Source organism: Eucyclogobius newberryi, unplaced genomic scaffold (genome assembly GCF_026437365.1).
Source record: "Eucyclogobius newberryi isolate DKJ021-1_F unplaced genomic scaffold, fEucNew1.0.hap1 SCAF_16, whole genome shotgun sequence".
Lineage (NCBI taxonomy): Eukaryota > Metazoa > Chordata > Actinopteri > Gobiiformes > Gobiidae > Eucyclogobius > Eucyclogobius newberryi.
The window spans coordinates 17,785,976-17,999,744 of NW_027315790.1; the positions used below are offsets into that span (position 1 = coordinate 17,785,976).

The 213,769-nt window shown below is 39.6% G+C and overlaps 5 protein-coding genes across 5 annotated transcripts; 2 read left to right on the forward strand and 3 right to left on the reverse strand.

The window, feature by feature from the left end:
• Nucleotides 1-11,647: 11,647 nt before the first annotated feature.
• Nucleotides 11,648-168,238, reverse strand: trappc9 (trafficking protein particle complex subunit 9). Its single transcript, XM_072447757.1, has 23 exons — nucleotides 168,127-168,238; nucleotides 166,841-167,435; nucleotides 163,625-163,770; nucleotides 162,318-162,443; nucleotides 160,179-160,205; nucleotides 159,224-159,345; nucleotides 157,192-157,317; nucleotides 156,744-156,957; nucleotides 155,453-155,596; nucleotides 153,428-153,554; nucleotides 152,717-152,862; nucleotides 150,456-150,541; nucleotides 147,753-147,879; nucleotides 147,559-147,691; nucleotides 145,691-145,854; nucleotides 137,169-137,321; nucleotides 130,621-130,739; nucleotides 109,097-109,239; nucleotides 98,165-98,275; nucleotides 84,912-85,065; nucleotides 81,219-81,309; nucleotides 15,533-15,756; nucleotides 11,648-11,959 (listed from the first exon to the last, which is right to left on the reverse strand). The coding sequence occupies exons 2-23, from the start codon at nucleotides 167,422-167,424 to the stop codon at nucleotides 11,780-11,782; spliced, it is 3,447 nt and encodes a 1,148-aa protein (XP_072303858.1). The 5' UTR covers nucleotides 167,425-167,435; nucleotides 168,127-168,238; the 3' UTR covers nucleotides 11,648-11,779.
• Nucleotides 168,239-168,581: 343 nt separating this feature from the next.
• Nucleotides 168,582-171,549, reverse strand: sh3bgrl3 (SH3 domain binding glutamate-rich protein like 3). Its single transcript, XM_072447758.1, has 3 exons — nucleotides 171,407-171,549; nucleotides 170,224-170,391; nucleotides 168,582-169,992 (listed from the first exon to the last, which is right to left on the reverse strand). The coding sequence occupies exons 1-3, from the start codon at nucleotides 171,449-171,451 to the stop codon at nucleotides 169,921-169,923; spliced, it is 285 nt and encodes a 94-aa protein (XP_072303859.1). The 5' UTR covers nucleotides 171,452-171,549; the 3' UTR covers nucleotides 168,582-169,920.
• Nucleotides 171,550-176,521: 4,972 nt separating this feature from the next.
• Nucleotides 176,522-182,251, reverse strand: LOC140361870 (membrane progestin receptor alpha-like). Its single transcript, XM_072447759.1, has 2 exons — nucleotides 182,159-182,251; nucleotides 176,522-178,817 (listed from the first exon to the last, which is right to left on the reverse strand). The coding sequence occupies exons 1-2, from the start codon at nucleotides 182,219-182,221 to the stop codon at nucleotides 177,726-177,728; spliced, it is 1,155 nt and encodes a 384-aa protein (XP_072303860.1). The 5' UTR covers nucleotides 182,222-182,251; the 3' UTR covers nucleotides 176,522-177,725.
• Nucleotides 182,252-187,356: 5,105 nt separating this feature from the next.
• On the forward strand, nucleotides 187,357-192,575 carry tmem222b (transmembrane protein 222b). Its single transcript, XM_072447761.1, has 6 exons — nucleotides 187,357-187,530; nucleotides 188,278-188,362; nucleotides 189,084-189,115; nucleotides 189,207-189,303; nucleotides 189,400-189,530; nucleotides 190,169-192,575. Exons 1-6 carry the CDS (start codon nucleotides 187,409-187,411, stop codon nucleotides 190,251-190,253), a joined length of 552 nt encoding a protein of 183 aa, XP_072303862.1. The 5' UTR covers nucleotides 187,357-187,408; the 3' UTR covers nucleotides 190,254-192,575.
• Nucleotides 192,576-193,821: 1,246 nt separating this feature from the next.
• On the forward strand, nucleotides 193,822-196,624 carry tpbg1b (trophoblast glycoprotein 1b). The gene is made up of 2 exons (XM_072447760.1): nucleotides 193,822-194,097; nucleotides 194,332-196,624. The coding sequence occupies exons 1-2, from the start codon at nucleotides 193,844-193,846 to the stop codon at nucleotides 195,179-195,181; spliced, it is 1,104 nt and encodes a 367-aa protein (XP_072303861.1). The 5' UTR covers nucleotides 193,822-193,843; the 3' UTR covers nucleotides 195,182-196,624.
• The last annotated feature ends 17,145 nt before the right edge of the window (nucleotides 196,625-213,769 follow it).

Below are 213,769 nucleotides of genomic sequence, written 5' to 3' on the forward strand. Positions count from 1 at the left end.
ACCACGAGAGCCGCTGTCCAAGGTGCTGAAGCCACATAAAGCACCGAGCAGTGGGAGGATGGGGGTCATAAGGGTACTTGGGGAGTTGACACAGGGGATTTGAGTATTCATATTATTATTTCTTTTATATACTTATTTATTTACAAAGGCGTTTTGTTGAGCAGGTGATGCAGTGCGGTCATGTGAGTTTGTGGTTCAGTGTGGAACAAAGACAGAGTTGAAACAGCCGGGAATTGGGACGAATTGGGACAAAGTAATTCCTACGAGGTTAAATGTAACTAATTACAATAATATAGATATAATCGATTTTATAGCATCTTCAAGGAACCACTCCCCCATTAACACACACATTCACACACCAGTGTACAGGGTCAACCTGTGTGTCAGTGGAGCAACATCCCAATTATCCTCAATTATAAGTACATGCTTAACATTTTATAATTAACCACAAAAACTCTATACTTGTTTACATAGCATGGATATGTCTAATTTACTTTCCAAGATTATATGAAATAATAAGAGAATCCCACATTGTGGAAATTGCAGTGTTGCAACAAAAAGTTCAAGAACAACAGAAAGAATAGAAACTATCAAAACAAAAACAAAAAAGTTAAAATAACTATTCAAAATATACTTAAACCTATTCAATCGTATTAGAATATTAGAAATACTAATACAGAAACTACAAAAAGGTGTATAAAGATAAAACAATACAACAAGTCTATTTCAGTTGTTTCAAAGTTGAATACATAAAGACCTGCACTTTAGAGTCAACCTTTCAAAGCCGAGTGGACTTGTGACAAGAGGCTTAGTGGTGAAGCCGGTGGAATCCCAGTCAAATACAAAGAAAAAGTGCAAATTTACACAATATTCTGGCAATCAAAGCACAGCTTTCCACCTCTCCTTGTGAAGGGATTGTCTTTTCTGGCTCTTCAGTGCAGGGACCAGTCTAGAATACAAAATTTAAAAAAAGCTGACACACTCATACTTTAGAACTTTCGAGTGCCTCACCTTGTCTTTCCTTTTTTTTTTTTAAACATATTTGCCTTCTTTCTTTTCAGTGCAGTGTGGACTTTTGCTCAGACCAAAGGCTCTGGACACAGACACAGACACAGCTTCAGAGCGACAAGGCCATTGACACGTGACAGTTTTTTACATTGACACTTTGACATGTAACAGCTCTGTATGTGCCTCCACCACGTGGCCAAAACCTAAACCATTAACTGGACAGAAAAACGACCAAACGTGGAATACTTTGGACACGTTTTTTCCCGTCCGCGGTGCTCGGTGATGAGGGTCTTGGGATGAGACAGTGCTGGTTACTTAATGAACTTTGGTGTGAGATTGTTTAAGCCGCTGTTGCTATGCTGCAGAAGAAGTGAGCAAACTCCACCTGCTGATGGGGCTCACATGACGCACGGGTTCCATGGTGATGGGGCCGTTTCTGCTCCAGTACAAACTAATGGACGAGAAGTGTGTGGCGATAGCTAGAGGACATCCACACTTTGCATACCCCTTTCAGAACATGGGTGAGATTAAAGGCCATGGGACTGATTCTGAACTGTGAGGGAAGATGCTGCAGCAGGACGGAGATAGAGGCAGGGGCTTCTTCATGGTTCTTGTCCAGCGACGTGGTTAAAATGTTGTGTCACACTCAACTTTCTGGTTCACATAAAAAAAATGTTAACATAATAATTGAATCTATATAATTTAGGTGTTAACGTTTTGATTATAATTTGGATTGAACGATAATGTGCATTGTGTAACTTTTCTGGTGGAAGGGTCACTATTTGCTTGTCTCCATAGAGATGCTATATAGACTATGAAGACTTTTTTTTTTTAGCTACACCTGTAATTGAATAAATGCCAGACATATTGTTATTGCCCTTTATGCTCTTGAGAGGCTCAGTTTTGGCATCTCGTGTTTTAGAACTTAAAATAGTGCCTCTCCATGGCTCTCAGAATGATGAAGAAAATACAAAATATCCTGTCATGTGAATGGTGACAAGTCATCAAAATGTTGTCTATAACAGGAAGCTGAAAGCCTCGAATAGAAAATACACATAAAGTTGCACCAGTCTGTGCTCCCGCCTCTTGATTTGTCAACTGCAGGATATTCCATAGAAAAAAAACAAGATATTTTAGCAATAGCCAGCAAGCTAATGTAAGCATGCGTCTGTAAAGAACACAGAAGTCGGCAGAAATGCTCAGAACGAGTCTGGAAAGCACAGGAGATCTCCAGAGCTCCACCTTTGACGTCACGATCGGGACAAAATTCAAATGTGTTTTCTGAGGCTATTCTGAAGACCTTGCACACCAGATTAATGAAACATGAAGCGTGAACGGTGCAGAATACAACTCCAGGTACATTTTGATGAGGGAATGATGTCATAACATGGTAAGAACTTTAAAAAAAAAAGTATGTTTTCTATAATAATATGCCTTTTATTGCCAAACATACAGTATATTCCAAGAAAAGCAATAACCCTTCCATGGAAACAAGCAGAACAGAAACAATATTTCAGTTGTTTGAATTGTAGATATAGTTTTGTCAATGTTATAAGTGGTCAGCATATTTATTTGTTGCTTTGCTTTCTTTGTTACTCTGGTTACTAGTCAGCAGTTGGCCACTGCCTTATCTAAAACTTCCACTGTCTTATATTATAATTAAGAAAAGCAGAAGTCTAGGGGAACAAAAGGTAACGCAGAATTATTTACATACAGTAAACGAGATTGTAAATGAGTTCAGATGCGATATCAAGTGAGGTCAATTTGTTTGGTTTCTTTTTATGATAAATACAAAAATCGAAACTCTTTTGGCATCAAAAAAGGTCTGAATTTCACTTAAATTGTTATTCAGAAACAGGTCTCTGCCGTCTTGTTCTTTTGACCTCATGCAAAAAAGAAGTGTAATTATCGCAATTTTATCTTGAGCTAATTATACAAAAAGCATCTTTTCTCATTCCACTTTACCCATTACCCTCATTTTACTTTCAAATATGATCATTTTGAAAGAGAAGTGAGTTGCTTGTAAGAGAATTTCCATCAAGATGTCGTACACTGTTTACAATCAAACAGTGATTACAAAACACATTGAATATTCAAATTTGTGGCGCTTCTACTATTATACAGGGATTTTTCGGCCACTTGCACACAGTTGTTTTTACTTTTCCGAAGGCAGTGGTAGAAGAAATTCTACATTTTGTTATTTAAGTAAAAGTACAGATACAGGAAGCAAACATTTTATTAAGTAAAATTAAAATAATCACATTACAAAATCTACTTAAAGGCACAGTGCAGTATGTAACTAGTCATCTGCATAATTCCATGGAAATAGACGGTTAGAACCATACTTCAGAACATTCTCCATGAAAATAGATATGTTTAATGCAATACTGTGGAATATCATAGGCCAAGTACGAGTCAGGTTTGTGGAGATGCAAGCCCACTCACAGTAAGGACACAATCAAAATGTAATAAAACATTTTTAGTGCAACATAATAATCTAAAATCATAAATAAAATTAAAATAGAAATCCTTTTGTAAAAATACACATCATTAAATTCAATTTTTTGTGGGGAAAAAAGGTATTTCACATATATTTTGGAATCATTGTAATCTTGGTAAAGTATTTTACTGATTTCCAGTCAACAGAAATGATTAGGTGTTAGGGTTAGGGCTTTATTATATATTTTAAGTCAATTTTAATGTATAAATTATTGTTTGCTCAAATCTTGTACTGCAAAATATCTCCATTAAAAAATAATAATAATAATAAACAATCTCAGTTAAAACAATGTAGTGCAGTAGAAAGTACAGATAATTGCTCTCAAATGTAGTGACGTGAAAGTAAAAAGTAAAGATTAACTACAGTATTTATCCACTGGACCAGAGCTTTGGAGAATCATCTAAAACAAAATACATCATGCATTCTGTGGCTTTTACTAATACTTTATCTGATTCTGTTTTTGAAAAATCACGGGTTTGAAATTATAACGAGAAAATAAATCCAAGAAATGTTTGATTATTACAGGCATTTAGGAGTCCAAACAGATCCACTAATCAGCTGCGTCTGGATGGAGAGAAGCTCTATATTTAGCCTCTCCTTCTCACATCCAGCCCACCGCCAGAACTTCTAATGCTGCATGCAAAAGTTTAATAATGGCAACTACTTAGGTTAGTCTCCATGGCGATGACACACAATTAACCGTACAGAAATAACAGCGCACAAGAGGATCTATTTAAATACCAGGTTTTTATAGGAGGTGTTTGAGAGGGATAAATATAGAAGAAGTAAATAATGTTCAAATCAAGATAGTGGTTTCTGTTTGGGTTTGGAGGAGGAAAACGCTTGTAGAGTTTTGAGAAGTGTTGAGCTAAACCTGTGACCAAAACATGTTTATTTATGCCTCACACGGAGAAGAAAAGGCATGATGTAAAAGACGGATTTATAGTTAGGCCCGAGCGCCACAAGCTGGCGAGAGGCCTATTAATCTCGTAAGGCCGTGCGAAGCACGGCTGCGAAAGTGCGCACGTAGTGCGCACGAAATCGAGCGCGAAGCGCTCGCCCACTTCCAAACACTCACTAACGCACTCCTCCACTCATGCACGCCCCGTGCATACTAATTAGTTGTAGGAAAATGGAACATTACCGTTGTAAACGGGCGAAGCCCGTGCAAAAGTTCGCACTAAACGAGCACTTTACATTGGGATGACGACCGCGAAGCGGTCGTCATCCCCATATAAAGCACTCATTTGCGCTAAGTAGCTCACGAATACGTTCCCCATCTCTTGCATGTTCCGTGCATATAAGCATGTAATGCAAAAATTGAACATTATTACTGTATAGAGGGCCAAAAACACAAAGTGGGCGGAGCCCACTCAAAATTATCGAAAGTACCCGTCAGTGACCAGGGACCCACACCATGAGGTAGGAAAGCGCGAGCGCTTTCCGAAAATGTATAGTTTATGATATTTGAAAAATGGGAAACATTGTTTTCGCATCGGAATATTATTCTTTCTTTCTTTCTTTCTTTCTTCTTCTTCTCGGGACCAACCCCCCTATTTTTCACCCAGTGAACATTGACGAAAAGTCACAAAAATTTGCACACCTCTAAAAATCGTGCCTCTCTACATTCTGGCTATTTCCCTTTTCTAAAATAAAAAAAATTGGCGCGTCAGCGCCACCAAATGTACCAAAAATGCATTGAGAGATGGGAAATGACCCAAAAAAAATCTGATCGTAGAATCATGAAATTTGGCGCAGAGGTAGATGGTGACAAGAGAAGTAAAAAATATTATTACGGCAACGCCGTCCCCCGAACCAAATGTCGGCCATATTACTTCAAAAATGGCTAAACATGACTTCGGAGTTTTTCCAAACGTCGTACTTTTACGAACTCCTCCCAGGGCGTTGGCCCTAAAAAGCTGAAATTTGGTGAAAATGCTACTGAGGAGTGGGACATCAAAAGTTATCCAAATTACATTGATACCTCTCACGGTCTCTGTGCGGCGAAGCCGCAAACTGTAACTAAAATTTCAGAAATCTCCCATATTTAAAATTTCTGCCGTTTGCGCAGATAAAGTCCGAATTGCGTCAAATTAGAATCAGTTGTTAAACTCTTTGCCCTAAACCTACTTGAAGTGAAATAAATTCATTTGGCGCCACAGCGCCCCCTACAGATTTTATATGGAGGTTAAATGTTTAGTTTTGCGAAATTATATGAAATTTGACACACAACTCAATTTTAGCATCCCCATCAAAAAAGTCAATGAGACCCATGTCATAATTGTTATGGCGTTGCCGTAACGATGACCGAAACCTCCCATGTTATTCCAATGGGGCCAGAACATGTTTACACTTTAGACTTTCACAAACTCCTCCCAGGGCGTCAGCCCTATTAACCTGAAATTTGGTGAGACTCATCTTCAGGACCATCAAAAGTTATCCACATTTTCATTCAAAGAGTCACGGTGTCTGTGCGGCAAAGCCGCACATTTTGCCAAGAATTCAAAATAAAATTGCTTTTTGATGGTAAAACAAAGGGGAGAACATGTGACAGCGTCACAGATTCAGCAGTAGGCGTGATAAAAGGACAATTGGGGCGCGTTAGCGCCCCCTCCTCTTGCGGCGTGGCGGCGGTGTGGCGGCGGCGTGGCAAGGGCCGATCATTGCCGCTTGCGGCTATATTTTTTATTCTTACTAAAACATTGGTATTTTTATTTTTATATATATATATATATATATATATATATATATATATATATATATATATATATATATATATATATATATATATATATATATATATATATATAGAGATAACAGAACCAACAGGCTATTGACTTGAAGTGCAGCGGTCCACGACTTTGCCTTGAGTTTCATTTGTTTTATCAAACTGCAGTGTCTTCAAAATACAGCTTGTTTGTGGTTGTGGTTTGTGGTTGGTCAGTGAAAAGTGCATCTCGGAAAATAAAAAATAAAATCATGTTCACACTGGCATAACACTAAATTTGTAAACGTGAGTAGTTGGACCGAGTGGGACAGTTCTGGACCACACGTGTATGATCACATTTTACTGTTTGTCATGTGTTTGTTCTGTGTTTCTTTTACATTTATGTTATCTATCTTGTAAAAAAAATAATAATATGTAAGTCTGTACTGTGTTTGTGTTTTTTCAAAATCTACAACTACATTTAAACCAGTTAAATTAAACGATACTACATTGTCCAAGTATCAGGGTACATTTTTCTGTGCATTTGATCCATCTTTCAATTTAGCTTGGGCTTGTGGAGACCTGTGAGGAGCAGTGTGCAGCTGAAATGCAGCGCCTGAATCCATCTCAGATCTCGAGTTAGTTATCTTGTGTTTTAGGTTAAAAACAAAGTCACTTTTTAGCCAAAGAAATAGACTAAAACAAAAGCATGTTTTTTTTTTTCTTAATCAAAACCTTTGTCCTTACTGTGATTCTCCTCCTGTTTCCATGGAAATGTTGTTCTTTTGGTATAACATTCCACAGCATGGCATTACACTTATCTGTCAACATGGAGAATGTTCTGAACTATGGTTTTAACTTTGCATTTCCCAAATTCCCAAAGGAAACCCACCATTCCCAATATTCTGCCCCGCCCCCTTTTACTTCTGACAGCCACTGATCTGCACTTGTGGGAATCCTGTTCTTTATTGTTTCTATGGAGAACTCTCACCCCTAAAATCTTAAAGAAAAGCCAACAATGTCTCTCGAGGGGCTTGAAAATGGCCAATTTCTATCTGTTGTCAGTACAGAACATTTGCTATCGGGATGTGCAATATACGCAAATTCTTACAACCCAAACGTCAACTCCACACAGAGAGGCTTGACCCGCAGTGGAGTGGAATGTCTGACACAAGAGCGAGAGCAGCCACTCAGCCACCATCTCATCACAGTTTTACATCATTCTAGTTGCAGTTTGTGAAGAAGAATTGAAAGATAAACGTTACAGGAAGTAGAGCTGAGTCACCAAAAAGCAACATTCCACACACCGTTTAAATGACCATTTTACAAAATAAAGTTGTAACAAGGTATAATTATATGTCAAATCATAACTGTTGTTTCATTTATATGTATTTTGACCCTTGTTTACAATATGGTTGCTAGGTAACAGCTATGGAACTACCTCTACCTACTGTAAGTCACATCTGCTGCTCATGTCCAACCAGGAAGTAACATTATAAACGCTTTAAGCTTGATACTACTATAATGTTGTGTTTTTTTTAAGTGCTATAATGTAGACAGAATATTTCACGTACATAATTGGAATAATTGACCTGCTCTTACCTTTGGAATAAACAAGGCTTATCATTAGCCATGCATACTGGGCTAATAAGCATATATTAGTTGAGTCACTTTTCCTCCTCAGTTTTCCTGCCAACTTTTGTTTCGGGCCGATAGCATTATTCTAAAAGTCCTGAGTCACAGTGGAAGAGCAACATGGCGGAGACAGCGTTTTGTGTTCAGCAGAGAGTGAAAGAGCACGCAGGTGTCACCACGCTCTTCTCCTCGCTCATTAATCCGGCCCCAACGCCCTCTGGAGAGCATTACCATATCAAGGAACAGAAACCAACGGAACTTTGAACGCAATGGGAGAAAAGGCATGAAAGAAACCCATTTCCATAAATACGAGTTATGTTGTTTTCCCATCGCCGTTCTCTGCGAATGTCTAATCCTGGGGTTAAAAAAAAGAGAGGAGGGAAGTGCAGTCAACGCAGGCGGAGGTAGAACCGTTGTGTTGATTACAATCAGGATTACAGGTATGTGCTACAGACTAATGAAGCTGCCAGCTAATAATGTGATTGTTCCATGAGTGAGGTCCTGTGAATGCAAACTGCTTTAAGTTAGATGTTTTCATTTGTGGTGATGTCAGAGACTCAAAGTGCAATTACGGGAACAAATATTTTGTACATTGGCTGTAAAGGAAAGCTAAAATGTCACATGAACACGACCTAAATGTCAATATACAGACATCACAACGCTCCAGAATCGTTCGAGAAATAGTTTAAAATTGAGTTTACCGTTTAACTGTCGGAATGCAGATTTGTTGACCTGGTTTATGTTTCATATTGCTGTAATTACTGAGCCAATCGACGTGAAAGACTGGCGCAAAGTTCAACGTCTCCTCTGTGTGTATGAATAAACTAAAGTGAAGGCATGTTTTTACAGTAGCCTCAAAAAGTGGTGTCGTTCTTCTACTCTGAAAGCACGATTGTCGACAGATTAATATGGCAAGTTTAATGAGTCGATCCCGAACAAATAATGAGAAAGTTAAACATTAAAGTAGATTTCCATTTACCTTTTGAAACTGCTGCACCGTAAGTCTGATGTCCAGTGTAGACGTGGTGTTCCTCAGGAGAGAGAAGATGGATCGACACAGAAATTGGTTGAACAGCAACAACAACACGTTTTTAGCTCAAACAAACGCATTCGATTTGAGTCCAGACCGGGTGAAACTACTGTATCTGAAGGTCCACCATGTCCACACACCTTCAGAAACTACCTACAACTTGCAAAACTTCCATAACGCAATATAAATAAATACTGATGTAAAACTTGAGAAAATAGTTTGGAGTAGCTTGAATAATGAAGTAGCAATTTGGCAGAAGAAAGCAATAACTTTATGCATGAGTCCATCCAATTAAGACTGCTTTAATTTTATAAACAGTAAATAGTATAAAGTGTCAGGATATGGAAATTGTGAGATGTGTATGCTACTGTAGTTAAAATGAGGTCTTCTTCAAGAAAGTGTTTATCTATCCATATATAATGCACTATTTAGAATACTGTTATTGCTATATACTTATCTGTATTGAAGTATTTGTAAATGCATTTTTTTCTACATATTTCCCTCAATACCTGTTCAAAGGTGGCAGGGTTTAAGAGTTTGGTTCAGTCAAAGTCATACTCTGATTTTAAGTCTTTATAAGAAAAGATAAGTAACAATTTTGAATTTTAGGGATTTGAAAAGATGGAAAAATTTAAATTTCTAGCTTTACAATTGTATTCGAGATTCATAAACATTAGTCATGTCTATAGATGAAATGCAAAACTATTGCAGCCTCAACATTTCTTTAAGTATTTGTCCTGTGAAAAAAAAAAAAAAAAAGATTTTATTTTAATCATAAATGCTAATTGTCTCAAATGAAATAAACAAATAATAAATGTACTAATAAAATAATAAAGGATTTCCCTCACATGTATCCGAGTCGTCTTGATGTTTCAGATTTTGTGATATTCTGAGGTTAATCCCAGTTTCTCAGTTGAAATCACATTATGTTCCACTTCCTTTCTGAAATTTATAGCATTTTTTGTTACAAACTTTTAAAAGGGTCTATTGAGTCCCCTTTGCATTTACTTCATCCCTGTTACAATATCAAGAAGGGCAAATACATAATAAATATAGTATGGCATTCAAGTTAATCACTGTGATTACATGGAGTTTTACTGTGAGCGGACTCGCCTCTCCGCAGATCTGAACTGTAATGCTATACGGTGCATCATTCCAGGCAAAGCAAACAATCCACCAGAAAGGTTACTCAGTGCACAGCTTCATTTAAAAACACTATTTTACCCACAATGTCATTTCTGGTCTATTTTTAAACGCGAGTCTGCCACAGGTTATAAATACATGCACCGGGGGAACCAAACTTTTCTTAATCAAATAAATGGAAAGACAAACAAATCATTAAGCGCAGAGGGCACGACTTTGGGCGCGCTTGTGTTGGCTGCATAACTGCGCTAACTGATGCATTATTCACAACAATCAGAGAAGCAAAAGCCATTTCCCATTCAAATTCACATGTGACCTTCATAACACTACAAGAACATTCTGTCGAGTTATTATTACAAACACGGACTCAGGTTTTAAGTGCTATGCTACCTTTTGTAAATGTGCATGTCAGTCGTTATATATAAATTGGAATGAAATCGTCCAAACTGAATTGTCTGGTTCCAAATGTAATTATTCTGACCAAGTATTGACATTGACCTAGACGGGCGTTATGTTCATGTCTAGACCTGAAAGAGTCCCATCCTGCAGCTGTTCACAGACTACACCGGGTTTGTACAACGTTCTGGTTCCAGCAGGTTTTCCCCCTTTTCTGACGACAGCTAAGAACGCAACTTGTCGTATAAAATGTAAGTAGCCTTTTATTTACAACGAGAACACAGTAGCTGCACGTGTTGTAAGAGCAGGACGTTTCCAGACGTTTTGACAGTAAGATTTAGACGGATTAACACATGAAACTCCAAGTCAAAGATAAACGTCGGCATGTTTAAAGAAAATCTACTGTAAGACACACAAATCTATCATTTACACTGGATGTACTTGATTTAAAAGAGGGAAAGGAATATACATTTTCTTATATTAGTTGATCATTCTTCATATTTCTATTTTGTTGGGACCAATAGCTTAGTTGAATAAGACGTTCTAAATTAATTTATTAGGGTTTTTACAATTTTAGACTGGGAGAAACAATAAAATGAAAGATCTGCCACTTTTTAACCACAATAATCAATCATAATTTACAAATGTAGTTATTATTCCTGAACGCGGAGCGCATTTGAGTTATTTTTTAGCTTCAATTAAACCTTTTTCATTACTGCAGCCTCAGAGGTTCAAAACTCAAAGACTGTTCTTCTTCTGTCACAGTAGAGTGATTTTAAGCTGGAATCTTAGAATTCCAAAAGTGGGTTATGGGAAGGGGGCACAATACGTTTATTGTTCAATTGTTCAGTACTAATGATATTGCTTGGCTATAAATAATCAATTGAAATGGAAATATTGAAAACACTTTGACTAAACTTCCTGTATTTCTTCCTGAAACAACAATACATTTCCGTTCCTTTTCCGTGCTTAGGCAGCTACCACCACATACATATTTACACTTAGTCATTGCAGTGCTATATATAAGGCCCCTCAATTAATATCAACATATCAAATCTATGACGATGTAGTTAGATTTTGCATACTTTCTAAATTTTGTGTGATTTAAAAAACAATTAAGTTTTGAATGTTACTGCCTTGTAAGGGCTTAGTCTTGACATCCTGGTTTAGAAAAGACTTTTATGATACTAAATACATTTCTTTGTGTGATTTCAGAGCCAGAAAAATCATTATAATCATCTAAAAACCATGTTTACAATTTATTCCCAACAACTTATTTTCAGAGAATGATCAGTGCCTTTTGCTCCTCTTCGTCACGTGTTTCATCATTAGTGGAGGCCAGTGCATCTCCAGTGTGCTTCTAGGCCCCGGCTTGCAGCGGAGTGTCCAGCGCCCGGATGTGTACGCTGGGCAGAGTGAACCAGGCCAGCGGTAACTGTCTCCCAGCGCTATCGTCCTGGAACTTAATGTTGAGGTAGAAGTCTCCGGTGTAGAGGAAGAGCAAAGCGCCGACGCACTCCTGGCTCTCCTTGGGTTGAACCTGGATCAGCCAAAAAAAAACACCAAAAAAACCCCACAATCATTAGCTGAACCTCTGGGACCATGTGCCAGCGCCGTAATGAAGCTGGCAGGGAACAGGAGCCAAGGGGGAGAGGCTTCAAGAGAGTCCCACAAGAACACTTCATCTGCCAAAAGCACTTCCTCACAAGAACATTTTAGCAGAGCAATCTATCTGGGTTTGCTCCGCTACCGTTTGGAAAGGACAAGCTTGAGAATTAAGTTTGAATTAAAATTGTGAAAGTGTTCCCAAAAGATTAATCGTTTTTTTTTGCCAGGTGTAGAGAAACTATTTAGATTGACATAAGATAAAATACATATTGGATTTGACTGGTGTGACCGCGCGGACTGGAGAGGAGTTTCATGAATATCTCAAGGATCTCTGAATTAAATAGAGTGTCATATTCTATCCATCTGTGTCTCAGTGTCTATCACTTCAACCATTTAAAATTCTGTCGTTATAGCGATGTAACAAAAGTTAAACTAACTTTTAAAGCTGGCGAGAGAACTGCGAGTGAGACCAATTAAAAGTGAAACATCGTGAGCTAAACATTTATTGCCCAGAGGCTGGTAAAAATAGTTGAATCATGGTTTTGGCACAGAGACTGACCACTGAAGCTACTCTTTTCAAGGCACCGGTGTCAGTTTGGGGAAGAAAAGAGTGAGAAACACGTGTTATCTGTGTGTGCACACTCACTCACACTATTCTGGTCACTTCGCTGGGGAAATTCACCCGGGTGCCCAGTACCAGTAGGGGTGTAACAACCAATTTACTGCAGCAACAGCTAAAAGAAACCCAGAGGGAACTGCATAGACTATGATCCTTTGCTCCATCTCAGCTCCAAACAACATGAAGAGATAAGTGTTATTTAAGTCTTTGGGTTGGGACAGTAATGATTCACATCGTCAGGACATTTTAAAAGGAAAAAGTAACATATCTACAATTCTGTTAGCCTCTCCAGAATATTGCAGTGTCTATCGAACCATGAAATCTATATTGCTATAATAATAACAACAGATTTGCATAGCGTTACATCACAGAGCTCAGAAGTTCAACGTTTGTGTCTCAAAGATCTCATTTAGAATACATAACTTACAGTATATGCTTGGATTCAGGTGTACATGAAACTCACTGACTGAACTATAGAAATCCACCCGAATTTGAGAGGTTGGAAAGTGAATCAGAAAAGGTGTATTGCTATTGTTAAACACACTTTGCAAACAATGAATAAGAAAATAATAATAATAAATATAGCCGCAAGCGGCAATGATCGGCCCTCGCCACGCCGCCGCCACGCCGCAAGAGGAGGGGGCGCTTACGCGCCCCAATTGTCCTTTTATTACGCCTACTGCTGAATCTGTGACGCTGTCACATCTTCTCCCCTTTGTTTTACCATCAAAAAGCAATTTTATTTTGAATTCTTGGCAAAATGTGCGGCTTTGCCGCACAGACACCGTGACTCTTTGAATAAAAATGTGAATAACTTTTGACGGTTCACCCCTGAAGATGAGTCTCACCAAATTTCAGGTTAATAGGGCTAAAGCCCTGGGAGGAGTTTGTGAAAGTCTAAAGTGTAAACATGTTCTGGCGATTTCCCCATTGGAATAACATGGGAGGTTTTGGTCATCGCTACGGCAAAGCCATAACAATTATGACATGGGTCTCATTGACGTTTTTGATGGGGATGCCAAAATTGAGTTGTGTGTCAAATTTCATAAAATTTCGCAAAACTAAACATTTAACCTCCATATAAAATCTGTAGGGGGCGCTGTGGCTCCAAATTAATTTATTTCACTTCAAGTACGTTTAGCGCAAAGAGTTTAACAACTGATTCAAATTTGACGCAATTCGGACTTTATCTGCGCAAACGGCAGAAATGTTAAATTTGGGAGATTTCTGAAATTCTAGCTAAAGTTTGCGGCTTCGCCGTACAGAGACCGTGAGAGGTATCAATGTAATTTGAATAACTTTTGATGTCCCGCTCCTCAGTAGCATTTTCACCAAATTTCAACCAACGCCCTGGGAGGAGTTCGTAAAAGTACGACGTTTGGAAAAACTCCCGAGTCCTGCTTAGCCATTTTTGAAGCAATATGGCCGACATTTGGTTGGGTGGACGGCGTTGCCGTAACAATATTTTTTACTGTGCAAATTTTTATGACTTTTCGTCAATGTTCACTGGGTGAAAAATATGGGGGTTGGTTCCGAGGAGGAGGAAGAGGAAGAGGAAGAGGAAGAGGAAGAGGAAGAGGAAGAGGAAGAGGAAGAAGAGGAAGAAGAGGAAGAAGAAGAAGAAGAGGAAGAAGAAGAAGAAGAAGAAGAAGAAGAAGAAGAAGAAGAAGAGGAAGAAGAGGAAGAAGAGGAAGAAGAGGAAGAAGAGGAAGAAGAAGAAGAAGAAGAAGAAGAAGAAGAAGAAGAAGAAGAAGAAGAAGAAGAAGAAGAAGAAGAAGAAGAAGAAGAAGAAGAAGAAGAAGAAGAAGAAGAAGAAGAAGAAGAAGAAGAAGAAGAATGGTGTGGGTCCCTGGTCACTGACGGGTACTTTCGTTAATTTTGAGTGGGCTCCGCCCACTTTGTGTTTTTGGCCCTCTATACAGTAATAATGTTCAATTTTTGCATTACATGCTTATATGCACGGAACATGCAAGTCAAGTCAAATGTGTAAATGTATCTAAAACTATTTCCAAAACCTTATAATGTATCCTAATAAATTGACTTTTTGAACTTTTAACCATATTAAAACATTGTTCCCTCATGAAAAACTGTTGGCTGGGGTTGTAGTTGGCTTCATTTACGCTTGTTTGACAAATCCTGTTTTTTTGTTGTTGTTTTTTTCCCAGATTTGTGAGTTCTGTGACCTTCTGTGCTATTTTTAAGGCCATAAATCATTGCTGGACTGGTTCTGAGCATTTTTGCCATATAATCACATTCATTACAACTGCGTGCCAACATGCATGCAGGTGAGATTTGTTTATTTTTTGTTTATTACTTGACAATTTGTAATCAACTCTGCAGCCAGTAGATGGAGCATTAACTCAATTCCTGACATGGGAAACACCTGACATGGTATGAAGTCATGTGTGATTTTTGAAGACCAATCATTTGAATTGTTTTTTACGATTTTCAAATTTTGACTTTATTTGGTGTATTTATACCTGTTGTACTTATACATGATAGTTTTACACCAATTGAGTGTGTACTTGTGGAGTAAATGCTGAAAAATCTCTAGAAAATGACAGGAAGTGACATCACACTAGCGACGCTCATTTAGTTTATGCAGAATCTACACAAAAAACTACTTTAATGACCCTCTAAACATGAATTAAAAAAAATAAAGGTCAAAATAAAAAAGTGACATTTGATTAGTTTTTCCCCAGTTTTTGCTGGGTATTTTCCTAGTGTGATGTCATCAATTACAAACAGGAAGTGAAATTATAAACCTAAAAAAATTGCTATTTTGGGATAACATTTGACTGCATTTTAATTCAGTGAGTGACAGGCACTTTAAAGACCATCAACAACACATAGTAAGTGTCCGTTAAGCTTGTGTGGGCCACTAACCGAGCCAATGTTGAATGTGTTGGAGCCTATGAAGGTAACGGCATCCTCCAGGTCGTAGTTCTGGACCCCGTTCTGGAAGTCCTGGTAGGGCATGACGGTGAGAGCCAGGGGCCCCACAGCGCTCTTACTCCTGTTGGTCAGCTTCACCTCTAGAGACACAGCGTCGCCCACTTTACACTGCGCCACCACGTCACAGTCACAGGGGGCGCCGTTCACCAGCACGTCTGCGCAAAAAGACACAAAAAAACAAGCAAAGTCAATAAAGAAATAAAAAGAAATATACGCATTGCTGATTTATGTTGGAATTTATTCTGTTACTTAGAAAACATTTTGTGCTAGTGATTTATACATAATGCAAGTGAATTTGTACATTGCCTAGTTTTGGAAGAGAGTGTAGTAGCCTTTTTAAAACCACAGGGGCACCAACCATTTACAGTATTGTTAATATTAACTCATGGGCTCGCCAACAAAGGAAGCGCACTAAAGCCAACTGCACACTAGAGGATTTTACATGAATTTGCAACAATTACCTGTCTAACAATTGTATGAAGAACAGCGACGCCACACACTTGCCATTTTCAGGAATGATTTGCTAAAAGCGGAGGACATGTGACTGAACGTGTGTGGATTAAATGCTGCAGATAAAAGCCACAGGAGCGATGTATTCACTGGAGGTAAGGAGCATGTTAAAGTCGTTATATACACCTATATTGTTAAACAGTTTAAGAGGCGTCACTAGGCAATGAGTGCCTGTGCAGTCTGGCTGATGTATCGTGACAAGCAAAAATTGTACGATTCCAACATGCGACTAAAACAAATACGGTGTGCAGTTGGTCTAAATCATAAGATCCACGTGTTCACCCTTCCAATTGTATTCTGCACAACAAGAGAAACTGGGAACTGAGGTGGTAAAGAAGTAAAAAAAAAGGTGAAAAGCCCAGCTTTAATCAAAGCTTCAAAACCTAATGGTATTCCATAAATCCTTGTATGGCTCGTTTGGAATCAGACATGGATTCGCGCAAATAGCATTTTTCTCACGTTGGCTTCATCAGTATTCAGCCAGGCCTGCCCTGACTATTAAGGGCCTATCATAGCCTTTCTGCTGCCAGATCAATAGGCTTTGTTTGCCCTAAAAATACACTTTATTGACACCAGGGAAGAGGCCTGGAGCTGCGGTTATTAAACCTAGATTCCATCCCGCTAATCTCATGGATGACTAATTCTACGCAGGACTGAATTGGGCCGATTCCTCCACAGCGCACACTGCAGCAGCCAGATCTCACGAGACGCACTTTCCCCAGACAATATTGGCACGTTTAACCTTCATATAGGCATGTCAAAGAGACACAAATAAGGCTGAGGGCATTTTTGAACCAGTCATTCCAGATACTTCTGAAAGTATAAAGAATTGCAGGATAAAAACGTTTGATTTGATCGTTTTATTATAGGTCAGTGGTGGAATCAACAACTTGTATTATAAAAAAATAAATAATTGTAGTGGTATTTTGATAATCATTATAGTTATCTAGACTAATAGAAATATAAAACAGATTATAAAACGCAAGGAAAAATACCTTTATATATAAGAAATAGATTAGCAAAAAAGAAAAAATAACCATTTCTGAGGGGCAACAAACTATTTAGTTGTTGACTAGTTATTAGCAATTATGTTTTGAATTGGTTGTGTATGTGTTTTAGAGTCTGATAAAGAAAACGATGATCAAATGATTATAATTTCTTTAATAGTCGACAAGTCATGATTAGGCAATTCATTGTTGCAGCCCAATTAATCAATAATCCACCATTTGAAAATATTCTCCATTTAGAAACCACATCCTTTCAGCCTTCATTTGGATGATAATGTATTTAAAAGTCTCTGATTGACTAGTCAGAAAAATCATAGTGGAGTTACTAAAATGATTGTTGCAGCAGTATCAACTATGAGCCTTTGGTGGAAAACATCCTAATCCTATAAGAAATGACAACTACACACAAACACACAAAACTCCTTAACAACTCCAACTCCTGCTTATCCAAAAACACAACTTGTGCTATTAATTACATATTTCTCTTTGTGCACAAGGTTGGTAATAGCCATGCCGTGCCCAGTCCCACTGATGATCTTTTGAACAGTGAGGGAAGTGAGACAGCTGAGAGAAGACTCCGCCACATGGACTGGAGGAGTGTGTGCGGGCGCATGGATCCTCTCGCAGTCGCAGCTCCAGTGTCAGAGCCCAGGCCCGTCACACACACTGCCATCCACACCGTGAGTCACACACTGTCTGGGGCACTCACAGACCACCAACACACCACTATGGCTGGAAAGAGTGACATTCAAAAGCACAATACACCAAGAGGAGCCGAGAGATCAGGAAGCCGCAAACATTACAATGACACAATTGGATTTTTCGGTATAGTTTTAGAATGGTGACTGAACTAGTTTGATATCGTGGGCTACTGTGTCGATATATCGCCATGATGAGTCATTTTTGGTATAATTTCCTGAATTATTTCAAAAAGCACATATCTTAAAGTGTTTTATCTGTAGTGAAACTGTAACTTGTGCTATTGCTTTTTATGGCATCCTGTAGAATATACCTATTTTCATTGTTCCTGGACCAAGTTATTTAACTGTCAAACATTTATCATTTCCCCATTACGACTATAGCTTTTTGTCAGAGGCCAGTTGACGCCTTTGGGTAGAATAGACAAATGAAATGTTCAAATAAGTGGCCAACCTTAATGCAATACATACTAATAAACCAAAACACCAGCTGGAAGTGTCCCATTGTGTGTTCCGTGTTTATTATTCCTATAGGCGGCTGTTGTCGCTCTGATCTAAGCTTAATGCAAAATATGCAAATTGGTTGTCGCTTATTGGGTACATTATGGTCATTACTAAGTTTCTAAAATAATTTTATTGTAATTATGTGATACCAGGCACTGTCAGCTTGAACTTATTAAAATAAATTATATATTTTCTTAATTGCTTAGAGGTGTTATTTTCTAAGCTAGTTTAAACATGATGACTGATCAAGATATTGTAGATCTAATCTTTATTTATTCAATTACTGTAGGACTATCCAGTATAGGCTTGTGTGAAATTGACAAAAATGTATATCTCACAATTTTTGTGTGTGCATGATTTCAAAAACGATATTTTCACAATGCTTAATTAATGTGCTAAGATGTGTCTGTAAATGTCTTGGGTGAGGTTCCAGGATTGCATCAATCAAATTAAATGAAATACAAACTAGCGTAAAAACTTTATATCCTTATTAGGAAGATTACACTAGATGTTTCTGATTTTTTTATTTTAAATCAGCTCTTTTTGACGTGATTTTTAATAGTTTTAACTATAGACCGTTTACTTAATATTCTAATTTTCTAAACAACAGCTGTGACATAATCCATATTTCGATGTATCTCTTGTTGCCCGTGTAAGGTACAAACAACTGCAGTGCAAATCAGATGTACATGTTGTTGTTGTTGTTGTTGTTATTTTATGGCGGTTGGCATCCAATTGTTGCATTACCGCCAGACTTTATTCCTCAGACTTGTCGTAGTCCTCAGACTCTGTCGTAGTCCGTAAAAGTACTCCTTCCATTGCTTTGGTGTTGCAAAGCCCATGAGGTCATGATATGTCTTTGTGACTAGAATAGTTGTTGTTGTTTCAGAGGTCTGGCGGTAATGCAACAATTGGATGCCAACCGCCATAAAACAACAACAACAACAACAACAACAACAACAACAACAACCGGCTTTATTCCAGGGAGACTCTTCTTCATCTTCTTCTCCTTCTTTGACGTTCGGTGCTTCCACCGTAATGCAACGGTGGATGCAACAGCGGTAATGCAACAATTGGATGCCAACCGCCATAAAACAACAACAACAACAACAAAAACAACAACAACAACCGTACAGCTTTATTCTTTAGGCTTCATTCTATAGGCTTTAATATTTCCACTGATGTCGCTGCTTGGTAGCCGTGCGTCTACGAGACTGGGCGAGGACAGGAGACCACCCCCACCCCCATCTCGTCACTCTGATCACACTGACTCCCCACAAGCAGACCCCCATCACTCCGACTCCCATTTAGCGCCTTTAGCCTGTTTTCTATATCTGCCCAATCAAGCTCCTTTGTTCCAAGGAATCTCCCTGCAGCTTTAGCAATGATCCTGATCCTTTCAGTTCTGCTTTGAGTCTGAGCAGCACAGTTTACAACATCCACCATAAAGAGTACAAAATCCTCTCTATCCACAACCAGGGTATTCTCATTAATTCTGGAACCTGCACACTTGGGACCTCCACTCTTGAAACCTTCACACTTCTTGGGAGCCACGCTGGCCTTTCTCATTTCGCCCTGGCTGGGAGCAGCGCTGGCTCCTCTCGCTGTATTTACACTAAACTCGTTACTTGAAACTTTCTTGACTGCATCTGCATAGGATATACCTTGAGAGACCTTTATTTTATGCACCTCAGCAGCTCTTTTGCTAAACCTGCATCCCCGTAGGCAGAGCTATGTTCTTCCCCACAGTTACAGCACTTCAGTTTTGCTCCCACGTCACACTTCCCATACTCGTGATCTCCTGCACATTTACCACATCTTTGCCTCCCTCTACAGACCGCTGCAATATGCCCAAAGCGCTGGCACTTAAAGCAACGCAGGGGCGGTGGAACATATGGCCTAACGTCATGGCACATGAACCCAATGAACACCTTACTAGGCAGGCACCTCCCTTCAAGTGTTACCATTACCGACAAGCTGTCACATCTTACCCCAGACCGGGTCACCTTCAACCGCCTAGCGTCCACCACCGTAGCTCCATTCAAATTCTCCTTAACTTCATCCACAGACGTCGCCGTAGGGACACCTACGATAACTCATCTGACCGTGTTTCTTTCAGCATCAGACACAAGAATGTCCTTTCCACCCAGACGTTTAGTTCCAATCGCCTTCCGTTGCTGAGCCGCGTCCTTGCACACGACCAGCAGCGAGCCATCTCTAAGGACACTCGCACTCTTGATCACTCCCACAGCTACAGTTAGGCTCTTTGACAATGCCACTGAATTCCACTCCTTAAAGGATGCACTATCCTGTGCAAGCTTTATGATCACCTTACAGTCTCTGCGCTCACCCCGGATATCAATAGCTTCAGCCTCATCCTGCTGCTCATTCCCAGAACCCTCGGACGAGCTAAGGGACTTTTTACGTTTCCGGGCACGTGCAGCCAGAAAAGGCTGCTCCTCCACGCCGTCCAGAACGTCTTCGACCACCGATCCACTCTCCTCCGCCATCTCCCGTCTCTCCCAGACCGGGTCACCTTCAACCGCTTATCTTGTTGTTGTTGTTGTTGTTTTATGGCGGTTGGCATCCAATTGTTGCATTACCGCCAGACTTTATTCCTCAGACTTTTCGTAGTCCTCAGACTGTCGTATTATGTGTTAGTGGATCACAGAGCGGTTGTTGTGCTTGACTGGCAGCTCTATGCGTGATGTCATCTCAAAGAGACGTGTAGTCACCATTCCGACAGTGCAAACAAACACTGTTACTGCTTCTTAAATCTGCAGCTCCTCCATCTGTCAATCACTCACTCAGGTGGGAGGGACTACAATAAACTGTGCGTTGACCTGTCCACATAAGGAAGACACACACCCTAAAACTAGACATAGGATACTTTGAATTCAACATATTATTCAACATAAGTAACTCAAATTACTTCAAACATTTGTGGACAAAAGACAAATGGATTTTGATGTTATATTGTGGCAAATGCTTGTTACTCCAAACACATGGACGTACAGTAAATGAGCTGTGAACATTCTAACTACTCGGCAGCTCTGCCTTCCTGTTTGCTGCTAATTACACAGCATTCAGATGTAGCTTTGATATGCTTCTGGCATCTTCCACACAACAATAGCAGCCGGGACTCGTGGGTAATGTAGTATTCACAGTCTTTATAAGGCCAACATTTCCCAAAAACAATGTTTACAAGAGACAAAGCTGTGGCTAATTGACACTTAAAGAGTGGCTGCATAACACGTGCCGGTTTAGCATAGTCACGCAGAAGATATTGAAATCTAGAAACAACTAGAAATTTGGAGTGGGTGAAACTGACAAAAAAATAATACACCTATATTTTCCCAAAGTATTCGCCAATAACAACAGATAACAGTCCGATGATATTATGCCAGTCCAACAGAAATGTCTTTAAACTGTCTGTAAATTGGCAAATTAAATCCACAATTCACTCTCAAATCTCAAACTAACTCACTCCAAATCTTCTTTCTTCTGTGATCCATTAAAACTCTTTTAATCCCAATAAAATAGTTAGTTAAACAGGAATCCATCTACGTATGTTTTTAATGAGGACATAGTGTATAGTAATAAAATACATAATTAAGACAATGCACATTTATATCCTCACTAAATGTAATATTTGCTTTCTCTATCTTCTCATCATGGTAACTATGGTAACTAATGCCAGAGTCGCGAAACACAACCTTCTTTGCTTCACTGTAGTAGTTTGAGGCGAGAGGCTGCATGTGCATGAATACACATGATATATAATAATACTGTACATGCCGCTAGCCCAAAGCGCTGAATCTATAGTAGCACCTTTCGCCCCTGGTTATATTTAGTTTCTTCAAAGTCTTGTTGCTAGGAGATGTGTAAATTATAGGTAGCCTTCATCTGCGCTACACTTGAAATAAATACATATGAATGCATTCCTTCACATTAAAAGCCAACAAAGGAGGAGCGGTTAGCCTGTAATGAGCTGATGAACACCCACGTGCAGAGTATATGAATATTTATTATTTGTTTTGGCATGAGCACTGAGGCTACTGCTACATAAAGAAACGCAATAAAGACAATTGTCTTCTTGGAGCTGTGATGAGGTGAGCTTGCGTAACAGCTGCATTATGGACTGTTACTGGGTCTGGATGTACATTAGTGTTTGAACGGTTGCGATTTGGAAGGCCAAGCGTCTTTCCTGAGGGAGGTGGGGAAAGGTCATGACGGCGCGTTCAAAGTGAGTGTGTAAAAGCACAGCAATTTCTCTGCGCCGGTCTCTGTAGACACGTCCCTCAAGTGCACACTCAGACCAGCAGTCTTCCTCTGATAAAAGACAACGCAAGTTTGATCAACAAAGCCATTTAAAGGGGTTATATTGTGAGAGCAAAAACGCAAGGGACAAGCAAACAACAGAACCTGTGGTGAAGAGGGTTTCAGGGAAAAACAAACGAGGGCTAAGGTTAGGATTTTGGTCAATTGAGCCCAAACATAGAAAATGGTAGAGCTGTGGTGAACTAAAGAAACCGTTGGTCAACTAAAGACATGCTCAGTGCATCGATTGATCGACTAAAAAGGGATGAAGAGTGGCACTGCAAAAGTTCTTGACATATTATGATCTCGTTGCAAAAGAACTATAGATAGACAAGTAAACAAGCTACAGCTCTCATACTCATAACATACTCTCAAAACGCAAGATAATTCACTCTAAGCCTTTTGCTTTTTACGGTTGTACAGTAAAATCCATATTATCCAAATAAAATAATTTGTCACCTAGTGCTACCTGGTGGCGGAGTGGTTAAGGCTGCAGCACATATGTCAGGCTCCATGTGCAGCTGACAATTGAATAATGCAAGTCAGTGTGATACTGTTTACATTTATCCAGACAAAGCAATAACATCTCCATGGAGACAAGCATGTGGCGGACTTTCCATCTGAAAAGGGAACAAATGATGAGTGGAAGAAGATGAAGGAGAGGAGCTGTTTCTAGAAGTGTCCCTCTGTGTAATTGTAACAGATTGTTTTGTAGTGAGACATTTGGAACAGTACATGTGTATTGATTTGGAGTAATTAGCCTGCAGTACAAAGGAGTCCATAAGTGAGAACATTAATGCACACAGAGCCTCCACATCCTTCCATATTAACACTTGTTCTGCATTACGTACACAGCTCCTATAGAGACTAATGCAAATAATGCGCACAGCCACTAACATTCTGATGAAGTAAGTAAACGTATGTAAACTCCATATGCATACACTGCTCAAATATCAGAAATGTTCTAATATTGTGCTGACATTTATACAACAGAGGGACAGCTTGAATTAAAAAAAAAAAAAATTCACAAAATATTCAAAGAACTGAAAGATGGCTTGTAAGCAATGTTCCCTCTAATCTTCATGTGTCTGAGCAAACACACAAACTCCCTGAGCGGCCCCTTGGACCACTGTCAGCAACATCAGACGCGTGCACTGCGGTCACGCCAGTATCACATCTGTCCAAGTTACACGCTTGTTAAAAGACTCAAACTGCAGCAGCAATTTCTGTTAGATTACTTTAATTAAGTGCTTTAATCACTTCACAATCTTGTCCATGACCTGTGTAGCAGGGGCGGACTGGGTGAAGGAAGGGGCTCAGAAGTTGAAGTAGTATTTACTCCTGGGAGTCCTTCAGTGCAGGGGGGTCTAGGGGACCTTCCCCAGGGAAAATAAATAAATCAGAAAATAGGGGTAACTAACTTTGGTGTGTTTTTAAAAAAATCTATTTATTGTATGGATTCAGTTGGCCAGAGTTGTATGATATCTTATATGTATGATATAAGGCCAGCTTGATTCAATAGGTTCGTTACTAAAACAGAGCTGAATATTGATTTATACAGATTTTTTTTATTAATTTCATGATCAGCACCCATTTGTTTTAGTAAAGCATGTAACCAAGTACTTTTGAGACAATAAATGACAGGTGAAGAGAGTAGAATTGATTACCTTGTTACTATGGCACAAGTCATTAGTAGGAATACAAGACTGATTGTAGAAATAAGCAACAGCTTATCCATGGGTTTCGCAAGGACAAATGAGGACCATTGCCATAGCAATTATCAATTTAAAACAAAATGTTGTATCTTTTGCATGGGAAAAAGTGCTCAAAATTGTGCATACAAAAAACACATGTAATTAAATAAATGGTATATGGAAACTTTTAAAGTTACAGAGTGTACCTTTAAAATAAATTAACCAAGGCTAAGACTGCTAAGAAACAGAAATTATACACAATGTATTTTTAAATCAGGGGACATACTTCTGAAGGAGAAATGTGTGTTTTCAAATGTACCTGGCATTTATAAATAAACAAATGTATAGCTATAGTAATAAATTGCATTGTGTTGAATAAAAGCTCTTATAAATCTTTGAAATATCAAACTATCAAGTAACATTTTAGCTACAAAATATTGAAATGTTGGTTTAGTGGGTAATCAGTAAACTGTGAAATATCAAATCCAAACTAATACAAAATAATCCACGGTGAGATTTCTAATTAATTATGCAATGGACAAACTGTTCCGAGAAATGTGAAAAAAGATTAAAAGGAAAACTGCAAGCTGGAAATAAACCATGCATTTGTGAAGTGTGCAGTTTATAGGTTGTGGGTTAAACAGTTCAATGGGCCTGTGCACTGGACTTATTGATGACCGCTCGCTTGGGGGCCAGAGGATGAGCTTTGAAGGTGAGGTGCACTACATGGAGTCTAAAAATAACCCAGAGCTGCAGATGCTCCCTACTGTCCCTTTTACAATAATCCCCATAACCACCATAGTGTGGACCATCCATTCAGCACACTCCAGGATCTGAATTTAAACACGTTGTAATAACTGCACTTGTATTAACCTTGATGAGCAAAGAATGACTTAACTTAAAGGGGCTACACTCGATTTGTTTTTTCATCTACTAAAGGGACATTTGTTTTGCCCCTGTACATATGGTAAAAGGAGCTACTTGGGTGAAAATTAAAAAAGCCTTTAATTCTGTGCGAAGCAAAAAGTGAGTAGCATGCTAGTTGTTTACCGTGACGCCAAATTTCGCTATGGTTTTGAAAAGCACTTATTACAGTGAATAATTAGGATGCTCGGAATGTATCAGGCGAGTGAGAAATACATGTGGACTGCTGCAAAGACTTTAAAATTTGTTCTGTTTTTAATATTTTTAAGACAGTAAAAGTCAGGTACAGCACGTTTAAATAATTACTAATCCTGAATCATCCTTAATAAACAATTTTATCATTATGAATCAAGTCTCTGTTCATGCTTTATAAAGGCTAATACATATGCAACTACAATGAAAGGGAAAGGTTTTGAATGTGTCGACATATTGTGCTTTTTACCCAGTACTTTGTAATAAACCTCGACAATTTTGTTCATTGTAAACGGCAAAGTTGATCTAAAACGTCTTAGTAGTAGAAATGGGAACATTGAATTGATAAGCACCACCTTTTCATAGTTTAATTTCAACATAGCAAGTAGTAGATATTCAGTTACTACACAACATTCCTGTACTTTGCGTGTATGACTCAGAGTCTGTTTTTTAAATAAATGTAATTCAGTATGGGTGGAGACAGTGGGTTGGTGAAAGCAGATATTTTCTTATTTTCTGAGCCCCAGATGCAAGACAATACAGGATTACTGGGGACTTAAGTTGCAACATTGTCTCTGGTCCAGTTCGCATTCACAATACACTTTTAAATTGAACCAAATTCCAGAAATACGTATCTTCCCTTCACCTGTAGAGGCGCTCAGTACAGCCAAAGGAATGACAGAGAAACAAGAGGAAGAGACCTGGAGCTCTGCCTGATCTGCGTCACATAAACAAACTTGAAGAGCAACTTCAGCACTGTTCTGATTCATATTTTGGCTTTATGGTTTTACCCCACAACCTGCCCCACGTGCCCGGGTTCAGTGCAGTTTCAGAGTGGGATGCAGCCGAGGCGTTGGAGCGTGGATATGTGTTTTCACGTCAGGAGGAAAGGTGGATGCCCAGGATCGATCGGAATGCCCAGGGTAAAGAAAATGAGATGTAAATCCCTGCTGTTTTATAAACACAGGCTCTCAAACGCATGACATAATCACATTTATCTGTACAGCTTATTCCGGGCTGAATATAGGCCACTTTTTCTAACTCTTTAAACTGGTTAAAACCAGTTTAAGTGTTATTGTTTATGTTTGGTTCTATCTATATTTAAAACATTGTTATTTTTGTACGTGTAATCACCGGAAACGGTGATATATTGCATGATCCTCATTAGTTATGATTAAACCAGACATTGACCTGCTCCTGTTACTTTCACGTCTTTTTGCGTGTCATTTGTACCGTTGTGGATCTCACACAAGAGTTTGTTTGATTCTGAGCCTCACATACGTCTCAGCATGGCTCACGGTTTGCGTTTACTATTCAGACAAATCGCGCCAGAGTTCGATTAAATCGGACCAAGACCGACCTTTCCAACCGGACCAGAGTTCGCTTTTTTGGTCCGGATCAGAGTTTAATTGCATTTAATGTGTATTGTGAATACACCCTTAGAAATAGTGTGAGTAAATAATAATAACGGCGTAAAGGCTCATTTATGCTACATTTTCATATGAAAAAAGCTTTGTGTCTTCCAAGCGTGGTCACCACAGCTTTATTTATACTTCCAACCGTGTTCAACATCAGGTCTGTGTTCTGGTAAATGTCCACCAGGGGGTGCTCAAAGTCAGTTCGAGAATTAGCCAAAACGAAAGAAAAAGTACCCCAAGAAAAACAAACATGGGGGTGCCCACACCACTTTTTAGATCACTTTTGTTGGAAAAGAGCCAAGGAAATGAGGAGAAATGTATAATTGTTTAACAGCTGATTCCAGTCACTTTTTTTAAGCTGTGTTCATTAATGTCCCCAGTGGTCAGAACAAATCTGTTGCTACACATCCATAAGCTGTGAGGAGACAAATCACATACGGACCAAATGACGGTCAAAACACCACACAGGACAGACAGAAGCTTCTATTTTGTATCCGTAAGTGTCGGGAACTAAATGGAAAAAAATAAGCCTGTAAGACTGTTTGACAATGGAAAGAATGTAATCCGCAATTGAATTTAAACTTAAATGCCTGTGGATTGATAGCTGTAGACAATGGTACAGAGAAATGGTGGTTAATTGCCAGGCTGTAATCAGTGCAGACAGTGAACTGCATGGATCACCTTATTGCCATGGCACTGTCAGGACATTTCATCTTTCATGTGTTGTACGTAAGGGACAGCACGGAACACAACCATGACTCTCGCCATGGAAGCCAACATAATTACAGGAGTCAGTCTTTTCAAGCTTTCCTGTATGAATGTTGTTTTTGTCGCGTGTGGTGTTAAATGTTTCTAGTTCTAAAACTATCTATATACATTATCTAATAGTAGAGACGCTATTGCAACAAAACCTTTACTTTTGCAGACTGTGTATCATTCACTTTAAATCCAAAAATGTCACCTTGAATGCCAAAACATTGCGCCTCTTTTGCTAAGCTAACAAGAGCTGTTGAGCGTTGTTTCCCCTGACCACAACATTGACTGTATTACTCATCCTGAACATTAAAACACAGTCTGCACTATAATATTCTCTGTTTCATCGGCCTTCTCATTGTGTTCCTGGAGAACTGGAGTGCACTCGGCAGACTGGCTGTTTGCAAAGCGCGGCCCAAGGTTATCATTGTTTAGCATCCTTGTCCTTCACTCAACGCCCCACTCAGCCGACGTTTGAAAAGGCCCAGAATAAGGGGATACGAAAGTAAAGATGCTTACAAGCGCTCACAATGAATCACATTGTGTCGGACTGCGAGCTGCGGCAATTGGGAATACAAGTCTACTCAAAAGACTGCAGCTCAAGAGGCTTTTGTGTTGAGAACAGTGAGAGAATAATGAATGAATCAAAATGTGTGCCAGCAATACTGATAAAAAATGTTTGTATGCTGCTAGAGAGTAACTTTTTGAGTGTGTGTCAACTAGCAATTCAAATAGCATAAGTCTATCCTGCCAAATAAGTTAAAGGAATTATGGAGGATTTTTTGGCGCCAAATCTGAGTCTCCTTCTTCCTTGTGGCGTGGACAGCCGATTAGTTCATTCAGTTTTAAACAGAATGCCCCATACCAACAAAACCAGTAGAAGATACTATGCAGAGAGTGAAGTAGAGTCATTGGTTCTAATTTAATTTAAAACTAGGGCGTGGCCATATGTTGTTCCCTTATCGGTATCGGAAACTAAATTGGCCAGTTTTTGGCTCCAATATTTTTTCCCCAAAGCCCTAGTCCGTGTATGCCCATGTGTCATTCTCAGATTGCCCTTGGTGATTCAGATTAGTCTTTTTGAACAGATTAATGAGTACAAATGAGTACAAACGTATGTTTACACAATCATGCAATAAAATATTTTACATCCCAAATAAATATATTGGCAAGGCAAGTTTATTTGTAGAGCTCAAAATCCAAAAATCATTAAAATCACAAAGACATGACAGAAATCACAGAGCAGTTTAAGACATAAAAGAGAAAAGTACAAAGAAAATCCTCTCAGTCATATGCACAGCTAAACAAAACTGTTTTTAGCCTAAAAACCGAGGCCTGTTTAACATCTTCAGGAAGACTGTTCTAGATTTTAGATGCATAAAACTTAAATGCAAAAGTTTAGTCCTGACTCTGTGCAACAGCAGGAGGCCGGCCCATGTTTAGTCCTGACTCTGTGCAACAGCAGGAGGCCGGTCCATGTTCAGTCCTGACTGTGGGCACCAGCAGGAGGCCAGTCCATGTTCAGTCCTGACTCTGGGCACCTGCAGGAGGCCGGTCCATGTTCAGTCCTGACTGTGGGCACCAGCAGGAGGCCAGTCCATGTTCAGTCCTGACTCTGGGCACCTGCAGGAGGCCGGTCCATGTTCAGTCCTGACTCTGGGCACCAGCAGGAGGCCGGTCCATGTTCAGTCCTGACTCTGGGCACCAGCAGGAGGCCGGTCCATGTTCAGTCCTGACTCTGGGCACCAGCAGGAGACCCTGAGGTCCTCAGAGTCCGAGGACGTCAGGGACCGGCCTTGTATACAAGTAAAGCTGCTTTAAAGCCTATTCTCTGAGCCAAATATTGTTATAATTTCGACTTAGCTATTTTTTTTATTTTTTTTTACTTCATCTTAACAAGACTTGCTATGATTTTTTTAATCTAAATATTGGTATCAGGGAATATTGTTTTCCCCCCTGCGAAATCATGGATATAGGTATTGGATCAAACAAAACAAAAAAAGATCCATATTGGACCATCCTTACTTGATCATAATGTAGCAAGGAATTATTCATGCATTTGTTCATGTAAGATGAAATTAAGTACAGTATAAACCACATATGTGTAAAAATGATGGAGATAGATGTATAGCGAAGTGTTGCAAAAGAATAGGAGCTAGTCAATACAAGCCATAAGGAAGCAAAGGTTGTCGAGTCGATTTCAGACCGGGCCATACATTTTTAATACCATTTTTTTTCTAAGCTAACCTGCAGTTCTCACACCACATAACAGCCTGTAAAATGAGATGCATTGAGGCAGCGGCGGAGAAAATCATGCAATGTTTAACTATTTAACGTGTGCTTTTGGTCATTTGCATATTGAATAAAAACGACTTCACATGATCTTATGAGCATTCCGTCAAGGTGAAACAAGTCATTGATTTTTGTTTTTTTAATTGGTGTGAAAATGTAGATATCATTGCGGGCCTTACTCTCCCGGCTGGAACAAAACAAAACAGCATGTGTAGCATCTAAGGAATAAAGCGGTCTCCTAAAATAGAACAAATCAATAGTGCTGTGCAGTGGCTGGGTGCCATTACACTTTAATGACCCCATAGTGAGACGGCAGTCATGGCTTGGGGCTTCCCGCCACGCACCCATTCTTCAGCCCCACTGTTTCTACTTTTGTAATATTACACTCAGCACTGGGACATGTCAGGGGTACACCATAAGAACTCCATCAGAAAGGAGACTAGCCCAGGAAAAAATAAGAAATTATATGTATTTCTTTCAATATATTATGCAAAACATAAATCCACAGTGGCATTGGGCATCCCATTTAAAACCTACGCCAATATATCAATACATATCACAACTAGGAGAGTTGATGATTTGCTATGGTAAGTCCTCACGGAAATGTAATACAATACAACAAATAAAGAGAAAGCAACTAATCAAAAAACCAAAAACTGGCCACCCTGACTGGGTGATTACAAACAGATATTCTTGCACTTCCAAATCAATAACATTTAGAGCTGACTTTAATGGGACCAGCAAAGGTGTATTTGTACAGATCAGATTACTTTTAAAAGGAAGGATACAGGATGCTTTTACTGTAATTCATACATAGTTATGGATTGTGTGATTACAAAACACACATTGATCATTGGGCTTTAGTGCAACTTAATTTGAATAAACTAATGTTGGCGACGTGTAACACCACAGCTCAATTTGAGAGCAGGGTTAAACATGCTCCTGATACACAGTCAGTACGTTTACATGCAAATGAAAAAAACAAATAATTGCTTTAATCCGATACAATCAGATATCTTTGTGTGCATGTAAACACCTTACTCCGATAGAAATCGGCGTTCAAAATCTCCGATTGAGACATCCAGATTATGCGGTTGTGTTCGGTTTCTTCGTGGCATATATACGCCTTAATCGCACTGGAACTAGACAAGGCTTGTGCGCATGCTCCACAGCCCACGCTGACGTATGACCCCGGAACAAAACCATTCAAGGAAGTCGGTCGCTTACAAGGAAGAACACAGCCGCATTCACTCACAAGAGAAGAATCACCAGGGTTAGCGAGCACTTTATCTGCACAATAACTAACGTGGACATTACATACGAGATGAACAAAGCTGTACGACTTATCCAGCTTGATGTTGTTTGAAAATGTGTACGACAAAAGGTCAACCGGAATGGGGGGGGCGTATTAGTCCGCTGAAACGACGCATATCGCCACCTAGTGTTAGGAGGACGACACGTTCTTGTCAGGAATTTGACTTTCTCGTCTGCATGTATATTTGGACAAGGACAGAGTTTCGTCCAGACGTCAAAACCGAATGTTATAAAACAAACTTAATCATGTAAACACACTGATTGAGGTCAAAGATCCTCTGAAGAGTGTGTCATGTTTAGGCCTTTCTGTCAGTTTGAGTGCAAGTATGGACAGAGCTTAGAGCGAATGTCACACTCAAGAAACAAGAACCAACCAAAACCAAGGCAAAAAGTCTATAGGTCTACTAAAAATACATTTCTTCTTTACACGTTTTTGAGAAGAGTTTGTAATGAGTGTAAATATTATCCTATTGAAACAGATTAAAAATGGGTCCTTTTCAAAGGGATTTTTGCTATAACACAATGTGTCAAACCATTATACATGTCATGATTGGGGCCCGACCAATTTGGATTTTTTTGGGAGCCGATACCAATGCCGATGTTGAGGGATGCCGGAGAAACTAGAGGCTCTGAGCTTAAAAATGAGGTATTGCATGTCAATATAGGCTGAGCTGAAGTAGACATAAATGTGTTTGTGACAGAGTGGGCCCGTCAAATTTGCTAATCCAAAACATTTGCACAAATTGGCAACATTTTGCACAATGGCAGATGTCTCGCGAGATTGACCGATTTAATTAGCAAAACAATTAACGGTTGGTCCTAGTTATGGTTATACTACAAAAATTGCTGCATTAATGTTATCTACAGCTTCATTTAGATTGAAATGAAAACTTGCAAACTACATAAAGAAATAATCCACAGGAAATTAACCTAGGACCTTGTTATGCAAGGCCTTGACACACATTTTGTTGAAAAGTAAAGAGGTGTTTTTTAATGCTCCTTCACACACAGACTATTGAACAGTATTACAAACATTTAAACACAGTTGTTTCATACTTGGCTGCTCTTCCCGACCCCTGCTGAAGCAAATCAATGTCTATTAGATCACCAAGACAATAAAGTGGATTAAATACACAAAACTCGTTCAGATGACATCCCAAATGTACAAACTCCTTCTGATACTGGGGCTGCCGCTGTTTACTGCACAACATTGGTTTAGTAGTTGGACAGATGGTTTATGATCCAATATAGAGGATTATTCAGTATGCCTAAAGTTTTAGACTTGAGTGTTTAGACCAGTGTGAGACATACGACTGCAAAAATAAATTTAACAGAAAGCCCTCCAAGAACATCAGGAACAGGTCACACTGATGGGTTTAATCAATTCAGTTACTTTAAAGGTCCCATAACATGCAAAATCGACTTTTCAGAGCTTTTAACCTTCTTACATTGCTATTTGTGCTTCATATATGTACCCAGAGTGTTTTTTTGTTTGATTCCCGCAGTGTTTAGCTATATTACAGACTATCTCCTTTCCGCGAATCTCCAAACTGACGGGCGGTGGGTGCAAGACCGCGTCATAAGGGCAAGCACGCGTCACCATCCCCCCTTGACTAATACCTCTATGGCTAAATGTCATCAGATGCCCCAAAGTATCTCTCTGATATGTGAAAGGCTGACACAGTAGTGGCCTGTCTTATGCCTGGAGCCCAGTGTTGTGCCTGAACACGTTCATTGAACGAAAGTTCATGAACGCGTTCATAATTTTGGTGATCGTGAACTGAACGCACTGTATTACTGCCGACGAACGATACTGTGAACGCGTTCATTCTGGTGTCTATGAACGGCACGTTTGTTCTTTTTAATTTCGTTCAATAAAGTGTCAGATTTCTAGAGACTTCCAGGCAAAAAACACACCGTTATGTTGCCCAAAAAGAGCCAATGCCTGGCAAGTGTGAAAGCTCTGAAGTTGTAGAGGCCGATAGCGCAGACAGAGATTTCGCGTGTCACACCACACTGCGCATGCGCATCAAAACAAAAAGCAGCGACAGCAACAGAGCAGCAAGAGTCGCCCTACGACCAGTTACGTGAGTTTTATGATAAGGTCGGTGAGAATGGGAACAATCTAACATTTCTGTGCAAACTTTGCCTCTGGGGAAGGCTGTCGCTTCAAGGTGAATGTAAATCCTGGGTAAGGATTCAAAATTGAATATGAAGATGAAATCTGACACATAGTTTCAGCATTAAACTAATAAAATAATTGCTGCCTGTGGTTGTATATGGGCTGTGGAAATAATTTAGAAACATTAGAGCATAATATTGAAAAAAAGTTGTGAGCTGTGAACTTAGTTCAAAATTTTGAATTATGAACTATGAACTGAACTAGTTCATTTTAAAATGTGTGAACTATGAACTGAACTAGTTCATGTAGAAAGTGAACTTTCCCAACACTGCTGGAGCCAGTGTAGTTAAAAAGACTAATATAAGCCTAATGTGCATGTCACAAAATGAAGGAAAGCAAAGCCAAAACAAAACAAAACATTCAAAAGATTATGTACAGGCAGGAGAGATCCAATGTTCACAAATAACTCATAAATAGTAGTAGAAGAATTTTTACTATTCCTCTCTATAAAACAAGTTCAGTTTTGGAACTGCAGATGCTGAGTCATTGGCCCCAGCTCAGAGAAGTATGGTGCACCATACACAATTTATGTGCTTACTCTTTAATTTAAGTTTATTTTGGAGCCCAAACTTTGTATTTATGCATATTCCACCATTTAATAAGAAGCCTTTTACAGTTATTATTCAGCAGATTTATTGTGGCAGTGGTGCTGGTTGAATTTGCATGTGTTTTGCTGCAAACATCATTCCACACAGTCAGCCAATGACTTTTACATCAGCTTTTCTACCACCATCAGTTCCATACTTCTCTGTTTAACAACTTAAACTGCCAATTAAGCGGTTTGGATGGGTGTTCTGGTGGAGGGTACTCTACTAATTTCAATGGCGCAGTCGAGTCAGAAACCTTCACTGCTCTTTCCAGTCAACTTCGATGCCTCAGACAAAGGTCTCAGCGCAGCTTAACAGGACGATCTGGTTCAGCAGATCCAGTGTCAGGCCAGTTTGAGGGGAGAAACAGCCCTCAGGACAAAAAAAACAGTCCAAAATGTCCAGCAGCCCGTGCAGCACAGCCAAAAAAACTTCTCCAACTCCATAATTTCTCCAAATGAGTTTCTGTTGATAAATGGAATGCACACTATTTAGGACAACTCTGACCTTCTATTCTTTGTATGCAAAATAGTGCTGAATTTCAAGTAATAAGTGGATATTGCAGAAAAGAGCGAAAAGTCCCGCCCATAGAAGGACTGGACATGAACTAATGCTCTGCAAGCCTGTGAGGGGAGAATGTAAAGCGACATCCATGAACAATTAGGCTTAACTCTCCTGGACATATATCAATAACTCTTGAAAATGTTTGCTGCAATAATTCTGATCAGCAGACAACACGCAAAGCGACACTGATTGCAACTAAACAGCTACATTTTAAGATGTAGTCTGGAGAGGTAGTATGATCATTTTGCTTTTGTGGAATAACCAACATTTTTGTCATTTACAACAGTTAATAATAGATAAGTGTGTTTATTGACTCCGGCCAAACACACAGCCATATAAAGGCAGCCATCCGAACTCTCGGAATGGAGCCACTCGGCAAAGTGTGTGCTGATAAAGCCTGAAAAGGATAATTGATTTGTTTGTCTGCAGTTTGGTGAAATTGTTCATTAATAGAAGGTCACTTTAATAGCCAGTAATGGTTATTGCACAAAACACAGTGACGTCACCAACCCTAATGTAGTCAATGAAAGGTTTTCAAAAGAGTACAACCTGAAATTAAAAATTATTAAAAAGTATCTTTGGGGCTTGGAAAATTATTAGATTAATTTCTCACTTTCCTAAAGCTTTCCTAATTCTTCTTAATCAGTTGTGAGTAGTGATGATTAAATTCTGGATTAAGAACATATTAAAAGCATGTTTGAGCATGTCAGTGGTAGTGTTAGAAACTTAGTTAGCAAACAGGACACTAGTGTTACTTCTGGGTTAGTGAATAATAAAAATGCTGTATAATTATCAATTAGAAGCAGACAGTACATACTTATCTGATTCGAGTAATGATCTTGTGATGTATATAGCTCGGGATGGTGTTGTCACATCTCAGAGAATCTACTTGAGGACTTTCCTGTGATTACGTGCATTAGAAGTCAAAAGACACTTGGAGAAAGTGGAGGGGGAAATACAAGGAATCTAGGACTAGATCTAGTTTATGAGCCAATAATGCTACAATAACCCTACGAGAGTTTAGAGCGTACTGTAAACTGGTAAAAACTGTCTGTTTGACCCAGAGCGGTATGCTTTTAAATGCAAATGTTTTGTGTAACCATAAACTCCATAACCATCCATGCACAGAGAAAGCCCTGTCATGGCCTGTCCGGGGAATGAACTAGAAATGTTTTTGAGAAGCAAAAGCACAAACCGCTAAACCAGAAGAATGAATGTTTGATGAATGACGTTTGATGATCTGTCAAAGGGAGAAAGATATTGTAGGTACAGGGAAAGCAGGTTTGCACTGCACGTTTCTTGGTTATGAACCAACTTCATAAATTGTGAATTTGTGGTAAGAGTAATAACATACTGATTATTTAATATGATGATTAGAACTATAGTTGTAAGACTCAAAAGCAATGAGATGCATGAAATCTTCCATTCAACCGGAAAGCTAATCAGAGCATGTTCCGAGCATGTTGGAGACTATACATTTTATGCAAAGGTATGGATAACATATGCTTCATTATGGTGATCTGAGATATTCTCTACTGGGAAGGCCTGATTCCCACCACTACTTTGATTCACCTCTTTCATTTTGTAAAGCTCTTGAACATCAGAACGCAATGTCTGTGATTGCAACTCTGTGCACATCACTTTTGGTGTAATTTGTATCACATTGGTTTGTGAAAGCCAGTTGCTTGAATGCATTATTATAATTAATTGGGTGCCATATAGGTCACATTGGTATCCAGTAGGACTGCAGCCTTTCCAACAGTACAGAGGTTATGGTTATGACAAGCAGCCCGCAGGGGGCGCTACAACAAATAATAGCTCTTGAGCCAATTTAAATAATACATTTGAATGGCATAAACACTACACTTACTTCTGAATTATACAAACAATGCTACATGTTTTCTGACAGAACAGCCTTGAATCTATAGTAGTTGGATTAATTCACAAAACAAGAAATAACACACTGGTCTGCAGTGGCAAACAGTGGCCTCGGAACCTAGGCCTTCAGACACTTCTATTTCCAAATACAATTATCAGTAAAAATGCCAAAGCAACCCTAAAGATACCCTCAGTCCTTGATCTCACCTGCAGAGGTGCACTGAGGCGCTGCAGACACACAAGATAAACTTTTTCAATGCATATTTAACTATCCACAACAACAGTTTGCCCAGAAGTCTAACTACACTAACAATCTTAAATGCATAACACAAGTTTGTGTGACAGATTAGACTGAAACGCTCAGCTCATCTACACTACACAACCTCATGAAGCACATGTCAAGACAGAACTAAAACCGTTAACAACTTATTAGGCTCATCATAGTTTACCACTGCACAAAACCTGTATTATAACGCACATCTCACTGTTATTACACTTAGGTCACACTATTACACTTAGGTCACACTATTACACTTAGGTCACACTATTACATTTAGGCAGGCTGCGAAATAGACGGGGGCCCGGGGCCCATAAGCCCTCAAATCGCCGGCGGGCCCGGGGTTTGAATTAGGAGGAGGCCCGCCGTGCTCCTGTATCGAAATTCCTCGATTTAACTAGTAATTTGGCCATATTTGGGGCATTTTCATCGCTTAAGTTTCGTTTTGACAGACATGCCACTTAGCAGTATTCTCACTTCTCATTGTCCGTGATCTAATTTCGATGAAAGCGGGCATCTGATTGGCCTCTGCGTTCGGTCGCGTTCGGGTCTGATTTTGCCCCAAAAGTGATATCTAGGTTGGCGGGCGTCAATCTCTACTCAGTCCGCAATTCAGTCTTTTTAAAGTTGTTTGCAACAAAAGCTGTATGTCAATGTGGAAGTATCCAAGCTTGTTCTTATGACGCCGCGATGCCGCGCGAGCTTGTGGGCCCCTGAAATTGTTGGCGGGGCCCTAACTTTTTGAGATAGGGGGCCCCCCTGGCCCCTAACTTTGAAAAACTATTTCTCAGCCTGTTAGGTCACACTATTACACTTAGGTCACACTCCACCCCTCACCAGATGAGACTTATTGTACATGACGGTATCGTGTGTAATCCAGAGTTCATTCATTCTGTGTTTTGTCAGCTCCGTCTGTCATAAATCCTTAGCCCGGTTGATTTTAGATGCACTTGACAATTTACATAGCGAAAACACAGTGCTCCTCTTTCAAAATAAATCCCAGTATTAGTCCAGAATAAAGCATCAAATTAATCCGTCTTCTCTTTATTTCTTGCTTTTTTAACTTTGACATTGGTGAAAAATCTTTTTTTAACAGATCCACAAGTACCCCCCTTCAAACTTTCAATGCAAATACGGTTGTGCGCACTCTCAAAGCTCCTACAGTCATTACACCATGGTAGCACGAATAGTCCCTGCTGTAGGGTCGGCACTAGTTCATATAGGGAATTAGGACGGAAGTTACTGAATCCAGCAAGGCGGAACCGAAATGGAAGTTACTGAATCCAACATGGCGGCGACCGAGACCGGTCCATGGGTCTATTATATTATCAGCTCAGGCAATAATTTTCTCTCTTGGGTCCAAATCAGAAGTGTACCCTAACCCTAACCCAGTGTCTGAAGCGTATCAAGGGCCGCCATATAATTATTGTCTTTTAAGATAGGGCCACCATATTGGATTCTGTAACCCGATTCCCTATATGAACTAGTACCAACCCCTGCAGTAGGGCTGGCTATTGCCTAGTACCTGACAATACCATACAAATCCCAATACAGGGAATTTGATATGATACACGTCCTGATTCATGGATATCTGGTAAAACCGGTGTTAAAAGTTGACTAAAATTTTGTTTTGATTAAGTAGAATAACAAAATGCATTAGAATTTCATGTTCACACTGTCCTCAATATCAAAATACAACTTTCCTATTATTAAGTCACATTTTCAGCTTCTAGGATTCAACCTTGATGCACCAGTCTGTAGGTTCAGAAGTGTAGAATGTGGCAATTTCTAATTACTTATGTTGTTTGAAAGTATCAAGATACGCATCTCTGTAGCGATACACCTATTGCCAAGAAGTTCATCACGATATATCACGATATCGACATGTCTGTGAGAAGTCGTGGGACTAGCGGCTGCACTAGAGTCACTAGAGCCTGTCAATCAACTGTAAAGGGAGAATCTGATTGATCAGTGCTATGTCAGCGCTAACAACACAGGGCCTTCTGCTTTAGGCCAAGCGAATGAGCGGCCAGTTCTGAATGTGTGACCTCTGTTTGGACACTGTAGTTTATTAAATTCAACAGTTAAATGCTGAAATGTTTTGGCCTTCGGTGAAGACCTACAAGTCCCTGACGGTTCCTGTCTGTTGGTTTGTCTGGCATTGACCATGGGACTAAGGAGGAGTAAATGAAAAATAAAGAATTTAAAGATTGCTGATACATTTAATTGTATTTGATATACAGGAAAATATCAAAATAAATCAATTATGCCTGACTCAGTTAAAAGGTGCTCCTGTAACACTATGTCCAAGTCTAAATCAAATTCCTTCCAAGTCAGACCAGATTTATTGACTCACAAAATAATTTGGGAAATGTCCAAGATCTGTGGACTTGGCTGAATCAAGTCATTGGTGGTGGTTGGCACCATCAAATTCTATATCATGTTTTCCCTATTAAATCTCAATCTTTCATGACGGACAATTTTGAAATAATCAACATTATTGCATGCCTACAGACAATCTATGACATCACCTGCCAGTGGCTTTCAGATCTATGCATCTGGGCCTCAGGACTATCTCTGGAGCATCCTCCTCGCTGCAGCGAAAAAGGTGCTTACAAAAAATGGAAGACACAAAATGCACCGAAAATCAAGGGCTGGACAGACATTATAATGGGTATTCATAAAATGGAAAAGATTACATTTGGACTTAATTTGACATATCTGACATACTGTGGACTAGCTATTCATTGTCAATTGGTTTGTATTCATGGTTCAATGTTTGTGTTGCATCGGATCACCAGGACAAGTTACTATGTTTGTTCATTTTTGTTCATTGACAAATGGCAATAAACCTTATTCTGATTCTGATTCTGCCTAAATGGGACGTTTACTTTGGGTTCTGTGTGTCAGGATTTCTTCTTTTTTATTTATGGCTGTTATTGGATGTCTGCTTATTTTGGTTTATGTCTCCACTCTCTGCCCATGTTCTATTCTTCTGTGTTTTGTTTTGTTATACAGTTAAAAAAAAGTACAGTAGTGAACTGTTGACAATACAAATTGAACAAAAATAGATGCATGTTTTTCAGAGGAAGAAAGTGCTTGCCATATGTTTGAACTCATCTCCTGAAAAGCAAATGCTCACGTTTAGTCAGTCCCTACGGGTTGTCGAAGATGTTGGCTCTAAATATGGCGGCTGTCATATGCCGCGCCATGCACTTACTCCCATTTCCCCGGCTCATTACTCCGCTCTCCTTCTTTTCTCTCCTCTTAATATGTCCCAACCCTAATTATGCAAATTAAGCCTTCCACCTTCCACATGAATATGTGCAGATACCTCTGAGAACAACAGGCAGTCACACGCCAATTCAAGAGAGGGGAGGAAGAAAAATGCTACTGCTGTAACGACATCTACATTGATCGTTGTTTAATTAAGCCTAACCTCCGCTGACATGATTAGCCTTGGGGAAACAAATCTCTTTTTGAAGTATTATTATTACTGCTAGTTCTGAGAGTTCACAGACAAGACATTTTTGCCGAGTCTGAAGGCACTTGTCGCTGAACAAATTCTGAGCCATTGAAGATAAAAGCTGTGATGTTGTGATGTTAGAGTACAAACCACGCGTGACAGCTGACGTGGAGCAGCCTTAAGCAGGGAACCTCCTTTCTTTCCACCCCTACAGTCGATTTTAATATGGAAGTTTGAAAGCTAAAAAAAATAAATGATGACGCACATGTAGCAGAGGATTTCCCAATGAGGACTCAAACAGCACAGCTAAAGGGAATGTTGTTTCCCCTCTAAAGCGCACAAAAAATGCCCCCATTTCCTTCTCTGCTCACAATCTGCAGCACCACAGTGTGATGGTCTCTGTGATGGTATAACTTGAAAAAATGTGTTGCAGTCACCATCACAGAGTGTAGGAGTTTTACATGGCTTTTATGGTCAATCCAAATGTTTCAAACCATATTGATGTTTTGAGTTCTAGATTGAATATTTTCTAAAGTAATATTTATTTGGCACAGTAGCTTGCGTTGAGTTGCAAATGGATCACAAATACAGAGAAGAAATATTTATTTAGTTAGATCCAGTTGTAGTCACCTGGACATTTAAAAAAAAGAAGGACAAAAACAAGAAAAAAAAGATGTTTCCGCTTTCATCCAAAAGTCATTCTCAATCTGTGGATCTTGTCTGAGAGCAATCTGATCTGAGTAAGGCCTGCCCACCAGGCGGAATCTCCTGATAGGATAATTGCCTGTCCTGTTTACCTATTTGGTTGCATTGTTTTAAGTTTGCCCTGAAACTAATATTTGTACAGTCCCACTGTGGCTTAAACAAGCTTTGAGTAGAGCCACTGCTCCATCAAATGATATACTATGGGGCGTCCATCAGGCAAACATGTCTATCTGTTGGGCTGGTTTAGGATTAGGAATGGGTCATTAAAAATGGATATATGTAGTTAGTACAGGGAAAAGCAAATATGTAATATATGTAAATGTTCCAGCTGATAGGAGACCAAGTGAAAGACTGAGGGGATTAAAAATAGTTGAGGCAAGAGACTGTAGATGTGGTTAAATGAGGGCAGAACATGATTTTTATTATTCCTGAAAATAATATAAATGTAGTGTATACGTACAGTATGTGTAATGTGTATAATTAAAAAGTGAATCAGTCTAGTAATTATATTAAATTGGATTTTGGATCTTTAGCTAAAAAGAATAGTCCAGTAAATGTCGGTGTAATCCCTCATTCGTCCAGGCGTGTTCCATAGTAGAAAAAGCTTCAGTTGTAGTCATCTGGACTCAGTTTGAAAAAATAGACGTTTCGACTCTCATCCAAGAGTCATTGTCAATAACAGAATTTAGGTCGAGAACTCCGATATTAATACTCTTCTGTGGTAAGACCCGCCCATTGGGAGGAGCCTTCCTGAAGTAGAAAGAGTTGTTTGTTTCAACAGAAACTCCCCCTTGTATCTACCGAGCTAGCCTATTCAGAATCTTAATGGGCTATTAGAAACCTCTTTGTCTTTGTGAGACCCTGGCTCAACCACCCTGAGTACCTGATTAGCATCTGAATATCCTTTACCTTTCCAGGGGTTCAGAATCCCATTATAAATAACAGGAAGATGAAACCTAAGCCCTCCATTTCTGTTTAAAGAAGGTCTTTCTTTTTTAACAAAAATAGCTTCCTTGACTCCTCTTTCAAACCATCTTTTCTCCCTGCTTAAAACCTTCACCTCACCGTCTTCAAACGGGTGATTAGAGGCTTCAAGATGGAGATGCACGGCACTCTGAGGTCCTGAACTTGTATTTCTTCTGTGCTGATAAAGCCTCTTGTGTAGAGGCTGTTTCGTCTCACCTATGTAACGTTCTTTACAACTTTCTTCACTGCATTGGATCGAATAAACTACATTGCTCTGTTTTTGAGTCTGCAACTTGTCCTTTGGGTGAACCAGTTTTTGTCTTAAAGTGTTTCCTGGTTTAAAATAAACAGGGACTTCGTGTTGTCTAAAAATTCTCTGCAGTTTTTCCGACAGGCCAGACACATAAGGGATAGAAACACCCTTCCTTCTCTGTTCAGTTCTGAGTCCAGTAAATCTAACACTGTATGAAATTGACAGCCAGTGTAACTTGTGGCCGAGTGGATAGCCTGCCATGTGGAGCCGGCCGCTGCGTTGTGACTTCAAATCTGGTTCAACTATTTGCTGCAATGTCCTTCCCCCCATTTCATGCTGAACTGTCCAGTCTAATATAGCCAAACAAGCCAAAAAAAGATCCTTAAAATGTTTAAAAAGAAACAAAATAATGAGACTGGCAGCCAACTGATTATGTCAAAATGAAATAATTCAAGAGAAGATTAAATTGTACTTATTACTATAACAAGATAATATTTTAAAATGGAGAAGTGATGAAAATTCTAATCTATTAAGGATGAGTGCATATGTGACAAGAGCAATTGGGCATTGGACCTCAACACTTCAGACAGAACAACCTTTTGTCAACACAGCCTCCAGGGATTTAAGGTGCCTAAAAGTTAGCATGTCACCCTGCTTGTTATCAAAGCAGCAACTAGTTTTAATGAACGAGGCAGCTTCTCATTACACATTCAGTCAAGTCAACTCTGCAGAGATGTTTTTGCTTAGTCAGTAAACAAGGCACTCATTATCAGGTAAAACACTGCTTGAGGGCTTAGCGTTGTTTAAATAAAGTCAAGGGAAGTTGCTCAGTCTGACTTTTTCAAATCTTAGTATGGGTTTGTATTGATTTAACATAGAAACAAACAGATTCAATTCACATGAGACAAAGTGAATAATGAGATTAAAAGGTCTACAATAATATAACAGACAAAAAGTTTGTGAATTTTTCAGTTGTCATAATTTAAATGCCTACTTCATGTATGTGTACAATTAATATATAATTATTGAACATAGAATATGTAATATAATATCTGTCTGGGAATAAAAGCAGTGAATTGCAAGACAAATACATAAATATCTTGTCCTCCTCATTCTGCGGGAGACAGTAGATGTAGATGAAAATCACTGTAGGGCATAATTTCCAAAATGTTTTGTGTCCACAGAGATGGATTTAATCAAGTGGAAAAGTAGCAACAAGACTGGTGTTTCTGGCTGAGCTACAACAGCACAAAGCTAGCAGGGAGTTATCGGAGTTGTCTTTATCCCAGCATGAGATGAAGGCTGCAGGGTCAACTCTTCGCGGCAGATGTGGATTTGCCCAACATGATTAATGATGGAATAATGTGGAATCACTCAAACTGCCTCAAGAAGGTCAGACAGAATTAGCCTATGCAAAACAATCAGAGTTCCTGAGTTTCAAATGAAATGGTGTGACTGGTGTGCAGTTCGTCTCTAACCTGCCGGCCGTCAGTCAGTGCTAAAGCAGGTGCCGGTGATTTGGAGCATCAATATGCTGCCTCCGAGATCCACCAAGCCTCTGCTGGCATCCTCCATATCTGTCTCATTAGGTGCTGGGGGAATCACTTGTCAAGTCTGCCTCTCTGACAGCAAACTTAATTCTTTGTCCTCTCGCTGACCTTACTCCCAGCACTATTTAAGAAATCCATTCACAGGAAGGGGACGGCATACAGTATATCAATAAGAGTTGTTGGAGTTATGCATTGTACTTTTTTAGAGATGTATCAAATTTTAGTGGTACAATCGTTATGACAATTTTTTTTTATAATTTAATGATTAATCATCCATTCCGATATGGGGGGTCACAATTTTTATGACAAGAATTACGCAGAAAGTCACTTTTGTGCCAGACCTTGACTTCAAACAGCCAGATGCCTTTGGTTCCAGGACCACCTGAGCCAGAAACGGGCCAGAGACATCCAGTCTATAGAACCGTACAAAGGTATGCGGTGAAGCCCAACTAGCTGCAGCACATTATGTCCTGTACAGAGATACCACTAAACAGGGCCCAGGAAGTAGCTATACTCCTGGTGGAGTGTGCCCTTAATCCCTGCAAGGGTGAAGGTCACAGCCCCCAAAGGCTCAAAAGGGTGATGGCAAAGAACATCCAGCACAATCGACAAATCCCACAGGGGAACCAAGGGTTTGACCACTGGAAGTTTACAACGTACACCCCCCATAAAACGACAGATCAGGGCGTACTGACCCACAGTTGTAGCTCCAAAACCCACATGGCAGGCCGAGATGGCAGCCAAATAGACATTGATAATAGAGAAAGCTTTACGCTTGTCTACCAATTGTTGAAAAAAGCACAAAACGTCAGACACAGAACATTGGAAATAAATTATCTGTTTGGTCTTACACCACCCCTCAAACACACGTCACTTACAATTGTATAAAGAGTGAGTGGAAGTAGCCCTTGCACACTTAATAGTATTAATAACATGTGCAGGGAGACCGGCAGCATTCAAATTCCACCTCTCCCCGCCTGCCTGAGATAATAGGTCCCTTCTCAGGGGAAGGGGCCATGGCTCGTCCCACAGAAGCTGTATTATCCATTCATGGCTTGGACAGCCAGCATGGAGCAATCAAGAGGAGAGAGAGTCCCTGCTCGTGAGGGAGCGCATAGAGCAGGATGTCTGGCCATGGGTGAGCGAGAGCGTACACCCCAAGGGGCGCATTTTCCTGCAAGGCGAAAAGATCTACTGTCGCTTAACTGTATCTCTGCCACAGCAGCTCCACCACCTGTGGGTGGAGCACCCAATCTCCATATAAAGAGTTCCCCGGTGCAGTAGATTGGCTCCTCTGTTAGGGCCCATGGAACATGAGTTCCTTGGAGACAGAAGTCTGGCACTGCCACCACGAAATTATCTTCTGAGCTAATTTGTGCAGTTTCAGTGAGAGTGTGCCCCCATGGCGATTGATGTAGGCAATAATAGTCACATTGTCCGTTTTTACAAGAACATGTTGGCCCTGACCCAATGTAAGAGAATATTCTGATCCCGCTAGCTTGCAGCGGAGCCAGTGCTGCCTCCACGCATTTGCTGAACACTCAGTTTGTTCAGTAGATATGTAATCTCATCCTCTAAGACAGGGGTCCCCAACCACCAGGCCGGGGACCGGTACCGGTCCGTAACGCACTTGCTACCGGGCCGCACAGAAAAAGTGAATAATTTATTAGCGAGAGCATCTTTGTGCATTATACGTGCATTATACGTGATACGTCATCACGGATGCGTCGCATCAAACACGTTGCCCAAAAATAGACCCTGCCACAAGCTCGCAAAAATTAGTAAAAAACAATAGTCTATGGAGAGCTTTTTTGCCAAGGGGAAAAGGCCAAGTGAGGAGCCAGACGAGGAACCAGGCGAGGAGCAAGTGCCAAGACAAAAGCTACATTTTTAATTGACAATACCATGAGTCCTATTTAAAATATGGGTTTGTTGCGACAGGTGACTCTCACACACCGAGTCCGCTCTGTGTAATATGTGGGGAAAAGCTCACTAACGAGGCAATGAAACCTTCCAAACTGCTTTGGCACATTGAGACTAAGCACATTGGATTAAAAGATAAGCCTTTACAGTTTTTTGAAAGAAAAAAACGTGAACAAGAAGGACAGAAGCAATTACTGACGGCCACCATATCAACAAATGCGAGTGCGAGTCGGTGTGTGCAGGGATGGAGTTGCTGCTATGACTGGACGGCTGTCTGGTTTAAAGGAGGTTGCGCCTGAATGTGAGTCCATGCACTGCGTCATTCATAGAGAGATGCTGGCTAGCTGAAAAATGTCACCTGAACTTCACAGCGTATTAAATTATGTTGTTAAAGTTATTAACCTCATCAAAGCACACGCGCTCAACTCTCGTCTATTTGAGCAGCTTTGCGAACAGATGGAGGCCAAGCACAAACGCCTTCTTTTACACACTGAAGTTCGATGGCTGTCCAGAGGGAGATCACTGGCCAGAGTGTTTAAGTTACGTGAGCCGCTGCAAAGATTACTAGCTGTCTGGCCGAAAACGCTGAAGGAGTTTCAATGTTGTGGTCTTCACAGGGAATAAAGTGGGAATGATATGGTATTAAGGGGACGACTGTTTGATAAGAGGGGGCAGAGCCCGAGAAACAGTCATCCTGTCTGTTAGGAACAGTAAAACATGGAGACCCTTAATTAACTTTGATTTCCGAGTCTGTCATTAGACAATATCTGTAAAACATTTTTGATGATTAAGTAAAGTTTACTATAAAAAAAATATATATATATCTGGAACAATGTGTACATTTTGTGGGGAATCTTTTGTTATTTTTTGTAGTACAATGAGATTTTATCTGTAGAGCACAGGTCACGAATAAGCGTATTCCAGCTCGGCTCCGGCCCCAAGTGCCACCTCGACCCAAACCTCTGATACGAAACATTGGTGAAAACAAAATGAAGCCCATTCACAGAGAACGTGAATGAGGGCCCCCGTGTGTTAGGGATAATGCAAATTACTCGATGTAGTGTTCATTCAAAAGTATTCTGTAGTATACTGTAAAAAATACAGTGACCCAGCAGTTTATCAGGTTGTTTCATGACTCTTTATATTCATATTGTTTTGGAAAATGAAGCTCTACAGATGCTAATAATGTACAATGAATGATACAAACAATGTTCAATGTATGCTTTTGGAAATATTTATAATAGTAAGAATGTTTAAGTTTTGATTGCTAAAAAATAACACTGCCAACACATATGCTATAATATTTAAAAAAAAAACATCTAATGATGACCTAAGTTGCACCAATCCTCAAAATATAGTGCTTCAAAAAACTTTTTTAAATCTATATTTCCCAGAGCTCTCCTCCACACATAGACAGACTTGTTTTTTCCAGTCAGTGGTATTTTCACAAGTTGCTCTCTTGTTTGCTGTATTGTGTTCCAGCTTTGGTCTGAGGAGCAGAGGAGGAGGTAGAGGTGACTGGTTGGTGGAGCAGATCTGATTTGATTTGTTCAAAACACAAAGCCAAGAGAATGTATTTTTTCTTCCTGCAAAAATTGCCAAGAGTCGTAGTGTTGTGTTTCAAAGTGCTCTAACTGAAATCATGCCCATTTCTGTTTATCACTAACCACCCTGTTATGGCTGCTGAAAAATTTAAGTCCATTACTTCCACAGTAGCTGATGTAGCTAAAAACAGCACACAGGAACTCTTGTTTTCTTTTAATTATCCATAAATGACAATTACGGTACAACCTAATTATATATTGTGGGGATAGTGAAATACAGATTAAGTAATAATTCATATTAGATAAGTATTTCTAGCGGCTGGGTATAATCAGTGCATCAGAAAGGCCATTAAATAGTAACCAAGAAAATGATGATGACTCTGAAGCTTTGTTTTTGAAACACATATGACTGCAACAACACAGTTGTAAGCAATTGCAATCTGACTTAAAGGTGGTATGGAGCAAATTTTTTATCATATTTCCTCGTGGCGTGGATAAATCATTTGTCCTGCCACGTATCAATCATAAAACGCACCTACCGCTCACCTGCAGCCGCGTCAGGCTCGTCCCCACGTTTCCGCGTGCCTAAGCGCATGGATCTATCATAATATAGTTCCCTCAGTGTATGGGGCAAAATGAAGATGGAGAAAGACAGTTCGAGCTGACGCAGAAGTGGACAGAAATCTACGGGAGACGAGAGATGCGATGCGCTCCGTTGCGCTAATAAACAAACGCACGTGTGTGTTGTATCGGTCCGCACGGGGGAGTGCGCATGCGCACTTCCGCCTGCGTTCTCAAATCCATGCCGCCTTTAAGAAAGTGTGACTAAGAATTGTACTTCTTCAGTTCACAAAGGTCACATTAAAGTCCATAAAAAGTGCATAAAACTATTTAAAAAAATAAATAAAACATCCCGAAGTGTCAACAGGCTTTGATCCCTTAACATATGTCTTTGGCACAGTTAAAGGTGGCATGAGTATCCATGCTGAGGGCCTGGCTCCTCATCAAGAGGCCTGGATCTGCTTTGTAAGCAACTGACATCACCCGGACAGAACACATGGTTTCTTATTAATTAGATTAGAAGGTTACCATTTATTATACATTACACACTGTACCTCCTCCAGATAAACCTTCTACAAAGCCTGTTTGAGAACTGGTTGGACAAAGACACACTAATCCTTCAACTCTCTGAAATGAAAAGTCAAACGTCCACAAAAGACCTTTTATCAAGCGCCACTTAGCCTTAATATAAGATAACCTTTATTTGTCCCACAGTGGGGAAATTCCAGTGTTGCAACACAGCTTAGGCACAGAAGTAAATTTAGAAATAACTCGTATTTGTAATCTATAATCTTTGTGGACTGCTGACACCAGTCCACAAAATCCTGCGTTAGTCCTCTGTACTCCGTATTGTCATAGTCCGTGATGAGTCCAATGATGGCAGAGTTGTCAGAGAACTTCTCCAGGACACAGCTGCCCGCGTTGTGTCTGAGGTCTGCAGTGTAGAGGTTGAAGAGAAAGGGGGGGAAGACAGTGCCCTGGGGCGCCCCCACACTGCAGGTCCGAGTGTCAGACACACAGTCCCGGGCTCTCACAAACTGGGGTCGGTCTGTGAGTCCAGCATCTACTCTGCCAGGTCATAGACCACACCAGACGTCTCAGACGCTGTGCTCTGTATAATGTAATCTCTAGGACCCAATAAAGGACTCCAGTATAAAGCTTGTTAATGCAAGTACCATATAATGCCACAATTACTGTAGCTCATGTTGGAATGACAATGCCTCCTCAAATACTCTTTATAGATCTATAGAACAGGTTGAAGGTATAAACCAAAGTTGTGAGACATCCTCAGAGCCACTCTTGTGTGTGATAAGGAGTAAGAAACTGATGCTGCATATCACAAGAGTGCACTGCAAATGGACAGAAGTCTGGAGAATGCTACCTGAGGAGACTATTAGGAGCAGATGAAAGAATGCATCACGTGGCACATTTAATATATTTGAGATTTTGCACGGATGATTTTAATCAATTTGAATCTAGTTTTATATGTCCTTTCACTAGCAAAATGTACCTTATAGTATATGTGGTCGATGCTGCAAAGACATAGGTGGGTGGAGTAAGTAAAATTTACTCAAGAATACTGTTACCCCAAATAATAATACTCAAGTAGAAGTGCAAAGTCAGGTCCAAGAAAGAAAAAAAAAAGCATGTTTAAAATGTTTAGCACATGAAAAATATTTAGGAATAACACAATATTTAGGAGTAACTTTCTGGACATAACATTTAATTTACTGTATATCGGAAGTACACAAAACATTAAATAGAAGATGGTATATAGATATTTTAGAATAAACTACAAAAATAAGAAATGGTGCAAGAAACAGGCATTTTAAAATCATTGCATATAAGCTTAAAAACGTACTCACAGAGGCAAGAGTAACCGAGACTTTTACTTAATTTGCATTAGAGAAATTGAGTCAAACAAGTCCTTGCTTAGGTATGAGAAAGAGAGGCCCGACATTGCACACACCTACTTTGGACAAAGATATAAGTGAACTTTGAGTGAAGTAGGCACTATTTAGCCTGGGCCTATATTGATAGCAGGCTCATTTGGAACATATTTGAGCAGCATCAGTGTTTGCCAGAGGATTAGACTGTATTTGCTGTGTTGTTTACGTACATAAACCTCATTTGTTGGGGACAGGCTCGAATAATCTCCACCATTAAACTTTTGAAAAGCTTCACAAGGCGCTAAACAACTTTAATTATTATCAACTTCGCCACACCCCGGAAATGATGGGAGTGCCAGAATTTCAATGGCATTACATGGAGGTATTAGATTACTTTTGGCACATCCGATTGTCTGAGCTTTGAAGAGGCGGGCGGATCTTGGTAAATGTGAGTGAAGAAAATTGAGATATTACAATGCTCTTTTCTCATCTCATATTTTTCAACCTGGAATGTGCCAGACATCTATGAATCACCACCATCCTATATGAGATACCCATTTGATTTTTATATGGATAATGCTGCTGCTAAACTAATGGGACAAATGCGTTGAAAAGAAACAGGCAAGGAATGGATGTCAATGGGTGTTTTTTAAATCTTGTAAGGTAGTGCATGTCACGAAATTATACAGCGGCCCTCTTGACCATGACCTAATTACCTGGAGTGGTTTGGGCTGCGTTTGATGTAATTAAGAGCCAAAGGATCAGAGGAACACAATCTGTTGATGGAGCATCGGTAGAACAGCACTCTGACTTTCAAATCTGATCTTTTATAAACAAAACAATTATAAAAAATACATGCAACAACTGTGGAATATAGTTGGATTCAAATTTCAACATACAGCTTTACTTTTACAGTTTTAGATCACATCAAAATCTTTTGAGTTGTGACGAATAACGGGAAATCACAAGAGCTCAGCATAAAGACATGTTTTATGTCCACAGTATGCCGTGAATGTGTATGATGTGAGAGCTTGGAGATAGGAGATTAGGAGCTTTAGACAGTAGCGTGTCTGACAGCGGTCGGTTGACTTTGTTAATGAGGCTGGCGAGTAGCTGTTCGGTGTGGATCTGTTGTCTGGCTTGGTAAATTATCTCAAAGCAGGAGTTCAGTGCAAAGCAGCTGCGATGCCAGGAGTGGGACTAATGGCTCCGCTCCAAACTAAATACAAATGGCAAAGAACATATGCAGATGATCAGGAGACTGACGAAACTGACTAAAATGTTTCAAGTCTCGGAAGAGGAATAACACACCACACGGCACTATAGCTAAAGTCAGACTGAATACTTATTCTATTGCACCGTGGGATTAACCCTGTAGGGAGCGCAGCCTCTGCATTTGGTTTAAGGCCAGAAACAAATTAGAAAGGCAGTGCAATTACGGTAGTTAAAAAATCTGCAGGATTGTATAATTGCATAATGGACCTCTCATTTACACAAGATCAGCTAGTGTTGTGTTTGAAAAGGTCCATCACGTGCTGCCCGGTGGTGGAGTGGTTAAGGTACAGCACAATCCTGACTCTGACAATGTACTGCATGTCCTCCCTTCTCTCTCATCTCCCATTCACGCTCACCTTTCCTGTCTAATAAAGCCTTCGGGCCAAAATATCCTTTAAAAAGAAAGGGTCTATCTCTTCACTTCAGAGCTTTTGGTCTGAGTCTTCAAGAATGGCAGCATCGAGAGTCCGACGCTCTGATGAAGGCAATAAGGCCAAGTATTTATCTAATTAAAAAAATAACTTGAGAGTGCGATGCTCTGTTTGAATTTTTAACACATCTGCTCCTACATTCCTCCTCAATAAAAAAACTTTTTGGCCTTCTCCAAAGCATCATAAGAATATCATTAAGAGGAGTAGATAAAGGATGTGTTCTTCCCAAGCATATGATGTTCTGATCTATGGTTAATGGTGAGTCTACACAGTCTAAATCGTCCAGTTTACATGTAAAGTCTTAGGTAGATGCGTGTCCAGGGCTTCCAGCGTGTCCTCAGCAGCGGCGCAAATCTCACATTTTTACTGTTTTAGCAGCTGACGCCAGAGTTGAACAAATCTGAACTTTTTAGTGGCCAACGCTGCACGGCAACCAATCAGAGATTACGCTCCAGTGACGTACCTCGACCTGGTCTGCCATCGCACAAAGAGACCAAACACACAGGGAAACACAGGTTGAATGCCTTGGATGCACATCTGCTGGTCAGTTTATTTTTCAGACGGGACACAAGTTTGAAGTGTCTGTCATCAAGATGCATAGGAATTCAACTAGGGGCTTTAGGCGCGAATCTGAAGCAATGGTGTGAATGCTGCATAAGAACGTATTAGAACTTATTATTACAGCACACTCTAAATGGTCCAATGACGATCAATAAAACCTTAAGTGTAACTGGTTCTTCATGAATACAACTCTTACGTTTCTTTGAAAAGCATGATAAGACTCACAACAACAGGAAGACTGGTGATTTTCTGACAGGATCCTTTATCAGCACAGACACTTGGTCCTGCAGTGAGTTACAGTTTGGGAGATAAGATGCAGACCTGAGCTACTCGACTTTGAGCTCATCCTTCTGTGACTGTGACACGCTCCCGCCCTGCAACAAGGAGAGACGGAGGAGGAGAGAGGGAAAGCGAGGGAAAGAGAAGGTGTCCGAGTAGGGATAATGAATGAGTGAGGGTGGAATCTGATTAGGTGAAGTCCACTGATAAATTAACAGATTCATGAAGTGAGGAGACCGAGCAGAAAGACACGCGCTGCCAGCAATAACACTCCTCTGAATCTAAATAAAAAGTCTTCTAACCAAAAATAGCACAGGCTTTTGTTCAGACATGTTACTGCTAGTATTCCATGAGTTCTTCACTATGTACTTCGACCTTAAATATCTAAATGCAATTCATTTTCTCCCTGTACATTGTATAAAGTAATATTTCACAGCAAAAACCTAACTCCCAGAGCTCTTAATGTCAAGGACTTGTTCAAATGCCTTCATGTTATCTTAGTGCTTACCAAAGCTCCTTGTGCCTGTCTTTAAAGACTAATATGTTTACACTTCTCTCTGTGAGGAGAATGTGTGCTTTATGGGCTTAGGTGAGACCGACCACGGAGGGTGAGGAGTAAAGTAAAGGAAAGTATCAGTATCGCAAAATATCACAATAAAACCAAGTTTCTCCGTCGGACAGAATTGTACTGTTTTTAAAATGAAAATATTCTGGATTTTGCTTGTTCAGTCTAAATTAGCCATTGTCTCTGTTAAGTTTTTATTTTAGTTACTAAAATTGTTCTCAGTCAAAAATATAACTGCAACCAGCATCCATTTGTGCACTTATCTCCAGAACAAACGTCAGGCGAGTGAGGACATCAGAATGCAGGACTTATTCTAAAATATGTTTTGTTCATGCTGGCTTTCCCTCGATATCACTCTTATACACTAAAACATGGATTAGAGGAGAGGGATGCAGAGTAAATCTTTAACTCGAAAGTGCATGTGTTAAGCACCTGCCAATTTTAGTCGTTGTCAGTTTATTTCCAAAAACAACAGTGTGTAAGATTAATCAGGCCCTTATGGTGTGATGAATTTGTAAACATACAATTAGGCACTAGAAATAAAAACTGTAGAAACAGCCTAACACAGCAAGTCCCAACAGTTTTACAGCATGAATTCTAACAGCTGAAAAGTGTTCTCCACTACACATAAACATTTTATTCCACAGCTAATGCTTTATTATTTGATTACTGGGCAACTTACTGTGTGTAGTTGGACTTACAACTAAATTATTGCAGTTAAACCGATTAAATTCTTTCTAAAGAACACAGAGCTGTTTTCAAAAGTGCACATTTTAAAACATATCATAACAAAACATACATACAGTTTATACTGCTCCTGTACTGTACATATCTCTGTCATCTAAGAGGTCAGAAGTAACACTGTCCAAGATATTTGATCTAATCTGTGAGACATTGTCACATAAAGAAACTATGATTCCGGCAGGATTTTAAACAGCCTCAGTCACATTTATATTGCTCTTAACACAGTTAAACAGGTGATACTGGATAGTCCTCTCTTTAGCCACTCACACCATTAACACTGGATTGGAGAGAAGTTCTACAACTGGTATAAAGTACAGTACAGTGATCCCTCGCTATAACGCGGTTCACTTTTCACTCTCTCGCTGCTTCGCGGATTTTCATCATGCATTGTGTTCTGCATTCTGATTGGCTAAACAGTCTCTCCGCGTCTTCTCTACCTGTGTGTCAATAACGTTATGGATTAATATGTACACGTACGTAAAACCGCTTGCCAAATTGAAGTTTGCGAGGCCGGTGAGAGCGCGCATGTGAGCTGCGGGAGAGGCCGGTGAGAGCGCGCGTGTGAGCTGCGGGAGAGGCCGGTGAGAGCGCGTGAGCTTAAATGTTTTATGGAGTATTTCATTGTATAATAACTGTAAAAAAATAAAGGTTTCTACTTCGCGGATTTCGCCTATTGCGGGTTCGTTTTGGAACGTAACCCCCGCGATAAACGAGGGTTCACTGTATACAAATACACTGAAGGAGGCAACAAAGACCAAACTTAATGTCAGTTTTTTTCAGTATACCGGTAGTAAAAATTATATAAACATGAAAAATATCTTGTGACTAGTAAATTTCACAAACAATCAGATAAATCTGTTGCATTTGGGTTTTGTGATGTGCTCAAGACTCCAATTCCCTACAGGCTCCAGTGACACAAACGTTTTCTTTAACTTGTACAAGTAGAAGTACTTAAAGAGTTCTGAAGGGCTGAAACATTATCCCAGCAAAATAAAGGTACAATGGCAACCATTCCAGACGATATGGCAGGGCTATGAAGAATATAAGGAGACAATTTACCATCTTATATACATTAATAAGTTAGAGCAAAGTGTATGCCTGTTTATTACATCCAAAGATCCAAGCACTTCACTTGATTTTATTGTTATTTTTCTGAAAAATCATATTAACTTGATCTTTTTAGTTTGCTTACTTTCACAGTGTCGAATTGTTCATGGTATTTTTAGTGTTTTGTAACTTATGTCCATTGTTTGTTTGTGTGGTTGTTTTGATGTCTTGTTGCGCGCTTTGGGATTTTTCTATGTGTTTTTGAAATGCAAATTAACTAAACTAAACAATACTAACTAGGTTCAAAATTAAGCTCATTTTTGGGGTAATTGTACTTTTAAAGTAGACTTTAAATATGCACTTGTACTTGCAATTATGTACAATTCTAGGTATGTAATTGTACTTCATTACACTTAAAATTAAGTTATTGAGTACAGTATGTACAAATATTGTCCCAATGCTCAGCTGTCTCACTGCTGTCTCTGAGCTCCAATGCATATTGCAGTGGAAATTGTGGGACAATAAAGGAATATCTTATCTTATCTTATTTCACTTAATTCAGATTAAAACCATTATATTAAAACAGTTTTGTATAAAATACTGACATCAAATGCTGTCAAACATTACATGAAAGAGTTAAGTAGAATTTTGAGTAGTAGTAATTTTTACATTTTATACTTTGATACAATTTTGACAGCAGTACATTTTTGGCCATGTAACTACGTTTTCTTGAATACAAATGTTCCAAAAGTTGGTGTCGTGACAACACTATTAGATTGACTGTGATTTGAAATCAAATCCCTTATTACAAACATAAACACATATACATTTGGAAAGCTGCTTTTTTTCTGCACTTGAAGCACGATGAAGTCAATACAAATGTGAGACTTTGACAGAATTCCAGCCAGAATCCATGTGTGGATGTTGGACATACTCTGCAGTGTCTGTGCTATTAGCAGAGAGGGAGAGGTAATTACATGTGGACAAGAGAAAATACAATGACACAGCTTCATTTCAACAAGGCACAGCTTGATGCACACGCCTCCTATACATGTAAACACAAGAAAATAAAGGAACTGCCATTTGTTCACATTTGTGGACAAGCTGCAATCTAAAATAAATGCTATTTGTATTCTTTGCCATGCCAAAGTCGACTAAAGCACATTATCAGAGCCATTTCACTAGATGGAATTAACGCCAGGATTGCGCAGTCTTTCTTACATTTGTGGCTTTATATTCTTGCACTGTGAGACATTTAGAAGCTGTTTGCAAATAGCTGTGTAAGGTAAAGGAACAGCTTGCTTGATGGAGAACAGCTTGCACGTATGATGACCCTCGCGTTCAGATGATTAACTCTCCGAGATGCTAGCAGGTGCACGCTCATCTGCAGACGGAGAGGGACTACATATGGCATGAATTAAATGATCTGGAATTAACAGCGCAAAATGCCACACAAACACGGGCTAACACATTATGATAGTTGGAATAATTGTGCTCAAAGATAAGGGAATACTAGCTTTTCAAATCTGCCGTTATCTTTTGAGTTCATTACTTGTAAGCCGTAGTCAAGGGAAGTCGGTGTTTCAAAGTGCTACAGGCTAGTGATAATTACCAGACACATATATGTAGGATGATCACTCTCAAGATAATGGATTCTACCTAATCCTGCACAATTTGCATGAAAGCCGCAGGTGCTTTCGATGCTACATAAATACACGTGGACCAAAGGCACTTAGCACGTAGCTCTTCTCTGCACTCATGACTCAGGAGCGATAAGGTCACAAACGCTAAATGAGCAGAAATGGCAATAAGGGACCAAAGGTTACTAAAAGGAGGCTAAAATCCATTACAGTATGGATTTAAATAACAAATGTTTTTTCCACAACAGCAAACAGTTGACTTGAGAAGTTTGCTGGGCGCTCTTCTACTTGGTGTCTTCAAGTAAAAAGGTCAGAATATAATGATACAATTTTTGGCATATTAATGTCATCTATACATTAAGTAACAGCATAAAAGCTTATCACAATGTGTGCTCCTAGTCACCGTGAAAGCAAAAACATATTGTTGTATAACTAAAGTGTCCCTGTTGCACCTAAAACTAACAGATGTATGTCAGAATATGAACATAAGACTCTAACACTTGAAGAACAAATATTGTGCATTGTTTAGCGTTATTGTCCTTTAAACATACACTTCAGTACCTCTGCTTTGGCACCTGATGTCTGAATACTTAAAGTAATGTGTTTAATATGAAGTAATGTGGACTTTTGGGGTGGACAGGTATTTCTCATGTCAAGAATTGAGTTAGCGCTCCATCCCCTGGGGTGCAGAGGGAAATGTAAAGAGAAGATAAACAAACCCAGCTTTCCTCCTACATGCTGATGCAGGCACGCAGAAGTAATGAATGGGATTTGATGGCAGAAAGGCTCAGAATAAGCCTGGCCATTATTTATGAACTTCAAAACAGCCCAGAAGATCTGAGTTTTACAATTAATTTCCTGTAATGTGTCAAGACATCATTGCGTACCTCAATTTGAACAATAATGGTTGTGATCCTGTCTAAATATAGAACAAATAAGTACAAAATCCACAATAGTGATTGACAATAAATAAATAAATAAACAGTCCAGTTATGGACAAATGGTGTCCATAACTGGCAAACCAATGAATGCAATAGTGTCACATTTTACATCATGACAGAAAGTTTATTGCTGCAAGACGTTTTTAATTTCACAAAGAAGTTTAAAAAAGGAAGGGTCAAAACTTCTACAATTGCTTGAAGTTCTTATGAGGCCCACCACAGCCCCTGAGTGCTGATGCATTATTCATGTGTGTTTTTTTTCCCAAGCACTCACAAAAATGGCTGAATAATCCCAGTTGATGTTTAAAATGCACAGCAGAAAGCAGTCGTCTTGTATGCTATCTTAGCATTACCAACAATGCAGTGGAGGGGCTCTCAAAAACTCAATATTACTTGCATTGTTAAGTGATCCAGAAGTAACTCGAAGCCATGAGAAATAAATGATTCATTAAAATAATCTAATAAAATAAAATGCATGCATTACACAAACTGGCCTAGAAATGAATGGCTAAATGATCATCAGTGTAACGGCACATGTGGCTCATCTCAAGATGAGGGCTGCTACATTTCAATGGGACTCATTAGCTTGCAAGCATTAGCATTTCATTTATGCATGGGATGTTAATCTACCTAGCACTCTAGGTGTTCTTAAAACCCAGCAGAGCCAGCCACTCCATCAGTCAGGACAGCTGCTCCATGTACACTTCAACTTATGTTCCTCACTGTATTCGTGCATATGTGAATATTTCTGCACTGAGGAATATTTCACACATAATTTACAGAGTTGGCAGCAAGTTTACTGTAAATCTGCCCAGTGGAACCTAGTTAACAAAACATTTGATTGTGATATTACCCTTTGTGATGATATTTTAGTGATACTGTTAATACAGCTCAGCTCATGTTCTAACACAGATTTTTTTCTCCACCACTCATGTCACGCTCTGAGTGACAGGGGATTTGATCTATCACAGTGAAGAAGCTTACTAAAAAAGTGTGCATGCAATATAAAAACAACCAAACTATAATCTAGACTCCTCTGGCTCATTAAAGTTTGAGATGCACACGGATATGCATGAAAGTTTCTGTCTGTCATCTGCTTTGTTCCGTCTGTCATTTGGTCCGTATGCGATTTGTACGCCCAGAGCTTATGGATGCCTAGCAACATAGCTGTACATGTGCTGACCACTTGGGACAGTAGTGAACACAGCTCAGCAAGTTTTAAAAAGTGTCTAAAACAAGCTGCAAAACAAGTCAACGCTTCTCTAACCTTGTTTTCTTAGCTCCTTTTCAACAAATGTAATATAAAAACGGCTTGTGGCTCTTTTTCTATATTTTTTATTCATTTGCAAACTGACTTTTAGGGTCATCTGATGGATATTTAACAGAACATAATGTTGACATTAGAAACTGTTGGAAGAATCCGGATTGTACAAGATAATCACATAAAGCTTTGATATGTTGAAAAAATCCTTTGACTTGGAGAAAAGACTATTTTCCGTATTTTCTGGACTATAAATCACTCTACATTAATTTCCAAATTAAGTTATGGTACAGTAAAATACTTAGGCCCAAGTGGGGTCCTTTATTTTAATTTAGATATTCCATGATTTTTCCTTGTATTTCCCTTTAGATGTTTGGTTGATGTTTATTTTTATTTTTATCTTCACTCTCTGGTCATGTTTGTTCTTAAAAATGATTACAGCCCAAAACAAATGTCCTTGAGTCTATGACACACAGAGCAGTTAAGTGACTCTTCCATATCATTTCCACAGTGCATGTTCCCACATAGCAGACATATGCTGCAGGGCCAACCCGGAGGAGGATGGGAGAGTCCACAGCTGTTCCTCTTCAAATATGCAAATTGGTCAAATATGCTTGGGACTAAATATAACTTGTCATTAAACTTTCAGTGTTGCATTAAGCAGCAGTATAAAGCAGTAATGATCCTGCCGAGCCCAGCCCTGGCGTGTGATGGAGGGGAGCAAGACATGTCTGGAGAAATAGATGTTGAATTGATTGGGAGGAGCCATTCCAGGGCTTTGTTATGGGTTGTGGCAGAGTTGTGGCATGCCTCAACTCTGCCAAATGAAGTGCCAGGCCTTGTTTATGCACTGCCAAGCGCAATACATCAGTGTTGAATCAAACGCAAAGGGCTTTCAAGCTGCACATCTTGGGTTTTAAATGATATTGAACTTTCAAACAAATATGTTTAATAACTTCTTCAAATGTAAATAATTCATTAATCACTGTGTATTTTGCATCTTTAGAGCGCTGCAAATATAGATATATTTGCCTAGAACATTTGAAAAATGACTCCAAGAAGTGAACTTTAAGACAAATCGATGGATTAATACACAATATTTTGTGTGACTTAGAAACATCCAGTATGCAGAATGAAGAATGTATGCAAAATAAACATCATTTACATGGGTTATGTGTTAAGCCATTTCATTCATAGTGTAAGGTTGCCTCTGTGACTGTCTGCTCCCTCATGTGTATGTGCAGAGTGGACAGTCTAACTCAATGAAAACAATGACAGTAGAACATCTTTCACTGGTCAGATAACTGAAGAGAGAGACATCACACACAGCCCTGACACGTTTTGGAAAACAAAATGAAAACAAAGCCGTCATTATGCCAGCTCTTTGGCTAACCAAGATGTACCGGTTTCTTACAAGACCTCATACTTGAAAATGTCTGTCCCAAAACAAAAAAGTTAAACATTTTTACACTTACAAGGTGAAATAAATCTTTAAGTGCAGAAGCGTGCTCGGAGGACTTAATTTTAGCCTCCAGCAAATGTCTGGTGTTTCCACAGTCAGAATAAAAATGTATTTACTACCGATGTTAAAACTACCAAGATGCATTATGTGTTGTTTATTGTGAGGGCTGTGGTGGGCTCGGTTTGCTGAGATGAGGGTGTGATCATTAAGAAAGATCTAAGATCTAAATGTGTAAGCATAAAGAGAACATGTTTAGCATTAATAGTAGATTCGTTGGACTACAACCAACAAACACGTTGATTTAAAGCTATCAGAGTTGACAGGAATGTACACTGTATGGATCGATCTGAGCCTGGAGTGCAGTGTGCAAGGGTCTCCTGTTGTCATGTGTACCCTTTCCACAAGACTGAATCACGCCTGGGCCACAAGGCAGCACCCAGGCACTTCTGCTTTCATTTATAATTTACCCGAGCGTCACATACTATTTGTTCAGTGCAGAATTACAATTTCATATCTCCTGTTTCATGGGAATTGCTTTTGGGGCAAAGACAAGGAGGGGTCCGTACCTATCTTAACAGTCAGGTGTTCTTCTGTAACTCCTCTTAAGGGAATGAAATGAGATGTGTTTTGAAATATGTCAACGATAACATGCCAGCGGTGTGAGATGTGCGCTTGCAGTTCACATCGAGGAAAGCTGCCCTGCCTTTCCTGCATTTCATTTAGTGAACAGGTCCCTACAATGAATATTTAACATCAGAAACGCATGCTGTTGTGAATGAGAACAAAACCAAGAGATGTCAGTGGCAGAAACAGTTTTCTTCCTCTCTCGGTTTAAAACCAACAGACTGTATCAGGCTAACGTGATTGTATCCATTTTATTACTAATCAATTTTTACTTATCACTTCCACAAACATGCACATTATTTTACTTGCTGACATCATGCAAAACGGTCAAGGGTCATTTCTTTTGAACAAGGGTCATGCACAAACATCTAAGTCCAGTTTAAATTTGAATTAAAGTGAGAGTTTGAAGAGCCAACGCCAAGCACAATTGAATGAACTGAGCTGAGCTGCAGTCTGTGACATTTGCTACATTAAGTCATTTTGATGTTCAGGCGGGGTGTAACATGGTTCTGGATTACATGGTCCACACGCTGGATCCACATATTACGCATACTAAGCCATATGAAAACAGTAACCATGGCCCTTTAATCTATTGTTTATTTTTAACATGTAGTTTATTTGCAATTAAAAAACTAACAAACTGGCTTCAACATGTACGGTAAGGAAGCTTGCACGCGGGCAAAATTCAACTTCAATGAGATTTTTAATAAGGGCAAGATGCCTTTACAAAACAGATCTATGTTGCGTATTCAATCCAATGCAGTGGAGAAAGTTGAAGATAGCGTTACATAGTGAGACTAAAAAGCCCCTGCACAAAAGGTTTTATCAATACAGAAGGCACCCAAATCATGAATACAGAGCACCATGCATCATCTTTGTACGTCTTTGTAAATCCCTGTGATGGTTAATTATGTATTTGTGGGAAGTTTGTGTCAATTGTCGCCCCTTGCGGTCTCTGGGCAGAAACCAGCCTTGCAACATTTGCAGACGTCGAACCGAAGACGACTTGGCTGAGAAACTAGGTATTTTTTAAATTTGGCAATGTGAAATGTTTTTGCATGCGATTACACTGTATTGTTATCAGGCTATTTCACAAGGGAGCTGCAGGGGGAGTTCTATGTAAAAATTACTTAGTTCAGCTTTAAATATGAGAATCTCTCTTTAAACATAAATGGAGGTTTAAGTTTAAATTTATCGGTAGTGTCTTGAAAACATGGGGCGGGATAATCTCGGGCCTAATAGATGCTAGATGCTAATTAGGTACTCATCAGTGATGAGGGAGCAGCAGCAAGCAAATACCGGTAATATGGCCCATTACAGGGCTGTTGGGGTAACAAAGAAGATTAGTATCAGGTGAGACTTAAACAGTGCAAACTAATAGATAAACAGGACTGGCTGTTATCAGGAGGTTCCGCCCGGTGGCCAGGGCTTATTTTTATTTTTAACTGTTTTAAATCAATATTGGGGTTTACAATTAACAAAATGTAAAACGATGTTCTACTTATGTTATAGTTCAGTAACTAAAAAAAGGAGTCTTAGTCAGAAACCCAATTTGTGGCTTTATTGCTTGCTGGATAAGTTTGTTCTATTCATGATCCATCTATGATTTGATTTAAATGAATGTATTTGATAGAGATCCCAACATTCATTCATTCATAATTCAAAGTGAAGAGCATCTCCAGGCAGCAGCGTATTAGCTTTAGCCATCAAAACAATATTGGTGGTCAATGAAGGTCATTTATAAACTTAAAAAATCTTCAGGCTATGACTATGGTTATTTACTCAGTGCCTTGGGGCCCAAGTATATTGCACCTACATTTTATTAAATAGTCAATGGACATAAATGGCTCCTGGTTTGGCTATCATAACATTACAGAGCGGTCATGTTAGCGCTTAATATGTTTGCAGACAAAGTGTGCATAGAGAGTAGGATTCCCGCTGCTAATAATGAAACGTTTTGTGAGCGTTGTTTTAACAGCAGACCGGTAGGCAGAACAATGGTTACTCTGGACAAAAGAAACAGGACAAAAGGTAAGCCCAATTTGATCAAATGAGAACATAAATTGATTGTGCCACCAGGAACACAAAATAGATGCACGCCAAAATGGTACTGCATAATGTAATACTATTCCTATGCTATAAGGTTGCAGACCATATTTACAGGACACATGTTAAGCTAAATGTATTATTCTGAGCTTAAAACATGTTATAACATTCTTCCCTCATCAAAAACATACTTGGAATTGTAGTTAGCTACATTCAAAACACATTTGAGAGATCTTCGTCCTGTTTTTAAGTCCATAAATCATGGCCAGAATCTTTCTGTGCATTTCTGCATCTTTACAACCGCGTACCTGCATGTCATGGTCAAGCTAGCGTTTGCAGTCTCCCCTATAGACTTCCCTTTGCAGCCAGTAGATGGAGTTTAAGGTTCTAAAACATAATATTCCAAAGCAGATTTTCTAAAGAGCATATTAAAAGGCCAATATCAATACAAATAATGCCTCATATGCGTGATTTAAGCTTAGACTTTGTGTCCAACATTGGTTTTGGCCAAAAATAATGATCGCAGCAGAGGAAAACATGCATGGTCACTATAACTCCATAACGGTGTCCTCACGTATGGCTAGAAAAGGCAGTAGATCTGAGTCCAGTTGATCGATCAGCCTAAGCCGACGAACCAATTATTTCTTCTGGCTGTGACTGTCCAGAGAATTAATTCTAATTACCTCTTACAGTCAATGCGCTCTCATATTCAGGGTAAGGTCATGGAATGGATTGCTGGCTTTTATTTTCACAACACAGCACTTTCAGGGAGGCACACATTTCCCATTTTAATAATTCAGATACCCTCAGACAACATATTTAGCAGGTGATTTATGCAAAGAGTAAAACTGGTTGGATAATAAATAAGTATTTTTGTTCATTTACATCTATTTATTATTAACTTTTCAGCTTGCTCCTTTATTACCAATATTTATTATCTTTTTTTTTTTTTTTTAAGTCAGACAGTCTGCAAAGGGATAGCAAATGTGGGTGAAGTGACATGGCTTGCCCAAGGGCAAAACAACAGTGTGCAATTCGGTGAGATTTGAAATGCAAATCCTTCAATAAGCAAGTTACCATTTAATACACAGGGCCATTCTCGGCTACAGGCATATAAACTGGATACTAGTAACCCATTGGGCTGTCCGCATTTCATTGTAATATGAAATAAAGGATGAATGGGCAGAATCAATTATTCAATCAATTGAACAACTGCCACCTGAAGACAGCTCAAAGACATTCACATGAGGCTACCAACAAAACAAACATTATTAAAAAGACCCATCAGCAGTAGCCTTAGCTGGGGAGTGAGACAGGAGTTATTATGCGATGGAGAGCAAACTGTCACCGTAACTGAGCATCACACCAAGCTCAGGATGCTCTCCAGAACCGTTCTCTCCCTGTGCTTGAAATCATCAACTTGAGCAGAGTAGTACTATGTGAAAAACTCACACACAGCAGAGAGGCATACAGCACACAATCTTCATAGTATACATCTGTTCCTATAAGGGCAAAAAGACATCACTGATAATGTCCTAACCTCAGAATATTGTTATTGTTCTTTAAACATGTCCTAAATCATTTCTGTTTTGGCATCTCATGTTTTACAACTGAAAATAATGTATCTACTGAAAGCATACTTTATATCTCTAAGGAGATCTCTTCTCAGGATTTGTGTTAAAACCTACAGGCAGCAGAGGGAGTTACCATGGGGAAATAAACAAAAGCTAGCTTGACCCTGGCATTATTGTAAGCATGCAGTTGTAATGAATGCAATTTCTTAGTCAGAAATGCCCTGAATGAGTTTGGCCATGATTTATGGACTTTAAATATGGAACATATTGAGGCTCAGAGAGGCGAGGATTTATTCATCACTCGAGCTCTAAATATAAAATTATTGCCAATAATATGTATTATTTAATACATTATTTTGTGTGTTTGCAAAAATGAGTGACATAATAATAATAATAATACTGAATACTGAAAAAGGCCATTAAAACCACAACTCAGCAAAACTGCCTTGTCTCTGCAGCTAAACTTAGCATTGTCACTTGTACCTGCTTACACAGACACTTGGATATAAAAAGTTATATAAACCACGATATGTTGGATGTGACAGCCTTTGGCAAGTGTGGGCGGTAGAACGAGGAAGTGCTTCACCTTAAAGCTGACAAATGTTCTGCACTCTCTATTCCTGAGCTGGCACTTTTATATATTTGGTCTTTATTTTAGTACGATATGCTTTACCTGTCATGGCTAACGAGAAGACTTTGGTTGTTATGCCAAAACAGCAGTTGCAATAGTAATTTTTCTATTATGTAGCCGTTATAGTTATCTTAAATGGACTCTGGCATTAGCCTGTTGAGCAGTTCAATTCTTTCAATAGAAGTGCTCCCTACTGGGAAATTTAGACTTGATTAGTATTCTGCAGCAAATCTGTTGATGTGCCCGCGGTGACGGCGATGAAAGCTGCTAAAGGGAGTGACAATTAGACCAATAGCTAATGATGGCAGTCAGGAAAAAGCCACATTTATTACAATCGTTCACATTGATTAACTCCGTCGTCTGCCACCGCAAATCCAGACTCCAGCTTTTATCTTATGACAATGTCAAGTCTGGTCGCAAACTCTGTCTGACCCTGCCCTAAATCACGAGTAGATGATGCTGGCTTTTAACTTGGATTGCACAAGCTGGGGATGTGGGTGAAGGAGAAGGGGCGAATGCGGAAAAAAAACGATGCAACTACAGAATAGATGCTTTAAAAGTCTAACCTTTTCTTAATTCTGGAATGGAGGCAATGGCAAAGTGGAACATAATGTGATTTCAATAGAGAAAACCTCAGAATATCAGGGGGAAGAAATTAAGGTGGTTTTGGCAAATGAAAACAACCATATACTAAAACGTGCGTGTAATAGCATTCATCACAATATTATTTTATTTTGACTAATACAATTTTATTTTACATTATTTATGTTATAGTTGATAATAGAAACTGAGCATCTGTTGTGACGGCAAAATTGTATTTTAGTCTTATTTAGGTAAATTATAAAAACTATTTTTATCCATCCATCCATTTTCTACCGCTTGTTCCCTTTTTGGGGTCGCGGGTGACTGGAGCCTATCCCAGTGACTTCGGGCCTTAGGCGGGGTACACCCTGGACAGTGGCCAACTTGTCGCAGGGCCAACACAGAGACATAGACAGTTCACTCTCACAGTCATTCACTAGGGCCAATTTAGACTCAACAATTTTGCCTAACACATGCATGTCTTTGGACGGTGGGAGGAAGCCGGAGAACCCGGAGAGAACCCACGGTAACACGGGGAGAACATGCAAACTCCACCCAGAGAGATCATGTGATGTTGGTCTGGTCCGGGAATCGAACCCATGATCTCCTTCTTGGGAGGCAAGAGCGCTAACCGCCTTTGCCACCTTGCACCCAACTATTTTTATATAGACTAAAAATCATTAGCATTTAGATATAATGTCAGTTACTAATTGAAAACGTATTATGGTCTATTTTGCCTCTAGTTTGGAATTTTGAATGTTCGCATGATGTTCTAAGCATTTTGAAAGGTCTATAGGAATAAGACTCCTGGAAAAGCACCATCTAGTTAAGGAAACGGCGCAGGAGTTATACCCATCACCTTCCCCAGTCCGCCGCTTTAAACCTGCGACTGTCAGTGCAGCCGGGAGATGTTGGTCATGACATGCTTAAGGTGTCGACACAAGCGCGTTAACAGGTCAGGGGGTCGCAGTACCCTAGAATCCCACGACGGCACCTCGCTCGGACATGATGGATCACCTGGAGCATGGCGGTGCGGTGCTGGTGTGGAGGGAGACGAATGGTGTGTCAGAATGAAGCGGAGGAGGCCAGTGTTGGGAGTTAAGAAGCAATTCAGCGCGACAGGCAAAGTAAATCTGAGTAATAATGCAACAGGTCCGGGAGAATATCGTCCGTTAAGCACATGATGGAGTGAATGATGACAGCCCCGAGGGGAGAAGTGAACTCTGGGCTCTGGGTGGGAGCACATGCAGGCTCCGCAAAGCATTTCAAAATGTAAAATATTACCTTATCTGGTGTCGTGATTGGGTCTGTAGAGTATATTAGATAGCGAATACAGTGACATGAATAACTGTGATGTTATTACTTCTAAGAACATATTAGAGTATCTCATAAAATTGTAGTCAATACTTTTACTACATTGTAGACTACTTATTCTATCAAAAAATATTTATTTTTTAATTCCATTTGCAAACTGTTCACCGCCTTCTTTTTCTCACTCCTGAGGACCTGTGGACCCAGATGCCCCTCTCCTGGTGAAGTGGTCCCTGCCCCGTGTGGACGGTCCCTCATCTGCCTGAAGAGTGGGTCCAGTTCGCCTCAGTCGGTCCCTCATCTGCCTGAAGAGTGGGTCCAGCTCCAGTCTCCCTCGCGTCCGTCTGTCGGTCTGTGAGAGTCAGATCTCTCCTTCACTCTGGAACTACTTTTTCCCAATCAGTTTTTTTGTAGTTTTTCCTGGCCGAGAAGGAGGGTCTAAGGACAGAGGACTCTGGGACATCGTCCCTCGCCACCACAGACATTGTCTGACTCCATCGCCACCACAGACATTGTTGATTAATTTCTCAGTGTGGCCCTCAGAGGCAACCGTTGTTGTGATTTTGGGCCTTACAAAAATAAATTGAATTGAATTGAATTGAATTGAAGTCAAAAGATACAGATTAAAAAGGTGGGCGCCACTGGATTCTCATGTGACTTGGAGGTAGGGTACGTGTTTCTAGCTGTACTGTACTGGCGGATTATTATAAAAGAGGGAAAACCATTGCAACATTGTTTTTTTCAAAATATTTATTCTAACCCTGAAGATGTTTTATGAAAGGATTTAATACTGACATTATTCAGTGTGCACAAAGTGTTTGCCTTTTTTATGCATGCATTCCTGCTATAAAATTAAAAGACTATGATACAAAATATATTCAAAGTAATTATGGTGAAAAGAGTTATGGCTGGTTTTGACAAAGGAAACCCCCAATATAATATAAACCACTTGTTTAATGCTCATGCAAATTAGACTACGCATCAATGCAAATGGTAAAAAAAATGCCACACAAACTCATGAACACATTTATAATTGAAATGGAGAGATACCGTGTCGCTTGTGGTCACGTGTATAGCACACATGCTTGCTATGAGGAGCAGACCGCAGTGTCGAGAGTTCTAGTCTGTCCTGTCTTATCCCCATTTCATGCTGCAATGTCCTGAAAATGTGTTAAATCTAATTGAGTTATAGTTCCATATTAAGTAACTGAAAAAAGTGCCTATGACTTTAATATGGCCATGCATTACACACTCACTCAAAATGGTCACTTCTTGCCATTGCACAGCATCTAGTTTAATATATAGATTTTCTTATTGCATGTGTCTATTCTCCTGTGTGTTGTAACGCTGCTGTTCCACACATTGTGAGGCTTCCATTTTGCATTGAGTCCAATAGCAAAGTTCCTGAAGTTCCTGAACAGTGACTAATTCAACACAAAAGTTTAACATTTTGACAAAGTCACATACAATCTTACTTATCAAGAAGTGAAGTTGCCTTTACTTGCAATATCTCAAATAAAAAGTATGGCATTGAAAAGAGCTGCGAATCAATACCAGAGCCACATGTAGTAAGAATTCTGGACTCTAGTGCAGGCTGAGAATGGCTGTCACAATCTTCCTTCATTTAGTCACCGCAAAGGTGTGTGTATGTGGGGGGGAGGGGGGCTCCGGGACACTTTTTACAATGGTAGTGTGTGCCGGACCCGACTGGGCTCACAAATGTCAGGTAATCTGTCTTCTAAGGATGAAAAGGCAGCCGTGGGGGATACTCCTGTTTCCTCAGAAGAAATCAATGCAGCGGCCGCTTTGATTTGATACAAGGCGGGTGGCGGGGAAACAAATTTAAGCTGGAAATACGAAGAAGAAAGTGAGGGGTAGAAGAACAGCCTCAGACTAGTCTTGATGGCTATATATTTGTTCTTTGATGGCGTGTCAACTCAGCCAGATGGAGCTATTAAATACATGACAGTCGGTATATTGGCGAAGGGTTTAGATTACTGAGAAAGTGATTTGGTGATACACTGTCAGTCTCAACATGTGAATTTAAGTAGGCAAACAAGTCACGGGAATATATATAGAACTAGACAAAAAAAAAATTGTTGTAAGTTTGTTGTATTTGCAACATAGCAAAAATGTTGGTACTAAATTACTCTTATTTTCTCTCATTTGCCATTTATTTTCATGCTCAAATGGTGTCTGTAGAGAGTCTGTATTTGCTCAAATGCGTTGGGGGAGCCGAAGCTAGACCACTTGCAGCCTACTTTGGACCGCTTAAACAGGCCGGTACAATTCACTTAAGACAGTGGAGACACTTTTGGACCGAACCAACACGCTCCAGAGTAAACCAGTCAAAACATGGATGTATTAGTTTACTGTTATTTCTAGACAAAGACATGACAAGAAATACAGACGCAAATAAGGCAGTTTTCCTGGTTTTCAGTTTTAGCGTAGCAACAAAAAATACTTAATTTTGGGGCGAGTGGAGAAGTCGTACAGTGGGTGTCTGCAGATCCCCCACAATCTCTGCAGTGCTCATGTTCTTTTGAGTCTTGGGCTCCAGCGTGGTGGTGGTGCTGGTGGTAAAGTGCCATCTCTCGCAGGCCAGAGGAATTTTGATGCATTTGCACAGCTCACCCAAAGTGATGCCCTGACAGACCGGATTATAGCAAAGTCATGATAAATGCCCTGTAAAGAGACGCTCCCAGCCTATTATGACAGTGCACACTGTAGATAAATGGAAGAGACAGAAGAGATGCAAGATAGATATAAAAATATAAACCACTGGGCTCATGCGTTTACCTCATCTTCAAATTGAACTTAAAGGAGACATATTACACTTTTTTTTTTTTACAGGTACTTAGTATTGAACTAGTAGATCATAATTTATATTTTGTTTATTGTAAACCGATATTTGATCCAAAACAGTTTCGTAATAGAAACAGATCCGTCAACTCGGAGTCTTCATTTTACAAATAGTCTCAAATAAGTACAGGAATGTAGGCGGGGATAGGGGGTAGGTGAAAACTGGAACTTTCTGAGCACTCGAGCTTCAGTTGCAGGACAATACAGGATTACTCTAATCAATCAAAATACAACTTTGAGTAAACTAATAACGAGGAAGCACTAAAAGTGCAATAAAGTTGATTCATGATAATATGTCCCTTTAATTCTAAATAAATAAATAATACAAATAAAAGACGCTACTGGCTTTGGGCCAATATTCAGTAACTTATTAGATTATGTCCTCTCTGCTGTAGCAAAACATTAATTGTGCTATGTTAGACAGGCTTGTATTATATAAAAAGCATGATGTAAAACAAATTACTGTATAAAGGATAATAAGTACAGTACTTAGATTTTGCTGGCTAACGGCCACTGGGAGGCAATCTAGCAGGAAGCGTAAGTTTGACACACTGTGGAAGAAGATGTCAGTGGACAATGATCACTGTCCAGGACACATGCTGTTTTCTATATTTTAAGCTTCAAACACAGTGTGTGTTTTATTACAATCAAATTCATATTCACAGAGGAGTTATTCTGACACAGACACAGGTAAATCAGCTTACACAGAGTAATCAAGGACAGAGGGAACAGTAGGGATAGAGGGGACAGCTGTGATGTGTTTTCGGTTTGTTAAGCTTCAAAATGCTGTGTGTTTTATTACAATTCAAATCATATTCATTGAGGAAATTGTCTAATTAGTCCGGCGACGCAGCGGACCGCAGGTGCACCGCGAGAACCCCGGTACAAAAGACTACCGTGTTTATTTTTGTGTTAATATTTCATGTAACAATGTGGGCACCTGCGGTTTATTGACAGGTGTAGCCCGTAAACAGTGTTGGGAAAGTTCACTTTCTACATGAACTAATTCAGTTCATAGTTCATAATTCAAAATTTTGAACTAAGTTCATAGCTCCAAAAAATGAACTAGTTCAGTTATTTTTTTCAATATTATGCAATACTTTTTCTAAATTATTTCCACAGCCCAAATACAACCACAGGCAGCAATTATTTTTATTAGTTTAATGCTGAAAATATGTGTCAGATTTCATCTTCATATCCAATTTTGAATCCTTACCCAGGATTTACATTCACATTGAAAGGACAGCCTTCCCCCATTTGTTGCTGTCCATTCAGCCCACACTAGCAGTAGCAGCTTTCAACCCCGCATTCTGATATTCTCAAAAACATGAGGGAAAACTTGCTGGGAAAAGTTTGCACAGAAATGTTAGATTGTTCCCATCCTCACCGACCTCATCATAAAACTCACGTAACTGGTCGTAGCAGGGCGAATCGTTGCTGCTCTGTTGACTTCACGTTGCTATCGCGTCCATGCTGCTTTTTGTTATGATGCGCATGGGCAATGTGGTGCGACACGCAAAATCTCTGTCTGTCTCCGCTAATTATCGGCCTCTACAACTTTGGACCTCTCACACTGGCTTTCCAGGCAAAGGCTCTTTTTGGGCAACTTAACTGTGTGTTTTTCATCTGGAAGTCTCTAGAAATCTGACACCTTCTCGAACGAAAATAAAAAGAACAAACGTGCCGTTCACGTTATCGTTCGTCAGCAGTAATACCGTTCGTTCAGTTCACGTTCACCAAAATAATGAACGCGTTCAGGCACAACACTGCCCGTATGCACAATTAAAATTTTCTTCTAAAATTTTGCATTTACTTTAACAAATATATAGTTGATAGTTGGTTTTCCAACAAAACATATCATCATCAATTTATTATGAAAGCATAATGTTGATGGCTGTTCGAAATGTTATATAGAGAATATGCATAAGACAGCCCATGGTAGCCACTATTGAAAACAAAAAATCATACATTTTAGATATCACTACACTGGGCAAGATGATTTAAAATGGGATACACATCTGAAACTTATATAAAAATAATAGCAGTACTCTCCACATACTTTGGCTGCCACATGCCACATAAAATTATACTGCTGACTATTGCCACAAAAACTGGACCACAATGTCAAATATTCATATATCACTTTGGAAAAATCTAATAATAGATTATATCGCACTGAAAAGTATATCATCCATATTTTACAGCCTGCTCATAATTTATTAGATGCCTATTAATCCTATAAATAAACCTCCTCAGAGAGATAACTCCTTATTTTAATCTACATATGAGGGTCATACAGGAAAAAATAGTAATCTGGTATTTGTAATCTATTGACAGAATTTATTTAGTGAGGCCTGAGCGCCACAAGCTGGCGAGAGGGCTATAGGCAAAGCGCTCGCCCGCTTCCAAACACTCACTAACGCTAAAAATGATTGATGTATAGAGGGCCAATAACACATAGTTGGCGGAGTCCACTTAAAAATAAGTGAATGGCATGTCACACCATGACGTAGGAAAGCGTATAGTTTATGATATTTCAAAATGGATTTCTCATTGGAATATTATTCTTTCTTTCTTCTTCTTTTCGGGACCAACCCCCCTATTTTTCACCATCAGTGAACATTGACGAAAAGTCATGAAGATTTACACACCCCTAAAAATTGTGCCTCTCCACATCAGTGCCCCCTGTACAAAAATGCATCGCGAGTTAGGGGGGAAAAAAATCTGATCATAGAATCATGATTTTTTTTTTTACAGAGGAAGATAGTGACAAGGGAACTAAAACATTATTACGGAAAGAGCCAATCATTGCCACTTGTGGCTATATTTTGTATTTATTTTCTTTCCTCTTTTTTCTTTCTGTGTACAAATATTGGTCTTGTTAACTTGTATATATTTGTGTTTTGAGTCTATACATTTTTGGCTATTTATATTTAGGCTTTTGATACAGTCAACCATTCAATTTTTATGTCTCGCCTTAAAAATTATGTTGGTATCTGTGGCACTGCACTCGCATGGTTTGAGTCTTATTTGACCAACACAAGTGTTTTCTGTTATGATGGGGGACCTGTCCTCCTCTCCTGCCTCGCTGGTCTGTGGAGTTCCCCAGAGCTCTTTTTTGGGCCCCATGTTGTTTTCTCTGTATATGTTGCCACTGAGGTCAATTATAGCCAGCAACAGTTTAGCTTTTCACTGCTATGCAGATGATCTGCAGATTTACTTACCAGTGTTTCCAGACAAAAGTGATGCTCTTCAATATCTGACTGATTGTATTGCAGACATATAGATGTGGCTAGGGCAACAATTATTTGAAGGATAAGAAGACAGAGTACATTTTATTTGGTGATTCTGTGCTGTCTAATTTTGATACTTGTCATCCATGATAAAAAACGACCGTAAAGAATCTTGGGGTTGTTTTTGACAACAATTTTAAGTTTGACAAACAAGTTTTTATCAAGTACGTCTTTTAGCTAAAGATAAACGCTTTTTTAAATCGCATCGATCTTTAAAGGACTATTCATGCTTTTACCAGCCCAAGTATAGACTATTGTAATGCACTTTATGTTGGTGTCGCCCTCAGTCGCCCTCAGCCGCCCTTAGCTCGTACAGAACGCTGCGGCGTTTTCTAACCTAGACACACCCAGAAGTCAGCATATCACCCAAGTTCTTTTTGCTCTAAGTTGGCTTCCCATTTCTTTTAGAATTTATTTTAAAATGTTACTTTTGTTTGTAAACTCTAAATGGCCTGGCACCTCCTTATCTGGCCGAGATTCTGTCAGCTCGAAACCCAAACAGGGCTCTAAGAGCTCTAAGGGCTCTAAGGTCGACAAATCAGCTTCTGCTGGACGTCCCAGAGCCAGTCTCAGATCAAGCCTTCTCTGTTGCTGGTCCCAGACTCTGGAAAGACTTAAAACGTATTTATTCAGACTAGCTTTTAACTAGGGATGTCCCGATCAGGTTTTTTTGGCCCCGATCCGATTCCGAGTCATCAGATTTTGAGTATCTGCCGATACCGAGTACCGATCCGATGCTTTTGTAACACATTTAAAAAAAAAGCACAAATGCAACATAAACAGGTTGTCCCCAGTTTTTATTTTATTTCTTAACACTTTAACAGTGCACCTTTCTTTGAGGTAGCTTGAATAAGAAATAATGGTGCAAAATTTGAATTAAATAAAAATTGCAGCTCAACTTAAAATACCCAGCAGGCATGTAAACAAATAAGCAAAGTGCGTATTAAATGAGAGTGCAATAGTGTCATAAAGTAAGACCAGTAATGCGCTTTTCAGAACTGCAATCTTAATACTCTTCTGGCTTAAATAATAAAATGTATGTTTTTCTTGATGAAATCCGTCTGAATGTCGAGTCGAGAATAAGACAGGGGCGAGTGTTCTGATCCTCGCGGTAGCCACGGTGTCTATCACGCCGCGCCATCAGCCCGCACTCCGCACCCCGTGCCTGTGCTCCGGAATGGTGATGACGCCCTCGCCCAAACCGCACGTCGTCTCACCCATGGCTTTCTTTATATTAGCTGCATTGTCACACAAAATTATATCAACCCATTGCTTGTCGATGCCACAGTTATTGAGCATTTTTCCTTAATCTGTGTAAGAGCCAAGTTTAGTTTATGTAGAAGTTCGTATGGAAATCTACAGTGTTAATATTTTGTTATAAATGTGTAATTTTATGTTTCACGGATAAATCATTTGGTTGTTTGAATCAGCTAAATTCATTTGATTACATTTGTTTATTTGTAGAATTTATGTGTAGTCTTTTGCCTACTCTGATGTAAATAATATGTTACTGTCACTTTAAGAGAGATAGCGCTAAGGGGGCGTAGTGCAAAATACAGAACCAAATGGTCTTCTTACCGAAGTATTCTATTTTTTGAGAATAGCTGTGTTTGATTACTCCTGTAAGAAGTGTTACAAAACTGTGGATTAAACTTTGTTAACTATTTTTTTACATCGGAGTCCCGTGGGAGTTATTTCTCACCAATTAAAGTACACGAGTAAATACCATCGGCGAATATTAAAAATATAGATAAAAGAAAATATTAACCCTTATCTCAAATTAGGACCATTAAAACATAAAATTAAGCTAAATCAGAGCCTCAGCACAGCATGAGAGTCTTGTGTGGTTGATTTAGCAGTGCAGAGGTAAATAACACAACAGACTGTATGACTGACAGAGCCTGGGCCACAGCACAAGAGGAAAAAAAACAGATAAATCAGCTCCTGCCTCCCTGTTGCATCATAACTCAGCCAAATGGGCAGCACTGCTACAAATTTAAAGCATCTCTACAGGAAGAGGGGCTGTTGATGGGAGAGTGGTGTGGTAAAATATGTGCTTGTGGGCAGCACAGAAGGAAACCGTCTGTGAAATCCTTTAGGCTTGTAAACACAGGCCTACACCGGACAAGCAGGCCAGGAGGAACCTGGGCTGTGTGCAAGTGATAAGCTCCAAATGGATTATCATTTGCAGTAAAGCTGGCCAAACACCTTACAAATGCTTTATTTTTATTTTTTCATTAAACTGGGTTACAAAGGACAATACAAATACGTATTAGGCAACTTGGAAGGCATGTTTATTTAAAAGAAAACAGAAAAATAGTACTTTGATGTGACCAGATGAAAAAAAGTATTTTATATGGCAAATCATTCTCATTTGATCCTCTTAAGTGTGAAAAGGCCTTCACCGGTCACGTTATGTTGACATACCATGGCATGCTCATGGCACCTACTTTATACAATAAAATAATCTGCACAAGTTGATTAACTTAAAAATAGAACATTGAAATTCACAATCCAAACTCTTCTCTGAAAGTTGGTTTTATACAACAAACCATAAAGAAATTATTAAAATAAACAGTAAACAAAAATGACTTGATTCCGCCTCTTTGATTGTGGGTGATTAATAATTAATAAAGCCTACTATCAATGAAATATTCTACAACAATTATCCAATAAAGGCTTGTATCCCTTTTTGTCTTGAATTGTATAGAGCTAAGCTGTTCAATCATAACAAATGCAACCCTGAAAAAAAAACACTTGGAAGACCTATATAAAAACCAGCTCACAATTGTGTTTCTTTCAATCACTCAAGCAGACCGTATATCTAAGGCAAAGGCTGCTCAGTCGTGTGCCCCTCAGTCTCGCAGTTGTACTCCAGTGGTATTGTTTCGATTCTAGCCATGCATGCTTTAATCACCAGCCTCTCTCTCAGACCATTGGCACAGATCTTCTCCACCCAAGCGGCACTCTAGAGTTAGGTGCCCCGTTTGGCAACACCATTTGTCAAACCCGCGGCGCTGTGGCGACTGGATACACCTGACAAGAGTTTATAGGCACGTTACAGCATTGGAGCCCCCTGGTGTGAGCATACTGAACACGTGTATGTGTATTGGCTGTCTTATTAAATTATCGGTGTGGCTTTTTACAGGACGCACTTCTCCCCCCTCCCACCCTTCTCTTTCCATCTATGTCCGAGGCTAAACATTTGTCTTTCCACTCATGGGTGAATTTGTATTCCGTTGAGATGGGTTACTGGTGGTGGAGAGGGAGGGAATGGGTGCAAAGTCCGCAACCAGGAAAGATGTGTTTCCATTTTCTGCTTTGTTACAGCTCTCAGGGGACTCGGGGGGTAGAAGAAAAAAATAATAATAATAATCAAAGCTTCTCTCCATTCTCAGCATGTCTCCTAATTATTATATTATAGCATAGACTAAAGTTATTGAAATGTATTCTGCATACGTACAAAGTTCAAGTCTAAATCCAACACTGCATGGTGTGTAAGGAATATATTACTAATGCTTGTCCTAATATAGTCAATTAGGTAACCAAATATGTAATGACATTATCAGTGTTTTTATAAGCCAATTATTTCTCATTAAATCTATGTACATGGCATATATTATGAAGTTAACCCTGTTTAATCCAATTGGTTTAGGCTGGTGTCATAGGCGCTAAAAGTGTGTCTAATTGGTCAGGTGACTGTTTATTTAGCGACACTCCATTAAGTTGACACAGCCGCTCCGATTACAAGGCGTGCCACTCTGTCCTTAATCAAATTGACAGCTGAGCAACTATAATCAATGGCTTTATGTAAATAAAGCCCAGCATAAAAAATGTCAGGCGTGTAGAGAAGTGCTAGGGCCACAGGCCACAGACTACTAATCCTACTACAATATCTAAGGCTTTGCTTAAACTGTCTAGTTTTAGAGGTACTAAAAAATGTTTTGCTGGAAAATATCTTTATTGTATTTTTAATATCTATTACAAGCTGAGATATTGACATCAGCTCCAGGAATCATACACTACAGCAGGGGTCATAATAGTCTAATGGTCATATTAAAATGAATAGAAATGTTTTATTGCTCTTTTAAAAGTTGATTTGAGGTCAAATATAAATAAATAATATAAAGCTGATGTGCTGTGGAGCTGAAGTCTGTTTTGCACATCAGAACATCACACACTGAACTCGTGGAAAGGTTGAGTGTTGCAACATCTGTCTGTGCAGCGCTTCTTACTATCTTAGTCAGATAGGCCTTCATAATTTCATAGCGGGGCAAGTTGGGGTGGCTCATGAAAGGCTGACCAGTAGCTGCTGTCTCATGTTTCCATGGTACGTGCATATTTGCATATAGGCGCATTTTAATTATTTTCCTCATTAGGCTCTTTATTCTGTGAATATGAGTTGGATTAAGATAAAACACACACCAGCTTAACATGCAGCGAACATGTCTTTGCTGCCCCCACTGTCCGCCTCCCTGTGTGTTTGGAGCGCGAGCGAGGTGGTAAAGGATGTTAAGGAAAGATGCAGACTCCCATTTCATTTTACATTTGTCAAAGCATTTAAACCTGCTCATCAATAGTGGGGAGGCTGAACTATATGACTGCGGCTTACGTGATTAAATACAAAGTTTCGTGTCAGAGATTTGGGTCCGGACAGTACGGTGCTTGGGTCCGGATCCTGACCAGAGTCTGTCCATTAGTGACCTGGGCACTACAGTGTCAGTATTGTGCTGACATTTACTCTTTGTAAAGCATCTCTGCACTTTGGCAGCTCTAAAGCCGTGGTCAGTGCTCGCGCTCTGCTGGACCTGTTTCCTGAAGTGTACCAGGAGATGTCACACAGCAGAAAATGAGAACAGACCAAGAAAAGGCTTAATTGAAAAATAAGAAATGAAGAAGAAACTATGACTTTACCTACTTTCAATTTGACTTGACTTTGATGATTGAACCAAGCTATCAAATCATATTTATATATAAAGCACATTTAAACATGTTTTAAAACAGCCAAAGCTTACCAAAGTGCTGAACAGACAACAATACATTAGAACAATACATGAGAACAACAAGAATAACAACTAAACAAAACATAAAATAGTAAACGCTGATCTTGTTCTATCTGGGATCAAATGCCAAAGAGATACAGTAGTAGTTCCGGTATTTCTGAGGCAATGCCCCCAAAAACTACTTACTTCATAGTCCTTGTCACAATAGTAAATTAATTCAAAATGTTCTAAGTGTATTTATCATAGTAAATTTAGAATTTTCGCATATAACATATTTGGCTTTTATACTGATATATTTTACAGTGATTAATACATGTATTTACCAGTGTGCTTGATTCTTTACACAATGAATTAAAGCAATTTCAAAACTGCAATTCCAGAAGGCTTTTTGGAGATTTGCACTTCAGAGAAACCAGCCAATGCCACACCATAATGGCTAAGCTGTCTACATACTTACAAAATAATCAAACAGAACAGAAGACTTAATTGGGAGGAAAAGACGCAGCTTTCTTTCTTGAGCTTGTGGCCAAATATATTTCCCACATAAACATAAAGTCCAGCAAGCTCAGCAACAGGCTTACCTTGAACCTTGCTACAATTAAATTCCCCAACAGAAGGATGTCACTCAATTCAAATCTACTTCAAGCACAGACATGCAACTGTAATGTAATTTGTGAAGAAATTGATCGAATCATGAACAAACAAGCGTGGATATCAGATGCAATAATAAATAAAGAATTAGCAGAATAACGCACTTCTACAGTCCCTAATAGTGTTCTTGTGTGATCTTGTGTGTTTTTTTAAATATAGTCAATACATTAATTATTTGTACATCGTTGTGCTTGCTAATGAAATGAAATAGTGTATGTATATAAGGCTGAGCAAAGTAATACGTCTGTTTGGCATAACCCGACCAACCCGGTTTAAAAGTAGCCGACTAAAACACAAATATCAGCATTTTGTTAAAAAAAACGCCAAATTCTTTTATTTTTCAAATATTTCGACGACTCACCGACCGGTCTTTCCTAAAGCGCCGTGTAGAATAATTTTATAGCGCTGGTATACCCATCTTTCATCCCAAGGGTTGATCGAGACGTTTTCCGTCATTGACTGTTGAAGCCTGACCCCTGGCGGTCACTCCGAGTCAAAAAATGGCAAAATTTTTGATCTTTTTTTTTTGCCTTCAAAGTAAAAAAAATAAAGAATTTCCCTACCGACCGACCCACTTGAAAAATGTTGGGTGGGGTTACAGCAAACAGACAATTTATTTGGGGTAGCCTAATTAGGATTCATCAAAAAAGCGTGCAAGCTAAATACAATCCAGGTATGTTTTTGATTAAAAAACCATGATATAACATGATTAAAAGCTCAATAAAGAACTCGGAGTGTTAAGAAAAGTTGTGCAAAAATCCACCTCCTACAAAGCCCATTAAGATTCATTATCTACCGAGCCAATTTTTTTCACTGGTCTCAAACCCTGGAGGAACTGTTTGGCTACAACTAAAATTAGATCAAATTCATTCAGGATGTTTGCGAGGTGAGTGCTTATCTCTCATATCTCTGTCAATGCGAGAGAGCACGTAGCGAACCACAAAAGCATTAAAAGCATCCAATTGGACTAACGATTTCAGACGCTGGGGAAATGCTTCTACTATACCAGTAATTGAGCCAGTGATGGTCTTGGCAACTCCGATAAAGACATTTAATGGGCTGAGGTAAATTATATTGATCATAATGAGAAAAAGGCCTCCATAGAGCACAGAACCAAACAACTACACTTTTACATTGCACTTGGAAAAGGAGAGTAAATATATGTTTGTTGCAGCTCAGGATGGAACGTTGTCAGGAGTCAGACAGTGTGGCGGTATATATCTGCTCTCCTCTATTTTTTGTCAGGAGAGATTTGTACATTTCCGTGCTTGATCTGGTGTGTTGCCTCGTCGGCCAGATTGCTTTCTCTTGCAAACGTAAGACAGTCACAGCTGACGAACCAAATCGCCGGCAGACGGAGGACAAGGCTCCCAAAGCAAACAGCCGCAGAAAATCTGAAGTGATTTCCAAAGATGATCACACAGATGGAGAGAACAAAGAGGGCTATTCAAAGTCTGCGCGTCTCCCGTAGCGCTGCCAACACTTTGCCCAGGAATGGCCCGTAACCCATTATAAATGCTAATACAAACATGGCTGGAGACCAGCTTTTGCACAGACAGGTAAAAAGTGTGTCCATTACAGTAGAGTGACGTTATAGTTATCGGCAGCAGAAGACTTTGGCCTCCAACATGGTTCAAGCTGGGATGGCAAGTTTTCCAAAATGAAACCAAATTTAAATGAAAGCTTTAACCAAGTTTGTGATTTGCTTTAAACAGACTCAAGCAAAATGCAGTTCTTTCCTCATATGCAATGCAACAAAATTGCATGGCATTTGTGATGAAATACAAGACCATACTTACAGACTCAAACTGCACCTCATTGGTGTACAAATATTAAAAAACAAGTATGACGAAGTTGGGGTACCTGCTTGCCATATATCTAAAGAAGTGAAACCTTGCACAGGATTGTTACTCAAAAAGCTGAAAATGTATGTGTGGACATTAAAGGCATATCTTCTCTTATCTCATCTTAAAAAACTGCCAGTAAGCATTGCTCATGCCTAGTTCGATGCCAACAGTGATACCATGACTTCATATGCAATTTATGGTTGCGCAAATCATTAGTCCACTTCAAAAAATAATGTGTGGTTTGATAAATACACTGTCTAGATCAGGCATGTCCAAACTATGGTCCGGGGGCCAAATGTGGCCCTCAGACCAATTTTTGTTGGCCCTCCGGCTTCCTGCTTAAAGTTGGTCCAAACAACAACAAAAAACAAGCATTTTTATATTATACCAACCTAATATTAATGTTCTAAGCCTTATTAAAGGTGTGGAGGCTCATCAATACAATGTCAAATGCAAAATTTGGAATGGTTCACTTTGTCATTTGACAGATTCGACATTGTCGGGTTGTTTGTGGCCCTCTGCTCTGTATAAGTTTCAAAATGCAGCCCGCGGTGGAAAAAGTTTGGACACCCCTGGTCTAGATGATTTCATGTGCTTTTTTGGGTCTACATTTAATTAAGGAAATCTTAATGCTATGTTTCTGGAATATTTAAATTGTTAACTCTGGATACTCTCTTAATCTATAGGTGAAATATAATCTGTTGGTAAATGAGTGCTTATTTACTAATTTACAAACAACTCATTACCTCCTTTTACTATGGGTAAAGTCCAGCAAACGTTCCGCAGTGTGAGGACCTCCTTCAAGTGTGGGCCCATGCCAAGCTAATTGTAAAAAGCTGTTTTAAAGCCGTGCATGCAAAAATGAACGCGTGTACATTTGAATGATGGTTGTATGTTTCCTTTTTTGTGTATGAAAATAAGGTTCCCCAACATTAAATCCTGAATATTCTGGACTCTTTGGCAGATACAAAGGTTCATTACGGCCCCTGCTTGTGTTTCCTTGTGCTCAGACTTACCCCACTGAAGAGGCGCCAGCTGCAGGTGCTCCAGGACCAGCTGGTTGAGGACTCCCTCCACACTGGCCTCTCCTCGCCGCTGCAGAGAAGGGTGCCCGTTGTTAAGGACCACAGCAACAACACCACATTGAGTGCATATACTCGGTCTCTATGCGTCTATACTGTGACAACAAGACATAGCATAAATTATTTGGAATTGGAACTTCAAAGTATTACAATTTATTTTCTACTGATTCATATTAGAAATATTATAAAAAAGACTAACATACAAATGTACTATTTAAGAAACAAGACAAATGCGTAAAGACGCAAAAAAAAGACAACACTAACAACACTACAAAAGCCCTTGATTGGTTTGAGATACAAATGTTCATTATAGTGTTTATTTTGTTAAGTGTATTGGCATTATTCGTTTAATACAGTTTCTTAAATCCTCCCCATCTCTCTCCATTATGCAATGCAAGTTTGGGTCAAATAACTGGACCTGTTTATTGCTTCAGTGCTAAGACTGTGGACCACCTAATGACACAGTAAGGTACATGTTTACATCTACCGGTATTTCAAATCCTTCAAACTTGTTTAAGTCTTGCTTTTCTATAAACACAACTTTTAAAAATGCAATTGTGATTATTAAGTTATGGGAGATTTATTTTCAAATGATTTTGTTGCCTGTAGGCTTTATTAGACAGGAGAGGAGATTGTGAAATGGGGGATGAGAGAGCAGGGAGGACGTGCAGTAAATTGTCGGAGTCGGGATTCGGATTCACTGCACCAGGAGCCTGACATACATGTACTGTGCTTTAAAACCACTTAACCACCGGGCAGCACGGGATATTTTGTTTCTATCATCACAGATATAAACATAAGAGTCAGGCATGGGAATTTAAAAAAAAAAAAAACTGTCAATGCATTATAATTAGAGACTTAGTGCATTGACAATTTCCTATTGTTTTACAAAAGATAATTAACTTTTACTGACACTGAGGTGGTTTTATAATGGTCTCCAGGTGGACACAAAGACAGCTTTTAAGAAAACATTCCTAACATTGTCAAAATTAGCAATCTGACCAAAATGAATCATTTGTGGACGGAAAAACAGCTATAATATATTTATGGCATTAAAATGGCACGGACAGGGCAACTGATGTTCACACCACCATCAAAACAAACGTGACCATCAGGGAGCAATTACCCTGATAACGTGAGCTGATAAGGACAACGCTGATCATTTACACAGCTGACATTTAGGATCAAATGGAACACAAGCCGCATATAGACTATACACACTCTGGGATTATTCACTTTTCAGGCCAAGAACACATACAAAAGGCCCAGAGGAGGAGTACACACGCTATTCAAATGAGGAGAATGTGCATCTGCTTTCAAAAGGGTGAATATGTTGACATGAGAAATGCAAACGGTACAAATGTAATATAATGTAACCTAATTAGAGGCAGGTTTGACTGAATTAATGTCATATCAGCACTAAAAACAAATATTTCCTCTTTAATCATAGTTCACTTTATGGACTAACAAGTCAGTTTTAGATGTGTGCATTAACAATTTTGTCTATAATTAGGTCTAACATTTGAACTGGACTCAAAAGTGCAGGTGAAAGTGACATGTGCCATGTTACAATATATCATAAATATGTCCATAGAGCTAGTTTTATAATCATGTCACTGTCCCATCCTAGTGGATATATATTCTTTTTGTCATTACAACTGTATTTTTACATCAAACTGGTCAATGTTAGTAGGAATAGTAGTAGTAGGAATTTTCAAAAGCCAGACAAAAATCACATTTTTGTTATAGCTGTAGCTTAAAGCCTGAACCTCAGAGCGTGTCCTGGTGTATAAATAGATAAACATGTTTTTTGGTTTTTAACATTTGATTTTTCATAACACATTTTGGATTACAGCATTAAACTGTACACATAGGTCAGAGCCACACTGCACGGCATTTTCATTTTGTTAGACACAGAAATTCAACATTCTAAATTGTTGTACTTTATACATATTTTGTGCACTGTTGAGTCGAATAATTGATTATACCACTAATGAAAATTCCCCATGTGGGACAATAAAGGAATATCTTATCTTATCTTAAAGGTGGTATGGACGATTTTTTCCAGCAATTTTTTTATCATATTTCCTCGTGGCGTGGATAAATCATTTGTCTTGCCACGTATCAATCATAAAACGCACCTACCGCTCACCTGCAGCCGCGTGCGGTTCGTGCCCACGTTTCCGCGTGCCTAAGCGCATGGATCTATCATAATATAGTTCCCTCAGTGTACGGGGCAAAATGAAGACGGAGAAAGACAGTTCGAGCTGACGCAGAAGTGGACAGAAATCTACGGGAGACGAGAGATGCGATGCGCTCCGTTGCGCTAATAAACAAACGCACGTGTGTGTTGTATCAGTCCGCACGGGGGAGTGCGCATGCGCACTTCCGCCTACGGTAGTCATTTGTCTTTAGTAGTTGTGAAATTTTATTTGGTACTGCTGTATACCGCTGTTGTGTGAAGAAGTTCCACAGCTACTACTACAACTGTTACTACTACAGCAATCAATACTACCTTTTGTAAACAGAAAATATTTGCAACATACTACTACAATTACAGTATTACTACAACTCTTCATGCTTCTAACCTAAATTACACATTGTGCTTGATAAAAAGCCATAACAAGACATTGATTGGCAAAACATGAATCCAGCAAATTCGTTTGTGATTTAGAACAAATGCATGGTGTAATCTTCTTCATATATTTGAGTTAATTTGTTTTTCCCAACGCACAGTAATCATCCACACAGTCACTCCAGCGCTTCAGGCTAAATGTAAAATGTAACCATCCGAACAATCCGAACCAACTCTCACGCACAAGCCTAAGGTTCAAAACTGTCCGTCTGAACTGGAATTGCACTTGGATGCCGCATTCTTCTTTTGTACTGCTGCCCACACCCTGCCAAATGGCTTGTAGATGAGACAATGCACAGTGTGTTTACGCCTTCGTGAAGATGGACGATACAATGCCAGCCTCAGAAGCTCAAAGATTGGATTCATTATTTTTTTGTATACTCGGCTCGCCACCAATCTGACAGGTTCATTTGAATTTGAGATTGTGTCACGAACAGGCTTTGGGAAACAAATGCTGTCAGATATTGTAAGAATTATAATGCATTTCATTATTGGATGTTGTACCCACTCATACACAAATGAAAATATAACCACACAATGTTAAGAGTCCAGAGCCATTTCCCCCTCACAGGTGTCTTCCAGGTGTCATGTTTAACGTCTGCCCAGAAACTGCCCCCACAAACCGTATCAGTCAATATTCTATAGAGCGATTTACACGTCATGTTTGAAAGTAGCAGTAGCACTATTTGTTGGAGAAACTGTGGCTGTCAAGCTGCTCATTACTATCATGTGTTTTGCGACTGCCCTAATATTCATAAATACTGGAGCCACTGCAGACTGTCTTCAACACTGATGTATTTTGGATGTAAAACTACTTTTGGTTGGACAAACTTTTGCAATGAATTTGAAAATGGATACATTTGCAGGACACTGGGGCAAATTACTTTCTATGGACTACTCTTTGTTTTTGTCTTGTTCTGTTTGTTTTTATCTTGTTTTACATTATTCAAAACTATGTTAAAAGGAAGTCGCAGTATACAGTAAAAGGATATGATGGTCCAGGAGATGCCCAGCTTGCTGTTGATCTGGCACCCACGGGCGTGCTGGCGCTCCTCCTCCATGTGTCTCAGGTTAGAGAAGTGAGCTGGCTCCTGCTCTGGCTGGGGAACACTCTCAAAGTCAAACTTGTCCACCTGGATGGCCATTCTGACAAATACAAGAGGAAACAATTAAACATCACAGTCACAAAGTAATTGTGTCGCTTGGTCTTATTTGTATGTGCATGCATTTACATCACCACAGGTAAATACACATGTTGAATATTTTGTTTTAAACAAAACTGAACAAAAACAAATGCAACACACTGGTTTTTGCTCCCATTTTTCACAAGCTGAACTCAAAGAAATGAAACTTTGTCTATATACACAAAAGGCACATTTCTCTCAAATATTGGTCACAAATTTGTCAAAATCTTTTTTTTACTGAACATTTAATATTAATATTAATATTAATAACCCCATTTCAGAGGTGTGACATATCAAAATGCTGTTAAGACAGCAATTTTGGCATTGTCTGACCCGCCCCAGCCCGCCCCCCGCCGCCCCCGGCATCACATTTTTAATCTGCCCCACGTCCATTAAAAAGGTTGTGTATTGAAATGCAGTGTAATTTAAACTATGGCTTTGATTCAGTCTGAAAAGGTTCTTAATTTTCAACATGTAGGATCTACACCTGAGCAATGATGCATTTTAACAAAGTCAGCACGACTAATAATCATTTAAAAGGGAAATGGGAGTTTGCGTCTTTAGTTCTCATCCTCGGGAGCAGAGCCAGGCACAGCTTAATCAGCTCACACAGAGAAATCAAGGACAGTAGGGACGAGTTCAGACATGGTTTGTATGTTAAGCTCCAAAATGCTGTTTGTTTTTTAACAATCTGACTCATATTCACAGAGAAATTAAACTAATGAGGAACTGAATTTAGATGCATCTAAATACAAAGATACACATGCGATACCACGGCCAATATTTTATAAACCGTCCTGCAGTGAAATGACAATTTCTTGACCTGACGGGTAACCCACGGGAGCCACGGGTCAAAAGACAACCTGCGCGTACCTCTAATCCACTCTCTCCCTCCTCTGTCTTTGCTCTAAAGTTTACAGTGAGTTCTGTCTGTGGACCAGAGGCTGAAGGTTGTTCCTTGCACAAAGGGAGGTTTTAGATGTGATGCAGCAAGTAGTGGCGCTTGGTCCAGGTTGTGTGCGCTCATTTCTGCTGCGTCAGTGCATTAGTGCACTCCATGTGCTCTGGTCCCGGTCTGTGTCAAAACTCCCAACGAGCAATGAGCAAGTGAGCAGAGGACTTTGTGTGAGCAGGGAAATGTACCCTGCTATGGTTCAAAACGCGCAATACCAGACTGTGGATGTGTTATAGGGAATAAAAGACCACACAGGAACACACAGGCCTGTTGCAATGCAAACAACAGCCTACAGCATTTAGAACTCTTGACTAATAAATAACTTATTTATAATAGCATATTATTATCATTACTGATAATAATACTAGGTCTAACACTATTAATAATGGTAATATTTCATTAATAAATCACAATTGCCCCTGAATACATGAAACTCACTTTTGCCCCTGCTCTGAAATTTATATATGCTGGCCATGTAAGAACTGGCATATTTTCAACTTCCAGGAATTGTGTTCAGATCCCTGCAACATGTGGGTGTGCATTATCATGCTGCAACATGGGGTGAGGACTGTGGATGAATAGCATAACAATGACACAGAATAAGCATGTTTAGCATATACAATAGCTTGTCGATGGCCATTTTGGTGGTCACATCAGAAACACCCAGACCCTCCCAATGAAGCAAAACCCAACATTTCAGAGTGCCAGCCTAAGGCAAACCAGTGCAATATTCATTCTTTCTCATCAACATCTTGACATGCCACACCAGTGAGGAGGGATGGATTAATAATAATATGTATTGCTCAGTAAAATGCATTTTGAGACGTTTGTGAGCAATATTTGGGAGAAATGTGTCTTTTGTGGATAAAGAAAAAGTGATTTTCAAAACGAAAGTCTTCCATTTATATTTTTGTTCAGTGTATAAACTCATGTTGCTGAATGGCACTGCATAGTTTATTGTTTTGCCAACCCAAAAAGCACCATTAAAAGGCTCCAATTGTTTGAACTGAACCAGCGTGGTGTGAAAACTGTCCCGCAGCTGAAAAGGACTTTCAAACTGCACTCAAACTGTTAACACCTGACCTTAGAATCTGCATATTTGAGTCCATCAAACATAATCATTGCAAATTATTGGTATTGATTAAAAAAAATTGCAAAAGTTAATTTCAACATGAAAGTAGCTCGTCAATGGATAGACAGACAAGCCAATATATTACAGAGAACACTGGAGGTTTGTTTCTCCAACTGTTAAGACACAGCCCTATTACTTCAAAGTCCATTTCAGAGATAGTCACATGTTTCAAAAGCACAAAGAGCTGAAAGAAAAAATATGAATCTTCAACTTTCATCATCAGAAATCATAAACTTGAGAATACTTTTCAAAAGAGCAGTAACATGCTGTTGGAGATATGTCCCAGGCCTCTTGTTCTTCTGTGAGTGATAGGCTTCACTTCAGAGTGCTGACATAGGAACAGACACCATTAAAGTGTGTGTTTTTTTTTCACATTAGGAGAGTGAGAAGAGGAGAACAGCTGTAACCTGCGGTCCACTTTGCAGCGCCCTCACCGCCTCTTTAAAGAAAAATGAGACGATGTGTCTTTGAGGAGGCCCAGAACTGCAAATTACCTGCACATCCATCACTACAAGACATCTACTCTATTTTCTAGCCATTTTACAGCACTATCTGGACTGGACTTGCTGAATCCATGCAAATGTCCAACTCCTTATAGAACATATTGTGAAGATTAGAATCCATGGGCTAATTTGCATTTGTCTGATTGGCAAAAACGCTGTGGATCTATGTATTGATCCGGGCTCATCTCTGGATTCCAATTCTGAGGCGAGGACAGCTCCCTTGTGACGGCTTTCTGCTATTCAGGGATAAACATCTCTGCTACATCAGGCGGAATTAACTAATGTTACAGCTGTACCCTGAGAGCAATTTGGAAAAAAATACTTTGCTAGTTGAATAGTGTTTGTAAACAATTGGTTTATTAATTACCATTATGGTCTTGAATTATTGTTATGAAAAAATATATATATTTAAATGAGACTTATTATGCAAAATCAATTTTGATTAATAATGGTGTTCCCTCATCATTGGTTCAGTTGATGCATGCATATTCGTCCTTTTCGACCCCATCTCTGACCAGTTTCCTGTAGTTGAGAGGTCATTTGACTGGAGTGATACATGTAGGGTTCTAAAATGTCAAATAGCCAAACTCCGTAAATGAAAAAGTACTGCTTGCTACTGTGAAATGCTTGCCTGGAAACACTCCGCAGTTCAAAGTTCAGATGGGCGTGATTGACAGGTGGATTAGCCAGGATTAGGCAAACACCAGTCCATATCAAACAAGTATCTTCTTATAAGGAAAAAATAACAAAAATACATCAAAAAGTCTAAAAAACAATGCGGATTTCTGCAGAATCAATGAGTGAGGCACAGGACTGTGTAATTTGAGGTGAGAGACATTTGATTTTGTTATAAAAGATAGATGACAAATGAGCTCCTTTGTTTCATGCATTACTGAAATAAACTAACCTGATTGCTCAGTTCAGTTAGAATATGGCTTGAGGTGCAACAGAGGGAGCAGTGACCAGATTCAATTAGGTAAAAATTGGATAAGTGTGTATTCTGGATCGCAGACAAGTTAAATGCCACTATGAAGAGGCTTGGCATATCACTCCAGCAGTTTTGAACAGGAAGTCAATGGATGTGTTCCAATTATTAAGCTGTTTTAGATAAAAATTGTGGTTCACAATGAACAAAATGTTGAATGAGGCTCTACTACTAGTTCAATACTAAGTAACTGTCTCCTTTAATTAGTAGCTAGTCAATACTGCTACCTATTGGGATCAAATCAACAATAATTACTGAAAAAATTGCCATCAAAAACACTTTACAATCCAAGTAAAGCAGTTGAAAGTCACAGCCCTGTGTTGCCTTACAGGAGGTCTGCTGTCGTACCTCTGTTACAGGCTGTATAGTAAATGGAATTACGGCACAAAAACGACCTCCTGCTGAGTCCACTGAAACACGAGCATCAAAGCGTGCAAAGGCAATGCAATTATCATTTCACAGCCCTCGAAACAAAGACACAGACAAATTAAATAATAATGAAGACTTCAAACTGGGGACAAGAGAAAGTCGTTTCTGCTGTTGCATACTCAAATCCATGCTTCTTTGAAGATTAGTGGCACCGCTGCAGATAGGCACTGGTGCCAGATAGGTTTACATTCAAGACGTCTTCAAAAGCACACATTAGATGTTTTGGCTAAAAAGACTACATGCAACAGGGTGATAGCATTTTCAATGGCGGATATTGGTCTGAAAAGGATCGAGCTGCCTCTATTTGTAGACAAGGCATTTAATGAGACGTTCCACAGAGCCACGCGGGCAGCTCTAAATGGTAATAGTAGTATTTTGTGAACAGAAAAAATTGTCTGTGGAAAGCATAGAATATATTTCTTTATATATTATATAAAGAAATATATTCTATATATATTCTATATAAATCATATTTTTCATACCATTCAATATACCATAAATGAAGCACTTCCTTACTGCAATTTTCCACATGTCAAATAGGTTATGTTATCAAAAAAGAACAAAAAAGGAGAGAGAAAATTATGTGTATATTTTTAAGGAATAAAATTCATTGTAAATGCAAAAAAAATCTCCTAATTTTTAATTATAAGCGTTCTACTAGGGGTGGGACAATCAGTCGAAATAATGGTGGCTCAACTATTAAAATAAATGTTAATCCTAATCTGGACTACAACAGTCCGTAGAGATCCGGACACCAGACAATAAATCAGGATGAGGGGGTATGCAACTCTCTCACACCTGGGTTAAAGTTTTGAAGAAGTTGGACTGCAAATGGCGCTGCCTCCCTACTGCCCTAGGTAGAATGACAGCTCCAAATTCAGTTTAAATCAGCTGACCTGACATGCTGTACCGGAGTGGATAAAATAAAAAAAAGAATGGCATCAAGAGGTCTAATCGTGTCTTTACGATTGTTTTTTAACTCCTTAACATTACGAGACGGAGGCAGCTGCGACTGCCTTCACCTAGTCATGCCTGAGAGTTTTACCTTAGCATTATTAGGGTACTATCTGGCAGCATTTTCAATTGATTTGATCTGGAAGTCTTATAGGATTTAACCATATCTGCAGACTAATCTAGGCTATTACTGGCCGTTTCATAACAACCTGGGGCTAGGCTAGGGCCACTATTGAACATCTCGAGGTCTAATTCTCAGTTCAACCCACCGAGGATGACTTGGCCAGAGTCCTTTTATTTCCCAGGTGGACAATGGTACCACGGCGGAATTGAGCCACATATGGACTCATTTGTGGCAAAATGTAAAACCTTTAGAAAAATTGTATGCGCGTATTCAAATGGAAAGATATATATTGATTTATACATTGATTGAGGTTAAAAGGAAAATCTATTTGAGTTAATGACTATGGAAAGCTCCTTTTTTGCACACTTTGAAAGAGCCAAATGCAGCTACTTTAGCATCTACAGAAAGTGTGGATTATTTTTCATTGTGTGTCTACAAAAAGACTGAATAAAGGTGTACTGGTTTCATTCACTATCACCATCAAATATACAAGGAAAGGTGGGTTAATGATAAAAATGAAAATAATAATTTATCTGTGTATGTCAAGCCCTTCACAATTCCTACAGCAAATAGACAAGAGGATACTTCAAACCGCAGCGTCGCGAGGTCCAATCCTGGTCCGACAATTTGCTGCACGTCCTACCCCAGGCTCAGGAACATTTCACACTATACTATCCTGTCTAATAAATCCTGTCTAATGTGTACAATATGATGTACAAAAATACTTTACAAACTTTAAATGTAGATATGTACATGAATATTGGTCCCATATCAACACAAAAATACAACTGCAGTGATCTAGGCACTCTCCTCTCTATACCTTAAGTTACTAGATGTGTCTGCAGTCACCCCTGATTTTCCTGACCAGCTAAGACTATATGCTTTTACAATACAAAGATGTTATAGTCTGGAACCGTATCTTGTCTCCACAATTTCCATTGGCTGTGATTGACAGGTGGATCAACCAATCAGAGAAAAGGATTTGTGTAGAATTCAGAATCGTCAGAATTGTCGATAAACAATTTAACTTCTCTGCTTCAGAGATAAGGTGCAACATAAAACAATATATACAAATATTAAGACTATGCTTGAATAATATATAAGAAGGGCATTCAAAATATAATGTGTGGGATAAAAGTGAGCAAAACAGTGGAATAGGCCAAGTATTATTTTCATGAATTATCAAAGTGACAGGGGTTCTTAAGGTGCTATGAAGTGTTAAACAGCAGAGGGGGAGTGGCTCAAATAGTCCGTGTCCAGGGTGAGAAGGGTCGGCTGTGATCCGACCTACTCGTCCCAGAGCCCTGGAGACGTACAGGTCCTGCAGAGATGGAAGTCTGCAGCCGATCACCTTCTCAGCAGAGCGCACAATGCGCTGTAGTCTCTGTTTGTCCCTGGCTGTGGCTCCAGCGTACCACACGGTGATGGAGGAGGTGAGGATGGACTCGATGATGGCCGTGTAGAACTGCACCATCATCTGCACTGGCAGCTTGGCTTTCCTCAGCTGCCGCAGGAAGTACATCCTCTGCTGGGCCTTCTTGATGAGGGAGCTGATGGAGGTCCTGGGTGATGGTGGTGCCGAGAAAGCGGAGGGAGTTTAGACTGGTGATGGGGTAGTCTATCACAGTGAGGGGGGGATGTGACTTTCCTGAAGCTCACGATTATCTCCGCTGTCTTCTGGGCATTGAACTTGCACCAGGACACCAGCCGGTCCACCTCCCTCCTGTAGACAGATTCATCCCCATCCGAGATGAGCCCGATAAGGGTGGTGTCGTCGCAAACTTGATCATGTAGCCTGGGTCATTTTTACAGTTCCTCTTCTCTATTTTTTTTGTCTTCCCGTTACTCCTAGATTTCATTGTGCAAAATATTGCAGTGTTTGAAAGTGCTCTCGCGAGAGTTCCCGCTGGACTATCGGGGCTCATTTCCTTGATTAGGCTCGTTCCCCACTCGTGTGTGTGTGTGGGTGAGGCAATTTGGAGCTGCTACTCAGGTACACGTTTTTTAACAGTTTAACACCTATTTTTTGCACTTAAAAGTGCGGCTATCTTTTCTGACATGCTCTCAACTTTAAGGCGGCGCCTATAATATTGCATTTTCAACTGATTTTGTAAAATAAGAGGGCGCTAGCCTCCAGTGAAATGAGTTTCCGTATTTGCGCATGAATGGTTTATGATTGTGACTTTTTAACCTATTTTGTGCTTTAGCGATTAACATAATTGTGTTGTATTGCACTTGATTTGTGAATTTAAATGATTGAAAAACCTTATTGACGCTAATTAGCTGCTGAATTGAATGTGCACTCATGCATTGTATGATTTATGGTGCAGAATGTATAGGGATTTAATAGTTTGAAATGTACTGAGATTGATACTATGAATATTTAATGTTTGATGGTTACTTTAACATTGGTCCTGTCTCATGCAGACCAGGTTCCATTCCATTTCATCCATTTATCCAACCACCTGTGTTCATCATCTCTTCATCCATTCATCCGGTGGTTCTGAACTTTCGGTGGCGAGCTGCCAGAGCTCTTGAACCAAAACATAAGTCCACCACATTGTACAGAGCGGTACGAGGCGCAGTTGCCTAATCCACTCACAGTACACTTTACTCTGCCACCAAAGAACTCTGAAACATTCACATAAATAAATCATTCAGGATTCACTTGGACAACAAAATGTATTAACTTTGGGATATAACTGCTGTCAGCCAGTGAACCTCTAGAGACTTTATCTTGAATGTAAGTATTGTATATTATTGTAAATATCCATGGTATGTCTTCCCAATACAATACATCCTGTTTCGTGTAAAAACGCTCCACCTCCCTCCGTGAGCCGAATCACATCTTCTGATATACCGGTACATGCTACAATCAGTTTTACGGAGTCGTGGCTGGAGGTGCAGCACTAATTGAGTGAAGCACTAAACTCTGTAAATCTCAGGTACAAGAAGTCATAGAGTTTTATCAGAATGTATAAGGATAATCCTGAGATGTCGTTTGCATTTTATAGACACGTGCTATAAATCAGTAGCTGTGATTGAACTGTCCCAAAGATGTCACGGTCTATATAGTTAATTCCAGTAGGAGGGGCTGAAAGATCGCACATGTGAATGACAATAATAGTTGGGTTTTGACAAAATCAAAAGAGACATGGATCGGTGCAGCTGTAGCTGTAAATTGTCATTGTTATTTGAGGAAAAATCTAAGCATAAAAATGTTTCTACCGCTTGTTACCGTTAGGGGTCGCGAGAGACTGGAGATTATCCCAGTGACTTTGGGCCTTAGGCGGGGTAAACCCTGGACAGGGGCCAGCTCGTTGCAATAAAGAACAATAAAATACATTTCTGTATTAAAAATACTAGTTGGGCTTAAATTATGTATAAACATTGGCAAGTTATTTGAATGTTATGTGTGAAGTCGAATTCAGCCTGTAGTATATTCCTTGTGCATCTGCAGTGTGTGACTTCTGACACTATCGTGCTAATTACAGGTCTCCTGTGATTGGCTGTGGCAGTGAATTCTTTTTAATGGCAGTAATAACAGCAGTTTAGGATGAGCAAGGTCACAGCCAAATCACCCCTGTCTAATTAAATACCACATTGCCGGGGACCAAAAGTGCATGATGATCACATTAAAGTACATAGGGTCCCTTTGATGTGACCACTGGAGGGACAGGGATCATCCGCTGATGCGCTCTTTAACCTCTGCTCGGAACATCAAATGACACAAAAGACAGCCCTGTGCTATCAACAGGTTTCATGTGATAATAATATACTTCTAATAATATACTATCATTTCACCAATACCTACCAACTCATTTGACCGTAATCCTATGAGAACCTTCAAATCAGTCTTGCTTAGTTTGAGTGTATGTCATTTCTCTTGTGTGTAAGTAAAGTTTAGTCTAAATCAAGTAAAAGAACAGTTTACAGTGACAGTCAGAGCTTGACAAAGAGATTTTCACCATCATTTAAAGCCGCCTTCTATGCAGTTTGTTTGCGAGTTCACCAAAGAGAACCTGGAGTAAAAAAAAAAAGAGTATTGAGCGAGCGAACGTGTGCGTGTTTTAAAACTAGGCTATTTTTAGTTCACGTGCGGCAGCTTAAGGGCGGAGATCCAGCGTGGCCCGTGCAGAGGCAGAGAGAGCAACAGTCTATTTTTAGACTGCGCTAGACTCACTGTAACCCTTTGAATACAGCCGCTGCAGCTATCCATCCTAAGCTCACTCCACAGAGAAACGGAGGAACGCAGCTTCCAAGCCAATTACTGTGTATGCAGAGGGCGAGTTTAGTGCAGGAACAGTGCAGTGCTGTGGCTGTCATTGCAAGTGATGCTAGAAGACACTCAGACAGACAAAGCTATTTTTATCTCTGCTCTTAAAATGCCTAGAGCTTTTTTTGAGAGAATGTGCCATTATTAGACAGCACTGGTGGCACATTATGACAATACCTAGGAGAGAAAGATGGATGAAAACAAATAACATGGAAATCCTAACTTGACTCATAGCAAAGATACATATTTAACAGGTGCATGTAGCATAGCATGTAGGCTATAGGTCAAAATTAGATACAGTATATTGATATACAGTTAATTGAAGGAATATGCTTGCTAACATAATCCATCAAGCAAGGCGGTAGAGCTAAAACGCCCTCTAGGGAAGCATTTGGAGAAAATGTTCGAGGGAATGAGATAACACTCGTGCCACGGAAAAGTGTGAAGCACAATCCCACTGAGAACTGTACATGTCAGCAGTCACATCTCATCTGTATCAAAGGCACTGCTCTAGTGGTCCTCAGAGGTCACAGCCTTTTGAATTACTTGGTTTTGTTTGCGTAATCTATGCTTAATCTCAGAAAATATTAATATCATATTGACAAAATGCTTCTCAAGATGGGAAGACTGACTGAAGTCAAATTATGCGCTCTGCTAACATGAAAAGTTGCTCCAAAAGGGGGAAAGGTGGTCACCATGGAAACAAGTGTTGAAAAGCTCATGCAATGAGGCGTGTCTGCCCTTGTGGGAGGCATAACGAATGAAGAGATGCAGCTCTGGGAAGGAGAACACCGGAGTCTGCAGATGGTAACAGGGACAGAGGTGAGGACAGTTAATGCACATGGAGGCTGAGGCTGTGAGGGCTGCTTCACCCTGAACATACTGAACATCTTGAACACCCAGCAACTGACAAAGAGATGAATAAAAGATACATGTTGTTGGGTTGTTGTTTTTTTCCATTCTTTTTTTTTTTTCATTCTTTCTTTAAAAAAAAAAAAAGGCTGACAGTGCAGCAACTGCAGCGCGAGTCGGCTCCTAATCTGATAATTACTGTTCAAATATTTATACCAGACGGTCTTATATTAATGAACAAGAACTGACATCCACTCACTTCCACGTGATTAAACTGTTTAAGAATGTACATGACTTTGAGGCTAACAACACAGACGGCTAATCTCATTTTTATTTCAGGGATAACAAAACCCCTCTCACTCCCAATCTAATTTGCTCATTACAAGAAAAGAGTCGGAGGCAAAAAGGTCAGGCCAGTTTGCAGTGTAGAGAGCCACTTCTGCTTGTCTCAAAGCATAAAAGAAATCATGGCAAGTGAGCCTCATTTGTGAGCAGAGTAGTGACCATTAGGAGTCCGCTCCACATAGCAACATCAAGTCACTTCAAAACTTAAAAGAAATATTTTTTGGGGGATGATTCATAGCCAGGACTTTGATTTTAATATATTTTATTCAATATTTAACAAAGAAAAATAATTATGCTATTGAAAAGATGTTGGTCATTTGTGTGTTTGAGAACAGTATCCTTAGGGAACAGAGTGCTCTTCTTAACATCAAAGTGGCCATTCTCATTCAGTGATGCTTGGCTATGTTTCATTCAGCATCAAGGGGATAAAGACCTTGTAAAAAACATATCTGTGAATGATAAGGGAAGATGAAAGCCGCTCCGATGGATCACTGGCTGGCCTCTAGCAGTGTCTGTCCAATCTCTCAAAACAGTCCATTCAATTCAGGCATATTTGGGCTATTTCCCTCCTCATTACACAGTCTTAGAAAAAGACAGGTAAAACACCAAATACTGTTTCACATGTGATCTGATGACAAGATCATATGATAAAGGGGACTAATGTCAAACAAATAAGAGAAATGATGAGCATCCACTGCCTTAATGGACCTTTTCTCATTTATCGGCTTGTGCAAAGGCTACTTTGGGTGTAATGTCACTGAAAGTGAGTCATTTCTGTTGACTATTCCAATGAGTCCTTCCTTCACAAGTCCAGGATGAACATCCACAAACATTGCGCCTGACATCTCATTCATCATGTAACATGACAGAAATGTGAAATGACAGGGCCACGTGATGTGTGGAGACCGAGATCTGAAAAGACAGCCACAATATGCTTCCTCATACGGACACACAAGTCTATTGTCCACACCTCCAATGCACTTAAAATCCCAGTGGCTGGACTGTACACGGAAACCATGGAAAGTCAACAGTAAAAGATTCCATGCTAATATTTTAGTAACAAAACTGATTTACAGATCTGATACCACATTGCATTTTAGTTCATAAGAAACTCCACACACTTGATCGCAGTGTTTATGTTTCCACTGACCACTTGACAGAGTGTTGACAGTAAAAGGAGAACTACAGCTGAATAATATACTTTGTGCAATTTAGCAATGTTCTGGAACACTTTTGTTATACCACAATGTGTTTGTATTTACAAGTATTTTGTGTAAATGTAAAAAATAAAACATACAAAAAGAAAGAAAATACAACAGATCAATCTTAATGTAATGTGAGTAAGGCAAGAGTTTTTTAATTTGTTGTTTCACGGATTTCCCTTGGCATTTTTAAAAGGGGAGGACGGAAAAAAAATACATATAAAATGGTATTTTCCCATTATCAAATCACATTTCTACCATCCCAAAAGTTGGAATGAATTTGAATTTAAAAATATGTTTTTAATTCTAAATAATTTTCTTGGATTCTTAAAATATAGGCCCTACTCCCACCTCTCTACATCATCTACATAATTATAGATATTATAAAATAACTCTTATTATACTGCGGTGTACAAAAATACCTTCAATCTCATAAACAAACTGTTTAATGGTAGGTGGAACTCACAGTGACCAGACAGAAAATAGTCCTTCATCCGCATCCTTCATGTTAATCTACCAGTCGATCTCCTGGATCTATGGTTGATCTAGAAAGCCGTGAGTTGCAAGAGTTTTAAAGCTCTGACGTTCGGACGAACTCGGGGTAGTGCAGTAATGGTCGGAGATGCTGGTGCAGAATACATTTTTATTGAGGTTTTGGCCAAAAAAACTGCGGTAAATCTGTGAAAACTAAATATATATATATATATATATATATATATATATATATATATTTTTTTTTTTTTTTTTTTTTTTAGAATCTCCGTTTTTGACGTCGGCGGGCTCGCGAAACAAATTATTAAAAAACTCTCGCCTAAGGAGAGTTGAAAATCCACTAGAAGTCCACAGAGAGAAGCTAATGTTCACATGATGAAGTCACATGTAAAGGTCCAATAGCAGGTCTATGTCTGAGGGGAATGTCAGTCAGACATTTCTCTATATACAGAGTATGTGTGCTGTGATGCCTGGGTGTGACACTTTGGGCCTAGAGGGGCCCTGTGTCACATTCATTTGGCTCCCACAATAGCACACTTTCTGACATCAGTTACAAGTGATGTGAGCTTTTCTGACTTTTACATGAGTCGATGTATAGTTTTTACATATTGATATGCTAGGGCATGATCACACAGATTTCACATATTACATAAGGCACTAAAGAAGCTGTAGAATATGTGACCCTCTACTGGCATTGGCACAACTGTGTAAGTTATCATATCAAATAAAAGATGTATTAATATATAATAATATAATTAACAGTGAATGTATCCATGTCTTCTTTCGAAAGAGACAGAGACAGGCACACTGACCTCTGACACTCGCTGGCATGCAACACCAGGTCCTGGTTGTTGTTGGCACTCACAGTCAGCTCGTGCTCTGTGGGGTTAAAGATGTCCAGCAGCAGGTGACACTGGCGGGTGCTGAGGAACACAGACACACACACAAAAGTTCATTATTTCCACTGATCATTGGTCATTGCCATATGTTTGCCTCCCCAAATTTAAATGGTGGACCAATAATAGACATAATAGTATGGTTAAGGCCACATTGCTTATGACAGAGCATCCTTTAAAAAAATTAAGAGTTGACTCAGTGAGTACATCAGTAGTTGGATAATTAGTATGAATATATTTCAAGTATGACTGACAATAGCTTTCTAAATATACCACCGAATAAAGAAGGGAGGATAGAAGGTGCAAGAAAGGACATGCGCGTGAGGGTGCTCATCTATCATTGTCTTGACATCAAAGATGGCCATGCTTTTATCCAGCACAGACTGGACTGGAGCAGACCATCACCACATCATCCAGACCTGCTTTTCTCATGCAGATCACAGGACAGACCACAATTTGTGATTTAGATCAAGGTCCAGGAGGGCGTGCAGAATTTTCAAAGACTTAATTTAAGTCCCCAATGGGCTGTTTAGCATCTTGCTGATGAATGACAAAAGCGCTGTACACTGACGTATGCATCAACAACATGACTAGAGTTTCTTTGTGTACAATGAGACATAAAACAACAATCCTGAAAAGATTCACACATGTTTTACAAGCCAATTCTACTCAGAGTATTTACTGACATTTAAAACATAAACCTATTCAATTTAAAACATTAAAAATAACAAGCCCACTGATTCAATTGTCCAAAATTGCTCACGTGATAAATGTAACGTCAATCATTTTAAGACCTGTGGACTGCTGATTTCGAGCATAATGCAACACAATATGCTGTTTTAAAGTGGTTTGTATATACTCCATTTTAGAATTCCGAAATGACTACTTTCAGACTTGTAGGTCAGTGAGCAGTTATTTAATGGAGGCAAAAGTTGCGTTTGACTTCTCCAATAAACTGCTTTGACAATTAAAGGAGCCAATTTTGAAAGGCCATGTTTTGTTAATTGTCTGCTTGTCTCGGTTAGCGGAGGTGATAAATGGACTGAGTGGGTCGTGCAGGTGATTTATAGGCTAGTGGAGGTGATCAATCAGCCCACCGAGTTAGGAAGCACAGGCTCATAGCTCATACTCTAAGTACTGCTGATATTAAGGGACCTGGAACAGGCTTCAGATATGAAACCAGCTACTATACAACAGGCATCCCAATTGTTTTGGAATGGATGGGACAGTAAACATTTATTTTATACAAAGCAATGCAGCGCTAAGCTCAGTGGTGTGCAGTCAGGGCAAGACAATCATAAAATGTGAAATTACTGTGTTACAACTATATCTAAACTGTTCAGAAATCAAAATAAACCCGATTTCCCCACTTCTGCTGCTGAAGCTTGGCTGAACTGAGAAGCATGATTCCTCTTTTTCCACAGCGGCGCAGTCTATGACCTTATTCAGAGGCCGGTTCATGTTCAGAGCAGACAGCAGCTTCTTTTAGAGGTCTGCACATGCGCTCTGAGGACAACACAGGCTTAAACCACGCTGAATAAACCTGTATGAAAACCAGATCAACAGTTTTTGATTCATGGCAACTCAAAAAACTTTCAATAGGTAGTTCACAAAGAAATAGCTTTTAATGACTTTTTGTCTTCGTTTGTAGCTAAGGCTATGTTTGGGTTTCTACTGATTTACAAGTTAATTAGAAATACAGGCAGTCATTTAATGAATCAGTGGCTGTTTTGGACCAACTTCACTTCAGGGAAATACAGGACGTTTCTTCAGTGGTTTGATTTGCATCTGGGAGTGACAGGTGAGTTTTATCATGGCTGTTGACATTTTAAAAAATAAATTCTCTCTAATAGGTTTTATATTAGTGAAAAATCAGGTAACTGTATTTTAGTGACAAGAGAAAACTGTACAACATCAATCACTTATTTGGATGCTTGGCCCAAACTGGAATGGGCTTGGAAAGGATTATGCTGTTAGGAGTTGAGCAGTAAAATAGCACACGTCAATGAAGGAGTGGGCAAAAATACAGTAATCAATGGTATAAAAACACTGTGTTGTCTATTGAGCAAATCTCCAATCAATAGGTGCTGATTTAACATCCAGACATTGATATACCGTGACATATCCTATGCACAGCTAATGTAATGGCTTTAATTAGCAAGCCTGGATTTACAGATCTGTCAATGGAGAGCTATTTTTAGCCGCACAGAGCTGACTCCTCATGTATCATTCTAGCTCTTGGCCCAATGCCGTCGTTCACAAGGACTTATTTAGTTCTTTGTGGTCATGTTACTTACGGCTCTGCTTGAACGTTTTCAAGGAAGTAATTTAGGAAGAGGACATTAAGGAATGTTTGACCTCTTGAGAATAACAATAATATTTTACATTAGCCTTTAATTAAAATAAATGAATGAATGGAAAAATTGAATGAATGAACATTTGATGGTGCTCAATTTTTTAATAATTTTGACTTTTTTTTACAGGTGCAGTGTTTGTTTTGGCTTTTCTTCCAGATAATGAAATGCATAGGTACTTCACTTGAGTGTAATCTCTGATAGGTTGCCGTGCCTTTGGACGCTTTGGACACGTGTCCAGAGCATCCAGGGTGTCCAACACTTAAACACACAAAACGTGGCACGTTGAACACACAAACTGCATGATTCACGCAGCCTCGGACACTCTGGACGTGCCGTAAAAGGCTTGACGCCGTGGACGCACATCCACATAGACTTTGAATATAAACTCAACGCCTTGACACGGCAGTGTGAACTCGCCTTAACGGGGTCTTACACCGGCTTTGGTACTGGTAACACAAACTGATTCATTGGTTGTTAGCGAATATGAATCTGAATATGAAAACTTTAGTTGTCCACAGATGTGGAAATTTGCCTTTTTACTCATACTAATGTTATCTGGAGTAGACATTTCTAAACTGAAAAAAACATTGCGTTTATCGTGGGTTTGCGAGTGAATTTGTCGCGCTTATATTTAATGATAATCTCCGTCTAAAGCTTTTAAAAGTCTGTAACTTTAACTGGAGCTGTTGTTTGTTTTCTACCTCGTTTTCTTCCTGTTTCTGAAGGGATGGCAGAGATAACGCTGTCCTTACCAAGACGTAACACTGACTGATATCTGTGGTTTTGACAGAAACCGATATTACTCAATGACATAAATATCCGCCGCTATGGATACTGGGGCGATATATTGGTGCAAACTCTAATCAGAATCAGTAGTTACTTTTTGGGGTTGATTGAACATAAAGTCTCTATTTGACAATGCCCCCATTAGCACCAAGATCCATAAGCCTATTCAGTAAAATATGTAGACGCACAGAATTGAAAACGAAAGAGGATTCTAGCAATGGTCAATACAAAGTGACTTCTGATGTGGTGTATCTACTCAGTTCCCTCTACAGGTTTCCATAAATTGGACATAAGTGCAAACATCAATTAGTTTAGATGCTCCAGGTTTTTTAAGTACAGGCACAATATTTAAGAGCATTGTGCAGACCCCTTTTAATTGATGCACACAATTTTTCAATAGCCTTCCAGAGAGTCTATCAAGGCCTGGGGCTTTTTGAGACTCCATATAATTGTTGACATTCTGGTGTAGGGCAAAGAGACAACAAATAGAGGGAAAAGACAGCAGAGCAAAATACGAAATATGTTCTATATAGGATCATAAAATAGGTATGATTTTACGATATGAAGTAAGAAATCTTATGCACTGTGTTGACTTTGTACAAAATCATGTTTCATTGGTGTTGTGCATTAACTTTTGCATATGGTGTTATAGTGACAACTGTGTCCTTTTAAAAACCCAGCTTGTTGCAATATGGTTTCTGTTAGTTTTGGCGTGGTGGCTCAATAAAGATGGATGGCTAATTGTGGCTACATCTGTCGCCCGTGGCAGCTGGCACGAGTCATACATGGGATGATTAACTCCCCCAAAACGTAGGTATGCTTTCCATCCCAGTCTTCATTTGGACTCTAGTACAATGCCAAAGTATTATGCAGTTGCTCGCTGGTACACAAATGCACAGTTGTGTAATGCTACGCTCTTGTGTTAGGACAGTGCTAAAGTGTAAGGAGAAACCAGAACATTGGCCCTTTTTATCCAGCATATGGCCTAAGTCAGTGGTTCTCAAACTTTTCAGCACTGGGGCAAGGCTACACAGTATGTACTTTTCATAAGCCGAGGCACCGCTGTGTTTATCATTGAATTTTACTCAAAATACCCCCCTTAGAGGTCAATGTGTGGCATGTGGTTTTAAGGGATCAAATACAAACTTTCATGTTTCAATGCAGTGCTTTTCAAACTTTTTTCTGCTTGAGAAATTATAAAATATGATAAAATAAAACAAAATTAAAACTATATAGTTGCATATTAGCCTGAAATAATAGGAATAATTAGAGTTTTAAATAGGCTTAAAAAAATCTAAATGCATGTGTCATTCACAGAATGACTTTTTTCTTTGAGCATGAAGCTACTTTATAAAGAAATGGCACAACACAGACTCAGTGCTCTACAAATGTATGAGCCTCTCTGACTGCTCTCCTCTCCCTCTGTCTCTTCTTGCCAGCTGAGCAGACAGGGCAGGTCAGTCAACTGTCTGCAGTGGGACAACGCAGACTGACTCGCGTTAGTTCTTGGTTACTGTGGATCACTTTTACCACTGCGGGGTCCATGACATGACACACAGACTGCTTTCTGCGCGGTGCTGACTCGTGGTGCTGACTTGTACTGTTGCACTTATGTTTCACAGTTAACATGAAATCGCAGGAGAGCAAAGTGGAAAGGAAGTGAATGTATACACATTCACTTGGCATATTCTTCAGATACGTTTATATGACTCGTTCTAAACCTGCGGCACAAACTGCGTTCTAAAACTGCTCTCGTATTTAGGGATTAACCCTGTGTTGCTACTGGGCGTTTTTCTGTTGCTCAAAACAAGTCTGTCACGAGTAATATGCCCCCTGCGGCATGATTATTAAACTAGCTCTGTTAATTTTAAAATAATACAAATCCTGTGTAAGTTGTAAATAATTTAATGGGCAGACTTTCATTGAGGTAATAGCTGTTGGTCTCATGATTTTGAATCTATCAGTCAGGTTAAATTTTGTCGAACGAGCAATTGCAATTTGGCTATGAAGCTTTAATAGCCTAACAACATTAGGCCTATCTATAAAGCTAAAAAAGGCTCCTAAACTGCATAGTTGTTGAAAGACTGATCTAATAGGCTTCTGCGTCCTGCTGCGATCCTGTCTGCTCCTGTTTGCTCTGGTCTCCCCTGGTCCCCTTCTCTGCTCCTGTCTCCTCTCAACTCAATCCACTTTGAAAGCAGAACTAAGTAACATTTTCCCCTTATTAAACATATTTGTAAGTCCCTATGATGGTATGTATTTCCGGGGAGTTTGAAGTATCCGTCGTCGCCCCCTGCTGTCTCTGGGCGGAAAACCAGCCTCGCAACATTTGCCGACATCCACCCGAAGACAACTCGGCTCAGAAACCCTGACTCTTTTTTTAGGTTTGGCAATGTGACATGTTTTTGAATGTGATGCTACTGTCTTATTATGATGATAAAGAAAGAAAGTGAATAGATAGAAAAAAAAATATAATATATTTTCACAAGGGAGCTGCAGGGGGAGCACTAGCGCCAGAGTGGCTTAGTTCTGCTTTTTCAGTTGTGTACCTGCTTTTGCTCTTATTTAAGGCAAATATTTACGCATCTTTAAAGCCATGTGCATTGCTGCTTATCGATCACGATTATCTGCACAGCACCACCACCTCAATTTTAAACCTTCAACAAGTACAATCTGAGCTGAAATGAAATGAAATTTGAGCCCAGGGTTATCCTCTGTATTCAACACCTTCAATATCATTAGACGCAGCCTGTTAAGACAATAGTTTGACATAGTAATAGAAAAAAATACACTTATAAATCCAACTTTATGAGATGGAGATGGGCAGTGGAAGAAAGAACTGAGATAAAAGTGCTGAACTTTTTAGGTATATTTAGTACATTTTACAGTGGATAATTATTATGTTTACTTCACTACATTCGAGACCAGGTATCTGTACTTTCTACTTCACTACATTGTTGAAAAGGACCTAAAATTAAAAAAGTACTTAACGTATAGTTTGAGGGGTTCTTTTTTTAGCACATTCATGGTGACATCCATTCCTACCTAACAGTTCAGGTCTTGGCATTGAGCAAACAGAAATATTGCATATATATATATAAAATCTAGAAACATTGCAAAATTCATTTACCAAAAATAAGGAAAATTCTTCTTTAAACATGTGCTTTTTTTCCTGAAGTTGATGTTTAAGGTAACACTCACACATACATCTATACTTTTTGTAACAATATTGAGTACGGTACTTTTTCCACCAGCGGAAATGGGAAAGTGCTTTATAATTGTAACCATTTACCATTTTGAACATAAAAAACAACCCTTAACCCATAGTTTTCTGTCCCCATTACACAGTCATTAGTGTAATAAAATAAAAAGGCTCATTAGGCATGAGAAGAATGTAGAGGTGATAACTGCCTCCTACACAGTGTACTACAGCACTTGTGTCTTGGTGCAAAGGAATATAAGTTGCCCCTGTGGAGAAGCTTCACTCCATTAACACAGTGGCAGCGTGTCACGGCCGGGCGAGCAGTGCTTTTAAAGGCTATGCGAGGAGCTAAAGTGATAGGCGATGAGTACCCCTGCCAAATGCTGTCCGAGGATGCCTTCCTAAACACCATTTTAATTTATTTGAAATAGAAACGCATTGGTATTGTGGACGGAGGTGAAGAAGGTGGCTTCCAAATGGAAATATGAGCCGGAGCTGAAATGAAATGCAGCATTGCTTTTGTTAGTTTTGAAAAGGCATCTTGGCATATTTGTATTCCTAATTCAATTGTAAGTATGACTTGAATACATTTGTAGAAGACAGAGCTATTTTGGGAAAACACAATGAGATACCTGAAAAAGTAATAAGGGAAATTTGATAACCAATGCAGATAAAAGTGAATTGGGGGAGAAATGTTACCGATAAAAACATGCATGAACTAGGGATAAATAACAAATATATAAATATTAAAGGTTTTTACTGGTGCTACTGCTATATTTTACCTTTGGGTATAATTGTAAATATTAGATGTAGTAACAGAGAAGGTCGTTCCAAAACAAGAAAAGGCAAAAAGCGCCGGAAAAGGTCATTAAACACAGTCATTCGCACACTTAGAAATGTCCTTTTAACCGACAGTCATAAAGAAATTCAATAAGACTTATCTCAACAAGTGCAGTGTGTTTTATCTGCCTCTCCAGTGACTATGTTAAAGACAGATCCAACAAACGGTGTTTTCTTACAAAGCCATGTGAACATCTGATGAGAGGATAATAAAGTAGTATCGCTGGCAGCTCGAGTGTCAGGGTTATCTTCCATCTGATGCGCGTTCAAATCAAACACGCTCCACATTAACTACAGTTTGTTTTTTCATCCTCATACATTAAAGCTTAGTGCTGTGGATTTGTATTTCAATGGTCCTCAAAAGAAGGTGGTACAAGTCATTCTATTCCTACAATTCCTGTAATCAGACCACAAAAGGCAAAAGTAGACTAGCATTCAGAGGATCAGCAAGTTATTCTTAATCAACATAATGGCCAGATCTTTACACCGAGAATAAAATACTATACTACTAAATATACACATAGATATTATTGCTGGACCTTAAATGTGCCACAATATGACACAAAAGCTTTATCGAGTTTCAGGTGTAATTGCTAAAAAATATCTTGAAAAACATGCATTTTTACTCTGAGAAAGGTCGCCTCGCCACACGTTACCTGCTGGTCCCCATGGAGATGGATACATTTAGTGAAATACTATGGAACATTCCAGGCAAAGCACTAAAAGCGATCAGGTGGCAGACCCCTCAAAAAAAGTGGTGTTTGTTTATTTGTTTTACGGCATGATTATATTTTCTTACTAGCAGATTCTTTACATGCACATGTTGACCAATAGATAATGTAATTCCATTTAATTTGTTTGTTTTTGTACAAAGGAAAAGATTACGCTTGTGCTCTTATGATGTTGGATGTTATAGCTGTGAATATATTAAACCATTTTAAAGACTGTAACCTTTGACAGGATCCTTAAAGGGCATCTTCTTAGCTTGTACAAACATATTTGATTTAACCGCCGTTTCAGCAGGAAGCAATGGCAAGGCTTTCATGTCACAGCTGATGTGTTTGGAGATTTGGTAAGAGCCGGTAGGTGCTGTATGTCAATGTGACGAGGCCCAAATGGCTAAGAAGGTAAAGCACAGGGGACTCTAAGTGACAGGCTGATGGTACAGCAGACAGAACAGCATCTATCAGCACTCCGTCCTGATGGATGGCCTAAACTGCAGATATTATTGCAGCTAATGATTCACCTCAAGTGGCCATTACTGAGACACAATTTGTCTCCCCACTGTTTTTTTCCCCTGAGAGTTGACTGTGGCCATGCAAAGATTCTATGACTTTCTGACAAGGAGTGGGGGAAAAAATACAAAACATAACATAAATCTAATGTTTAATGTTTAATAGAAACGCAAAAAGGGGGTAACTTCAAAATGAATTAAATTAAAATAATATTTTTAGTCAAGCAAGTCAGTGGAGTTTGAACAGGGCAGTACCATTAGCATGATTGATGCAACTGTGAAAGCCGAGGACATTTATTGAATGGATGGATTTTAAAGGACAAATATTATGCATCATGTGTGTTGTTTTTGGCTCTTGAATACCTTTACCTTTAGGTATTTCATGTTTAAATATTTATTTTTCATTTCATGTTTAAAATATTTTTTTTTACAAAAAACAATAACATTGCCACAGCCTTGCCACAGAGTAACAGAGCTCCATCTACTGGCTGCAGAGGGACTTGCACACATTTTAAATCAACACTGTTTGCAACTGCATGTTTAAACCAGGAAGTGGGCACCAGCTTCATTAGCAATGTTTGTGATTTGACGGCAGAAATGCACAGATGATCAGAGAAGATTCTTGGAGCCACATCTCAGATCAGGATATCAAGTTATCAAGGTGATTCAGAATGGAGTATTTTTTGTGAGGGGAGAGGGCTTTCTAAGTAGGATTCGTCAAACTAGCGAGAATGAAACTAAATGCAATTCTAGATATGTTTTTGATGAGGGAACAATTAGTTAGTTATGGTTTAGCAAGGTTAAATGCTCAGAAAACTCCATTTAAGTTTCAATATTTGAAGTATTTAATGTGAAGGAAACCAGAAGTAGATGTATACAGTGTAATATTTTAAATAATATATATATATATATATATATATATATATATATATATATATATATATATATATATATATATATATATATATATATATATATATATATTATTTAAAATATTACACTGTATACATCTACTTCTGGTTTCCTTCACATTATTATATATATATATATATATATATATATATATATATATATATATATATATATATATATATATATATATATATATATATATATATATATATATATATATATATATATATATATATATATATATATATAAATATTTTCACAGTCTTTGACACTCCAACCAGATTACAAAATATGAAATTCACACCTAGTAACTTTAGTTACTTTGAAGATGTAAACTTGAGGTGGGAACGTTTCATTACTGTCAGAAGAGTAATACTTAATTGTGTTTTATCATCATTACTTTACTCAAAGTAGTATTCTCTTTGATTGAACAAAATGTAAAATGATAGTTATAGTTCAAAAATTAAGTCCCTGAAAAAAGCATCGTGGGTTCGATTCCCGGACCAGACCAACATCACATGACATCACATCACATTCACTAGGGCCACTAAATTGGCCCTAGTGAATGAAGGTGAGAGTGAAGTGAGAGTGACTGGTTATCTGTGTGTCTATGTCTATGTCTCTATGTTGTCCCTGCGACAAGTTGACCACTGTCCAGGGTGTACCCCACCTAAGATAAGATAAGATATTCCTTTATTGTCCCACATGGGGAAATTTCATTGGTGCAACGCAGCACCAATTTCGGCCTAAGGCCCAAAGTCACTGGGATAGGCTCCAGTCACCCGTGACCCCGAAAAGGGAATAAGTGGTAGAAAATGAATGAATGAATGAATGGACTTTAAATAAAGGATTGATTTGCTTTTTCTGTGGATTACAGCAAATTGTTTGGTTTGACTTCTAATGACAAAATATTTGTAAAAAATATTTAAGTGTTAGAAATTCAAATATCATTTATATTAAAGCATATGCTTTTAGCTAGAGGCCCGTCTTCCCGTATTTTGGACGGGGTATTTTGACATAGACGGGCATTTTCGAGTGCAAGGACGGGGTAATTTTTATTAATATTTTTTAGAAAAGGGAATATTATCATTAAATCGGGCCGGGAAGCGTTTGGCGATAGTCCGCCACGGTCCACGCTGGATTTGCACAACGTTGACGACTTTCATTCTGGTCCCAAATGTTTATTTGGCACCTGTTCACCAGATCACCGTCCGTGCGAGCGCCGTAGTGTAACTTTTCTGCTCGCGCCGCCCACGGCGACAATATGATCACACTCCGCCACAGTAGGAGCGGCGTATGGCGTAAATTAAGAGAACGCAGAGTGCCGTCTGGCATAGATTACGGCGCTTGTAAACGGCGCACGTTAAAACTTTTAAAAATGTTAAAAAAGTTCTTTTTGGGACAAAATTATTTGGACGGGGTGTTTTTAAATCCTATCTAAAAGCCTGTTAAAGCACCAATGCCTTTGTGCTAACCTGCATGGATTTACAACAGTGCGATGTTTGATGAAGCGTTACCTGGTTGCCGGGAGAGTACTGACTCGCGTGAAGAACACAGAAGGCTCCACGTCGACATGGACTCCCAAGGACAGTTCACGGTAGTAGCCCTCCACTTTGCCTGCTCCTCCAGAGTACTTGAAGGTCAACACAGCTTCCAAAGTCTGCAAAGGAACACACAAATGACAAAGTTTAGGTGAATACTATACCGGTCATCCAAGCAGAGAGAATATGAGGACTAGCCTAAGTGTGATTGGGATCAGAGGGCTCTGTCGAAATGGCTTTGAACCATTACTGCATCAGCAAAAAAAACACACACACACACACACTTGAGATCAATGTCAGAAGTCAGCATAAATACACTGAGGTTCTATTGTGTTGCTTAATGTAATGGAAGAGGGATTCTGTCAAAGATGACTGGTGGTTACAAGAAATGCAATTCGGAATCTACTTCTTTGCAATCAGGTTTGAAGTGGGCGGGGTGAGTGGGCCCGAGTCCAGAAGTGAATGGCCAGACAGAATTAATGGGAGATTTTCTGGTGAAAGAGGGCTAGCGCAGGACCGGCGGCCAAGTGGGAGAGGATGTGGAAATGAAAAGTGGCAGTTTATGGCGAGGAGCGCACAAGCTGACTCAGGCGACGCGCCGAGGCGAGGTAAAAGGAGCATCCAAGGTCCGACGTTTTTTTCTGTATGCAGCATAATTCATCAGAAATAGCTGATAGAAGCAAACCTGAAGTCTTTGTAGAAGAAATTTGGCTTAATGCGTCGATTATGCTCACCATTTATCTCACGGGTGAAGTGGTTTTATATGTTGCAGGCTAAATGTTGAGCCTTTTACAAAAACAAATAATGGAAGAAAGGGGAAGGAGATTAAAAGGATGCAACAATTTCTTTTAAATAAATAATCCACTTCTGGTGCATCTAGTCTTGTTAAATTTAAAAAACCCAGAATTAATTCATTTTAAAATGTCTTGAAACATGTGAACTAAATAGACAAAATAATAAATACATCTAAATCAACTACGGTACAATGATAAAACATTATAAAAAGCAATCGGATTTCAAGTAGCATGACGATTGTCCAGTGTCTACAAGTGACATCATCACCTGTTTTGTTCCATATCAATTTGACATAACAATTGTCCTGATTGCTTCTTGACTGTCCATCTCTGAAGTAAAGCTCCAAAAGTGCTCCAAAAGTGCCCCAAAACAAACAAAAATAGATCCGTGCTGTCAGTTAGTTTTATGCTTGTCACAGAAGATGACAAGCTTGGTGTTCAGAAGATAACCCTGCCCTGGAATCAAAAAGTTTGGCAAATTATGTTTACATTGAAATGCTGTGAATGTGAAAACACAAAGAATTAGAAAAAAAAAACTCACACAAAAAAAACGATTAGATATAACTGACGGAGACATCTAAGTTTAAACTTTATTAAACTACCCTCAATTAAACAGCAACTCTTCATTTGAGTTCTACACATAAATAGCGATCCTATTTGTGAATGATTTTGCCCTTGCGGAGAAGGTGGCAGCTTTGCCTGGAAAGAGGAGTTTACGCCGGGCTATATCGGCTTTGAGCCTTTCTCAAACACCTGATGCCGCGAGAGTGGGCTGTGTGCTTGTTGGTCGTGTTTTCCGTGTACCAAACTTTTGAAACGCAGTTATTGCATATTGCATAGCCCTTTTCGAGCTTTGTCCCATCTGTGCTGAAATAGAAGCCAAAGTGAGTCCATAATTTGGACTTAAATGTTGTTGGTGCGTCTCGCGTATTATTTTTCCCCTCCATCCCTTGTTGGGTAATGGGAGGTTTTGTCTGTGGGAGTTTTTGTTTATAGGAGATCTTCTACTGAGAGTGTTTTTCAAACTTCCTATAAGTGATCTGTTCTTTTCCTCTGTATCTACCTCTGTATCTACCTCTGTATCTACCTGCGTTGCATCAATGAAATTTCCCCATGTGGGACAATAAAGGAATATCTTATCTTAGCTAACTCCAAAGAAGTGTCTCAACAAAGGAACGGTGAAAAGAGCCATTTATAGCGGCTTTTTACAACGTTAAAAGATCGATTCTTGATGAGAATGCATCGAGAATCGATCGCCGGAATAAATATTGCGATTATATATATATATATTAATATATATATTAATATATATATATATATATATATATTAATATATATATATATATATATATATATATATTAATGTATATATTCATATTCATGTGCAATTCACGTGCAATTGCTGTTGGAATTCATGTGCAATTCACGTGCAATTACTGTGAAATTCATGTGCAATCTATGTGCTGTCGTGACACATATTCATGTGCAATTACTGTCGTGATCACATGCAATGGTATTTATTTATTTATTTATTTATTTGTCTATGGGAGTTTTTATTTATTTATAGGAGATCTTCTACTGAAAGTGTTTTTCAGACTTCCTATAAGTGATCTGTTCTTCTGTATCTACCTCTGTATCTACCTGCGTTGCACCAATGAAATTTTCCCATGTGGGACAATAAAGGAATATCTTATCTTATATATATATATTTTAATATATATATATATATATATATATATATATATATATATATATTAATATGTATATATATATATATATATATATTAATATATATATATATATATATATATATAAATATATTAATATATATATATATATATATATATATATATTAATATATATATATATATATATATATATATATTAATATATATATATATATATATATTAATATATTAATATATATATATATATTAATATATATATATATTAATATATATATATATTAATATATATATTAATATATATATTAATATATATATATATATATATATATATATATATATATATATATATATATATATATATATATATATATATATATATATATATATATATATATATATATATATATATACACACACACACACATACCATATTTTGGCGCACCCCTAGTTGTGTTTGGACCATGGACTACATACAAAGACGGACAATGAGTATGATACAATACTGTACATTTTCTTTGCTGTGTATACTTCTTTTTGTGCAGATACAAATTGAAGTAAATTGCAGTACAGTACAGGAATTGTTTCAAGTTACAGCAATATCTGTCTCAATCAAGTGGAGCCAATCTGCCTTGGACCCAAATGAACTAGAGCCTCACACAGCACTGGCAACAAAACAAAGACAACTGTAAGCTGATATCATCAATCTCATTTAAATGACTGCCGCAAGTTCTTGATTGAGGGTTTTTGTTTTTACATAGCCTTGTTTGAAAAGGAAGAAGGTGATAACTCAGCCAAACACAGATATTTAAGATAATATCTTCACTCCAATGTAGAATCTTAGTACACTCTGTGACTTGTATCTAATATTGAATCCAAGTTTAAAGCCACTTTTTCACTGTAGTAAGAGACAAAATGCAATGTGTACATTCACAGTCTGCACAATCAACTAAGCTGTTATTTGAAGCACTCCACTCTCCTTAGGGCGCACTGCTGTGGTCAAGCGCCTATCTGTCCTCCACTTCAACATGATGCTCCGGAGACATGGCCATTGTCTTGGCGACAAACTGTGTACCTGATTCCAGCCCTCCTCCCTTGCCTGCTTTCCGCTCAGAGCACCCTTAGCACCCTGTTTCAATCACGATGGGCTAAAAATAGACTGGGCTGAATTGAGCCGAGTGTGAGCAGTAGCTCACCGCAGCTACAGTACAACAGTGCCACATGCATACAGAATACGCACAAGTACTTCTTATGTATACATACTTCACTTAGGTAATATTTGTTCTTTTTTTTTTTCTTTTTTTTTTTTATAATTTGACCCAAAAAAAATAGCTCTTCATAACAGAAATACACTTTAATAAAAATTAAACATAAACTATGAAATGTCCTGAAGAGGGCCTTGCCGGACGAAAGGGCCCATAATGTCGATCTATGAGGCAGTGGGGGTCGATCCCAAAGCCCTGTCTGCTTTTATGAACTTTATTGTCTGGCGTTACAAGTGACTTTCACTAAACGTGTTGAACGTTAAACACAAAAGTCTACATCAGTGCGAATGAACCACAAGCTACAGTCATTTTTGGCTGCTTATCTTTGAGCCGGAGCGCACAGCGTGAGCCAAAAGCAGAGCCGTGGAACGCACAAGCTAAAAAAAAGGAGGAGAGGAAAGAGAGGGAGGGAGTCAGGGTAAGGAGCAGAAGGAGGAGACAGGTAATGCCATAGCGTAATCCTACGTGTCCACGCTCATTTAGTCCCTCACAAAGCAGATTGTTGATGACACGAAGGAAGGAAAGTGGACTTTGCTTTTGGTCTTTTTTTGTTTGTTTTTTGGTCCGTAGGCTTTATTAGAGAATGAGAGAGAAAGGAGGACATACAATAAATTGTCAGAGTTGGGATTCAAACCCTCAACACTGTGGCAGGCTGCCGCCACAAAATAATCATGGTCTCTCTTGTTTTATATTGCATATTTATACTGTATATATTTCAATTATTAGGCCTATATGGTGTTTTTTTGTTTGCCTGTTTCTATGAGTTATCAATAATAATAAAACCTTGGTAAACACTGACAATAAAAACATTACTAAATTATAATATAGTAATATTAGGTATACCATAGGTATATCTTCGGGCTTTGCTGAATCTAAGAAATAGCTTGCAAGCCAAAAAGTGTGGGTACCTCAGACTCTTTACCCGAAGGTACTCTTTTGCTATTTTATTAAATTAAATCATGTCAGACTGTCATTATACTGCTATTCTCTTGTAAATCATGAACTTTGACCGATTAGTTTTGTTAAAACTGCTAAAGCCGTATTAAGCGCAACAATCCGGGGCCTCATTTATAAAGCCTGTTACGCATAAGATGACGCCAAAAATGTGCGTATGCATTTGTTCACACGTGAACCCCACCTAAGGCCCAAAGTCACTGGTATAGGCTCCAGTCACCCGCGACCCCTAACGGGTACAAGTGGTAGAAAATGAATTAATTAATGTTAATTCTGTGAATTGCACAGCCATTATGGAATATTCCGCTCAGGGTGGAAACTTATGAGGAATTGGCTCAGCACAGAAGTAAGGTGGATTGGGATTTATGAAGAGAGAAGCGCGTACAGGTGTGCTGCGCAAGTTTTTATATCACGTCTTTTCTTTTTGAGGTTGTGAAATTTTTTGACGCACTCCGGGCTTTAAAATGAGGTATGGCATATTGACGGAGCTGAAGTTGGTAAAAAGTGTTTGTGGCTGAATGGGGGCACTTAAGCCCACTATTCCAAAACATAGCACAAATCGGCAACATTAACGCCGATGAGGGTTGCAACGATTACTCGAGTGAATCGAGTAATTCGATTACAAAAAAGCTTCTATTATTATTTATTGCCTCAATGATCGCAAGGAACTTTTGTTTCACACCAAGCTTGTCCTGCTCAGACCTGCAGCAACTACAGCACAACAGAGAGAGCGGCGTGTTTTAAACTCACGAGTACGACAGGGAAAGAGTTTGATTGTGTGAAAGAGCAGGGTGTCCCGAGCTGCCACTCTAACCACTGCAACTAGCTCCGCGCGCCGCCCTCCCCAGCCACCGCGACCACGCCCTGCCACCACGGACACCTCGTCCCACACTTGTGGTCCTCCACGCTCCCCCACACAACAATTCTGCTTCCCAGTCACATTTGTACGTTTAAAACACGCTGCTCACTTCTCTGTTGCACCTTGAAACGGCCAATTCATCATGGAAACAGCACTGAGGACCGCGGCCATGTGAAAGGCAAATGGAGCCAATGCCGCCAAATGGAAATGCGAGACTCCAAAATCGTCAAAACAGTCATCTGTCAGGCCCTACTTCCAATTCAGATAATCATTGTGATAATACAGTACTGCTGATATGCCTCCTTGTAGAATGTGCGTGTGAAACAGTGAGTCCTTCATACAGAAGTCTTATTATTGACAGAGACATGAAGTATGATGCGGCAAAGGGCTGTCATGTTCAGGGTTCATAAAACTTTTGTCTGACCTTGCTTACTAGTGTCTCTATCTCATATTGGACCCATTTTTCTGTTTTTGCACTGAAAATCTAAAGATCTCTTTTCAAGGACACTATTTTCAAACACACATTACCTGAGTCTGACAGCCTGAAGAAAAGAAGGATTTGGGTAAGCGACCAGAGTTAGAATACTAATAACAGCAATGAGAAAAAAACATTTGAACTCCACTTGTGGTTTAAAATATGAATATCATAGCATCAAAGAACACAGGGGCTGAGGGCCATAATAAAGGAAGGATGAGAATCGTCCTAACATGAGCCTTATTAAAATTGCATCCGAAAAAAATCAAGTAGTAAATAAGAACAAATATGCCTGTGATTGATATTGAAAATTAGAACTCAGTGAGATCTAATTTTGAGTGAAAACCTTGATTATTGAACATTTTAAAGACGGCTCAGTAGCACCACCTAATTCACATGGGAGCCTGACGCCAAAAAAGTCATAGTAAAAATATGACGCTCAATCCAAAAAATAGTTCATGTGAAAATATTATGAGGGTGAGAATCATACGGGAACTCGGCCATATTGGATCAGGGCGCTGACAAACGTGCACCTCCTACGTTCTAGTTTTCATTGAAAATACTTAAATTTGACCACAAGACTCAAAACCCATGAGCAATGAAATGTTATCCATTTCAATCCGATACACCTTCAGGTGTGGTCATGGTGAATATTTAACAACATTTCTTAAATATGTTTTAATTGGAAAATCTTAATGCATTTGTGAAGATTACCAAGCTGAATGCAATTATGCAAATGATGTGGCTATCTAATAAATTTGCTCTCTAGCGCCCTCCTAAAATGTTATTTTAAAAAAATCATGAGACAATATATTTGTTGCAGACAACTGAACTAAAAATACAAATTACAAATTAATTTGTAACAAAGTCACGTGACTCTAGCTCCAGTCCTTATAGGAGAGTCTTAAAAAGGGTTCAGTTATTCATATTATTTTATTCTCCTACAAACCACCCGAATTTTGACCCCCTGAACTTTAAAGACTTGTATGTATCTATTTATTTTGACCCAAAATTCAAGATCGGAGAAATTTTAGTTTATGTCGCAAAATGACTCGCTAGCGCCACCTCAAAATTCAAAATACTTTACGGCAATGACAGGCCGTTTTCATCATAGACAAAGGAAACTTGGTAAAAATATACCTCAGGACAAGTAAAAAATATATATTATGACCCGCCCTAAACTGTGACAACCTGACAAATATGACCATAGAATTAAATGTTTTTTTGTTTAATAAACTTGTTTTAGTGGGATGAAAACATTTATTTATTAAAACAATTATTATTTAGGGTGCATGGTGGCAAAGGTGGTTAGCGCTCTTGCCTCCTCATGGGTTCGATTCCCGGACCAGACCAACATCACATGATCTCTCTGAGTGGAGTCTGCATGTTCTCCCCGTGTTACCGTGGGTTCTCTCCGGGTTCTCCAGCTCCTCCCACCGTCCAAAGACATGCATGTGTTAAAGGTTAAATTGGTGACTCTAAATTGGCCCTAGTGAATGAATGTGAGAGTGAATGTTTGTCTGTAATGTCTATGTCTCTGTGTGTCCCTGCGACGAGTTGGCCACTGTCCAGGATGTACCCCGCCTAAGGCCCAAAGTCACTGGGATAGGCTCCAGTCACCCGCGACCCCGAAAGGGAACAAGCAGTAGAAAATGGATGGATGGATGGATGGAAAACATTATTTTGTCATAGTTATTTGGCACACTTATTCACCACACCTGAACTTAAAAACCAATGGGGACATAACTCTATCTACAATGTGAAAATGTTATCTCTCATTGCCATGAATGAAGTAGAATAAAGTTGGTGCAGTCTTTGAGGAAAGGGTTGCTGTAGGCGAGAAAGACAGCAGGATGAGAGGTGTGCCCTTTGTAGTGGCTTGTAGCCCGCGGTCACAAGGGGGGCGAGGGCCTTTAACTCTGCGCGCAGATTAATTGTTTTTATAATCCTTATATAAAGCAACATACCTGCTTTATTCCATGCTTCTTTGTAATTTATCAAAATAAAATGAGTTACCAGTTCAAGTCACTCGTATGAGGAGTGGGGATGTCAAGATAGTTTAGTAAATCGACGTTGTGAATCATGAAAACAAAAGAATATTTCTGACAATATTAGATGCAAAATTTCCTTCAATTCAACATATAATGCAAAAAAGTAAAGTTGTTTTCTTATATGGCTGTTTACTTTTGATCAATCATTCATATTGATTTCATAATCCAATTGAAGTATTAAAAAAAAAATGTGATTACACTGAAACTCGTTTCTGATCAAATAAAGTTCACACTAAATTTCATTAATCCATACCGTTTCCCAGGTTTGTATTATCTGAGAATAAGAATATGAGAATAAGTCAAAAATATGTGTGATTAGCTGTGTCAAGCAATGAAGCTACATATTATTTTTCTGATTTTGGCTTAGCATTTTTCAAAATGTGTCAAAGCAACATCCACCACAGTCCATATCTGTGGCTCAACAAGGAATAAGAAATCACTCCATTGTAGATATTGTTGTGAGTTCACAAACTCTTGAGTATCTATCTTGTTAGATGGATGAAAAAGAGGACTGTGCTTTTCCGAACACTGGATTTAACAGCTTCTTCCGCTGTTGAGAAGCTTTGACCAATCAGAGTGAAGTATTTTTTTACATCCTGATGGCTTTTGGCGAGAGCCTTCCCAGATTGATTCATGTGAAGAACTCAGTTCAGAGTGAGACACAGATCAATCTGGCGTGAGACAGGTTACAGATTGCATTGTATTGGCCTTTGCTTTTGCCATGCTTTTGAGTAACTGCTTCGGCATCTCTTAAAATAACTTAAAATAATGTATCTACTGAAAGCCTGCATGAATCTCTGTGAGGAGATCCCTTATCAGGAATTGTGTGAGCACTCCATCTACTGGTACATAAACAAAAACTATCTTGCCCCCAACATTTTAATGTAAACAAGCTGTCTGGTAATGATTTACGGCCTCAAAACCAAGACATTTGGAACCAAGTGTTTTCTAAGGCTCAAAGGAGGGAGGTCATACTAAACAGGATTCATCAAACAAGCGTGAATGAAGATAAATACAACTCCAGTTTGATGAGGGAAGAATGTTATAATAGGAATATAATTATTTTGCAAAGGACCCCACCAAACTAGAAACAGCCCTGCTTACCAAGCCTTTAAGCAACCACCTGAAAGACAGTAAATATGAACATACAATTTCCATCTTCTTGATTGTTCCAAAAGGAATATGTCCGTTTGGTTTCAGATAACAAAAAGCTATTTTCGTTTTTTGGTTACTGCTTATGTAAAGGGCTGAGAAAAAAACAATTATGTTACGTGGAATAGAAGTACAGATTCTGAGTCGTTACAGAAACTATTCTATCAAACCAATATATAATACGACAAATTTTCTTCCCTCTTCAGTAGAGCGCTTCGTGCCAAATAACATTCCAGTCGTAAGAGGTGAGCAAAGCAATAGATAATTTCAGATTTTCTGGCCCGCTCTCCTAAAATGTTTCTGTTAAACACTCACAGGTGATGATAGGATGGACCACACAAAGGACTCCAATCTTAGCCATTGTTAACGGCACCGGTGTGAAGCATCATTACATTCTGGCCAAATTGGAAAAGGTGTAATGCGCGCTATTACAGTACAGACACTTGCAGTCTTCATTTCTGTGTCAGTTACAGACAGTTTTCCTTGACCTCGCCTCACAAAGAATAAGATGATTAGTTCGCTTCTCTTGCTGACCACATCTTCCAGTTTGAGTTTGAGAGACTAACGCTGTAAGGATGTGATGAAATGGTGTGATGAAATGGCAGTCTGTCCGTCTAATTGTCCCCAAAATGAGAGCCGACCAGTGCTTAGTCTGCAGATGCCAGGGGCTGGGGAAGCGAGCGCTGATCTACGGGAGGCGTTTAGTCACCTGTGGCCCTGGCTGCCCCGCTGAAACCCACAAACCACTCCGGGACATTGGCTCTGTTCGTTTGTGATGCGCCGACACCCCTCACATGTATTGTATGTGGCTGTCAATCACCCGGCCAATCAGTGAAGCACCTGAGGGCTCCTGGCTCACCTCCACCGCACACTATGAGGCCTAATAGGGGAAGTCAAGCTGTAACCTTCAGTTTGCTTGCTGTTGGAAAATCTTAAATGTGTAACAATATGATATATATAATAGAGCAACAATATGAACAATGCATTATTTTGACAATTCAAAGTTGGACCAAATTGGTGTGTGTGTGCGGGTGTGTGTGCGTAGATAATATAAAGATATAGCGATGTAGGGATATAGATGTTATATTCTATTATATATATTGTATTTGCGTTGATCTTTAAAATACATTTGGATTGAAACAAAACTTAAATCAACTACACGAATACTACTAGAGGGAAAGCTTGTTTCTTGTACAAGAAACAAGTGATGCTGGAGAGGATCTGATCAAGTTTGCTTTACTGGTCGTTGGAATATTTTTTATTTCAGATGATGGCTATTCAATAATCTCAAATTGACGAGGCATACGTGAATCGGGTTGAGTTGCTATGACAGTTGGGGAGAGTTTGTGCATCTAAAACTTGGCTGGACCAAAAAATAATGCTGCATGGATGAAAATAGCTGAAAACAGACAGGGAAAAGCGGATGGCGAGTCAGCAGGGTCCCAAATTCCAAACAAAAATCCTATGTGGTGGAGCGTCGAGCCAGCCCTTTAATGATGCTCCTGACATTTCTGCCCACACACGATTTGAATGTCATGCTCTGCACCTCCTTGCTGCTCGACTTTGCCTCTGATGTAGCAATTAGAAAGGGAGACTTTTTAAACAGTACCTCAACAACATGGCTGTATCTGCTAGTTTAGAGTGGTCAGAGTGAAAAGGTTTAGGGAAAAAAGGAAGAAGTTCAGACACAAAATAAATGTACTGGACATGGATTACAATTTATCTTTTAATTTTAGGCTTACAAATAGTTATAATGGTATTGGTGTCACAGAGATATTTGGCTCGTCTTTATTTAACAAGAGATATGGGTGAATGGATTGTCCACACAAGCCAGTTAACTGTATCATTAGTGAAATACTTAAACGTGTACGAAAACATTTAAATAAATCACAACCACCTCATCTTGAAGCTTTAAAAATAAAAATAAAAATAATCAATGTGCAAAAGGGGCGGGAACACAAAAACTCTCAGTGACAGGTTCATTCCAGCTCTGGCACAGCAGTGCAGAGGTAGAACCAGAAAGAGCCTCGGTTTTGCGCGCGCACACGCACACGCACACGCACACGCACACGCACACGCACACGCACACGCACACATAATGTACTCTGGCTGTCAGTCAATCTCCTGGGCTACACTTCAGCACCACAGACAGCGTTGCACACAGCCCAAGACACAGACAGATCTTAAGAGGGTTTTATTTGCTGTGGCAGATCAACCAACCCCCTCCTGCTGGAACAGATTTCCTCCCAGCCGCGCCTGTGATGGCCCAATCACAACACTTTATCAGATAGCTTTCATACACTGACTGACAGAGAGGGGTGGCTCAGGCACTTTTGTAAGCAACAAAAGGAGCATGCAGCTTATGTGAGCAGAATTTAGAATGGAGCTCACGGGTTGTTGAATCAGCAAATTCAAAAAAATGTCAAATGTATAGTCCAAATTCAGAATTGAGAGATGGTATCAAGGGTAGTTTAGTAGTTTGTTCACAATCACACTTTGTAGTCAAAAGCAGTAACTGGGAAAGCCAATAAGTTGCACTGAACAGTCTGAAGTGGCTGTATAATACTTGTTCTGCTTTTGTTAAAGGCGTAATGGACAATTTTTTGCCGATTTGAGAACTCAAGTGGAAGTGGATTTCCGTCTCTTCTGAGTCAGCTCGAACTGTCTTTCTCGGTCTTAATTTTGTCCTGTACACTAAGGAAACTATATTATGATAGCTCCATGCGCTTGGACACAGGGAAACATGCTGCTCTCGTGGGGACGAGCCAGAACGAGGCTGCAGGTGAGCGTTCTATGATTGATACGTGGCAGGACTACTCGGCAGTCCACGCCACGAGGAAATGTGACACAGATTTGGGCCAAAAAATCGTCCATTCCACCTTTAATATTTATGCACATGAAAACGTGATAACACCGGCAGTTTTAGCTGTTGGAGACAACATCTCTCAAGCTTAAGATGATGCGAACTACAATGTAACATGGTAAGAGATACAGTACTAGTAAAATAGTGCATACTAAAAAGTTCTTGATGTGGATGAACAAAGAGTTGTTTACAGTGACAGTAGCTAAACTCGACTAAAAATTATGATCCAATTAAAGCTCAGTGTCTATAAATCCTCAGGCACGTCACTGGGTTACCAGGGAAACCGCTGCATGAGACTACAACATATTTTTAATTTCAGCTGCTCGTTGGTCAAAATAAGGTTAGCCAACCCTTGGATGAATTCTGCCCCTGCATTTTTTCCCTTTAAACCAATTAATGAAAACTAACATAGACTCGTAGACATTAATAAACAGTTCAGGTGGTAAATACTTTTGAACTTTTCACTTTACTCAAGTGGCAGTCTGTTAAAAATGGCAGAGTTAAGTAGAGTTTTTTAAAAAAAGGAAGGCATTTATCAATGTCATAACATTTCATCCAAAATGCAGCAACAATTTATGCAAAATAAACTAATTTCTCTGACAGTTCCGACATTCATTTAACAGAATAAAGGTCTTCAAATAATTCCTTCCAGGACTGACATGTGCAACACACATGTGCAACACAACATAAGGTAGCAAAATAAAAACATTTAGGTGTTTGCACATAGCAGACCTATGACTGATGTGTATAACATTTGGCAATGACGAGTACAGTCAAAATCTAATTTCCATCTCCAGTTTCTAAAGTTGACTCATTAAAGTAGGATGCGTGTTTTTTGATGAAATAAAGCAAACATTTAATTGTCAAACTGTTGTGGTCCAACTAGTCTCCACTACTCATTGATTTTTAGGTGGGGTGGACCATCCAAGCGCAACCAATCAGAGCGCAGCTTTCAGCTCTTACTTCCCGTTTGACGAGACATAAAAGTTTGATTATTACACATTACCCCAAAATCTTGCATTTACAAAATACTTTTTGGAGGAAACCACAACATCTACTAATTTACAAAAAAAAGTCAGGTACCCCAGCTTTACGCTTTCTTGTTTTAGAAATGACTTTCATGTGGGCAGCTGGCATCATGCAAAAGGATAGCAGGTGCGCCTTTCCTATAGATTTAAATAAATGCTGTGAATTCTCTCAATAAAAAAGGCATTTCATCGTGTATAATCAGATTGGGACGAGTGCTGACTAATTCACTTACATTATGCTTCTGAATCTGATTATAGGCTGTGAGTCATGATGGAGAGGATCAAGAGGCGCAGGAGGACTGGCATCTGTCAAAAGGTACAGCACAGGACCCATGGGTGAAGAGAACATGAAACGCCTGTCCTTTTATGTAACCCTGTTGTCCTATGCAGGTGTCACGCCCCTATCACTCGCCTATTAGCACAGTCAAGCGCGGACATGTTGGGTTGGCTTCAAAGACGAGAGTTGAAAGCTGGTTGCTCGGCAGTAGAAAAAAGTAAAAATAGCATGCGGGTGGTTACAGGCTGGAATGGTGCTGTGGCTGGACGCAGAATGTGGTGGCATATGGATGTTTGGCGCGGCTCACTGGATTTTACACATGGATTGGAGTCTAGAAACCATGATGAAATGCTTGATTCTCTGCTAATTTCACCCACCAGGCACCGCATGCGACAGCAATTTAAAACGCACCAACACAAGCCAGGGCAGGGCTCTCATCCATGCTAATGCTCTCTCACCAGACTGCATTTAGTTTGGAAGTGATACAACAAATGCTTTATACATTTAATAGGATCTGTACCATACCACGACAAACTATAAGAAACTATAAGAAATTAGTTACTGATTCTGTATTTATGAATGACATCCATACCAAGAAAATGTCACTGGCTGAAACCCATGAATTCCCAAGCACAGATATTCCAAATAGTAATAACCACAATCCAAACATATTACAAACGTCACAACATGGAATATTGAAGGTCTTGTCACTCTAATTTACATTTACTTAGAGAGGTATTTTTGAAAGACTATAGCACAATGCACAAACAAATTGTTACAATGAGGCTGGATCCAGATCCCCACAGTTTAAAAGATGTAGATTGGCCAGAAACACATTTATTCTTAGGTCAGTTTTGTTATCTGACATTGACAGATATTTTCTGTGAATAGTGACAGAAGAAATTAGGACATTTTGGGAGCTTGGAGGCAAGTTCTCTCATAAAGCGCTCATAAAAACATGCCTGAGAGCTCAGACAGAGTGGTGCATTTTACATGAACAGTAATTAGAAGAATACAAATTGGGATTTCCTCAGGGTGAGGCTGCAAATGGAGCAGATCATTTGACCATCAGTCAGAGGCAGCTGGCCCGCGGCTCGGTACAAGAGGGTGAGCGCTGGAGAGGCGACAGATCATCAGGAGAAAGACAGCACACATAACATGCAGAGGACACTGTGTCTTTAAAGGCGTTATGGACAATTTTTCTGCGATTTGAGAACTCAAGCGGAAGTGCGCATGCGCACTCCCCCCATGCGGACAGATACAACACACGCGTGCGTTTGTTTATTAGCGCAACGGATCACATCGCATCTCTCGTCTCCCGTAGATTTCAGTCTCTTCAGAGTCAGCTCGAACAGTCTTTCTCCATCCTAATTTTGTCCCGTACACTGAGGGAACTATACTATGATAGATCCATGCGCTTAGACACGGAAACATGCTGCTCTCCTGGAGACGAGCCGGACGCGGCTGCAGGTGAGCGGTAGGTGAGTTCTATGATTGATACGTGGCAGGACTTATCGGCAGTCCACGCCACGAGGAAATAAAACTCAGATTTGGGCCAAAAAAACATCCATTACGCATTTAACTATGAGAGCAATACACAGCTCAATCCACTGTGACGAGTCAAGTGGACATCCTGCCAACACCAGACCACAGCAGACCTCTCAGCGGAAATCAAGTCTTGTTTTTCAAATGTTCTCAAATATTAACTATTCTCCTCTGAGCTAACAATATCGGTACAATCTGATGAGATTCTGATATTTGGCAGTCAGTGGGATTTATTAACCACACAGCATAAATTTAAGAGGAATAATTTGCCTTGGAAATTGTGTTCCTCAATATTTTCTGCATGTCTGCATGAAATCATTAGTGTAATATCCCAGTGCTGTGACAGGCCCTTTTGAGAAAAGACTAAGGGCCATAATTACATGTGGGCTGGCCCCAGCTGTACCTAGGCCTCCTGCAGGAGCCTGATAACACAGGACAGAGTGTCCAGAGACAGATGAGGCAGCAGGATCTTCTGATATGTGCCCTAGCCTTGATTCATCTGCCTGCTCCACAGATCAGTGTCCATGAGTAAAACAGTTCTGGAGGACAGCTGTGCAGTGCAGCTGCAGCTCAGAGCCCAATCAGATGCCTGTGTTTGTCAAACAGGTAACGCAAGCACCTGGAGGCGAAGTGGCTTGGAGAAATAAAAGTGTGAGCAAACAGCCCCAAACTACCACTGTGCAAGTTCTACGGAATTAGTCAGTCTGTGACGGACCTCTGATTATGATTGTGTGTTCTGATTACTCTTGATTATTCCACATGCATTCTTTATGTGAACCGCATAAAGGAATAAAGAACAATAACAGTAAAAAATACTCTATTGCCCTGAACAGAGTGCAGGTAAAACACAACCCAATTTGTCATTCCCTTGAGCTACTGGCATAGATGAGCTAAACACCCAAAAAACTAAGCCTTATTTAAGATCAATTTATCTTAATTATAACATGTTACAGATTAAATCGGGTGACATGATCTAGCAGACCTAATAAACTGGCTTGGACAGCCTGGACAGAGACATTTCACATTATGTTTAGCACAAGCAAGATTTTGTTGCCCGTAGGCTTTATTAGACAGGAAAGGACAGAGTGAAATGGAGGATGAGAGACCGCTTGTCCCCGTTAGGTGTCACGGGTGACTGGAGCCTATCCCAGTGACTTTGGGCCTTAGGCGGGGTACACCCTGGACAGGGGCCAGCTCGTCGCAGGGTTAACATAGACCCACATAGACAACCATTCACTCATTCACTACAGGCAATTTAGAGTTGGCAATTTACCTACATTCATGTGTTTGGACGGTGGGAAGAAGCCAGAGAACCCGGAGAGAACCCACGGCAACACGGTGTGATGTTGGTCTGGCTAAAACTGAACCTAAAACCGGACTTTCCTCAGTGTGCCTTGATCGGTTCTGCCTCCGCAGCCCCAGCACAGTATGGCTTCACTTTTATCTCTCCAGAATCAACCTTTTTCTGCACCAGTTCTTCTGACACTTTAATGTGCAGCATAACGGACAGAAAAAACATTTAAATCATACAGAGACAGGCTGCAGCGGCTGTGCTTTGTTTTTTTTTTTCTTTAAAAAGATTGTATCACCTGTTGCAGTAAAATATAAATATCATCATAATGACAGACTGGAATTATGTCTATTGAAACCTCTGGTAACAATATGGCAATATATTGAATGGACGAGGTGAAAAAAACGCTGAAGGTCAGAAAAGTTCTGTTGAAATGTAGCTCTACAGATTATACAAGATAAATACTAATAGACAAAGGGGTAGCCCTGCTGCTGACACATCACATCACCTCATCAATCACACAGGATAAATCTGAGTCATAATGATTGGGGATTTTGCTCAGAATCAATATTGCTCGGTAAACGCTTGCTTATGGACGATTTTTCGGCGATTTGAGAACGCAGGCGGAAGTGCGCATGCGCCCTCCCCCGTGCGGACTGATACAACACACACGTGCATTTGTTTATTAGCGCAACGGAGCGCATCGCATCGCTCGTCTCCCGTAGATTTCAGTCCACTTCTGCGTTAGCTCGAACTGTCTTTCTCCGTCTTCATTTTGCCCCGTACACTGAGGGAACTATATTATGATAGATCCATGTGCTTAGGCACGCGGAAACGTGGGGACGAGCCTGACGCGGCTGCAGGTGAGCGGTAGGTACGTTTTATGATTGATACGTGGCAGGACAAATGATTTATCCACGCCACGAGGAAATATGATAAAAAATTTGCTGAAAAAAATCGTCTATACCACCTTTAAGTAAACATGGAAAAATACATTAGTTCCAAAAAGTACAAAAAAATCAATATTTCCAACCAGTTGCTGATTCTTGGTGCAAACGAGTAGATCAACAAGTAAAACAAGTCAGCAATGACCTTGGCCTATAAAATCTACAATCTACAATATCATATATTTTAGTGGCAAACCAATACTTTCCAAACTGGAAACCATTACTTATTCATTCATTTACTTAACTGCACAGCTCAACAGTTGATTGTAAAAGCAAGTAGTCACACAGCTTTATTTTATTGAAGAAAACAACACTTTGTTTGCGAAAAGAAGCATACAAACTTGCATCACGGAGGAGAAACAGATAGAAACATCTTAAGGCAGCAGGCTGGAGTTTCACACTTGGGCAGACAGCTGTGGCAGTTATAAATATCTGTATCATGCCTGAGATCTGTATTTGTGGAGCGCCTGACTGCCATGGTGAGGGCTGGGCTTCTATAAATAGCAGCTAGCTGGCAGCCGACTCAGCCTGCGTCTCCAGTGGATTAGATTAGTCCAGAGTGTGCGGGCCCCCTCCTTTTACCCCTCAGCCCCCGTCTGTGGACTCATGCCTGCAACACGGTTTCCTCCTCACTGCTCACACACAGTTTGTTCTAGCCACAGTGCTGACATCAGCCTTTTCCAATTCTGACCCAAACATCCCCATCGCCAACTACTGTACACAACACACTAAACTAGCACTGGACATCACATATTTCAGTTTTCAGTACGTGACAAAGAAATGTGAAATCACCCAATATCCAACCGTTACTTTTTGACTCCCATTACTAGCAATAATAGACTGAAAAATGAATGCAAACTAGAGCGGTGTAATTAATCACATTTTAATTTAATCGAGGTCCAATCATTTTAAATTGTCAATGATCAGCTCAAATCTTAGGTCAACAGCCAATCTTCTATCAGTAAAGACTTTTGGAGCAGAATTAACATTTTGAACTTTGGCCATAGTTTTGTGTTAAATGGAAAATAAATCATGATTCATTTGTATTACAAATTTTCCAGCCCTAATGCAAACCCACATTTTCTAACACCATCAGCAGCGAAATAAATGAAAACATCGCCAATCCAGTCTCTATATTGAGCCTCTCCCAAGAACATACAGTTCTAAGTAGAATCTGTAAATTCCTATTATATTGTGCTGTAGCCCGAGAAGGAAAATTGCACCTGAATGGACTGCAGTACCCCAGACATGTGGTGCATTGAAGATAATCACCGGTCATATAGGCGACGCTTGTCCATTTCAGCATTAAAGCAGCAGATGAAATGACCTCAACGACTTCTGTGTAGTGGAGATATAGGTTCACATGAAGGCTAAGTGACTGTCAGGAATGCACGTCTGCCTGTCACAGAGAGATTTAAGGCCAATAACGGTGCTGAAATGAGTGGATATTCCTTTTTCATACTAAATTCCTGGATGCATCGATCTCCAAATCTCCTGGCAGATGAAGTCCAGGCTGCTTCCTGCCCAGAGGTGTACAGGCTTCACACAGAGAGAGCTGAGGTTAGGGCTGTGGGCTGGGCAGATTACACATCACTCAACAACAGCACACAGTAGAAATACAGTGTGAGCTCAGAGTCCTAGCAGACACCTGCTTCATTACTGTTGTTCAGGTACAGGCGCCCGCAGAGACAGATCCGTTGACAACACAGCCAGAGCAAAGGCATTACAGGCACTTTTGCTCTGTCAGTACTAAGGAAAATAAGGCAATACTGCTTTTTGCGTCCTCTTTTAGAATTCAAACAGTTTCAGTTCATGTGCATGGCAGTCCTTGGGTCACTGTATCCACTGGTAAAATAGCGTTATAATTGAGCTTGAGGGCAGGCTTTTAGATAGGGGGCCGTCTTCCCGTATTTTTGACGGGGTATTTTGAAATGTGGACGGGCATTTTTCGAGTGCATGAGCGGGGTCATTTTATTAATAAATCTTAGGAAAAAAAGGGAACATTATCATTAAATCGGGCCGGGAAGCGTTTGACAGTAGGCCGCCATTACAGTTTACAAGTGAAAATTTGCATGCTGCGCGCTGATTGATCGACGAAATTTGTGTGCTTGGCTCTGATTGTCTGCCGAGCCGTGGTCCGGAGAATGCCGAAGCTATTCGTATTTCGCCTAGTCGGCCCCCGTACCCCCGGACAAAATTATTTGAACGGGTGTTTTCAAATCTAAATCTAATCTAAAAGCCTGATTGAGGGCCAACCAATCACTAAAACATTATCAAATTACTCCAAATAGAAAAAGAGGCGTTATATAATGTCTTGGTCACGATTTCTGCCTTTCTGAATTTTGCATCAGTGGCTGTTTTGTGCTTTTTCTGGTTCATAAGTTTGATTACAGCACTCAAAAATAGTAATTTACACATTAAATACCAGAGTGAATTAGTTAACTCAATTAGAATTAGTTTCAAGGCACACCAGAAAAGCCCTTAAACCACTGGTTGAAAATCAGCTGGTTTTATGAAGACAAACAACCACACTTATTGAATCTAGACATTTTAAAGACAAATATACAGTTGTCAAAATGAAACTGACTGAAGCAGGTAGTCCATGATAAAGAAAACAGATGTTCTTAAAACACTACCAAAGTGCAAACAGAAACGATCATGTGTCAAATGAATGGCTCCATGGACACACAGGAGAAACCTGCCGTAAGTGCCAGCCAGTTTGGCATCGACTATTTCAATTTCCCGTGAATCTGTCTGTCCAATCTCCACACCACACCAAGGCTCTTGGTTTATAATTCACCACTTGCAACACAATTACATCTTTTGTATCAGCACAATCAGAAGAAAAGTATTCGTATTACTGCTAAATGTGATTATTAAGGACAAAATAAATGTAAATTCTGCTGATCACACTACAAAAACAGTAAATGAGCAAAGTAGGCAATATATAAAAAAAATAATATATTGTGAATGAAGATGTGCAAAATGTGAATATCAAATACATTTAGTGATTGTTTTTACAGACATTCACATTTGTCTGAAAATTAAACCTCAACTATTACATTTAAAAGGCATGTTTTAACACATTTCAGTTAAATTGACACAATATCTGTCTGACTATTGTTATTGGGACACTCAAATAAAATATTTTTATTTCTGTCAATATTGCAAACCCCTAAATAAGCTTGAAAATGTCTCGTTAATGTTGCTATAAATTCAAAATACAACAGAAACCAGGGGTAGCACTTCCGAAAGCGTAGTAGCTTATCTGTGCATGAGCATATGTTCCATGGCTCAATATAAAGCCCACAGTACAGTATCAAAGCCAAAAGGGTGAACATCCTTATAACAGGCTATGAAGCTGTGTTCTAGCTTGGAAAGGCTCTATGTGTAATTGGCTTTACTTAAACCATGGTTCCAGCTTCGAACATCAGAGCTGCCAGTCAAGCTCAGATCCTAATAGGGCTAACCACTGATTAAAATGCTGGCTTCGCCTTAAACAATGTATGCCTCATGCCGCTCCTAACCCGAGAGAACCTTGAAATCTATAGTTATGCAATAATACCACAAGGCAGAGAAGGGTGCGCTTTACATGCACTGAAGCTCTCAGAGCCAATGAGGATTAGCAAAAAGCCCCAAGGTGCAGGCATACTTTTTTATGTGTCAATTTACAGCCCAAGAACAGCATCATGGAGAGGTCTAAATCTACAAAAACAATATTTTCTAGCTATTAAAGAACACATAGCTAATTTTCCTTTTTTGAGCTTTCAACCCAATTAAAACATCTGTTGCATTTTCAAAAACATAAAAACATACCTGCAGTTGTTTTTAATTCACGCTTGTTTGCTGAATCCTGTTTAGTAAGTCCTCTCCCCTCTGACGTCACAAAACGCTCTATTCCACATTACTGTATTCAGTTTTATAATGCCATAGGTAGAGCTGAGAGACAATAATTGTGTTCATTGCAACTGCGTGCAGGCATTAACATGTCAGGGTTTATCTCCTACTGTAATTCCTTCAAACACAATTCATAACATGAAAAACATCAAACCTATAGATCTTAATTCAATGTAGACCTTATTTTGAATTCTAAAACACAAGATGTCAAAGTAAAGATACTCAAGAGCATGTTTAAGGGCCAAAAATAATGCATTAGGTCTCTTTTAACGCAAGTGTTGATTTTACAATAAATAAACAACAATATGAACTGGTGCAATACCAGTTACAATTCTTGCTCAAATAATGCTTAAAAGAACTTTTGAAAGTCAAAGAAACTCAGCTGGTCACAGATAAAAGGGATTTTGGATTGTGTACCTTTATGTGGTTGTACTCTCCTTTGCCTGACTCGCTGCTGATGCTTTTGTTTTCGGGACGAGGTTTGAGCACTTGGCGAAGAGGGCTTGAGATGGGCAGGCCTGTCACGCTGATTCCATCTGGAAAAAATCAAAGCATATATAGAAAACGTGAGCAAAGTGTTGAGCATGGACCCACAGTGTGAAATAGTTGCATCACCATTAAAAATATTTTAATGTTTTTCAAATTAGGGCAAATTACAGGAAAAACTAAATTTGATGGAAAATGTAGGGCCATTTTACAGATGTCAAGGAATTGCAAGAAACATTTTATTGACAGATTAAACAATAATTTAAAAATGTGGGTAGGTAACACTTGAAATTAGCTCTACTGCCCATGTCTAACCAGGAAGTAAAATTGTAAATTCACGTTCGAATATTTTTTGTAAAACCTTGAAGGACACATTATGGAAATGTGAATTTGTTGAGCTTTTAACCAGGTTCTAACATTGTTCTTTCATCAAAAACATACACAAAGTAGCATTTAGCGCCATTCACGCTAGTTTGATGAATCCTGGTTAGAAAATCCTTTCCCTCCGAGTGTTAAAAACACTCTGAATCCCCTCAATAACGTTTTCTCAATCTATGATGTGGCTCTGAGAATCTCCTCTGCTTTTTTTTAAGTCCATAAATCACTGCCAGACTCCTTGCTTCCTGTACGAGAACCTTCTAATCACGATCAGTACAACTGCGTTCTGAGACCAGGAAGTAAATCGTTTATATTCGACTGTGTGCAATCCATTGTGCAGCCAGTAGATGGCACCAAAACACAGGTAGTTTAAGACAAACAACAGCGATACAGATGTAATTTGCTTGTTAAACAAGTGTTGGTTTTTTTCATGCTAAAAATGAGCTTCCAAAGTTAAGGTACTCAAGACAATGTTGAATATTTGTCCTTTAAAGGGCAAATATTTTAACAATGTATTTATTCATTTTTACAAAAAACAATATACATTTGCCACAGCCTTGGGAGACACCAAGTAACTGAGCTTTGGGAATTACACAATTTTAAAATCTCAGAGGGCAGAGGACTTTCTAACCAGGATTCATCAAACTAGAGTGAATGAAGCGTAATCCAACTCCAGGTATGTTTTTTTTATAAGGGGACAATGTTAACATGGTTAAAACATGGTTAAAAGTTTAGAAAACTAGAACTAACTTCTATTATTCTCACATTTTAGCTCAAATTGTTGTCTAATCTGAAATATGCACTTTAGGTAATCAGTTGTTTGATAGTTCCAGTTAATTCTGCTTTGTTTATTCTTTTTCACAAATCCCGAAGGCATACAATTATACACCATGTAATTCCTTCAGCATCACTGTTTGAATCTCAATGTAGAAATTGTTAAGCTGCTAAGTAGATACAATTAAAGATTAATCCTGAACATCCTCTTTTAGATTCTGAAGACCATTTGGAGCAGACAAAATAAACTAGAGGAACGGTTTTACTATTCTGACCTTGACAGCAGTGGTGTGGATGTAGGAGCAGCTGCACCATCAGTACCCGTGTTGGGCATCACTATGGGGGTTGCCAATTTGAACCAATTTAAACAATGAAGTGAAATGAAGCCCTGAGCCCACAGCCTGACGTCAAAGGGATCGTACCACTCTGACGTCAGCAGACAGAAATGCCCTGCAAATTGTCCCAACACAAGAGGACATTACCAGGCTGTGAACTGTTAGTGAGCTCTTCACTAAAAGACATGGGCCATTCAACTCATCTCCACATTTACACCTCCATTATTGTAATTATTTGAAAATTGGGATCATTACATTTGGAAATGCTGTTACTTGGCAGGATATAAATTTTGTCATTGCAGCTGTGCAAATACTAAGACAGTGACTCTTAACATTTGGTTCTGGGTAATGTCAGCCGTCTCCGAATTGGGTTTTGAATTGACCATCTAGAAGCTTCCAATCAACTACTGTTTCTTTGCAAACTCTACACAAGTGAACCATATAAACATACTATTAACAGACACCCTGAACAAAGTTTGAAGTCAAGACTAAACATTTCCAGTACTAGCGGACGTAAAGATGCACAATTAACTTTTCTGGTGGAGGGTCAATCAAAGCATAAACCAACATTAAAAAGTAAGAGTCGGGCATGTGTCCACTTTTGAATTGGTCCCATCTGTCCCAGAGCATCCATCTCCTTGATATTGCTTTGTTTGCTGCGGCCAAAAGTATTGTCATTCAATTCAAAAATCATTTCTATAGTTGACCTTCTATGTCCCAGAAACATAGTTGTAAAATCAAAGTAAATTTCAGTGTTGAAGAGAGTGACTCATTAATCTCAGTCCAGTATTTATGACTAATAGGGCAGTCCCAAAACACATGATAGTGATGAGCCATTTTACAGAAACAGTTTCTCCAACTGCCAGTATTTCCCTGTGACTAATTTGCACTTTGACATGGTGTTATAAAATACGAGCAGTCACAACTCAACTCAGAGGCAAAATTAACAAACAAACCAACCAGTTTTGCGGGCGTCTCTGCAATGCTGGAAAGTCGGTAGAAGTCACGGGTCAGAGTTGGAGGTAACGCTTTAAAGTTTGCTCAAATTACTTTTTTAGAGCAACGAGGAATGTTCATCCATGTAATCTAGTACTCCCCAAGTTACTTTTTCAAATCAGTAACCCATTAGTTTTGGTTAGGTCACATCTCCTCACCACAATCCCAAAGCCGGAGAGTAGAGAGAGTAAACACTTGTTTTGGTGTGTTGTGAGCATGCGCACCGTGCAACCAGTGACTGGGAGTCTTGTCCTCACGCCAAAGATAAATAAACTTTCCTTTGTTATAAACAACTATTTTGTATCTGAGGAGTAAATGTGGGGTAACAGCGATGTGGTGAGTTTGATTTAAATAAACTACAGTGCTAAAGTAAGTGTGTTCTATTGTTGTGCGTGGGTGCTCTTGCTAATCTTAATGTTATAAAACAATAATGGCAGCCTCGTATTCGGAGGAGAACTTTCCAATTAAGGACTCGCATCAGGTTTTACCTGTTTTGCTGTGCATGAACAAACAACGCAAAGAGATTGTCGACAAACGATATAGGTTATACAATAATGTTGTTTATTAATAATGCAAGAGGAACGTAACGAGTTACTTTTAGAAGTAACGCTACCCAAAGCTGTCAGGGGTGTATGTGCATGTATGATCGTGTATGACCGTGTATAACCAAAGGGAGCAGTGTTGTATGTGTTGTAGAATAAAGGAAAAAAGGAAAAGGCACTTTTAAAGCCACAGGACGCCACAAAGACGCAACATGGGGTATGTTCCCATTCTTCATCAGTTATAACATAATTTCCTTCTTTTTCCCCCATTTATTCTTTATATATAGTAGAATTAGTGTCGAGGACAGTTATAAATGTATATAGTTTTGAGAAGATTCCAATGGAGACTGATGTATACACTAGAATCGTTTGTAGAAATGTTTTTCAAGGTACTTTTGAGCAATAAATTGTAAATACATATGTAATTGAATATACTCATTGATATTTAATAACAGAATGTGGAACAAGCAGGTGGCAGACCTTTCTCTAGAAAAGTAGCATAGTTCACCTTTAATACAGTGTACATTTAATACAAGTAGTTAACAGCAGTGTGGATACATAATAAAGCTTGTCAATATGTTTTAAGTTCCATTCTATAAATATTGCTGTCCTAACAAAGCTGAACATATAAATGGATTAGGTTCAAGCCAGATTACCATTTCTAAATATTTGCTTCATTAAGCTAAGCAGCCAGTATCAGGGGCATAGCACAAACTGTGAGTAATGGCTGCTGTGATTAGCACTGGCACCGCTCTGAGCCAGGCCTATCCCGGCTACTCCTCTGCATCAGTTTTGGTCTAGTCCTGAGTCAGGCTTCAGGAGGAAACCAGTCAACTCTGCATTTTAATCACAAACCAGCTGCTACGCTAGCTACTACATATAATACTATAATTGTCGTATTAACATAAATCTATACCCACAGCATTGCTTATGTATTAGCCTGTGCGCCAGTGACACAAACTGACCTTTCGAATGGGATTAAAAAATAACTGAATTTTATAGTCAAAATGCAGAAAGTTGTATTTGTTTATTACAAAACAGCCTTACAACATTAAGACTGCAAGGACCTCATTACTCATCCATCTGAGGAGAGACAGAGAACGATGGAGCTTTCAATGAGCACAAATCTGTTCAAAGAGATTCAACAAATGATGAGACATTATTGGAGTCCATTTGAGTCCATCTGGAGGCTCCATTAAACCAGCTGCTTTGTTTTAACAGCAAAAACAAATGTTGGGCACGGGGAGATTTGTGACTAGGACATGAGTCAAATTGGACTAGCTGTAGCTCTTCTAAAGGCTTTTTACCTTTGAGGACATTTCATTGTTATTGTATAAACATCAAGGCAACGTGCGCAGTGTTTAAGCAATATATTTCAAAGACTTCAAAGCAGGTAGTGAGTCAACTATTCTTCAACAGTTTATGCTGAGACTGGTGGACTCCTTGGAATCAAAAATATTAAAGCAGTTAAGTGTCAGAGCTGTAAATGAATCATTTCAAATCGAATCAAATGAGGCAAAAGCAAGAGAACACTAAAACAGCACTTCCATGTTCATTCAGAGCCAGACACATCATGCCCGTAGTGATTTTTATTTTATTATTATTGGATGTTAGCATAATAAGTTTCTTTTGTCCGCAGACATCAACTGTAACTGTCTGGACTTTCTGCAGATTACAGGAGTCACCAGACTATCTTCAGAGACAAGGGTCGCATTAATGTAGGCGGGGGCTGTGTCATTAGCTAGTAAGCTCACACCATTTAACACGATAACGCCGCTGCTCAGTCTGGGCCCATTAGCGCCGAGTGATGACATCATAGTCATCTGATCTGAGTTATAGTGTCGTGTCTTGGGCTGAACTCTGAGTGAGGAACAGACGATGATGTTTCCTGTGGCCTTGTCGGATGTGTCCCTTCTGCCTCAGTGAACACACAGAGGACACCACAACGAACAGTCACTGCACACAGAACGGGCTAACTTCCTACGAGTTTGTCAAAAAGTAGAAGAAGGAAGGAAGGTGTTAATTACAAACTAAATTTTACTGAAACTCAGTCACGTAAAGTGCTGATGTACCAGCCGCATGGTCACACCACACAAGCTGTGAGCCATCATTCATGTGTCGCCTATGGAGCGAGCAGACAATGTGTGAAGAGAGTTCCTCTAAAATAAGATCTCTATATTTGTCTTCAGGCACCCACACATCCACAAACTACTTAGATGGCAGAAGAGAAAATGTCCCCAACGTTTCTATTTAGTGAGTTTTAAAACAAGTACAACTACATTAAGACTCTGAACAGCAGTAAGTCAAGCCAATATTGTTAACGGCACTTGAGAAGCAGAAAGACATAGGTTAGCCAAAGGGGGAGCAGCAAAGCAATACCTCCAGGCTAAATGTATGTCCAGTGCTTATTTAGACAGGATTTAGTGGAGCTGCATCGAACAACAACTAATTTCAAGGCCGAAAACAACTGGCCTGGAGGTTAACCACTGTGTGATCCACTGCCTGCAGCGTAACTTGGCATCAATTGGAGATAGACAGGTGAATGCTTTGTTTGTTAAATGTGAACAGATTCTTTTTTATTTATTTTTTTTAAACGCTACTTTTAACAATCAAATATAGGACAAATCAACATGCTTTCTACATAGTCAAATCCAGTCCAATACAGGGATTTTCAGCAGGGAAATGTGTTGGTGAGTAGCACGAATGTATTGCACCTTTGTATACAAGTAAATGGTACAGGTGCTCCGTTTTAGCTGAACGATGTTGAGTGAGTCAGTAGTGTGTGAAATAATGAGAGATTTACACCGTCTAATTAGCGCAGACTTCAGAAGTTGGTAATCTTGTGGCACACAACAGTCCAGACGGGAAACAATGCCAATACGATTCTATGCAAATAGGTTCATGGCATTTTGATATGGCGGCATGAGATTACAGTAGCGTATTAGGAAAACATCAAATGTATTTACCTAATACCGCCTCCCACAATGTTCTATGATGACTGCAACCGGGGTCGTTTGTAATCAACACAATTCAGAGCTCCATTCACAGCTCAGTTAATTAAAACAGTGAAGCTGTATTGGCAAAATGACCTCATGAGAGGAGATAAACAATTTTATGTGGGTACGGTCTGAACTAATTAACTAAGCCTGTTTATTGATTATTAGCATTTCTTGCATAGATTCACTGAAGGAAAGCTACTACTCACAGACTCTTGGAGTAAGACAAGGAGGCAACACTATGAGTTTGATGAGAGGAAATATGGCAGTGCAAGTGAAGGAATGAGGTGAAGGGAGAAGAAAGACACAGGTACTGGTAGAGTGAGAATATTATCAACAGGATTATCGTAATATTATGTCAGTATTGTTATTTTCTGTAACAATATATCGCGCTTCAAATGTGTTTTCTGTGCCAGGGTTATGTACATAATGTGTTTTAGGAAGTGATGTGTCCTCACCATCATTGAGGTCCTGCAGTAAGTTCTCCTGGCCCGAGAATTCCAGCTTCACCTTGACGCTGACAACGAGCGTCACAGATTGTCCCGGCTTCAGAGGCAGGTGAGAAAGCGCTTCATCCATCTCCCAGCTCAGGAACTCCCCATACACCTTTTCTGCAGGCAAGAGACACATTTGCACAATTATTGGAATAATGGGGGGAAAATGATGATGTTAACTAATAACACTAAATGTAATGCTCAAGCAGGTGAAATCCTCATTCGTCCAGGAGTAATCCAAGTTTCAAAAGTGTCATCTACTACCAAGCTAAGCTCAGAGAAGTTTAGTCAACTCCCTCAGATTGAAAATAACTTTTGGTAGTCAAAGTCTTGATTTTTAACCCTAACCCTTTGAAACTTTTTCTATGGTACATGTTAGGCTATTAGGGATGTCACGAGATCGAAATTTAGTGTTATTATTTTGAGAAGAAATATTATGATTTAATTTTTAATGATCATTGACACATGACCAAACAACAGTAAAATGCTTAATTTTACTCATTCAAATTGTCCATTTCTGTAGTATGTGAACAGCTTTATGAAATGAAAACTCTCTGAAGGATAATGTCAAGTTAATAAGTTAATAATACACATGGAACATAGACTGTCAGCTTTTTACATTGAGGTTTACTTTTTTAGTATAGAGGGCAAAAGGAAAGAGGAAAACACGTCCGGAATGCTCTCTCAGCCTGTGGACCCTTGGGCTCTGAACAAAGTTAAGAAAGCAAAAAAAACAGGACAAAAAGAAACAGAACCAAGAAGGAATGTGTCTGGACTGTCTGAAAAACTACAAAGGATTCTTAGACAGCACAAAATTCCTGTTTATTTCAAATTGGGACAAAAACTGGTTCATCCAAAGGACAAGATGCCCACACAAAGCAATGCAGTGTATTCTATCAGATGCAGTGAGGAGTTGGAAAGGGCGTTACAGGTGGGACGAAACAGCCACTGCACAAGAGGCTTTATCAGCACAGAATGCACGCTAATCCAGGATTCAGGATCTTTATCTACAATGGAACACTCCTGGACGAATAAGGGATTACACGATCCAATTTCTCCCTAATGTGAATTTAGGATTGGACGCTACACTCGTTTGTGTAAAAAAATAAAAAGTATGAAATGAGCTCACAAATGGAAATTACTGCCAATAATGTAGCTCTTGCTCTCTTAGGACATGTCCTGCACAAATTATGTACAAAATCTCATACTGGCCTTCGACGCAAGTTATTTGGAGATGTCCAAGTTATACTTTCACTGAGATGAGGAACTGAGCTGTCTGCGCTTGAGTGAATGATCCAACACCTGAATGGTGAGAGGTGAGACACTCTGGGACCACACAGACTATGGCCAAAGGCAAGAACAGCTCAAACAACACGAAGCCTCCAGGTGTGTGTGGGGATTTACGTATTTGACAGCATTCAATAATTCTGCTTTAAATAGTCACAATAACAGAGCTACGTTCGGTAAATCCAATATGAGACAGGAGGAATAAAAGACATTTAAATATGCAACCGAAGTAATTGCGCAGGAGGCAGCCAGGATCGCAGACGTTATTACACAAAAGTGATGAGTCACATGGATCTAATGGGACTGAAATCTTTCTTTTGTTGCTTAGTAGTTTGTAGTAGTTTATAGTAAGTAGTTTGTAGTAATGTAACGATACTATCATTTTAAACTCCATTTCGATACTAACGAATAGGCTTAATACTCAATCGTGTTGCTACAATGATACAAAAAATGCTATCAGACAAAATTAGATTTTCTTTATGTATTTATGTGTTCTTATATTAATGCTGATAAAGGTCAAGCTCATTTTAAAATGGTTTAGGAAAGGCAACGGTTCTTTTTTCAGTTCATACTTCAAATGATTATCAAGTGTCGATACTGTTTTTATTATCGATTAGTATCGGATTTTAGATACTTTTGACAACCCTTATGAGTACGGTAGTAGTTAGTAGTAGTCAGTAGTAGTACGTAATAGAAATGTTACAGTAAAATCTGAAATCTGCAGCACCGCTAAGTCAAAGATAAGTTTAAAACTTGACAAAGCAAAAAAAAGACTACTTTAGGGTGCATTAGTAAATGTAACTGTTTGTTTGAATATACTCAGGGACCGGCCTCCTGCTGGTGCCCAGAGTCAGGACAAAACATGGGGAATCTGCGTTTCAGTTTTATGCAGCTAAAATCTGGAACAGTCTTCCTGAAGATGTGAGACAGGCTTCTACTCTGACAATGTTCAAATCTAAGCTAAAAACTGTTTTGTTTAGCTGCGCATATGACTAAAAGGATTTTTTCTTTGCACTCTTCTCTTTTGTTTGTGATTTTATTAGTTTAGAAAATCAGTTGGATTGATAATTTTTAATTTAGTTAATTTTATTGTATTTCTGTAATTTCTTTGTGATTTGAATGCATTTTTCCTGCTGTGAAGCACTTTGAATTGCCTTGTGTATGAAATGTGCTCTACAAATAAACTTGCCTTGCCTTGCCTTGCCTTGAATGAAGCTAAAAGCCGTAGCATTGCATTGACTAAATAGAGAGTGGCATGTCCTGCCATTCTAAAACACAAGACAAAATGTTACAGAAGAAAGTGTGTGTTGTAAAAAAGGAAAACATTTGCCTGGAACAGCATCACCAGGCTTTCCTTTATGGGCTCACGGTTGTCTCTTATGAGACGTTTGCATCAGAGAAAGAGAGACAAAACACAGGGCTGAAGACTAGCGCATTATCTCAGCTGGAGTTTTTGGACTTTTAAGGAGGCAGATAATAACTCCCTTTGCCTCTGCAAACTTTGTGTAAATATTATGAGCTTATTGTTCTTTCCCAGAGAAACCAAGGCCTATCTCCAATGCCAGGCCTGCTGCTGCTGCAGCAGCAATAGTAATGTTGTGACACAGATGCCTTCCTTTGTGAGTGTCATATTTTATTCATTAGTTTTGTGCAGCGAAAAGCATGGCCCCCCCGAAGCCTCCGCTGCACTAGTAGAGTCTGAAGCCCCCTTAGAATTCTGTGGACATCATGCACTCAAGTGAGGAGCTACAGTCAGTGTTGGGTTCAGACATCTCTGGAGACCATTGCTCCTGCCGTACACAGTGGAGATTTTGTGTGTTTGTAAGAAAATATGACTATCATAGATCCTCCACGCACGCATCTCTTCATGCGCGCATCTGTCCCCCCCATCCCTCCACGCGCGCATCTGTCCCCCCGTCCCTCCACGCGCACCTCTGTCCACGCGCACCTCTGTCCACGCGCACCTCTGTCCACGCGCACCTCTGTCCACGCGCACCTCTGTCCACGCGCACCTCTGTCCCCCCGTCCCTCCGCGCTCGCATCTGTCCCCCCGTCTCTCCGCGCTCGCATCTGTCCCCCCGTCCCTCCGCGCGCGCATCTGTCCCCCCGTCCCTCCGCGCGCGCATCTGTCCCCCCGTCCCTCCGCGCGCGCATCTGTCCCCCCCGTCCCTCTGTCCCCCCGTCCCTCCACGCGCACATCTGTCCCCCCGTCCCTCCACGCGCGCATCTGTCCCCCCGTCCCTCCACGCGTGCATCTGTCCCCCCATCCCTCTATCCATCCCTCCACGCGCGCATCTGCCCCTCCGTCCCTCCGTCCCTCCACGCGCGTATCTGTCCCTCCGTCCCTCTATGTTTTGTTTATTGTTTATAATACTTTATAATTTCTCGAGGCTGTGGGGGGGCGCAGATACATTTTTCATCTCCTAAGGGGGCACATCAGAAAAGTTTGGCGATGTTCTGGTCTACTGTGTATGGCTGTTTTTAAATACATTTGCACAGACATACCTGAAAAGTTCCGATAGAAAAACAAGAAGGTCCCCAGTCCTCTAATGTTTTGAATTGGAAATAAAAACTAAGAAGAAGAGGATCCCAGACTTAAAACTAGTAGGATAAATGAGCAGCATACAGATTTTCTTGGTTCCACTTTAGCACTGTCGCTGTGTGCCTTCGCTGAAATGTCAACTCCAAACTTAAGGGCCACTTTTGGACTTTGCAATGTTATGATGAGCAGTAAGAACACTAGTTAGCTTTCAGATGGTACCAAGAGGCGGCATTGAGCATACTAGTGACACCAGCGCAAGAAGAGGTGCTGACACTATACAGTAATTATCAGCCTCCACAACAAACCACCAACAATGGCCTGAAAATAGAGCTCATTTCAAAAGCAGCATATCATCTGCTCACAGCTACAGGTTACAGAAGGACAGTAGTTTTTTGCTGCAGACAATGTTCCGAACAGTCCATGCGGCGTAACTACTACAAACCAGAATAACAACGTGTGGATTTTCAACAAGAGTCCATTTTTTAAATCCTTTAAAGAGTCGGCAGAAGTGCGAATCCAGCCGGTGTTATCTCCCTGCTTCAATAACAATATCTTCCTTTAGAAAGTGTAAAACAGACGCTGACATAAAACACACTTCGAAGCTCTCCCAGTGCAGGTTACATAGAATTAATTGCACGGGAGTTCTTTCTTGAAGCTGTAATGAGGTTCACGGTGAAGAATACCAAAGTAAATGGCGCGGAGTCAAAGGGGAAGCTTCCCCTCCTGACGAGCCTGAGCCGAGTGCTAGAGTGCGCGGGGAAAGTTTGGAGACGTTTTGGACCACCCACAACTAATCGTCCAAATTGATCTTAAGCATTTACTTCAGTGGACCATGAGAAACGTGATCATACAAGCGTTTGATTTTTCATTATGACTTTTTTTGTCATATTGATAACGATAAGTGATGATGATTTCAAATGAATTGTATTTTGTCTTACTAAAAACAAAGAAAAAGGTCTTTCAATATAAATGTCCTGAACATAAACCAGACTTTGAAAGAATAAATGTTTTTATTGAGTAGGATTGGCAGTGAACTTTTCCATTAAAAAGACTCAAGCGATTAATATTGTTTCAAATCTGAATAATTGCACAGTTCTGTAAAATTTTTTATTTTTGTGTAGACTAGTCCCAGATTAATTGTACGATTAGTCGACTAGTCAAAGGATTATTTCTGTTGTACACTGATGACTGTTTAAACATAATTTTAATCGATAAAAGGATGAAATATGGTGATTGAAAGCTTCTAGATAGAAAAGATCTATGGATAAAGTGTAGTACTAATGAAATACTGATTGATTTATCAGTTTTAACATTTGTCTTTGCTATAAAACGGCATTACCGTGTGCATTTTAGATTGTCTATTGTTCAGATAACAATTCCGACAAAAAATATGAATACTATGATTATTTTTTATTGTCAACTAGTGATTTGTCGATCAATCGTTGACATCCTATTAGTTCGTATTTTATCATTGGTACAGTACAGTTGTTTCAACTGCTCATTAACATTTAAAAGAGTTTTCTGTAAAAGTCAATGATGTGAAGGTCAGAGCTGATTATCCACATAACCCCAGAAATAAAAGCTCCTACTTCTAGCACTACTTAAAGTCTGGTTTGTTTGTGGTACTGGCGTCATGATACATTTCCAACTCGATTATGATACTAAGGAATAGGCTTTTGACATGCAATATATATGAACACAAAATAATACTTTCTTTATGTTACTATATGGTCTTAAACTGCTGTATTTCTGATCAGCTCAATGCATGTTTCAGATCGAGCTCTCCCGACCTGGAATATCTCTCCATTAACCGCAAACCATTCTACAGTCCACATGAGTTTGCCTCGTTCGTTCTAGCTGCTGTTTACATCCCGCCGAGCATGTGCACGCAGGAGGCGGAGCGCGCCCTCGCGGAGCAGGTACGGAGCGTGGAAAACTCCTTCTCGGACTCTTTGTATCATCCTGGGCGATTTTAACAAGGGGAATCTCACCAATGAACTACCAAAGTACAGACAGTGTATTAAAGTCCCGACCAGAGAGCAGAACACGTTGGATCACTGCTACACAACAATCAATAACGCCTTCCGTGTTGTGCCCCTAGCCGCGCTGGGCGCATCAGACCACGTCATAATTCATCTGATCCCCAAGTACAGACAGAGGCTAAAGCTCTCCAAACCTGTAGTGACTTCTAAGAGGTGGACCAATGAGGCAGTGGAGGAGATATGTGCGTGTTTGGACGTCACAGACTGGGAGGTTTTCAGAGCTGCCACAGATGGTTTGGATGAGTACACGGACACTGTGACATCGTACATTCGATTCTCTGAGGACAGCATTATACCATCACACACCAAAGTCACCTTCAACAACGACAAACCCTGGTTCACACCCAAACTGAGGCAGTTGAGGCGGCAGAAGGAAGCAGCACACAGGGCCGGCGATAGAGAACTCTACAAAGAGGCAAAGTACGGGTTTAGCAGGGACGTGTCGACAGCTAGAGCCCGTTACAATACACGTCTGAAGCCGCAGTTCTCAAACAACAACCCCGCCTCTGTGTGGAGTGGGCTCCGGCTTCTCACCAACTACAGGCCTCGCTCCCCCCCTGCTGTGGACGCTATAAAACTGGCGCAACAACTGAATTCTTTCTACTGCAGATTTGACACCCCCTCCCCCACTGTGGCCACCTCTGCCAGCCCAACCCCGGTCCCCCCCACCTCCCCCACCCCTCTCACAGTCCAGGATGTGTGCAGACTATTCTGCAAATCCAACCCGCGGAAGGCTGCTGGACCAGACGGTGTCACCCCAGCCACCTTAAGAGACTGCGCAGGCGAGCTGGCCCCTGTCTTCACTGGCATTTTTAATACCTCTCTGGAGTCATGCCATGTCCCAGCCTGCTTCAAGTCGTCCATCATCGAGGCCCCGGATCACTGGACTTAATAACTACAGACCTGTGGCACTGACGTCTGTAGTCATGAAGTCATTTGAGCGCCTGGTCCTCCCCCACCTCAAGTCCCTCACCTCCTCCCTGCTGGACCCACTGGAGTTCGCCTACAGAACCAACAAGTCTGTGGATGACGCTATCAACCTGGCACTCCACTTCAGCCTGCAGCATCTGGACTCCCCGGGAACCTACGTCAGGATCCTGTTTGTGGACTTCAGCTCGGCATTCAACACCATCCTCCCTGCTCTGCTCCAGGACAAGCTCTCCCAGCTCAACGTACCCGACTCCACCTGCAGGTGGATCACCAACTTCCTGACGGATCGGACGCAGTGCATGGGGCTGGGGAAGAATGTCTCAGACACACGGACCATCAGCACAGGAGTTGGGCTGTGTACTTTCTCCCCTGCTCTTCTCCCTGTACACAAACTGCTGCACCTCCAGCCATGCTTCCGTAAAACTTATAAAGTTTGCGGACGACACCACCCTCATTGGGCTCATCTCAGACGGGGATGAGTCGGTCTGCAGGAGGAAGGTGGACCGGCTGGTGTCCTGGTGCAGCGGTAACAACCTGGAGCTCAACGTCCAGAAAACAATGGAGATGATCGTGGACTTCAGGAAAAGTCCACGATCATCCCCGCCATCTCGGGCTCCCCCATCTCCACTGTGGACTCCCTCCGCTTTCTCGGTATCACCATCCCCCGGGACCTCAAGTGAGGACCTCCCTCTGCCGTTGTACTCAACATTTCCTAAGCACTTTGCACTCACTGTTCACTTTTTATTGCACTACATACTTTATTTTATGTACATATCATGTCTATTTTTAACTCTACTTACCTATTTTTAATACCCGGTAGTTATTTATTGTCCATTGTTTTTGTATTCATTGTTGAGTGTTTGATGTTTGTGTTGCACCGAACCGCCAGGACACGTTCTTATGTCCGTGAATCCTGTTCATTGACAAATGGCAATAAACTTTATTCTGATTCTGATTCTAATTATTCTGAGAACTCAAGTGAACTATGAAAAAAGCACCACCAACTATAAGTGGCCAACTTCCAAATATTTCATAAGGCTGTTCTGAGCTGGCAGAGAGAGGGGACTGCAGAGATCTGACAGCCAGAGCAGGTGTCCAACAAAGGGACGGAACATGGTGAAATCTCCACAGAGATGGTGGAGGACAATAGGGCTGACCTCTGTGGCACCGCGAGGCAAGGCCCGAGAGGAGCTGAAACACATACTGTGGGTGAGTGGAAGACATCAAAGACTGTTGACGACGACATCAAAGACGAAATCCTCGCGTAATGCTGTTTTAGTTCCCCAACAACTCGACACGTGAGACTAGAGGAACCTGTAAAACCCTGATAAAATACCGTGTTGTTTTGATTTTAAGACAAAAAGTATAATACTGTCATATACTTGCAACAACTTGCTACGAGCTTCTCAACTATTATCATGTGTAATTCATGTTGGTCATATTGATGTTTCATTTGAGGATTAATCAACTAATCGTGACCAATTGATGATAATTGTAATCGTTTACTGGACTATACAGACTTACAAACAATATTAAATTATCAAATTCAAATACTACACTTTATTGTAAATAAGCCTGTAGAATATAATATAATGGACGACTACTAAAACAATTGTTAGTTGCAGTCTTAATTTCATTCCTTTTTTTTTTTTTGCTTTTCCATTTGAGGGTCCAAACCTTCTTACCTTTGGTGGTGACGGTTTTAGAAGTTAGTTCAAGAGTTTCAATTTCCTCCGTTCCAATGTTCTCTAAAGTGATGGTCAGCTGCTGGGTCTCTCCATTGAAAAGCTGGACGGACACAGAACTGGACAACTCCTCTTTGGACATGGGCTGAGCAGTGGGAGTCGACCTGGAAGTACCATATCAATTAGCAATCATTTCAAATATTTATATCCACCTCATTTTTTGTTAAATGTGAACTAAAGGTCCACTGAATCTGTGCATCCTGTGTTTGTGTCTCCTTACACTGCAGGAGATGTGCTCCACTGCACCTTAACCAGTTCAATATCCAAATGACAATATTATATTTCAACCAGATTATGAAGTTTGCAAATGTTATGTTTTAACAATTATTGGAAAACCTTGATAGCACATTTGTGCAGATTTGTGAGCTGAATACAATTATATGCAAATCCAACGGCATCTAAAGAAATAGCTCTTTCATCTAACATTTTTTATTTTATAACGTCATAAAAGACAATCTATTTGCCGTGGACAACTGAATTTTTTTTACAGAGGGTTCATTTGTGATGGGGGAAAATGTGTCAAAGTCACATGACTAGCTAGTAGCTATTATCCTTATTCACCTTATTCCAAAAGCCCGGTTGGGCGCCGACATATGAGGTAATACTCTTTCTGGTTGTATTAGTTCACATAGAGCTGTCGACCTCCAGAGATAAGTTCTACACAGACTAAAAAGCGGTTTTCAGGCCGCCCAGGGTGCTTTGCTGACTTGTTGGTCACATGAACATAGAATATTTTATATAAGTCAATCTACTTTATAGTTGGACCGGAAGGGCGATTGCGACGGAAGTGCCAAACACGTGGGAAAAGAGGGGAAAGTGGGCGGAAAAAAATAATGGTTGAAAAAAAAGTTATTATTATTCTTTAACATCGCACACAACAAGTGATTCTTTCTGTGTATAAAACTGTGTGTGAAACTGATAGTCCCCTTTTCTGCACATTGATTCATTCATTTAACAAATTGTAAGTAGAGAGGCTTAGTGCTTTAGAGTTTCATGAGGCCAGAGTTTTATTGTCATTGCATTTGCTCCTTGTGTCTGCTCTGGTCCTTTTCCAAGAGTGAAGAATCAAAAACATTTTCCACATCAGAGGCTGCTAAAATGCCGTACTTACAGACCTGACCTAAAAAGTGGATTTTGCAGCCGCAGCAGCTCAGCTGTCAGTGTGATTTACAACAGCCCACAGGCTGCTTTACCTGTTATTTTCAGCGAGTAATTTAACCCAGGATTTCTTCTCTCATGTTTTCCACTCCAGTGGACTGAAAATTTCCTTTTCCCTCACAGGTATGTAAACAAACTCGTCTGCTATATTTGTGCTGTCAGAAGAGATTTACTTTTTGACACATTGTGCCACACTGCATTTCTTAGGGACTTCATAAGCATCTGCAAGACTTTCTACAGAAAATAATCTCATGTAGTCATATTGGAAATGTCATATAAAAGTTCAATTGGAAAATGTAAAAAACATAAGCAGATGATAGACTGTGAGCTCAGGATAAAAGGTACAAAATAATGGACAGACTATTCTTCAGTGCACTATTTGGATCTGAATGAATGTTCCAGTGTAACTAAGCACTTAATTAAAGCAGACTTTCAACATCAGTGGTAGTTTATGAACAGAGGGCTTTATGTCCATATAAAACTAAGAAAACAATACAATTTATTGTCTATGTAAACCATTTCACATTAATTCATTAAGGGAAATTTTCAGATTGATCAACTGCCCAAAATATTCCCAATATATTGGTATACCTGCTTTTACTCTAATCTAACAATTCAATGTAAACCCAAATCTTTGAAAACATTCTAACCGTGGGAGCGATGTGCTGAGCTGCAGACGAGGAAGAGAGGGAATGACCTCCACCAAACAACCGCTGCTCTTGACATTTTGCAGGCCCTCCAACAGGCAGTCACTGGTTACACCAAACACCGATGTGTGGTAGCCTGTGTGCAACATATAGAACATTGAGACCTGGTAGGACATTTTACGGTAAAATAAATATACCGTTGACAGTGATGTTGCCAGCAGTACGAGGGACCCCAACCAACGTAACTGGGTACAAGCCAGACTCTGCAGGCAGGGACAGGGCGGCCGGAAGGGACTCGAACTCCACCCCAGAGGTCAGCAAACCCTGGAGACAGCAGACAGATGTCATAACTAACATAACTGAACAGCCGGTTTTTGCTCCACACTATTTGATTAAATTTGCTAAAGTGTTAAGACTCTATTACTGTAAAAGAGAGTTACAATAATTAACATTTGTGCTGTGAACATTTAGCTCATGTTCATTTGCAGTCAGGTAAAGCGTTGGCTGTTTATATTCCCTGTACTCAGTGGCAGATTGTGTGAGGCAGACTCAATGACGTAATGACTGCATCAATCGCTGAAAGCAGACACTACCTCACTGTTGGGGAGGCTGCTGACGAGCTGCCCCCTGAGGTGCCGCGAGCAGATCTCATTCAAACTCTCCTTGGATTCATTCAGATATAAGCTACACAAGCGATAACGTTAACCAACAACCAATGGCATTTGTGTGCATTTAGCAGGAGATACAAAAAAAAAGTGTAAAATGAGGCTGTGACGGGATTTTAAGGCAATAATAAGCATTTAATTAATTTCCCAAATCAATTTTAGTAGCGATTTTGTGCATTTCTTTTTGCTTTTTGGAAGGGGACAGTAGAGTGTGCAGGTGAAATGTTAGGAGACAAAGAGCGGTGGAGGAGGTAAAAGGGCTTGCTTTAATAGAAAATCAATAGTACCAAACAAAGCTAGTATTCCTGTTGAAATCATGTTGTGAATAAGAGGGAGAGCTTGTCGTGCCAAACTACAGGGTCACCTTGGTGAAGGGCGGGCTAGAGTGACCTTCAGAGGCACATCAGCAGTTATTTTGTCGAGAGGCTGACATCACTGTCTGTGCGAACACGCCACTTGGACGTTCTACTTCAGCGCACTTTGACGTGGTTAGAGTTAACAATGAAAGTAAACTTTACAGTCTAATCAATCTTTTTTTTTATATATATTATCTGATGGGGCAGGTGAAAGTTTGAAATGGGGTGGAGAGCAGGGTGTGACATTAGGTACACGTACGTAGAGCCAAACTTGTGTACTGTATATGCAACAAGCAGTGAATTTGTGTAGTGTTAAAGAACATACCGGTATAATATTTTTATTTCTATGCTTCCTCTAAATATGCTCTATAGTACCTCTGTTTTGGCATTTCTTGACTTACCAAATAATGTATTTACTGTGATGTAATGCCTTTCAGGTGTTTCCTGTGTCAGAAATGGAGTTACAGCTCCATCTACTGTGTGCAGAAGGAATTACATACGGTAAAGGAGATCGACAAAAGCTGGCTTGCCCTTGACACGCTAACGTAGGCATGCAGTTGTAACCGACGCAATTTGATGGAAAAAATGCTCAGAAGAAGTCTGGCACTGATTCAAAGACTTAAAAACAGTGCAGAAGATCTCAGAACTCCATCTATGACTTACTGAACTAGATTCATCAAACAATTCATGAATGAAGCTAAATACATTTCCAGGTTTGTATTGGATGAGGGACCAATGTTACGACATAAAAGCTCAAAAAAGTTAATTTTGCATAATATGGGTCCTTTAAATAATGTTTGAATTTTATGGTTTGGCATTATTTTCTTGGCCAGTTGAAATTTTATAAACACTACTGTAATTTTAACTTGATCAGACTGCTGCTATATCTGTATTTTAATATAATGTGTGATAGGGAAGATGTGTGAGTGAACGACTAACTAAACGTTGGAGAATTCCCTTTATGCCCTTTACTCCCTTTTCTTTCTTTTTAGGCCGTGGCTGGAGAGCTGCGGCGCGGTCAAATAGCCGTGCAGTTTCAGGGACCGCTGCATTTCCCTTATAGCCTCATGGCTAACCCTAACCCTAACCCTAACCTTAACCCGGCGCGGTCTAAAATGGCGCTAAAACGCAGTCAAATAGCGGCGCAGTTTAAAGAGCCGCGGCGCGTGGCCGGCACAAAAATAACATGGCAGTTTCAGCCGCGCGCCGCGGCACTAACGCCTAGACACTCCCTTCTCTTTAAGGACTGCAGATGTAAATGAGCTTTTCCATTACCATGTTCAACCATCTTTGTCCTTTGGTATTATGTAACTGTACATTTTCCTGTTAAATAAATACATGAAAAGAAATCAAATTAAATTTTACAAAGCTAAAGAAATGACTACCTCCAGTATCTCACTGAATTCACCAAAGCACATTTTAAGCTAAGACTTGTGACACTCCCCAGATGTTACAGTCGGTCTGTATTTCCTGTGGCTAAAGCAGCATGTTCTGTTAACACACGATTCAGGACAACTTAATCAATCAGCGTGACCTGCCCAAGTCAATTTGGTACAACCACCACAATTAAGTCACTGCCGTCTCCTTTCACACGCTGCCACAAAAGTTTCATGGCAATTTGTTGCCGACAAAATTTAAAGCGACCTAGCTTTGACAGGTGCATGAGCCGATATCTCCCAACGGCCCTTTGTAGAGCACAAGTGTCGTTTCTTTTTCTTCTCTTTTTACGGTATTAAGATGTCTGCACTTTTCAAACAGTATTTCTTTGTTAAGCAAAAACTAAAATGTAACAGAATGTAAAATAAATATCAATGGTAGACCTCTTTAATATGATAAAAGTGAAAAGTGGTAAAAAGGATTATTAGAGTCTCACACTTACCATGTTTTCCACGCGGAGTTCATAAGGCATAGGGTTGTAGACCATGAGCTGCACCTCACAAACATCACCTTGAACCCACTGGAATTCTGAAGAGCAAAACACATGGCTCATTTTAAGGTTGAAAGTACATTAGAGTTTAAAGAAAAATAAGAAAAAAATAAAATAAATGATTAAAATACAGAACCCTACATTTCCATTTGCCACTTTGACTTTAAAGTAGCTCAAAATTACTTGCTTTACTTTTTACAGGTATTAGTTACATAATTCTGCTCTAATGCCACTGAATCCAAGTCAAAAGTGATGGATATATGTAATATCATTTGGCGTATCAGATTTATGTTGGAGTACGGTAAAGCATGAGTGACCCAAGCTGAAGTCAACCATCAAATGTACCCATTATTTCAGAAAAAAACTAATTCTGAAGTTTATTATAAGAAAAGTTTTGGAGATAAAGTTTTGGACAGAGCATAATAAAAATGAAGTAGCTTAAATATAAACTGCCAATATAATAGACCCTGTCCAAGAGCGCCGCCTAAATATGAAAAGGTTTGTTAAAGTGCGCAGCGACACAGATCTCACTGGAACGGCTGCCCCTTCTCTATTTTAAATATAATATATTCAAGTCACGGAGTCTATTACTGTAAAAAGAATTGCAAAAGAGTCAGAAAGCACAAGCTCAGAAGCAGGCAGAAAAAGGGATTTATGCAAAGCACACTCCAGCAAAAGGGTATTATGCCAGTGCAAAGTGCAAAAGGACAATTAAGGATAAAATGTTGCCTATTTGTAATGTCTTTGGTCCAACTTCTCAAGAGTTAAAATAATGACACTATCAAGATACAAGCAAGACTAAAAGGACCATCACTCACTATACTTGTGAGTGGATATTGGACAGCCACAAATATCTCTTTCAAATTCATATAGTTATGAAAGTTGGTTGCAGTACACCTGGACTGATAAAACAGCTGTGCTGCACGGAAAGGTCATCTTTTTTCTTTCTGACTGGTGAATGTGTCAAACGTCAAACACAATAGTATGGGTATGCACATCACTCACAGTCTGCACTGTGCTGCGTTTATCTATGAGAGAAAAACAGCTCCTAGTCTTTGTAGTAGCCTATCAGTCCAATAAATGCTAATGGATGGTCAAAGGCTTAAAGTAGAGTCAGGGAAAACAATCTTCCATCAGAGGAGTGCTTGTTTTATAACTTAACATCAATCCCAGTCTTAGCATGTGCCTTAAAGACCAAGAAATAGACACGTATATATTCTGAGTGTCTACACAGAGCACTTGCAGACATCAGGCACAGAACACTGAAGACTCTGAGGTCTCATTGGAGACAGAGGCAGGTTTGCACTTTAGCCTTTATGGCCACTTCAGCTGGGAATTGGATTACATGTTATAATGTCTAACAAACTATTGACATAGTGAACCTTTCACTAACAGAATACAAAAGAAATAAAAGGACATAAAAGCTACAATTTAATGTAATTATTTCTAACTGTAACAGATACAAGTAGAGTCGGGGACCATTTAAAGTTACCAGAATGGTACCAAAAAAAGGTTTGTGTCACCACAAATTACTGAGAAAACAGTCCCCACAGAAACAGTATTACCTGAAATGTATAGATGCCATTTATACGTTTTGTGGTTGTAAATAATTACAATAATTGGATTAGGTACAAAAAGGTATTGTACCTGTACCAAAAATTAGGTAGGGAGATTTAAAAAGGCTGTAGAAATGAATGTGTTGATTTTATGAATGAGCTGTGCTGCTCTCTTGGCCAGGACTCCTGATGAGTCAATTCAATTCAATTTATTTTTGTAACGCCCAAAATCTCAACAGCAGTTGCCTTAATCTCATCACGACTTTCCTGGTTAAATAAAGGTTAAATAACGTTTAAAAAATCCAAATTTAAATTGCCCCTCTGATGGCATGTGGCCTGGTTTTGCCTTCTTGACAGTTCATTATTTGAAAACTAGGGAAGAATAGCCTTCGCTAGCAATGACACAAGTATAGTAGAAGCTGCAAATTTATAGCTGTGTCATATTCAATACTTGAACTAAAAACATATAGCAGGGTTTTATTGTATGTAACCATGATCCACCTCATGACAGCAAAGTAACTTGAGTAGAAGTTGCAAAAAGTAACTTCAGAAGAAACTGCAACACCTAAAAAAACTTTCATGAAGTAGTTTATTTATTTACAGTTTTACTTACTATTGTGTTTCATTCTACTAATTGAACTTGTGTGTGTTGCTTACCAATCTTCTTGCAGCGCTCATCATTTCTGTTGTGGAGGAGAATAGGGGAGTAAATGAAGGGGCTGGCGGTGGACATGTTCTGTCCCAGCAGCCCTTTCACTTTGTGAGGACGCAGACTGACCGGGAGGTTCAGAAGCTTAACCGATCTACAAGGAATCAAATCACAAAGTACAACAATCATACACACGGATTACTTTTTACTAACATAAAAGGGCTGCGCGCTAACTATTTATATTTCTATATACCACAGGTAACTAATAAACTTTCACCAAGATCCAGTTAGAGAACATTTCCACAAGCCATGGTGTTTCTGCCACTTTTATATTATAGTATGTATTAAATTACAAAATAAAGAGTATTATAATAAGCCTATCAGTAGTTATTTTCCCCATTTACCAATTAATTATATTTTATATCAAATAGTCCAATAAAGGTTTTAAAATAAAATGTTATATTGCTCATTCAAAAGTTAATTTGAGGTAGAATAGGTCTAAAGCTGACATGAGACGTGGAGCAGAATTCTCATTTTGTTCTGATCAGAACATCACACACTGGACTCGGACTTTCCTCTGCACAAAACCATGCAGCAATGTCATTGGTTGATTGGCGTTACATGCAAAAACCTTTACGGTCGGCCTCAGCGCGGACAACAGACTGTGATATGGATTTACACAGCGTGACCTGGGCTATACGCTGAGTATGGTGGAGTACCTGACAATAGGGAGTTTTGAGAAAGGCACAGGAGGAAGTTTCAGGCCGTCAGGAAGAGTGATGACCTCCATCCCACCAGGGCACTTGGATGTGTAGTTCTCAAGACTCTGGGTCACTTCTTTCTTCTCTGGAAATAGACAGGAGGAGGTCAAATCTGTGCTTACAACATGGAAGGAGCTGATCAAAACAAGCAAACTAAATAAATAGTCAAAATCATAAACTCAGTTGGCTTATGACAAAGGTTTTGTACCAAATAGAACTAACCTGAGATTCGAGGTTTGGATTACAAAAGGTATAAAGGTTTTTCGCCAGATTGAAAAAATAATCACATGAAAAGCTTTGATATGTTGAAAGAATCCTTTGGCTTGGAGAAACAGGACTTGTATATGTATTTACAAATAAGGAGTAAAACCAAGAAATTAAACAAAGTTATAACGCTCTGACCGAAAAATGTATAAAACAGAACTTTCAAGGGGAATAATGTCTAAATCATATCAATGCATTTCTAATCTGGCAGCAATTCTACCATCAGTAAATATATAAAAACAAATGGGAAAGAGAAGGCAATCTTGTTTTGACAGATGAAGAGTGGGAAAATGTGTGTATCAATCTCAGTGGATGAACACAAAATCACATCAACCCATGTCAAAGTGCCCATTGTTCACAACAAAATGCTAATTGCAAAGATAAATTATGAAAAAAAATGTGGCAGCCAGAAGGCACACCACTGTCATGTGTTTTGGGACAGTCCTGTTGGTCAAATGTTGGAATATTGGATTTTAGAATTGGTAATTGCCTAATAAGCCTGGTGGCCCACATAACTCTTAAAATAGACTAAATAAACATACCCATGATGTGTGGCATGTTTGAAATCTTGGTCCAATTCTGTAATCAATATCAACTTTGAATGTCTCCCTCGTTCATAAGTGGGAGGACATGAATAACAGTACTTGGACTGTTATACTACATCAATCCAGACTCAAAAAAGTAAACCTAAATGTGTTCATGTCACAATAACTTCACTTTTTTTTATAGAGAAAGTGTGATTTCAAAAAGCTTGAGGAATGTTGAGGTGTTGGACAATGTGAATGAAAAAAAATGAATTAGTGATGTGCCCACAATTGTGAAAAATTGTAAAATGGTGACTTTTATTATCAAAATTATTTACTGTTGAAAGTAGTAAAAATTTGCCATTTAAAGCTTGCAGACAGAATGAAGGGTAACTACACCAAAAGATCTAATTAAAACTGTCAATGAAGCGTGTTCGGCCTGTTGGAAAATACTGTGTGTTGTTGTACAGGGCCAATATTATGGGCTTGATATGTGAATACAGGTATAAACTTCTGAACACACTGAAAAAAACACTGTGTTCCATTTCTTTGACATGTAGACAATTCTCTCTTGAAATGAGGGAGCCAAATACTGTGAATGAAGATGCTGCTGGAGGAGAACACTTAGACAAAGTATTTGACAAAACAGCAACATTTCTATTAGTGTTCTAATGACACTATATAATATTATGCATAATTAGCTTCATGAATAGTTGAAACATGTCTTCACAAGTTCACGTTTTGCACATGATCATGAGCATATTTGAAAACAAAGATGCAATTATTTTCTTTATACTTTTTTTTTTAGAACCAAGATTCTATTCTAACAGCTGAGGAAGCCATTGTCAGGGCAACGGTGGCCCTTCAGGTTGTCAGTGTTTTTTTTTTTGTTAGCCTCATTTCATTTTTCTAACTGTGTGGACAACTAAGGATTACAGCCCCTATTGGGAGCGACGGCTTGGTTTTCACTGCCGCAGTAAAAACTATGTCTGGTGGTGGCTGCACAGGATTTCTGGTCAGAGCACAATAATGTGATCCTGCCAAGAAAGAGTGTTTTTAGTACCGGTACATGGACTCTATTGGACTGTATATAAACAAGGCTTCACCGGGACCAGAAGCACCTGTGAGCTTAATTCATGACAAGGAACCCCTAAGTACCACTCCCTTCTTTCTCAGAAGCTCATTGTGAACTGACCTTGATCCGAGAGGAAGTCAAGCATGGTTTGCAGCAGGAAGGACAGGTGGCGCACAGACAGGGCCGGGTTGCCCATGCGACGAGAGGCATACACCAACTCATGCAGAAGACGCATCTGTACAGCAGCCCATCCGCGGTGAGTACCTGAGAGACATGAGCACGAGGCATAAGGGACAGTTCTTACCACACAGCTTCGATGGAAATGAACCAATTCAAAATATACAATAAACAGATTTCTTTCCTTTTTTTAATTAATTAATCTTATATTGGTATTCAACTCTAACACTGAGGTGTCAGGCAGGACAATTAGCACAGTAAGAAAATTATAATTTTATCCAAGGATATGTCACAAAAAGTGTCACTAAATGCCACAGCGGCGTCAGCCGCCTTAATGATTAAACTGGGTAAATAACTCGTGCACAGGATGATGAGACACCAAAGCATCATTATTCTACACCAAAATAAAGATGTAAATTAGCATAAGATACCCCCAAATTCATGTGACAACATGACAAAAGAATAGGGCGAGCCTGAGTCCATGTCTGCACAGCAGCTTTAGTACAATGGCAGATCATTTTGACGAGAGAATAACTCTATACCCCAGGTCACTAATAGACAGACTTCGGTCCGGATCCGGACCCAAGCACCGTCTAATCCAGACTCAAACCTCGAATCATGGAGAATGCAGCAGTACAGCCTCCCTGTGTTAGAGATGAGTAGGTTTTAAGAAATTGTTAAAAATTAACAGGGACTTCGCATCTTCCCCGTTTCCCCTCTCACTGTGTGACTGTGTGACTGTGTGTGTGACTGTGTGTGACTGTGTGTGACTGTGTGTGTGACCGTGTGTGTGACCGTGTGTGTGACTGTGTGTGTGACCGTGTGTGTGACTGTGTGTGTGACCGTGTGTGTGACTGTAGAGTGAGAGCGTGTACGTCAAGGGCGCCATGAGGAGCTGGAGCGCTGAGGCGGGTTTGAATGACGAGCCACGCTGCGCTCCGATGGCACAAGCTCGCCCCTGACGAAGCTCCGGCACTGCCCCAGTGAAATGTCCATGTCAACAGCAGACCATTATAAACTGCCCTTGTATCTCACATTACTGAGATTGTAATGAATAATATATTGCCCATTTTCAACTCAGTAATGTGTTATATTACTACATTAACTAAAAAAACACTTGCTACTAAACATGAGCCAGGATCAGTTTGCAACTGGACTTCTTTTTACCATGATTGATAAGATGTAAAGGTTATCAAATGATGAAGTGGTGGACTTATTTAAAGTTTTCGAATACCTTTAAAGTCTTTGGGGTCCAGAGAGAGACTGTATCCAGGCAGAGTCTCCAGCAGCAGCTTGTAGCAGGCCTTCCACCCCGGCTCTGGGATGGTGGGAGCCACACACTGCATCGCCGCCACACGTTTGAAAAAGGCCGATTTACGATGGAAGCCAATCAATTCATAGAGCTCTGACAGGATGCTGTAGCGCTGGATTTTCTCCTCTTCAGACAGCTGCAAAAACAGTCAATTTAATACGTCTATTCTTTTTAAATAAAGCCAAAGAGCTAAAACAAGTAAACGTAATAGAAAAGCATGACCGCAATGGAAATGACACACAGTATTTCCACAGCAGTCTCGGCAGAGAATAGATGAAATAATAAAAAGTTAATAAAACTGTCAGTGGCGGGCAGAGAATTGCATGTAGAGTATGGTTTAATCAGGCTGAGCCGCCAGAGACGTGTTCACCTGTCCCAGGTTGATGTACACGGCATTCTGCAGAAATTCGGAGGCCTCTCTGGCTCTCTTCTGAATGGCCAGCACCCGCACGGCTTTCACACAGGCCTCCAGCTCAATCACGCCTGCATTCTTGTACTGAGCAGATAAGAAAAAAAGACAACAGCATGTGTTAATGAAAAAGGATTACTCAATAAGCTTTGCCTCATAATTAGGGAGAATGTTTTTCATGAACATACAGACAGTCTCATCAGGCCGTGCGGAGAGTGCTTTGGTCTTACCTGGAAACTGGACTGCGCCACGACTGAAGCTTTTGTGACTATATAACACATGTCCTTACACTTTATCTCTCATTGTGCGCTTCTTCAAATTCAATTAGCACTCAATAGCGTCGTGTTGAGAACTAATTTAATTCTGAATGAACTAGTTACAGTTAAAAAGGCACAGGGAGGTCAGTGCAAAAAGGTGTAATGAAGATAAAAGTAATTAATTAGTTGAGATATTTAACATGGGATATATATAGATGGCATAAGGCTTTGAGTTTTTTGACACATTCACACATTATTTAATAATTTAGTGCACTGAGCCAACTTCTGATCTATAAAAGAATAAGCATAACAGTCACCATTGCCGAATTTAGCGATATGAACAATATTAGCTAGATTATATACCACTTTTGAGCTATTTTGCCAATTCTTTTCAACCAAAACAGTGTGCAATGACACAAAAAAAGGTTGAAAAACACGATCATCATGCATCTTATTTCTTTTTAGATCAGCACACCTCAAATAGGATTTAGGATGTGCAGAAAACTGTCTATAGTTATATTACTACAGATTTGTATTACTACAGAGAAATATTCATCAACAATTGTATTATCTTTACAAAATTAATCTTTATTATTCCTTTTTACTTTGTGAGTCATGTGGATTACTAGACTAAATAATCAATAGTTTGCGTTCACGTTCTAGAATTTGATAATGTGGATTTTATGTTTTTGAAAGAAATCTACAAAACAGAAATCACACAAATGTTTAACCTTATCATTAAAAACGTCACAAAGGCGCCGGTCCAGCTGGCAGCCCGGTGTAAACGCTCCGCTCTTTTCTCACACTTTTTTCACACTTATTGTGCTTTATCTTTTGTATTTTGTAAAAAAGAAATTCTACTTTACTTGTACAATAGGGAACAACACGTGCTGGAATCGCTTTAATTTAACTTGTTTTTGACTTTGTTCGGCTGGATTATTGAGTGTTTTTGTCGTGATGTGCGCTAGCTCTGAGCTAGCCCCCGGCCCCCCCGCGCCCTACGGCCGTCCTGACGTACAGTATGCCGCCGGTACACGTTTATATAAAAGAGGAACTTCATGAATGATCGGGACACGCACTGGAATCGCTTTAATTCAACTTGTTTTGACTTTGTTCGGCTGGATTGAGTGTTTTCGTGTCATCGCGATGTGCCCTGGCTCCGAGCCCCCCCGGCCCCCCTGCGCCCCCCCCGGCCGGCGCCGTACAGCGTTTACACAAAGGAGGAACTCATGAAACTGCGGAGAACAGTCGTCTTACCCGGAGATCGTCACGTTATCCCGGCGGACATCCTAAGATTTTTATAAGAGATCTTCTACTGGGAGTGTTTTTCAAACTTCCTATAAGTTATTTGTTCTTTTCTTCTGTATCTATCTCTGTATCTACCTGCGTTGCATCAATGGAATTTCCCCATGTGGGACAATAAAGGATTATCTTATCTTATCTTATTTGTTTTGGGGACGGACTCAAAACTGCAATATCAATCCCGTGTCATTTCAACTGACAATAAACCCGTGTTTGGAGTTGAAGAATGGCACTGCTTTCTGAGGTTATTGTGCAAAAAGTAAATCACCTTTGCCCATTTATGTTGACAGAGAAGAAGCGAATTGCACCATAGAAGTCATACTTTCCCTCCAGCTCAGTTCGAAACTATAGGTTATCTAGAATGTGGTGAGGTCAGCCTGTGTGAACTCTGATCCCAATTTTGAAAAAAGTGAGTGATTATTATACCAAAGTACCTTGCCATAGTAGGAGATGGCTTCTTTATACTTCTCGATAATGTCCTCGGGGCTCAGGCAGTTCTTTGCTCGTCCAATCTCGGTGCTGGTGTCTGCACTGATGCCGTTGGCTGTGAGAGCGCCTGAACATACAAGACGGGCTGCTTTTATATCGTGAAAACAGAGAGTAAGAACCCTCTACCAGGGTAACACCAATACAGAAAGGATAGGAAGATCTTGGCTGTCACATTGGATTTGAATAAGGTGATTGCAGCTCTACAAGTCAAACACAAATGAGCTCAGGAATGTACATTGCCGAGACAAAGAATCATTTGTATCATTGTAGACTAAATAACTTGTGGCACAATCGTAAATAGTTTGGATCTCACCAAAGGAGACGTATAAACCCAGATAACTGTAAGACGTATGTTTGAAAACCAATTAAAGAAAGCAATGGGACAAGTCTGATCAGAATATAAATACCAATTGAGCACATATTGCCTGGCAACATGCTGTGACCATGGCAACAATGTGGTGATGTCACTTACCAACTTTTTTTTAGCATTGAAGTGTGCATATGATTCAAAGTAACAATAAAAAAAAAGCTGCAGATAAGTCAAGTAAAAATAACACAAATCAAAAAAATAATGCAGTGAGCTACAGTCAGTGTGAAGTCAGGGGAATAGAAAAGTAAAAAAATAAAATAATAAAAATGATGTTGCACTGCCACCTGCTGGTACAAAGCAAAAACAATAAAACATGTGCAGGGTTCAGGTGATTTCTGTTTCGGCAAATAAATACAAGTAAAGAACTTATGGTCAAAACATAAAAAGCAATCACAACAAAGAAGGGGAAAAGAAAATCACTTTACAATAAGAAATAACAGAGAACCATTAACAAAAACACCCATGTGTGCAAATGCTGTAGTGGGATATTAAAATGGAATGCAAGCGTGAGCTTTTAAGGCGTATCATACCTGGGTCAATGAGAACCTCTTGAGCTCCTACAGACAGAGACAAGGATGCAGATTCACTCCATGACAACACGCACAGCGTTAGCAGAGTTAGCCAAGCCAGGAGCACCCCCGGATCAATAACATGCAGATTCTTTAGTAAGGCTAACGAATTATTATAAACATGCAAAATAATCAGTATATTATATATTACTCTATCCAAATGTCCTCCTAAAACCCTCCAATTAAAACTCCAATCTGCATCATGGCATTTATTTGATATAAAATGCAAAACTTAATTCCATCAAAAAAATATATATATTTATAAAAGGGTATAAAATCCTAACTAGAACTATGTCGGTGTAATCCCTCATTCGTCCAGGCGTGTTCCATAGTAGAAAAAGCTTCAGTTGTAGTCATCTGGACTCAGTTTGCAAAAATAGACGTTTCGACTCTCATCCAAGAGTCATTGTCAATAACAGAATTTAGGTCGAGAACTCCGATATTAATACTGTTCTGTGGTAAGACCCGCCCATTGGGCGGAGCCTTCCTGAAGTAGAAAGAGTTGTTTGTTTCAACAGAAACTCCCCCCTTGTATCTACCGAGCCTATTCAGAATCTTAATGGGCTATTAGAATCCTCTTTGTCTTTGTGAGACCCTGGCTCAACCACCCTGAGTACCTGATTAGCATCTGAACGTCCTCTACCTTTCCAGGGGTTCAGTAACCCATTATAAATAACAGGAAGATTAAACCTTAGCCCTCCATTTCTGTTTAAAGAAGGTCTTTCTTTTTTAACAAAAATAGCTTCCTTAACTCCTCTTTCAAACCATCTTTTCTCCCTGCTTAAAACCTTCACATCACCGTCTTCAAACGAGTGATTAGAGGCTTCAAGATGGAGATGCACGGCACTCTGAGGTCCTGAACTAGTATTTCTTCTGTGCTGATAAAGCCTCTTGTGTAGAGGCTGTTTCGTCTCACCTATGTAACGTTCTTTACAACTTTCTTCACTGCATTGGATCGAATAAACTACATTGCTCTGTTTTTGAGTCGGCAACTTGTCCTTTGGGTGAACCAGTTTTTGTCTTAAAGTGTTTCCTGGTTTAAATTAAACAGGGACTTCGTGTTCAGTGAAGAGAACCAAGAAGCAGGACAAAAGGGAAACTGAACAGAGAAGGAAGGGTGTCTCTATCCCTTATGTGTCTGGCCTCTCGGAAAAACTGCAGAGAATTTTTAGACAACACGAAGTCCCTGTTTATTTTAAACCAGGAAACACTTTAAGACAAAAACTGGTTCACCCAAAGGACAAGTTGCCGACTCAAAAACAGAGCAATGTAGTTTATTCGATCCAATGCAGTGAAGAAAGCTGTAAAGAACGTTACATAGGTGAGACGAAACAGCCTCTACACAAGAGGCTTTATCAGCACAGAAGAAATACTAGTTCAGGACCTCAGAGTGCCGTGCATCTCCATCTTGAAGCCTCTAATCACTCGTTTGAAGACGGTGAGGTGAAGGTTTTAAGCAGGGAGAAAAGATGGTTTGAAAGAGGAGTTAAGGAAGCTATTTTTGTTAAAAAAGAAAGACCTTCTTTAAACAGAAATGGAGGGCTAAGGTTTAATCTTCCTGTTATTTATAATGGGTTACTGAACCCCTGGAAAGGTAGAGGACGTTCAGATGCTAATCAGGTACTCAGGGTGGTTGAGCCAGGGTCTCACAAAGACAAAGAGGTTTCTAATAGCCCATTAAGATTCTGAATAGGCTAGCTCGGTAGATACAAGGGGGGAGTTTCTGTTGAAACAAACAACTCTTTCTACTTCAGGAAGGCTCCTCCCAATGGGCGGGTCTTACCACAGAACAGTATTAATATCGGAGTTCTCGACCTAAATTCTGTTATTGACAATGACTCTTGGATGAGAGTCGAAACGTCTATTTTTGCAAACTGAGTCCAGATGACTACAACTGAAGCTTTTTCTACTATAACTAGAACTATATTTACACAAATAGTGAGGAAAATGGTATATGCTGCACATTCCATATGTTAGCATTTTTCAGGCAGACAAATGCAGACACACAGTTTTTATGTTAATAAAAACACATAAGGAGAATGAACAATATTGGAAGGTGAGAGAACACATTGTGATGTGCAGTGTTGATGTGCTCAGTACCTGGGCGGTGGCGCTTCCCCGTGTCACCTGCCTGGGATATGTTTGGCTTGCGTCCCGCCGTCTTCCCCGCGGTGCCTCCAGGGTAGTGGAAAATGACAGAAGCTGAACACAATCCCTCTAACGCAGCTGGAGACGCACACACAGACAATACAATATCTTTTCACTTCAGTGCCTTCTTAGTTCCTACAGGGCTGAACATTCAGACTCACAAATATTTTGGTCATGTTTGAAACAATATGTACAGTTAAAATGCAACTTTTTATGAATCCAAAATTAGTGAAGGTTTTAATTAAGGTTTTGTCCACATCTTAGCCGTAACCGGGTTTGAGAGGGCAGCAGCCAGACAGCAAGGCCCAGACTTCCTTTACCAGGCATTTGAAACAGATGCCCCTCAGCTGACCCCTCTCGACGCAGAGGAGCAAAGGCTCTATTCTGAGCTCCTCCTGTGTGACTGAGCTCCTTACTCTAAGAGAACGCCCACCTCCCTTTGCATTTCAACCACTTGTATCCATGATCTTGTCCTTCTCATGACCATAGGTAAGGGCAGGAACATAGACGGACCAGTAAATCAAGAGCTTTGCTTTCACTCCTTCTTCACCACAACAGTCTGATGGTATAACGTGGTATTAATGTCCTTTTGTGGTTAGTCTGGTTCACAAACTTTGCGGCTTTGTCTGTAAATTGAGTCCATAAACACAATAAACTTAACTGGTGTTAAAGGAAAGCCTGGGCAGAGACCAGCATGCACTGGGAACAGGTCAGTCACACTATCGGCTATGCAAACAAAAGTCACCAGATTTTCTGGAGCAGAACGAGCAAATCATCCAGAGCAGATCAGAAACATATTTTTCCATAAACCATAATCCTAATCTTGTATCCCATATCTGCAAATGAAGTGCCTCAGTCCTGGACCATCTGCAGTCTGTCCATGGGAGTAGGATCTCTCCTTCACTGTGGTTCTCCAGGTTTCTACTTTTTCCTCACTGGGTTTTTTGTAGTTTTTCCTCGCACAGAAGGAGGGTATAAGCACAGGGGATGCTCTGGGACAGTCATCCATTTGCTAAACTTCAGTGAACATTAGTTAATCTGCTTCTCTATTATTGAACAATGACTGTTTCATTGTTGTATTTTCTAACTTTCTGATGAAATTTTTTTTTATTTTGTACAGCCTGCGAGGCGACTGCTGTTGTGGGCTTTACAAACACAAATTGAAAATATTATTTTCATCTTAAAAGACATAATTTGGGTTTTTGAACAGGATGTGCATCCACAAAATTGTACTCAAAACAAGCAGTAATCCCACTAACCACCGAGCCAGAGGAAGTCATTGACCCCCCTGAGGAGCTCCACGGCCATGTGATAGTGGACCAGGGCGTCCTGCAGCATTCCCGCCTGCAGGCACAAGTCCCCCACGTGCTTCCTCATGCGGCCCTGGCACCGCTTCTTGTAGTGCCTGAGGAAACGCAGCAGCAGGGAAAGAAAGGTCAATGCAAATGAAAAGAAAAGACACCGTTTCAAATGGACAGCCTCACAGGAAATGACAGATAATTTGAGTACTTTATGCGGCGGGTGGTTGAAGCTTGGAGAGCACAGGCAAAAACAACAAAACGAGGAGAGAGCAGGTTCATACGGTTGAATCACAGTAGATTCATAAAAGGACCAGACATGGGGGGGATTCTGAAAGATGGGATCATGTCTACAGAAAATGCACAAAAGCAAATCCAGTGATAAGCACTTTTGTTATATCTTTGGAATAAATCTGAGTGAGCACAAAGCTTTAGCATACAAAATGTGCACATGGGAAATAACGCAGCCTCTTGGATAAGGATGTTGTGCCCACATCCAGGTTGATATGCCTCGCTGTAGCGCTTTAGTGCTGTAGTGCTGTGCCAAACTGGCTGTTGTCATACATTCATGAATACTAATATGACATCCATGTGGCCACAGTGTGATTCAGACTCTACAGCCGGAATCCCTCACATTCAAATGTATCTACAGACCCATAATTCTCCTTTAAGTTTAACTGACGCGTATAGGAGTCTGCCAAAGTATATGGCCATGATGATATTTGGTAATTTAACTGAAAAGGAAACTATTGAGACTTTCCTGAGTCAGAGGAAGGGCTTAGCAAATGCACAGGAGCACAGAGGTGGCTGATGGGAACACTAAAGGTAAACTAACTTGTGTCACTATCGTCTCACCTTTTTGCACCCAACAATAAACTCACAGGACAGTAGAACAGAAAAAAAGAAAGACAGAATAACCAAAGTGGACACACACAAATGAATGCAGCAAAAATCAAGTGGGAGATTTTTGACAGAATATTTGATGAGAAAGTTTTGGACAACAAACATTAACAAACGCTGGTTTCTGTGCGGTCAGTAGATTTGAAACATGTTCTAACATGAATGCTTATTTCACACTTTATGTGAAATGTAACAAAATAAATTGAGTAGAATGCTCCAACAGCATGGCAATGAATATTTCAGTGCATATGACAGGTTCTCTTACTTTATTTGGTGGGATAGAACCTGTGGTAGATTTTCATTGTTGTTTTGTTGCAGTGGCTTTTTTTACATGCACAGCCAAATCTGATTGTTTTCTGATTTCTGGAATTTAAATGAAGCCTTTAAATGACTTAAAAACTGCAAAATCTGAAGTTTAATCAGAGGGACAATGATCAGAAAGAAATCAGATGATTTTACCATTTTAATAATGTATTAAAAACAAATAATAATAATTATCAGTTTTTGAGTGCGCATGTAACCGCAGCTACTTTGTCAAGATGAAAAATGACAGTTGAAAATGAAAAATACAGAAGGTAGTGCTGAGTTCTATAAAGGAATATGTCGATTTATGTCATGAATATGTGACTTTACATCAAAAACACAGGGACAATTTACACGCAACTAAAAATATTAGTTTAAACAACTGTTTGATAAAATAATCAGGTATTATTATTTCTCAAATCATAGGATCTGTTAAAGAGTTCACTTTTAAAAAAAATTCCATCCAGATTTTCCAAGATAAAAGCATAAATGAATCCCAACTTCTCATCTCGGTACCGTTCCGCAAAATTCCACAATTTTTCAAAGATGGAAAATGTCCATGGAAATTATCAGAAATGTATGGAATTTTTTTTTAAATATACAGGGATTTAACAACTCTGAAGGATGTCTCACAAGGAAGGATGTAAGAAGCACTTGAACTTTCATATCTGTGTTTTTATTTAGAGCTTAAGAGATAGTAAAATGTGCCAGAAACATCTCCACTGACCCTGAACACCTCTTCTTCTCTGAATATGAGCTGCTGCCATCAGGAGGAGGCTGAGAGTGCCTCTGAGAACAACAGACTGAAGCTCCCCTTTGTCCCAACCTCAATAAAACTGCTCAACTCCCAGAGCACTTCACTTGCACATGATACTGCCGTCTGTGAAATGCATGCTTTATGTCTAGCGTGTGTATTTTGTATACAACAACTATGTAGCCCAAGACAACCTGCCTCTCAAGGACAATAAAGTTTATTTCATTTTCACAATCACAGCTGAGCCGAGAGTAACAACATTAAAAAGTCATCATCACCAGACGTGATCACTAGGGCTTGAGGGCTTGAAGACGAAGACGTTTTAGACACCCAGACCAACAATTATGGCATCTAAGGAGACATACTTGTTCTAATTGTGTATGTTACACAGTGTTATATCTGTGTCTCGGGTGTTGTTGTTTAAAACATCCTCAAACTGATGAAGCTCAGTCACATCTGAGCACAAACAATCGTGTCTTAGGATCACAAACCAAACAAATGACAGTTCTGGGACTAAACAAACATGAATCACACAGATGTTTAACAGTGGCCCTAAGGAGTAGTGGGATAATTAGGACTTACGACCCAGAGAATCTAGCTTCATCACACTGTACGGTTATGTATACGTTTTTGTAGTTTCACAGTTAACGTAACCTGATTAGTGAGAGGGGCACAAATAGTATTAACGGAATGAATGTGGGGTGAGGGTTCATATATTAAAAAAACATTTGTATTTGTTCAAATAAGTAACGCATTGTTTTTCATAAGACAATGACTAACATTCAGCAAAGAATATATATTTTTCTAAAAATACCAAAATTCCAAAGCTTAACTTCTCGTGGGAAATGTTAAGGGAATTTTCCGTCACTTTGAAACCCTATCAAAGACACATGAACCGCATATGTCACATGTGCTCATGTCCAACCACGAAGTTCAATTAGAAACATCACCAAAATTGTGTGTTTGTAGTAAAATCTTCAATATAATCATATTATTTAGTGAAATGTGTAGTCTAACCTGTCATATGCACTTTTCTTAAATAATGATGAAATAATGAGTTTGTACTGTGTTCGTACTGTGTTAAAAATAGAATAAGAACTTTGTGTGCATTTCATAAAGACTGGTGAATGGTATTAACAGTTCTATTCAACAGCTTTAAAGCTGGTGTTAAAATGTTTATATTTCAGTTTCATGTCTTTTAAGCACAATTTATTACTCACCTGCTGTCTGTGTCCAAACCCACAAAGTCTTTCTTCTCAAAGGGCACACACAGGAGTGGAATCTTGTCTCCTGACTTGTCTGTGGCCCTGTCCAACCTTTTAGACTCTAAAACAATAAATATTGACTCGACAAAATCCTCCACCCTTTTCTCCACATCTGAGCAGTTGTCGAAGCCGGGGTAGAAGGCCACATCTGTGCGCTGCTGCTCTGCGATTTCCCCCTGGAGCCCAAACACCAGCAGACGGGAATCATACAAGGTGGAGCTGTAGACCTCCTTCTGCCCGTGGAAGCGTTCTGCCGTTTGGGGCCACTCTTTGGCTGTATTGCAGGTGGTAATGGCAATGAGTCCCACCACCTTCCGATGAGTCTGGAAGTCGCCCCATTCGTTGTTTTCGGGCAGGTAGTGGTGGCGGTAGCGGATGTAGAGGAGACGATTGGAGTCTCGGATGTTCACCTGGCTGACACTGGCGATGCGCTTGTAGATCTTGAAAAACTGGTCTTCAGGTACGATGCCCACCGGCTGGACCACCACCAGGACGGTCTGGTGGTCCTCGGCACACTGCATGTAGTCCGGGACGCTCATCTCCACACAGGCTCTAAAAATACAGTGGGTTATTAGAACCAAGAGATCCACGAGTCCTTCACATAAACCACTGTCTCTCAGCACATAGAGAGCCCTGAGGGGGGAATGTATGAAATGTGACAAAAGGCAAAGTATCCCATTGTTACTGGAGACTAATGAGGTCCCATAATCGGTTCCCCCCAGAGTTTAAAAACTAAAACTTAGAATAGTGTTTAATGCTTTTTATACTTCCACGAATAGCATATATGAGACTATACTTTACAGCAGAACTGCACGGCCAGAATCGCTAATGTAATCATGTAATAATCATTTAATTATTTAATAACACGTAAGAAAAAAATAAACGAACTGGGCTCACGAGTTCAAACATATAGACATAATACCATAAAGACAAAATAACATAAAGCCTGAGAATGGCACCAGACTTAGCTCGCTCCTTAAAATATGATAAGCCTAAGGCTATGACAAACATTAGACACATCTTAGCATAGGCCGGTATTATTTAGTCAATAGCCATGGTCAAAATGTTCACTTTAAAGCAGAAATAGAGCAGTTTGTAGCTAGCATAGCCTGAGGAGCTAACCTGAGTTCACATGACAGTGAGATCTGGTAATCGGGAATAAACGTGAAAACTGTATCACTACAGCCAGCCCTCAGGTCTTTCTATTGACTTTGTTTTTATTGAAAACAGACTATTCTTACCTGTGCAGCGACCTGTCAATTATCTGCTTCCTTTATACGACCAAATGTTTGACAACAAATACTGACAAAAGCACTTCCGGGTTTTTATTTTCACAATAAAATCCCCCCCAAAAAATGCCATAAACTGTAGGCACTTGGCTCATAACCAGAGCTGGGCATAATGGAGTTTGTAAAATAAAGAGTACAGCACACATATACATGTTTTACAAGAGAATGTAGCTCTTGTTTTTAGAGTAGAATAAAACAAGCACATGACCTTTACGCATAGGCTACTTCCTTTTTCCCTAAAAAAGCATTACAGTGCCCTCTCCTGGAGAGAATCAGTATGAACTCAGAAAATATAGCGTACAGTGCAAAATAAAAAAGATTCTGTAACTGAAATTAAAACTATACAGAATAATTATCCAGAATAATTGTTTGTCCACACCATTATCAATAAAGGATAAACACTGGAATACTAGTTTAGATATTTTATTGTTTAAACCCATAAATCACTTTCACAATCTTCTTGGAAGACAACAGCAAATTCCCTATTGTATTCTTTTTGGCCAGGGGAATGGTCCAAAACGATGCAGGAGCTCAGAGAGACATGGAATGTCTAAATTATGGTTCATAGTGAATATACACCGCGAACAAGCAAACACTAACAACCATTGATTTACAAAACAGTGCACAAACATTGTGTAAAGGCTGGCATTGCTAGCGATCCAGAACCGTAACAATACATAAGCATGATCATAGAGGCTAAACAGGTGGTAAGTGAAAACATTTCCCCATGTACCATGTGTTCTATGAAACATCGTAGGAATGAGAGAGCTTTGTCTGTGTTCACAATCAAGCAGGGATTCAGTGCATAGTCGAGTTACTGCATCTTAATCCCCCGGACGATAGAACGAAAGGAAAAGGAGATAAGCTACAAAGCAAAAGGATAAATATAGATTATTTGCTAAACTTGTAGCAGATATACTAAATGAAATGTTTTGGCTTTAATTCAGTCAGAGAAGACTATTTAGTGCCATGCATAGGTGATAACTTGTAAAAGTATCAATTGAGTGGCAGATAAGTGCTAATACTATATTGAAAACTAATATTGGCACCAAGGGAATGTAACAAGCAATAAAATCAGAATCAGAAATGTCTAAACACAATAATACTTTTACTTAATTTTTAGGAGCCTATGTGGCTGTAAATTCATAAATTGTTACAGTCAACTAATAAGTATTTTGATTACACTTTTAAGTGACTAAATTAATTGACTTGGTGCCTAATTTATAAAAAGAAAATACACATTAGTCCAACTAAAGTCTGACTAAACCAGATTGGAAAAAAAAAATTGCTGTCAATCCCACTAATAAAATACTCCACTTCTTGAAATCAAGACTTTGCAGTTTGAAGACATTGAATTGTTGCTACGTTTGTGTGCAATTAATATGATGTAAAGTACAGAATGTGCAGTTCAACAGAAAGCTACCAACAATAAAACACAAAATAAGACTGACATGGGTATATTGGGTAAGACGTGCGTATGTCGATGTCATTTGACTGCACATGAAGGTTTTGCTCACCATCGCTCCACAAAAACAACAAAAGGGAATGTAGGAACAAAATCTAAAGTAACTAAACTAAAAAGGATAAGGCAAAAAATAAAACACAGTTATTTAAGATGATTGAGTTGCGGTTGGGGGAATGTATGCGATCTGAATTTTTTGGCATTAATTATGGCGCTGATGGAGAGGAGACAGTGCCAGTGGTGCAGAGTAGATGAAGTAGGAAGCGTGGGTGTAGAGTGAGTGATCAAATGGTCTTCAGCTTTAGGAACTGTTCCACTGCATCTGCTTCCACTGCCTCACAAAACATTTCATAGTTCTGTAAAGAGAAGAAGACATTATTATTATATGTCATTGTAAGTCCAACATACATTTATACCAATGAACGCTACACATCTACACATGAAAAGCAAAAGTCTCAACGCGCTTTTAAGCTATAACGTTGTAACTGACGACACGTAAAAGTAAAAAACACCTTCATCACGGCCTTTTTAGTAAATGTTAAGCAGCATTGTGTGTTGTGAGGTTGTGAATTTAGTTTTCCTCTTACTCCACAGTACTGGTCTTCATTGAAAAGCTGAGGAGGAACAGCTGAAGGGTCTCCCGCCTTGTTCCTCATCTCGTCCCGAAGATCTCCGCCTTGAGAGATATCGATGAGCTCATACTGAATGCCTTTACTATCCAGGATTCGGGTCACGTCATTCTGCTGGGACTTTACCTGCACAAGAAAAACAACAGGAACGCACATAGTATAAATTATTGTGAAATATAATCAATAGTCATACAGCAGATTGTAAGATTTCATATGAACAGCTTTGTAATGGGGTTTCTCGCAGGGCTGGGGCATGGTGTTCCAGTGCATTCTGTATGTTTACTTCCAGGGGCCGGACCTTGAAAAAAGCGTGTCTTTATCTGGTTGGCTGGTAATTATTAATCAACCGGATCAACACTTTTATTTGAACTACTGGGAAAGTTGGGTGTGGTCTTTGCAAAAGTGGCCACACCTATGCAACTAACTGCAAAACGCAATAAGCACTTGGGGAACGAGTAGACACTTAGTTAATGTATAGTTATAAGCTATAAACTACAGAAACAAAGTGGCATTAGAATGTAAAGCCAAGTTTAAGGCTATGCTATTTCACAATTCCACGTAATAGATAACAGATGCCTGACTAAGTTCCTGTCTGGCCAAATGCATCATCTGCAGCCCCAGAACAGAATAGAACTTTGCCATTTCATCATCCAAAAAATAGCCTGGCATGTTCACAGACTTCCTCATTTTAAAAGGTTTTGCAGAAGCAGGATGGTGGATCATTCTGCTTCTGCAAAATATTCGTATGTTTAGAGTACGGTGCATCTAAGAGAGTTGATTTTAAAAGTAAAACATAGTGCGGATCGCATGTTTTCACTTCACCATTCAGTGCCAAGCTGAGTAAGCTCTTCTGTTGTTGTTCAATAACGAGCAATGCATGGGCACATATCAGCAGAATTTGGACGACAAATTCATGCATTCACTCTTGTTTACTGACTCCACAGTGCATTTCAACGCTGTAAATAAAACTACATTAATGCTATAGCCGGTTTAGATTAGCACAGGCCCATCGAAGTTGGTCAGGGGCAAAAGCTGTTGGACAGACCGCTGCTGGGTGTGTCTGTCGGGATCGGGCTGTGTACGAACAGTCGAGCTAATGAACGCAAGAAAAGCCGTGTTTGTGCGTAAATCGTGGACTTACCGAGCGCGATGCAGTAACAGTTGTGTAATACACTTTCACCCCCATGACTGCTGCTCTTTCTCCCTCTTTGTGCTTCTGCTGCGAGCCCAGTCCCGCTGTGAAGTCATCTGTAGTCACAGCCGGAAGCAGTGTAGCAGTCACTTTCAAAATAAAACCAACAGGAAAGGTGGGTAAAGTAACAAATAATAGAACGCCGTTATTATTCCTGTACTGTGTTTACTGTGATTACTATTCAGATACATCATGGAAAAAATACACTTTCTAACCACAAAAATCGTATTATCCAGTTCATGTAATATTAATTCAACTTTAATTCAACCTTTTAGCCAAATAAACGTTTTAACAAGGCTGTTCGTACTTTTAATACAAAACGTTGTGAGACTGTAGGTCATATAATTAAGAGACAATAACAGCAACAACAACACCCCTTCAACTTCCTGGTGATATCTTTGCACTGCTTCTCTATTTTACATCCCTTTGTTGCAAAAAGTTTACCAGAAATCGGGGAGTGTCTTGGCCAGTGTTGGAGAAGTTTCTTTGAAAAATTGATTGATTAAACAGGCATAACACCAACAAAAGAAATGAGTAACATTTCCACAACAAGGCTGATCACGCCTTTGGGCTGGTTACCTGACAGCAAAAGTGATGTCAATGATGGGTGCGAGTGTGAGTCATTAGAGACAAGAAGACACTTTGTCCCGCAAAAAGAAAAAGGAAAACTGAGGTGTGGATGTCTCTTTCTACATGGTAGGTAGCATATTCTCCTGAGCATTTTCTGCTTTCCAACGAATTGTACCAACAAGTGCATGTTTACTCATAAATCCAGTTATTTGGCCCTAAAATTTTCATTTTAGTCACAATGAGTAGAATGTTTCTATTGTTCTTAGTCCAAATGTTTTTACCCTGACGACACTCCATTTGAGACCAGGCTTAAAATGTTCCTTTTTGAAATAGCTTATGGTCAGGTCAGTTAGGAAATAAAAACCTACAGTTTCTTAGCTCTGCTGCCCTAGGAGACACTATGCTGGGGAAGTATGGCAGCTTGAGCACTATCCTCTGCTTCTCACTACTTTCTCTATCAATAATATTTCATATTTTAGCTCACCAGTGTCTGTTCATTGCTGTTCACATGTTTTTCTCCTCCTTCCACTCCTCTCGGGGAGTCCACTGCTGATGCTGCTCCGGTGATGACTGCACCTTAGATGTCCCATCTCACAACCCCGACCTGTGGATCCGGATGCTCCTCATCTGCCTGGATGAACTGTCATAGCTGAACAACCCTCTCACCTCATGAGTGGTTCTGGCTCCACAGTATCTGCAAATGGAAGCGTGTCAGACCTGCACCATCTGCAGCCTGTTGTGGGAGTAGGATCTCTCCTTCACTGTGGTTCTACCAGGGGTTTCTACTTTATCCCGCAGGGTTTTGTGTTTTTTTCCTTGCCGAGAAGAACGGTCTAAGACAAGGGGATACTGGAACATTTATCAATTTTCTAATTTCCTGTGAATATTATTTAATGTTTCTCTGCTGTTACAAAAAAAAATAATTGAAATTGAACTGCCCCATTAATTTATTATAACATATTGAATGACAGAATTATTAGATGATAGTTATGGTCACATACTTGATGAGAAGGATAGACTATATTTTGCTAATGGTGTAACAGCAACAGCATCTAACCACTATGATATCCACCAGATTCAGATTCAGCCAATCCAGTAACCAAGCGTCTCTGCACCATTGTGACCACACGGAAGCAGCATTTTCAAATGTTGTGGACTTCATAGACCAATTGTACTAGCCTTTTTGTAAACCTACTTCATGTGCACTTATTAATGTATTTATTGCCTTTCAAAGTAAACAATCTGAGTAGTATTTAAGGTGTTTGTTGCAAAAGCAAAGCAACTTGTTTTGGTGGGAAGTAGTTCACATCACTGTTAAGAAGACTTGTTTTGCATCAGAATAGGCTGAGGAAACACTTGGCCTTGCTTTGACTAAACGTGAACATTTTACCAAAGTCTGAACTGATGGTAAAAAAGTAGTTTGAAATATAAATATTAGACTTAAAAGGGAAATTGTTGCTTGCTTGTTGAGTAAATACAGGCTGATCTCAAATTTGGAAGCAGCACTGTATTCATGACCCTATGGCTGGCCCCACTGCACTAATGAGCACACTCAGCCTGCAGTGTGCCCCTGGCCTATGGGAAGAAAGGATGAATCTTGTTGGTGAATAACCTCACTTTTTAACCTAATCGGAACTGGACCTCTACAAATGTCAAACAGATTCAACCTGGTCAGTATAGAGAATAGAACTTCTTGTAAAATGTCATAGGATGTGCCAGGATACATGTCAGGATAAAACCAAAAGCCTCTATAAGCCACTGACAATCAAAAAACAAAAAATAATGAGGTTTCCCACAGCGTACTTAAATGTCAGTAAAAAAGTCATTAGACATTTGGGCAAATTCCCTAAGAGGTCTAAGGGCCAATATACATTGTCCTGAGGGTTGCATTTGGCCATAATTTGGATACCCCTGCACTAATCGATACAAACTCTATTGACTGAAAAAAATCCCACGAATCAGACATTTGACCTTTTCTTAATAGTTTAAGAATGGACCACATTTTAACATAATGAAAGTAGTATTATTTTGTGTCAACAAAACATTTTTAGTGTCATTGTCATATTGACACTGGTACCAAATATCAAGCCTATTCCTTTGTATTGAGTTTGAAATTTTAGTATTGTGACATTACTATATTGCATGTATTACATGATTTTTTTTTTGGAGAATATTATACAGTATTAACCCACCAAAATAGTTTGTACCTAGAGCCCAGAATTTCTGGGCAAAAATTAAAAAAAAAAATCAGATTACAGTCATTCTGACAAGGCAAGTTTATTTGTAGAGCACAATTTGTACACAAGGCAATTCAAATTGCCCCTGAGGTCCTCAGAGTCCGAGATGGTTCATATGGCACTAACATGTCCGAGACGTTCTTTGGTGCTAGGCCATGAAGAGACTTGTACACGAGCAAAGCTGCTTTAAAGTCTATTCTGAGACCTGAGCACAGGATTAAAGTGATGGTACTTCCTGGTTCTAGTCAGGACCCGAGCAGCAGCGTTCTGGATGAACTGCAGCTGTTTTACAGCTGGTTTGGAGAGGCCAGTGATCAGGCCGTTACAGTAGTCTAATCTACTGGAGACAAGTCTGGTTTAGACACTAGATTTTTCAGACTGAGGCTTTGTTCAGGCGGATGTCATTTGTCACATTGACAAGAGCAGTCTCAGTGCTGTGATGAGGTCTAAAACCTGACTGAAAAACATCAAATGAGTTGTTTATTAAGAGGAATTGTGTGAGTTGTTGGTAAACAACCTTTTCAAGGACTTTGCCCCAAAATGGCAGATTAGAGATGGGCCGGTAATTACTCAGTACTGCGGCATCAAGACTGCTCTTCTTTAGGAGAGGCTTTATGACCGCAGTTTTCAAAGACATTGGGAATGTTCCAGATTGAAGCGACATGTTAACTATGTGAGTGAATGGTGCTAACAAACTGTTCAGCACAGACTTTAGAAATCTGGTGGGTAACACATGGAGGCAGCATGTAGATGAACTCAGCATGTAGATGAACTCAGACTGGTGATGAGCTCATGGACAGTTTTGTCAGTTACAGGTGCAAAGTAAGTCAGCTCTGTGGTTTTATGGTTATTATTTGCATTATGGAATTTATTGTATTTTTAATGCCCTAAAGAATATTGCAAACTCATTACACTTGGATGTGGAAATGAGTTCTAACGGCAGCTGAGCTGGAGGGTTTGTGGCAAACAGGATATGCGAGTTGTTACTGCAGCTTCCAATTATTTCAGGAAAATGTCCTCCCCTAGTTTGACATAAAATGAGGTTGTACATATACAACTTCTCTCTGTAAATCTCTTTTTGAACCTGTAACTTTGACTCCGTAATTTCCGTTCGGCCCTGCCTTTTCTGTGCCCTGACCGAATCCATCCATCCATCCATTTTCTGCCGCTTATCCGGGGCCGGGTCGCGGGGGCAGCAGTCTGAGCAGGGACTCCCAGACTTCCTTCTCCCCAGACACTTCCTCTAACTCCTCCGGGGGGATCCCGAGGCGTTCCCAGGCCAGCCGAGAGACAGCGTGTCTCCAGCGTGTCCTGGGTCTTCCCCGGGGCCTCTTCCCGGTGGGACATGCCTGAAACACCTCCCGAGGGAGGTGCCCAGGAGGCATCCGGAACAGATGTCCGAGCCACCTCAGCTGGCTCCTCTCGACGTGGAGGAGCAGCGGCTCTACTCCGAGCTCCCCCCGTGTGGCCGAGCTCCTCACCTTATCTCTAAAGGAGCGCCCAGCCACACGGCGGAGGAAACTCATTTCGACCGCTTGTATCCGCGATCTTGTTCTTTCGGTCACTACCCAAAGCTCATGACCATAGGTGAGGTCAGAACGTAGACCGACCGGTAAATAGAGAGCTTTGCCTTTCGGCTCAGCTCCCTCTTTACCACAACGGTCCGATGCAGCGACTGCATCACTGCAGCCGCTGCACCGATCCGCCTGTCGATCTCACGCTCCATCCTTCCCTCACTCGTGAACAAGACCCCGAGATACTTGAACTCCTCCACTTGGGGCAAGGACACCCCACCCACCTGAAGAGGGCAAGCCACCTTTTTCTGGTCGAGAACCATGGCCTCGGATTTGGAGGTGCTGATTCTCATCTCAGCCGCTTCACACTCGGCTGCAAACCGTCCCAGTGCATGTTGCAGATCCGGGTTTGATGGAGCCATCAGGACAACATCGTCTGCAAACAGCAGAGATGAGATCCTGACCGGACACCCTCCGACCCCTGACTGCGCCTAGAAATTCTGTCCATAAAAATTATGAACAGAACTGGTGACAAAGGGCAGCCCTGGCGGAGTCCAACATACACTGGGAACAGGTCTGACTTACTGCCGGCAATGCGAACACAGCTCCTGCTCCGGTCATACAGGGACCGGACAGCCCTGAGCAAAGGGCCCCGGACCCCGTACTCCCGGAGCACCCCCCAAAGGACACCCCGAGGGACCTGACCGAATCATCATTTCTAAATAAATAAATATGGACACTCCTTATTAGTAATAAATATTAGTTTTTATTAAATGGAGCAGTGACAAAAGGCACTTTTGTGAGTAACATATAATCTTCAATAATAATAACAACAGCAATCCCTTTCCATTTACATAATCAACATCTCTATATTCATACAGTGCAGTCCCATGGTCTCATAAGTATACCTAAGGATAATAATTTAAGTCTCAACTCATCCATCGTCTGTTTAAAGTAAAGACAATGACATTCATCAAATACCACATGCTTCACTTCAGGCATGTCCAGTGTAAAAGAGATTGTACGCACAAGTCAAATTATTTAGTTTGGTCTATGGAATGCACATTTCTCCCCACAAATGTGCGACAATGTGCAATCTGGAAGTTGGCATGAAAATACAGTCTCAGTGTTGACATTTCATAGACATCTGAATCTCAGGTCAACATGCATGCCTGCACGGCAACTTTGCACTTTTACCCAGCATTTTCTCTTACATTTTTTAATAACGATTGTCTGGCCTAAATAATTATGTTTACATAGTTTTATATTTTAATACATTAAAGTCAATATGTTTCCTTCAATCCCATAACAGTACACCATAACTTCAGAGGTCAGGTAGCATTTAAGTTCAGTTTGAGGCCATTACTGAATATGGCCTTGTTCAAGTGCATATGAGCAATGTTAATAATTATACATTTTATTTTGATTTTTCAGAATCAAGCAACTAATAAATAAGAAAACAATTTTCTCTCATTGAATTATATTAGAATAAAAGAAAATAAATTGTATTACAAAACCCTATTAAGAGCAACAGCACAACTCGCTCTCTCTTTCCATCTCTTTCTCTCTCTTTCTCCCTCGCCTTCTCTCTTTCACTCTCCTTTTTTTTTCTTTTACGGTATAGCGTAAAACACGTACTTTGAAGACGTACAACTACAGTAGGTCGCGGTAAATACTCCTTTGACTTCCAACCACTATTAAAAGTAACACATCAACAACAACAGACCCAAATGATATATCAGTCTTTAAGAATTAAAATAGTCACCTTTAAAAAAATCTATCATTTTCTTTTATCCCCAATTCATTTAAATTAGCACATTCAAAATATCAAAAATGATATTCAAAAATGTCACGGTACCTTTCTTTTTTTTTTATATATATTACTGAACCTGGTGTATTTTCCTCCACTGTAAAGGTTCCAGTAGGTTCTGCTTCAGCACAGGAGGGTTACATGCACTTGTGTTTCCCCAGCATGCGATTCACTTTCCTCAGTATGATAGCACCAGTGAGCAGAAACGCCATTACACTGCCCGCATAGAGCTGAGCATAAAAAGCTGCGTCTCCGCTCTCATGCAGGCTCAGGTACAGTTCTCTGCGGCCGGTGTAGTCCAAGTACGAGGCGTGGATCTGACACAAGGTCGTGCATGACAGGAAGATGTGAAATACCGGGTGACTTTGACACAAAAAGGTAGACCCTTCGGCAAAGCACTTCTCTACGATCGGAAAAGTATAAAAAGCTGCAGCGTTGAGGAAAAAAGCCACTTGGCCAAAATGGTAAATGAGAGCGGGGTCATTAGTTGCAACTGACCAAGAGCTTAGCCTCCAAACCACAGGGCTGATGTCCCATGCATAGGCCAATGTAGAGGGTGCTACGTGCCCAACTTTGCGCCTGCATGAATTTAAGCTGTTATACTTTCCAAGGCAGCATCCTACAAACGAAAGAAACGAAAAAGTGGCAGCGATCGGCATAAAGACTCCTTTTACAAAACTGTACATGTCGACATCAATAGCGTAGTAAAAGTGAGCGACGGCACTGCCATATTGGTACTGCGCCACTCCGATATAGTCCAGATAGTAAAAAACAAAATGGCAAAACTCGGACTTGCTGCCCAACAAGTGAGCTATGACGCTGAAGGCCGTGTAGTTCAGGGAAGATATGAGAAGGATCAGCAGCGGCCATGCGTGCACGTCATTCACAAAGTCAACGTTTTTAGCCAGATCGCAACATTTTGCCAGGATGATCAAAAGCGCTACCAGGTGAGTCCAGACATTCAGAGTCTCGTTGTGCCGTTGGAACATAGATAAGAAGTAGTAGCGCCAGTTCTGGTGGAGTTGCCGGTAGCCTGAGGTAATGTTGCGGTCGCGTAGGTGGGCAGGGATATCGGACTCGGTCAAGGTGGCGGGCATGGAGGGGGCGGCCTCAGATAGCATGCGCGGGACCTGCCGGATCTGCTGCAGGCTGATGAACAGGCGGCCAATGTTCTCCGCCACAATGGTCGCTATGGCAGCAGCGCTATGGAGAATGGAGATGTTTGGCACCTGAAGAGAACAGAAAGTTAAACGTTGTCGGGTTCTTTAAGGTTTTGATGGTATTTTTGCGTTCACACACATATGTTGATGATGATGTGCTAACATGCTGGACCAGACTGTCACAAGATCCAGTCTTACGTTTGTATCTGTTTTCATTAAATGGGAGAGAGAGGGTAATTTTACAAAATCACCGTCTGGAAGGAGTTCTGTCTGAAAAGTGAGACACGATTTTTCATATCATCATGTCAAAGTGCCCATTACTCACAAGGAAATGCTAACTGTTGGAGGAACTGTGGTTGCTAGGAGGCAAACCATTTCCATGTGTTTTGGGACTGTCCTGTTAAAATATTGGGCCGAAATTAACAAAGAGCTACAGACAATCTTTGACATTGCCATTCCATTTGATTTTGCAACTATGTATTTGAACTCCTTCCATGGACACAAAAAGGCCATCACAAAAAAATTATGACTCAAACTGCACCTACAATCAAGGAGTGTAATTATAATGGGCATGGTTGAAATGGAAAAAATCATATTCTCAATTTGAAACTTGACAAATTCAGACTTTGGACCAGATGGGACCACCTTTTGTTTTGCTGTTTTTATGGTTCAACCTATGGCTATGGTTGTGGCAGTGCTGCTGTGAGAGGACGGATGAAGACCTCAAGATGTGGTAAATACCGGTACTACATTTAGCTGTCTTTCAAACATATTCTGACACTTAAGTGTGATATATGTATTTACCATTAGTGACACAGCTTTGTTGTTTTGGCTAATGTCTCTCTATGGACTTTTAGCACTGCTGCCAAAAAACTTGGCAGATTTTGTCAATAACGATTACATTTTAGCGTTCAATCCCAAGCTCTACAGGGTCTATTTAAGTATTCTTATGTATTTTGTTGTGTAGAGTTGACTTAACAAGTTCCCAACCCAATGACAAACAAGGGAGGTTCATGACAATGTAACAATACAATTAATCCAGAGGAAACCCATAGAGCAAGCTTAAAGACAGAAGCATCAGGTAAATCCAAACATTTACAATGGCAAATGCTACGCCATATTATATATTTTAAAGGTGCACTGTGTACATTTGCTGGTGGTGTTATTGTTTTTCCTTGAATGTTCCACAGTATGGCATTAACCCATTAGCAATGGTATTCATACTCCTGGAAGTATTTCAAGTTTTGTCACATCACGACCACAAACTTGAATAAATTGTATCGGCATTTTTGTGAAAGAGCAACACAAAGTGGCACACAATTGTGAAGTGAAAGGAAAATTGTACATGATTTCCAGATTTTTTTTTTTTTTTTTTTAAACTGAAAAGTGTAGTAGCAAAAGTATTCAGGCCCCATGAGTCAATACTTTGTGGAACCACCTTTCTCTTCAATTACAGCTGCAAGTCTTTTGATGTATGTCTCAACCAACACTGTCTCAAGTCTCTTCCAGACTGCCTTGTATTTTGCTCTATCCATCTTCCCATCAGCTGCTTCCCTGTTCCTGCTGAAGAAAATCAGTCTCACAGCATGAGGCTGCACCACCATGTTTCACAGTGGGGAATGTGTGTTCAGAGTCATGTGCCGTGTTAGTTTTTTCACCACACAGAATTTAGTTTTTAGGCCAAAAGTTTCAGTTTGGGTCTGCTCAGACCAGAGCACCTTCTTCCATGTTTGCTGTGTCCTCCACATGGCTTATGGCAAACAGGACTTCTTATGGCTGTTTTTCAACAATGGCTTTTTCTTTCCGCTCTTCCATAAAGGCCAGATTTGTGTAGTGCACGATTCATAGTTTTCTTGTGGACAGCTTCCCTGACCACCTGAGCTGTGGGTCTCTGCAGCTCCTCCAGAGTTACCATGAGCTTCTCGGCTGCATCTCTGATCAGTTCGACCTGTAGGTTTTGGTGGACGATAGATTGACCAATGTTCCGTTGGGAAATCTTTTCATAACCTAAGCCTGCAACAAACTTCTCTACAACTTTGGACATAGTTTTTGAAAAACAAGACTTTAATCCAAAAGTCATTCTCAATCAAACTTTTTTGAATTCCACCAAAACCAAGTGGATGATGTTCTCAAGGGTCAGCTCAGACATATCTGGGTATTTGGATAGGCACCAAGCTCTCCTTAAATGTTCAAGTTAGCAAGATGCTGCGGTACAAGGTTGGCTTTTTCTATAGGAATAAATCATGCACAGTATATAGAAAGTATCTTGTACAATTGATAGTTATGTTCATATTTGATTATTGTGACATCATTTCCACACATGCTTTCTCACGTTTATCACAGTGCCTTTATAACATGTGTGACTGGTATCTCACTCATCATGTACAGAGATCAACATATCCTTTTGTTAATTTATAAGGCACTATGTGGGAAACTTCCTTATTATTTATCCTCGCTTAAGCGTTAATTAGTATATGATCCATCAGACACGGTCGCAAATGCACAATTGATTGTCAGTTTTTCAGACACCTTCCATTTTTATGCTTTGGTCAAGTGGAACAGGACACATACTGGTTCCCATAGAAACATTGAGGTTGTATGCTTATGTACTTAAATGTGTTTATGTTTTAAGCTTGCTCTTAGGGTCTCCTCGTAAATAAAGGTTAATACTAATTTATTTTGTTTATTTGACCTATTTCTTAGCAAGCACCGTACATTTACAATAATGAACATCCATCCATTTTCTACCGCTTGACTGGAGCCTATCCCAGTGGCTTCGGGCCTTAGGCGGGGTACACCCTGGACAGTGGCCAACTTGTCGCAGGGCCAACACAGAGACATAGACATTACAGACAGTTCACTCTCACATTCATTCACTAGGGCCAATTTAGAGTCACATTATCAGCATTAATAATAATAATAATAAATGTTAGGCTCCAAGTTCAGCCGGCCGCAGTGTCGTGAGTTCACATCCCGACTCTGACATTTACTTACCTTTAACTAAATTACAGTACATTAGTCAAACAGTTATATTCTATTTTTTTTTCACAACCATTTAAAAGAAAGCAATATATTTGTTGCAAAAATGCTTCCTCCTCCTGCAACAGTCACTTCATTCACATTCAGACATTGTTCACAGGAGGTTGACACTGTCCAACCGCAGGACAGGTCGAGCACTCAAGACGTATTCTCTTAGTACATTAAATAGTTCATAAAATTTGAGGAAAATGTGTGAATTTAAGTAATGACCAAAAACTAGGCAATCTTCAAATCGAATTTCGTCTTGGGGAGAGGCGGGTGTGAAAAGTTGTGCAAATCTCCACCTATCCCTTGACAAACCGCAAAGTTCCTTCTCTGTGGGTCATTTTTAGTCACGATAAAGTTAAGTTTATAATAAAATAGTTTCATACCGTTTGGTTGGCGGGAGTGATCTTCAGTATGAGCGATGACAAACTTTGGTGCGCCCTTCTCATGCCGCGAGAGAAATCCGTGCTGACGCTGTGGGCTGTTCCCGGGCGCAGCGGCAGCGGCGGCAGAGCAGGCGCCCGCGGCTCAAAGAGTGCGCACTGGGACAGGAAGTGTGTGCAAGTCCTCACACAATAAAAGCACCTGGAAACTAAGAAGGCATATAACTGACTGAAAACACAACTGTAGAATTCAAACATCAGATGCTTTGAAGGAGACATATTGGGTTTCAGGTATTTCTTAATTAACTATAACATAAATAGGCCATAATTGTAAATTCAGAATCAGAATAGGTTTATTGCCATTGTCAATTATCAAAATTCACAAACATAGGAACTTGTCTTGGTGATCGATGCAACACAAAACAATAAAACAGTGAACAATGAATAGGTCATAACAACAAGCTATCAGATAAAAAACAATAAGAAGAAAAACAACAAAATAGGCTTAGTATGTACAAATTTACAGTTGTACAGATATACATATGTAGTGCAGAAAGTGAACAGTGCAGTGAGTGACTAAATTATGGTGACATTATAATTAAGTGACAGTGTTGTGATATTGTGAAATTGTGATACTTGTAAAGTCGAATCGCAATATTGATCTAAAACGGCTTAGGAACAGGTCCATTGAAAAGCTTCTTCATAGTGACATTGCATTTACCTGACCAGCCAGTCGTTATTGTACATTATTTTCAAAGTAGTCTGTCAAAACGTGTTGGGACTGGCAAACATTTCATTGCAAAATGTGGCTGCATGATATTTCAAAACATGTTTGGGCCTAGGTGGGATCGATTCTTGGGCAACTCGGGGCCTTTTTGTGTGGAATTTGCATTTGTCAATTTGAAACTTTAGCAGAAAAAATGTCATGTCATTCTATCTATGTTATTATTGTTTGCAGATAATATGATAATATAGGTTCCTGATAAAGATGTATCGTGACAGTCATGCCTCAGGACATGACACGGGGTCAGGTCACCTCCAAATGAGATTGCTCAAATCTTGGCATCCTTGATGGTTGTTCTATCTCTTTTGGGGCTGATTTGATTATGATGATGTGTATGAGTCAGTTTATGTCACTGCCTTTAAAAGCATGTGTATGGTCATTGTTCTGGAGGATAAGGGACAGATACCTTTGTCAGGGAAAGTGATTATTTACTGTACACAAGTAAAAAAAGATCCACCTTTTGAGAAAAATATAACTCTGTTCAATTTCATTATTTATTGGTAATTGTTTGCAGAAATTTCTCAAAAACTATCCGATGCTGCACTGCTGAATGTTTTCTGTGTTCACTATCTTGTTTTGACCTCACCCACAGCACATTAAGATGAATAAAGGGATTTAGTCAAACCTGTTTTACCACTCACTGTATATGGATATCCCCTGAGCCTTCTTCTTTACATTGCTACTTTAAGAGAGTTTAACTGAAGTGTATAAATGTCACACTTGAACTGGATAATTTACATGTTTTGGACATTTTATAATTGGATCTAAGTAATGTTTTATAATTGGATTTAAGTAATGTATTTTATAATTGGATTTAAGCAATGTATTTTACTTTTGTTACCTGTCTGCCGAGATGTTTATTGACTAGGTCTGACATTTTATCTCAAGGGACTTCCTGGTAAAATCAAAACAGCATATAAAGATTCAGTTGTGGTCAACTGGACACTGTTTTTAAGGCTCAGATCAGATGGATTAGATAGATAGGCAATATAGGCTACAAACATAATCACAATAAAGTTATTGTAGAATAGAGGTCATAATGACATCAGTATAACTACCGTAATTGAAAACATTCACAATTTGCAGGTTCTCTAAAGCAATATCCTATAAACCAGCCAGCATGCAAACTCCACACGTAGAGAAGGACCATACTACACCACCCAAGAACCTTCTGGCTGTGTTCTGGAAGCCAACATGCTGCTCAAAATGGGCTTGTTTTGTTGACTTCAAACTATATGTTGTTGCCAAAATTCTCTAACAACTGGAAAGCTGTAGACGCGCATGCAAATGAAAATGCTAATTATTGTGAAAAGTCAAGAGGAAGCTACAGTAAAATTCTTAAAATCATTGCTGTGGTAACATTGGAAGTTGCAATGGTAAACAAAAATGTCTGAGATTCAAATGGTCTTCAGTTCATTTCAATTCACTGTTATGACACAAGTGGAAAGTGGAGAGGGACCGCCTACGCTCACTGCTGTTTTGCTGGAGATTTGATTTCCTTACGCCACCATGGAAATAGTTTATCTTGTAATCTTTTGAGAAGAGTAAACTTTAGAATCTCAGTACGTGCATGGGTGTTCACTTCTCTGGAACATTCTTTGTCTATGACTCTGCACTTAAACATGTTGTAGCCAAAGACAACTCGGAGAGGAGACATCCATTATAGGTTAGGAATATTTCCAAACTTGAGTAACTTGACTTCAAAGCCAGTCAATGTTTAAATTCCACACAAAACATATTTTGCACAGTATTAAACAGACCAGGCAAACCACCGTCACTCCACATTAACACAACATGTGACTAAATAGACTAAGCAATGAAGTTTTGGCACTCTGTCTGTTTATTTCTTGCTGGACAGATGCTAAAGGGATTAACAGACACTTAAACATAAATATTGATTGCTGTTGGAAAAATACAGAAACAGAAATAAGAAATATGCACAGAAAATACATTGCCTGAAAAATTAGTATGGAAGGTCTTGTTATGGCCCTTTGAATCCACCAAGGGGCAGTATTTCCAATCACTCAACTCATAAACATATCTTTGTAAGACATCAGAAAATATATTTGAAACTATTTTAAATGTAAGATATTGATAAGATAAGATATGTGCCTTTCAAACAATTGTGTGTGCTGTTAATACAGAAATAAATGGTTTGGGTTAGATGTGTAAAAATATTTATCATGCTTACTTAATGGGATTGAAAAAAAAATTGGGCTGTTTATGTACCACAGCTTTTTGCGTGAAAAACTAAATTAAACTAAAAATAAACACATTTACTGACATAAATACAGGCAACTTTTCAAATGTTGCACACGCCTAAATCATTCATTCTTAACTTGCCCACTCCATACATCATACAAGTGACACGTGGATATTGCAGTAATGAGGACCAGGACTTTATGTTCTGCAATGACCCCAAACCTGCAGCGAGCGTAGCATTTAAGAGAAAGATCAATAACAACAAATTACAAAGAATCCATGTATTGATTCATAATAAGTGCTCATATGTTTTCTCTCACCAGGAGCTGTGTTTTTACAACACATATTTTCTTGATAACCTTTTGGGTCAATACATGTGAAGAGGTGGTTAGAAACTCAGTAATTTTACTATTAACGACTTAATTCTTTACTTGAGTTGAATTTTAGTTGCATACTTATTACTTTTATTCTACTACATTTGAAATATTCTTAAAAAGGAGGCTTTTGTCCTTTTTACAGCCTGATGCTTGCTCCAGAGACTTGTTTTGTGCAGATGTGCTGTTTCAGACTCTGTTCAGGTTGTGGGTGCGATGTCTGATTAGCCAGTTTGTCGTGACTTGACTTTAATCCATTTTACAAGTCGTTAACACTGCAATTACTGTATAACAAGCTTTGAGTTGGCTTATTTTTGCTTTTGTTTATGAGATAGTAAATATACAAAATATACAGAATAAAGTATTTACTGTTTACAATGTACCCATTCTAACATGTGTTATTACCTTTCTAATCTAATCTTTTGCTGCATTTATACTAGTTTTACATGCTGGACTAAACAGGATCAGACCAAAATACAATTTATCTTGACCTAATGTATTTTATTATCATTTAAGCCACAAAGTTATCATTCACAATACTTATTCAAAAGGATTTGTAAGTACTTTCAATAGTTAATTTCTACAGCAAATACTTACTTTAACTTGAGTTATAATTGAACTGAACTACTTTTACCATTATTGGAGTAATATTTGACCAGTTATATCTGTCCTTTTACTCAAGTAATGAAATGCAGTACTTTGACCGTGTGTTTCTAAAATGATTGAATTGGAAACATCATTTTGGCTCCGTTATCACTGTCCAGGGACTTACTCTGGGAACAAGCAGACACTTAACATTTTACTGTGAAACCTTTGACTGCAAGCGTGTCAGAGAAACAGCACATCTTCAGGCCTAATTGGGTTGGATGGCTCGGCCAGATATCGAGGTGGCATTTTGCTGGAGAATTCCCTGCGCTCCCTGATGATGACTCCAGTGTGCCTTCGTTTATCAACGTCTGCAGGCTTTTGCTGAGTAGTTTGTTTTTGCCTTTCGCACAATATATCACCTGCCACTTCTAATGGGACCCAGTATGGAGTAGAAAGGGCTCCGGCAGGTCCCCTGGGCTCCTCTTTGCCTCCACTTCCACCATTCGCCATAGATAACGTTTTCAATAGATCCAACCCTGCACCTCAGATGTACTGGAGAGTTTGATTTGTTCTGTGCAATCGCCAACAAAGAGCATTGGGAACTAAAATATAGAACATACAATGACCAGTTATTCTTTCTTTTTCTTTCTTGGTCACTTAAGAACTTTTGGTTAGAAAACACCCACTCTTGTTTTTAAAGCAGCCAAGTCTAGTCTAATGTCAGAACATTTCACGTGGTAGCTTACTATGTAACTTTTCTGTACCCAACTTTGCTTGGAATGTTCCACAATATGGCATTAAACTCATCGATCCATATGGTGAGGCCCTGGTGGCACCACCCAAGGCTGAAGATCTTTTTTGCAATAACAACACCTGTAAATTAACCTGTTTTTTTCTTGTTATTGTTGCTGTTCCTGTTTATTGTCTTTGTTGTACAGTATATATAAAATAAATTAAAAAAATATATAAGGGAAAAAAAAAGCAACATAGATTCGTCCAATGCGAAATTAAGAAACATAAAAAAGGAAGAGGAATAAGTATATAGTTTTGGAGAACTGCTACTGTTTCCTGTTTGCACCCTATTTCAAAATAAAATATAATTGATACTTTATTTTGACCAATAATTTATTTCCCACCAAATGTAGAATGTTTAATATGCATCTAAACAAGTCCATTCACTTGTGTGTTTACGGTGTTTGAAAAACGCGTCCACTTCCGGTCCGATGGGCCGCATTTGCGTGGCTTGGCGTCGCTGTGAACGGGACAAATGAAGTCCTCTCTCCTTCTCCACAGCTGCTGCTGGTGATGGCGGATGTTGACGACAAAGAAGAGACTATGAGGAACTATCATTTAGCTTCAGAGAAAATAGACCCAGGGGCCGGTCGCTTCCCTTACTGTATTGTGTGGACTCCGATCCCCGTGTTATCGTGAGTTTTACTGCAAATTATAGTCTCGATTCTACACGGGACCAAGTGACAGCTGCTACTGTTGTTAGCCTAGCATGCTAACAACAGACACACTGTTGCTGAATATGTGTAATGTAAGGCGGAATAAAGAAAGATTACTTTGGTTAATTAAAACTAACCAAATGTGGAATGTGCATTAAAACGCCCAGATCACACAGTACAAAGTTTAACGCTAAATATTATTGTATAACTTTAAGACATGTACATATCCTCATCAGTGTGTGATTAATGCTATTTTTCTGTGACTTTTGTATAGCTTAAAATATGAACTAATGTAACATTCAGTCATTATCAGACTTAAACCTGCATATGACAGGTTGTATAATGAATTATTACTTTATATAACCTATGGAGAAAAACGGATTTAGTATACAGTTCTCATGTCAATACGCACATTTCTACCTACAATACATGAAGAATTTACTCACAAGGAACACACTTTCTGACAGTTCAAACAGTCATTTAACAAAGTACAGAGATTGTCATATAGTTTTATTTGTCAATTAGTATGTCCAACAAGGAAGTAAAATGATGACGTTAGTGAAATGGGTAGTCTAACCCATCATATATACTTTAAGCTTTGTAAAATGTTAGAACTAAGCACACAGTTAGTCTAGTTTCCCCCTGATCCTACTGTTCCCTCTGCTCTGTGGCAATAACACTTACTGTCATTGTTCACTCCTGGCTTTGTTTGTGTGCTTGTTTCAGATGGCTGCTGCCTTTCATTGGACACATGGGAATTTGTACTTCGACTGGAGTCATTCGGGACTTTGCTGGGCCATATTATGTTTCAGTGAGTCTCCTCAATTTTATGCTTATAGTGTGTGGGTTTGTGTAGTTGTATTTTTGCTTTGCGAGGGGTACATTTTAGGTTAAAGGTGGGTTACCCAGCTTTATTCTTTTAAATTAGAGACTGTATTGTAAAAGTAGCAAATCAGATCGCTGCACGCTGTCTAATGATAGTAGTATAAGTAGTAGTAATTAAGTATTATATCAATCACAACCCCATCCCTGCTTCAAGTCGCTATCTAAAAAAGCTATTCTAAATTCGTGCACCTACCCTGAATATTCTTGCATTTGAATACTAGTAATTTGAATTTTTGAGCAATAGGAAGTATTTAGATCACTTTAATTAACAACCTTCTTTTTGTAATTTGAAAATCTGGCAATACAGCTTTGTCTCTTGGAAAACTCATTTATTTTATATTCATGTAGTTGCTGTTTGGAGTGTTTAAAATTGACATTTACAAACCTATTACTGTTTCTTGTTTTTGAATACCTGTAGAAATAGTATAATATTCCACACTCAAGTGGATTCTATTTAAGGAAATCCCATGTTGTCAGATCATGAGATAAGTTAACGAAGGGTTTTGTTTGGGTTTTTAACCTCAGTCTGGTCTGGATGTTATTACCAAAGAACAGTCTTCTACTTCAATCCGTCATGACATTTCTCTGGTGATATTATCTTATCGTGCATCATAGAAATAATGTTTGTCATTGTTTAATTTGTGCAGGAAGATAACATGGCTTTTGGAAGACCCACAAAGTAAGCAGCTCCCATTTGCTCTGATTACACTTCCAATAATACTTCAACTTATGTCCTGACCTTTTCTTACAAATAATTGCTTTATTTCTAGGTACTGGATGCTTGATGTTAGCAAAGTTTATGCCAGTGGTTCCAGTGCTTGGGACACTGCAGTACATGATGCCTCAGAGGAATACAAGCACAGGATGGTAAGCAAGCAGATGGGTTTTGACCTGTGTGAACACTGCTCATGTTGAAGAAGTACTGCACTATGTATACTCATATGTGTTTGCTTTGTATTGAAGCATAACCTCTGCTGTGACAACTGTCATTCCCATGTGGCCATGGCTCTGAATCTGATGCGATATGAAAACAGTACCTCATGGAACATGGTCAACCTTTGTCTGCTCGCCCTCATCCGCGGCAAACATGTCAGGTAAAACATAATGTACAGTATTAAATGTCTAATACATTACCAGTATAACATACTATAACATACTAACGGTGAGTGTTGGTCTTGGTATGGTCACATGTAAATTCCATGGAAGACTGACTTACACATACGGGACACTTGTGACCAAGGAAAGTAAGAGTGAAGCTTGAGAATGAGGCTCCAGTTGCCTCCGAAGGCCTTGATCATAATTTCATACCATGAACTGAACTTCTAAGTATATCTAGGACAACAATAAGGACAATGATCAGAGCCTAAAGTGCTTTAGTTCCTGTGACTGTGCTCATTACAATTTAAACACACTCAAACGATTTATAATAATTGTACAATAAATATGTCTAGAAGTCAGATCTTTGGTTAGAGAGGAACCATTCTGTTGTTTATAAAAGTGGTTCTGTCTGAGACTGTTCCAGCTCATGCCGCTCTTCACAGAATGAACGTTTGGAGCAAATGTTCACTTCCTAAACTGCCCTTCACAGTCCCTCCCCTTCATTCACGTTTACATGCACAGAGAACTCCAATTCGTCTCGGGCCCCAAAACCACTCAGACCCCTCTTGTCCCAGTCTACACGCAGCTAAAAGCACCACACTATACAACAGTCTAACCCATTTTTCTTGTGCAGTTGTGCAGGTTTTCTGAAGACCTGGCTCCCTTTTCTGCTGCTTGTGGCTGTGGTCACCCTCACTCTGGCCATTACCCTCAGCTGACAGGGAAACTTGACTTGAGGACAACATACGAATCCCTGCTGATGAGAGGACTTGAACAAACCAAAGGGGTCACCACAGTGTCCAGAGAAGCAGAACCAATGCCGGTTTGCTGGAAACCACTGCTGGCTTTAGTCCAATGACCCTGGTTTTCTCTAGCCCAAGAAAGTCATTTATATTCAGCTGTTTGTGTGGGGAGAATGTGCACACCCCCTGATGCTTCCACTATGAGGGCCTCACTAATGCACTGAACGGAACAGAAGGCTCAACTACCTGTGAACACCTGCGTGGTTCTGAGTATCTTATGGTACAGGTTGACATTTTAATAGATTTAACACTCTTGTCTTTTTCAATAACTTAGCTCATCCTTTTATATAATGAATTACACGACGTATCCCTTGATCTAGTACCTCTCTGATGCCATTTTACTACAGGGAGTGGGAAAATGTAAAATCAATTAGATGCCTTTTATTGTATTTGCTGCTTGATTTAATGCACTCCGCTCCTGGGCTGCAAAGGAATCCCATGTATACTTTTATCCTGTCTTGTATCAAATGCATGGTCATAATTCTTTTTTCAAGCGCTCATGGTACTAGTCAGCTTGGTTTACAGATATTGTTTAACACATTAAACACAACTCTTATGAATGTGGTTTGGATAAGCCAACTGGCTGTTGGTTTTCTAAATCTGTGCCAAGAACAAAAAGAGGGGTCAACTCAAACATCCTTCCTTTTCTTTCTTTGTTTGACTTTCACCTGCTTCATGGTAAAAGCAGGAGGATGGTTGAGTTGGTCTAGTGGTTCATCTCTCTTACGACAAATTTACTGTGGTATTTTATTATCTTGGCTGTTCTTTAAAGATTGAATGGGAAATTGTTGCCATGCTTTTGAAACCTAAACCCAAATCCACTTATCGTTTATAATCAAACAGAAGCGTTGATCCCTCTCTTTGTCCAGAGTACCGCCCAAAGCAGCAGGTAGTCAGGATTCTCAGGTTTTTCACGCTTCCTAAGCCCTCTTGAATGTCCCAGGTGCCCCCCGGCCTGAGCAGTGCTCCTGCTGTTCTCCACCTCTGCATATCTCATCTGATCATTGTGAAATGCCAACTCTGTTTCACAAAGCTTTCATATTGGCCAGGTTTTAATATTGGCTTAGTTTGTACTATAGGGGTATTATTGGTAGAATTTTATGTTCTTACCACACATAAATTCACTAAGCAAATAGAATAGAGGCTCTCTTTGGATAATGTTCGTGTTCACTGATATGTGCCCAAAGAAACGGGTCTGCTCAGTAGGATGTCCAGTGAATCCAGTGATGGATTTTGCCAGTTACTGTGATATTCTACATGTTTTAATCATTCACACCACATATTTGTGCCTCTGGTGGGTCTGTATCATACACAGATGAATGGAGAGTGCATTACTGCATGTTAACGCGTGTCTTAGCTGCATGCAAGGACTGTTGTTAAGTTCAGGTCTCCCTCTGTGGTTAACCACAGTGATCAAGAAGCTGCTGTGAACGGGACAAATGAAGTCCTCTCTCCTTCTAAGAAGCTGCCTTTTGTCTGAGCTAACTGCCCCTTACTTTCATGCTACTGAAAACTCCAGAAGTCTTTCTGAATCTTTCATGATTTCAGTTTCACATGGATGCTGGTAATGGAGAACAAATGATAAATTATGGATCTAAGTGGCTGTTGATATGAAGCTATTGCCTGTAGCATGTGTGTAGCTTCAGTTTGGTAAATCGAGCTGAACATGAAGCTTCAGAGCATTTATACGACACAGCCTGAAGAGAGAAGGCTGTTTTTGATACTGTTTTTGAGTCACTGTTCGTGGCATAACCCTTTACTATAAATACACTTAAATATTTGATCAATTCATTAGGATTTGTATATTATGTTACATATAATAATTATGGGTGTGACAAGTCTCAATCTAAACATGTGGACCATTTGTGACTGAACATAACCTTCAAAACCAGACAGATTGTCCATGTTTACTATGTTGGAAAATTACAAAATGACTTTGAACAGTTCATTCATGATTTGTGCTTTGAACGCTTCATTCACAGGCTTGTGCTTTTAACCTATATTAAACATGTATGAGAGTATTTTTACCTACTAACTGCAGATTGTGTGTTGGTGTGCATGTACTTAAGTACAATATTGTTGAGTGAGATGAGCTGGTGTGGTGCCTTGTATCCAGGAGCCAGGCCCAGGAATGTGGAGACCTGTGGTCCCAGTCTTTCAGCCTGTTGACAAAGACAGTTGGGACGCTATTACTGGTGCCACTATTCTTTTAGAATGATTCCAGCCTGTGGGTTTAAACCATTCTTTTGTTTCTTTAATCCTCAACATATATTTAATTGTGCCGACCAAAGCTGATGGGATATTGAAATATGGTTCCAATCACTGTGTGAACTCAAAATAAAGACATCAATTATTGTAGAAAAAATGTGTTTTATTTGAAGTTAACCAACATCCTTTGACGACCAGTTTCCCCCCTCTTCAGAGACCTTTGAGAAACTCTCCCTTCACACTTATGTGATGAGAATAAACACGCTGCTCTGATAAGGCTCAAACGGCCTCAGTCCCGGGATGACTTTTATCTGCAGAGTGCAAGCGTTGAAGAGGATCCGGATCAAAGGCGCTCAGCGGGGGTCCGGGGTCAGGCCCCTCCACCTGGGGACTCACAGCACAGAGCCATTGTTTAACTTTCTATAAGATCAAATGCAATGCTGCACTATATCAGAATCAGAAAGGATTTATTGCCATTGTCAGTGATCAAAAGTCATATGCCTGGAACTTGTCTGGTGCAACATAGAACCATGAACAGTAGAAAAAAGCAAGATATATCAAATAAGGCATTCATTAAAGAAAAACATTTATACTACTGTAGGTTTTGTGGCCTGTGTATACATGTAAGCCTATTTTACTTCTTCTACGTTCTGCTACGTTCTTTTTTGCCAGTATTGATGATGAAACGGTTTAATGGAAATAAGGATACCAGATTTTAACAGTCCATTTGAAATTCCAGATGTAACTTTGGCAGGTTAACGGGCTAAACGCTTCACTGTCTCGCATGGTTTAACTTTAAATAGCCTCATGATGTAGGCCTTAACTCAACACCTAGTTTATTCGAATCCTCACACACTTCGGGCTCTTCCGTGAGGCTAATATAAACTGCAATCACTGAGGACATTCCAGCTCTCCATCCACGCAGCATGCCACCGGAGGCTGCGGGTGGAGGGAGTGTTGGACCAGGGACACGCAAGCCCCTCCCCACAGATCATTGCACTGGGGGCGATTGTCCTTTTAACTTCATTGTGTGAGAGAAGAAGCGACGCCCCGCAAAAGCCCCCCCCCCCCCCCCCCCCCCCCACATCGGCGCGACCCCCGGTTTTGTTCTCATGGAAATCAGAGCCCGCCCGCCGGTTACACTTTCCGCGGAGCCGCAAAGTTGAAGCGCATTCTCCGCCGGGACGACACATGGTGGTGATGAAGTGTCCCAACGAGCTGATCGCGTAACCCGCAGCCGACTATTGCAGCAGACGCGCCTTTTTCACTCGCTGGAGGGAATCTCGGTGCGGTGCAACATGCAGGGCTCGGCGCGGTGCCTTGTCTTCTGCGCGCTACTTTCCTCCGCGTGCGCGCCGTGCCCGCCGCGCTGCGAGTGCTCCGAGGCGGCGCACACGGTGAAGTGCGTCTCCAAAGACCTCCGGAGTGTCCCCACGGGCATCCCGGGATACACCAGGAACCTGTTCATCACGGGCAACCAGATCAGGCGAATTGGACCCGAGTCTTTTATTGGGCTGGAGAATGTCACCACGCTTTCGTTGAGCAATAACAGGTACCACCAGTAATTAAAACTTGATTTATGTATGGTTTGTTTAGTTTGGAGTTAAAAATGAAATATTAACCGCATTTAATAAAACTTATTGAGCCAGGACATATCCCACTGCACACTACTTAGGAATTGCAAAGGCATAAGTCAGAGCATTGCTGCACATGAGGCTTCGTTTAATCAATTTTAACCACTTTTATGGCACTTTCCTAAAACAACTCCTGTTTGCTTAACTTTCAGAATTTCCGAGGTTGAATCCCAAAGCTTCTCTGGACTCCGTAGCCTGCGCGCTTTGGACCTGAGCAACAACCAACTGGCCGTCATCCACGCCGAGGCCTTCACGGTCCAGAACCAGTCTCTGCGGGAACTCAACCTCAGCCGCGCTCTCTACAACCACTCCTCTGTCATGGATCTGGCCACCTCTCTGCGCTCCATCTCCCTGGGCGCTTTACAAGTCCTGGACCTATCCCACAACAGCCTGATCCTACTCCCCGCTCGCATCTTCTCACACCTGACCAACCTGCGCCGCCTGCAGCTGTCCAACAACTCCCTGGTGGCCATCCACAACTCTACCTTCCAGGGCTTGGAGAGGCTAGAGGAGCTCGATTTGTCGCTCAATGCTCTGAAAACAGTCGAGGAAGAGGGCACACGAGAGTTGGACAACATCCCGGGAACGACGCTGGTGCTTGGGGACAATCCGTTTATGTGCAAGTGTGGGATCGAAGCTTTCATTTTGTGGGTAAACCGTTCGCAAGCGCGCATTCGGGACGTTGATGAACTAGTGTGCGCGTTCCCCGTCAGTATGAGGAATACGTCTCTGCTGGAGGCGGGGAAGCTGACTTTAGGGTGTCACCAGAGAGATGCAGGGGGAGATTTGGCGCTGCAGACGTCGTACGTCTTATTGGGGCTTGTCTTGGGTTTAATCGGGCTCATATTTCTCTTTGTTCTTTACCTGAATCGAAGGGGAATCAAGAAGAGGATCAATGATTTGCGGGATGCATGCAGGGAGGTGTGGGAGGGCTACCACTATCGCTTCGAAATAGACTCCGACCCGAGGCTATCGCAAGTGTCTACAGCTGCCGATGTGTGACGAAGACTTTTTATAATGCATTTATCGCCTGCAAATGTATAAAGTGTACAGTGTAAATACATATAATATTTGATATAAGCATGTGCTGTTAAGTATTAATTTACTATAGTCAAGTTTTCAATAATAACGGGTCATAACTGTGCAATTTGGTACTCTCCCTTTAAGGAGCTTGCATTTCTGCAGATAGAGGCATAAAGACAACAAGGTGGGTTTATATGAGATGTATGTTTAAAGCAAATGAAAATGTATTCTCATTCAAGACTTTTGGTTCCGTGCTGAGAGCCCTTCAGTGCTGCAAGAACTTTTATAACACACAAATTCCTTCAATTTTATGGACGTTTTGAAGCTAAACTGTTATGAAGAACACGAGTTTCATTCCTAATTGCATTGCACCACATGGGACGCACCTGATCTGTAGTAGTTGTACCATACTATTTGAAATGTGTCTTTTGTATACTTTTCTAATTTATATGAATGTTCTGTCCTTCACGATTGCAACATATTGACGACACCCTCACCAAACTCCCCAGTATGGTTTTCAGACCACTTTCTAAAGACAAACTGTTTTAGAGTAAGCCAGTAGAAGTGCCTGCACTGACAACTCATTCTCTCCAATGGCACACTGATTTATTGTCCCACGTCTGGCATTGTTATCATATTTAACCAATACAAAGGCGTCAAAAGGCTGCAATAAATTCCTGGCACTCCGAAAACAAACCTGCGGGAATTCTAAGCATAATCATTCATTCATCTTTGAACCATCTCCAGTCCTTTGGTCCTCAGCCGCAAAGCCCCGGGGTGCCAGATTGGAATTAAACCCTTTAAAGGGAAAAAAAAAGAACTCTAAAACCATTGCCTCACTGCTATTTTGGCTGGTGGACAGGATGAGGGGACAATTCGAGACAGCGGAAATCTGCAAGCCCCCTCTACGTTTTTTCTCTCCCATGAAACATTGCTTTGTTTCAACTGCTGGGTTTTTATTGTCAGAGTGATGAGAACCAGAGGCCGCTGAAAGCAATCTCCCTCCTCCTCAAAGACAACAGCCGCTCTGGTAAAGGCACTTTGAAGAAACGCATGGCCTCCCCACGTTTTTCTGCTTAAGAGGTTTTTTTTTTCTCTCTCTCCCCAATGATAAGATACAGATGATTCTGAAACACCAGCGACATTGTTTCATCCACTGGATTGAAAAGCGCTGTTCTTAAAAGCACACATGACGACTGCTATTTCTGTGGTGACCTTTTTTCATGTGACAGTGCACGGTGAGGAATTGTTCCAAATGTTGAATCCCCAAAGTGACTAGTAGTTCTTCTGCTCGACTTGCATCCTTTTGTACAAAGCCAAAGTTGCATCTTCTCTTAATCGAGACCCTCTGATTGCAGTCCAGAACTGTTTTTTAGCACACATTAACTGCATGTATGGCTGAAATAAATGTTAAGAAAGTAATGATGTCCGCATGATCTTTTGGTTTCAATTGTGTTTTAATAAGAAGATTTTAAAACAATGGTGTAATTTACTTGTGAGATCACTTGTTTCGCTCAATCACATTAATTTTTGAGTCTGAGATCAAAAAGTGTAGTTATAGATGCAATATGTACGTACATTTTTATTTGCAATTAAGACTTCAAAGAGTGAACATGAGCGCACAATATGGCGGCTATCAAATCCTGAGGTGGAGTTAGCCATTGTTGAACCGTGCAATTTGGCGTGTCTGCACAATGGACCTGAAGTAAGAGGTGAAAAGGTTTCTGCTGAATTAGCCAAAGAGGAGAGGGTGAGGAATTGCTGACTGCACCTTGGAGATTTAGCCGCGCATGTAACCTTTTTGCCCGGCTATATTTATGAGCGCTCGGACATGATAGTGGCTGAGCTATACGTATTTTAGATATGAACCTTTCCACTAGCAAAGTCATTGAAAAACAGGATCTCCACTGCAGCATCCCGACCTTCAGTAAGTTATTACCATTTAAATGGGTTGGAGACCGAAGCCTACTGTCCAAGAAAAATATGACAAATTGTGTGTTTTTCAAGAATCAATAGTGTACTAATTGATTTTAGTGAAAGGCTATTTAAGATTTGGGGTGCTGTGTTGTTGATCATCAGCCCTTTAATAACTAGCTACAGAAATCTATATAATATATAGAATCTTACAGCCCAAATAGTTTTTAACATGATGGTTTTCAATAAATTAAACATGCAGTGTGTGAACCAATGCCAGGCCATTAGCGTACAAACACATGCCATCATGAACCTAACTGTGCTCCACGACCAATCTGTAGGGGCCAGAACCAGACAAATGTGCCATGTGACACTCATGGATTAGTATTTATGACAACATTTGACTGATATCATACTTACCGGCAATTTGCAAAATGAGTGGAGAGCGAGGGAAAAGTCTGTATAATGTAGACTGATTTAAGTAAAATGTTCAATGTTTCAGCAATGCACAGATTCCCTGGGCGGCCTGAAAATATCTGTCTGTAAAGAAGTAATTTGCTATTGAGAATGGCAGCCCTATGTTCACTAATACAACCAGAAAGAGGATTGCAGCGGATGGCGACGCCCAGGACACCTCTGGGAATAAGATCTATGGAATATAATAGCCAATGCAAAACAAAAAATAATAACATGCAAAAACTTTTAGTCATAGCGCTTCTTTGCTCCCTATATCACTTAAGCATAAAAAGATATATCCTGTACTGTAGATATTGCTGACCCCAAAGTCTCAGTCTCAATACTCAGAGCAGCAGAAGCACATTAAACCAGTTATTTCCATACAAAAGAGAAAACAATTGAGGTCCAGACTCCGACACAAAGCCCATCTGTGATTGCTGGGCGCCTCAAACGCGCTTTGTTTCCCCTCACATATGATGTCTTGTGATACTCACCCTCTCTCCGCTTTCAGACGGCCATTATGCTGGCCCTAATAGAATTCACTCATGATGACAAAGCTGAGCGCCCTGATCCCGCTATTGTTTAAGTGTCATCATTCTTCATAATTGTGAGAGAATCCCAATGGAAGTTTGCATTTGCCATTACACAAGACGTCGAGGTCATTAAGTTAAGGCCATGGGTTATTGGGGTCAATTGGAAAGAAGCAAAAGATGAGTTATTATTTCCTGCATGCTATTACTTCCCTTTGTCATTACAGCTGGATTGGGGGCGAGCCCTGTTTTGCTTTATTTCTATCTTTTTATATTGTGAGTTTTTATCATGGGCTGGGCGCGACTGTCTCAGCAGGAATGCAAGTAAAATACATAGAGGTCCCCCGCAAATACATCCAGGCTGTGTCTACGAGTCCTGCAGAGCCCAAAAGAGAAGCTTGTTAAAAAACGCAGAAGGATTGCATCAATTACAGCGATTTCCCAGACGCTATGACTAAAGATGATGTTTTCAGCGTTTTTACACGTCTCCCAATTCCTTAAGCAAAATGTCACACCAATGAGGTTTCTTTTAAGGTGGCAGCTATGATCATCTTTCAAATCTAATGAAGAATGAAAACAGCCAATAGGCTCTTCAGAGATGCCTGTACCATTCAAAGTATTGCGTTTCAGTTTTGGGAGAAGGTTTCCACGCAGCACAGCAGGCCTCCCCGTTTTATACGACTTCTGTCTGGGAGAACATCTTGGCGCCATTACATGGGTTTAATAGCCATGATAGAGAATATGGCTTAAAAGTGCACACCACATCTGTGAGAAATTGAAATGTTTGAGACAGACCACAACAGTCAGCGCCATGACGACAAAGAAAAAGTGGCATTTAAGTCGCTGTCCTGGGAGAATGGCACGCACAGAGGTATGGGGCACTGTCACTGGAAACTCTACATCTAACGTTACACAGGCTTAAAGGGCATATGAACGACGCAACAACTGCATATTTCACTAAAACATATGAACGACGCAACAACTGCATATTTCACTAAAACATATGAACTACATAACAACTGCATATTTCAATAAAACATATGAACTACGCAATAACTGCATATTTCAATAAAACATATGAACGACGCAACAACTGCATATTTCACTAAAACATATGAACTACGCAACAACTGCATATTTCACTAAAACATATGAACGACGCAACAACTGCATATTTCAATAAAACATATGAACTACGCAACAACTGCATATTTCAATAAAACATATGAACTACGCAACAACTACATATTTCACTAGAACATATGAACTACGTAACAACTGCATATTTCAATAAAACATATGAACTACGCAATAACTGCATATTTCAATAAAACATATGAACGACGCAACAACTGCATATTTCACTAAAACATATGAACTACGCAACAACTGCATATTTCAATAAAACATATGAACGACTCAACAACTACATATTTCACTAAAACATATGAACTACGCAACAACTGCATATTTCAATAAAACATGAACGACGCAACAACTACATATTTCAATAAAACATATGAACTACGCAACAACTGCATATTTCAATAAAACATATGAACTACGCAACAACTGCATATTTCACTAAAACATATGAACTACGTAATAACTGCATATTTCAATAAAACATATGAACTACGCAACAACTGCATATTTCAATAAAACATATGAACTACGTAACAACTGCATATTTCACTAAAACAAATGAACTACGCAACAACTACATATTTCAATAAAACATATGAACTACGTAACAACTGCATATTTCACTAAAACATATGAACGACGCAACAACTGCATATTTCACTAAAACATATGAACGACGCAACAACTGCATATTTCACTAAAACATATGAACGACGCAACAACTGCATATTTCACTAAAATATACGAACTACGTAACAACTGCATATTTCACTAAAACATATGAACGACGCAACAACTGCATATTTCACTAAAACATATGAACTACGCAACAACTGCATATTTCACTAAAACATATGAACGACGCAACAACTGCATATTTCACTAAAACATGTGAACGACGCAACAACTGCATATTTAACTAGAACATATGAACGACGCAACAACTGCATATTTCACTAAAACATATGAATGACGCAACAACTGCATATTTCACTAAAACATATGAACTACGCAACAACTGCATATTTCACTAAAATATATGAATGACGCAACAACTGCATATTTCACTAAAACATATGAACGACGCAACAACTACATATTTCACTAAAACATATGAACTACGCAACAACTGCATATTTCAATAAAACATATGAACGACTCAACAACTGCATATTTCACTAAAACATATGAACTACGCAACAACTGCATATTTCACTAAAACATATGAACTACGTAACAACTGCATATTTCAATAAAACATATGAACTACATAACAACTGCATATTTCAATAAAACATATGAACTACATAACAACTACATATTTCAATAAAACATATGAACGACGCAACAACTACATATTTCACTAAAACATATGAACTACGCAACAACTGCATATTTCAATAAAACATATGAACGACTCAACAACTGCATATTTCACTAAAACATATGAACTACGCAACAACTGCATATTTCACTAAAACATATGAACTACGTAACAACTGCATATTTCAATAAAACATATGAACGACGCAACAACTGCATATTTCACTAAAACATATGAACGACGCAACAACTGCATATTTCACTAAAATATATGAACTACGTAACAACTGCATATTTCACTAAAACATATGAACGATGCAACAACTGCATATTTCACTAAAACATATGAACTACGCAACAACTGCATATTTCACTAAAACATATGAACGACGCAACAACTGCATATTTCACTAAAACATATGAACGACGCAACAACTGCATATTTCACTAAAATATATGAACTACGTAACAACTGCATATTTCACTAAAACAAATGAACTACGCAACAACTGCATATTTCACTAAAACATATGAACGATGCAACAATTGCATATTTCACTAAAACATATGAACTACATAACAACTGCATATTTCACTAAAATATATGAACGACGCAACAACTGCATATTTAACTAAAACATATGAACTACATAACAACTGCATATTTCACTAAAACATATGAACGACGCAACAACTGCATATTTCACTAAAACATATGAACTACGCAACAACTGCATATTTCACTAAAATATATGAATGACGCAACAACTGCATATTTCACTAAAACATATGAACGACGCAACAACTGCATATTTCACTAAAACATATGAACTACGCAACAACTGCATATTTCACTAAAACATATGAACGACGCAACAACTGCATATTTCACTAGAACATATGAACGACGCAACAACTGCATATTTCACTAAAATATATGAACTACGTAACAACTGCATATTTCACTAAAACATATGAACGACGCAACAACTGCATATTTCACTAAAACATATGAACTACGCAACAACTGCATATTTCACTAAAACATATGAACGACGCAACAACTGCATATTTCACTAAAACATGTGAACGACGCAACAACTGCATATTTCACTAGAACATATGAACAACGCAACAACTGCATATTTCACTAAAATATATGAACTACGCAACAACTGCATATTTCAATAAAACATATGAACGACGCAACAACTGCATATTTCACTAAAACATATGAACTACGCAACAACTGCATATTTCACTAAAACATATGAACTACGCAACAACTGCATATTTCACTAAAACATATGAACGACGCAACAACTGCATATTTCACTAAAACATATGAACGACGCAACAACTGCATATTTCACTAAAATATATGAACTACGTAACAACTGCATATTTCACTAAAACAAATGAACTACGCAACAACTGCATATTTCACTAAAACATATGAACGATGCAACAATTGCATATTTCACTAAAACATATGAACTACATAACAACTGCATATTTCACTAAAATATATGAACGACGCAACAACTGCATATTTAACTAAAACATATGAACTACATAACAACTGCATATTTCACTAAAACATATGAACGACGCAACAACTGCATATTTCACTAAAACATATGAACTACGCAACAACTGCATATTTCACTAAAATATATGAATGACGCAACAATTGCATATTTCACTAAAACATATGAACGACGCAACAACTGCATATTTCACTAAAACATATGAACGACGCAACAACTACATATTTTACTAAAACATATGAACTACGCAACAACTGCATATTTCAATAAAACATATGAACGACTCAACCACTGCATATTTCACTAAAACATATGAACTACGCAACAACTGCATATTTCACTAAAACATATGAACTACGTAACAACTGCATATTTCAATAAAACATATGAACTACGTAACAACTGCATATTTCAATAAAACATATGAACTACGCAACAACTACATATTTCACTAAAACATATGAACGACGCAACAACTGCATATTTCAATAAAACATGAACGACGCAATAACTGCATATTTCAATAAAACATATGAACTACGCAACAACTGCATATTTCAATAAAACATATGAACTACGCAACAACTGCATATTTCAATAAAACATATGAACTACGCAACAACTACATATTTCACTAGAACATATGAACTACGTAACAACTGCATATTTCAATAAAACATATGAACTACGCAATAACTGCATATTTCAATAAAACATATGAACGACGCAACAACTGCATATTTCACTAAAACATATGAACTACGCAACAACTGCATATTTCAATAAAACAATTGAACGATTCAACAACTACATATTTCACTAAAACATATGAACTACGCAACAACTGCATATTTCAATAAAACATGAACGACGCAACAACTACATATTTCAATAAAACATATGAACTACGCAACAACTGCATATTTCAATAAAACATATGAACTACGCAACAACTGCATATTTCACTAAAACATATGAACTACGTAATAACTGCATATTTCAATAAAACATATGAACTACGCAACAACTGCATATTTCAATAAAACATATGAACTACGTAACAACTGCATATTTCACTAAAACAAATGAACTACGCAACAACTACATATTTCACTAAAACATATGAACGACGCAACAACTGCATATTTCACTAAAACATATGAACTACGTAACAACTGCATATTTCAATAAAACATATGAACTACGCAACAACTGCATATTTCAATAAAACATATGAACTACGCAACAACTACATATTTCACTAGAACATATGAACTACGTAATAACTGCATATTTCAATAAAACATATGAACTACGCAACAACTGCATATTTCAATAAAACATATGAACTACGCAACAACTGCATATTTCAATAAAACATATGAACTACGCAACAACTGCATATTTCAATAAAACATATGAACGACGCAACAACTGCATATTTCACTAAAACATATGAACTACGCAACAACTGCATATTTCAATAAAACATATGAACTACGCAACAACTGCATATTTCACTAAAACATATGAACGACGCAACAACTGCATATTTCACTAAAACATATGAACTACGCAACAACTGCATATTTCAATAAAACATATGAACTACGCAACAACTGCATATTTCACTAAAACATATGAACTACGCAACAACTGCATATTTCAATAAAACATGAACGACGCAACAACTACATATTTCAATAAAACATATGAACTACGCAACAACTGCATATTTCAATAAAACATATAAACTACGCAACAACTGCATATTTCACTAAAACACAGTGAATATGTTTATATTTAAGATTTTACTTAAAGTTTGGCCTATTTTTCCCGTTTGATCATTCTGGTTACGTTTATAACCATGTCCTAGTTGAACATGAGTTATGAGTTACCCAGAAATCATGTCGTAAACAAGGGCGACAAACCATATAAATTGCAGAATAATTATGGTTTTGACAAATAATAAAACTTGATAACATGATTGTTTGAAAAAGTTAATTTTCGGTTGAAGGTTCACTTATTGACATAGACTTTTTTAATTGTCTTTACCAACTGCCAATTGACTGATGTAAAACTATGATGAAATATATACCACCGGTTCTATCCTACCAAACTAAGTCATGGTAGTAAAACACGATAACCTGTCATATGGGCTTAAGTTAAAGTTGCACTTAGTAACTTTTCATGTTGTTGCTTTGCCAGTGTCATATTGAACTTGGCCTTGCAATTGTTTTTATTGTTAAAACATGCATTGAGCATTGAGCAGTTAAATGACAATCAGACTAAAAAGGCCCAACTAAAGTCTCTGTGCAGCTTGACACGAGTAAGTTACGCACAGCAGATCTTGTATCAGGGTAGTATGAGGGGAGTAACAGCCCACGGGACAAAAGTGTCCCTATGTGTCCTTCAGCCTGGGCATCACAGCATCAAGGGGGGAGCCAGGTGAACTCTGGAGACACAACAGCCAAACCCTATTCTAAGCCCCACTCTTATTCCACTTATTTTGGTTGGTGCTGACATACTCTGGAAGCTCTTCTGTTGGATGTTATTGAATAAACTGAAGTAGCCAAAAAGTTGAGGAGTTTTAAAGCAGCAGAAGTTTATTTCCAACTGTACAGGACCCGGGACCCGAAGACATGAACCCTAAGACATTTTGATAGTAAAAGCATTCCAGTTTAGTTCACTCCAATCCGACTGTACTTCCACTGTGGAGAGTAATGTGCCTCTGACAATGAAGCTGGCAGTGTTTGAAGATACAGGGGTGAAATGCTGTTTTCTGTAGTCTGTATTCATGCTAGGGTTGCCATGGATACAGGAAACAGAACCAGCTCAAATCACACAAAAGTAAAAACATTAGCCAGAAGAGCAGCCAACCATGATCATATGAAATTAATCAGGCAAGAATGGAGGACTTTTGTGTCGGAGTGATGCTTTTTGCTAGTATTTACACAACAATAATATAATCGCTTGCCTGATTATTATTGTTTACTCACATTTTCCAAGTAATGAGTGTTCATCAATCATTATAACTACAACACCAAACTTTAAATCTTGATGCTGTCAAATGCGCAAATCCTTATTATTCATAAAGTGAATGACGCACATGTAATACCAAAACATATTCACCCATTAAGGAATCATATGGTTAAAATTCATTCTGTCAATAGGGTATATCAATCATCGCTCGCCAGGTCAGTAAAAGTACAACCGTAAAAAGTTCTTCTGGAGAGGAATAGCCCTATTGTTCTAGCTCCCACTTTATCAATATAAATAATTGCTCAAGACAGAACATGTATGCATGGGATCCCCGCTACTGCTGCTACACCACCCATTAAAACCAACTGGACTCCCATTTATCACTATCACAACACTTGGACTTCATAACTCTGAATTCTCAGCCGTACAGAAGCTTAATTCGTTGAACCTTCAACTACTATTATAGTTTAAAAAATAATTGTAGTTATATTATATTAAAAGTGTGCTGTGTAACCCTTCTGGAGGAGGGTCAGCGCAGAGAACATGCATTTATATTGTCCTCCTCTCTCCACAGATGTGACTTGTAATTTCTCCTACTGGTGCCACCTGCTTGTTGCTAAAGATATACAAGTTTGATTACATAATATGGAATTTTCCAAAGCAAGGAATAACATCTGAATGAAGACAAGCAGGTGACAAACCCTCCTCCAGACACACAAATGCACCTTTAAGCTTTATATTAACATATGGTATACAATATTTTCTGGCATTGAAAACAAGTATTTTTAGCCACAGAGAATCACATTTCAGACAGAAAGTAATTTGCTTTGTTTGCTATTTTTTTTATACACAGATGCATAATTTATCTTGTGTCCTATTGTTAGCTGCTTGAATCCTGTTTGCTAAGTCAGCATATTGTATGTTAGATAAACAAATGATTTGATAAACAGTATACAGCAGTGTTTGTGTTCCAATTGTGGAACACAGACATTTAAAAAGTTGTGTTTGTGCCAAGTCTCTAACTCCTTTCTTAGGTTGATTATCTGTTACATTCAGAGGTGAGTAGAACAGCCATGTAGGGGCAGGGTTAGAAAGCAATTACCGGTAATTACAAATACTCAAGTTAGTGTAATTGAGTAGATTTGAGGTAATCTGAAAATATGTTTGATGTTAACCCATTTTACTGCTGTCTCTGCTGTTTCTTCCCTTTTCTCCATGTCTTACAAATACACAAAACAGCACTGCACCACCTGTTTTGATTGGCCAGAACTCAAAGGATTGTGGTCTAAAACAACCTCAAGTTTTGTATAAAAGACTGATCTAATATGCAACTAAAACTGCATTAAACTTAACCAGCAATTAGACTAGTGCTTTGAGTAGAACCTTTATGCATACGGAACGTTCTAGCCAAAATAAAAAACGGTCCTACTGTTTGCAACTTAAAACTTGGGGATATTTTCTGCCAGACTCTCATTGCGCTCCCCCTGACTTTGACTTTCCCTGTTCACGTTAGTCCTTATGGGATTTTACCAAAGTAAACAAAAAGCAACCAATAGTCCAACCAATAGTCACTTTTATAAAAGTCTAGAGGATGTTTACAGTGATTTATTAAAAGAAATGTGTACTCTTGTTCCTCTGATCTCCTTTACGTGAGCCAAATATAAAGCATTACACATGCAGCTGGAAACAAGCCAAGAGTAAGAGAAACTGTGTGGACGTAATGTCTGATTTATAATTTGAAAAAAACAACAATAACAATAAACAAATAAAGTATAAAGTAGTATAAACAAATGCATGATGGTACAGATTAGTCACTTACATAAATGGTCCCTATAAGGGACTGCCAAGTGATTGTATCCCTAAGAGTACAATTCTGGGCTTTTACTTTGACAGTGTAGCGCAAAAATATAAAAAAAAAAAAAACATTGTACTTGTTATTCACAAAAAGGTGCAGTTGTTTATGACATCTGTCTTCAGCTTTTAGATACTTTTTTGAGGTATGTCAAAGTGTGAAGCATGGCCTATCTTGAGTTAAAAGGGAGTTAAGACGCTTTTGGGCCCCGGGCCCCTGGTTATGCTGTTCTAAATGCACCTTTTCAGTTGACTGCCAACCGCCATTAAAAGCCACACAACAACAATAAACAGAATTCCTGTGCTCCTTAGGATTTGTTCTTCCAGAAGAACATTTTCAGTTAAGTTTGTGAATGCTACAAAGATCTCTGTAACAAGGCTTTAAGTGTATAAGATGTATAAGAACTCTCTGACACACCTTCACAGATCTGGTCTGGCCATTCACATCTTCTTATCTTCATGGAAATAGAGTTTCTTGCAATAGTGTGAACCATTCCAATCACATCTTCATGGGAACAAACACTCCACCAGAGAGGTTAGAAATTGCCCATTAAAGGTGCCGTATCATGCTTTTTTTCCTGTTTCGTAGTCTATCCTAAGGGTATATTTCAACACCCATAACATAATAGTTATGAAATTCAATTCAATTCAATTTATTTTTGTAAGGCCCAAAATCACAACAACGGTTGCCTCTGAGGGCCACATATCACCCAGACCTTGGACCCCGCTCACAAACCGGAAATGCAGACGGCTTAGTTTGAGATTCGCCCCCACCCTTGCGAAGAGCGATCTGGCTCCCGCATCCACCCCGTGACGTAGTCTCAGCGTGGAGACGGTGTATGTACAGCTCCCGCGCTCCATCATCTGTGCCAAAATTCAAATGTAACTTTGATGTAAGTTCTACCTCACAAGTCTAAAGATTCACAGCGCAGCCACGTGAATCTAGCCGCTTGACTCTCTTCCTCATTCACACGCGGGGCAACTGAGACTCGCGGCAGCACTCACCCTCTCCCCATTCCTCCTCGGCGCAGCCGGGAGAGGAGGAAGGGAGAGGGGCGATTGTGGTGATGACGCGCGGTTGTAGCTACCCCCCGTCAATGTGCAGATTCAACAAAAGGATATAGTCTGTTCTGTAGCTAAAAACTGCGGGAATCAATCAAAAAAACACTTTGGGCACATATATGAGGCACAAATAGCACTGTAAGAAGGTTAAAAGCTCTGAAAAGTCGATTTTGCACGATATGGGACCTTTAACATTTAAACTAGTACACATCAGGATAATGTGCTTGAAGTAGGGGCTACTTTGCCTGACCAGCCATTCCCAACACATTTTGGCAAACTACTTATCAAAACTGTGTGTGGGTCTGGGGCTCGACCGCTGCGTTTCAATTTCTAGGGCGGAGTTTAGAGAGTACAGACAGAACCAATCACATGAACCAGAAGTGACGCAAAAAACGCGACACGCTTAATCGGATATTACGTAGCCCATGTCAACAAGGCGTGTTCCGCGTTATCCGTCCCCGAACGCAGAAAATGTCTCCTGAATCGCGATGACGCCCTTCGCATAACTACATCTAACGCACGTTCATCACGGCGAGTAGAGCGGACTTTCCTGATTGTTCAAACCGAAGCGAGAGCAGAAGTAAACACTCGGTCATGAGCCGGGTCTGCCATCTTGAATGTTTTGGAACGGTGGTGGAAAGCGCTACTACAGCGTGACGCGTTAAAACCTCCGACTGGGATTGGTCGGTAAATGGATTACTGACGATTTCATTGGCTCTGACTCCGATTCCAGACCCTTACGCATTCGAACAGAATGTGGGCGAGGCTGGCGGGTCAGGCAAGGGGCTACTGGCACGCGACCCCTTTCTTAGCTTTCCTCCACAAACTGATGCTTTTCTGCATTTCCCTTTCCCAGGATCTTTGGTATGAACCGTTCCCACATAATTCTGGTCTCTCATGGTCCTCACATATATATATATATATATATATATATATATATATATATATATATATATATATATATATATATATATATATATATATATATATATACATATACATATATATATATATATATATATATATACATGAATGTACATATGTATGTATATATATATATTTTTTTTTGTGTGTGCCTTTTCTGTGCAAAGGTTTGAGTTCATGATGGAGCAAGCAAAACCTCCCCTCTCCCAAAAACTTATTTTAGTTCTCTTGTACACACTGGGGGGGAAACTGTCTAATTAAACAAAATTCTATCCATGAGAACAGATAGATACAAAGAAAACACCATTCACGGCAACACTAAAACTCCAAATGTGGCGATTGCAAGCTTATACATATATGTATGATACCACTCAAATCTTTAGTAAACGTTCCCGCAGCCCGGTCTGGACAAGTGCTGACCTCAGGATCATTTATTTATAGCCACACAATAGAAGCGGCTTGTTTGCTCTTCACCTCTCTGACTGTCCAGCAGAAAGGCCTGAGGTGTCTATTTTAAGTGAGAGTTGGTCCGGTTTCTCTGGTGTAGCTGTTTTTGAATACACTTTTGAAACAGACTTGTTTGAATATCTTTCGGGATAAAAAATATATCTACGTCTCCATGTACAGTATGTAACTATGTACCTATGTAATTGTGCATGAACTTTTCTTTCTGTCCACAATGCATAAAATGGGTGTACAGCGAACTGGATCGAACATTAAAAGCGTTAGTCAAAAAGGCTAGTCAAACGTCAAGAGATGTTGCTAAAATATGAAAATGCAAACAAAACTGTGGGTCACTGCTGATATATACATTTATCAAATTATATGTTTAAGGTTATGTTATTTATTTGCCTGATATGTTACACAATAGGGCATTAAACGTATCTCCATGTCGACAGGCAAGTGCCAAGTGTGTGAAGAAACACGCCAAATCACACAAGAATGTTTTTCAAGGTTTTTATTTGACCTCTTTTGGTTGTTCTGATACCCAGAGTGGATGATGTCAGCAGCATTTCCTTTCAAATTTGTGTGATGTATTGCAACCAACAGGATAAGAGCCCGGAGAGTTCTGTGAGCACTGATGGCCTTTACTGTCATTATTCTTCCCCAAACTCACCACAGCGTTTGTTCAACATGTACACCATATGTCTACATTTCAAACCAATATTCTGTGTTCTTTTGAAACTCAAACAAAGGCCACTTGGTGTCTAACCACAATGTTTCCCTGGAGTCGAAGGAAATGAGAAACAAATGCTCTAAAGAGAAAAGTCCTGTTTTTTATGACCCCACAACAATGCAGTCCCCCTCTGAAGTCTTCATGACTGCGTCCTCATCCACTTCAACTGTGACTGCTCCTCTTGGCCCCCGTCATGGGACAGAGAGGGTCCCAGGGCCTTGTTGTGGGGCGCTGCTTGCTCTGGCCATAGAACAGGCTCAAAATCCATGTGGTTTCTCAGAAGTTTGGTTTGTTTTCAGTGCGCTTGTATATGGGAGGATGGAGTTATAGAGTTTTCCATTAGAGCGTCATGCTGTGCTCTTTCACAAACCTCTTGATGTTTAATTTGTTCAAACCTTAAGGAGGTCTCTATTTTCTCCAATGGTTTTCATTAACGTGACATCACATTGAATTTATTTTAAATAAATGTTAGAGTTCATTGTGATAAACAAATAACAAATAAGGAGTTTGGCACATTGGGATTTTAAGTTATTTTGTTGTGTTTGTGTGGTAGCACGTTTGTTTTTGGGGCGGGACTTCCTTGTTGGTAAATGTTTTTCTAACATTTATTTCTTGTGTTGACACCTGGGTGTTTTCTTCACCCAGGAGCTGCAAGGTTTTGCCCAAATTTTAACTTCCATTATATATGAATAAACCTGGCCATTTTTAATAGTTAAATTCAAAGTCTGTTATAGCAATACATCATTTTAAAGTATACTTGTTCCCTTTTAGGTTTTTTAAAATACATTCAATTCCAATTTTAAAGTCTCATCTCTATCTTATTTTTTACAAACTTACCGGCGGGTGGTCTCGTCCCTTTTTCTAAGCTCAGATCCTCTACCAGAGGCCTGGGAGCTTGATGGTTCTGTGCAGTATCTTTGCTGTTCCTGCACTACACTTTTCTGGACTGACGTGTCTCAGGTTTTCCACGGATCTGTTGGGGGGAGCCACTCTCCCAGTTTAGGGGTCACTGCCCCAAGTGCTCCGATGACCACGGGCACCACTTTCGCCTTCACCTTCCAGGCCTTCTCCAGCTCCTCTCTGAGCCCTTGGTATTTCTCTAGTTTCTCAACCACAACAGCTTTCCTCTGCACCTTGTCGACCACCACTATGTCCGGTTGGTTCGCCATTACCATTCTGTCAGTCCCAGAGGACCTTGGCTCGGTCGTTCTCCACCACCTTTGGAGGTGTTTCCCACTTTGTCGTTGGGGTCTCCAGCCCGTACTCTGCACAAATGTTCCTGTACACTATGCCAGCCACCTGGTTATGGCGCTCCATGTATGCTGTCCCAGCCAGCATCTTGCACCCTGCAGTTACGTGTTGCACAGCCTACACCTTGTGTCTTGTCTGGTGTGGTAGATCTGGGCCTCTTTTGATCTGGTGTTCAGGGCCTGCTCCTGTGCTGCCATGATCAGGGCCTCTGTCCTTCAGACCGGCTCTTTCTAACCAGCACCTCATCATACTGTTCCCCATTGTCTGAGACATTCACTGATCATGTCATCTGTTTTCCTTTGGCCACCTTATTATTCCTGCAGGGTATCTGATCACTGGCCATTTACTTGTGACATTCCAAGGTATTTGAATAGGTAATGGAGGTAATAGGGGGTATCAGATGGTGATAATATATATATTTTTTACAATCACATCCACAAATTATTAGCAGTGTCTAGTAAATCCTGAATCTAAATGATTAGTAAACTTATTTTCTCACTGCTGGTAGTCTGACCTCTGAACTTTCAGAGCGACAGAAGTTCATAATTATGATACCTTCTTAATTCTCTATAGTGGACCAGCTGCAGGAGCAGGAGGGGGCCGGGGCACCCACAGGGCCATGAGATACCTGATTGGCCGGTAGGAGTGCATCCGTCCACAGGCCAAAGGCGAGATTCTTCCGGAAAGTCGACACCATCTGCTGAGTGTCTCTGCCCAACTTTATGTAATCTTACTGTACTCAACTTTTCAACTATTTTTAGCCACAGTCAGATACAGCTGATCGTTGTTGTGTGAACCCGTACAAACAGCCTCTCCAGGGATGGATTGAGAGGCCTTGTAACAAACCCCAATTGAGAACGTTCTGAATTCAAGTTATAATCCAAGCATACTAGATACGTACTAGGAAAATCAGTTTGCAAATTGTTACTTAAAGGGGACACATTATGCTAAATGAACTTAACCTTAACCTTGAACCAGTGTTTTCACATAATTAGTTTACTCAAAGTTGTATTTTGATTGATTCCTACATGACAAATTGTTGCATGGGGCAGAGCTTATCAACACATTGAATACAAATGTCCTTATTTGTGTTGATCTTGCAATATTGTCTTGCTGCTAGTTGTATTTTTATTTTACTTTTTACCCTGTCACCAGAATGTAATGTCATCAGCCACGTATCATACGTCGTACACGAAGCCTGCATGAATCCACCCTCCACATTCTTTACAGTGATAGTGTGTAAGATGTAAGGTCAAAAATCAGTGCAGATCGAAGTGTACGGTACAGTCTGCTCTGTGGAAGTAGAGGACACATTAGCGCAATCTGCATGAATGAGATATGAAGACGAAAAATGACATTCCACAAGGAGAAAGGAGTCATCTGCTTTGATGAATACGTCTCATTTACAGTAGGTGAGCCACATGGTAGTTTTATACAGTGAATTTAAACAGAGCTTTGTCCAGTTTGGCCAAAATAATTAAAGGGCTCAATCCCACTGGTTTGAATTCCAATCAATCTTTTGAAATGTTCTGTCATGCTTCAGGGGGGATCCATTGTAGACAGTTTCCAAAAGTAGTCATCTGGATAATGTTTTTAAAATTCCATCTGAAAGTCAATTTAAATCTGATGGAGGCAACTGGATGACAAATAACAATAACACATTTTCAATTACAAGAAGTATAACTAATGAAGAATGCGATTAAACTTTAGATTCTATAAAAAGAGTAGACTGAAAATGAAGAGTTTGTCAAGAGTTTGCAATATATCTCTGTTTTGATCATCTGCTACACATATTATCAATAACAGTATTCTAGGGGATTTGTTAAAGAAGGGATGGACAAATAGTTTCTAAAATAGTTTATGACAATTCTTTCAAGTTCCATTTCTCTGCTTTTGCAAATGAACTCCAGGAAAAGCTTAAAAACCAAACAGTTGGAAGGATGGCTCGTGCAATAGTCCCTACAATAAAACATTAGGCTTCAGTTTGTTAGCAAGGAGCTTGATTTCATGAAGCTGAATGAAGATTATGATCCTTGTCCTGCAACCTGTCTTTTCTTGGGAATACTGAAATGTAATGGAAAGAATTCTGGGGGGGAAAAATCCGCGCACACACACACACACACACACACTGCTTCCTTTGTCAGGAAATTGTTTTAGATCCAAGGCACCACATTCATCTGGACACTGTCAGCCCTTCCTGCTGTGGAGAAGAATATTTACCATCAGCAGCAGCACTACGCCTTTATGATAGATGCATATATGAAACGCTGATTACTTGCTTAAATAAACGTGGACTTGTGGAGCGGCGTGCGGGAGGGAAGTGACACGTCCATTTGTCGTGGTGTTTGTGGCCGCACTTCCTCAAGCAGCGGGGGACGGTGTGTAATGAACAGCACTGACC

Excerpts from the sequence above, each read along its gene's own strand:
- LOC140361870 (XM_072447759.1), bottom strand. The coding sequence starts at position 182,221 with ATGAGAAGGGCGCACCAAAGTTTGTCATCGCTCATACTGAAGATCACT. Across the intron at positions 178,818-182,158 it reads TCACTCCCGCCAACCAAACG|GTGCCAAACATCTCCATTCT; the intron begins GTATGAAACTAT and ends TGTTCTCTTCAG.
- tpbg1b (XM_072447760.1), top strand. The coding sequence starts at position 193,844 with ATGCAGGGCTCGGCGCGGTGCCTTGTCTTCTGCGCGCTACTTTCCTCC. Across the intron at positions 194,098-194,331 it reads CTTTCGTTGAGCAATAACAG|AATTTCCGAGGTTGAATCCC; the intron begins GTACCACCAGTA and ends CTTAACTTTCAG.
- tmem222b (XM_072447761.1), top strand. The coding sequence starts at position 187,409 with ATGGCGGATGTTGACGACAAAGAAGAGACTATGAGGAACTATCATTTA. Across the intron at positions 189,116-189,206 it reads GCTTTTGGAAGACCCACAAA|GTACTGGATGCTTGATGTTA; the intron begins GTAAGCAGCTCC and ends CTTTATTTCTAG. Across the intron at positions 189,304-189,399 it reads AGGAATACAAGCACAGGATG|CATAACCTCTGCTGTGACAA; the intron begins GTAAGCAAGCAG and ends TTTGTATTGAAG.
- trappc9 (XM_072447757.1), bottom strand. The coding sequence starts at position 167,424 with ATGAGCGTCCCGGACTACATGCAGTGTGCCGAGGACCACCAGACCGTC. Across the intron at positions 153,555-155,452 it reads TGACTTCCTCTCGGATCAAG|AGAAGAAAGAAGTGACCCAG; the intron begins GTCAGTTCACAA and ends GTCTATTTCCAG. Across the intron at positions 11,960-15,532 it reads ACACATTCAACATTGGCTCG|GTTCAACCCAAGGAGAGCCA; the intron begins GTTAGTGGCCCA and ends TGGCTGATCCAG.
- sh3bgrl3 (XM_072447758.1), bottom strand. The coding sequence starts at position 171,451 with ATGGGGGTGAAAGTGTATTACACAACTGTTACTGCATCGCGCTCG. Across the intron at positions 170,392-171,406 it reads CTGTTACTGCATCGCGCTCG|GTAAAGTCCCAGCAGAATGA; the intron begins GTAAGTCCACGA and ends TTTCTTGTGCAG. Across the intron at positions 169,993-170,223 it reads ATGAAGACCAGTACTGTGGA|AACTATGAAATGTTTTGTGA; the intron begins GTAAGAGGAAAA and ends TTCTCTTTACAG.